The sequence below is a fragment of the Myxine glutinosa genome, chromosome 12 (genome assembly GCF_964187855.1).
Source record: "Myxine glutinosa chromosome 12, kmMyxGlut1.1, whole genome shotgun sequence".
Lineage (NCBI taxonomy): Eukaryota > Metazoa > Chordata > Myxini > Myxiniformes > Myxinidae > Myxine > Myxine glutinosa.
Window position 1 is genome coordinate 102,329,773 of NC_136272.1, and position 288,358 is coordinate 102,618,130.

At 44.8% G+C, this 288,358-nt stretch overlaps 3 protein-coding genes across 12 annotated transcripts in view; 2 read left to right on the plus strand and 1 right to left on the minus strand.

The window, feature by feature from the left end:
- The window catches only part of COQ2 (coenzyme Q2, polyprenyltransferase), a 19,406-nt gene extending 2,644 nt beyond the window's left edge, over positions 1-16,762 (plus strand). Inside the window, exons 3-8 of one of the 2 annotated variants that reach the window (XM_068132232.2) lie at positions 4,669-4,835; positions 4,985-5,106; positions 5,754-5,839; positions 5,988-6,121; positions 9,472-9,660; positions 16,369-16,762. In XM_068132232.2, coding sequence (XP_067988333.2) covers positions 4,669-4,835; positions 4,985-5,106; positions 5,754-5,839; positions 5,988-6,121; positions 9,472-9,660; positions 16,369-16,485 — 815 coding nt within the window. In that variant the 3' untranslated portion in view covers positions 16,486-16,762. The remainder of the gene's footprint in view (positions 1-4,668; positions 4,836-4,984; positions 5,107-5,753; positions 5,840-5,987; positions 6,122-9,471; positions 9,661-16,368) is intronic. The other variant, XM_068132233.2, reaches the window with a different exon arrangement.
- Positions 16,763-20,312: 3,550 nt separating this feature from the next.
- On the minus strand, positions 20,313-230,006 carry LOC137437704 (E3 ubiquitin-protein ligase SH3RF1). 2 transcript variants are annotated; one of them, XM_078766140.1, is made up of 12 exons: positions 229,309-230,006; positions 85,556-85,732; positions 82,161-82,337; positions 76,757-76,852; positions 70,772-71,134; positions 55,825-55,935; positions 50,539-50,669; positions 49,343-49,513; positions 43,145-43,356; positions 41,025-41,344; positions 38,839-39,071; positions 20,313-23,524 (listed from the first exon to the last, which is right to left on the minus strand). In XM_078766140.1, exons 1-12 carry the CDS (start codon positions 229,708-229,710, stop codon positions 23,356-23,358), a joined length of 2,562 nt encoding a protein of 853 aa, XP_078622266.1. In that variant the 5' UTR covers positions 229,711-230,006; the 3' UTR covers positions 20,313-23,355. The 2 variants fall into 2 exon arrangements, with proteins under 2 accessions (XP_078622266.1, XP_078622265.1); XM_078766139.1 differs by having other exon boundaries at positions 43,145-43,359.
- Positions 230,007-243,556: 13,550 nt separating this feature from the next.
- Positions 243,557-288,358, plus strand: part of PCM1 (pericentriolar material 1) — a 149,649-nt gene continuing 104,847 nt past the window's right edge. For 5 of the 8 annotated variants that reach the window (XM_068132242.2, XM_078766143.1, XM_078766144.1 and 2 more), the window contains exons 1-10: positions 243,582-243,746; positions 244,435-244,594; positions 246,329-246,562; positions 254,004-254,315; positions 254,552-254,722; positions 254,814-254,903; positions 267,981-268,155; positions 268,301-268,410; positions 280,670-280,877; positions 281,546-281,843. In XM_068132242.2, coding sequence (XP_067988343.2) covers positions 244,484-244,594; positions 246,329-246,562; positions 254,004-254,315; positions 254,552-254,722; positions 254,814-254,903; positions 267,981-268,155; positions 268,301-268,410; positions 280,670-280,877; positions 281,546-281,843 — 1,709 coding nt within the window. In that variant the 5' untranslated portion in view covers positions 243,582-243,746; positions 244,435-244,483. Of the gene's footprint in view, positions 243,747-244,434; positions 244,595-246,328; positions 246,563-254,003; positions 254,316-254,551; positions 254,723-254,813; positions 254,904-267,980; positions 268,156-268,300; positions 268,411-280,669; positions 280,878-281,545; positions 281,844-288,358 lie in introns of all 8 variants that reach the window. The other 3 variants (XM_078766142.1, XM_078766141.1, XM_068132244.2) reach the window with 2 other exon arrangements.

The following is a 288,358-nucleotide window of genomic DNA, read 5'->3' on the forward strand; positions in this document are numbered from 1 at the left end:
GAAACCATGGAGAGTTCTTCTACAGGTGTTCTGTGGTTGCTCATCAACAGTTGTTCCACACACTGAATGTTGTTCAGTGAATTTCCTGTTCAGCGTTGTCTGGAATGAGGCTCCCGTCCGATGCTTTCACATCACTCTTTAAGCTTCCACACCCAGCTCATCACGTTTATCATGTCGATGGTTGACTCTTCACACACTGCAACCAGATGGTCATGTCGATTGGGGTTTGCCTACTCGGATTCAAATATTGACTACTTGTTATCCCCACGCCTTTTTAAAAATTGGGAGATATTGTAATCGGCTGCGTCTGCATCCATCCATCTGTCTGTCTTTCCGTCCGTCACGCTATCTCCTGCTAAACAACAACAACAACATGCATTTTAAAGGCCATTTTCCCTGCTAGAGCGGGGGTTAGCCTTGCGGTCCCCATGACAATCTTCTCCATTTTGCCCTATTTTCTGCATCTCTCCTTGTTAACCCCCTTGCCCGCATTTCTTCTTCCACCATCTTTAGCCAAGTCTTTTTCGGTCTTCCCCGTCCTCTGCTTCCTTCTACATTCATTTCCATCACTCTTCTCAACCAGTCACTTTCATCCTTCCTCAACACATGACCAAACCATCTCAACCTGTTCCTCTTCACAGCATCAATCACAGGCTCTATTCCCATCATCTTTCGCAATTCATCATTTGTCTTCCTCTCTCTCAACGATACTCCACACATCCACCGAACCATTCGCATTTACACCCTTTCCAACCTTCGTTGCTGCTCTACGTTTATTACCCATGTCTCGCTCCCATAAATCATAACACTTCTCACACATGCAGCATACACCTTTCCCTTCAGCTTCAACGACACTCCCCTCATCATCAGCACGCCACCCAGTTCCCGAAACTTCTTCCATGCACATCTCACTCGAGCAACCGTTGCCGAGTCTGATCCACCTTCTCCATTCAGCATGTCTCCGAGGTAGCAAAATGTTTTCACACCTTCCAGCTTCACGCCATCTCCAAGATCCAACTCAACATTTCCTCCATCTGCAGCTCCCTCTGTGCACACCTTACATTTGAATGTAGCTGCCACACTGGTTAATGACCCTCTCAGACCACTACATTTTTGATGAACCCACTCAGCGCACATTGTACATTGAATGGAGTTCACTCCGACACCCTTCCTACACACAGCACAGGGCCACTTCCCAGTTCTTTCCACCTCACCACATGCTTTACCACTTGCCATCACCTTCGTCTTTCCGATATTCACCTTCAGACCTTTTGTCTCCATACATTCCTTCCACGTGGTCATCTTTTCCTTCAGTCCATCCATACTTTCCGCAATCAACACCAGATCATCTGCATACAACAACTCCCACGGTAAACCCTCCTTTACGTTCTGAGCCAGCACCTCCATCACAGCTACAAATAGTAATGGACTTAGTACCGACCCCTGATGCACTCCCACCTTCACCTCAAACTCACCACTGTTCCCGTCCTTCGTCCTTACAGCTGTGCGCGCTCTTTTGTACATTGCCATCACTACTCTGATCAACCATTCCTCCACTCCTAACTTCCTCAATGCCCATGTCAATACTTTGCGTGGTACCCTATCGAATGCTTTCTCCAGATCAACAAACCCAAGAAACAACTTCTTCCTCTTCTCCATGTACTTCTCCTGCAACTGCCTCACAATGAAAAGCGCGTCTGTCGTTCCTCTTCCTGGCATGAATCCAAACTGCATTTCGTCGATCTTCACTTTCTTCCTTATCCTCCTCTCCAACACCCTTTCCAATACCTTCATTCCATGCTCCAATAACTTTATCGCTCGGTACGAGCCACACTCCAGAGGGTCACCTTTCCCCTTGTATAGAGGGACGAGGGTACTCAGTTCCCAATCCACTGGAATGCGGCCTTCTTTCACCACCAGATTACAGATCTCTGTCATTCTCTTCACACCCCAACTTCCTGCTGCCTTCAACATATCTCCCACAACTCCCGTCGGCCCTCCCGCTTTTCTACCCTTCATTGCTTTTATCGCTTCCTCAACTTCCTTCTCAGTTATCTCCTGCTAAACAGTTGTGTAGAAATTCACCACACTTGGTAGTTATGATCACCACATGGCAAGAAGGTGCAAGAGTATATCATTTTTGGCCATTCCCCCTGGGGTGGGGTCAAAAGGTAAAATCACATAAAAGTCAAAAGGTCAAAAAGCAATTGTGGCCACATTTTAAAACATTTTTAAAATTAAACTTTGTATATACAATGAACATTGGGGGACGTATGACATATGTAACGATATTTTGGATTTTACCCCGGTTCATGCCCCAGTGAGTAAGGACTTAAGGTCACGGGGTCAAAACGGGGAAAAAGATTTAACTCAAAATTTGATATTGAGTCATTCCTGGCAGAACTTTTTACAATGTTTCAACCATGATCTCGGTTTGAGGCGTGCACTACCTCGACAACATCCTGTTGGACCTCGGGGAATCTCACTATAGTTTAGAAAATCTTGTACAATGTCGTCAAAGTTTTGTGATGCATCCAATAAAAAGAAAAGAAAAACTTTGAGCATATCCTGGCACGGGTAGATTAACTCCTTGATTCCTCGCTCTTTCACCCACAAATTTACTGGTTTATGTTTTATTAATCACCTCTGCCACCGAAGGTAGACCGAGGATGTTTTCACATATGTCTGTCTGTTTGCTTCTGCTTGTCTGTGAGCAGGATATCTGAAAAAGTTGTGGATGGATTCAGACGAAATTTAGTGAACAGGTTGGGTGTGTGACGAGGACGAATTGATTCAATTTTGGTGAATATCCAAATCCTGATCCGGATACTAGAATTTTAAAATTTCTTAAGTTCAGTAATTCTTTACCATTGAGAGATCGGGCTAAAAACTATATAAAGCATGGTATTTCACAAAGCTGTGGATGGATTCAGACGAAATTTAGTGAACAGGTTGGGTGTGTGACGAGGACGAATTGATTCAATTTTGGTGAATATCCAAATCCTGATCCGGATACTAGAATTTTAAAATTTCTTAAGTTCAGTAATTCTTTACCATTGAGAGATCGGGCTAAAAACTATATAAAGCATGGTATTTCACAAAGCTGTGGATGGATTCAGACGAAATTTAGTGAACAGGTTGGGTGTGTGACGAGGACGAATTGATTCAATTTTGGTGAATATCCAAATCCTGATCCGGATACTAGAATTTTAAAATTTCTTAAGTTCAGTAATTCTTTACCACTAGGGCATGCCCGTACTATATATATGCCCGTACTATATATATATCTAAAATTATATCCCCCCCCTCTATTTACATGAAATGGTTTGGTTCATTCGCAACGCCAAAGCGAACGGCGAACGGCTTGCGAGTACGGTGACAATCCCCCCCCTCTATTTACATGAAATGGTTTGGTCCATTCGCAACGACCACAGAACCCCCCCCCTCTATTTACATGAAATGGTTTGGCCCATTCGCAACGCCAAAGCGAACGGCGAACGGCTAAATCGCCATAGCTCGCCCGTACGTGGGTGCCCGTTCCTTGCCAAAAAAAAAAAAAAAACGCTACCCGTACGCTCTACCCCGCCCGTACACCCGTAAACAAAAAAAACAACGCTCTTCGCTTCCGCCCTTCGCTCTGACTGAATTGGGAGAAATAATGCGCATAAGAAATCGAGAAATTATTATTTTCTCCGGAAGAAATCGAATTACGAACCGTAATGGCGCAGGCTCTCGGGCTCGCAACAACGCGTCCTGTGATTGGCTGCCGGAAGTGAAGTCTTCACTGTCGCAAATGTGAAGCGATGAATACGATGAATCGCAAATTAGTTTTTATTAGTTTTAAAACATAGTTTAACGGCAACATAGTTTGCCGACGGGAAATAAATGAATACGCTCTCAAATGTGCCATCCGAGGCAGAGTCTGTTCGGCACACGTGATAGCTCGCTGCTCTCTGATTGGTTGAATCGTTTTTTGGACATAGCTCGGTAACTACTTCTGCGATTAATTTAAAACCTTGAAAAGGCACATCCTCGGGTCCCCAGCAATATACCTGGCAAGTTTCAAGTATATCGGACCGGTAGTTGTCGAGAAACAGCGGTCACAGACAAACATACAAACATACAAACAAACATACACACAGAGATTAGTGGAATTATAGATAGATTGAGAGATCGGGCTAAAAACTATACAAAGCATGGTATTTCACAAAGCTGTGGATGGATTGTGATAAAATTAGGTGGATCAGTTGTTTACGTGACAAGAATAAGCCGATTTGATTTTGGTCCCGGACCGGATCCAGATCCGGCCTATCAGTGGGTTGTTGTTCAGCCCGGCGTAGGTATGCGTTGTACCGAGTGCCGTACAAGTTTATAATGTTTCAGGGATGTTGTGATGGACCTACCAGCCTTTTCTCTTGTATCTTTCTCATCACTTTATGCCCTTGTATCTCACACAAATATATTTTACAGTGATTTTTCTTTCTTCTGCATTTCCACATCTCATTACTATAGGTTGAACCTGGTTGTCATAACTTATTGGGACATTTGAGTTGCTTCATTCTGGTTCAGATCTAGCGTTCTGCTTACTAACAATATTGACAACCTTCCAAAAGGTCCCCTAACTAAACCCAATTTTCCATCACCATTTATTTTTTTGTCCCACTTCAGGAACCTGGCTTCTTTTTCTACCGTGCACTTGGAGCATTGCCCTCGCCGCAGCTCCGGGCACTCTACCGGACGCACGACTGCTGGCCCTGTTTGGGGTGGGTGCGGCACTCATGCGGGGGGCGGGATGCACCATCAACGATCTTTGGGATCGAGACATTGACAAGAAGGTGGGTGCTTCTAGTTCGGTCGGGCCATGTTTTGCATTTAAACCTATCTTGGTCGTAAAGATGCCGATCCCTTCAGGATTAATTGGAGTTGAAGTCCCATGCCAAGGCAAGGCCCATGTACTGATTTATCTTGATTTTTTTCATCGAAGGTGCATCGTACGGCCTTGAGACCGCTTGCTGCCGGTACAATCACCCCCTTTCAAGCCTTGCTGGCATTGGCAGGCCAGCTTAGTCTGGCACTTGGTATCCTGCTCTGCCTCAACTGGTACAGGTGAAGATTGTGATGGGCTTAAATGCAGCATTTGTTCAGGGTTCCACGATGAAACCCTAATTTTGTTTTTGCTTGCCCTGATTTAATGAAATGCTGAAATGGAAATGCAGCGAACGACGAAAAGGACATTCATGTGGCCTTTTAAACTAGTCGTTTCTTCTTCTTCATGTTGGTCCACTTTGCTGTGCTTTGCCCTGTTGCAAAAAAGGAAAACGTTTTTGGAAGTTTTGTGTTGTCCTTGGGGAGTTTGACTTTCATCAGGTCCACGTGTCCACAGTTTGTAAGTTTGATGCATGGTTTCTCATGGAACCCATACGGTGAACCCTCTGAATCATTTAATGCCCGGATGACAGCCATTCCTTTGGAATGATAGCAAAGCGCCTTGTTTTCATTGCTCGCTTGGAGTGTTTCCAGGCCGTTAACATTTCTCAACTGCCAGGTCTGTGTCAAGTTATCAAAGGGAAAGTATTTCTGGCACAATTTATCTTTCAATGGTGGCTAAATATGATAAAGTGGCATGTAACGTCGCAAAACCTGGAACTTGGTTGAACGTGAGCATTCATCCATCCGTCCGTGCTTGCTGTGCGTATGAATGAAGGGAAGTCCAGTTTGATACGTTCCCATTTATACGTTCCTTTTTCCTGCAGCGTGCTGCTTGGAGCCTCATCCCTTCTCTTCGTCGTCACCTATCCTCTGATGAAGAGAATTACTTATTGGCCACAGTTCGTGCTCGGTAAATGGAAATGCTGTTGTCACTGATGGTGTCACCTTTAGTAATATGCAAACACAAAATTGAGGCATTGCGTACGGTACAGGAAGTATGTGTACGGTGCAATGAGTATGATTTGTAACAGACCCCGATGGCCGTCCGTGTCTTGCAGGACTTACCTTTAACTGGGGGGCACTGCTCGGTTGGGCTGCAGTGAAGGGATCGTGTGATTGGTCGGTATGCTTGCCCCTGTATTTCTCGGGGCTGATGTGGACGCTCGTTTATGACACCATCTATGCACACCAGGTAACCACGGATACACATTGCTTATTTCAAAAACGGTGTACACGCACACGTTTCCGAAACGAGTGCAGCGATGTTCCTCATTGCCACAAGATGGCGGTGGTTTATCGTATGGTGCCATCTCGGTTGTGCTTGCGGCAGGTTCTCAACAAGGTGTATTTTATACGCTACTGTTTGATGTACTGTACTGATGGTGTACTGTAGTTGTGATGCAATAATTGATTCAACCCAGGTTCTGTTGACTGATCAATGAATGAACAAAATCTGTTACTGTAAATGGTATTCTCACAAACATGTACACTCGTGGCCAAAAATATTGGCACCCTTGAATCTTTTTCAAATTGCACCCTTGCACCAAAATATTTGGTATCACAGCCTTTGGACAAAATAACTGCAGTCAAGCGCTTCCTAGAGCCATGAATGACCTTCCTCCACCTCTCTACTGGCAGTTTAGCCCACTCTTCTTGTGCAAACTGCTCCAGTTCTCCCAGATTTGAAGGGTGCCTTCTCCCCACTGCTGTTTTCAAATCTCCCCACATGTGTTCAATGGGATTTAGATCTGGACTCATTTCTGGCCACTTCAGAACAGTCAAGCGTTTTGTCTTGAACAATTCCTGGGTGCTTTTTGAAGTGTGTTTGGGGTCATTGTCCTGCTTCAAGACCCATGACCTTCGACGCAAACCTAGCTTTCTGACCCTGGGTTGAACATTGTGCTCCAAAATGCCTTCGTAATCTCCTGATTTCATGATGCCATGCTCACATTCAAGGCACCCAGTGCCAGAGACAGCACAGCAACCCCAAAACATCACTGAACCTCCTCCATGTTTGACTGTAGGGAAGGTGTTCTTTTATTTGAAGACTTCATTTTGTTTTCTGTAAACAAAGAGATGATGTGCTTTACCAAAAAGCTCTAATTTGGTCTGATTTGTCCACAGGACATTCTCCCAGAAGGATTTTGGCTTGTTCATGTGTGTTTTGGCAAACTCCAGTCGGGCTTTCTTATGTTTCTCTCTCAGCAGTGGGGTCCTCCTGGGTCTTCTACCATAAAACCCCTTTTCATTGAGTTGGCAACGGATGGTGCGAGTTGAAACTGTCGTACCTTGTGTCCGAAGATCAGCTTTAATCTGTTTGGCAGTTGATCGGGGTGCTTTCTCCACCATTCGAACAATCCTTCACTGCAATCTTCGATCAAGTTTTCTCTTGTGGCCACGTCCAGTGAGGTTGGCCACAGTGCCATGGGCCTTAAACTTTCTGATAACATTGCGTACGGTGGACACAAGAACCTCAAGGTCTCTGGAGATGGACTTGTAGCCTTGAGATTGTCCATGCTTAGCTTCAATCTTGTGTCTGACCTCCTCAGACAATTCTCTGGTTTTCTTTCTTTTCTCCATGCTCATTGCGGTACACACAGTGACACAAAACAGCAGGAGTCCTTTTCTCTTTTCAAACTGGTTCAATGAGTGATCTACTATATAAGAGAGATGTCTGTCTGTCTGTGTGTCGCCATTTTTCTCAGAGATGGCTGAACGGATCTTCGTCAAACTTTCAGAGGTTCATCAGCGAGGCCTGGGAGTGTTTTAGGCAAAAAAAAAAAAATAATAATAATTTTTAAAAAACGTTCGTTTTTTGGGATTTTGCTCAATATCGTTTGATCGTGCCTAAGCCTTTTTATACTAATGACATGTATATACAAGTACACATTCGCATAAATAAATACAAAGCAATCACCAGACCTTTGAATACAAATAAATCAAACAATTCCGGAAGTGTATGAAGTTGGGAGTACGGCTTCTACTTTTTCTTCCTGATCGGCATCACATTTAACTCGGAAACGTGATGAACACCACATTCACCAGCATATATTCAACAAAAAGGTCATGAACCCCCTTCCTCTCCTGCCTCCATCCATCCTCCCCCCCATCCCCCTCCCCCTCTTTCCCCTCCCCCTCCCCCTCTTTCCCCTCCCCCTTTTCCCCCCTCCCCCCTTCCGCCTTCACCCCCCCATCCCCACCTTCCCCCCCCCCCTTCCCTGCCTCCCCCCTCCCCCACCCGGCAACACCGGGTACTTCTACTAGTATTTTATATTGCAGGCACCTGCAACTCACCAAAGGTGAGTTCAATTCCAAAGTAAAGGAGAATCACCTGCTTGAAATCTAATTATTGTTAACAACTTTTAGAAGCTGCCAATAATATTTTCCGGCCCATTTTAGGATTTCTGTGTGAAATAAGCCAAGATTTAGTAATTTCTTCAGCTTTTTTTGTTTTGTTCCACTGCAAACCAAAGAAATACATTTGTGGATACCAAAAGATTTTTTAAATTTCAACAATTTTCTCGAAGAAATGGTGCATTATTTGAAAAAAGTGCAAAGGTGCCAATACTTTTGGCCACGACTGTACATACCAGATTTATCAAGAATTGCATGAATATGCAACTGAGCTTTGTACAAACTTGGGACATTGGTGTACTCTGCGGGATTAGTTCATTCATGCTATTCGCTGCACATTTATCACTTCACAACCTTTTCCTTTCGCAGTCTTGTGTGCCTCGACCATGTGGACAAGGTATATGATCTTCTTCTTTCCTAATGCAGCACAATTAGCATCATTCACTGAGGGCGTGGCTGTATGTTGGAGTAGGAATTCGTAATTTGTCCAGCGTGCCGGCAATAGCTCGCCATCTCTTCGCGAAGGAGACCATGGGATCTTTAACACCCACCAACTAATGCCGGCGAATGGGACGCCACGGTATATAATTAGAGTAGTTCCTTCAACCTGAAAGTCCATGATCATCGCGTGTTTCACCCGAGATGTATCGAGTAACCTTTTCTTGGCTTTCCACTCTTTTATCATTTGCTCCATGGTTGCCATTTGGTCCCATAGCCATCGGTGATCTCTCACCCTTTGGCCCTTTTGCTTCTTCATTTCCCACCGCGGTGTTTTTTATTTTTCAACGTTTGGGAAATCCAAGCGATAGTGGTTTGGCATCATTTTTGTGAAAGTAAAATTGCATGTTATATTTTGTTCCGCGTTCGATGTACTATGTTCTCATGAGACTTAAAATGGCTCTTTTAGGTTCAAATGTCGGCCGATTTTACCCAGGGCAGTTAATTTCGAAACGCTTTCCCCCGAGAATTGATCTGGGGAGTGAGGGGCAGAAAATGCTGTGAATGCCCAAACCTTTGTTTATCTTATTGCATTTTACTCAGCTCTACGACCCCAGACATGTTTCCAAGTTGTTGCGTTTGGCTCACGGCAACAGTCAAATATCATGGGATTGTTTATATTACAACAAATTCACTTTGTGGGCATCAAGGAAGACCGCATGTTTTCCTTCCTGTGGTTATCGCTTGCAGGATAAAGTCGATGACGTCATAGTTGGGGTGAAGTCCACGGCTTTGCGGTTTGGAGACGACACCAAGCCCTGGTTGACGGCCTTCTCCTTGGCTATGATCGGTGGGCTGACAACGGCCGGAGTTTCGGCCGATCAAGCTTTTCCTTATTTCATCGCTGTGGCCGGCACCGCCTGCCATCTGGCTCATCAGGTTAGTTTCCACCACAAAGCAGTGCTTTCTTCACTATCGAGGAGATTTGCTTTTAATATTGTTGCGGATTCGGGGGTCGGCGCTCCCCTTATCAAGGGGGGGTTAATCCCCTTGTCTTTTAAGCTGGCCGTCCCCCAATCCTGGAAATTATGACGTCGCTTCCGGTCGGTGGTAAGTAGGGTTGTAAGCCCAATTAGTCTTATTACCTAAGTACTACCACCGGCCGTAAGCGAGGAGATAACTCCCACCCGAGCCGCAGCGGTAATGGATACGCCGAGCGAAGCGAGCCGCGACTCGGGCCGTTAACCATAGACTAAACCCGACTCTGATCGGTTCCTATCGTGCCACAGGTACTCAATTGAAAGAAAGGACGCAAACGATCGAATAAGAGGAAACCCATAAAATAAGAAGAACAAAGAGTGGGTTTATTAATTATATACAAAAACCCAAAGAGGAAACGAAAGGAATATACAAGAGCAAAAGGACACAGGGCAAGCTTATCTAAACAGTCTTACTTACAACCCCAGGACAAACAGACAGACTCACACGGGATGGTAGCGGTAGGAGGAGAAGGTCCAAGCAGATGGTTCAGGCGTTGAGGTCCGGCTCCAGGTGTTGACTCGTACCGTGGCGAAAACCCGGGCAGGCAGCTAGCGCGTATCATTGGCGCGTGACCGGACCTTACATATGGCGGGGGGGGGGGGGGGGGTGGTGGAGTCCTTCGCAAGTCCGTATGCACAGTTCCTATGAATTAGGAGTCCCCCAGCGCAGCTCGTTCCAACGCAGCTCTCTCCCACGCAGCTCTCTCCCACGCAGCTCTGTCCCACGCAGCTCTGTCCCACGCAGCTCTGTCCGTGCCGTCTCTGTTAGCGCGGCTCTCCCACTCACTCTGCTCGTGAACTCCTTACTCAGCTTCTCTCCCTCCTCTCTCTCCTCTCTGCGTCCCTCTCTCCCCTCTCTTCTCCTCTCTGCATCTCCCTCTCCTCTCTCTCTCCTCTCTTCTTGGTGTTCTCTCAACAGCAATGGTCCCCTGCGCAGTCGTTAAAGCAGTCCTCACGCTTGCGCTTATATAACGTGCTTAGAAATCAATGCGCGCTTCATCGAGCCACGCCTATCAGTGAGCTCACCTCAGCCCTGATTGGGTAGCGAGGGCTCACCGGCTCCGCCCTTGACGGAACGTTGACAGGGCCACGCCTCGTTCTTGGCGCTCCGCCCCCTTCTTCTCCAGCTTGACCGCGTGCGTAATGGCGGCCGGGGTGAGCGATTAAGGCAGCGATGACGGCTCAATGCAGCGAACGCTGCTGGCAAGCAAAGGCGCGTTATAGAATTGGAAGGGACAAGCCCCGACTGTAGGTGGGCATGATGGAGTAGCTTGGAGAGAGAGAGAGGTTCGAATGTGATGAATGGGGCCTACCTTATTTGATTAATGCAACGCAGATTCGACTATTGGGAACATGGCCTTATTTAAACACATACTACGGAGATAACTAAAGTCCTATGGTGACCTACCTGTTGCATATGGCCTAACTATGGGTGCGACCTTTGACCTTTTAACAAATAGAATATTTACAAGAATTATTTACAAGTGAGGGTTCTAAAACCGCAACAATATCAAATTCAAACATCTGATGTTTTATCCTTTCTCCTTTATTTTTTATTTTTTTCCCCCTTTTTCATTCAAACCTTGAAGCCTGGTGTGAAATAGCACCAGGTGGGTTGACTCGGCCTGTCATCCTTCCAAGATCGGCAAAATGAGTACTACCAGCTTACTGGTAACAGGGGCACTGCATCAGTGGCACAGCCACGCTCCCAGAATATGACGCAGCCAAGCAGCCACACGCTGCACACGAACCACATTCAAGCTTTTGTGTACCCCATCTACAACTGTTTATCAAATACGTTTGAAGAATAGAAACATAAATATGGAAATCAAGTTCAAGCAAATGATTACATCATTATGTTTAATCCAATTATAACTTCTACCAATTCCAGATCTAATGTAAAACAGGCCTATCAGTAGGTTATTCAGTTGTGATTTTGCGTTGTAAATTTCCTGCCACGAAGCTGTGATTTTGACATGGAGGGATAAAATAAAAACTCCACTGCAGTTAGCCCATGGATTGGAAGGTTTGAAGCAGCGAAGTGAATGATGGTTCCTGCATGTTTGCCTACAAACTCTTACTGTTCCATCAACATGAAAGCTCGACTCAAAAATAAACATTATTTTTATGGTGTAGCCCCGAGGGCAATATCGTCTGGAACTGTGTGTGTGTGTGTGTGTGTGTGTGTGTGTGTGTGTGTGTGTGTGTGTGTGTGTGTGTGTGTGTGTGTGTGTGTGTGTGTGTGCGCTTGCGCGTACAGTGCATTCAGAAAGTATTCAGACCCCTTCACTTTTTTCACATTTTGTTATGTTGCAGCCTTATGCTGAAATCGTTTAAATTCATTTTTTTCCTCGTCAATCTACACTCAATACCCCATAATGTCAAAGAGAAAACAGGATTTTAGAAAGTTTTGCAAATTTATTAAAAAGAAAAAACTGAAATATCACATTTACATAAGTATTCAGACCCTTTGCTATGACACTTGAAATTTAGCTCAGGTGCCTCCCATTTCTCTTGATCATCTTTGAGATGTTTCTACACCTTGATTGGAGTCCACCTGTGATAAATTCAATTGATTGGACATGATTTGGAAAGGCACACACCTGTCTATATTAGGTCTCACAGCTGACAATGCATATCAGAGCAAAAACCAAGCCATGAGGTCGAAGGAACTGCCTGCAGAGCTCAGAGGCAGGATTGTGTCGAGGCACAGATCTGGGGAAGCCCACAAAAAAATTCTGCTGCATTGAAGGTTCCCAAGAGCACATTGGCCTCCATAATTGTTAAATGGAAGAAGTTTGGAACAACCAGGACTCTTCCTAGAGCTGTCCGCCCAGCCAAACTGAGCAATCGGGGGAGAAGGGCCTTGGTAAGAGAGGTGACCAGGAACCCGATGGTCACTCTGGCTGAGCTCCAGATATCCTGTGTGGAGATGGGAGAAACTTCCAGAAGGACAACCATCACTGCAACACTCCACCGATCTGGGCTTTATGGCAGAATGGCCAGACGGAAACCTCTCCTCAGTGAAAGACACATGAAAGCCCGCTTGGAGTTTGCAAAAAAGCACCTAAAGGACTCTCAGACTGTGAGAAACAAGATTCTGTGGTCTGATGGAACCAAGATTGAACTGTTTGGCTTCCGTCTGGCCACCTTTTTGTAGGCTTCCCCAGATCTGTGCCTCGACACAATCCTGCCTCTGAGCTCTGCAGGCAATTCCTTCGACCTCATGGCTTGGTTTGGAAAAAAATGAATTTAAACGATTTCAGCATGAGGCTGCAACATAACAAAATGTGAAAAAAGTGAAGGGGTCTGAATACTTTCTGAATGCACTGTATGTTAATGATGATGTCATATGTGACTTATGGCGTCATAAATCAACAAGTAGAATGCTTGATCCGATCAGTATGAAATTTCTTGAGCGTGAACTGGGGATAAATTGTTCGAGGAAAAAAAAAAAAAACCTGGTTCGGCAGTCATATTTTTACAGCATAGCCCATCGGGCAATGCTGGCTGGAACATCATTTATCTGTCCATCTGGTGTATGTATGTATGTCCCTCACAAACGTCCACCAATCAGAGCTGAGGATCTGGTCACATGACAGGGGGACAGCAGATCCTCCACTCAGCAGATCCAAGCCCGGCTACGCCGTTAGACTATCGGTCGTGTTGAAATGAGTCACTGAGGTGGATGAGAGAGAGCTTGGCTATAAGTGGTCAAATCGGCCTCAATCAGACAAAACTATAGAATATTAATAAATACTATAGTATCCAAGTGTTACGTGGTCCTCCCGGTAACTACCTGGTCTCGGTGACCCCCGGACCGTGGGAGGAACCTCGCCAGAAAGATATATGATTTATACGCTTTCGCAACACAATCAATATGAAAGACACAAACAATTCAAGTCAATAGGAAACCCCCACACCAAGGATCCGGATTAATGGATAATATATTCCCAATCAATCAACAATAATCAACCCTCAATCAACAACATTACTAAGATGTAGACTCATCAACAATAGCGTATAAGATGGTTCCTCCCTTGAGCCCCACTCACGACTCCCTCCATGGTCAATGTCTCTCACAATGTCTCTGTACTCCTGTAGTTCGATCTCCGCACGCGGGCGGTTGAACGGACCCTTCCTGACGTGATCCCGGACCGGGAACGGCTGCTGCCGCGGACACCTCCTCGGCAGCCCACCGAGGTCGGTGCTCGTGATCGCGGCTTCGGGGCTCGCAAAGTGCGCGAGGCCCAAGGCGCCTGCCGTACGCGTCCTTGTAGACGTTGAGGTAAACGGTGCCGGACGCTTGGTTCCATGCAGGAACCCCCAGCAACTTGACGCGTAACCGGTAATTACCCCGCGCCGGTAACTCCTCTCGCCAGACGGGCTTTTCAAACGCAGCGTTCCCAACGCTGATCAATATTGACACCGCTCGCGTCGGAGCTGGGTGAGGAGCAGAAGATGGCCGCTTTCTCCCGGACCTCGTGTCTTTTTCTTCTTCCGGTTCACCATCCCGTTTCCGGTCTCCTGTTATCAGGAGCGCCTCTAACCATTTAACCACGACAACCTTTAATAGAATAAACATTAATAAGCAATGACCTGAATAGTAATTCACATAAATCCAGAATCCGTAACACAAGCCACAATATTGCCTGCCATATAAACACCATGCTTATCTCATTGCAAACAACTGAAGGGTGAATTTGCAGTCGGAAAATGTATTAGAAATTAAATTTTCACCAATTTGTGTGCATGATGGATATCTGAAGCACCAAACAAGGATTTTAGAAACCTGTGCCATGTTAGCACCATAGTTCATAGGTTGAGGAGCAACTCAAAAGTGAACTTGCATACGTTTCGGCCTTCCAGCATCATCGACACGTTGTTGACCACTACCCCGCCCCTTCGGCCTGAGACTGTCAAAATCACCATTTATCTTTTGTGTTGACTCAAATCCGTGTCCCATCACAACCATCGACATGGAAACCCAATGTGTATGTCAATATAAGCAGGATAATATCACCTCTTCGCTGTTATTAAGTCATGAATTTGGATAACATGCCACATGGGATGGCTTGCCAGTCACTCCACGCGGAATGATGGCCAATGAGCCAGAAACACATCCATGAATTGATTCGGGGGCTGCGGTGGGGGAGGGAGAGGGTGAGATTCTGGAATTGCCACAAAGACTTTTAACATGCTGACAGATACTGTAGTGAGCAGCTGGCCTTCGGCAGTGGGTGGTTCCGTGTCTTGCAGAATGCAACTAAGCTGGAAGTTGTATTTTACCTTTACCTTCTTTTCCAGTTACAACAAATCAGAAACCTTGTGAATGGTGTAATTGCCACCTGAACAGGGATGATGTGTTTAAAGCCTTCCATGTTGGTCAGGATCTTTGCAGCAAGTGCTGATGTGGCACATGGGTCTTGTATCTGGATAGCCCAATTTTTCATTTATTTGTCTGTACAAGGCAGTGAGGACTTCAGCTATGATGGGCAAATAACGCATGAACTTACCGCCAAAACATGATGTTCTATCCAAGATCCCTCCTGCTCTTGGACGCACCATCGAAGATTTGAGCATACTTGGACAGGGTCATTGCGCCTGATATTGACTTTGTACGCACCATAGAAGGTTTGAGCATACTTGGACAGGGTCATTGGGCCTGATACTGCCTATGTACGCACCATCGAATATTTGAGCATACTTGGACAGGGTCATTGGGCCTGATACTGACTATGTACGCACCATCGAAGGTTTGAGCATACTTGGACAGGGTCATTGGGCCTGATACTGCCTATGTACGCACCATCGAAGGTTTGAGCATACTTGGACAGGGTCATTGGGCCTGATACTGCCTATGTACGCACCATCGAAGATTTGAGCATACTTGGACAGGGTCATTGGGCCTGATACTGACTATGTTCATACTTCTATAATGAAAACGATAACCTGATCACCAGAGTTTGCTTAATCCCCACCCATATGGCGATGGACGCAAAGGTCACGTGACGTAATACCCTAGTGTAACTCAAGGTCCGTACAGTTGATTTCCTTCATACTAAGTTTCTTGGCAGCGACTAACTTGTTACTTGCAATTATCCATCTGCAATTGGCCTTATGATGCGACCGTGCACTGTGATGCCTGACTGCAATTGCATTTACCGCTCGACAGGTGAAGGCCCCAGCAAATTGGCCACCCGAGGTTAACTGTGAGGTCTACGTGCATTTTCTGAGTGTATCTAATGTCCATAAATGTTAATGCTTCTACTTGTCCTGATTCCTTGTGTTTATGCTCACCTTTTTTGTTATACTAAATGATGTCCAGCTCCCATGACGATGAGCGTGCTATTAAACCTCGGATTCCTGAGCCTACCTAGGGCCTTCCTATTTGTTTGGCTCAGTGCGATGGGCTAAGGCGCACCTGTGCACCAAAATAATTATAAAGCAACAGCTGTTAAGCTGCGGCCTGCGTGCTATACGAGGCCGCCATATATCAACATGCCCGTTTTTGACCTCCTATGGCTTTGGAAGCATCTGCAATCATCTTTTACTTTTTGTATGAGTCAGGCCATACAGGATTTACGGCCACACTGTTTGTTTGCAGGTTTGGACCCTTGACGTGAACGACACTGGAGAATGCTGGAAGAAATTTGCTTCAAACCGTAACCTGGGCTTGCTTATTCTTGCTGGAATTATGTCTGGAACCCTTTTAAGGGGATAAAGGAGGAAACGATGGCTGTACATTCTGTCTGCCTTATGGACACAACACGTAAGGCATCCTCGCTCGGTGGATGTGGCCGCAGGCGGCTTTTGGACATCAATGGGGGTGATTGTATTACGTGCCCAGATGGACATTTTTATTTTGTACAAACAAGAGCACTGCAGTTTATATTGTACAATCGCTTGTCCTTTGTCCAAGTGGTGAGGAGCTCGAATTTCCTGAAGCAGGACATCGCTATACGCACTCCAATGTGGGATATTACATTGATTGGAAGGATCATTCCGACTTGTTTATTATCCTGTTGTCTGTCCTCCACGTCGGGTTATTGGATTGATCGGGGATGTTCCGGGTGTCGAGGCAGCTGGTATGTGAAACTGCAAAATACCAAAGTAAGGATTCCAAATCCAATTTCAGCTTCAGTTCAACTTCTTTTTCTGGTCTAGAAAGGAAACAACAAATAGTTTTTTGGTTTTTTTTAGATCACAAATATGAGATCACTACACCTGCGGCGTTCGCTTCGATTCGACCTCTGTAATGGTTGTTCAGAATGAAAAAGGTGATCATATGTGCTTTGAGATCCAGTTAGGGGATCACTCTGTTTTACTGAGCATCCTCAAGACGAGCAGTGTCAGATTATTAACGTGACCTGGTCTGACCTCATGCAAAATGGCCATCTGGCCAATGTGGCCTCGGCATGTTTCACCATCAATCAAGACTAGCAATTGAAAGAGAGAAAACTCGCCACTCCTGCCACGTGGAGTCATGTGAAAAAGGTCAAAAATCATGTCCGGAAATGTGCAGAATGGCTCGACAAACCGGAGCAAAGTTTATAGAATCTTTTCCCTAGCTTAGCCTTGGACTTGAAGTGGTAAAGAACGGGAAGAAACGGAAGGATGCAGAGTCTCCCCATGTTTGGAATGACTCGGGGATCACCTTGTGCTGCTGTGTATTAAATAATAATTTAAAATTATTTAAAATAATAATTTAAATTTAAAATAGCCACGAATAGAGAGTAAGGAATAGGAATGTTTGTTTGGCACAGCCTGCACATCATGTCGTTCCGCTTGGGTAAAATGGATGGTTTTCATGTCTTGCACCTGTCCACCTTTGAGGGCCTCAATCGGGTGTTCCACCACCATCTCAAGTCATCCCCCATCCTTACCCACATCCCTTATTCTCCCCATTAACATTTATTGCAGTATGCTGTTTCCTCCCAGGCTTTATTCCTTCCTGTTTCTTTCACTCCCTTGCTTGTGTCCAACTGTTGCCCCACTGTGATCAGTTAATCCCATCTGTCACCTTGCTCTTCCATGAGCCTCAAACCTTTAAATAAATAAAATTTATTGTCTTTTTTTTTTTTTTTAATATTCAACAAAGATGTCATTCGGTCTTTGAGTTTAGTTCATTTTATTTATCGCTGGTAATGCATTTTGGAACTAGAATGGCACTCAGTAGAGAGCATACCTCTGCCAGGTGAACAGTTTGCATTTCGTATCCCAGAGTAGACCAGAAAATCACAATACAGAATCACATTTAATCAAAATCATCCGTCCACAACTTCTTGAGATATCCTGCTTTGTATTGTTTTTGGCCCTATCTCCCAATGGTGAAGAATCACTTTAAAATTCTACTAGCCGGATCCGGATCTTCACCAGAATTGAAGCGATTCTTTCTTGTCACACACACAACCTGTCCATAAAGTTTCGTCCAAATCCGTCCACAACTTTTTGAGATATCCTGCTATATGTTGGTTTTAGCCCTATCACTCAATGGTGATCGAAGAATCACTTTAAAATTAAATAAGTATCATATCCGAATCCATGTTCAGATCTTCACGAAAATAGAATCTATTTGTCCTTGTCAGACACACAACCTTCCCACCAGGTTTCGTCCAAATCCGTCTACAACTTTTTGAGATATCCTGCTATGTATCGTTTTTGGCCCTATCTCCCAATGGTGAAGAATCACTTAAAAATTCTAGTACCCGGATACGAATCCGGATCTTCACCAAAATCGAATCATTTCGTCTTTGTCACATACGCTACATCTCTGCCAAATTTCGTCCGAATCCGTCCACAACTTTTTGAGATATCTTGTTCACAAACAAAACGGACAGGACAGACAGGGGTGAGAACATAACCTCCATCCACCTTTGGTGGTGGAGGTAATGAAACAAAACAAGATGCGCGTTTGAACCATCACGGTGTAAAAAATTAGGCATTGTTTTTGTTCAATTGTTTTTGTTCAATTATTGTTTTTGAACAGTCTTTTCTACACTCCCAAGCAGGGTTGGGATTTCTTGGTTCTTTGGTGTGAATTTCTGTCGATGTAAGCAGTGAAATGTCTGCAATGGCAGAGCAGGCCAACGGTCCGCTGAGTTTGTACGTCGAAGGTCCATCGCTGTACGCACGTTTGAAATTGGTTACAGACATGTCTGCCAGCACTTTCAGCTGCGACTGTTTTGCTGCCTGAACCAAAGTCCGCATGATTGCATTTAGGAAAGTGGCTCGGACGTGTCTTTGAACAATTATTGCCTGTAAGAATAATACATTGACGCTGTATCACAGGTGTTCTGTACCTGTCCGTGTGCACGCGTTGTCCTCGCCACTGTGGGCAAAGATTGCCGGTCTGTCGGGGTCACTTGGTTCAAACTGACCATGGGTAAGATCCTGCAGTTTTGACCATTTTCCCATCACCAGTGGCCTGGCGGTGACGGCAGGAGTGTTAAAAGGAATCGGTGGCAATGATTAGTTGGAGGTTTGTTAAAATTCCAAGAATGGATGATCCTGCCGACGTCCCCGATACTTTTTGAGACTTGCAATATCCCACGCCGAGCTTGGGCAGGGAGGGAATGGGTTGCTTTTAAATGGTATTTGGGGATGTTGGTTTGCTAATGGATGATGACGTTTTCGACGACCCCAGCTTTTTCAGGGCCTCTGTTTCCTTATTGCAAACATATTACTTTGTGAAAGGTAGTTTTAATCAACCGTTTGTGTACAAAATCTGAGCTTGTGGGCCTCTTGTGTGTGTGTATATAATGGCTTAAATCTGCACGATTTGGTTTCAATGTTTCAAATCAAGGAGCGACCACTGAACCACACGTGGCCGTGGATTCGTATAAAATGCGTCTTTTGTTCTTGCTCCACCGTTGAGTATCTAATGTACCTGCCTTTTGGGACACAAAGAGGTGCTTGTACAAAGTAGTTACCCAAACATGAGTTTAAAGGCAGATTTTTCTTTATACCGGCTGCTCCAAAGACCCCTCTGTATGTAAGAGAAATGTGGCCTCACATGAGGGTGACGTTATGTATGATAGAAGTGTAACATACTGACACTGGGAATGGGAGTCTTGGCATGATTGTGTGCAGGTATCGCACTCACCTTTGAGCCGTCGACTCTGGGTCTGGGTTCCATTCCCGATCCCACCACAAACTGCTGGATTGCGCTTTTGCTCTGACAAAGGGTTAGCGTACGAAATGTTAGCTTCTTGTTGCTTCCCAAGGAGGTTAGCACAACCTCGGTCAATGATCTGTCAATTTGTGTCATTGTCCGAAAGGTGCTTCGCAGGTGTTGCGTTTCGCCAGAAAGTGCGTCCTCTCATCTGCTAGCGTTAGTCGGTGGACCTTAATAGATCCCACGGTGTCTTTTGCGAAGAGTAAGCGATTTATCACCGGCACGCTGAACAAATTCCAGAAATTCCCGCCTTAATCTGCAGGGGTCACAGCACCAGCTGCACAAACCGCACTCCCAACCGATGATGCAAACCAGCGGCTGCTTGCGTACGAGAGACGAGCGTCGTGGGTATCTGAAATAAAAAAGGCAAATAATTTCGAAGAATTACATTTATTGCAGTGGTATACTGTCCAGACGGGTGGTTTGAGGTCAGAAGCAAGCATGGTGGTTGGAGGTGAAATCATGTTTCCCCAAAACGACTTTCCCAAATAATGGCATCAACTCTCCCAAATGATTTTATGGACAAAGGAGGTTAACAGCAACTTTTAAAATCCTGTTAGAAGTAAGGAAATTGCACATGTACAGCAAACGTTTCTTTAAACAAATAATAAAACAAGGTTACGCCAACAGGTAGCGTCAAACCCCTCAGAATTTCTTCCGTCACCTTGATGACGAGGCAGGTGAGGCAGAATCCACAAAAAAAAAACGTTTTCAGAACTAACCGGTCAATAATACAAGAACAGTACATTTGTGTACTGTGAATGGTTGACTAAACGAATAAACATTGGGTCATGGCTTTCTGAACCAATGATGAAGTAATACAGCCTGCCTTGTTTAACAGGAAAGGGGGGATGGGAGGGGGGAGAAGGTGAGCCGACAAATTCACAGTATTGGCCTCCAGACTTGAGCTGCTACTTTGTTCCGGGCATCTAGGTGCGCACAATCAAATTGGTAGCTGAGCATTGCTCCAAATGCACAGGGCTTCAAGTTTACCTATTTTAACGTTTTCCTCCCTCAGTCGATCCTAAGGACGCTCAGGACCATCTATGTATTACGCGCCTACCGGGCAATGATGGTCAGGCGGACGATCAAAAGTTCCAGCAATAGTTGCGTGATTAATAAGTAAAGGCCCAGAAGCCAATTGCAGCAATTTAAATTTCCCTCGAAATGATATTGAACAAACAATTGTAGCATCGATGGATGGAGCTGTTCGAAAATTATTAAAACTCAGAGTGACAAACAAATCGTGCCCCAGTCGTTCAATTTTGGAGGCTTTGTGTGGGTTTTTTTTAAAAGAGAAACCTTCACACGCGTCGTTCAAGGACCGCCGGGGTTGCCTAGCGACGCATTATGGAGTTGAGGGTGTTCAAGGGGATGTCAGATTGCCAAATTGATCCCACGTCGTTGTTTTCCAAGCATTGGGATTCTTTGAGCGTTAATCCAAATAGCTATACACGAAGATTAAAGTATTGCCGCAAAAACGCTAGATGTTGCTGGCTGTACTAACCTGCTGTTGGGTGGTTAAACTGCCCAATTTAAAGCGGTTTTTTTGGACACTGGTTTCTGGACCTCTGACAATGGTACGGATGTTCTGCTTTGGCAGGCACCTCTCACATCCACTCTGCAACGTTTTGGAGAAACCCTCTGGAATGTGAGCAAAGCTGACAAACAGAAGCAGTGGGGTCGAAGCGAATACTGGAAGAGAAACATTGGTTTGCCTGTTCGATTGCAATAGAGATGCACCATGCGCCATTGTGAGTCGCTCGACACCGGATATTGGCAAAGCACAGGAGAGATACTTCCTGTTTTCCTGTTTTTCTGTTTTTTCTGTTTTCAGAGTTAATTCTGTTTTCCTTTATCTAAAAAGTAATGACTTCGGTGACTGGATGCTCGTCTTGGCATTGGCAATGGACATGGCACTCGGCTGTATCCGGGACACTAGCCGCGAGGTGGCCGCACCAAGATGAGCGGCCATTCCACACTGTCTTTGGGGGGTAAAGGCACCACTGTAAACGAATACATACTCGGTACGATAACTTTATGCAGCCTCATTTAAGTTAAGTATAACATTGTTTTCCAGCAGTTGAGGATTTGTGCAATCCTAAAAGTGCGCTTGCCCTTTTTTTTGTGGACCACTTTCCCTTCCACAGCGATGGGAGTAATGGTGGTGCTCCGTTCACCCCTGCTGATGCAAAAGGGAAAGGCGTTTAACATTTGCTTCGTTCTATAACTTGACTTTGTGTCACATTCTTTATACAGCGTTCTCTACAAATCCATGGGAATATCAAAACGTTCATCCATGGACAATATCCTCGTGGAGGCCAGGCCATTGAGGTTACAATGGCATTCCACCTCGTGTGTACGTCTCTCAGATCTTCCCTTCCCTGGACAGACTAAACGAGCTATGGTACGACAGGCAAATCACGATGCTCCTTGCGGACACACTACAAAGCTACTTCCTCATACAAAAACAAGCCAGGGTTGCAAGACCGAGGTCAAAGCGTCGGTGTAAGGGAAAGCTGCGTTCCATCGTCGGACGTGCATCTAGTCAGCTTTTTGACTCGTGAACAGCAATAAAAAATAAAAAAATAAAAGAAGCATCTGTTGCACTCTTATTAGGAAAGTAAGGGTTAAGTATTGCTTTAGCAGGTGCTTGGGTATTCGCTGAACCCGAGCGATGAACGAATCCATTGTCGAATGGGTTTGGTTCCGACTGGTTGGAGAAATCCTCGGTGCGTCTCCGACGGCTAAGGATGCCAGAAAAGGGATTTTGCATTCCTCTTGTGCAGAAGAACATCGCCGAAAGCTGGACAGATGGTTTGGATTGTGAAGGCCTTTCCATTTTGGCCTTGCGCAGCATCCCGATCTGACAATGGCCTTTATCTGAGGTGTGTTAAAAAAATAAAATGGTGTGCGGAGTGTAATGAAGATTCCCATACATGTCCCTTCCTTCTAGGGAGGAGGGAAGTGGGAATGATGAATTAGCAGCAATATCAGGCTGTTGGGGGAGGGAAGGGTTTGTGGTCAGACTTTCAAACCGAGCGTCAATATTGTCTTTAAACATTTCTAGAAAACAAAAATAAAGAAAAGATCCACTTTCAATCAAGCCCCACTCATGTTTGGCTTCAAAGTTCAACTTCATGTGCTTGTTGCCTTAAAAATTTTAAATAAATTTTTATAAGTACATTGTCTAAACTGAAATAAATACTTCAGGTGGGGGATACAGACAAACACTTTTTTGTCGCCACTCCAGAACCTAGGACGTAGTTCATGTTGTTCAACGAACCTGCATCGACTCCTATTGATATCCATGGGTCTTGACCTCTGTTGATTGATACATTTGTCCAGACAGAGCCTCTCTCCAGTACAAGCTGACACAGGCTGCTATGATGTCATCCCATTCGTCAGGTGACGGAGTCAGAAACTCTCGACAAAACTGCCTGGAAAGAGACCCGTTTTGCCGCTGCGTTGCAGCGTGCCCTTGAACCAGCCATCCTCACGCTTGCGGTGCACAAACACCACGTCGCCTTCTCGTAGTTCCAACTCGGCCTCGCTCTGTGGAGGGTAAGGCACCACGGCACGGTACCTGCAAGCGGAGGTCACAGCGTTATCTGATGCAGCCTTTTACGTTTCATTGCAGCCCAGTGGGGCAAGGCCACAGTCATGCAAAGCAACAACAACAACAACATGCATTTTAAGGCCATGTTCCCTGCTAGAGCGGGGGTTAGCCTTGCGGTCCCCATGACGATCTTCTCCATTTTGCCCTATTTTCTGCATCTCTCCTTGTTAACCCCCTTGCCCGCATTTCTTCTTCCACCATCTTTAGCCAAGTCTTTCTCGGTCTTCCCCGTCCTCTACTTCCTTCTACATTAACTTCCATCACTCTTCTCAACCAGTCACTTTCATCCTTCCTCAATACATGACCAATGACCTCAATACATGCAAAGCAATAGAAGAGGTAAAAAAGGAAGGCGTGGAAGTAAGCGTTAAGATGAAATCTGTTAATCTGAGTCTTAAAGATTTGTAGCTTGAAGGAATAAATGAGGGAGATAAATCATTCCCAACTCTAACTGGATGGGGTTGGGGAATGATAGACGGGTGGCATGTAAAGGCCAAGAAAATTTGCCAAGAGCGAACGTTTGGAGAAAAGACACTACTAGCTAATTCTGCACTAGCAGTCGCAAGTCGCAAGCTAATTCTGCACTAGGACAGTAACTAGCAGTCGCAAGAGTACTTGCGACTGAGCCAGAAGAATAAATGTAGGAGTTGCAAGTACATTGAGGTGCCATAAGATTAAATTGCAAGACATTGCTTATAATGCTTGCAGAGTGTGGTGACGATGTGTGTAGTGGTGAGAGCGAGGGAACGGGGAATGGAATGAGACATGAATGAGCAGACACACAGATACTGTCCTTATATTTCGATTTCGATTTTAGATATATTTCGATAGATATTTCGATTTCCTCATGCACCAAAGAGTTTGCTTTCAATGGCGAAGGGGCAAGTTATTTCAAAATGTGTGCATTACATATTGCTGTTGGCAAAAGTTTGACAAAATGGTTGCCTTAAAAACAAACCTTAATCAGTGATGCATGCAAGTAATGAAATTCAAAAATTTAGACTGTAGTGCAAAATATTATGCTCACTGGACAGTAACTAGCTTTTTATTATTATTATTTTTCCACCAAGTGTTATGTCTGAAATGTTAGCCTTGGACTAAAAAGCGCACAAGCAGCGCCGTGCTGTTGTCTTTTTACATCCCGCGTGCATATTCCACTTTTGGCCAGAGTCGGCTGATTCCGAAGCTTGAGTTGCATGACTGAGAAAATTCGAAGCGAAATCCTAATCCATTTGTAGAATTCAGATCAATACTTCGGATACATCAGAAGATCTTGCACCAAATAGATACATCGCAGATACATCAGATACATCAGAAGATCTTGCACCAAATAGATACATCGCAGATACATCAGATACATCAGACGATCTTGCACCAAATAGATACATCGCAGATACATCAATTTTTATTTTTTTTCTATACAGTATCGAGGCTCGTGAAAGAGCTAACATTTATCACAAAAAAAAAATCAAACAGACAAACAAAATATATAAAAAGAGGGAGCGGTAGACAAGATGGGGAGAGAAGGGGAAGCACACAAACACAACATTTGAGAGCAGGGACATCGGGAGATGTGTGGGAGGGAGAGGGCTTGGGGGGAGGAAGCGTGGGAAGGGGGAGGGGGGTGGGAGAAGTATAAAACACAAGGACACCAAGGACTTCCAGGAAAGAAGTTGGTATTTCAAAAAAGTGGATTTGGGGTGAAATTAGCGGGGGTAGAAAAGATCAAGGTTTTGGATGGGGGAAGATAAGAGATGGTGGTGAACAGCTGTTTTAAAGACCTGGAGGGTGGAGTGGGATTGAAGAGAGTGAGGGAGTTTGTTCCAGAGGCGGGAGAAAAGAGGAATGAAGGAGTGAAGGTGAGCAGAGAGATACATCACGGAAAACATTACAGATAGATACCGGATATACAGATACCTTCACAGATAAATACCAAACGTATACATCACTAATAAATACCAAATAGATACATCACAGATAGATACCGACCGAATACATATATATCACAGATACATCAATGATGGAGCCTTCAGAAAGTATTCACACCCCTTGACCATTTTTCACATTTTGGTGTGCTACAGCCTGAATTTAAAATAGATTAAATTGAGATTTTTTTTTGTCACTGATCCACACATAATACTGCATAATATCAAAGTGCAATTTTGTTTTTGAATTTTTTACAAATTAATTTCAAATGAAAAACTGAAATATCTTGAGTCAATAAGTGTCAACACCTTTGCTATAAAAAAATTAAAATAACCACCTTTAGAGGCCATTTTTCCCCACAAGCGGGGGTTGGCCTTTTTCGGGAACCGTGGTTGTTGTTGTTTTTTGGTCCCCTTTTTGAAGCAATGTTTTACGGCCGGATGCCCTTCCTGACGCCAACCCTTTTTGCCGCCTTTAACGACAAACAGGGAATTACCAGTGAACTGGTACTCAATTAGCCGACCTCGGAAGGATGACAGGCTGAGTCAACCCCCCTGGCGTTAATTCAGCAATCGACTGGGATTCGAACCCAGGATCCTAGGATTCTAAGCCGGCACCCTAGCCGCTAGCCCAACACCAGGGTTAAAATGACACTCCAAATTGAGCTCAGGTGCATCCAATTTCCTTTGATCATCCATGAGATGTCTCAACAACTTGATTAGAGTTCACCTGTGGCCAATTAAATTTATTGGACATGATTTAGAAAGAAACACTCCTTTCTACACAAGGTACTACAGTTGACAGTGCATGTCAGAGCAGAAACTCTACCATGAAGTCCAAGGAACTGTACGTAGAACTCCGACATATAATTGTGAGGAGGCGTAGATTTGGGGAAGGGTATAAAACAATTTCTAGAGTGTTGAAAGTTCCCAAGAGCACAATGAGCTCCATCATTAGGAAATGGAAAGAATATGAAACTACCCAAACTCTTCCTTGAAATGGCCGTCTGACCAAATTGAGCATCTGGGCAAGGACCTTGGTCAGGGAGGTGACCAATAACCCAAAGACCACAATGACAGAACTCCAGAGTTCCTTCGCTGAGATGGGAGAACCTGCCTGAAGGACAACAGTCTCTGCAGCACTTCACAAATCTCGGCTTTATGGAAGAGTGGCCAGATGGAAGCCACTCTTGAGAAACAGGTACATGACAGCACATCTGGAGTTTGCAAAAAGGTACGTTGAAGACTCTGAGAGCATGAGGCAAAATAATCTGTGGTCTGTGAGATGAAAATTGAACTCTTTGGCCTGAATGCGAAGCGCTACGTCTGGTGGAAACCGAGCACAGCTCATCACTTCTCTAACACCATCCCTACCATGAAGCATGGTGGCGGCAGCATCAGGCTATGGGGGTGCTTTTCAGCGGCAGGGACTGGGAGACTTGTAAGGATAGAGGGAACAATGAATGGAGCCAAATACAGGAAAATCCTTGAGGAGAACCTGCTTCAGAGTGCAAAAGACCTGAGAATGCAGCAAAAATGTATGTTCCAATAGGAAAATGACCCCAAGCATACAGGCAAAGCAACACTGGAATGGCTTCAGAACAAGAACGTGCAATTACTTGAGTTGTCCAGCCAAAGCCCAGATTTGAATCCCATTGAGAATCTGTGGAAAGACTTGAAGATTGCTGTTCACCGACACTCCCCATACAACTTGACAGAGCATGAACTAATCTGCAAGGAAGAATGGAAGAAACTCCCCAAAGCTGATACAGACATACCCAAGAGGAATCAAAACTGTAATTGCTACCTATGAAGTATTGACTCAGGCAGGAGGTTGAATACTTATGTAAATTAGATATTTCTGTATTTCTTTTTTTTTTATTTTGTAAAAAATTCTAAAAACAAATTCCACTTCGACATTATGGGGTATTTTGAGTAGATCAATGACAACATATTTTAAGATTTAACCCATTTTAAATTCAGGTTTTAACACAACAAAATGTGAAAATATCAAGCGGATAGAATACTTTCTGAGGGCACTGTATATAGATATATCACAGATAGATAGATACCAGGTATAAAGACACCTTCACAGATAGATACCAAATATATACATCACAGATAAATAGATACAACAGCTCGATAGCAAATATATACATCACGGATAAATAGACACATCAGATTGATACCAAATAGATACAACACAAATAAGTAGACACATCAGATAGGTGCAGATAGTTTCATCAGAAAAACTTCACCAAACTAGCTTTGTGATATCTTCAGCCAAGGTGAAGCCGAAAGCATTTTTTAAGTTTCAAACTCGAATCCAGAAACTGCAGTGTATCTTGGCCAGGTCGAGACACCGTTCCATTCAAGGATCGCAAAGACCGGCTGCGCAAGCAATAAGGCACAAGGGAAAAGGAAATGGCCTTCGTGCTATCTCCTCGTCTCGCATCCTGGGAGAGTTGGCGCTATCCATTAAATGTGTGCTAGAGTCCAACGCAAACAGAATCGAACCGCCAGGATGTGTTTAGGGCCAAAATGAGATTGCGTGCGAGAGATCTGCTGCCATTCCAAGTTTCCTGCCAAGGGGTCATGGGGTCTGCCCAGGCAGATGTTTGGAAACCTGTGGGAAAACGAAGGAAATGGCCGTCTTCCGACTCCTCGATCCTCTCGTCAAAATGCGTGGTGCTTAATTTGTGAACATCACCAGGCTTGTTTGTCTGCTTCCACTCTCTGCTTCATTAGTGATGAAGCCACTCGATTCACCTACAATAAACAGGCTGGTCAAATGAGAAGGCACATACTCTCTGGTCTGCTTTGGCTCAAATATTCCTGTGTTTGAGGCTGAACCTTTACTCCCTTTTCTGTCCCAGGGAGGGTGTGGGTGGGTGTGGATCTGGGGGGAGTGGAGAGGGGTTATACAGCTTGCATTTCTTTTGTTTTGGTCGAAGATTGAAGGAAAGGCATCAGCCAGTGACCATTCAAGTACACAGCACGAAAACTGCCTCATTTCGGAGCTTCTTTGGGTCCCACGGGCAGCACTTAAACCACAAGGCAACATTTGGAATTCGCTTCTGTTTTCGTTTCCGTTTGCAAAGTGTCATTGAAAAATGCAGAAGGTCACACAGGATCAACCGGATAATACATGGATCGGAGATTTTGGAGAAGCCCTTGCTCAGTCAGGCAACAGGCTGCTCCCCAAGCTTTTGGGTAATATGGCGGTTACTAAGGTGTTGCATTATGAATCACCTGTGATTGAATATTCCTATGCATTCACTTGTTCTTGGACTATTTTCTTACTTTATAAGAGCAGCAGGTATTGTAGCCTGCTACTACTTTTGTGGACCCTACTTTTTTGGAATCCCACCTTGTTATGGGGTCGACCACGCGAGCGCGACCACGTGACCCCCACTTCTCTCATGTCCCTCTGCTCCACCTCCTTCCACTGCAAGTTTGGTGTGCCCCATCTCCTGACTATCAAACACTTGTCTCGTAGCAGCAGGAATGGCCTATGAAGGCAGTGTTTTGCTATCTACATGTGCAGCACATGCACTTTGAACATAACAACCATGAGATTTTCCCAAAGTTGACTTCCGACCAGCAAACTGCTCTGGATGATAAACAACTCTCACTGTGGACTTTTGACAAGGGGCCTGCGTTTGGAAATGGGCATGGGTTTATCATACAACATACTGGCACGTCGCACGACGGAGAACTCTGTCATGGGGTCGGAATCTTTGAATGACTTAGGGTGGAACAAACAAACTTGTGCCGATTTTGGGAATGTGGTCTTGTACATTTTTTGGGAATGCACTGCACAAAGTGCTTCAAGCTGAGTTTGCAGCTTGAGAGGTGGGAATGAATTCCTATCGTGTTGGTTAGGATATCTATCCCCGGTACCAAAGGGCCTCTGGGCACATCGCATCAGCATTGATTTATGGATCCCGATCACCTGGAACGCGCAATGGCTTGTGAGACTCCCTTGTTGCTTGGACATCTCACGTGACCAATCAAGCTTGATCGATCCACTAGAGTTGTTGCGTGAATTTGGCTCGATTACTTTTTTTTCTCTTTTTTTTTGGATACAAGATCGAGGCTCGTGTAAGAGCTAACATCAATCACAGAAAAAAAAATAACGGACACACAAAACATACAATAAAAGGAGCGGGAGACAAGATGGGGAGAGAGAGGGGAGTACACAAGTACAACAGCAAAGAACAGGAACATCGTAGGAGGAGGGTTTGGAGAGCAGAGCTGGGGTGCCAGACCGTATCGAAGGCACGTGATATGTCAAGGGAGACAGCTCTGATTTCCTGTTTGGCATTGAGGTCCTCCATCCATTGTTGAGACAGCAGAAGCAACATGTCCGGAGTAGAGTGACCTGGTCTGAAACCAAATTGATGATCTGAGATCAAGCCATTGGAGAAGACGAAGGATTTGATAACCGAAGCAATGATGGATTCCATGACTTTGCTGATAATTGGGAGCAGGCTGATTGGTCTGTCGTTGCAAGGATCTGTTTTTGCACATTTTTTGTGCAAAGCAGTAATGTTTGCTGATTTCCAAACTAATGTCAGATGACCTTGAGCAAAATAGAGGGTGAAGAGAACAGAGAGAGGGAGTGAAAGAGCGGCAGAGCAGGATTTTAGGACCCGTGGGCTGATGCTGTCAGGTCCAGTTGCAGAATCAGAGTCGAGGTTTGACAGAAACGTCTCCACCTTGTCAGGAGAGAAGGACACAGAGTCCAGGAGCAGCTGGGTACGACTGGGTAAGGTGGGAACAGAGAGAGATGGGTTTGGGACACAAGATTTTGAGGCAAACACAGAGTTGAGGCATTCGGCTTTGTCACGTGCGGTGTCAACGGTTAGCCATTTGAGGTAAGGGAGGGGATGGAGGGGGAACAAACACCAGAAACGGATTTGACCAGACGCCACCAGGATTTGGAGGAAGGAGAAAGGTTTGAGAGTTCAGTCTTGAGAGTAGAGAGATCGTGCTTCCTGGCTCTCCTGAGGGTGGACACAAACTTGTTCCGAGCTTTGTGAAAGGAACTGAGATTACCTTCAGTTGGATTTGCCTTCCAAGAGGCAAAGGCACATTGTTTCAGGGCAACAGCCTCACCACAAGATTCTGTGTACCATGGACGGGAGGAAGGGTAAGACAACAAGACGAGATGGGATAAATCTGTGCATGAGAGAGAGCAGTTTACTTTGGAAGAATTCCCAGGATGAGTTGATGTCAGAGGTGGGAGAGATGGGTGACCAGTCCAGATGCTTGAAGACCATGCCAGTTGGCCTGAGTGAAATGCCAGACTCCTAGACGCTGAGGAGGCTCTCTGAGAATGGGCAGAGAGATGTCCACTTTAACAAGGAAATGAACTGAAGAACCGATTGGAGCAGAAGAAGAGCAGCAGACATTTCCAGGGAGGTTAGTCATAACGAAGTCGAGAAGAGAAGATGCTCCGTTGACTGAGATCTGGGTCGGGGAATTGACAGATTGTGTCAGTCCCTGTGAGTCGCAGAAGTCCTTTGCTGAGGTGCCATGGCTGGTGAGAGAGGTACCCACACCCAGCCAGCTGGCATGATGACAGTTGAAGTCGCCACATATGAGGAAGAGAGAGTTGGGATGAGTGGATAGAAGTTGGTCCATGTTGTCAGACAGCGAAATGTAAATGGAGTCATCACTGTTTGGAGGACGGTACAGAACACATATGAACAAAAGGTGGGAGTGGAGAGGAAGCCGTAGCCAGAGGTACTCCTGGGGGTGGGGTGGAGAGAGGGCAGTGCAGGGAGAGTGAGGAAAAGAGTTTTTGATAAAGATCGCAACCCCACCACCAGGACGAGGCTCAGGTCTATCATACCGGAGGAGGGAGTAACCAGGAAGAGATATTAAGGAATCAGAGACATCTTCAAGGAGGAAAGTTTCTGTTAAGCAGATTACATCTTGTTTGTCAGGAGCAACCTGAATGGAGAGATCAATCAGGTTTGAGGGAAGGCCCCGGATGTTTGAGGTCCATACCGTTAAGGAAGAGGAGGGTTGGGGGGGGGGGGGGGGGGAGAGTTTTGAAGGTGAGGGGTGTGGAGGAAATTTGAAGGGGTGGGGCAAGGGGGGAGATTTGGAGGGGAGGGGTGAGAGGGGAGTTTAGGAGGGGAGGGGCAAGGGAGGAGTTTAGGAGGGGAGGGGCGAGGGGGGAGAATTGAAAGGGAGGAGTTTTTTTTGTATAAAGGATCGAGGCTCGTGGAAGAGCTAACATTTATCACACAAAAAATCAAACAGACACACAAAACATACAGTCACGTGAAAAAGTAAGTACACCCCTTGTAATGTTTTGACTTTTTCAACATACAGCTATTTGATCTTCATTTCAACAATATTGATAGATAAAGGTGATATAATATAACAAATATCATGAAACATTTACATTTTGTAGTCCATTGTATAATTTAAAGAAAGACAAATGCAAATTTCGCATGTGGAAGAAGTAAGTACACCCCTACATTTATCACTCCTTCAAATACCTAAAATTAGAATCAGGTGCACCAGCTCAGGTGCAAATGATTAGAACATCGTTAGAGAGGATCTTGGAGGAACCTGTCTTATTTAATCCTCAGACATTTAGTTTGGTTTGCTCTTTGTTGTTGAAATGTGCGGCGTCACCATGCCTAGATCAAAAGAGCTCTCTGAGGCCTTCAGAAAGAAGGTTATAGATGCCTACGAATCTGGGAAGGGATTTAAAAAGATCTCCAAACAATTTGAAATCAATCATTCGACTGTCCGGAAGATCATCTACAAGTGGAGAAGATTCCAAACAACTTCCAACTTGTTCAGGCCAGGCCGCCCCAGCAAGTGCAGCCCGAGAGCAGACCGCAAGATGCTGAAAGATGTCTCTAAGAAACCCAGAATGTCATCACGGGACCTACAGGTAGCTCTTGCCACTGTTGATGTCAAAGTGCACGAGTCTACGATTAGAAAAAGGCTGCACAAATTTTATCTTCATGGGAGGTGTGCCAGGAGGAAACCTTTGCTGTCCAGAAAGAACATCAGGGCAAGATTAAAGTTTGCCAATGAACACCTCGGCAAAGACCAGCACTTCTGGAACAATGTGCTCTGGACAGGTGAGTCAAAGGTGGAGCTATTTGGCCACAGTACCAGAAGACATGTTTGGCGAAAACCAAAGAGAGCATTTGACCACAAGAACCTGATACCAACTGTAAAGCGTGGTGGTGGAAATATTATGGTTTGGGGCAGCTTTGCTGCATCAGGGCCTGGGCAGCTCACCATCATAGACTCCACTATGAATTCTTCATTGTACCAGAGGGTGCTTGAGGATAATGTGAGGCCGTCTGTCGGAAGGTTGATGCTCAACCGAAAGTGGATCTTGCAACATGACAATGACCCTAAACATACCAGTAAATCCACCAAGGAATGGCTGAAAAGAAAGAAATGGAGGGTTCTGGAATGGCCAAGTCAAAGCTCGGATCTAAATCCCATCGAGATGTGGGGGGATTTTAAACGAGCTGTGCATGCAAGAAACCCCTCAAACATTGCACAGCTGAAAGAATTCTGCATGGAGAAGTGGGAAAAAATTTCTCGCAGTCGATGTCAGAGACTGGTAGACAGTTATAAGAAACGCCTACTTGAGGTTGTTTCTGCCAAAGGGGGCAATACCACTTATTAGAGCCAAGGGTGTACTTACTTTTTCCACATGCGAAATTTGCATTTATGTTTATTTAAATTATACAATGGATTTCAAAATGTAAATGTTTCATGATATTTGTTATATTATATCACCTTTATCTATCAATATTGTTTAAATGAAGATCAAATTGCTGTATGTTGAAATATGTTGAAAAAGTCAAAACTTTACATAGGGTGTACTTACTTTTTCACGTGACTGTATAATAAGGGTAGCGGAAGACAAGATGGGGAGAGAAGGGGAAGCACACAAACACAACATTTGAGAGCAGGGACATCGGGAGATCTGTGGGAGGGCTTGGGGGGTAGAGGCGTGGGAAGGGGGGGAGGGGTGGGAGAAGTATAAAACACAAGGACACTGCAAGTACCTCCAGGAAGGAAGTTGGTATTTCAAAAAAGTGAATCTGGGGTGAAATTAGTGGGGGTAGAAAAGATCAAGGTTTTGGATGGGGGAAGATAAGAGATGGTGGTGAACAGCTGTTTTAAAGACCTGGAGGGAGGAGTGGGATTGAAGAGAGTGAGGGAGTTTGTTCCAGAGGCAGGAGAAAAGAGGAATGAAGGAGTGAAGGTGAGCAGAGAGTCTTGATTTTGGCTGTTTAACCACAAGAGGGTTGCAGGCAGATCTTGTGCGACCTGTAGGAATATTTGGGGGACAGAGCCCAGAGAGAGCTGGGGCAGCAAGGCCGGAAAGGAGTCGGTAGAAGACAGAAAGACCACCAACCTGCCTGCGGTGAGTAAGTGAATGGCCCTTGGAGTTAGCTTCATCGCGGGAGATTCCAATGATTTTGAAAGTTTTGGTTTCAACAGCGTGAAGCCGAGCTATGTGTGAGGCAGGAGCACCGGCCCAGAGGGGAGAGCAGTATTCCATTGAGCTGCGGATGAAAACCTTGTATGTGGTGAGGAGCTCAGGTGTGCCAAGGAAGGACTTCACACGACGGAGGATGCCCAGTCAGCGACTGGCTTTGGAGGCCAGATTTGAAATGTGTGTTTTCCCAGGAAAGATCATGGGAGATCGTGAGACCCAAAACCTTGAGTGACAGAACTTCTTGGAGAGGATTATTCAGAAAGTGTACGGGAGGGTTGTCCAGTCGGTCTTTTCGGAGAGACATAGTAAGAGTGTGTGATTTGTCAGGATTGAAAGACATGTTCCACTTGTTTTACCAGTCTGTGATTTTGTCCAGGTCTGCAGAGAGTGAGGAGGCTGCAGACTGCCGATCTGAGGGATGAGGAATGGAGCGACAGAGAGTGGAGTCATCAGCAAAGAGATAGAGAGGATTTTCAAGAGAGTCAGAGAGATCATTGATGAAGACCAGAAAAAGCACAGGGCCCAGTACACTGCCTTGGGGAACTCCAGCCTGAACAGGAAGAGGAGATGAGAGAAACCTATTCAGGGCCACACGTTGACTACGACTAGAGAGGAAGTCTGCCAGCCATGCGTGGAGATTTCCATGGATACCAAAAGAGGAGAGTTTGGTGAGCAGAGCGGGGTGCCAGACCGTATCGAAGGCACGTGATATGTCAAAGGAGACAGCTCTAATTTCCTGTTTGGCATCGAGGACCTCCATCCATTGTTGAGACAGCAGAAGCAGCATGTCCAGAGTAGAGTGACCTGGTCTGAAACCAAATTGATGATAGAGATCAAGCCATTTGAGAAGAGGAAAGATTTGATATCCAAAGCAATGATGGATTCCATGACTTTGCTGATAATTGGAAGAAGGCTGATTGGTCTGTAGTTGCAAGGATCTGTTTTTGCACCTTTTTTGTTTAGAGCAGTGATGTTGGCTGATTTCCAAGCTGATGGCAGATGACCTTGAGCAAAAGAGAGGGTGAAGAGAACAGAGAGAGGGAGTGAAAGAGCGGCGGAGTAGGATTTTAGGACCCGTGGGCTGATTCCGTCAGGTCCAGTTGCAGAATCAGAGTCGAGGGGGAGTTTTGGAGGGGAGGGACAAGGGAGGAGTTTAGGAGGGGAGGGGTGAGGGGGGAGAATTGAAAGGGAGGGGGGAGTTTAGGAAGGGAGGTGTGAGGGGGGAGTTTAGAAAGTGGATGATTCATGAAAAACGAACATTTATTACAAACTGGGTTTATTGTGATTTTCACGTCAGAGATCCGTATAAAAACGATAGAGGAGGGGTGGAATGCAAATTGAGTTTAGAGAATGTAGAGAGGTAGTACTGTAAGAGATTGAATATTTTTTAAAGTGGAATTAATTGAAGAGAAAATTTAAAAAAGCCTTTTAAGTAGGAAGAAAAACAGCGTGTTGTAATAAACCACTGAATAAAACACTGCAGGGGAAAGTTTAAACATATTTAAAAAAATTTAAACAAAACCATGAAAAACAATCTGGGAAAAGTCCATAAGTGAGGACGTGGATTTGAGAAAGAAGGAGAAAGGGTTGAATGAGTATGGTGGAAACTAGATTTGGAAAGGCAGGACAGGTGGAATAAAAGGAGATAAAGGGGGCGAGAGAACAAGCACGTGTCTGTGAGGAGAGAAATAATTAATAAAGGTTTTTTTGTTTTTTTGTATTTAAAACGTTAGACAAAGGGTAAGATGTTCGTGGGAGGTAGGGGGAGAATAGAAAATCAAAGAAACGAGCAAATACAGTGAAGGAAAGAACTTATATTCACAAAATATCGACGGGGGGAGGGGGTGGGGGGAGCCTAGACCAAGAGGGACCAGGCCATGCACAAGGTGCGAAAAAAAACCGACTAATTACACACAAGTTTGCAATAATTACAAAAGCAAAACTAACTAGAAACACAACAACACATACACAATAAAATAACCAGTGGAAATTTGACAAAGACACGAATGGGGAAAAAAATACTCAAACTTCGATGTCGTGGAGGGATCGAAACAAGCAGCCTCCTTGCTCAAGGGACCGGAAGCGGAAGTGTTGAGTTTTGGCAGGTGAATTGAGATTTTATCCAAATATGTCTCAAAAAAACTGAAAAGACCTCGTATACAATTACAGTTCAATGATTCAATCGGATTACAATACATAACAACAGAAATAAATTTGGTTTGTCTTAAATAAATCAACCAAAGCAAGTCCCACAGGAAGTTTGTCCCTCTTTCTGTCAAACAGGACCTCTTGCCACTCTTTCCAGACTGAGTACAATCTCCATCCATAGTTATGCTTTCTTAACATGACTTGTTCACTCAACTTCCCCCAGGGTGCAAACTTATTAAAGAATCCCTTAAGGTGAGACCAACAAGCGACCATTCAAGTCTCGGGAGAAATGGCGGAGGGCCGGGCCCCTAACCTAAACCGCATTCCTTTACGACATTGTGACGGTGATTGGGCGCTCACTGCTGCAAACACATCCATTCTTTGTGTCGCCGATGTCTGCACCGGATCGCAACTTGTAACATCACGAGGAAGCAGATACAAGCTCACCGGTGGGAGTGCCTCAAACAATGGAACACTGTGCCATTAAAAAAGTCTGCCTTTCTGACCGTTGTGGTAATTAACGCATTTGGTGCATGTACACTCGTGCTGTCGGAATGGTTACAATGATCGTATTACAATCCTATGCACATCAAACACTGTAACTGTTGAGTGCAGCAAAGGTGGTACAAATCTGTGGCCTCTCTGATTGCTGCCTCTCCTCCGATCTAGCTCCCTCGCTCGCATCCTCATAAGCTCCACCCATTCTTCCAGTAACCTTGTCGTGGTTAAACTCATTCAATCCAGGTGTACTGCACACCTCGTCTTTCATTTCTCTTTCTTCCATTTGTGGGATCTCTTTCTTGTGGCAGTTCAATCCCACTCTTACCTCCAGGGCATGAAGCAGGTGGTGCACAACCATGTCATGTCACCCCCCATACATACCCACAGTCTTTTCTACCCACATTAATCCGACACAAACCAACAGTCTGACTTGCAGGTTGCCATGTTTCCATCCCCTGATCCGTGTCTGTCTCTCTCTCTGTCTCTGTCTCTCTCTCTCTCCGCCCCCCCTCTCTCTCTCTGCCCCCCTCTCCTCCCCTCTCTCTCTCTCCCTCCCCCTTTTTCTCCCCCCCCTCTCTCTCTCTCTGCCCCCCTCTCCTCCCCTCTCTCTCTCTCCCTCCCCCTTTTTCTCCCCCCCCCCCTCTCTCTCTCTCTCTCCGCCCCCTCTCTCTCTCTCTCTCCGCCCCCTCTCTCTGTCTCTCTCTCTCTCTCTCTCTCTCTCCCTCCCCCTTTTTCTCCCCCCCCCCCCCCTCTCTCTCTCTCTCTCTCTCTCTCTCTCCCTCCCCCTTTTTCTCCCCCCCCCTCTCTCTCTCTCTCTCTCCGCCCCCTCTCTCTCTCTCCCCCCCCCTCTCCTCTCCTCTCTCTCTCTCCCTCTCCCCCCCCCCTCTCTCTCCATCTCCTCCCCCTCTCTCTCTCTCTCTCCCCCCCCCCCTCTCTCTCGATGAGATATCTCAAAAAGTAATGGACGGATTTGGCCGAAACTTGGTGGATGAGTGGGTTAGGTGACAAAAACAAGCCGATTCCATTTTGGTTCAGGTCCGGATCCAGATCCGACCTATCAGTGGGATACAAAACGTAAACTGTTCAGCTTCCTCTTCCGAGTGCCGTCACAACTATCAATTCATTGCCTTTTTATCCTCCATCACCTCGCTTTTCCATGAGCCTCGATTTTCTATACAAAAAAGTCAAGTGACCACATCTATCTATAATTCCAGTAATCTCTGTGTGTTTGTTTGTTTGTACGTTTGTTTGTTTGTCTGTGACCGCTGTTTCTCGACAACCACGGGTCCGATATACTTGAAACTTGCCAGGTATATTGCTGGGGACCCGAGGATGTGCCTTTTCAAGGTTTCATATTAATCGGACAATTACTTACCGAGCTATGTCCAAAAAACGATTCAACCAATCAGAGAGCAGCGAGCTATCGCGTGTGCCGAACGTGGCGAACACACTCTGCCTCGGATGGCACATTTGAGAGCGTATTCATTTATTTCCCGTCGGCAAACTATGTTGGCGCTATGTTGGCGTTAAACGATGTTTTAAAACTAATTAAAACCCCGGGGGGATTGTCACTGTACTCGCAAGCCGTTCGCCGTTCGCTTTGGCGTTGCGAATGGACCAAAACATTTCATGAACCAAACCATTTCATGTAAAGCGTTCGCCGTTCGCTTTGGCGTTGCGAATGAACCAAAACATTTCATGGACCAAACCATTTCATGTAAATAGAGGGGGGGATATAATTTTAGATATAGATATAGTACGGGCATGCCCTAGTGATTGAAATGACCACAAAAGACGTGGTTGGTACATATGCCAACAAATGAATGTATTATACATGTTTTACAGTGTAATATGTTATAATAATATTTAACGTTTTGTAGATGCATTCCTTTCTGTTTTATTCAACATTCATCTGAGGCTTGTCTTGGAGCTAAAGCCATTAGTTGATGTCTGTGTACTCAAAGTTGAATTAGAAGGACAGTAAACAATGAACATATCCATATCGTTTATGGGGTTTGAACCTGGGTACCCAACAATGTGAACTAAGTATTCAGATGGGAACACCAAACAGGCAAACCCAACAGGTATTGCATTTTCACGCAGTCTCAGCCCTGCGTGTGGCCTTGAATCGCATTAAATGAAGGTTAGTCTTCACTTATACGTTCTGTTATGGTTCCAGGAAGGTTCTGTAAAGGAGTCGAGCTTACCTCTCCCGAGGAAGGGTCTTGCCCTCCGGCCGAGCGGGTGCCATGGCGGAACAAGGCAGCCTCGGAGGAGGTGCTATAGGTGGGGTCAACGACCGAGTGTGTCCTTCGGCCCCCATCGGCTGTGAGTCCTCTAACGACGGTGCAGGTGGCGATGAGGAGAGAGGAGGAGAACGTGATTTACGTTTGGTAGAAGCGCTCGAAAGGATCTTCAGGAAGCTTCCTTTCCACTCCTTCTATCGGGTGGCACAGACAAAAAGACATAGGGGTCATGTGTCCATCTGGAAAAGCAAAATCTATAGCGACTCCAATGATCGTGTTTTGGTCCTGAAGTGCGAAATGTAATTATAAGAACCGTGACAAGCAAATTTGGGCCTTATGATTCAAATCAATAGCATTTTCCTCGATTTCTGCTCCAACGGAAGAATGGATCGTAACGACAAGAATCCATTATGCATATTCGGCTTGAGAGATCGGATGAATTTAAATCAAAATCATATTAAACTAGAACGGCACTCAGTAGAGAGCAAACCTCCGCCTGGTTGGCCATATCACTCAATGGTGAAGAATCATTTTAAAAATTCTACTAGCTGAATCCGGATTCGGATCTTCACCAAATTTTAACCGATTCTTCCTTGTCACACACAAAACCTGTCCACCAAGTTTCGTCCAAATCCATCCATAACCTTTTGAGATATCCCGCTCTGTATCGTTTTTGGCCCGATCTCCCGATGGTGAAGATTCACTTAAAAAACTTAAATAATTCTCATATCCGAATCCATATTCAGATCTGCACCAAAATCGAATCGAATCGTCCTTGTCAGACACCCAACCGGTCCACCAAGTTTCGTCCAAATCCATCCATAACCTTTTGAGATATCCCGCTCTGTATCGTTTTTGGCCCGATCTCCCGATGGTGAAGATTCACTTAAAAAACTTAAATAATTCTCATATCCGAATCCATATTCAGATCTGCACCAAAATCGAATCGAATCGTCCTTGTCAGACACCCAACCGGTCCACCAAGTTTCGTCCAAATCCATCCAAAACTTTTTGAGATATCCTGCTATGTATCGTTTTTGGCCCGATCTCCCAATGGTGAAGATTCAATAAAAAAATTAAAAAATTCTCATATCCGAATCCATATTCAGATCTTCACCAAAATCGAATCGAATCGTCCTTGTCAGACACCCAACCGGTCCACCAGGTTTCGTCCAAATCCATACAAAACTTTTTGAGATATCCTGCTATGTATCGTTTTTGGCCCGATCTCCCAATGGTGAAGATTCAATAAAAAAATTAAATAATTCTCATATCCGAATCCATATTCAGATCTGCACCAAAATCGAATCGAATCGTCCTTGTCAGACACCAAACCGGTCCACTAAGTTTCGTCCAAATCCGTCCACAACTTTTTGAGATATCCTGCTATGTATCGTTTTTGGCCCTATCTCCCAATGGTGAAGAATCACTTTGAAAATTCTAGTGGCGGATGCGGATCCGGATCTTCACCAAAATCTATTCATTTCGTCTTTGTGGCATACGCTACATCTCTACCAAATTTCGTCCGAATGCGTCCACAACTTTGACATATTTTGTTCACAAACAAACAAACGGACAGACAAACAGACAGGGGTGAAAACATAACCTCCATCCACCTTCGGTAAAAGCAAAACTCTACTAAATATATGAGGTCAACTTGTTGTATTTCTAAGGATGGAGGGAAGGGGAGTGGGTGGAATAAACGGAATATTATACTAAATGAAACAAGCTGCAATCCCAGGGCCTCCAACACAAAAGAACTCATTTTGGGGAAATGCATTATGGGTGGGCCAGGCAGGAAAGGGTCATGCTCTGAAATAATGAGCTGCTGGGATCCAGCAAAGCAATCGCAAATTAAAGGCTCAGGCACGGAGTGTGTTAAAGCACGCACTCATGAAACTCAATACGAGTGCATTATTCACGTGTGACGTCACGTGTGCCAAAAAGTTCCGAGTGTGGACGATCCATTGTCAGACAACTGCATTTCATGATCACTTATAGCAGTGAACAATTCCATGCTTTCCCTTTAAAATGACTAGAATTTGCTCAATCTATCAAAAAACAAAATTATTTTCATCGTCACATGAATTTATATAAAAACAATAAACATCGGTCCTTTCGTAATTGTACCGTTGTCGGTCCAATACCTTGTCCTTGTCAACTCGGTCGTTCTTAGCCATGCCCGCAGGCACGGTCACCGAGGGTGTACCCGAGACTCCAGGAGCCGTGGCCGAAGCCAAGCCCGAGGCATCGTCCAGACTCGTGGCCGTGACGTTGGGAGGAGTGATGGCACTCGCCACGCTCGCCAATGCCGAGAGGGAAGGCGTTGCGCGATACGCAGGTGAGGAGCACGTTCCCGGGTACGGCGGGGCCAGCGGTTGAGAGACCATGGGTCGCGGAGCGGGATGGGGTGCCCGCGGGGAACCAGACTGCGACTGTATAGGAGGAACGGTTGCCATTGGCTTGTCTAGAGCCAGACCGAGAGAGAGACGCAAAAAATATTGTGAGAGATAGAGACAAAAATATTGTGAGAGATAGAGACAAAAATATTGTGAGAGATAGAGACAAAAATATTGTGAGAGATAGAGACAAAAATATTGTGATAGAGACAAAAATATTGTGAGAGATATAGACAAATATTGTGAGATATAGACAAATATTGTGAGATATAGACAAGAAATATTGTGAGAGATATAGACAAATATTGTGAGAGGTAGAGACAAAAATATTGTGAAAGATAGACAAAAATATTGCGAGAGATAGAGACAAAAATATTGTGATAGAGACAAAAATATTGTGAGAGATATAGACAAATATTGTGAGATATAGACAAATATTGTGAGATATAGACAAGAAATATTGTGAGAGATATAGACAAATATTGTGAGAGATAGAGACAAAAATATTGTGAGAGATATAGACAAAAATATTGCGAGAGATATAGACAAATAATGTGAGAGATATAGACAAAAATATTGTGAGAGATAGAGACAAAAATATTGTGAGAGATATACACAAAAATATTGTGAGAGATATAGACAAATATTGTGAGAGATAGACAAAAATATTGTGAGAGATAGAGACAAAAATATTGTGAGAGATATAGACAAATATTGTGAGAGATATAGACAAATATTGTGAGATATAGACAAAAATATTGTGAGATATAGACAAATATTGTGAGAGATAGAGACAAAAATATTGTGAGAGATATAGACAAAAATATTGCGAGAGATATAGACAAATAATGTGAGAGATATAGACAAAAATATTGTGAGAGATAGAGACAAAAATATTGTGAGAGATATACACAAAAATATTGTGAGAGATATAGACAAATATTGTGAGAGATATAGACAAAAATATTGTGAGAGATATAGACAAAAATATTGTGAGATATAGACAAATATTGTGAGAGATAGAGACAAAAATATTGTGAGATATATAGACAAAAATATTGAGAGATAGACAAAAATATTGTGAGAGATATGGGCAAAAATATTGCGAGAGATACAGACAAATATTGTGAGAGATAGACAAAAATATTGTGAGAGATAGAGACAAAAATATTGTGAGAGATAGAGACAAAAATATTGCGAGAGATAGAGACAAAAATATTGTGATAGAGACAAAAATATTGTGAGAGATATAGACAAATATTGTGAGAGATATAGACAAATATTGTGAGATATAGACAAAAATATTGTGAGAGATATAGACAAATATTGTGAGAGATAGAGACAAAAATATTGTGAGAGATAGGGACAAAAATATTGTGAGAGATAGGGACAAATATATTGTGAGAGATGTAGACAAAAATATTGTGAGATAGAGACAAAAAATATTGTGAGAGACAGAGACAAAAAATATTGTGAGATAGAGACAAAAATATTGTTCTTCTACTTCAATCCGAGTTGTGAATGAATGTGTAATAAAGTATTCCTTCACCCTCTTCATTTGCACTCGAGAGTTATAACGGTGTCAAAGCTTCTAAATGTGTCCAGGTGTTTTCTTGATAATGCGTACATGCAAAGTGATGGTTACATCATTCACGCGGTAGTAACACAAGCACTTTCATCATCACACCAATGGTCCATATTTTCAACACCGTAGTGCAGTGCGTGTCAGACCAGCTCGATCAACTGCCATTTCACTTTGCTTTATAATCGCCAAACCACATTAAACACTTCATCAACCATAGTGTGTAAAATAGCACAAGGGAATCTTCAAAGTGAGGTTTGATTCCCGGTGCCAAACCTGCAAGTACCTGGTCTCATCCCATTCTGCGTTGCCAATTGGCTTGCCTGCCTCGCCGCTGCAGCGAGTCGAGGGCTGGTGGGAGGAGCGGAGCTGGGGCTCCCATTGCTGGTCGAATGGCCCACTTGGGGGGTTGTTACCACAGTAACTGGGGTTGTTGCCATGGTACTCCTACCATTAGCGGAGGTCGTGGCAGGGGTTTGCTTTTGCGGGGGAGCACTCCTGCTGGAAACAAAACACACGCGATTGTAGCTTTGTAAAAACAAAGAAGAAGAAGAAGAAGGAATTAAAAGTGAGCAGTATTAACGCAAGCAAAACATTGTGGTTAAAAAAACAAGATCTTTACGATTAAATACTAAGATGGATATTGCTATCCCCACAATCGAACATAAACGTTTCCTTGGGGAAATGAATTTTTAATTCGGATCTCTGATATAGGTTATGGAGATTAACTTATCAGTGTCATTGTGTTTGGCAAACCCCAATTGCATCGTGGTTGTTATTACACAAGGACTGCAGTCTTGCAACTCGAGAACGACTGCTGAAAAGACTCGAGACCGAGCGTTGAAAAGACTCGAGAATGAGTGTGGAAAAGCCTCTAGACCAAGTGTTGAAAAGACTCGAGACCGAATGCTGAAAAGCCTCGAGACCGAGCATTGAAAAGACTTGAGACCAAGTGTGGAAAAGCCTCGAAACCGACTGCTGAAAAGCCTCGAGACCGAGCATTGAAAAGACTCAAGGCCGAGTGTGGAAAAGCCTCGAGACCGACTGCTGAAAAGCCTCGAGACCGAGCGTTGAAAAGACCCGAGACAGACTGCTGAAAAGCCTTGAGACCGAGCGTTGAAAAGACTCGAGACCGAGTGTGGAAAAGCCTCAAGACCAAGTGTTGAAAAGACTCGAGACCGATTGCTGAAAAGCCTTGAGATCGAGCGTTGAAAAGCCTCGAGACCGACTGCTGAAAAGACTCAAGGCTAAGTGTTGAAAAGACTCGAGGCTGGGTGCTGAAAAGACTCGAGGCCGGGTGTTGAAAAGACTCGAGACCGAGTGTTGAAAAGCCTCAAGATCCAGTGCTGAAAAGCCTCAAGACCAAGTGTTGAAAAGACTCGACTCGGGGCTGGGTGTTGACAAGACTCAAAACCGACTGCTGAAAAGACTCGAGGCCGGGTGTTGAAAAGACTCAAAACCGACTGCTGAGAAGACTCGAGACAAGGTCTGAAAAGCCTCGAGACAAGGTCTGAAAAGCCTCGAGACTGAGTGTTGAAAATACTCGAGACCCAATGCTGAAAAGACCCGAGACCCATTGCTGAAAAGCCTCGAGACCAAGTGTTGAAAAGACTCGAGACCCAGTGCTGAAAAGCCTCGAGACCGAGTGTTGAAAAGGCTCGAGACAAGGTCTGAAAAGACTCGAGACCGAGTGTTAAAAATACTCGAGACCCAGTGCTGAAAAGACCGGAGACACACTGCTGAAAAGCCTCGAGACCGAGTGTTGAAAAGACTCGAGACCCAGTGCTGAAAAGCCTCGAGACTGAGTGTTGAAAAGACTCGAGACAAGGTGTGAAAAGACTCGAGACCGAGTGTTGAAAATACTCGAGACCCAGTGCTGAAAAGCCTCAAGACCGAGTGTTGAAAAGACTTGAGACCCAGTGCTGAAAAGACCCGAGACCCAGAGCTGAAAAGCTTCGAGACCGAGTGCTGAAAAAACTTGAGACTGAGTGCTGAAAAGACTCGAGACCCAGTGCTGAAAAGCCTCGATACCGAGTGTTGAAAAGACTTGAGACCCAGTGCTGAAAAGACCCGAGACCCATTGCTGAAAAGCCTTGAGACCGAGTGTTGAAAAGATTCGAGACCCAGTGCTGAAAAGCCTCGAGACCGAGTGTTGAAAAGACTCGAGACCCAGTGCTGAAAAGCCTCGAGACCCAGTGCTGAAAAGCCTCGAGACAGTGTTGAAAAGACTCGAGACAAGGTCTGAAAAGACTCGAGACCGAGTGTTGAAAATACTCGAGACCCAGTGCTGAAAAGCCTCGAGACCGAGTGTTGAAAAGACTTGAGACCCAGTGCTGAAAATCCTCGAGACTGAGTGTTGAAAAGACTCGAGACCCAGTGCTGAAAAGCCTCAGGACCGAGTGTTGAAAAGACTTTGAGACCCAGTGCTGAAAATACCCGAGACCCAGTGCTGAAAAGCCTCGAGACCGAGTGTTGAAAAGACTCGAGCCTCAGTGCTGAAAAGCCTCGAGACCGAGTGTTGAAAAGACTTGAGACCCAGTGCTGAAAAGACCCGAGACCCAGTGCTGAAAAGACCCGAGACCCAGTGCTGAAAAGCTTCGAGACCGAGTGCTGAAAGAACTTGAGACTGAGTGCTGAAAGCATTCCCGAATCATTATCGTGAACCATGAACTGGATTGACCAAGGAAATGGAGCAAATACCCAAACACATGCGACAAAACATCATGTCCAAGTAAGTCGAGGAAAGACAAAAATGAGGGGTGAAGAAAATTCGATAAATGATAAATATAATGTCAGGTGGAAACAAAACAAACCAGCATGGACCTCGGTAGAACTCCACACTCAGTAGAGCGCACACCAGGCTGAACAGTTTACGTTTTGTATCCCACTGATAGGCCACATATGCATCCGGACCTGAACCAAAATCGAATAAAATAGTTATTGTAACACACACGACACATGCAATCTGTCCCCCAAATTTCGTCAGTACGTATATGCCCTTAACGGTTTGAGAGATCCTGCTCACTGACAGACAAACAGAGAGACAGGGGTGAAAACATAACCTCCGTCCACATCAAGGTTCAAAAATGAATCTTAATCAAATTGGGTAAAAACACACGTGCGAGTTCTGCATTTTTACACAGCGCGTTCCATGTATCCAAGACGTTTATTTTCATAATGGGCAACGGATGGTCATAGATGGTGGAGTTGAACAAACGTGACGTGCTGACTCTGCACTCCAAAATGAGCAGTGGTTAAAGGACACAATGTGGGGAGAAACAAAGCAGTGATCCCTAGTCAAAAAAAACAAAGAATATTTCAAATACCTGACAACATCTCCCCTGAGCTAAGATATGCGGGTGTCAGGTAACTTGATAAACGACCGAAAAGTGACACCTCTATCCCTCGTAGCACTCCTGTCTCCCCTCTATGCCCGCTTCGGAATATCAGCCTTACTGGGGATGACGCGAAAGGGATTTGGTAATTCAAAATTATTTTTCCAAAGAAATTTAGAGGACAAGGTGCAATATTTATTTGCAACCCCTCTGCTCCCCCGACCCGACTATTGCTGACCCCCAACAAATTGTCGTTTCTGTTTTACTAGTCACATCTCACAATGCAGTGACGGATGGTAAAGCTGATGGCTGGCAGGATGACCTAGACGTCGGCGCACTCACATTTGAGCTGTCTAGTGTGGGTTCGAATCCTGACCCAAGCTATAAACTCTCACCCTGGTGTTTCACATGCAGAGAGAGGCGTCAGTGTGTGCGTCGTCCATCTGAAGGATGTTGGGCTGGAAGGCCCGTCTGCCAGCGCTAATCGTTGGTGGCCGTTAAGGATCCCGACCATGGTGTCTTTCACGAAGAGTAGGTGAAGCATCACCGGCACCGTGAACAGATTACAAATTCCTGCCTAAACCTGCAGTAGCAACTAGTCTGATCTTCTCGGATATCCCATGTTACCCGGTTATACCGCTTGCTATCTCAGTGCGGTTGCCCGGTTCATCTGCTCCTACACCACAAACAGATTCAAGTTCTCAGGTTGTCACATGTGAACAACCATCTGCTCCTACACTACAAACAGATTCAAGTTCTCAGGTTGTCACATGTGAACAACCATCTGCTCCTACACCACAAACAGATTGAACTTCTCAGGTCGTCACATGTGAACAACCATCTTCGGTTACAAAGGGCAACCGTGAAAACTAAGCTCCACTCAAAAGGTGGTGGTTGGTTTATTTAAACGAAGTTACATGATAACCACCTGTTAACTATAAAACAAATCTTACAAAATATTCCGAGCATGCACGAGTATAAAAGGGTGCTTTAAAAGTTCATAGCCAAGCAAACTATTTGGAAATGCACTGCGATAGAAGGCAGAGCACGAAGACCACATATTGTGGCTTTTTGGGAGAGGGTAGGAGATGTGCGAAGGAAGGTGGAAAGTTGAGGGTTTGGAAGAGGGGGTTAGGGTGTGTGGAAGTGGCTACCGACACCTATTAAACCACATGACAAAGTAGCGTTTCTTCAGTTAAAACAAAACTTTCACTGAAATAATAAATACTAGAGCCACAAGTGACAGAGAAAAATAAACTAATGAACTTTCGTGCTGAATTGTGGTCCACACGAACGGAAATGGTCAAACTGATCGGTTTCGAGATTTTGAATTCATTTCTTGTGTAGATGAAGGTTTTGTTTTTCACTGAGAGTAACATTTAAAGGGGGGAAAAAGTTAGTTGAATGATCGCTGTGCGGACCTGTGCTAGAGCAATGGTTAACTTGCACGGGGTCGGTGTACGGTCTTCAGGATCTTTGTGTTTTGAAGGTCAATGTCCTCTAAATGACAAACTCTTGCTTTTCAGATTACAAAACCCATATACCATGTCAACTTCCAATGGATATCAATTTATACATGCATTACTACCAAAATATCAGATCTTTCGTTTCAGGTAGTAAAGTGATGGTATTCTTTGTTTTGGCTCCATGGAACATATAGATTCATTACCTCGGCCACCGAAGGTGGACGGAGGTTGTGTTTTCACCTCTGTCCGTTTGTTTGTCTACGAGCAGGATATCTCAAATAGTTATGGATGGATTGAGACGAACTTTGGTGGACAGGTTCGATAGGAGACAAGGAAGAATTGGATGGCATTTTCTCCTGAGATCTACCTCTTGGAGCTGGTATCCCTCAACGTTTCATTATAGGCCCAATCCTGTTCTTTGTCGACACCAATGACTGCTCTTCATCATTGAAAGATCCATTGTATCTTTAACTGACTATTCCACCCTGCGCATGACCATTTCTTCCCTCTCCACTGTGGCGGTGGCATCTCTCGCTGCCAATCTCGAGAAAATATGCAACTGATGTTCCATCTGAAACATTCCTCTTGATAAAATATCCCACAACCTCACTTTCGTCCTCCATAAGTACCGAGTAGGCAATGTCCCCAATCAGTCTCGAGGAGAGGTATAGTCTTTGGATCTCCTGGGCATCACAATCAGCTATAACCTGTCTTGGGACGATCGTATCTCCAAACGTGCTTCCAAAAGTCAACCTTCTCCTGAGAATCCTCCACTGGAGTACTAGACCAATTCCTTCATTAGCTTTTTGCCTCTCTTGAGACCATGGAATCAAAAAGGTTGAGTCAGGGTCTGTTTCTTGGTTACTCCAAGTTGTTTGTTAGCTTTACAGTCTTTCACCCTCTCTCTTTCGGTTTGCTCAACCTCACACCTGCTGCCAGCATCCTCCCCAGCTCACTTACACATCCCAGCTCACTTACACATTCCATCAAAAACCCTCAACTTGTCTAAACTAAAGTTAACTAAGATTAATGCTCAACCCATTCATTCGTCCCACTCTTCTTTCTCCTGTGGAATTCTTTTACCAAGTCTGTTATTTTGTGCTCTGCCACCTGCAAGTCTGCTACCCACCACAACCTCATGGTCTCTACCATTTCTACCTGTGAGCCTACACCTGTTGAGACCATGTCCCTCTTTCACATGCACCTTTCAGTGGTCAGTCGCCCATTACCGACTCAGTGGTGTAATGGTTAAAGCTCTGAGAGGTCGGCGGTTTGAAACCCGGTTGAGTCATACCAAAGATTTTAGAAATGGTACCTGTTGCTTTCTTGCTTGACACCTGGCATTTAAAAGGATAGAGCATGGACAAACAACCACAAGTTGGCAACCATAGCTTTGATGGGCCTAATTGCCTCCTCCTGCATTAAAGTTCCTTGTAAGGAATGTCAAATTATAATTATTAACTCTTTCTTCATGTTGAGGTGCATCTGAGCACTCTTTTCCTCCTCTTTACCCTTCACCCTCTTGACACCTGTGTGTATGTAAATATATCTGAAGAAGCATACTCGTGTTTCTAGAACACCTGAATTCAAAATGTACATGGATATTGATGACTGCATTTGTGAGGAGAAAACCCAGTCGAGTATCATGAGAAAAGACAACATCTCCGAGCATCAGGAACGCACCTGTTTACTGGCATAACGTAGTTGCCAGGAAAGACACCTGCGATGCCAGTGCGAAGCGAAGCACCTTTGTACCAGCCATCTTGACAGCGTTCCAACACCCGATACATCTCTCCCTTCCTCAGCTCCAGCTCGTCGGCTTTCTGGGGCTTGTACGGGTACAGCGCCACGTATCTGGAGAAAAGTCATTCCACCATTAGTACGTTTGATATTTTAAATCTTTCTCTTGTTCGACTCTTAAGTGAAGTTTGAGGAGCGATATTAAAGACAGACGGCATCGATAAATCATTCTGGGTCGAGCGATGCAGAGGTTGATGGACATTCTGTCAATGAAAGGGGAGTATAAATAAGGGGTTGTTTTTCGAAACCCTCAGGAATTTGAATTTTCAATCCCAGAATCCCCCATGTAAAGCATAAGCTCGTCACAAAGAATGTACATCGTAGGTTGAAACTGCTCACTCAATGTCAAAAAGTAGGATTTACTCAGTTTCAAGAACTTCTCATTAGGTCAGATGAGATTGAATGATATTTTATGAGAAACCATATAATTTTTTTGTGAAGGTGTTCCACAAAGTTCCAAAAAGGCCGTTCGGTACTCCATCGTATTTTAAACAAGAGCCAAAAATCACACTTTTCATGATTCTTTTAAAAACAGTAATTTTGTTTGAGGTTCTACTATAAAACCCATGTGTAAAAATGGTCTCACACCAATCATTACACACATGTAGTAACATGTAATAAACAAAAGCTTAACAGTGAGACCACCAGTCCAGTACGTCAGTGAAAACAATCAGTGGCGTGTAGCTCATTCCCACCTGAAAAATTTAGCACATCATAAGGTTGAGGTCCCAGGTTCAAATCATACATATTTTCCGGTATATACTGCGTTGTTTTCTCCGCTGTCTACTAATGTACTTGTAAACTAAAATGGCACTAGGTAGAGAGCATACCGCAGACAACAGACACAGACAGGGGTGAAAACATACCCTCCCTCCACCTTTGGTAGTGGAGTTAACAAAAGCACTACTGGTGGGATTGAAGGCGCATGTGATAGTGACTCAGGTTGCAGCCACAGACCAAGGTGCAGGAAATAATGCTGAGGAATCTTATCCCCTTAGAAAAGTGAAGAAGAGTAGGAGGAATTTTATTTATCAGTTAATTATTTTAATTATTCTGGCATGTGGTGCTCTGTGTCTCACATCTGGATGAGTGGGAATGAATAGGGAGGCCTGGGTACAGGCGTGGGCTCAGCTGGAACGGCCGGGGTGGCTGCCTGGGAGGGTACGGGTGCAGCGGATGGGGTGGCGACTGTTGAACCTTCTGATGGTTGCTGGGTAAGGTGTCGGTAAAGGAAGAGGGACAAATAGACAGAGATCACAATCGGCAACGGTAATCCATGAATGAGCTGTCAAGTAAAAACATTCTGAGAAACAATGATGCCCTTAACAATAGTCTTTGTTCATATGTAAAGTTTCCATTTACAAGTTTTCCGGCTTTTTCGATTCAGGTGCACCTGAGCGCATTATCTCTCCAGTAGTCCTTTTGTGCATCCGTCTCCTGGGAGCTGCATCTATGTTGTCCTACATTACCTACTTTTGTCTTCATTTGAGGATAGAGTTGGATTTGAACCTGCAAACCTCAAACCATGCGAAGAAAGTTCCACCAACTACTCCCTCCTTAATTGGATACTCAAAAATAGAAATGGCAATGCACGAGGTGCGAGCTTTTTAATCAGCATGTACAACAACGGGCTCCGAAAACACCGTAAATAATTTCTCTAGAGACCTTAAGAAGGCAACACAAGGCTGTAGGGGACCTTCACTGTGACGTTATAATTAAGTTATCGCAGGTAATTGATCTATCTCATGAAATGAAGGGCTGCTCTACCCGCCGGCCCGTCTACATTGCAGACATGTGATGGAGTCGAGGCCTCAAGGCGCTTTCCCAAAGAATGAGAGAAGCTTAAAAACAGCGTAAGCGCATGCTGGCAAGCGGCAAAACCTTTGGAATCTTAGCCTATACCCTGAGAGCAATCTCACGGATCATAAGAAATCCAAATAACTCAGCTTTGCTGTCCCCACTCACGGTACTTTATTCGTCAAAAGCTCGAGCAAATTGCATGACGGTGCTTTTTATAATTTACGGCAAGTATTCATTGATCCTCCTTTGGTGGGGGCATTTAAGCTGGATCTCAAAAGCCTTTAACAGAGTTTGGCATCGGGGTCTGATATCCAAGCTTCCGTCCTTCACTCTGCTCTCTCATATCGAGCTTTCTCTCCGGCCGCTCCATCTCCGTAATTGTTGATGGTTCAACATTTCCCTCCTTCCCTATCAACAGTGGTGCCCCTCAGGGTTCTGTTCTGTCTCCAACACCCTTCCTTCTTTTTACCAATGACCTTCTTTCTTCTCAAATAACCAAATGCATTCGCATGCTGACGACTCAACATTACATTCCTCATTGTTTTTCCCATCTGCCCCATCTTCCCTCCCTCGATCTACATCTCATTTGATCACACCCACCTCTTTGACTTCGGATTTGGACAATATTTCCCAGTGCGGAAAATGTAATCCGGTTAAGTTTAATGCTTCTAAAACTCAATTTCTTCCCATCTCTCTCTAGAACTAATCTCAACTCTCCAATCTCCTTTGAAAGCTCTACAATTACACCATGTCAAACAAGAAACCTACTAGGTATTACCCTAACATCAAATTTATCCTGGAATCCACACATTACACAAATAGTTAAATCTGCCTCGAATAAACTACGAGTCCTGTTCAGATGTGGAAGATTATTTTCCTCTCAACAGTTGCTTCAACTATCAAAGGATTGATTCGTCCTTGTATAGAGTACTGCTCTCACATTTGGTTGTAGCTCCACATACTTACTGGACAGAATTGAATCCAAAGTAATCCGACTTATCAACTCTCCCATCTGACCACAAAACTCGACAGCTCGAATTACACCGCAAAGTTTGCTCTCTTTCTCTTTTCTACAGATATTACTTTGGTTTCTGCTCCCAAGAACTTGCTGCTTGTATACCTCCACCATTAGCAAGACCACAGAATACTTAACAAGCCACTACATCTCATGATTATTGTGTGGCCATTGGCAACTCAAGGGTGGGCCGTTATGATGTTTGTTTCTTTCCCAACATTCCCAAACTATGGAAATCTTTACCTTCTCATGTCTTTCCAAACACTTATGATCTTCCCCCTTTCAAAAAACAGATTTTATACTTCCTCAAAAACTCTTAGACTATTCTTTATTCACTTTACTATCACTGCAGCTCTTTTATTTAAGGCCTGGCCGCGATGAGGACTATATCGTCCATGACTGGAGCCGTTAAATTCAACATTAAAAAGCTGGCTGATGCACAGGTTCCTAAATCTCTGTGTGGATCGAGCAGAGTGTGCATACATACCGTCTTGCCTCGTTAAGATCAGTAACCACCATGCTTCCTCACAAGTATCCTTGAATGGTTATCTTGGAAAAGCAGACCAGATCAAATATCTTAAGATATTTTAATGAGTGATACCCTGTGATTTAGCACTGGATAACATGAGACATCTTGTCCATGACCAGTTGGAGCATGACCCAAGGCTTACATCAGCACTGGGATTAGAACTTGATAGGAAGAGACCCGCGGACGGATCGATCCAACAATTCTTTCGGCCTCCGCAGTACTCTCAAAGCAACGATTGCTTCAAATGGACGCAAGCATGCAGATATGCATATGGTCATACAACCATACCTAAGCACACACCTATACGTCCTAATGTGGACAGATGAGTGGTAACATATTATTTAGGGATAGACTAGTTGAGATGTAGCGACTTAGTTCTTCATAGATATAATGTAATCCGTGTAATTTACCTGGCCCTAACGTCTTTTGTCCTCTATGATGTAAAGTCTGTTAAGAGGTTGTTAACAGTAATTATTTGCCATGGCTTCGGATCAAATACAATGATCTTATGAAGCTTCCGGTAGTCCACACATGTACGGTTTGTCCCATCCTCCTTACGAACTATGTGCCAAATTAGATGGCCCAAATTACTCCGTCTCCAATATCTTCTGTATGTCTTGATTGAAGGACTGTTTGTGACACTTTGGTTTCTCGATAAATTATCCAACCGTGAATCAATAACCTAAAAACATATACACTCACTCACATTCATTCATTTTCAGACACATTTTTCTTGGTTCGAAGCGCTTTTGATATTCCAGGCACCCGTGGCTTGCATCCAGAGAAAAACGTTCCAGAATGCACCGAGTCGATGCAATTCACTTATTTCCAATGTACTAGTCAAAAGTGAACTTTACAGCAATCTAAATATTGACTCAACTTTAATACAAAAGTTGTACACGATATAAGAGTGCATTTACTGAGCTTTATGTCCGTTCGACCTGTACCCACATGTTGCAGACACGGACACGGCAACACAGCCCAAACATCACTCTCCTTGTACTTAAGGTTTTTGTTTTTTTTATGAGATGGGATTTTCTATTTCAAAAAAAGTGTGTAATGCATCAATGTTGCAGTATCCGAGATGTATGGGGCTTTTACATATACCTATCCATGAAGGCAATTGCGGACAATCCGAGATGTATTACGTAAGCGGTATGTCGTGAGTGCGGATGGAGGGGGAGAAGGGGTAACAATTGAGCCATTTCTGTTGAGCCATACATGAAAAATATATGGTATCTTAAGTTGTCCATGTTTGGGCATACATATGTCGAGGCTCATATTCAACAGCATACTGCGTGGCTTAGCAAGGACATCATGCAAGCCTCATCCAATTAAAGACACAAGATGAGCAAAGGAGTGACAAATTTGAACAGATGTGCGTACACAGGTAGAACTGAAAAAAAAAAAAAAGGCCAAACCTATACTGCTCGGCTTAGCAAAGGCAAACAACAAAAATAATTGGAAACCAAAAACCCAAAAACCCAAACCCAAAACAAAACCCAAAACCAAAAAACCCAAACCCAAAACAAACAAAGTCAAGTCAAAAGTCAAAGTCTGAAAGTCAGAAACCCAAAACAAATTAAAAGTTCCTTCTTTAACGTGTTTTTAACATTGTTCTTTGATGTTTTTTTGCTTCTTCCCTACTCTTTGGGGGAAAAAGAAGGAGTTTAAAAAAAGAAGAATTTTGAAGCTGTTCTGTCACCGTTGTCCCACATGAAATGTCTAAGACCAGCCCAGCCCTAAGTACTGGTCCTTGAAAAGATTATTTTCTTGCTGACATACCCCTGGGCCTGATGGATTTTGATGTGGAATGTTTTCCACTGACGTGTATTAGGGAGGGGGAGATGTGTGGGGTAACCGAATAAGTTAAGGGGATTGTGAGGTGAACGGGGACAGTCCTGAGGCAGCTGTGTTTAATTCCTCTCGATTTGGGATTGGGAGTAGAGGAGGGTAAGGAAGAGAGATGATGAGAGTGCAAGGCCAAAGGCAGGCAGCACCCATGTGGCACCAGGCACCCATGTGGTACGCAACGTGTCATCACACCAGTATGATTTGCCATGCAAAATGTGAATGTAAAAACGCCCATTTGCTTTCTGCAAACCGCATTTCAATGAAAACCAGCTGGAAATGAAATGCAAGCTCGTAACCTCGTGTGGTGTCTGCATTCAATGCCTTCCAAATGCTTGGCCCAAAGCTTTTGAAAACTCTGCAGAATGCTTCCTTGTCCAATATGCTGCCTTCACGCACGCTCAAAGTTCCAGTGAACCAACCCCCTCGCCCCCACCGCCTTCCTTTCCTCTTCAATTCCCAAAATCCTGCAGCTTGTTCCCGTTGTCAAACTCTTGGACTGGGAAATTTCAACTCCAAGTTTTCAAGCTTTCGTAAAAGACGGAAACAGTTTTGTGTTTTTAAAAAACATGAGAGAAGGGGCATGAAGGGTATAAACTTAATCAAGTCCTGAACTGCAAGACGTGGGAGTTTAAATAGCAAGAGGAGAGCTGAAGCAAGCCTTTGAGTTAGCAACGCCGACAATAACAAGGCCTATGTGCTTGTGGTGAGGCCTAAGCTAGAACAGAGCAACCTGTCCGTCTAACCGTCGTTTGTGGACTCTCGGCTAATGCAAACAAAAGGCGGAGTAATGTCGGCATTGTTCGGTCCCAAAACTCCAGCTCCATCTGCCCGTTTCCGGCAGAAACCTCCAACTGCTTTCCACAGGAATTCCGGCGCACGGTGTGGTGTCAGAAACAGCTGGAGTGAATGCCGAATGCTTAATGAAATCGGAATGTGTGTGGGTGTAAACAGTGGGAGGTAATTTACCGAATCAGATGGTGTGGACAGGAAGGAAAATTGTTTGTTAAAATAAAATGCGAGAGGATGCCTTTGGATTATCAAAGCAAAGCAAGACACGTGAATGCTGAAAAAGCGTCCTGAGGTTCGCACATCCTGCCAGGACGAAGTACCGTGCAGCAGGGAGTCACAGCTGCTCACGATTGCCATCACCGACAAATGGGTGCTCACCGTACTGCCGCTCGAAGACACCGGCTCTGAGAGACAGCTGACTGGAGCTGTGGTCGTAATGGGGCTGGAGCAGGACGGACTCACGATGAGGCCAGTCGTGCCGATGTATATCTGTGAGAAGAGAGAAACAGGAATGTATTAAAGAAATATAAAATAAATTCTAAAATGTAATCACACATGTTCACAGGGGAGTATTGAGGTCGTGCACTCGGCTTTGACATATCTAGCCTGGGTTCAGATGTCTATCTGACTATAAAATGTCATCTTGGTGCTTTCTTGACAGAAAGTCACATCAACGAGTGTGCCCTCCATTTGATTGGAAGTTGGATTAGGGACCCACCCATTCATCGGCACCTTGACCGGTACCCTGGGCAACTACCGAATTCCTACTTCGCAAAGAGAAGACGAGTAAGCCTTTACACAGGGCAAATGCCAAATTCCTAATTCCCAAAGAATAGGTGAATAGGCCAGTACCCTGGGCAAACACAAAACTCGCAAATACTAGACGAGTAAGTCTGGACATTCTGGTCCCGAAATGTCTGAAAAAGCGTCCTGAGGTTCACTGGGCAAATTCCTAATTCACAAAGAGTAGGCCGGTACCTTGGCCAAATACCAAATTCTTAATTCGCAAAGAATAGGCGAATAGGCCGGTACCCTGGGCAAACACAAAATTCGCAAATAGTGGACAAGTAAGCCGGTACCCTGGGCAAATTCCTAATTCACAAAGAGTAGGCCGGTACCTTGGCCAAATACCAAATTCTTAATTCGCAAAGAATAGGTGAATAGGCCGGTACCCTGGGCAAACACAAAATTCGCAAATATTGGACGAGTAAGCCGGTACCCTGGGCAAATTCCTAATTCACAAAGAGTAGGCCGGTAACTTGGCCAAATACCAAATTCTTAATTCAAAAAAGTAGGCCAATACTCTGGGCAAATACCAAATTAGCAAAGAGTAGGCCAGTATTCTGGTATAATACCAAATTCCTAATTCCCAAAGAGTAGGCAAGTAGGCCGGTACCATGGGAAAATACCAATTTACTGATTAGCAAATAGTCGGCGAATTCCTAATTTGCAAAGAGTAGGCTTGTATCCTGGGCAAATACCAAATTCGTAAAGAGTAGGTTTGTATCCTGGGCAAATACCAAATTCCTAATTCGTAAAGAGTAGGTTTGTATCCTAGGCAAATACCAAATTCCTAATTCGTAAAGAGTAGGTTTGTATCCTGGGCAAATACCAAATTCCTGATTCGTAAAGAGTAGGTTTGTATCCTGGGCAAATACCAAATTCCTAATTCGTAAAGAGTAGGTTTGTATCCTGGGCAAATACCAAATTCCTAATTCGTAAAGAGTAGGTTTGTATCCCGGGCAAATACCAAATTCCTAATTCGTAAAGAGTAGGTTTGTATCCTGGGCAAATACCAAATTCCTAATTCGTAAAGAGTAGGTTTGTATCCCGGGCAAATACCAAATTCCTAATTCGTAAAGAGTAGGTTTGTATCCCGGGCAAATACCAAATTCCTGATTCGTAAAGAGTAGGTTTGTATCCTGGGCAAATACCAAATTCCTAATTCGTAAAGAGTAGGTTTGTATCCCGGGCAAATACCAAATTCCTAATTCGTAAAGAGTAGGTTTGTATCCTGGGCAAATACCAAATTCCTAATTCGTAAAGAGTAGGTTTGTATCCCGGGCAAATACCAAATTCCTGATTCGTAAAGAGTAGGTTTGTATCCTGGGCAAATACCAAATTCCTGATTCGTAAAGAGTAGGTTTGTATCCTGGGCAAATACCAAATTCCTAATTCACAAAGAGTATGCAATTAGGCCAGTACCCTGGGAAATACTAAATTTGCCAGGAGTAGGCGAGTAAGCCAGTACCCTGGGCAAATACCAAATTCCTAATTCGTAAAGAGTAGGCAAGTAAGCATACACTGGACAAATACCAAATTCCTAGTTCGTAAAGAGTAGGCAAGTAAGCATACACTGGGCATATACCAAATTCCTAATTCGCAAAGAGTAGGCAAATAGGCCAGTACCCTGGGAAATACCAAATTTGCAAAGAGTAGGTGAGTAAGCCAGTACCCTGGGCAAATACCATGTTCTTAATTCGTAAAGAGTTAGGTAGTACCCTGGAAAAATTCCTAATTCGCAAATAGTAGGTGAGTAAGCCTGGTACCCTGGGCAAATTCATAATTCGCAAAGAGTAAGCCAATACCATGGGCAAATACCAAATTTGCAAAGAGTAGGCAAGAAGGCCAGTACCCTGGACGAATACCAAATTCCTGCCCAAATCTGGCATTCTATGCAATGCCAAGTGCCAACCACATTCCCAGGAATGATGCAGCCAGCAGCCAGCAGCCAGGCACAGTGCATGACTGGATGAATACATAATATACGAGTATTTATAAAAACTACAGAAAATTAGTGCATGAGAAAATGTCCTTGATCACTTGTTGCACTCCTTCCACAAATCAAGCCATCGATGCGTAAATACCATTACGACGGATCCGCTTACGACATGCAAGCATCACACAACATGTCCCGATCATCACGGATGGAGACACGGTGACCAGAATGTCCAGACGTTTCGGGACAAGCTCATACTTGATGAATGAGGTGTTTGCTTCCTGAAAACAGGGTTTGCTTTACAAATACATCAGATGTTTTGACTTTTTGTCACTTCCATCAAACTCGATATATCCTTGAGGTGCACCACAAAAATAATTATTCTTCTGGAACAAGAGAGCAAGTGAGTGAAGTTGCTTCTGACTGGCAGGAAATGCTGACTGCAGAAACCAACGTGATGGGGCATGTTCAGACGTGACGTCACAATTCACAATGAGTTTGAATGGGCCCAAGCATTTACCTTTTTGTTCCTGTCGTATTTCTGTTCTGTCACCAGTAAAAGTCATTTTCCTCCTCCTATCTATCTATCACGGGAAGTATCTGGCCCGGCTGTGCAATTTGAGGGGAAAAACAAAAAACCGGAACAACTCGTATCGCATTAAACGAACGATCATCACTTTTATCGACTGGAATCCCTTCCTCTCCTTCAGACCCTTAGAGCATTATCCCGTCTGTTAGGTATCGATTTGTGAGGTGTTGGCGTTAAAATGCCAGGAAGACACATCCTAGGAGGAAAAAGAAAAAGGGTCACATGTGTGATCGGTCCTCAGGGCAGTGATTTGAAGCAGCTTTTCTAACAAAGATGTACTAAAGACACTATTATGGGCCATATAGATATCCCATACGCAAAAAGTAAAAAATATGGGATTTTGATCCCAAGTACAGTATGTGCCATACTCTATCCTTTTCCGCTCCTCTTATTACTCCTAAATCCACACTCTCCTTTCCAACTCCCTCATTCGCCCCTTTGTCACCTTTTCATTTTGCCCAACTAAAACTTCTCAATGTATGCCACCTTATTTTCCCATATTTAATACACAGGGATCCCTCCATGCAGTTCCAATGATTAAATGGATAAGCTACAATAGGACGCTTTGCAATGCTGGAGTAACCAATACTTTGGTAGATGTCTGGCATCTCAAAAGGCCAACAAGTTCCCCTATCACATCGCAATTTCGGGACAGATTTCAGGTGATTCACCAAAATTTAATCCGTCAGTCCATGAGAGGTTGACAAAACATAGATCCTGCCATGTACATGTGAGACATTCGATGGGTGTGTGTGTGCGTATCAAACCCCGAACTTGATAACGCAGCAAATCAAGGAACAGGTTGTATCCCATAACAGCAAATGCTGCACGACCTGTTGGCAACATTGACATAACTTAGCCCAATTACCGGCAAGAGACGCGATTGGATCTTGACATGGAGAACTTCAATACTCATATCCGTATAACACCCGAATGCTTAAACCACGGTCATGTTTCCTGGTTGTGATTGGTGGGGCGAAAGACAGCGGGTCCATGTGGCAGATGGTACATTTTGGTTCCAGATACTATCTGGTGTCCTCAGCAATCACAGTTAGGTACAAGCAACTGCAGCGGATAGAGCAATATTCATGCTTAAAGAGAAGCGCACTGTCCGAGACAGAAAATCATCACGACGTTTGTGATGGAAGCACGTGACTTGTCAATCCAAGTCGTCATATTTTTGAATGCCATCAAGTGCAATCAGAGATCAAACCTGGGTGAACAAAGGACAAAAGAAAATCACCAGGGATCCATATGGCTCTCATAAATGACTCGCAAGGCTTCTACGCTAAATATCTAGGCCCGAACACACGTATGTGCAACCTGCGTGGCATTCCCAACTAAGCGCTTGATGCTAGGATGCCGGGTTGCAATCCCATACAACCCAAATCACTGCACACATTTGCACACGGAATCCCAGACAAAACAAGTGATCCGTTCAGACAGCTTTGGTCGACATGGGTGGGGACATGTCCACACAATGACGTGTAAACCTTGAAGGTCTGGATGCAGTCAATTGTCAACACAATGATGACACAGACGTTTAGAAAAGAAATCAGTCGGTTTTAGAAATCTTACTCGTAGAGTCAGCAAGAACAGGTAACCTGAACTACCTATCCCTCCCAACTCTCCATCATAACGTTCAGAAAACGATCACGGCTTTGATCTCCCATGGGTCCTTTATTACACTTACTTAACACCAATTGCAACGACATGCTATGAAGGTCACCGGGTTCCAGCCACTGACATGTTATCAGGGCACCTAAGCCCCAACCATACATGAATGTTATGAGTCTCTATGCTCCACCCACACATGAATGTTATGAGTCTCTATGCTCCACCCACACAGGCACAACATCAGCCAGATCCCTTCACTACACCCATATGCAAATGTTCTCAGTCCATAAGCTCCGCCCACACAGCCATGTTATCAGGGCACCTAAGTCCCACCCACACATGAATGTTATGAGTCTCTATGCTCCACCCACACATGAATGTTATGAGTCTCTATGCTCCACCCACACAGGCACAACATCAGCCAGATCCATTCACTACACCCATATGCAAATGTTATCAGTCCATAAGCTCGGCCTGCACAGCCATGTTATCAGGGTCGTTAAGCTCTAGCTTTTTCCCAACCTCCCCTAAATAGCACGTGTCCGAGCAGATTGCATTTAGAGAGATTGCAGTGACATTGGTGGGTAAGCTAAAACAGGACAGGGCCCATGGCAAGCATGCCCCATCAAAGTCTTGAGAGGAACCTTTGGTATTTTTTGGGGCCTTTGATCCAATTTTGGCAGCGAATCGTGACACATCGTTTGCTCGTCAGGCCTTGCTCCAAGCTGTAGCTGATTACTATGCCCACTTTGAACACAAAACCTCTCCAGCCACTAAAAGCAAGTGCGACCTGACATAAAACATGTATGGATTGTATGCGATCGGCTATCTGCTTTAAGGGGTTGTGCTTAAAGTGATTGGTTGTCTTTTATTTGTTTAATTATCAAAGCAACTATATTAGCCACTGATTTTGGTCTCTCCACCTTTTGTTACTATTTTGCACCAGTTATCTCCATATCTTGGCATTTTTGTGTTTCCTTGAGAATGGTGGGCTTCCAGGATAGCTTAGAGGACATCACACTTGCCTCTGAGCTGTGTAGCTTGGGTTTGAATCCCAACCCGGTTACAAACTGACATCCTGGAGTTTTTCAAGCAGGATGAGGCATCGATATATGTGTGCTCCTCTGGATGGATGTCATTCTGGGTTTACTGTTTGCCAGGATTAGTTGGTGGACCTTAAAGATCCCACAGTGTCCATTGAGAAGACCAGGGGAGCTATTGGAAGACCTCCGGCATCCTAAACAAATTCCAAATTCCTGCTGTAATCTATAGTGCCACAGTTGTTCCCTCTCAGCCAATGATGCCACCCGCAGCCAAGTGCTGCATACGAAAGAGGAAGAAGAAGAAGGTCAGTCTGCTTTGGTTAAACTTTTCAGGTCGTGTATTTGCAAAGCTTCTTAGTTAGACTGTTCTACTCCAAACAACATAATACTAGGGTTGATAACTTAAGTCTGTGGCCTAAAATTAAATTAAAAACAAGGACAAAGTTTGATGTCACTCCCTGTGAAGTCCTCTGCAGTTCGTCCGTAGATTTCCCAAAGCTTTCGTTACCAGAGCAACCTTGTCTTGCAGCTCAAAGCACGTGGTACTCTGTACTTTGGTTGTGAGATAAAATGATGGGCCGGTGTTTCATCCACAGTCACCGATCCAGCGAGGCGCCTCTCTGGATTTTCCTGATACTGGTCCATTAGTTGGTGGACATTAATGATGTCGGAAACCCCCCAATGCAGCCCAGATGATTAACTTGCGGTGTCCATCATGCAGATGCATCCTCAAATGATGCTCAATAGGACTTGTGTGTGACCACATTAGGGGAAAACCGTCTCAGTAAGCTTGATTGTGGTCACACGCCAATTCCCTTTTCTGAGACCGTGAGCTTTATTGACATTTCCATGAGTTGGCGAGTTTGAGGACACCCAGACACTGGACCATCATCTTTTTCATGAGTGACCTTTCCGCACCAATCATTAACCATGACATATGAGGGACAGATTGTCCGGATTCAATTGACGTGTCAGTATGGAAATCCTGCAGAGAATCACCTTTAAGGTAGATATTTCAAATGCTTTTTCAGCTTTTTCAGCTTTTTCAGCTTTTTCAGCTCGCGCTTTTTCAGCGCTTTTTCAGCTCTCTCTGTCTCTCTCTCTCCTCCCTCTCTCTCTCTCTCCTACCTCTCTCTCTCTCTCTCCTCTCTCTCTCTCTCTCTCTTCTCTCTTCTCTCTTCTCTCTCTCTCTCTCTCTCTCCGTTATTCAAGTGTTATTCCAGCACAATGATTTAAACACCATTTTTTTGGATACAAAGTCGAGGCTCGTGGAAGAGTTAGAACACAGAACACAACAGAACAGAGCAATTTACTATAATTCACCAAATGTCCGTCTGTCTGTCCGTCCGTCCGTTCGAAGGTACCGCAAAAACGGCTGAACCGATCGCAACGATATTGTGGGTGGGTAATCTTGGGACCCCCTGGAGTAAAATAGGCTATATTGTTTTTCCAATTTTTGCCAATTTTAACAATTTATAACAATTTATTAGAATTTTTTTTACTAGTTGTACAAAGAGGGGAACCCAAACAGCAATGGACAAAAAACAATGGGAGTGGGAGAGGTGGGAGAGGTGAGAAAGGCATGATAACCTGGAAAGGGAGGGATGAGCGAGGGGGTTAATGAGGGTATAAAAGTTCATGAGTGGGGAAGGGGGATGACTTGACGAGGAGGTGAACAGGTATTTTTAATCCCTGAAGACTTTAAAAATCGGAACATTACATCTGTCCTTAAAAGAATATAGAATTTTTTTTTTAGAACGACACTCGGTAGAGAGTGTAACGTCTTCAAAAGGCTCAATATAATACGAGTCACGAACTATTTTGTCACGAGCACAAAAAACATGGACTCATCTGTTTGAGGTTTCAGCACGCACTGTCTTTATTTCCGGTTCCTCTCCGTAGGGGGCGTGGTCAGGACTATAAAGTACAGTACATCACAAGAGCATACTTCCAGCAGGCTGAACATTTTACGTTTTGTATCTCACTAACAGATCGGATCTGGATTCGGACCTGAATCAAAATCTTTTCGGCTTGTTCTTGTCACCTACTCAACTTATCCACTAAGTTTTGTAATAAATCATCCACAACTTTTTGAGATATTGTCCTATATATTGTTTCCCCCCCCGATCACTCAATGGTGAAGAATCACTTAAAAAAAAATTAAAATTCTCGTATCCGGATCCGGATTCGGATCTTCACCAAAATCTAACCATTTCGTCCTTATCACATACCCATGTCCACCAAGTTTCGTCCGAATCCGTCCACAACTCTTTTAGATATTGTGCTTTTTATCATTTTTAGCCCTAACTCGCAATGGCGAAAAATCACTTTAAAAATTCTCAGATCCAAATCAGAATCCGGATCTTCACCAAAATCTAATCATTTCGTCTTTGTCACATACACTATCTCTCTGCCAAATTTCGTCCGAATCCGTCCACAACTTTTTGAGATGTCTTGTTCACAGACAAATAGACAGACAGGGGTGAAAACATAAGCACCATCCACCTTCGGTGGTGCAGATAAGAAAGTGATTACTAAAGGAAATTGCACTCGAGCTAGAGCTAGATGTGAAGGCCATTTGCATGACTGGTTGTTTTTACCCCTGTCTGTATGTCTGTTTGTTTGTGAATAGGATATTTCAAACAGTAATGGACGGATTCAGACGAAATTTAGTTGTTCAGGTTGGGTGTGTGACAAGGATGAAATGATTAGATTGTGGTGAAGATCTGGAGGCAAAAAATTTTTTAAAGTGATTTTTCACCATTGAGAACAAATTGAGAAAGAGAAGAGAAGAAGGGGAGAATATAACAAGGAAAAGTATAGTGGGGAAGTGTTTATAGACAGGGAAAGGAAGACAGGAGGAATATGGAAAAACCTTATCCACGTGGGAAAGAGGAATGGTCAAAAATTCAGCCATTTTTGTGCAAATAATAAATACATGATCCCTCAGAATGCATTTGCAAAAACTGTAGCTGTACTTACATTTCTTCAAGTCTGGGATTAAAGTCAGATTTCCCACGCTCCACGTGAATGCGGAAAAAAAAAAACATCAGAGGAAACGCCAGTTCGGGCCTAAAGAACAATTTGAGGACCCGGACATGGTTGACTTCCCAGCCGGTTGCAGAAGCGACATCAAAGGCCGGCCAGAATGTTTTCAATCTTCTTGGCTGGAAAACTCAGAAAGTCCCGATTGCGTGTGAAGGTGGGAAAAGCGAAGACAGGGAAGGTTCCTTATTGATACTTGGATTTACAAGGCAAGGACAGGTCAGGCATTTTGCTTCATTTCATGCACAGTCCGTTGTGATTGACGGAGGAGACGTCGATGTCTGGGGCAGATCACAGACTAAAAGCCAGTCATCCTGAGCTAATTGCCAGGAATCTCTGGCCCTCAGACAGCAATCTGACAGCAAAGAATGAGACTGAAAGATGAACAGTTCAATAGACAATGGTCATGGTCCGTTTGATTCGATAAATCCATGCAGATGTTGGTTGCTCCATTTGATACTCCAACTCCATCGTGTTGCCAATGGATTGCCGAGCACAAAAATGCTTTACGTTCTGCAACGTCATGATAATTAATTATCCACGGCGAGCTACACACTTAACGGACACTGATCGATATTAGCCAGATCTAAGCTAGGCTTAGCAATACGCACAAGGAACTTTGGCACAGAAGGAAGCCATTCGGCCGGCCCTTCCTGCCTGCTCTGCACTAAACCCCAGACACCATCACCCATCCATACTCTAGTAACCGACAAGTCCTTCTTGACAATCTAGGCACCAATGTAATTCCAATTTAAACCCATCTACCAACTCTGCTGCTACTTCCTTTCCATGGAGACAATTCCAGACATTAACTATTATCCGAATGAAAGACCCCTTCGACCCCTGCCTTACTAACCTCCTAACTCCCCTCTTCTTTACTGTCAGTTTCATGACCAGAACGGCACACAGTATTCTCGATGTATACAGTGTTAACATTACCTGTTAACACTGTAAAAGTTATAACTTATAATGTTGTTGTTGTTGTTGTTGTTGTTGTATAACCACGGAAAGTTCTCTCGAACAAGCCTGCAGCATGGAGACAGCAAATCGATCTCCCAGGAGCGACCCAGAGATCTTCCACAGGATGGTGTACCCCCGCCTTCACAAAGTCAGGGCCATGACAGAGTTAGAGAGAGAGACAGAAAGAGACAGAAAAAGAGAGACAGAGACAGAGACAGAGAGAGAGAGAGAGAGAGAGAGAGAGAGAGAGAGAGAGAGAGAGAGAGAGAGAGAGAGAGAGAGAGAGAGAGAGACAAAGCCAAGAGGGAATGCGCCGATCCATGGGGACCGATCAGCACTCTGACCGCGACTGCGCTGCCCTGATGAATCAGGGCAGCAGGGAAGAATGGGGAAGATTTGGCCCCCGTGCGCTGGGGGGTACAACCACCGCGAAGAGGTATCCCGATTGTTGTTTTATTTTAGGTTGTATTTGTAGGGGAATTTTATGTGAATGAAATACGCATACATCCTAAAACCCTGTTCGCTTTACCAATAGCTACCTGTAACTGCTGTCTGCTTACCCCCGTGTCTATGACACTCCCCAGATCCTTCTCCTATGTGAGATGCTCTAAGATTATTGTAATCATATAATCTCTATTTTCATTATTCTCACCCATCCAGAGAACCTTATACATTTGGTTATGTTAAACTGCATCTGCCAATCTTTTACCCAATCTAGTAAGGTATCTAGACTTCCCTGAACCTGATCACCTCCATCTCTGCTATCTACCTTACCTCCAAGCTTTGTATCATCTGCAAATTTAGAAATCCGACTCTTAACCCCACAATCCAAATCATTGATGTAAATTATGAATAATAATGATCTCAGTACCAATCCCTGAGGTACCCCACTACTTACATCTCCCAGCCCGACATCCTCCACTCACAGCTACTTTTTGCTTCCTGTCACTAATCCAGTTTCCAAACCAATTAGTTACCTGCCAGGCATTCCATAATCCCTCAACGTTGCTAACAACCTCCTATGTGGTACCTTTATATCAAATGCCTTCTCAAAGTGTAGATGCACTACATCCAATGCACTTCCCTCATCAACCCAATGAGAAACTACTTCATAGAACTCCAATAAATTTGTTAAACAAGATATTCCTTTGGTAAATCCGTGCAACCTTTAATTAGCTTGAAATTATTCAAATGGCTTTCATCCGTTCCTTAATTAACATCTCCAACACCTTTCCCACAACTGAGGTCATGCTAACAGGTCTAGAGTTCCCCAATTCTTCCCTGGAACCTTTATTAAATAGCGGTGTTACATTTGCTCCTGTCCAAACCTCTGGTGTCTGTCCTGACTCCAACAAGCTGTTAAATATATCCGCTAACAGCACGCTTATCTGCTCCACCACCTCCCTCAATACTCTTGGATGCATGTTATCCGGATCTGGAGATAATTATCATCCCTTAATTCTTTTTTAGCTCTTTCTTCACTTCCTCCACTCCTTCTTGGATCTCATTTAAAAGCTTTTGTTCACCATGGAGATAGATACTCTTGGCTATTGGAAGTTCTCCTGATTGTTCACAATTCCCCTCTCAAAGTGAAAGCATTTCATCACCAAGCACTCATGTCGAAAAGACCACCTGGAAAACCCTCCCATCTACTTTCTGAACAATCCTCTCCAAGAAGTTCTGTCACTCAAGCTTTTGGGTCTCACTATCTGCCATGATCTTTCCTGGGAAAACCACATTTCCAAGCTGGCCTCCAAAGCCAGCCGCCGACTGGGCATCCTCCGCCATGCGAAGTCCTTCCTTGGCACACCTGAGCTCCTCACCACATACAAGGCTTTCATCCGCAGCTCAATGGAATACTGTTCTCCCCTCTGGGCCGGTGCTCCTGCCACACACCTAGCTCGTCTTCACGCTGTTGAAACCAAAGCTTTCAGAATCATTGGAATCTCCTGCCTAGCTACCCATGCTCTCTCTGTGCTCTGTCCCCCAAATATTCCAACAGGTTGCACAAGATCTGCCAGCAACCCTCTTCTCGAGAAACTTCCAAAATCTAGGCTCTCTGCTCACCTTCACTCTTTCATTCCTCTTTTCTCCCGCCTCTGGAACAAACTCCCTCACTCTCTTTAATCCCACTCCTCCCTCCAGGTCTTTAAAACAGCTGTTCACCACCATCTCTTATCTTCCCCCATCCAAATCCTTGATCTTTTCTACCCCCGTTAATCCATCCCTAATATACCTCCTTCAAATTCCCTGTTTTCTTTCCTGAAAGTCCTCGGAGTATCCATCTTGGTTATCCCGTGTTCCCCGCCCCAGCCCTCTCCCTTCCACTGATCTCCCGATGTCCCTGATCTCTACTGTTGTTTTGCTTCCCTCTCTCACCCCTTATTGTCTGCCGCTCCCTTTATTAATATGTTGTATGTGTTAGCTCTTATACGAGTCTCGACTTAGTATACAACAAAAAACACTCGGAGAAGGTGAGGAAGGTGAGAGGGTTCATTCAAATCTGTCTTTCTCCTCTGGCTAGTGGCTACTCAAATGAGAAAGAAGAATAACCACTCCTTTTGCATCTTCAGACACATAAGGCTGCCCAGACTGTTTTCTCCATTGGCTAGGGGGCACATTCCTGGACGGGTCGCCACTCCAAGGCAGCACACTCAAATGGCTCATTCTTCCCAGTAAGCTGTTACTCATTTTGCCAATCTTGGAAAGATGACACACTGAATCAACCCACCTGGTGTTATTTAACAGCATGACAGGGGCTCAAACTCAGGACACGAACTAAGATGTTAAGCCAGCCACCTTAACCGTTAACCACCACCAGGCTCAATCGAGAAACCAAGGGATGAAATGTTCACAACTAACCGGCACTTCACAAAATGCCACGGGGATTTCCCATCTTGTGATTCCCAGCCTTTCCATTAAGATCGACGGCGCATCCGGATCGGTGTGACGGCAGCGGGAATCTCTGGGGCAACCGAGGCTGCTTCCGACAACTCGGAGCATTAATATCATTGGCACAGTGCCAGTTGCATTTACACTGCAACTTTCTCTGGCCCGGGCATATGGCCAACTTATTGCAATTAAAACAAAGTTGTCTGCTTGGGATTCCGCATTTATTTGATAGGCCTAAACACGCCGGAGTGGCAAGCAAGCAGAACAACATGTGTGTCAATGTGATTTGCCCAATGACTTCATGGTAAAGAGCAAAATTAATCGAGGTTTGGAACATTAAATGCAGCTGATAACGCATCGTTACGTGTAACTTGTTGATTTAACCTTTAATCATCCGAGTGAGCACATAAATGAATGTTTGCTTAAGTTAATGGATTCTTGACATAAGGATAATGAAGTGTCATGCAGTGTTGTCGCTATATGTCCCTGAGATTGAAAATCAAACTGGCATTCCCAGAACAAAGCAAGAAATAAACAAGGACGACACTCGGGAGAGAGAGAGCAAACCTCCGCCAGGCTGAACAGTTTATGTTATGTATCCCACTGATAGGCCCGATCTGGATCCGACCTGAACCAAAATCGAATCGGCTTGTTATTGTCACTTACCCAACCCATCCACCAAGTTTTGTCATAATCCGTCCATAACTTTTTGAGATATCTTGCTATGTATCGTTTTGGGACCACATCACTTAATGGTGAAGCGAAGTACTTAGAAAATTAAAATAAATTATCGTATCCGGATCCATATTCGGATCTTCATCAAAATTGAATCAATTCTTCCGTGTCACACACCCAGCCAGTCCACCAAGTTTCGGCCGAATCCGTCCACAACGTTTTGAGACATCTTCGTTTTTATCGTTTTTTGCCCTTTCTCTCTATGGTGAAGAATCACTTAAAATTCTCAGATCCAGATCGGGATCCAAATCTTCACCAACATCGCACTTCTTTCCTTTTTTCCCTCTCCTAACTTTCCTAATCCCTGTTCTCCTAACCTCCTTAACACTCTACACGTTCTCGCTCTTCTAACTTCCCACTTTGTGTTCTTCCTCGTTCTTCCTCTCCCAACTTCCCTTTCTGTTCTTCCTCTCCTAACTTCCACTGTCTGTTTTTCTTCTCCTAATTTCGCTACTCTCTGTTCCCAATCTCATAACTTCCCCTGCCTCACATCTTTCTCAGCTTGATGCCGTATAAACCAAGGCCATCAAGATCATTGGAATCTTTGGCGATAAAGCCGACTCTATAGGCCTATGACTTCGCCATTGCCGACACGTCACTGGTCTCTGTCTTCTTCCGCCTCATTTCTGGTCTTGCGCCCTCTGCCCTCTCCGTGCTTTGTCTCCCCCCAGGTATCTGCAGGACGCACACAGTCCACCAACAACCCCCAAGATGTGAATATGGATTCGGATATGAGAGTTATTAAAATTTTAAAGTGATTCTTCACCATTGAGTGATCGGGATAAAAACAACATATAGCAGGATATCTCAAAAAGTTATGGATGGATTTGGACGAAACTTGATGGACAAGTTGTGTGTGTGACAAGGAAAAATCGATTCAATTTTGGTGAATATCTGGATCCGGATCCGGCTAGAATAATTTTTTAAGTGATTCTTCACCATTGGGAGATAGGGTCAAAACGACACATAAGATATCTGAAAAGGTTGTGGACGAATGATTTTGATTAAATGTGATTCTGTATTGTGATTTTCTGGTCTACTCTGGGATACAAAACGTAAACTGTTCACCTGGCGGAGGTATGCTCTCTACTGAGTGCCGTTCTAGTTCCTCTTTTTTCCCACCTGTGGAACCGCCTTCCACACTCTCTTCATTCTCATTCTTCCCGCCAGGTCTTCAAGACAGCTGTTCACCAACATCTCAGGTCATCCAAAGCCATGATCTTTTCTACACCCATTAAACCAACCCCATCCCTCCCAAAATTTTGCTTTTGTGTTCATCTTGTCGACCCCTTGTGTTCTCCATTACCCCTCCCTCATCATTAGTTGCATCCATTGTTTGTCCGTCTCCGTCCACCTTATCCCTACTCCCTGCTGCTGGTGCTTTCCCTTTCTCCTGCTGTTCCCTTTTGTTATGTTGTGTCCTCATCTGTTCTGTGTCCTCACCCTTCCAGAAGTCCAGACCATGTATAACAAAAAAACTTATCCACTTTCTCTTTCCCCTCTCCTAAGTTCCCTACCCTACTGTTCTATGGCACTTATGATAACTTTGCCGCTCATTCCCTCTCTGTTTATGCATATGCAAATATAAAGTTCCACAAATGAAGAGTAAATGTTGGTTCAAAATTTGGAAAAACGTCAAATGCAAAAGCTTGGTCAATGACAGCTGAAATGACTCCAGATTGGCTGAAATCTCTACAACCATTGAAATAAAAACGGTTGCTGTACCTGTGAAGGAGTGCTCAAAGGTTGACCATTGGAGGAAGCGATCCTTGCCGCAGCCGCGGGATTGCTCGAACTGACGAGCACGGGGGCGCTGATGTCGCATGAGTGCCGGTGTTGTAGAGCACCCATTCCCACTCCCCCCGGTTGTTGTTGCTGCTGCTGCTGTTGTTGCTGTAGCTGCTGCGATAACTTGCTCGCCATAGGCAGTGATGTAAACGAATGGCGCTTTTTGGCATTCTTTCGGCAGTCTCCGGCTCCTGCGCCTTGTGCAGTCGAGGCCATGGCCAATGCTGTGGACTCGGCGGACGTAAGTCCCATGCCGGTAGCTGAATCTAGACCCAACATCTGCTTGGCAGTCACATTGAACTGTTGGGGAATTGTGGGAAGGGGAAGAAGAAGGAAGAGGGCAAAATGAAAAGCACCGGTCATTAAAAAAAAAAAAAAGATTAAGAGAACCCAAAATGTTGAATTAAGAGAAACCCCCCCCCAAAAAAAGATTAAGAGCACCCAAAATGTTGAATTAAGAGAACCCCCCAAGAAATAAAGATTAAGAGAACCCAAAATGTTGAATTAAGAGAACCCCCCAATAGGGTGGTGCTCAAAATAATTTTTTTAAAATATTTACTGGGACATGGCTTTATGTTGTTCCTTTTGTTCCAAAATGAAAAGACACCAAATATGAAAGCAATCTGATTTTATTTAGGGGTGCCACATCAGCCTTCAAACTAAAGGTGTCTACAAAACTTTTCTATATATGGATCGAAAGCAAAACCAGAAGTTTGTTTTATGAAAATCCACCCTCCACTCACTTTCTTTGTATTCTAGCAAACACAAGTTACAATAGCTGCACAAATAGCACTATATTGCTATGAAAACTCAAATTCAATGATAACAATCCAAATGTTCAGTTCATAAAATGAAGAGACACCATATCACATAATATTAAAAAAACCAAATATAATGAGAAATGTAACTCCTATTTCTGGGCCTGTTTCACCACTGTTGCCTTCTTGGCATCGGGGTACATCTTCCTGTGAGCAGCAACAACTTGGAGCAGAGCTTGCTTTTGCTCTTCATCCTTTGTAAGGAGCTTATTGTAGTCTTGTATCAATGCGACACCCCTTTCTGCCCTGTCGTTCACCACGACTAAGCCACTGGCGGCTTTCTTTGCTTCCTGAAAGCTGGTTTCTTGCTCCCATGAACCAGGATCCTTATCCATCCAATCAGTTGGGGTCCCTAGGATGCTGAAGAAATGCTTGGTGTGTTTTGTTATGAGGCCAGCGATTGACAGGGCGGTTCCTCGTTTGATAGCTGGTCTCTTTGGAGAGGGGTTTTCACCATCATTTTTCAATGCTTCAATCATATTGATCTTGCTTTCTTTGTCAATTCTGGTGTCAAAGAATGCAAATGCCACTAGTACTGGGCTCATGTACCACGTGTGGCGGCCAAGTGCCTTCAAGGCTGCCTGAGCCATCTTCTGATTGATTTGTTCAAACTTTTCCAACTTCTTGAAGAGGTTAATGTCATTCAGGGGAGCCTCAATAGCTTGTGGAGCCCGAAACCAAGCCTGTACATACACAAGGCAGACAAAAATGTTGAAGGCTCGGAGTTCTCTCGCCTCTCGAAGTGTCAAGTGGAACTCTGACCGAAACATGAACACCTGTAGTGAATATAGTGCTTTTGCCATCCATCTGGCTCTGTGCATTGCTCCTGGAGCCATGATCCGGATTCCACGAGGTGGGATTCCTCCCATGTAGATGACAGTCAGTTCTAGGAGTTCACGATAATCATCTCGTGGCTGCTGATCTTTCAAACACACAAGAACGTTTTTGCTTCCAACACAGTGTCTACAGATCCCATTGAAGCCTTCCTCTCTGAGAATTGATCGTGAAGAAACTTCCTGTCCTCGGGGTTGGTGATTATGGCCTCCGAATCTGCATGCCTAAGATCAAACGTCTTCTCCAAGGAGGCCTTGAAGGATGCTTCCTTTTTCTCTTGGGTTGCACCACCCCGCTTTGCACCTTTTTGGAGGCTCCTCCATTCTTCATATAGCCTCTCCAAACGATGGATGCAGTGCTGATTCGTCGTTGTATGTAGGTGAGCTTTTTCCCAGAACTTCACAACCTCTTCAATGGTGAGGGTTGCACTCTCCTGGGCAGTGCGATTCTCCTTCTTCAGGTGATGGAAAAACAGGACAAGAGATTGATGCACAGTCGGGAGCTTGGCACCTTTGATGGCATCTCCAGAAGTGGACCCAATGAGATACACATTATCCTGAGCCCGAGTTTTCAATGAAACACTGGTACTAGCACATGCCATATCTGCAAAATAAGCAAGAATGTGGGTAAAATCCTGTTAATTCTTACTCCACAGGGTCACTCTCTACAAAAGAGCCACAGTCAATAAGTTAGGCCTACATATTACACACTAAAAAAGCGTACCCCTGACCCCAGGAACCTGTACAAAACATGCATGAAAATTGCCCAGATAGTGATCATAGGAAGTCTCAAAACTGTATGTATAATATATTGTATATATATAATGTATAATGTGTATTTATGTATATTTATTATTTAATGTATATTTACTATATATTTATTTTTAATATTATATTTAATGTATATATATAATTATGTATTTATTTTGTGTATATACAGCCCAAAAAATGGGAATTCCTATTTTTGCATGGGGGAAAATTCATCACTGATGTGGCACCCCTAAATATTATTGGATTCCATTCAAATTTGGTGTGGTTTCCTTTGACACCAACAGGAACAAAAATAGACCATGTCCCGGAGAACATCTGCATTTAGCTTTTTTGAAGCCCACCCTACCCCCCAAGAAATAAAGATTAAGAGAACCCAAAATGTTGAATTAAGAGAACCCCCCAAGAAATAAAGATTAAGAGAACCCAAAATGTTTAATTAAGAGAACCCCCCAAGAAATAAAGATTAAGAGAACCCAAAATGTTGAATTAAGAGAACCCCCCAAGAAATAAAGATTAAGAGAACCCAAAATGTTGAATTAAGAGAACCCCCCAAAAAATTAAAGATAAGAGGACCCAAAATGTTGAATTAAGAGAACCCCCAAAAAATTAAAGATAAAGAGAACCCAAAATGTTGAATTAAGAGAACCCCCCAAGAAATAAAGATGAAGAGAACCGAAAATGTTGAATTAAGAGAACCCCCCAAGAAATAAAGATGAAGAGAACCCAAAATGTTGAATTAAGAGAACCCCCCCCCCCCCCCCCAAAAGAAAGATTAAGAGAACCCAAAATGTTGAATTAAGAGAACCCCCAAGAAATAAAGATTAAGAGAACCCAAAATGTTGAATTAAGAGAACCCCCCAATAAATAAAGATTAAGAGAACCCAAAATGTTGAAATAAGAGACCCCAAAAAATTAAAGATTAAGAGAACCCAAAATGTTGAATTAAGTGAACCCCCAAGAAATAAAGATTAAGAGAACCCAAAATGTTGAATCAAGAGAACCCCCAATAAATAAAGATTAAGAGAAACCAAAATGTTGAATTAAGAGAACCCCCAAGAAATAAAGATTAAGAGAACCCAAAATGTTGAATTAAGAGAACCCCCAATAAATAAAGATTAAGAGAACCCAAAATGTTGAAATAAGAGACCCCAAAAAATTAAAGATTAAGAGAACCCAAAATGTTGAATTAAGAGAACCCCCAAGAAATAAAGATTAAGAGAACCCAAAATGTTGAATCAAGAGAACCCCCAAGAAATAAAGATTAAGAGAACCCAAAATGTTGAATTAAGAGAACCCCCAATAAATAAAGATTAAGAGAAACCAAAATGTTGAATTAAGAGAACCCCCAAGAAATAAAGATTAAGAGAACCCAAAATGTTGAATTAAGAGAACCCCCAATAAATAAAGATTAAGAGAACCCAAAATGTTGAAATAAGAGACCCCAAAAAATTAAAGATTAAGAGAACCCAAAATGTTGAATTAAGAGAACCCCCAATAAATAAAGATTAAGAGAACCCAAAATGTTGAATCAAGAGAACCCCCAAGAAATAAAGATTAAGAGAACCCAAAATGTTGAATCAAGAGAACCCCCAAGAAATAAAGATTAAGAGAACCCAAAATGTTGAATTAAGAGAACCCCCAAGAAATAAAGATTAAGAGAACCCAAAATGTTGAATTAAGAGAACCCCCAATAAATAAAGATTAAGAGAACCCAAAATGTTGAAATAAGAGACCCCAAAAAATTAAAGATTAAGAGAACCCAAAATGTTGAATCAACCCTCTGGAGTCTACAAGCCGATTCTATCGGCTTCACGCATGCGCCAAAATGTCTTCAAGCCGAATTTATCGGCTCTAACCGCATTCAAATTTGAGATTAGAGACATTATTAGATTAGAGACATTAGAGACAAGATTAGAGACATGCCGATAGAATCGGCTTGTAGACTCCAGAGGGTTAAGAGAACCCAAAATGTTGAATTAAGAGAACCCCAAAAAAATAAAGATTAAGAGAACCCAAAATGTTGAATTAAGAAAACCCCCAAAAAATAAAGATTAAGAGAACCCAAAATGTTGAATTAAGAGAACCCCCAAAAAATAAAGATTAAGACAACCCAAAATGTTGAAATAAGAGAACCCCCAAAAAATTAAAGCTTAAGAGAAACCAAAATGTTGAATCAACCCTCTGGAATCTACAAGCCGATTCTATCGGCTTCACGCATGCGCCAAAATGTCTTCAAGCCGAATGTATCGGCTCTAACCGCATTCAAATTTGAGATTAGAGACATTATTAGATTAGAGACATTAGAGACATTCGAGACAAGATTAGAGACATGCCGATAGAATTGGCTTGTAGACTCCAGAGGGTTAAGACAACCCAAAATGTTGAATCAACCCTCTGGAATCTACAAGCCGATTCTATCGGCTTCACGCATGCGCCAAAATGTCTTCAAGCCGAATGTATCGGCTCTAACCGCATTCAAATTTGAGATTAGAGACATTATTAGATTAGAGACATTAGAGACATTCGAGACAAGATTAGAGACATGCCGATAGAATTGGCTTGTAGACTCCAGAGGGTTAAGAGAACCCAAAATGTTGAATTAAGAGAACCCCCCAAAAATAAAGATTAAGAGAACCCAAAATGTTGAATTAAGAGAACCCCCCAAAAAATAATGATTAAGAGAACCCAAAATGTTGAATTAAGAGGACCCCAAAAAAATAAAGATGAATAGAACCCAAAATGTTGAATTAAGAGAACCCCCCCCAAAAATAAATAATCCAAAATGTTGAATTAAGAGAACCCCCCAAAAAATAAAGAACCCAAAATGTTGAATTTTGAGAACCCCCCAAAAAATAAAGAACCCAAAATGTTGAATTTTGACAACCCCCCAAAAAATAAAGAACCCAAAATGTTGAATTAAGAGAACCCCCCCCCCCCCCCCCAAAAATAAAGAATCCAAAATGTTGAATTTTGAGCACCCCCCCAAAAAATAAAGAACCCAAAATGTTGAACTTTGAGAACCCCCCAAAAAATAAAGAACCCAAAATGTTGAATTAAGAAAACCCCCCAAAAAATAAAGAACCCAAAATGTTGAACCAACCCCGCCCAGACAATTCTAATATAGAATAACTGGAACCCCTGGAAATCACAGCTTCATTTCAGCAGACTGGATTTCTTAGAATTAAAAACTAAATCAACTCGTGATTCCCTTGAATGCAAACCAGATGCTTCTTTCATTGCAAATTACCAAAATCTCTCTCACATCCCCAGCAAGCACTTCATGAAAAGGACACTTTCATTTAACCTCAGCAAACACAAAAATCCCGCCCGAACTGTTCAACAAGCATTCTGTCGAGAAAATTGCCGCGCGTCTTAAACAGAACAGTTGTAATCCTAGGCAGCGTCACGCTCGCCGCGCTCTGGTGGTAATTTGTCGGACAAGCTTTGTGGCCCGCATGTCGCAAAGAGGAGAAAGTGGGGCACCGAGGCGGTGACGGTACCTCAACAAAGGAAATGGGAAAGATTCCGATCTTGTCACCGAGCATGCCTTCCGCCCAGTTTTCATCCACTCGCCGAATCACCGTGAGGACCTCGTCCTGGAAACGCCGGTGAGACAACCGTGTTGGACAAGAAAAAAGAAGCTAAAGAGTACAATTCTGCTTGGAAATGATGTGTGTATGAAATGGCACATTCCTGCATAGAAGAGAAAGGACCACAAAGGGTTTCACTTTTGCAAATGTTAAAATGAGGCAATTCTCCAAACAGGTCGACAGCGCGTCAAAGGTGCACGGGAAAGAAGAAAGAGATGCCCTGCAAACATTTCTTCCAGATGTGGATTCGGCAATGCTTTTGGGACGTTTGAGTCAAACATCCAAGGCCAAAGCTAAAACATAGCAGCTGCTGTGGAGCAGGAGAGCGGAGTGGAGGAGGGAATGACAGCCGTAGACAACAGAGCTATTCGTCACACCTATGAGAGTGCTAGGGATTAAACGTTCGGCGTACCACGGGGAAACAATCTTCTCTGGTAATTCCTTTCTCGTGACGACTCGAGTCTACACAAGTGGCCCTGGGACCCGCAAAGGATCTACACAAGAGGCCCTGGGACCCGCAAAGGATCTACACAAGAGGCCCTGGGACCCACAAAGGATCTACACAAGAGGCCCTGGGACCCACAAAGGATCTACACAAGTGGCCCTGGGACCCGCAAAGGATCGACACAAGTGGCCCTGGGACCCGCAAAGGATCTACACAAGAGGCCCTGTGACCCGCAAAGGATCTACACAAGAGGCCCTGGGACCCACAAAGGATCTACACAAGAGGCCCTGGGACCCACAAAGGATCTACACAAGTGGCCCTGGGACCCGCAAAGGATCGACACAAGTGGCCCTGGGACCCGCAAAGGATCTACTCAAGAGGCCCTTGGACCCGCAAAGGATCTACACAACAGGCCCTGGGACCCGCAAAGGATCTACACAAGAGGCCCTGGGACCAGCAAAGGATCTACACAAGAGGCCCTGGGACCCGCAAAGGATCTACACAAGAGGCCTGGGGACCGTTGCGCTACATTCTGTCATACGAGCCTGAGATCGATGTGAAAAGAAAAATGGAGGATGGGTCAGTGTGCTGACATTTAAGAATATGACGGAGTACGTACATTTTGTCTATAAGATGGAGAAAAAAACACCCAAAAGGTGTTACATGCTAAAGAGTTACCAAAATCAGAAAAGGGCACAATCGTAAATTAGTGGCCATTTCCGAGTAACATTAGTGCCCTTCCTCTGCAGCTTGATGGAGTAAGTACTGCTCTCCCTTATGGGCTGGCACCCCTGCCTCACACCTTGCTCAGCCTGACGCCATGGGAACCAAGACCTTCATGATCATTTGAATCTCAAGTGCTGAAACTGAGTCTATGGGCCTATCACTTTCCCATCACAGACAGGGCAATGATGGTCTCTCTGTCATCTACCACTTCCTGTCTGCTCTTGCACCCCCTGCTCTTTCTGCGCTTTATCCCACAACCCTCCCCCAAGTTTCTGCAGCGTGCACACATCAGCCCCCTTATGGTGAAACCCCCAAAATCCAGGATCACTGCTCACCGCCACTCATTCGTTCCTCTTTTTTCTTACTTGTGGAACAAATATCCACATTCTCTTCAATCTCATTCTTCCCCCCAGGTCTTCAAGACAGCTGTTCACCACCATCTCAAGTCACTCCCCACCCAATTGCAAACGCATGATCTTTTCTACCCCTTTTACCCTCCACCCACCTCCTCCCAAAGCCCACCTCTTTCCTTCATGAGAGTTTGCTTCTGTATCCATCTTGCCCACCTCATGAATCCTGTCCTAGCCCTCATTCCCTTATTTGTCCTAGTCCACAAATCCCTTATGTGTCCAAGTCTCCCACTATTTTGTCCCTCATCCCTGCTGCTGGTGAGTCCCCCTCCCCCTCTTTCTTCATCCTGATCCATTCTGTGTTCTAACTATTCCACGAGCCTTGGCTTTGTATACAAAAACATGTATTAGCCAAATAAAAAGCAAAGCGATCTTATAATTAAAACTAATCTCAAATGCAGCTAAATAAACTAAACTTCAAAATGCCAGGAGGCCATTTGAGAAACAGTCCATCAGCTCCGGTATAGACAGATCAGGACTTCCTCAGGTAGGCACTACATGCAAACTGCAAATTCACGGCCTTCCAGTGGCTGTGACTAATGCAGTCTTTGTGTCAACACCTGCAGTAGTACCCTTCGTCCCTCTATTAACCGTGGCCTCCAGGTCTGGTTACCACAACCATGGCACCGATTCCGTCCAGGTCCAATTTTTAACATCATTTCACGTCGTAAAGTACCATGCTGGGTTGCGGGATGCGATCACAGAGACCTCCTACAAGGGAGGGAGCTTTGGTGTCAAGTCCTAAGGATGTCTCAATCATGGAATCACTATTTATTATTATTTTTTTGTAAATCCAGAGCATTTTGACAATCAACACAGCACACAAAGCATTTCCTTTCATAGTCAGAAATGGATCCTCTGTTGTGGAGTCAGAACCACATTACGATTTGTTCTGAATGAAATAACTCAGCATTTACTGCCACGTGAGAGGGAGAAAACCATGTGCTTTATGGCCACACAAAGCAAGCCTGACAGAAATGCGGCTGCTTAATGGCGAAGAAAATGGTCATTTTGAAGCTGGCAGATCGTAATTATTCAGCCGGAGCCGCTTCTTGGCAGTGGATTAGAGGTAAGTCAATTACGGGGTTGTTTGAGATGGAATTCTGCCTGCCAACTGAAAAACAAGCTCCTGCAATCAATATGGTTCCAATGGATGTATCTTTTGCCATCTGTAAGTGTGACGGTGACTTTCGTTTGAACGCAATGTCCTTCAACCATATTCAACACCACGGCAAAAACTTGGAGAGGACAAATGAAAAGGTTTTTTGCTGGAGTGGCCGCTTTTTAATATGGGTGGAAAGTCTCGTGTATGACCCTAACCATCTCGACTGAACCCTAACCTGCCCCATACACTAATAATAATCCGAAACCTACCTCTAACTCTAAATTTAACTCTAATCCTAACACCAACACTAACGTTAACCTCAACGCTAACCCTAAATCTAACCCTAATCCTAAGCCTAACGACCTTAACCATCTCGACTGAACCCTAACATGCCCCATACACTAATAATAACCCGAAACCTACCACTAACTCTAAATCTAACTCTAATCCTAACACCAACACCAACGTTAACCTCAACGCTAACCCTAAATCTAACCCTAATCCTAACCCTAATCCTAACCCTAATGACCCTAACCATCTCGACTGAACCCTAATCTGCCCCATACACTAATAATAACCCGAAAACTACCTCTAACTCTAAATCGAACTCTAATCCTAACACCAACACCAACGTTAACCTCAACGCTAACCCTAAATCTAGCCCTAATCCTAATCCTAACCCTAACGACCCTAACCATCTCGACTGAACCCTAACCTGCCCCATACACTAATAATAACCCGAAACCTACCTCTAACTCTAAATTTAACTCTAATCCTAACACCAACACTAACGTTAACCTCATTGCTAACCCTAAATCTAACCCTAATCCTAACCCTAATCCTAACCCTAACGACCCTAACCATCTCGACTGAACCCTAATCTGCCCCATACACTAATAATAACCCGAAAACTACCTCTAACTCTAAATCGAACTCTAATCCTAACACCAACACCAACGTTAACCTCAACGCTAACCCTAAATCTAGCCCTAATCCTAATCCTAACCCTAACGACCCTAACCATCTCGACTGAACCCTAACCTGCCCCATACACTAATAATAACCCGAGACCTACCTCTAACTCTAAATCTAACTCTAATCCTAACACCAACACCAACGTTAACCTCAACACTAACCCTAAATCTAACCCTAATCCTAACCCTAATCCTAACCCTAACGACCCTAACCATCTCGACTGAACCCTAATCTGCCCCATACACTAATAATAACCCGAAAACTACCTCTAACTCTAAATCTAACTCTAATCCTAACACCAACACCAACGTTAACCTCAACGCTAACCCTAAATCTAGCCCTAATCCTAATCCTAACCCTAACGACCCTAACCATCTCGACTGAACCCTAACCTGCCCCATACACTAATAATAACCCGAGACCTACCTCTAACTCTAAATCTAACTCTAATCCTAACACCAACACCAACGTTAACCTCAACACTAACCCTAAATCTAACCGTAATTCTAACGCTAACTCTCGGCTTAACGCTAACCCTAACTATAACCCTAAAACTAACTGTAACTCTAATCCTAACGCTAACTCTCAGCTTAATGCTAACCCTAACTATAACCATAAATCTAACCGTAACTCTAACCATAAACACTAACTCTCAACTTAACGCTAACCCTAACTATAACCCTAAATCTAACTGTAAGTCTAATTCTAACGCTAACTTTCAGCTTAACGCTAACCTGAACTATAACCCTAAATCTAACCCTAATGCAAACCCTAAGTCTAACCCTAACTCTAACCCTAACGCTAATCCTAACCCTAACGATAAACCTGATGCTAACTTCCAATTCTCATTACATTAATGCCAACCCTAAATCTAACCCTAAATCTAACTCTAACCATAGCTCTAACCCTAACGGTAGAATAAAATATTTGTTTTTATATCGAAGCGCGTGGCAGATGTACATGTTCCGACATATGTCTGCCAAGTCCTGTGGGCTTTTGTCTCTTTTGTTCAGAAGTTGGGTGAGTATGGTAACAGATCGATGTACAAGTTACACAGACGATGAGAATGAGAAAGATAACAAAAGTAGTTCAACATGCAGTCATAATACTGTTCATGTCTTTTAACTTTCATGGGTGGGTGCAGCTGGGCTTGAGGGGGGGGGGGGGGGTGGGGTGGGCCGGGGTTAGGACGACACGGACCGACAAGGAGAGTACACACACACGCTCATTTTAACACGTGGCCAGACTGGTACATCATTCCATTCAAAATGAATGGTTTGAATATGCAAGGAATTTAAATGTCTGCACAAACCAATGAGGAACTGCCGTTTCTTTGTCATTTTAAGACTAACTCAACAACTTGTTCTGTCATGTTTATAATCTAACCTTCCAAATGCGTACTTATTTCCAATGGCAAATGAAGTACCATTAGTGGTAAAGCAAAAACTGCAGTGGTTTCAAGGGATTATTTTATTTAAATTCTCGAATAATTACTGGGAATTGTTACCACTTCGAACCTAGGAATTATGATGAAAAACATGGGTCCTTGATATGAAAATGATGTACAATTGTACACGTATATGAAGGGGTGATTAATGTCACACAAATGAAAGGTCCAATTGAATTAGAAACTCGCGCTTTGATCCCAGGCACCTTGGCAAAGGTAAGACAATCCTTGTCCTGCTCCCCTCCGGACACCGAGAAGTCGTACAAGGCTCTGCACTGTGGGGCCGGCACAGCACGGCCCTGCGAGTGCATCGCGAGCAGCGGGCCCAGCACAGTCTGCTGCGTGATCTGTGCATTCGGTGGCAGTGGTAATGGCCGCAAGACCTGCACAAAGAAAAAATTCTGTTAGATATTCTCAACAGTTTAACACATCTCCACTCTCACCCTATCTGCACTTGATTTTTCTGCACAGATTATTGAGCAAACCCTCATCGTAAGACCCTCCTCAATAATTTGCAATTGCCAATTTTAAGATGAGGTGGTGGTATTAGGGATCTGGACTTGGAGCTTCTTGAACCAAAGCTTATTTCACAAGAATTACCATGTCGCAACTCGTACTAGACCGTCAGTAAAATCCTAGCTGGTTCATTTATGATCTTCAGAGTAATCAACCCCCTACCTTTACTAACAATTAGGCCAATATGTAATCTGTCCTTGGTACCCTCTACTTACAGTACTTGTTTATATAACCCAATTCCTCCTAAAGTTGCGCCAACAATCTACCAGAACGTACCCGGCGATAGACGCCTGCCTGAATATTTTGAGAAAACGTTGTCCTTGACATCCCGATAGGTCACGGGAAGTCAAAAGAAAAATAAATTGCATGAAAAACGTTTGACACAACAGTGACTTTGTCTCCGTTATGCTAAAAGCCACCAATGGAGAGCAAGGGATTCCAGGGCATGGGTTCAGCCTGTAAACCCTGGCTTCCCTGCCCACCGTTCTGTCTGGACTCAACCTCAGCGTCCACAATTTGAGTTCAACAAAGCGGCGGGAAAGACAAACATGACCTTTCAAGATCGCTTGGGAGGGGGCAACAGGGAACGGCGATCGAGCTCAATTTGTAAAGAGTTGTAATAATGCCAAAACACGTGTGCGAACCAAGTGTGTTGGAGCGCTGTCTTTACACAGCTGTGAGGGTGCCCTTTGGCCTTGGAGCCTTTTAGAAAAACACCGGAGAGAGACCAGAGACCCAGTGCTTCCTGACTGAGGTATGGGTCAGCTGCCCAGGGCTCGGCTTTTATTTACTTATTTTTCCCCAGTTTCATCCTATTCAGTTCTTTTGATGATCGTGACCTCACAAAGTTTAACACGGCACCAATTTCACGCCATTAAAAAAAAAATCATTTGGATCTCAGAGCATACCCCTGCATTGCGTGGACACGCAAACAGACTGTGGCCCCTGCATTGCGTGGACACGCAAACAGACTGTGGCCCATCGTGGCTGTGCATTTACGTTCCCAGGAACGGAGAGTATCCTGAGAAGCCCGCACAGAAATCTGCTTGGCACGGTGTGTAATGAGGCCCTCGGTAACCCAACTAACCCTTAGCCGGCATCCCGTTTCTCCAACAAGTTTGTGTTGGCAGGACGTAGTTCAAAAAAAAAGGTTCTCTTGAGGGGCCACACCTGACAGGATTTGGAGCTGCCGACACTCAGTGTTAAACCTCACGTGATCGTACAGGTTGCAAAATTCTTGCTGGCCCGCTATCCATGAGGGACTCTTTGTTTTCAACCGCCGGGAGAATTGTGTGACACTGTCTTGAAATTATATATTGAAAGGATGAACATTTGTGTCGGGTTTTACTGACGCATGACCGACCATTCTTTCATATCTGGGAGGGGGAAGACTTTTTGACCATCTCTAACAATAACTGATCCACTCTCTCTTTATCTCTGGATGCAGACAGTGCACAGGACTCATTACTCATGAAATGACTCTCTCTTTCTCCCTCCTCTGTTAATTCATACCTTTACACCTCCTGCTATCCTGCCCAACATCTTGTCCATTGGGACAACTATTTATTTGGCGAGGTAAATGCAAGAAGGCAGTTTGCCTTTTACTCCTGGATAACTAACTCCACTCAAGGGACACTGCAGTCTCTCTGTAAAGCTCACAATCATTGTGCCTGTCATCCCCAGCTGTGCCAGAGCTCAACATCACGCCCACCTGAGATCTGAACTGACAGGTATCCTACCATCCACAAAAGCTTGGTGGCAGTTGACAAAGTTGGCCATGCTCCTCATTGTTTTTCTTTACTCTTGATGGATGAGGGTCACAATGGGCATTACCCACGTGAAGTATGACTGCCTTAGCTATGACTTTGCAGAAGAGGTCAAGGCCCCAAATGCTTTTCTTCCAGTACCAATGCTACCCCTCCACCCCTATCCGCCCCACCCCACACAGAAAACATCCAACACCATTCCCTCGTCTTAACCTTTTGAGTACGGATGACGTCCAGTGCCGCAACCCGCAAAAAAGTTTTGTGTACGGATGATGTTACTACACGTCATCGACTATACCTATAAATAGATCGTCAGTCCGTGGTTGCATTGAATTTATACACTGAACTACTGCCTGGAGATTGTTTATAGTTACTTTGGCCAAAATTAATCCCGTACCGGGGGTATTTTTATCAAAAAAAATCCCGTACTCAAAGGGTTAAGGATGACAAATTCATAGCCACTCCTTCCTGACTCAAGCACTCTTACTGGACCTGATGCTCTGTCTGTTTTCTCTACCTGCTCTCAGGCCATTCTTTAAGAGCAGTCAATGTAACTGCATCATGAAAAATCACACTGATGTTACCACACATCAAAATGATGTCAAATTGTCACCTAATTGTATCCAGAATTCCCCCCGAGACAGGCTTTCAGATTACCTGTGTGATTGCAAGCAGTGGGCTACTTTGGATGGAGTTCTTTCCTATTCTCTACGCTGTCGATGCCGATGTCCATCAATGCATCGTTCTTCTACCACTCCTGTTCTTGATATACATCAATGACCATCACTGAAAAATCCACTGTATCACTTTTGAAATGGCTCCAGTTCCTCACCCCGACACAAAGCTCTGTAAAGCGTGTACTGCATTGATGATGATGATTCTGGTCTTGCTCCTCCTGCCATCTCACCTATCTGCCCAACTAATGGCGATGCAAGGTCCACACATTCGACTAGAAACACTTTCTTTATTACTTTCCCACAAGTCTGAGCTTAACGGTCACATTCATTCATTCTTATTTCACCTGTGGAACTGTTTTCCTAAGTCTGTTGTCTTGAGCTCTTCCCTCCAGAATTTCAAGTCTGCGATTACTACCCTCATGGTCTTTCTCCCATTTATACCTCTGAGCTTCACGACACCCACTGAGGCCCTGTTCCCACCCTTCGGCCACAATTCCTTCTCTTCTGCTGAGATGCATCCATATGTTCTTGTCCTAATGTTATCCTTTTGCCCCATTTTGTGTCTTTTTACCCTTATTCCCTGTTATTTTGCTCTTCCATGAGATTTGTAATGTATCAAAACAAAATTAAATGTGTACGTACTTGAACGTAACTGGCAGGAAAGAATCCCTGTCGACTGCTCGTCTCGCCCTGATACCAGCTCTCATCCACGCGACGCCGGAGGATGATCAGATCCCCTTTGGTGAAAGCCAGGTCGCCCGGGTCTTTCCCCTCATAGGAGTACAGTGCTCTGGCACATGGCAGTGTTGGAAACCCTTGCTGCAGAAAACAAGAATGCCACAAAGGTTCAATGCCTCATTCACAAGCACTTTTCTATCATGCCACACAACTCGTCTGCAACAAGCAATGGAATAAGTGTGCATTAAGGGAGAGCTCCATTTAACGCTCCAATTACGGGACACTTCGCAAACGTCACCAAATGGGTCAAGTAATTGTAAATAAAATAGACGAGTCCAGTGTCACATCCTTTGTTCTGGCTAAACAGGTGGCTCGAGAGATTAGAGTGATGTTGTAGCCGGGCTTGGTTCCTTTCAGAGTACCATTTCGACTGGGATTTAAAATTGCCTTTCTGTTTAAAATTTAAATGGAATTGCTCTACACGCGACCACAGAACTCGGCACTGCAAAATGGAAAGGTTACGCGTGTAACGTGGATGCGGCCCGGCCGTGGTGGCAAAAGGGCTTTTGATAAAGTCAAGGCAGTTGTTTCTGACATGCGTATAAAGTGGCTTTAAAAGGGGGGAGATTAAAACGAAATTGCAGTCAAATAAAAGGAAAACTTTCAAGGCGAACTGTGCTGGAGTTCGGATAGATGAATCAGACTCGTAGGAGACATTGATCTGTCAACAAGCCTCGATTGTGTTTAACAATATTTATCCTTGATAGACCTGAGTGTTAAACATACAATACATCTCAAACTGGCAGCTTAACCCTCCCTCCTGTTTACCATCACTTTTCACCTTTCTGGATCTGAGTGTGTACATACGTCTGTATCTCATAGGAGACAGACGAGCCTCAGAGGAATTTCAGGGAAATACACATAGTATACCAAATACCCAGGTGCGGACCACAGAAAGTGCTTACAAAGTAATGGCACAGCACGTACACACATAACTTGGAAGACAATGGGTGACCAAAAAAGTTAGGACATGAAAAAAGGTCTTATGGGTTAGGTTAGGGTTACAGTTAGGGTTAGGGTTAGGGTTAGGGTTAGGGTTAGGGTTAGGGTTACAGTTAGGGTTAGGGTTACAGTTAGGGTTAGGGTCAGGGTTAGGGTTAGGGTTAGGGTTAGGGTTAGGGTTAGGGTTAGGGCCTTATTAAGAACCATGACAAATCCTTTTGTTTTGTTTTTATTTTCTGTACTGCATTTAACCATTTCAGCCCTTCCATAAGTGTCGATAAGACCACCTGCCCCGTTCTGTTGAAAAACAACAACTAGAGCGAAGGTGATCCCCCCGCTTCCCATCTAAAGCAAAGTTGAAAAATGGCAAAACTTCCACTAGGAACAACCTAATATCAAATTTTTAAATTTTGAGTTTAAAATCTTTTTTCCCATTTTGACCCTTTGTGACCCCAAGTCCCCACACCCTGGGGAATGAAACGGGATCAAATCCAAGAAAAACGTTACATATTTCATGCATCCCCCAATGTTGAGTGAGTATTCAAAGTTTCATCAACAACAAATGCTTAAAAATGTGTCCGTAATTGCATTTTTCGGTATTTGACCTTTTGACTGAGGATGGACAAAAATGACAATGGTCTTCACTTTCTCGCCATGTGGTGATCACAACTACCAAGCTTGGTGAATTTCTGCCCAACCGTTTATGAGAGAGCATGACAGACGGATGGAGCCGATTACAATATCCCCCCACTTTTTTCAAACAGCTTGCAGATAACAACAACAACAACAACAACAACAACAACAGCAGCAGCAGCTGCTGTAGAATGGACAGTAGTGATAGGACAAGGGCCCATAGCCTGAAAGTGATGGAGTAGAGTTAGGACGGTAATAGGGCAGGGGTCTTTCAATCAGAGTACTTAATGCCTGGATGGGGTAGTGGTAGCAGAGGGAGTATATGGGTGTGAATTGGGATATCAACTGGGATTGGATGGATATGGACATAGAGGGGTACAGGGATATTGGAAGGACTTGTAGGTAGGTAGCGTGTGCATGGTTGATTGTATACATGTGTAGTGATACTGATGCCTGTGGGAGGGTCTCATCGAAGGGTGGTTGTGGTCGGTCGTTGGACATACCTCTCCCTACAACCACCTTTGTCCCCTCACCCCACCTTAAATTCCCCCCAAAACAACAACAAAAAAACGTTTATTTAGAGTAGTGATAATAAAAAATACTTTCAGATTAGATATCATTTTGTTTGCACACATGGAACCTTCTTCCTCCCCCATTGACATTGGGTCTGTGGCCTGAGACGGATTTGTTTGATCTGATGTTGGTGCAGCGCAAGCATAACGGGCCGAATGGCCTCCTCCTCCTCTGTCAAGGTTCCTTGTTATTTTAAGCAATAAATTAATATGGCAAAACTTCAACAAGCTAACAGAAAGTTAAACAATTATTATTTTGTAAAGTGTAAATAATGGGTTATTTCCAGTGTGAATTAATATGACAATTCTGTAATGCAAACACCTACCTCTACTACTCCCACCAACAACCCAACTGGCAACATAAACACGACCGAGTCTCAGCTGGAAATGTAGCTGAAAGGAGTTTTGTTCATTTTAAGGGCCGCCTGCATATTCGGATACAAAATTTGGGGTTGGGGGGAAGAAAGGTACAATTAGATGGAATTAGGCCCTTCTCTGTGTAGGCTAGTCTACACACCGTTGGGCCTATGAATCCCCCCACCTCCTACTTCCATCTCCTCCAAGCTTCCTTTCAATTTATTTCAATTTCTTTTTGTATACAGGATCGAGGCTCGTGTAAGAGGCAACATTAATGACAAAAATACAAACGGGCACAAGACAAAATAAAAGGAGCGGAAGACAAGATGGGGAGAGAGGGGGAAGCACATAAGTACAACATTTGAGAGCAGGGACATCGGGAAATCTGTGGGAGGGAGAGGGCTTGGGGGGAGGAGGCAGGGGAAGGGTTGGGGGGTGGAAGAGGTAAAAAACACATGGACACTGCTAGACCTTCCAGGAAAGAAGTCGGTATTTCAAAAAAGTGGATCTCGGGTGAATTAGATCAAGGTTTTGGATGGGGGAAGATAAGAGATGGTGGTGAACAGCTGTTTTAAAGACCTGGAGGGAGGAGTGGGATCGAAGAGAGTGAGGGAGTTTGTTCCAGAGGCGGGAGAAAAGAGGAATGAAGGAGTGAAGGTGAGCAGAGAGAGCAGAAAATCTCACATTCCATGAAATAAAATCGTCCATTTCACGTCAACACAACAACATCAACGTCCCAACATCACTGTTTGAATATAGTTAGGGAGCTTTGGGCCCAGCAGGAGTCAATCTTAAATCCAAAATGTGACAATTCCTCATGCTGTGCACACGTACACAATAATCTAGAAATACTTCTCAAAACTAGGAAACAACAGTGAGGTTCTGCTTTGGAATCTCATTAAGTTTGAGTTCGAAAATATTCTTGGTAGTAAAACAGGACCCGATATTACATTCCATCAGGACAACCGCACCACACCCGTCGGCACGCAACAGACATTCCTCACGGTTGCATTCTCCTGAGGCAATTCACAGTTTTCGAACGCGTATAAATGCAGACGACAACAAATTGCCACCGGTCGTGCGTTCGTCAAGCCATTCCATGGGTGTGTCTGCATTTTTCTTCAATGAACTCCGCTCGTGGAAACACTGCCCTATAATCAGGCCTTTCCAAAAGGCCCTCTCAGACAGAGCAGCTGATTCACGGCCGATGTTGTGACGTCGTCCGTGTAATGGGAATAAGTGGATCGGACCGTCTCGCAATCCGGAAAAAAAAAAGGAGAAGCTGTCATCCACTGATGCATCTACATGGACACGATTATGCTAATTTGTATATCTAATTAACGAATCAGAACCGCAATTACTGTTCAGCTGTTCCACTGCAAACAGGCTGTGTGCAAGCCTGCCGCGTGCGGACATAGTCAGGTTCACTATGTTAACAAATATAATTTCGTTCAAAATTTTGGGAGATTAGCAAACCTGTACATTTTTGGAATCAGAGCATGGAGAATCCGAAAATCAAAGTCGGCATTTGCACAGACACAGATTTTGGATTTTCAAAATGGCCGCCATAAAATACAGGGTCCGGCTGGGAGGTGTGACGATTTTCAGAAAACTCGTACACAGTTATTTTTAATCGAATTTCAATTTTTTTTTTTTTTTAAAGACTACATATACTAGTACCCGACTGCAAAGCCGCAATGAGCCGGCGAAGCCAAAGCCTCTTGCCACTATTTTACCCATCACCATGGCATCAGTAGGTTAGGTAGTTGGTAGTAGGTAGGTGTAGTAGGTACCATACCTAGTTCAAAATGACACCATTTGCATTCTGGATGAGATTAAAATTGATAAAATTTCCTTCTTGATTAATTCGGTGAATTCCGTCTCAACTTCGGATATTTCCGGCCGTGAAAAACTACTCCTCTACGGCCGTGAGATTTCTAAAAAATAATTCTTCGTCAATTTTAGAATATTTGACGCCGTTTTCACCCTCCGAAACGCGTAATAAGCTTTAACAAAATATTTTTCAAATGCTCGAATCTCATTGGTTCCGGTGTTTGGTGACGATTTTCGTTGAAGATAACGAGGTTGGTCTTAACGTATTTTAATTACAAATTAGAGGTGCATTAGATTGTGAATCAAACAAAGACGGGTGAAACAAACTCCTATTGAACTTTTTCGCAATTGTTTTATGCAAACTTCCGCATCCGGTCGATGGCGGCCTCCATTGAGTGATTTGGTTTTAGAAATATTTTTTCAAATGCTCGAATCTCATTGGTTCCGGTGTTTGGTGACAATTTTCGTTGAAGATAACCAGGCCCATGCGGGCCGAGGTTGGTCTTAAAGTATTTTAATTATCAATTAGAGGTGCATAAGATCGTGAATCAAACAAAGACGGGTGAAAGAAACTCCAATTGAACGTTTTTCAATTTGTTATGCATACTTCCGCATCCGCAAGATGGCGGCCTCCATTGAGCTTCGGAATTCTCAAGCCAAGGCATAATCTGGTTTTCGACATAATACGTACGCGTTTATTCACAACACCGGCTTCGCCGGCTATAATGCCATTTAATACACTGTAACAAAGACATTTAAAAAATGTAATTCATGTTTGAATTGGGTATAACAATGCAAGTGGGGGGTCTAGCGCATGCGTGATGGCTGTTGGTTACTCGTTGTTCGGCGCCATTTCAGTAGCCATGGAGCTGTGGACGATTGAACAACACGTCTTTGTTGTTGAGACGTTTATTCAAACGGGTAGTTCGGTGGTGCTTACACAGCGCAGATTTCGTACTCACTTCAATGTTGGTCGACGTGGCGCCGTTCCGTCTCGAAACACAATATTGAAGTGGGTAAAAAACTTCAGGACAACTGGATCTGTGAGGCCGGGAGCAGCTCGGGGAGGTGATCGAACCGTTAGGACCCCGGAAAACATCGAAAGGGTTCGACAAGCTGTGGAGGCCAGCCCTCGTCGGTCAGCGGTACGGCACGCTCGCGCTCTACGGATGTCAGACAGATCAGTTCGTCGAATTTTGCACTTGGACCTTCATTATCACGCGTACAAAATCATGGTGGTTCAAGAACTGCAGCAGAATGATTTCGTACGGCGGTTTACGTTCGCAGAAAGAATGCTGGAACTGCTGAGGGATGCTGCTGTGCTGAGAAATGCTGGAACTTTTCCGCGCGTCTGCAAGAATGCTTGGACAAGAACGGCCGCCATTTAGATGATGTCATTTTTCAAACATGAATTACATTTTTAAAATGTCTTTGTTACAGTGTATTACATGGCATTATATATGTAGTCTTTAAAATAAAAAAAATTGAAATTCGACTAAAAATAACTGTGTACGAGTTTTCTGAAAATCGTCACACCTCCCTGACGGACCCTGTACATATTTTGCGCTATCTCGGCTTCTCGTCAACCTAGAAACTTAGTTAAATATGCTAAATCCTATGTTTTCTGGGTCAAGGAATCCAATGAAGGCCTCAAAATAGTGCTCAGGATTATAGAAAAGCAACAAACAAAGGTAATTGCAAACCATTGTCTTTATATTTGTGATATAACTATTACATAATACATGATATTGCAAGTCCTTTGAAGTTATAGGTATGGGTTTATAAAGCAAGAAAGCAGCCTTGTTAGTATCAGATTGAACTCTAAGTCCTATACACAGGATCTACTCGGTCTATACTCTATACCGTTCAGGAATATGCTTTTACAGATCTTCATCACATCACTTTTACAAATCAGAGTGTCATTTTCGCAAAGGTGTCTACGCAAATGCCAACATTAATTTTTGGATTCCTCATGCTCTGAGTATTCCAATAATGTATAGTTTTGCTAATCTCCAAAAATTTTGAACGAAAAAAACATAGTGAACCTGACTAATAGCTAAGGATTCTCTCCGGTTCTCTTGGCAGGTGCGCAAGGCCAGGCGACGGTGAACGAATAAGCGGAAACATCACCTTGATCAGAGGCACGGCCGAAAACCAGAGGTATGGATGCATCATCCTCGCGTGCGTTCACGTAAGGAGCCCAGATGTGACAAATTAGCCTCGTGAGTATCGGATTGCCCATGGTGGAGTCTTAATTGAAAATGAGAGGCCTGATGAGATTAACAACTTCAGTTGTCCAAGAATGGGGGATACAGATTGAGACGAGGCAATTTTAATGATAGGTGTGCCTGTGGGCAGACAAGAATCCCAAAAATCCAGCCAGGTATGTGTCAGGTAAAATGACTTCCTTCTGGGTTGCCTCATCTTCGGTTCTCCTTCCAAATTTCCCATTTAGAAATGAAAAGAAAAAGATCTTAGGAAAGCTTTTTATGTTTTGAAATCAAATGCCACAGGTCAAAGAGATATGGACCGAAATTGCAATGACTGATGAAAGAAGAGATAAAATGTTTCCTTCACATTAAAAAAAAAAGAAGGTAAATGCTTTGTTCCATGTCTACCTTCTCCAAAATGGATGCAGACTTTGAAACCAGTAATAGGATTGCTCACCTGTACACATCCAATATCTCCTGTAAACACGGATTATTTTCCATTCTGTTTCTTCCCAAGCCATTGTTTCTCGTTTTTGTTATTACTCTTTTCCTTCTTCTGTATGTCCCCGTCATCCCCCATACCCTGTGGTAGTTGATGAACCCACTACCTTTTGTTTTTTAGCTGTTCCATGAGCCTAGCTAGACTCATATATAAACTAGAAGGGCACTTGGTAGAGAGCATACCTCCACCAGGCTGAATCACACCGATAGGTCAGATCTGGATGCGACCTGAACCAATATCGAATTGCCTTGTTCTTGTCACTTAAACTCATCGACCAAGTTTTACCATAACTCATCCATAACTTTTAGTAATATCGGGCTATACATGGATGTTGGCCCGATCACTCAATGGTGAGGAATCAGCTTATAAAAATTAAATAATTCTCTTATCCGGATAAAGATTCAGATCTTCACCAAAATCGAATCGATTTGTCCTTGTCACACACCCAAACTGTCCACCAAGTTTCCTCCAAATCCGTCCATACGTTTTTGAGATATCGTGCTATACAGTCACGTGAAAAGGTAAGTACACCCCATGTAAAGTTTTGACTTTTTCAAAATATTTCAACATACAGCTATTTGATCTTCATTTCAAAAATATTGATAGATAAAGGTGATATAATATAACAAATATCATGAAACATTTACATTTTGTAGTCCATTGTATAATTTAAATAAACATAAATGCAAATTTCGCATGTGGAAAAAGTCGGTCAGGGGTCGGTACTAAGTCCACTACTATTTGTAGCTGTGATGGAGGTGCTGGCTCAGAACGTAAAGGAGGGTTTACCGTGGGAGTTGTTGTATGCAGATGATCTGGTGTTGATTGCGGAAAGTATGGATGGACTGAAGGAAAAGATGAACACGTGGAAGGAATGTATGGAGACAAAAGGTCTGAAGGTGAATATCGGAAAGACGAAGGTGATGGCAAGTGGTAAAGCATGTGGCGAGGTGGAAAGAACTGGGAAGTGGCCCTGTGCTGTGTGTCGGAATGGTGTCGGAGTGAACTCCATTCAGTGTACAATGTGCGCTGAGTGGGTTCATCAAAAATGTAGTGGTCTGAGAGGGTCATTAACCAGTGTGGCAGCTACATTCAAATGTAAGGTGTGCACAGAGGGAGCTGCAGATGGAGGAAATGTTGAGGTGGATCTTGGAGACGGCGTGAAGCTGGAAGGTGTGAAAACATTTTGCTACCTCGGAGACATGCTGAATGGAGAAGGTGGATCAGACTCGGCAACGGTTGCGAGAGTGAGATGTGCATGGAAGAAGTTTCGGGAACTGAGTGGCGCGCTGATGAGGAGGGGAGTGTCGTTGAAGCTGAAGGGAAAGGTGTATGCTGCATGTGTGAGAAGTGTTATGATTTATGGGAGCGAGACATGGGTAATGAACAGCAACGAAGCAGCAGCAACGAAGGCTGGAAAGGGTGGAAATGCGAATGGTTTGGTGGATGTGCAGAGTATCGTTGAGAGAGGGGAAGACAAATGATGAATTGCGAAAGATGATGGGAATAGAGCCTGTGATTGATGCTGTGAAGAGGAACAGGTTGAGATGGTTTGGTCATGTGTTGAGGAAGGATGAAAGTGACTGGTTGAGAAGAGTGATGGAAATGAATGTAGAAGGAAGTAGAGGACGGGGAAGACCGAGAAAGACTTGGCTAAAGATGGTGGAAGAAGAAATGCGGGCAAGGGGGTTAACAAGGAGAGATGCAGAAAATAGGGCAAAATGGAGAAGATTGTCATGGGGACCGCAAGGCTAACCCCCGCTCTTGCAGGGAAAATGGCCTTAAAATGCATGTTGTTGTTGTTTTGCCAACATGTTCAGGCCAGGCCGCCTCAGCAAGTTCAGCCCGAGAGCAGACCGCAAGATGCTGAAATAAGTCTCTAAGAACCCCAGAATGTCATCACGGGACCTACAGGTAGCTCTTGCCACTGTTGATGTCAAAGTGCACGAGCCTACCATTAGAAAGAGGCTGCACAAATTTGATCTACATGGGAAGTGTGACAGGAGGAAACCTTTGCTGTCCAGAAAGAACATCAGGGCAAGACTAAAGTTTGCCAATGAACACCGAGGCAAAGACCAGCACTTCTGGAACAATGTGCTCAGGACAGATGAGTCAAAGGTAGAGCTATTTGGCCACAGTACCAGAAGACATGTTTGGCGAAAACCAAAGACAGCATTTGACCACAAGAACCTTCTACCAACTGTAAAGCATGGTGGTGGAAATATTGTAGTTTGGGGCAGCTTTGCTGCATCAGGGCCTGGGCAGATCACCATCACAGAATCCACGATTAATTCTTCATTGTACCAGAGGGTGCTTGAGGATAATGTGAGGCCATCTGTCGGAAAGTTGAAGCTCAACCGAAGGTGGACCTTGCAACATGACAATGACCCTAAACATACCAGTAAATCCACCAAGGAATGGCTGAAAAGAAAGAAATGGAGGGTTCTGGAATGGCCAAGTCAAAGCCAGGATCTAAATCCCATCGATATGTTGTGGGGGGATTTTAAACGAGCTGTGCATGCAAGAAACCCCTCAAACATCGCACAGCTGAAAGAATTCTGCATGGAGGAGTCGGCAAAAATTTCTCCCAGTCGATGTCAGAGACTGGTGGACAGTTATAAGAAACGCCTACTTGAGATTGTTTCTGCCAAAGGGGGCAATACCACGTATTAGAGCCAAGGGTGTACTTACTTTTTCCACATGCGAAATTTGCATTTTTGTTTATTTAAATTATACAATGGACTACAAAATGTAAATGTTTCATGATATTTGTTATATTATCTCACCTTTATCTATCAATATTGTTGAAATGAAGATCAAATAGCTGTATGTTGAAATATGTTGAAAAAGTCAAAACTTTACATGGGGTGTACTTACTTTTTCACGTGACTGTATATCGGTTTTTCCAGAGCTCTCAATGGTGAAGAATCACTTTTAAAATTCTTAGATCCAGATCCAGATCTGGATATTCACCAAAAGCTAACCATTTAGTCCTCGGCACATAGCCAACCTCTCCACCAAATTTCGGCTGAATCCATCGACAACTTTTTGAGATTTTTTTTTTGATATCTGGTTTCTAGACAGACAGACACACAAACAGACAGGGGTGAAAACATCACCTCCATCCACCTTCGGTGGTGGAGGTAATAATAAAGCTATGTACCGTGTTTCAGTTGAATATGATAAAGGGTATGGGAAAAACTCTTTAAAATCACGGGTGGGATGGACGGACAGACAGATGGACGGACAGACAGATGGACGGACAGACAGATGGACGGACAGACAGACGGATGGACAGACAGACAGATGGAGAGCAAACCTATAGTGTTCTCCCGTGAAACCGGTAAGGGACAAATAAAAGATGACGCATGTACACTTTTGCAAGTCTCAAAACCGTGCATAATCATCGCTCATAAGTTCACGCTTTGGTTTTCCAGAGAAGTACAAAATGTTTGGACAATAACGAATTGACTGAAAAATTTAAGCCATTCTGGTCAGTGAATCCCTTTTCGAAAATTCAACACCTGTTGAACTTTGACTCTTTGGATTTTTTTTTTTTTTTTTTAACATACGAAATCGAGGCTCATGGAGGAGTGGGAGGGGGGGGAGAGGTTAGATGGTAAGAACACATTGTAATGACAATGTGGCAACAGTTGGACACCACAAGCTAGGCAAAATAACAGAAGGGGGTTGGGTTGGGTATGGGAATGGGGGTAGAAAAGATCATGCGTAGGGATGGGGGATAACATCCTGAGATGGTAATGCATCGTTTGCTTGAAGCACTGGAGGGAAGAGCAGAATTGAACAGTCTCAGGAGGGCGGGTCCACAAACGGGAGTAAAGAGGAACAAAGGAGTAGAGGTAAGCCTGGAATTTGGGAATTTACCCACGGAGGGTTTACCGGAAAACACCGTGGGTGTATTAACAAATTCGTTAAATGTTTGAACAGAAAAAGAAACAAGTACACATACATTCAAAGTACACCGCCCCATGCCAAATAATTAAATATGCTGCAGCGCGGCATTGCCGGGGCGCCTCTGGCGCCCGGCAATACCGCAGTGCAGCTCATTGAGGCTGCATTGGGAGGGAGAGGTGTACACTAATTGATTGATTAATTGTATAATTAAAATCAATAAAAGATTATCACAAAATATTTTCATAATCAATTGGCTAATCGCATAACTAAACCACTGGTGCTTCATCCGAAGATGTATCTTTTAGAAATTTAATTAAATAAGTCACTTATAAAAAATTAAATAATTAATTGATTACTCAATAAATAATTAATCGATTAATCAATAAATAATTAATAGATGAAATGATTAATCAATAAATCAAAAATATCCTTGATAGCCACATCACTTGGTCACTCATGTCCAAATATTAGCTTCCCAGCTCAAAAGGTGCCTGAGATATTGGCCAAATGAGAAAGAAAATAAATAAATGATTAATAATGAAAATAAATAAATAATAATCATAAAAAAATTAAATTATTAATCAATTTGGTCAGAGAACACATAAACTACCACTATTTCATCAGAATCTGTAACTTTAAAAAAAAAAAATTTTTTGTCATTAATCGAATAATTAAATAATTAATCGATTAATTGATTAATTAATAAATCAAAAATATCCTTTGCAGTCTAATCACCTGGTCATTGGCATGTCCAAATATCAGCTTCCTAACTCAAAAGGTGCCTGAGTTAATGGTCAGAAGAGAAAGGAAATTTGATTAATTAAATAAGTACTTAATTAATCGCTAATAATTAAATAACACCTCAATTTATTGATTAATCAAAAAAAAAAAATACCGTTTTTGACAAAGGCCTTGCTCACTATTGTGCTGAAATTTCAGCTTCCTAGCTCAAAGGATGGCTGAGATATCGCCCGGACAACCAAACAAACAAACAAACAAGAAAGAAAACAAGTACACATACATTCAAAGTACACCGCCCCATGCCAAATAATTAAATATGCTGCAGCGCGGCATTGCCGGGGCGCCTCCGGCGCCCGGCAATACCGCAGTGCAGCTCATTGAGGCTGCATTGGGAGGGAGAGGTGTACACTAATTGATTGATTAATTGTATAATTAAAATCAATAAAAGATTATCACAAAATATTTTCATAATCAATTGGCTAATCGCATAACTAAACCAGTAGTGCTTCATCCGAAGATGTATCTTTTAGAAATTTAATTAAATAAGTCATTTATAAAAAATTAAATAATTAATTGATTACTCAATAAATAATTAATCGATTAATCAATAAATACTTAATAGATGAAATGATTAATCAATAAATCAAAAATATCCTTAATAGCCACATCACTTGGTCACTCATGTCCAAATATTAGCTTCCCAGCTCAAAAGGTGCCTGAGATATTGGCCAAATGAGAAAGAAAATAAATAAATGATTAATAATGAAAATAAATAAATAATAATCATAAAAAAATTAAATTATTAATCAATTTGGTCAGAGAACACATAAACTACCACTATTTCATCAGAATCTGTAACTTAAAAAAAAAAAAATTTTTTGTCATTAATCGAATAATTAAATAATTAATCGATTAATTGATTAATTAATAAATCAAAAATATCCTTTGCAGCCAAATCACCTGGTCATTGGCATGTCCAAATATCAGCTTCCTAACTCAAAAGGTGCCTGAGTTAATAATGGTCAGAAGATAAATGAAATTTAATTAATTAAATAAGTACTTAATTAAACGCTAATAATTAAATAACTCCTCAATTAATTGATTATTCAAAAAACAAAAAATACCGTATTTGACAAAGGACTTGCTCACTACTGTGCCGAAATTTCAGCTTCCTAGCTCAAAGGATGGCTGAGATATCGTCCGGACAACCAAGAAAACAAACAAGAAACCAGAGTGAAAACTGAGTACTCTCTTTCAGCGTGCGTCACTGCCGAGCCCCCTTCGGTGCCCGGCAATGACGATTTGCAATGCCTGGAGGTGGCATAGGAAAGGAGCGGTGTACAACAAGTACACATACATTCAAAGTACACCGCCCCATGCCAAATAATTAAATATGCTGCAGCGCGGCATTGCCGGGGCGCCTCCGGCGCCCGGCAATACCGCAGTGCAGCTCATTGAGGCTGCATTGGGAGGGAGAGGTGTACACTAATTGATTGATTAATTGTATAATTAAAATCAATAAAAGATTATCACAAAATATTTTCATAATCAATTGGCTAGTCGCATAACTAAACCAGTAGTGCTTCATCCGAAGATGTATCTTTTAGAAATTTAATTAAATAAGTCATTTATAAAAAATTAAATAATTAATTGATTACTCAATAAATAATTAATCGATTAATCAATAAATACTTAATAGATGAAATGATTAATCAATAAATCAAAAATATCCTTGATAGCCACATCACTTGGTCACTCATGTCCAAATATTAGCTTCCCAGCTCAAAAGGTGCCTGAGATATTGGCCAAATGAGAAAGAAAATAAATAAATGATTAATAATGAAAATAAATAAATAATAATCATAAAAAAATTAAATTATTAATCAATTTGGTCAGAGAACACATAAACTACCACTATTTCATCAGAATCTGTAACTTAAAAAAAAAAAATTTTTTTGTCATTAATCGAATAATTAAATAATTAATCGATTAATTGATTAATTAATAAATCAAAAATATCCTTTGCAGCCAAATCACCTGGTCATTGGCATGTCCAAATATCAGCTTCCTAACTCAAAAGGTGCCTGAGTTAATAATGGTCAGAAGATAAATGAAATTTAATTAATTAAATAAGTACTTAATTAAACGCTAATAATTAAATAACTCCTCAATTAATTGATTATTCAAAAAACAAAAAATACCGTATTTGACAAAGGACTTGCTCACTACTGTGCCGAAATTTCAGCTTCCTAGCTCAAAGGATGGCTGAGATATCGTCCGGACAACCAAGAAAGAAAACAAACAAGTACACATACATTCAAAGTACACCGCCCCATGCCAAATAATTAAATATGCTGCAGCGCGGCATTGCCGGGGCGCCTCCGGCGCCCGGCAATACCGCAGTGCAGCTCATTGAGGCTGCATTGGGAGGGAGAGGTGTACACTAATTGATTGATTAATTGTATAATTAAAATCAATAAAAGATTATCACAAAATATTTTCATAATCAATTGGCTAATCGCATAACTAAACCAGTAGTGCTTCATCCGAAGATGTATCTTTTAGAAATTTAATTAAATAAGTCATTTATAAAAAATTAAATAATTAATTGATTACTCAATAAATAATTAATCGATTAATCAATAAATACTTAATAGATGAAATGATTAATCAATAAATCAAAAATATCCTTGATAGCCACATCACTTGGTCACTCATGTCCAAATATTAGCTTCCCAGCTCAAAAGGTGCCTGAGATATTGGCCAAATGAGAAAGAAAATAAATAAATGATTAATAATGAAAATAAATAAATAATAATCATAAAAAAATTAAATTATTAATCAATTTGGTCAGAGAACACATAAACTACCACTATTTCATCAGAATCTGTAACTTAAAAAAAAAAAATTTTTTTGTCATTAATCGAATAATTAAATAATTAATCGATTAATTGATTAATTAATAAATCAAAAATATCCTTTGCAGCCAAATCACCTGGTCATTGGCATGTCCAAATATCAGCTTCCTAACTCAAAAGGTGCCTGAGTTAATAATGGTCAGAAGATAAATGAAATTTAATTAATTAAATAAGTACTTAATTAAACGCTAATAATTAAATAACTCCTCAATTAATTGATTATTCAAAAAACAAAAAATACCGTATTTGACAAAGGACTTGCTCACTACTGTGCCGAAATTTCAGCTTCCTAGCTCAAAGGATGGCTGAGATATCGTCCGGACAACCAAGAAAGAAAACAAACAAACAAGAAAACAAGAAACCAGAGTGAAAACTGAGTACTCTCTTTCAGCGTGCGTCACTGCCAAGCCCCCTTCGGTGCCCGGCAATGACGATTTGCAATGCCTGGAGGTGGCATAGGAAAGGAGCGGTGTACAACAAACAAGAAAACAAACAAGTACACATACATTCAAAGTACACCGCCCCATGCCAAATAATTAAATATGCTGCAGCGCGGCATTGCCGGGGCGCCTCCGGCGCCCGGCAATACCGCAGTGCAGCTCATTGAGGCTGCATTGGGAGGGAGAGGTGTACACTAATTGATTGATTAATTGTATAATTAAAATCAATAAAAGATTATCACAAAATATTTTCATAATCAATTGGCTAATCGCATAACTAAACCAGTAGTGCTTCATCCGAAGATGTATCTTTTAGAAATTTAATTAAATAAGTCATTTATAAAAAATTAAATAATTAATTGATTACTCAATAAATAATTAATCGATTAATCAATAAATACTTAATAGATGAAATGATTAATCAATAAATCAAAAATATCCTTGATAGCCACATCACTTGGTCACTCATGTCCAAATATTAGCTTCCCAGCTCAAAAGGTGCCTGAGATATTGGCCAAATGAGAAAGAAAATAAATAAATGATTAATAATGAAAATAAATAAATAATAATCATAAAAAAATTAAATTATTAATCAATTTGGTCAGAGAACACATAAACTACCACTATTTCATCAGAATCTGTAACTTAAAAAAAAAAAATTTTTTTGTCATTAATCGAATAATTAAATAATTAATCGATTAATTGATTAATTAATAAATCAAAAATATCCTTTGCAGCCAAATCACCTGGTCATTGGCATGTCCAAATATCAGCTTCCTAACTCAAAAGGTGCCTGAGTTAATAATGGTCAGAAGATAAATGAAATTTAATTAATTAAATAAGTACTTAATTAAACGCTAATAATTAAATAACTCCTCAATTAATTGATTATTCAAAAAACAAAAAATACCGTATTTGACAAAGGACTTGCTCACTACTGTGCCGAAATTTCAGCTTCTTAGCTTGAAGGATGGCTGAGATATCGCCCGGACAACCAAGAAAACAAACAAACAAGAAACCAGAGTGAAAACTGAGTACTCTCTTTCAGCGTGCGTCACTGCCGAGCCCCCTTTGGTGCCCGGCAATGACGATTTGCAATGCCTGGAGATGGCATAGGAAAGGAGCGGTGTACAACAAGTACACATACATTCAAAGTACACCGCCCCATGCCAAATAATTAAATATGCTGCAGCGCGGCATTGCCGGGGCGCCTCTGGCGCCCGGCAATACCGCAGTGCAGCTCATTGAGGCTCCATTGGGAGGGAGAGGTGTACACTAATTGATTGATTAATTGTATAATTAAAATCAATAAAAGATTATCACAAAATATTTTCATAATCAATTGGCTAATCGCATAACTAAACCAGTAGTGCTTCATCCGAAGATGTATCTTTTAGAAATTTAATTAAAGAAGTCATTTATAAAAAATTAAATAATTAATTGATTACTCAATAAATAATTAATCGATTAATCAATAAATACTTAATAGATGAAATGATTAATCAATAAATCAAAAATATCCTTGATAGCCACATCACTTGGTCACTCATGTCCAAATATTAGCTTCCCAGCTCAAAAGGTGCCTGAGATATTGGCCAAATGAGAAAGAAAATAAATAAATGATTAATAATGAAAATAAATAAATAATAATCATAAAAAAATTAAATTATTAATCAATTTGGTCAGAGAACACATAAACTACCACTATTTCATCAGAATCTGTAACTTTAAAAAAAAAAAATTTTTTGTCATTAATCGAATAATTAAATAATTAATCGATTAATTGATTAATTAATAAATCAAAAATATCCTTTGCAGCCAAATCACCTGGTCATTGGCATGTCCAAATATCAGCTTCCTAACTCAAAAGGTGCCTGAGTTAATAATGGTCAGAAGAGAAATGAAATTTAATTAATTAAATAAGTACTTAATTAAACGCTAATAATTAAATAACTCCTCAATTAATTGATTATTCAAAAAACAAAAAATACCGTATTTGACAAAGGACTTGCTCACTACTGTGCCGAAATTTCAGCTTCCTAGCTCAAAGGATGGCTGAGATATCGCCCGGACAACCAAGAAAACAAACAAACAAGAAACCAGAGTGAAAACTGAGTACTCTCTTTCAGCGTGCGTCACTGCCGAGCCCCCTTTGGTGCCCGGCAATGACGATTTGCAATGCCTGGAGATGGCATAGGAAAGGAGCGGTGTACAACAAGTACACATACATTCAAAGTACACCGCCCCATGCCAAATAATTAAATATGCTGCAGCGCGGCATTGCCGGGGCGCCTCTGGCGCCCGGCAATACCGCAGTGTAGCTCATTGAGGCTCCATTGGGAGGGAGAGGTGTACACTAATTGATTGATTAATTGTATAATTAAAATCAATAAAAGATTATCACAAAATATTTTCATAATCAATTGGCTAATCGCATAACTAAACCAGTAGTGCTTCATCCGAAGATGTATCTTTTAGAAATTTAATTAAAGAAGTCATTTATAAAAAATTAAATAATTAATTGATTACTCAATAAATAATTAATCGATTAATCAATAAATACTTAATAGATGAAATGATTAATCAATAAATCAAAAATATCCTTGATAGCCACATCACTTGGTCACTCATGTCCAAATATTAGCTTCCCAGCTCAAAAGGTGCCTGAGATATTGGCCAAATGAGAAAGAAAATAAATAAATGATTAATAATGAAAATAAATAAATAATAATCATAAAAAAATTAAATTATTAATCAATTTGGTCAGAGAACACATAAACTACCACTATTTCATCAGAATCTGTAACTTTAAAAAAAAAAATTTTTTTGTCATTAATCGAATAATTAAATAATTAATCGATTAATTGATTAATTAATAAATCAAAAATATCCTTTGCAGCCAAATCACCTGGTCATTGGCATGTCCAAATATCAGCTTCCTAACTCAAAAGGTGCCTGAGTTAATAATGGTCAGAAGAGAAATGAAATTTAATTAATTAAATAAGTACTTAATTAAACGCTAATAATTAAATAACTCCTCAATTAATTGATTATTCAAAAAACAAAAAATACCGTATTTGACAAAGGACTTGCTCACTACTGTGCCGAAATTTCAGCTTCCTAGCTCAAAGGATGGCTGAGATATCGTCCGGACAACCAAGAAAGAAAACAAACAAGTACACATACATTCAAAGTACACCGCCCCATGCCAAATAATTAAATATGCTGCAGCGCGGCATTGCCGGGGCGCCTCCGGCGCCCGGCAATACCGCAGTGCAGCTCATTGAGGCTGCATTGGGAGGGAGAGGTGTACACTAATTGATTGATTAATTGTATAATTAAAATCAATAAAAGATTATCACAAAATATTTTCATAATCAATTGGCTAATCGCATAACTAAACCAGTAGTGCTTCATCCGAAGATGTATCTTTTAGAAATTTAATTAAAGAAGTCATTTATAAAAAATTAAATAATTAATTGATTACTCAATAAATAATTAATCGATTAATCAATAAATACTTAATAGATGAAATGATTAATCAATAAATCAAAAATATCCTTGATAGCCACATCACTTGGTCACTCATGTCCAAATATTAGCTTCCCAGCTCAAAAGGTGCCTGAGATATTGGCCAAATGAGAAAGAAAATAAATAAATGATTAATAATGAAAATAAATAAATAATAATCATAAAAAAATTAAATTATTAATCAATTTGGTCAGAGAACACATAAACTACCACTATTTCATCAGAATCTGTAACTTAAAAAAAAAAAATTTTTTTGTCATTAATCGAATAATTAAATAATTAATCGATTAATTGATTAATTAATAAATCAAAAATATCCTTTGCAGCCAAATCACCTGGTCATTGGCATGTCCAAATATCAGCTTCCTAACTCAAAAGGTGCCTGAGTTAATAATGGTCAGAAGAGAAATGAAATTTAATTAATTAAATAAGTACTTAATTAAACGCTAATAATTAAATAACTCCTCAATTAATTGATTATTCAAAAAACAAAAAATACCGTATTTGACAAAGGACTTGCTCACTACTGTGCCGAAATTTCAGCTTCCTAGCTCAAAGGATGGCTGAGATATCGTCCGGACAACCAAGAAAGAAAGCAAGAAAACAAACAAACAAGTACACATACATTCAAAGTACACCGCCCCATGCCAAATAATTAAATATGCTGCAGCGCGGCATTGCCGGGGCGCCTCAGGCGCCCGGCAATACCGCAGTGCAGCTCATTGAGGCTGCATTGGGAGGGAGACGTGTACACTAATTGATTGATTAATTGTATAATTAAAATCAATAAAAGATTATCACAAAATATTTTCATAATCAATTGGCTAATCGCATAACTAAACCACTAGTGCTTCATCCGAAGATGTATCTTTTAGAAATTTAATTAAATAAGTCATTTATAAAAAATTAAATAATTAATTGATTACTCAATAAATAATTAATCGATTAATCAATAAATAATTAATAGATGAAATGATTAATCAATAAATCAAAAATATCCTTGATAGCCACATCACTTGGTCACTCATGTCCAAATATTAGCTTCCCAGCTCAAAAGGTGCCTGAGATATTGGCCAAATGAGAAAGAAAATAAATAAATGATTAATAATGAAAATAAATAAATAATAATCATAAAAAAATTAAATTATTAATCAATTTGGTCAGAGAACACATAAACTACCACTATTTCATCAGAATCTGTAACTTTAAAAAAAAATTTTTTTTTGTCATTAATCGAATAATTAAATAATTAATCGATTAATTGATTAATTAATAAATCAAAAATATCCTTTGCAGCCAAATCACCTGGTCATTGGCATGTCCAAATATCAGCTTCCTAACTCAAAAGGTGCCTGAGTTAATAATGGTCAGAAGAGAAATGAAATTTAATTAATTAAATAAGTACTTAATTAAACGCTAATAATTAAATAACTCCTCAATTAATTGATTATTCAAAAAACAAAAAATACCGTATTTGACAAAGGACTTGCTCACTACTGTGCCGAAATTTCAGCTTCCTAGCTCAAAGGATGGCTGAGATATCGCCCGGACAACCAAGAAAACAAACAACCAGAGTGAAAACTGAGTACTCTCTTTCAGCGTGCGTCACTGCCGAGCCCCCTTTGGTGCCCAGCAATGACGATTTGCAATGCCTGGAGATGGCATAGGAAAGGAGCGGTGTACAACAAGAAACCAGAGTGAAAACTGAGTACTCTCTTTCAGCGTGCGTCACTGCCGAGCCCCCTTTGGTGCCCGGCAATGACGATTTGCAATGCCTGGAGATGGCATAGGAAAGGAGCGGTGTACAACAAGAAACCAGAGTGAAAACTGAGTACTCTCTTTCAGCGTGCGTCACTGCCGAGCCCCCTTTGGTGCCCGGCAATGACGATTTGCAATGCCTGGAGATGGCATAGGAAAGGAGCGGTGTACAACAAGAAACCAGAGTGAAAACTGAGTACTCTCTTTCAGCGTGCGTCACTGCCGAGCCCCCTTTGGTGCCCGGCAATGACGATTTGCAATGCCTGGAGATGGCATAGGAAAGGAGCGGTGTACAACAAGAAAACAAACAAGAAACCAGAGTGAAAACTGAGTACTCCCTTTCAGCGTGCGTCACTGCCGAGCCCCCTTTGGTGCCCGGCAATGACGATTTGCAATGCCTGGAGATGGCATAGGAAAGGAGCGGTGTACAACAACTGTGAACCTAAATTGCTTGGCTCTTCACATCTCAGTACAGAATTCGGCCAATTTCATAAACTCTCCGTGAGCATCAAAAGAGAAGTTTTTTTCCCCATAGAGATTTTCCTTTTGCATACGATACAATAAAATGCGCTTAAGACATCAATAGATGCTGCCCCTGTCACATGTGCGTCTGCTCGAACGGTCACCGATCAGCTGAGCTCATCCCCAATGGGCTCACTGGCTTTGAGAGCTGTCCGGTGTGAACCGCATCGCTGGACGATGAGAGCCATGATGATGCAGTACTTGAGAACAGTTTCCTAGGGAACGAGCAGCAGAGTTTTGTAAATAAAATTAATAATCACAGAATCTTTCTCCAAGATCCACACAGTCTATTGTATCATGTAAAAAAATTGCATTAAAAATGTAAGTTTGGGAATCTGATTAGTTGCCTTTCCTGTTGATGTATGAGAACGGTGCGGAAAGAAAAGGAGAGGATGGTGTCGGATGAAGGATAACTGTAGGTTTGTTTTGTTTGTATACGTAGTCGAGGCTCATGGAAGGGCTGGAACACAGGTCACGATGCAACATCCAAATACCAGGTCACATGACCTGGCATTTGGATGTTGTGTCCTCATCTTGGATGGAATACGAATTATTCCCCTTTCATGTCTCATAACTGCTCACAACACAATATTAACGCAGATTCACTTTGTGTTTGTGCGCTTTCTCTGCAATAACTTGTGATACAACACCAATTCAAATCGATTTTAGGAAAAAGTGTAACTTTAGATTGTTTTTTAGGCTCACTGCCATTCTCTTCATCACTCGCTTTGTGTCGATGTTGCTTTTTAAAAATTGCACAAGTTTAGGTTCACGGAGGAGGTAACCGACAATAGGCAACTCAGGCCTACAGGGTACCCAAGAGTTTGGGGAGGAGGAAGGAGGAATAATAAATTGTCTGGAGAAGAACAGAATGGGAAACAATCAGTGTGTGTACAAGAGATGGTGGATGTGAGTTGGTGAGAGCTTTGAGAGACTGAAATGAGGACGAGACAACGGAAACAGGGAGTCGGGTTCCACAATCGGGGGGGAATAAGGGGACGAACGAATGCAAGTGGACAACCAGTTTTGACTTTGGGAGGGTGAGCAAGCGAGGGGTTCTGGAGGAACACGTGCGATCTGGGGTGGCTTGGGGGAGGGCAGAGGTAGGAGAGGGTAAGACCAGATAGCAAGGAGAGGGCAAGACCAGATAGCAAGGAGAGGGCAAGACCAGATAGCAAGGAGAGGGCAAGAGGAGAGGGCAAGACCAGATAGCAAGGAGAGGGCAAGACCAGATAGCAAGGAGAGGGCAAGAGGAGAGGGCAAGACCAGATAGCAAGGAGAGGGCAAGAGGAGAGGGCAAGACCAGATAGCAAGGAGAGGGCAAGACCAGATAGCAAGGAGAGGACAAGAGGAGAGGGCAAGACCAGATAGCAAGGAGAGGGCAAGACCAGATAGCAAGGAGAGGGCAAGAGGAGAGGGCAAGACCAGATAGGAAGGAGAGGGCAAGAGGAGAGGGAAAGACCAAGACCAGATAGCAAGGAGAGGGCAAGACCAGATAGCAAGGAGAGGGCAAGACCAGATAGCAAGGAGAGGGCAAGAGGAGAGGGTAAGACCAGATAGCAAGGAGAGGGCAAGAGGAGAGGGCAAGACCAGATAGCAAGGAGAGGGCAAGACCAGATAGCAAGGAGAGGGCAAGAGGAGAGGGCAAGACCAGATAGCAAGGAGAGGGCAAGACCAGATAGCAAGGAGAGGGCAAGACCAGATAGCAAGGAGAGGGCAAGAGGAGAGGGCAAGACCAGATAGGAAGGAGAGGGCAAGAGGAGAGGGAAAGACCAAGACCAGATAGCAAGGAGAGGGCAAGACCAGATAGCAAGGAGAGGGCAAGACCAGATAGCAAGGAGAGGGCAAGACCAGATAGCAAGGAGAGGGCAAGAGGAGAGGGCAAGACCAGATAGCAAGGAGAGGGCAAGACCAGATAGCAAGGAGAGGGCAAGAGGAGAGGGCAAGACCAGATAGCAAGGAGAGGGCAAGACCAGATAGCAAGGAGAGGGCAAGAGGAGAGGACAAGACCAGATAGCAAGGTGAGGGCAAGAGGAGAGGGCAAGACCAAGACCAGATGTAGGCTTGTATAATATAGAGAGCCAAGCAACCTGCAGCCATGGTGGGAGAGGGTTACTGCCTCAAGATCCAATGGTGTGTAAGGCCTAACTGTAAATAACGCGGTTATAACCCGAATAAAAGCTTAAGGTTAATACTTAACACTTCAACACGTCCCAATGGTATAATCAGATGCTGGAGCAGTATTTAGGGGCCAGAGATGCCCATTTATCCACACTCCTCTCCCCTCATCTCTCCAGCAACTTCCAACAATAAATCTTTCTTCAATTTTAATCCACGACGAGACAATATCCTGTTTCTGCGATCCCAGTGAAACCTTAACAAACGAGTCGTAGTGCGTTCTGCTCTGCACCCGACGTGAGCTAAAAACTGCACGACCATAAAACACTTTGATTTTTTTTCCCCTCCTTAACATCAACATCTTACATATTCCTCGAAAGTAATTCATCCGGAACAGCCTCTTGGTAATAGGTGGAATGAAACAGAGGTTCGCTATAAAATGTGGGAAATGTAATTATAACGCGAGCCATAAAACACAGGACTTCTGGAAAGATGTCATCAAAACCGGTGGAGCTGTTCACCAGCAGTTACGGGCGGACGACGAGTGGAAAGTTGTCCCGGTATTTGGAAATGCGAAGGTTTCGGGATGAGGGATGGACATCCCCTGGACCCCGGAATGTTTACACTTGCCTTTGAGAACAAAACAAATCCCGACCAAGAATACTCCCTTTTCCACCGGATCGCACAACGTCCATTACCCCTGGCATTACCCCCCAGGGGCCTGTTAACAAGCAAAGAACAACAGTGCACGTGCACCCACGGTAACTCGAGAAGACTCAAGTCAAAGTTCAAAAGGAGTGGAAGAACCATCAGGAAAAAAACTCCCAATTTTTATTCTTGCCTCCGTACTGACAAGGGATAATAAAAACAATTAGCACGGAACGACAAATCGCATTTATTCTGCGGGAATGGGAAAGGATAATCGGTGAACAATTTTGGTTTTGCATTATCCTGCAAAGTGGCCACAGATGTGAGAAATATCAGTTTCCCATTTTACCATGCAGCTTTTCCGAAGGAAAGGTTTATCGAACCCCTCAAAAATCCAAAATGGTGGAACATCAGGCATAAGGTGACGAAAAAAAAAACTCCCCAGAAGTACCCTTTCAGAACCGTATGGATCAATGCAAATGGTATCATCTCATTGCTAACAGGAAACAGACCGGCCACCTTGCGGGGAAACAACTGTCTGTTGAAGATCAGTGCTGACAGTTCTAAACTCCACAGAGGAGAACTTTAACTCTCTGGCTGGGGAGCAGATGGTTCTTCCCAGCACTGCGCCAAGATCCGTACAATGATTTTTCCCCGCATCGACAAGGTTACCTTAACTTCAAATTAATGGCTCCCAAAGGCCTTGCCATTCTAGTCAATCATCACAGCTTAGAGAATGGGCTCTCAATCCCACAAAGAGAGGCACCTTCCATTAGCACCTACAATGGTCTACGCAGCTATGTTGTACCCTCCTGCCTGCGAAGGCCCCTATTGGAGGCATTTGTGCCCACTACACAGCTAGGCCGTACCATCCTGTCTGTGAGGGCCCCTATTGGAGGCATCCGTGGCCACTAAGCAGCTAAGCCGTACCATCCCGCCTATGAAGGCCCCTATTGGAGGCATCCGTGGCCACTACACAGGTAAGCCGTACCCTCCTGCCTGTGTAGGCCCCTATTGGAGGCATCCGTGGCCACTACACAGGTAGGCCATACCCTCCTGCAGGTGAAGGCCCCTATTGGAGGCATCCATGGCCACTATGCCGCTAGGCCGTACCCTCCTGCCTGTGAAGGCCCTGATTGGAGGCATCAGTGGCCACTACGCAGCTAGGCTGTACCATCCTGCCTGTGAAGGCCCCTATTGGAGGCATCAGTGGCCACTACGCAGCTAGGCTGTACCATCCTGCCCGTGAAGGCCCCTATTGGAGGCATCAGTGGCCACTACGCAGCTAGGCTGTACCATCCTGCCTGTGAAGGCCCCTATTGGAGGCATCAGTGGCCACTACGCAGCGAGGCCGTACCCTCCTGCCTGCGAAGGCCCCTATTGGAGGCATCAGTGGCCACTACGCAGCGAGGCCGTAACCTCCTGCCTGCGAAGGCCCCTATTATAGGCATCAGGGGCCACTACGCAGCTAGGCCGTACCCTCCTGCCTGTGAAGGCCCCTATTGGAGGCATCCGTGCCCACTACGCAGCTAGGCCATACCCTCCTGCCTGTGAAGGCCCCTATTGGAGGCATCAGTGGCCACTACACAGCTAGGCCGTACACTCCTGCCTGTGAAGGCCCCTATTGGAGGCATCAGTGGCCACTACGCAGCTAGGCCGTACCCTCCTGCCTGTGAAGGCCCCTATTGGAGGCATCAATGGCCACTACGCAGCTAGGCCGTACCCTCCTGCCTGCGAAGGCCCCTATTGGAGGCATCAGTGGCCACTACGCAGCTAGGCCGTACCCTCCTGCCTGTGAAGGCCCCTATTGGAGGCATTTGTGGCCACTACACAGGTAGGCCGTACCCTCCTGCCTGTATAGGCCCCAATTGGAGGCATCCGTGCCCTCTACGCAGCTAGGCCGTACCCTCCTGCCTGCGAAGGCCCCTATTGGAGGCATCCGTGGCCACTACACAGGTAGGCTGTACCCTCCTGCCTGTGTAGGCCCCTACTGGAGGCATCCGTGGCCACTACACAGGTAGGCCATACCCTCCTGCCTGTGTAGGCCCCAATTGGAGGCATCCGTGCCTACTACGCAGCGAGGCCGTACCATCCTGCTTGTGAAGGCCCCTATTGGAGGCATCAGTGGCCACTACGCAGCTAGGCCGTACCCTCCTGCCTGCGAAGGCCCCTATTGGAGGCATTTGTGCCCACTACACAGCGAGGCCGTACCATCCTGTCTGTGAGGGCCCCTATTGGAGGCATCCGTGGCCACTAAGCAGCTAGGCCGTACCATCCCGCCTGTGAAGGCCCCTATTGGAGGCATCCGTGGCCACTACACAGGTAGGCCGTACCCTCCTGCCTATGTAGGCCCCTATTGGAGGCATCCGTGGCCACTACACAGGTAGGCCATACCCTCCTGCCTGTGTAGGCCCCAATTGGAGGCATCCGTGCCCACTACGCAGCGAGGCCGTACCATCCTGCCTGTGAAGGCCCCTATTGGAGGCATCAGTGGCCACTACGCAGCTAGGCTGTACCATCCTGCCTGTGAAGGCCCCTATTGGAGGCATCCATGGCCACTACGCAGCTGGGCCGTACCCTCCTGCCTGTGAAGGCCCTGATTGGAGGCATCAGTGGCCACTACGCAGCTAGGCTGTACCATCCTGCCTGTGAAGGCCCCTATTGGAGGCATCAGTGGCCACTACGCAGCTAGGCTGTACCATCCTGCCTGTGAAGGCCCCTATTGGAGGCATCCATGGCCAATACGCAGCTAGGCCGTACCATCCTGCCTGTGAAGGCCCCTATTGGAGGCATCAGTGGCCACTACGCAGCTAGGCCATACCCTCCTGCCTGTGAGGGCCCCTATTGGAGGCATCAGTGGCCACTGCGCAGCTAGGCCGTACCCTCCTGCCTGTGAGGGCCCCTATTGGAGGCATCAGTGGCCACTGCGCAGCTAGGCCGTACCCTCCTGCCTGCGAAGGCCCCTATTGGAGGCATCCGCGGCAACGTTGTGTATGCGTGCCCACTCCCGCAGTGAAATGCAGGGCTGTGGGGTGGCCCAGGCGTGGGCACAACGCACTAGCGATTCCATTTTCCTCCCCAAGGGGCAGGATTAAGTGAACAGTATGGAAATTAAATCGAGCAGCAATAGTATCTTGAACCTGTATGGAGCGAATGACATTATTTCCTCAATGCCCCCATTATAGTTTCATTTCGCCACATCTGGCATTTTCTTTCAAGGCCTATAAGAAGTATATGTATCCGTTTAATGTCCAACTGTGAAATGGGACACGTAAGCCGTTTACATTACCATTCCACCTCCTGCTGCCTTGGGCGCTAAGCGTTCCCTCATTGTTCTAGTAATCAGAAGTGTGTGTGTGTGTGCGTGTGGTGGTGTGTTGTGTGTGCGGTGTGTGTGTCAGTGTTGCTTTCCCTCTTAGCACACTGCTCTCAGTCATGTGGCCTTGTGCCTGTCAAACAGAGAAGGCTGGAGGTGGGGAGGCCAGTCCCAGGGGTTTAGGGGGTAAAGGAGTCAGAAATACGAGGGGAAGGAAGGAAGTTTAACACCAAATTGAAAGTTTCCAGGTTGTTGTAAGAATACATTGGAGGCAAAGTCAATGCAAAACAAAAGAATGGTTTAGCCATCCATCATAGATACATCAAATCCATCCAACTTGAGAATACGTGACACCAAAACAATCTGTTGATGTGGAATGTGCCGTGTGGTTTGCCATTGCCTTCTCAGGAAACAGGAATTGAAAATGTCGTAGTATAGATCCTTTTGTTTTGAAAAATATTGTGGGGTTTCTGGTGTTTCCAAGCAACTACTTACAGTTGATTCAGCCAGGTTAATATTTCCCTTGGCTCGAAGAATCGATATCATCATATAGTACACCAACCATATAGGACAGGTCACTATATGATACAACACCCCATCTGTGGAGCGGCAGAAGTTCACAGTAAAAAGCCCGATCCTATTCCATCGGGAACGCAGTCCATACAACTGTAGACAACAAGAAAGCCAAATGCACTGTCTCCAAGCTGTCCCATCTGTCGGTGATCCGGTGCAGACTTAAAGATTCATATTGTTTTGCGGTGTACTATATTAATATTTTCTATCAGAAAACCTTAAGTTGAGAATTTCAAACCCAATAACGAGAAACACCAAATTCCATAAGAAACAAGAAAGAGCAATCAGAGATTGCAAACCCTCACCATGATGTGTTTTCAGTTGTTTTTAAGGCTTTTGTGTTAAAAACAAATATGGCGGCCGAACCACGTGACCGATGACGCAATCATTATCTTTTTTCTCCAACAATTTATCCCTAGATGATGCTCAAGAAATTTCATCTTGATCGGATGAAGTTTTGTACTTGTCGAATTATGATGTCACAATGGAGGCACCTATGACATCATCATTAGCATTTTTTATTCCCCATGGAGAGTTCTTTACAATGAGCCATGTCTCAATTTTTTCCATGCAGCACTTTCAGAGATATGGACGTGCAAGGTTTTTCGGTTTTTCCAAGATGGCGGCCGAACCACGTGACCTATGACGTCATTTAAAAAATTCTCCACTAATTTATCCCTAGATGACGCTCAAGAAATTTCATCTTGATCGGATGAAGTTTTGTACTTGTGCCCATACAAACATGGTGCCCATACCACGTGACCTATGACGTCATAATTATCATTTAAAAATTATAGAGGTGGAGGTGCACCTATGGTGGAAATTTCCTGTCAATCGGACCAATGATTGCCGAGAAAATCATATTTATTCTGTGCGGACAGAGACAAACAGACAGACAAACAGACAGACAAACAAACAGACAAACGGACCCGAATGCAATACCCTCCCCTCCTGCGAGGGTAACGAGACCATTAATCTGGTACTTTGGGAAATTTAGATCAAACTCCATCCAAAGAGGTACCTTGTCCAATGACGTAAAGGGCATCAGCATTGGATCCATTGTTTTCGTCTCTTTTGCACTTTGCAGCAACACCAATCAACGCTCAACTATAATAATTCCCGGCAATTAAAGAATATTCCCCTTTGTACAACTGGATTTTATTTCAAGGCGAAACACGACACCCTATCATGAAACGGGAATATGGGCGCACACGGCTCCATTATGCGTCGGTGCCTCTCGCACTCCTCGCAGGTTGTGCCCAAGTAAGTGCGAAACGTGCCCACGGCACCATCCCCTGCCCAGCAAATTGAAGCAATAAATCAGGCGATCCCCTCGTACAGACATAACGGCAGTAGACGGATGGCTCTGCCAGGCATAACATTTTTGGCCAAGGCCTGACGCAGTTTCGACCTTGTCGAGACGAGAGACCTAACGTAGCCCGTCTGCATTTGCAAGGAATAAAAACCAGGGAGAGTTAAGAGTACATTTTTCCATGAAGCCAAAAAATCTCTCGGCCGTGCTTCGTGCTTGAAGGAAACCAACTTCCACTGGCTGTTCCCAGAAATCAAACCAATTACAATGCTACGGATGAAAGCATAATGTCGGCAGGATTACACAAAGGGTACCGAGTGGGAGTAAAATACTTGGCAGTTTTTTGAGCTCCTGCATTTGCGAGAATAGACATGTAAAACTAAATTCCTGATTAAGGGAAATCGGTGACAAAATCATCGCTCGTAACTATATCCATTCAATTAATCCCAGTTGAAGGAGGCATTTTTTCCCCCTTTGAACCAATTGTCTCATTATGTACAGAGACCTTTGAGACAAGCACAAGCACTATGGGAAGATGGTAATTCGGATCAAGCCTGTGTAATAAATACAATAAATATATTGATAAATAAAAAGGCGTATGTAATTGATGCCTGTCTAGGTACATATTTCCATAAGTGAGGGACAGTAGGGGCTGGTATGGGGGGATAAGACGGGACCAAGTTCTGTACAACATCATTTGATGTATCAAATGCAGTGACAGATCTAACCACTGGCTGTGGAAGTCGACACGTCTGGGAAGGTGCACGTTTGAGCTGTTCATGGCGGAGGCTAAACTGCCGATACCATGCGTTCCTCGATGCCATACAAGGATATACAAAGATATCCAAGGAACTTTGGTGCCCCTCCAGCTCTCTCTGGGCTCTGTCCCGCAAATATTCCTACAGGTCGCACAAGATCTGCCTGCAACCCTGTTGTGGTTAAACAGCCAAAATCAAGACTCTCTGCTCACCTTCACTCCTTCATTCCTCTTTTCTCCCGCCTCTGGAACAAACTCCCTCACTCTCTTCAATCCCACTCCACCCTCCAGGTCTTTAAAACATCTGTTCACCACCATCTCTTATCTTCCCCCATCCAAAACCTTGATCTTTTCTACCCCCGCTAATTTCACCCCAAATCCACTTTTTTGAAATACCAACTTCTGTCCTGGAAGTCCTTGGTGTCCTTGTGTTTTATACTTCTCCCACCCCCCCCCCCTTCCCACGCCTCCTCCCCCCAAGCCCTCTCCCTTCCACACATCTCCCTGCTCTCAAATGTTGTGTTTGTGTGCTTCCCCTTCTCTCCCCATCTTGTCTTCCGCTCCCTCTTTTTATACATTTTGTTTGTCTGGTTGATTTGTTTGTGAAGTAAATGTTAGCTCTTTCACGAGCCTCGATTCAGTATACAAAAAAAAGAAAAAAAAGAAAAAAAGAGGCAAATTGGTCCACCATGCCTGCGCTATACCAAACCATCCACACACAAGCCAACTGCAAGTCCTACCAATGTCACTGTGCCCCATCTATCTCCAATGCACATAGGTACAGTACCATCTAATTCCAATTTAAACTTATCCACTCTTTTTACTGCCACTACCTTTATAGGTAGACCATTCAATGCGTTAACTACTCTCTTAGTGAAAGACCTTTGCCTGACTACCGTCGAAATGATCCTCTTCTTTATCCTCAGGCCCCTGGTCCTATCACTGTCTATTCTGCTGAAGAATTCTTCTGCCCTTATTTTGTCTTTACCCTTCATTATCTTCTTTCCAACCTGTCGCTCCGGTTCCCTGATAACGGTTTAGAAAGGACAGACAAAACCAGAGACCAAAAATACATGCTGTCTGAGATAATAAGCTCCCTGGAAGTCTGCGTTCCTGTACAGGAGGAGCCCCGGTGATAATTTAACATCGTACACGCAGCTGGAGGAAATAACACACTAGGACGGACAAGTCCAAACAAGAGGTAATCAAATTATCATTATTTAAAGTAATTTACAGTTTCCGTCTTTCATGGCATTTGCCGTTAGAGTATGCAGTCAAATTCGATGGATCGTGGTATCCTTTGCTGTTGCTTTTGGACCATGAAAATCTAAAGGAAGCCCTCGGCTATTACCGAAACAGCACTTCTTCAAGAATCGTCACCTGGTGCTCGGTGACTCAATCATGCTTTGAATGAAGAGAGAAAAAAGGACAAATTAATTTTCATACAACTGGAACTGTCTTCAAGCGTCAGAGATGTTCAAACATGCACAATGTGCAAGCGTGATTGATGGGAGCTAATAGACGAGTCAGGCGGTGGAGAAGAGAGATAGTAGCTCATTAAGGAATGGCAGCAGGCAAACCAGAAAATTCTTCTTGATAAAATTGCTTCAAATACACCAAAGCAGGTGCTTCCTGGCTCACAGTTCAGAGGCCAAGAATCATGGAAGAGCAGGATAAAAGAGGGCGAGAGTCTAACAGACGATGAAGTAGAAAGGAACAGGCAGAAAAAGGGGCACAGACAAGCAGGGAAAGGACAGGCAGAAAGGGGGCACAGACAAGCAGGGAAAGGGCAGGCAGAAAAGGGGCACAGACAGGCAGGGAAAGGACAGGGAGAAAAAGGGGCACAGACAGGCAGGGAGAGGACAGGCAGAAAAAGGGGCACAGACAGGCAGGGAAAGGACAGGGAGAAAAAGGGGCACATACAAGCAGGGAAAGGGCAGGCAGAAAAGGGGCACAGACAAGCAGGGAAAGGGCAGGCAGAAAAAGGGGCACAGACAGGCAGGGAAAGGACAGGCAGAAAAGGGGCACAGACAGGCAGGGAAAGGACAGGAAGAAAAAGGGGCACAGACAGACAGGGAAAGGACAGGCAGAAAAGGGGCACAGACAGGCAGGGAAAGGACAGGCAGAAAAGGGGCACAGACAGGCAGGGAAAGGACAGGCAGAAAAGGGGCACAGACAGACAGGGAAAGGACAGGCAGAAAAAGGGGCACAGACAGGCAGGGAAAGGGCAGGCAGAAAAGGGGCACAGACAGGCAGGGAAAGGACAGGCAGAAAAAGGGGCACAGACAGGCAGGGAAAGGACAGGCAGAAAAGGGGCACAGACAGGCAGGGAAAGGACAGGCAGAAAAGGGGCACAGACAGGCAGGGAAAGGACAGGCAGAAAAAGGGGCACAGACAGGCAGGGAAAGGGCAGGCAGAAAAGGGGCACAGACAGGCAGGGAAAGGACAGGCAGAAAAAGGGGCACAGACAGGCAGGGAAAGGACAGGCAGAAAAGGGGCACAGACACGCAGGGAAAGGACAGGCAGAAAAAGGGGCACAGACAGGCAGGGAAAGGACAGGCAGAAAAGGGGCACAGACAGGCAGGGAAAGGACAGGCAGAAAAAGGGGCACAGACAGGCAGGGAAAGGACAGGCAGAAAAAGGGGCACAGACAGGCAGGGAAAGGACAGGCAGAAAAAGGGGCACAGACAGGCAGGGAAAGGACAGGCAGAAAAAGGTGCACATACAAGCAGGGAAAGGGCAGGCAGAAAAGGGGCACAGACAGGCAGGGAAAGGGCAGGCAGAAAAAGGGGCACAGACAGGCAGGGAAAGGACAGGCAGAAAAGGGGCACAGACAGGCAGGGAAAGGACAGGCAGAAAAAGGGGCACAGACAGGCAGGGAAAGGACAGGCAGGGAAAGGACAGGCAGAAAAGGGGCACAGACAAGCAGAGAAAGGGCAGGCAGAAAAGGGGCACAGGCAGGGACAGGACAGGCAGAAAAGGGGCACAGACAAGCAGGGAAAGGGCAGGCAGAAAGGTGGCACAGACAAGCAGGGAAAGGGCAGGCAGAAAGGGGGCACAGACAAGCAGGGAAAGGGCAGGCAGAAAGGGGGCACAGACAAGCAGGGAAAGGGCAGGCAGAAAAGGGGCACAGACAGGCAGGGAAAGGGCAGGCAGAAAAGGGGCACGGACAAGCAGGGGAAGGGCAGGCAGAAAAGGGGGCACAGACAGGCAGCGAAAGGACAGGGAGAAAAAGGGGCACATACAAGCAGGGAAAGGGCAGGCAGAAAAGGGGCACAGACAAGCAGGGAAAGGAAAGGCAGAAAAGGGGCACAGACAAGCAGGGAAAGGGCAGGCAGAAAAAGGGGCACAGACAGGCAGGGAAAGGACAGGCAGAAAAGGGGCACAGACAAGCAGGGAAAGGGCAGGCAGAAAAAGGGGCACATACAAGCAGGGAAAGGGCAGGCAGAAAAGGGGCACAGACAAGCAGGGAAAGGAAAGGCAGAAAAGGGGCACAGACAAGCAGGGAAAGGACAGGGAGAAAAAGGGGCACATACAAGCAGGGAAAGGGCAGGCAGAAAAGGGGCACAGACAAGCAGGGAAAGGAAAGGCAGAAAAGGGGTACAGACAAGCAGGGAAAGGGCAGGCAGAAAAGGGGGCACACACAGGTAGGGAAAGGACAGGCAGAAAAAGGGGCACATACAAGCAGGGAAAGGGCAGGCAGAAAAGGGGCACAGACAAGCAGGGAAAGGACAGGCAGAAAAGGGGCACAGACAAGCAGGGAAAGGGCAGGCAGAAAAAGGGGCACAGACAGGCAGGGAAAGGGCAGGCAGCAAAAGGGGCACAGACAAGCAGGGAAAGGGCAGGCAGAAAAAGGGGCACATACAAGCAGGGAAAGGGCAGGCAGAACTACAAGAAGGGACAGACACACACATCATGATGAGGCCCAAGAGGAAAGGCACATAAGGAGCAACAAGGTAAACCTAGAGGAGTTTTACCCTGTTTACATGCCCATTAGCTAGCTCTTCCGCAAGCTACAACTCTGTATTTAAAATAAAGAAATAGATAATTTAGGACAAAGCAGATGAAATCCGACGTGGAGACAGTTTCAAAGACTTGAACAAGAACGAATCGCCCAGTTGTGCTAATGGAGAACGAATGAAGGTGAGTCAGTGGAGAAATGGTGCAAGCGTCCGCTCTGATTCTGGGAGGTCCATGGTTTGAACACGACCCCGGCCGAGTCATACCAAAGACTTAAAAACGGTATGTTCTGCTTCCTTGCTTGTTTGACGCTCAGTAGTTAAAAAGGATAGAGCACAGACAAACAACCATAGGTTGGCAACCATTACACAGGCTTGATGGGTTGAAGTCCCTTGTTAAAGCGAACTCATACTTAAGGTGAACAGTATCATAAACAAAGAGCTTAAATGTTTGCATGGGCTGGATATGAGTTTTTTTTTTTGGGGGGGGGGATACATGATCGAGGCTCATGTAAGAGCCGACATTAATCACAAAAAGACAAACTGACACATAAAACATAAGATAAGGGGAGCGGGAGACAAGATGGGGAGAGAGAGGGAAGCACACAAGTACAACAGTAGAGAACAGGGGCATCGGGAGATCTGTGGGAGGGAGGGCTTGGGGGAAGGGGGCATGGGAACGGGGGGGGGGGGGGTGGGAGAGGTAAAAAATGGACACTACTCGGACTTCCAGGAAAGAAGTCGGAATTTCAAAGAAGTGGATCTGGGGTGAATTAATGGGGGTAGAAAAGATCAAGGTTTTGGATGGGGGAAGATAAGAGATGGTGGTGAACAGCTGTTTTAAAGACCTGGAGGGAGGAGTGGGATTGAAGAGAGTGAGGGAGTTTGTTCCAGAGGCGGGGGTAAAGAGGAATGAAAGAGTGAAGGTGAATAGAGTCTTGATTTTGGCAATTTCACCAGAAGAGGGTTGCTGGCAGATCTGTAGGAATATTTGGGGGACAGAGCACAGAGAGAGCTGGGGGAGCAAGGCCGGAGAGGAGTCTGTAGAAGACAGAAAGACCAAAGAAGACATGAACAGATTTTGTTTATTCATTGCAGACCAAGTTAAGTATGAAAATAAACAATTAATATTTACGATCTTCGATATTTCTGAAAAATATATCTTGAATCACAAGTATAAAACTCAAGGTAGAAAAAACAATAAAGATGAAATCACGTCTCATAAACAAATACTTGACTTGAGTTCACAAACTATTTAAAAAACAAAAACTCCTGCAGGTGGATGATGGCAGGCCGTATATAGACAGAGGATGTCCAAATGATGTACTTTATTTAGCATGTCTGGGAAGGAAAGTTAAGAACCACAAATCAAAGCAAGTTGTATTTCATTATCCCACTGAGGCCACAGCTCCACAGAGAGGGTAGGAGGAGGAGGAGGAAACCGTGAGAAAAAGAGAAGCGTGAGAAATGATGGAAAAAGCACGATGTCAAAATAAAATAAAAGGATTTCGTCCTCAAAATCATTCGGTCGAACCAACCCCAGAGCTGCTTGTATTACTCCCTGGCAGTCTCCACGTCATCACCACGTCCTCGTGAGCTCGCATGACCTTCCACACCTACCACAGCGCTATAGGGACCCCGTGCTAGATTGAAGTGAAAACGCCATACATTATCTGGCTCAGGTTGCCAGTTCTTAATCTAAAGTAGCAGGTGAAATCTGAAAAAAACCTCAGTTTTGATGAAACGGTAATAGCATGGCGCATCAAAAATTGTAAAATACTGGTCCACGGGGTGCAAGAGCTGCACATCCACCTGCCATAACAAGACTGCACATCTCCTCGTGTGAGATGAAAGAAAAAAGAACTTCTATCTCAGTTTATATCCAAATGAGTTTTCCATTAAAATAGCAGGAAAACCAGAAATATAAACTGTCAATCTTGGCTCTAATAGAGAATGAGGGAAACTACAAAAGGGCAAAGGGCATTCCATCTCCACAAGGAGGAAAATTCCTATTCTGGAGAAGTTCAAAGTGCAAAGGGAAAGGAAAAATTACTGTCGGGTTAGTGTCAGCTAGAAGATCGCTGTCGGAGAACTTGGAGCGAATCCAATGCGGTGATCTTTAATGGTTTAAAGGCACGATGAAAAGGTACATTTGTTCATGGATGCGTCTGACGAGAGCAGCTAACAAGGCCACAGAGCCTACTCTAAACTAAATAGCTGTTTGTGAACATGACACGGAAAACAAAGAAGAGGAATTGGCTGTGCATAACATTTCCTTCTCTTGGCAAAAGATACAAGGGAAGGCCAAAGGCAGGTGTTGGGTGTTTAGCTAGCCAGGCATGGCATGTGTTTTCAACTCGAATAGAATCCCTGCAACCTCACAAAAGCTTCCAAACCTGGCACGAACCAACAATTCCAGTCGAAAGAACTTGCTGAGTGCAATTCAAGAATTTCTCTGTGAAAAGGAAATTTTCCCTATGGAGCATGCTGCTGCAAACACATGGCTGGAGAGTCATTCTTGAGTTAGCATGGAGGTGAAATGGGTGTGCATGCAAGGAAACAATCATTCCCACTCGAAGGCCTGCCCATTGAAAAAATGCACAATCCCACAACTACATTTGCTCAGGCTCTGCAATGGCTACCTGATGAGTGCTCGAGACAGAAGTTGCATTATCCTCACTAGCAACGGTACCCACCCTATGGGCGTGGCTTCTATTGGGAGGCCCAATGAAAAGGCAAAATATCAGAAATTGAAGGCTTTTTTTTTACTTTAAACGATTCATATAAACATCCGTTGAATCATATCACACGCAAATCATCAAAATCTAAACAGTAGATGGCGCCCATTTTGAAAAAAGATTGAATTCTGCAAAACGGAAGCGGCCGCTACACGTCTTTTTCAGTCGCACGTTTATGTGTGAAGAGTGCGCGCCGAATCTGTAACACGGAAGCGGCCGCTACACCTGTTTCTCAGTCGCTTTGCACACGCTGCCATGTTACTTCGGAGCTGCACGTTTATATAGGAAGAGTTCGTCAGGAGTAAATCTACTCTCTCCTGGTACGTAGAATAAACAGTATTTGTAGAATTTCAACAAAAGCCACATCACTGTTCATATCGGTAAATATTATTCCATCGTGTTTGGAAAAAACTGGAAAATTGGAAAAATTGGAAAACTTGGAAAAACAATGTAGCCTATGTTACTCCCAGGGGTCCCAGGAATACCCACCCAAAATATCGTTGCGATCAGATGAGCCGTTTTTGCTGTACCTTCGAACAAACGGACGGACATTTGGTGAATTATAGTAACATGAACGACAGACATGTATGGTGGAGAATGATGGTGGAAAAGACAACACGAAACATGCAAGTGAATCTAATTTTAAAATCTTTCTTGGCCTTTTATAAGGAGCCATCCGGAAACAGCCCCTGTTGATTGGTTCATGGTGCAATTGAGGAATTGCAAAGCTATCAAAACATGGAGCAATTTAGAGGTAACACGAAAATAGAAATAATCCACCATTTGTAGAAATTGGAAAATCTAATTGATCAATAGGCTGGCAGGGTGGCCTAGCAATACACACACTCACCTCTGAGCTGCCTAGTCTGGGTTTAAATCCCGACCCAGCTATAAACTTTCAGAATCATTGGAATCTCCTGCGATGAAGCTAACTCTGAGAGCCTTTCACTCACTCACTGCAGGCAGGTTGGTGGTCTTTCTGTCTTCTACGGACTCCTCTCCGGCCTTGCTCCCCCAGCTCTGTCTGTGCTCTGTCCCCCTAATATTCCTACAGGTCGCACAAGATCTGCCAGCAACCTTCTTATGGTGAAACTGCCAAAATCTAGGCTCTCTGCTCACCTTCACTCTTTCAATCCTCTTTTCTCCCATCTCTGGAACAAACTCCCACACTCTCTTCAATCCCACTCCTCCCTCCAGGTCCTTAAAACAGCTGTTCACCACCATCTCTTATCTTCCCCCATCCAAAACCTTGATCTTTTCTACCCCCGCTAATTTCACCCCAGATTCACTTTTTTGAAATACCGACTTCTTTTCTGGAAGTCTGAGTAGTGGCCATGTTTTGAATACGTCTCCGCCCCCCCCCCCCCCTCCCATTCCCATGCCTCCTCCCCCAAGCCCTCTCCATCCCACAGATCTCCCGATGTCCCTGCTCTCCATATTGTTCTCCCGCTGCCTTTATCATATGTTTAATGTGTCAGTTTGTCTTTTTTGTGATCAATATTAGCTCTTGCACGAGCCTCGACTTTGTATACGAAAAAAAAAACAAAAAAAACTGTCATCCTGTTGTTTCACAGGCAGCGTGATTCATCAATGTGTTTGCTGTCCCTCGGATGGAGATTAAGCCGGGCTGTCGGCATTTGTTGGTGGATGTTAAAGATCCCATGATGTCCTTCATGAAGAGGCAGCGAGCTATTTCCGGCACCATGAACAAGTTACAAATTCCTGCACGAGTCGTATCGAGTCTCATTCGAGTATACCGAGGTGGAGTATTGACCCCTCCAATATTGTAACCCCTAGTCAAGAAACTTCCTTGGCAACCTTATGCCCCTAATGGCATACGGAGGTAAATTTAAACTTGCTAAACTGATCAAAGAATTAGTGATCCATTTATTTCATGCTTTTATGAATTTTGAATATGTAATACCTCAAGAATGGGTGGTGGGATGTTTGGGCATGTGAAAGGCCTCACAACAACAACAAAAAGCATAGGGGCAATACCCGTGGCGCTCACCTGGTAGAATAAACAGTATACTGCACCGACTGAAGGTGTTTTAAACCAATTTCAATAGTTGCAAGAAGACAGAGCAGCATGTAGATTCATACTAACATAATCATAAAACTTTAAACAAACAAACCAAAAAATACCTATTTTGGGGGGCAACCCACCTCCCCACCCCCACCCCGTGTACATCCTCAGACCCCAATTTTTCCAATGCCGTGAACAATCTTTGGTACATCACAGGTGGTGAAGGTTGTGGTGAAGTTTCATCGAAATTGCAGGTGTAGTTTCTGAGAAGAAAGCAAATACCTATATTGGGGGGGCAAACCTGGACACACTTTGACCCCCCATAAACCCCCATCTTTTTTATGCCGTGAACAAACTTTAGTGACAACACAACAAATATAATTTGTGCCAAATTTGGTCGCAATCCCATCAGTGGTTTCGGAGAAGAAGTTTCAAGTGTTTACGGACTGATGGACGGACGGACAACGTGCCATCGCATAAGCTCCCCTGAACTTCGTAACAGGTGAGCTAATAACCTGTGGCAATGACAAAGACAGAAAATGGAGAGAGCAATCCCATGACGGTTGGGCTTGAAGTTCCGCCCCCTGGAATGCTGTGACATCATCCAGATTGGCGAACAATTTGAGAAAGGTCTAGTTTTGACTGGGCCGAATGAAAAAAAATGAAGAATTGTAAGCAAATGTTGATGTTGTAAAAGCAGAATAATAAGCAAATTTTGATGTTGTAAAAGCAGAATTGTAAGCAGATTTTGATGTTGTAAAAGCAGAATTGTAAGCAAATGTTGATGTTGTAAAAGCAGAATTGTAAGCAAATGTTGGTGTTGTAAAAGCAGAATTGTAAGCAAATTTTGATGTAAAAGTAGAATTGTAAGCAAATGTTGATGTTGTAAAAGCAGAATTGTGAGCAAATTTAGATGTTGTAAATGCAGAATTGTAAGCAAATTTAGATATAAAAAGCAGAATTGTAAGCAAATTTAGATGTTGTAAAAGCAGAATTGTAAGCAAATTTTGATGTTGTAAATACAGAATTGTAAGCAAATCTTGATGTAAAAGCAGAATTGTAAGCAAATTTTGATGTTGTAAAAACAGAATTGTAAGCAACTTTTGTTGTTGTAAAAGCAGAATTGTAAGCAAATTTAGATGTAAAAGCAGAATTGTAAGCAAATTTAGATGTAAAAGCAGAATTGGAAGCAAATTTAGATGTTGTAAAAGCAGAATTGTAAGCAAATTTGGATGTTGTAAAAGTAGAATTGTAGAATTGTAAGCTGTTGTAAAAGTAGAATTGTAAGCAAATGTTGATGTTGTAAAAGCAGAATTGTGAGCGAATTTAGATGTTGTAAAAGCAGAATTGTAAGCAAATTTAGATATAAAAAGCAGAATTGTAAGCAAATTTAGATGTTGTAAAAGCAGAATTGTAAGCAAATTTTGATGTTGTAAATACAGAATTGTAAGCAAATCTTGATGTAAAAGCAGAATTGTAAGCAAATTTTGATGTAAAAACAGAATTGGAAGCAAATTTAGATGTTGTAAAAGCAGAATTGTAAGCAAATTTTGATGTTGGAAATAAAGAATTGTAAGCAAATCTTGATGTAAAAGCAGAATTGTAGGCAAATTTTGATGTTGTAAAAACAGAATTGTAAGCAAATTTTGATGTTGTAAAAGCAGAATTGTAAACAAATGTTGATGTTGTAAAAGCAGAATTGTAAGCAAATTTTGATGTTGTAAAAGCAGAATTGTAAGCAAATTTTGATGTTGTAAAAGCAGAATTGTAAACAAATTTTGATGTTGGAAATAAAGAATTGTAAGCAAATCTTGATGTAAAAGCAGAATTGTAGGCAAATTTTGATGTTGTAAAAACAGAATTGTAAGCAAATTTTGATGTTGTAAAAGCAGAATTGTAAACAAATGTTGATGTTGTAAAAGCAGAATTGTAAGCAAATGTTGATGTTGTAAAAGCAGAATTGTAAGCAAATGTTGATGTTGTAAAAGCAGAATTGTAAGCAAATGTTGATGTTGTAAAAGCAGAATTGTAAGCAAATGTTGGTGTTGTAAAAGCAGAATTGTAAGCAAATGTTGATGTTGTAAAAGCAGAATTGTAAGCAAATTTTGATGTTGTAAAAGCAGAATTGTAAGCAAATTTGGATGTTGTAAAAGTAGAATTGTAAGCAAATTTAGATATAAAAGCAGAATTGTAAGCAAATTTAGATTTAAAAGCAGAATTGTAAGCAAATTTAGATGTTGTAAAAGCAGAATTGTAAGCAAATTTTGATGTTGTAAAAGCAGAATTGTAAACAAATGTTGATGTTGTAAAAGCAGAATTGTAAGCAAATGTTGATGTTGTAAAAGCAGAATTGTAAGCAAATGTTGATGTTGTAAAAGCAGAATTGTAAGCAAATGTTGATGTTGTAAAAGCAGAATTGTAAGCAAATGTTGGTGTTGTAAAAGCAGAATTGTAAGCAAATTTTGATGTTGTAAAAGCAGAATTGTAAGCAAATTTTGATGTTGTAAAAGCAGAATTGTAAGCAAATTTGGATGTTGTAAAAGTAGAATTGTAAGCAAATTTAGATATAAAAGCAGAATTGTAAGCAAATTTAGATTTAAAAGCAGAATTGTAAGCAAATTTAGATGTTGTAAAAGCAGACTTGTAAGCAAATTTTGATGTTGTAAAAGCAGAATTGTAAACAAATGTTGATGTTGTAAAAGCAGAATTGTAAGCAAATGTTGATGTTGTAAAAGCAGAATTGTAAGCAAATGTTGATGTTGTAAAAGCAGAATTGTAAGCAAATGTTGATGTTGTAAAAGCAGAATTGTAAGCAAATGTTGGTGTTGTAAAAGCAGAATTGTAAGCAAATTTTGATGTTGTAAAAGCAGAATTGTAAACAAATGTTGATGTTGTAAAAGCAGAATTGTAAGCAAATGTTGATGTTGTAAAAGCAGAATTGTAAGCAAATGTTTATGTTGTAAAAGCAGAATTGTAAGCAAATGTTGATGTTGTAAAAGCAGAATTGTAAGCAAATGTTGGTGTTGTAAAAGCAGAATTGTAAGCAAATTTTGATCTTGTAAAAGCAGAATTGTAAGCAAATTTTGATGTTGTAAAAGCAGAATTGTAAGCAAATTTGGATGTTGTAGAAGTAGAATTGTAAGCAAATTTAGATACAAAAGCAGAATTGTAAGCAAATTTTGATGTAAAAGCAGAATTGTAAGCAAATTTAGATGTTGTAAAAGCAGAATTGTAAGCAAATTTTGATGTTGTAAATACAGAATTGTAAGCAAATCTTGATGTAAAAGCAGAATTGTAAGCAAATTTTGATGTAAAAACAGAATTGTCAACAAATTTTGTTGTTGTAAAAGTAGAATTGTAAGCAAATTTAGATATAAAAGCAGAATTGTAAGCAAATTTTGATGTAAAAGCAGAATTGTAAGCAAATTTAGATGTTGTAAAAGCAGAATTGTAAGCAAATTTTGATGTTGTAAATACAGAATTGTAAGCAAATCTTGATGTAAAAGCAGAATTGTAAGCAAATTTTGATGTAAAAACAGAATTGTCAACAAATTTTGTTGTTGTAAAAGCAGAATTGTAAGCAAATTTAGATGTTGTAAAAGCAGAATTGTAAGCAAATTTAGATGTAAAAGCAGAATTGGAAGCAAATTTAGATGTTGTAAAAGCAGAATTGTAAGTAAATTTTTATGTTGTAAATAAAGAATTGTAAGCAAATCTTGATGTAAAAGCAGAATTGTAAGCAAATTTTGATGTTGTAAAAACAGAATTGCAAGCAAATTTTGATGTTGTAAAAGCAGAATTGTAAGCAAATTTTGATGTTGTAAGCAGAATTGTAAGCAAATTTTGATGTTGTAAAAGCAGAATTGTAAGCAAATGTTGATGTTGTAAAAGCAGAATTGTAAGCAAATGTTGATGTTGTAAAAGCAGAATTGTAAGCAAATTGATGTTGTAAAAGCAGAATTGTAAGCAATGTTGATGTAAAAGCAGAATTGTAAGCAAATGTTGATGTTGTAAAAGCAGAATTGTAAGCAAATGTTGGTGTTGTAAAAGCAGAATTGTAAGCAAGTTTTGATGTTGTAAAAGCAGAATTGTAAGCAAATGTTGATGTTGTAAAAGCAGAATTGTGAGCAAATTTAGATGTTGTAAAAGCAGAATTGTAAGCAAATTTAGATGTAAAAGCAGAATTGTAAGCAAATTTAGATGTTGTAAAAGCAGAATCGTAAGCAAATTTTGATGTTGTAAATACAGAAATGTAAGCAAATCCTGATGTAAAAGCAGAATTGTAAGCAAATTTTGATGTAAAAACAGAATGGTAAGCAAATTTTGTTGTTGTAAAAGCAGAATTGTAAGCAAATGTAGATGTTGTAAAAGCAGAATTGGAAGCAAATTTAGATGTAAAAGCAGAATTGGAAGCAAATTTAGATGTTGTGAAAGCAGAATTGTAAGCAAATTTTGATGTTGTAAATACAGAATTGTAAGCAAACCTTGATGTAAAAGCAGAAGTGTAAGCAAATTTTGCTGTTGTAAAAACAGAATTGTAAGCAAATTTTGACGTTGTAAAAGCAGAATTGTAAGCAAATTGTGATGTTGTAAAAGCAGAATTGTAAGCAAATTTTGATGTTGTAAAAGCAGGATTGTAAGCAAATTTGGATGTGGTAAAAGCAGAATTGTAAGCAAATGTTGATGTTGTAAAAGCAGAATTGTAAGCAAATTTAGATTGCCGCCTCAATGACGCCACTACCCCCGACCGGTACCCCGTCCCGCACATCCAGGATTTTTCCGCCCGGTTGGCGGGGCGGACCGTTTTTTCAAAAGTGGACCTGATTCGGGGGTACCACCAGGTGCCCGTCCGCCCGGCCGACATCCCGAAGACGGCCGTTATTACACCCTTCGGCCTCTTCGAATTCCTCCGGATGCCCTTCGGCCTCAAAAACGCGGCACAGGCGTTCCAGTGCCTGATGGACGGCGTGCTGCGCGACTTGCCGTTCCTCTTTACCTACCTGGACGACATCCCCGTCGCCAGCACGTCCAGAGCCGAGCACCTCCTCCACCTCCGGACGCTGTTCGGCCGCCTCAGCGAGCACGGCTTGATCGTCAACCCGGCCAAATGTCACTTTGGTGCGGCGACGATCGACTTTTTGGGCCACCGCATCACCCGGAACGGCGCCGTGCCGCTACCGGCCAAAGTCGAGGCCATCGCCGCTTTCCCGCGCCCCCGCTCCGTCAAGGCGCTGCAGGAGTTCCTCGGGATGGTGAACTTTTATCACCGCTTCGTGCCCCGAGCTGCGTAACTCATGCGGCCCTTGTACACCGCCCTCCGCGGCCAGCCGGCGAAGCGCGACGTCGTCTGGTCCACGGACATGGACGCTGCTTTCACCGGCGCGAAACGGGCCCTCGCCAACGCCACGCTGCTGGCCCACCCGGTACCCCATGCTCCCATCGCCCTCACCACGGACGCCTCCGACTACGCCGTGGGCGCGGTTCATGAACAATGGGTAAACGGGGCCTGGCAGCCGCTCGCGTTCTTCAGCCGGCAACTCCTGCCCAACGAGTTGAAGTACAGCTCTTTCGACCGCGAGCTCCTCGGGCTGTACCTGGCCGTCCGCCATTTTCGCCACCTCCTGGAGGACTGCCCGTTCACGGCCTTTGTCGACCACAAGCCATTGATTTTCGCCATCTCCAAGGTCACGGAGCCGTGGTCGGCCCGCCAGCAGCGCCACGTCTCCGCCGTGTCGGAATACACCACGGACATCCGGCACGTCGCCGGAAAGGACAACGCCGTGGCCGACTGCCTTTCTCAAGCCGGCGCCAACGCCGTCCACCTCGGTGTCGATTTCGCCCTGATGGTGACGGACCAGGCCACTGACGGCACGGTGCAGGCGCTCTGGGTGGCGGACACGGCCCTCCGCTTGGCTGACGTCCCCTTCGCGGACACGGTCCTGCTTTGTGACGTCTCCCAAGGCCGACCTCGCCCCGTTGTGCCGGTCACCTGGCGGCGTCGCATTTTTGCTTCGCTCCACGGCCTCTCTCACCCGGGCCGGAAGGTGTCCCAGAGGCTGGTGTCGGCACGTTTCGTCTGGCACGGGTTGCGACGGGACGTCCGCGACTGGGCCAACGCCTGCACACCCTGCCAGCGGGCCAAGGTCCACCGTCACACCCAGGCTCCGCTGGCTCCTTTCACCGTGCCCGAGCGACGTTTCGACCACGTCCACGTGGACCTGGTGGGTCCCCTTCCCCCATCGCAGGGGTTCACCCACCTGCTTACCATGGTGGACAGGACCACCAGGTGGACGGAGGCCGTGCCCCTCGCCTCCACCACCACCGCCGACGTGGCCCAGGCGTTCATCGCCACCTGGGTCGCGCGTTTCGGCGCACCGGCGGACATCTCGTCGGACCGCGGCCCACAGTTCACGTCCGAACTGTGGGGCGCGGTCACCCGCACGTTGGGCGTTACCCTGCACCGCACCACGGCCTACCACCCCCAGGCCAATGGGTTGTGCAAGCGGTTCCACCGCTCCATGAAGGCCGCACTAATGGCCGGCCTCCAGGACGATGGCTGGGCCGACCGGCTCCCGTGGGTCCTTTTGGGCCTCCGCACGGCTCCAAAGGAGGACCTCCAGGCGTCCACCGCCGAGCTGGTGTATGGCCAGGCCCTCCGCGTGCCGGGGGAGATCGTGCCCGACGCCACCAGCCCCTGGTCCGCCGCGCGCCAGCGCACGGACTTCCAGGAGACCGCCCAACGTTTCGCCCCGGTGCCCACGTCCCGCCACGGCGACCCCCAATCCTACGTCCCCCCAGCACTCCGCACGGCGGAGTACGTCTTTGTGCACCACGACGCGCACCGGGGGCCGCTCCGGCCATCATACGACGGACCCTACCGGGTCCTACGATGGGACAACAAGTCCTTCGTTGTCAGCATCGGCAGCTGGGCGGACCGGATTTCGGTGGACTGCCTCAAGCCGGCCCACATGGACGTCGGCCAGCCACCACGGCTGGCTCTCCCACCGCGGCTCGGCCGCCCCCCCCCCCCATCCACTGCACCTCCCGCCCGGCCACCTGTCACCACACCGGACCCCCCCCCCCCCCTCCGCGACCAGCCAGGGGTCGTTTCGGCCGGGTCATCCGGACCCCCCTCAGGTTGACCTTCCTGGACCAAGTCGATTCTGGGGGGGTGTGTGTAGCGACCCATGGGTCCCCCAAAGCTCGAGACCAGCAACATAATCTCCTTGCCCCAGCCGGTGACGTAACCGGCGGTCAAACCGCGGCGACGAGATTATAATTGATTGCACCTGTCGGTCACATGACCACCAAAGCGTGCCTCGCCTGAGAGGCGTGGCTTTGGTTCTGACGTATGCTTTTTGGCTTGGATTATATGTATGCGAACCCGATAAACGGGCTTTTCAGAGTTGCCGAGTTGATATTATACATTAAACATCTTCTTGGACGAGTTTGTGTCTTGTCCGTCACTTCGTCCGTCTCAAGCAGGAGCACTGCTCCTTCAATATCACAAATATAAAGACAATGGTTTTCAATTACCTTTGTTTGTTGTTTTTCTATAATCCTGACCACTATTTTGAGGCCTTTATTGGATTCCTTGACCCAGAAAACATAGGATTAGCATATTTAATTAAGTCTCTAGGTTGACTCGAAGCCGAGATCGCGCAAAATATGTATTTTATGGCGGCCATTTTCAAAATCCAAAATGGCGGCCATGCAGGTGTCTGTGCAAATGCCAACATTGATTTTCAGATTCTCCATGCTCTGAAGATTCCAAAAATGTACAGGTTTGCTAATCCCAAATTTTTGAAAGAAATTATATTTGTTAACATAGTGAACCTGACTATCTTCATCACCGTCCTGAGTGTCATTTTCGCAAAGGTGTCTACGCAAAGTAAACATTAATTTTTGGATTCCTCATGCTCTGAATATTCCAAAAACGTATCGTTTTGCTTATCTACCAAAATTTTGAACGAAATTATATTTGTTAACATAGTGAACCTGACTAGAGTGCCGTTCTAGTTTAAATATATTTTGTTTCTTTTTCACTTTCAACATTCAATACTAAGTCATCAGCGTATAATAACGCACATGGGAATCGCAACTATTAATTCTTCTTGAATCTGCCATCATTGTTCCTGATGTGAAAAAATCTGCCTACAAGTCGTTAAAAGTAAAAAAGTAAAAGTTAAAAGCTCTCATTCATTAAGAACAATGTTAAAAGTAAAAATAAATAAAAACACGTTTAATTCACAATCGCGTGAGATTCCGTCATTTCACAATTCTTAAAAATAGTCTTCAACGGTCTTTACTTTTTTGCCACTTATTTAAGCTAAAATTAAGGAAGCTAAATGATAAATAAAAGAAAATAAAAACATACAAGGTCGTTCACAATGAAGACTAGAACCTCACTCAGTAGAGTGCATCGTCTCGCCTTGCGCACTCATTCTGAACAAAAAGACTAAAGCGCGGCGTTACGCGCACTGCTTGTGAGCAAGGAGGAAGCGGACAAGCGGTAACATATAAACGTCTTTATTGTAAGACTACACTGTAACACTAAGACTCCTCCGGGCTGGTCGCCCGGGGTATATCATGAGGCCACGCCTACCCCTCGGGCGTGGCCACCGCCCACTCGGTGCGTGGAATGATGTCACCACGCCGGTGGGCTTTTGTGTCCGCCACACGCGCCCCCCCAGAATTCCCGCGCACCTGGAGGGCCAGTTTGCGGGGCAGACGAATGACCCGGCCGAAGCGCCCCCTGGCGATCGGCGGCGTCCGGGGTGCAGGGATACCAGGTGGGATGCCCCTGGCTGCCCCTGGGATGGGTGCAGGACCGGGGGGCGCCGTGGCGGCGGGGCTGGGCGGTGCCGGGGGTCCGCCCGCAGGAGGGCGGCCCCGACGTGGGGGTCGGGCCACTGGCGGTGGATGGTCCACATCGAGGTGGGCCGGCTTGAGGCGGTCTACCGAAACGCGGTCAGGAGTACCGCCGATGTCCAGGGTGAAGTGCTTCGCCCCGGTCTCCAGCACGCGGAAAGGCCCGTCGTACGGGGGCCGCAGTGGTGTCCGATGGGCATCGTGGCGGACGAAGACGTACTCCGCCGTGCGAAGCTCCGGGGCGACGTGCGTCGGTGGGTGCCCGTGGCATGCCGTTGGCACCGGGGCGAACCTCTGGGCGGTCTCTTGCAGAGCGGAGCGCTGCTGTGCCGCGGACCATGGTGCCGTGGAGTCGGGGAGGAACTCGCCCGGCACCCGCAGCGGTTGCCCGAAGACCAACTCCGCCGCGGATGCGCGCAGGTCCTCCTTGGGCGCCGTCCGGAGGCCCAGCAGGACCCAGGGGAGCCTGTCGACCCAGCCGCCGTCGCGGAGGGTGGCCCGGAGCGCGGCCTTCAATGAGCGGTGAAATCGCTCACACAGGCCGTTAGCCTGGGGGTGGTAGGCCGTGGTTCGGTGCAGCCGGACCTCGAGCCCCTGCGCAACCGCCCCCCAGAGCTCCGAGGTGAACTGGGGGCCGCGGTCGGATGAGATGTCTGAGGGGGCGCCGAACCGGGCGACCCAGGTGGCGATGAAAGCCTGCGCGACATCGGCCGCCGTTGTCGACGCCAAGGGCACGGCCTCCAGCCACCGGGTGGTGCGGTCCACCATGGTGAGGACGTAGGTGAAACCCCGCGAGGGGGGCAGAGGTCCCACCAGGTCCACGTGGACGTGGTCAAACCGGCGTTCCGGCACCGTGAACGGGGCCAACGGGGCCTGGGTGTGCCGGTGCACCTTGGCGCGCTGGCACGCGAGGCACGTCCTGGCCCAGCCGCGGACGGCCTTCCGGAGGCCATGCCAGACGAACTTGTCGGCGATCAGCCTTTGGGAGGCCCTCGCGCCCGGGTGGGACAGGCCGTGGATGGCGTCAAACACCTGGCGCTGCCAGCCCGCGGGCACAATGGGGCGAGGACGCCCGAGGGAGACGTCGCACAAGAGAGCCGCGCCCGCGCCGTCGAACGGCACCTCGGTGACGCGGAGGCCCGTGACGGCGGTCCGCAAGGCCTGGACGTCGGGGTCAGCGGCCTGGTCCGCTGCCATCCGGGCATAGTCGATGCCGAGGTGGACTGCGTGGGCGACGGCCCGGGAAAGGCAATCCGCCACCGGGTTGTCCTTCCCCGCGACGTGCTGGATGTCCGTCGTGTACTCGGACACGGCCGAGAGGTGACGCTGCTGCCGGGCCGACCACGGCTCGGTGACCTTGCCCATCGCGAAGATCAGCGGCTTGTGGTCGACGAAGGCAGTGAACGCCCGGCCTTCGAGCAGATGGCGGAAGTGCCTGACCGCCAAGTGAAGTCCGAGCAACTCGCGGTCGAAGGTACTGTAACGACGTTCGGGCGGGCGAAGCTGCCGGCTAAAGAACGCCAGCGGTTGCCAAGCTCCACGCACCCATTGCTCGTGCACCGCGCCCACCGCGTAGTCCGAGGCATCGGTGGTGAGGGCGATCGGTGCATCGGGCGCCGGGTGCGCGAGCATGGTGGCGTTAGCCAAGGCGAGCTTCGCGCCCGTGAACGCCGTGTCCATCTGCTCGGTCCAGGTAACGTCGCCTTTGCCCGGCTTACCTCGGAGAGCTTCGTGCAGGGGGCGCAGGAGCTGGGCGATACGGGGCAGGAACCGATGGTAAAAGTTCACCATGCCCAGGAACTCCTGCAGCCCTCTGATCGTGCGGGGGCGCGGAAACCCCTTCACCGCCTCCACCTTGGCCGGCAGGGGGACGGCGCCGTGCCTGGTGACACGGTGCCCCAGAAAATCGATTGTGGCGGCGCCGAACCGGCACTTTGCGGGGTTCACAATCAGGCCATGCTGGCCCAGGCGTTCGAAGAGCGTGCGGAGGTGGCGTAGGTGCTCTTCGCGGGACGCGCTGGCGACGAGGATATCGTCCAGGTAGACGTAGACAAAATCCAAGTCGCGCAGGACGCTGTCCATCAGTCGCTGGAACGCCTGAGCCGCATTCTTCAGACCGAAGGGCATGCGCAGGAACTCGAAGAGTCCGAATGGCGTGATGACCGCCGTCTTCGGGACGTCCTCCGGCCTGACGGGGACCTGATGGTAGCCGCGTATGAGGTCCACCTTCGAGAAGAAGGACCTGCCCGCCAAACGGGCGGAAAAGTCCTGAATGTGGGGGACGGGGTAGCGGTCGGGAGTCGTGGCGTCATTGAGACGGCGATAGTCCCCGCACGGTCGCCATCCCCCGCCGGGCTTCGGCACGATGTGCAGCGGCGACGCCCAAGCGCTCTCTGAGCGCCGAACGATGCCGAGTCGCTCCAGGGTAGCGAACTCCGCTTTTGCCACCGCCAGCTTCGTCGGCTCGAGGCGGCGTGCCCGGGCGTAGACCGGTGGCCCGACGGTGGGGATGTGATGGGCCACCCCGTGCTTGACGGCCCCCGCCGAGAAGGTGGGCCGCGTGAGGGCCGGGAAGCCGGCGAGGAGGCGGGTGAATGCGTCCGCTGCCGGAAGCGTACATACCAACGTGGCCGGAACCGAATCGTTCGGCAAGCCGCTTGGCAAGCCGCTCGTTGAGCTGGGCAACACACATGCGAGCGAGCTGAACGTCTCGGCCTGGACAAGCCGTCTGCGCTTGACGTCGACCAGGAGCCCATTAGCGCACAGGAAGTCCGCGCCAAGCAGTGCCATGGGCACGTCGGCGGTGACGAACGTCCATCGGAAAACCTGCCCTCCAAACCGCAGAGAGAGGCAGCGTTTTCCGTACGTACGGATGGGCGTCCCGTTCGCGGCAAGCAGCGCGGGGCCCCCACCTGCGGCGTGCTTGTCTGACGTGCCGGCGGGAATGACACTCACCTGTGCTCCCGTGTCGCACAGGTAACGGTGCCCGGAGAAGGTGTCCGTTATGAACAGCAGGCTGCTCGAACGGCCGGCGCTCATCGCCACAATTGAGCGCCGGCCCGGGCGTTTCCCGACCCGTTGAAGGAGCACGGCGGATGACACCGCCGAGCTTCGTGGCCGAACTTGGCGTGGAACCAGCACCAGGTGGTGGAGCTGGAGGAGTGCGGCTGGCTCCGCCAGGCCGGTGGAGTCGACGGGTTTCCCCGCGGTGGCGGTTTTCGCCGCGGCGGTGGGCGGGGCGTGGCGGCGTTCACGAGGTGCGTATCAGCATGCTGCTGAACCACAGCGTGCTGTAGAAGATGATGCTGTGGAACATCAGCGTGCTGTAGAAGATGATGCTGTGGAACATCAGCGTGCTGTAGAAGATGATGCTGTGGAACATCAGCGTGCTGTAGAAGATGATGCTGTGGAACATCAGCGTCGAAGGCCGTGACGGCCACGCCAACGCTCGCCCGCGTGTCCGAAGCGGCGAAGTACTTGTCCGCCTCGGCCGCCAATGCTCGGGGTTCCGTTAGCCCGGTCCCGGCCAACGCGAGGCGAACCTGCGCTGGAAGTTGGCGACGGAAAAGCGCCCGGAATAGCGAACCGGGGGCTTCGTCGCCCAACAGTGACAGCATATGGTCCATTCGGACCGACGGGCGCGTCTCACCGAGCTCGGGGATATCCAGGAGGCGGTTGGCCCGTGCGTCGTCCGTGAGGCTGAACGTGGCTAGGAGTAGCCGCTTGAGTGCCTCGTACTTGTGGCCGTCCGGTGGGTGGCGAAGGACGGACACAACTCGAGCGGCCGTGCCGGGCCCGAGGGAGGCGACGACGTGGCAGTAGCGCGTGTCATCGCCGGTGAGGTGCCGAAGCTGAAATTGGGCTTCGGCCTGGACGAACCAGACTTCGGCCTGAGCCTCCCAAAATTCCGGAAGTTTGACGAAGGCGGCCATGGCGATGGCGTCGCGTGTGGAAGGATCGCTCCGGCAGATCCAACGTCGAGGGTCACCAGTAAAGCGCGGCGTTACGCGCGCTGCTTGTGAGCAAGGAGGAAGCGGACAAGCGGTAACATATAAACGTCTTTATTGTAAGACTACACTGTAACACTAAGACTCCTCCGGGCTGGTCGCCCGGGGTATATCATGAGGCCACGCCTACCCCTCGGGCGTGGCCACCGCCCACTCGGTGCGTGGAATGATGTCACCACGCCAGTGGGCTTTTGTGTCCGCCACAAGACCATCATTAACTGAACACGCTACTTTAATGGCCCACTGTTATTAAGGGCCATATACCCGTATCATCCATGCACCCGATTATGTCACATACATTACCATTATGCATAGCTTTATTGATTACTCCCGCGAGGGAGTAATGCACTCGATTGATTGTGTCCGTGTGTGTGTGTGTGCGTGTGTGTGTTCGTGTGCTTGTGAACAAGATATCTGGAAAAGTTCTGAACGGATTTGGATGAACGTTGGGGGGATGATTGCCCTTGGGATAAGGAAGAATTGATTAGTTTTTGGTGAGGCTCAGGATATTATTCCGGATCCAGGAATTTTTTGAATGATTGTTTATTTTGAACATTGAATTTTGTTTTGAACATTTATTTTGAATTTTGAAGATAGGGCTCTTTTTTTTTTTTTACATTATCTTCTATATATTCTATATTTAACATTGTGATATGAAAATAGTTTTCATATTTGTTGTAAATGTAATTTAAACTCGTGGTTATGTGTTAGAGCGGTGTATTTTGTTAGCAGCGTTGTCTTCAATGTTCTTTTTTTTTCCTTCTAATAAAGACATATTCTGTCATTTTAAAACCCCCAAAGTGTGTATTCGGTTTCCCCGTTTCATAAAATGTATCGTTTGATACGTATAATGCTTTAAAACTGTTTTTTTTTTTTTTGTTTTTTTACCTCAGAAGAGATATCAACATTTACCTCAGCGAATGTCAATCGCGGTGTCAGTATTTGATGAACTTATAAAGACTTCGGTGAGTTATAAGTGTGACAAGCATGTGCACGGGATTCTTCCCAGAAGAATGAGTGGTCGCATTAGCTTGCACGACTTAAAATGAGCGAGTTTTGTTTTGACGTTTGGGCCTTTGGCCCAGTTTTACATGTTGTATCCCGAAGGAATGAAATGAACGTTTTCCTGGCTTACAATTTTATTTGAAGTCACACATGCCTCAAAATACACTCACTTATATAGAATTGAACGCTGAATCCGAAAATGTAAGTGAAATTGCCTTGTTTTTTTAACATTATCTCCTATATATTCTAAATATATATCTGTGCAGTGTCTGTCTTGTGTTGTCTTGTCTTGTCTTGTGTTGTCACTGAACTACTCCCTCAAACTTTTGTGAAATCGTACTATTCCAACTTGACCCACGGCGGGAGTATGCGCTCTACTGAGTGGCGTTCTAGTTTCGGATATTTAACAGGCACTTTTGTGCACATTAAGGCTAAATTGTATCAATGAAGATGAATATGAAATAAAATTCAAAGTAATATGAATTCCCCATGGATTGTCGATTATATATATATATATATTATATATGTATATATATATATATATCAATCAAGTTTTGCATTAATCTGTTAAGACGTTCTGGAGAAGAAGATTTTCAACATTTTTTCTTTCAATCCAATATGCCAGCCAGACCACATGACCTATGATGTCATGAATGTAATTCTTCACTCACATCGGCTCGTAGATCAGATATATGAAGTTTCAGATTTTTCAGATACAGATTTTGATTCAACCAATTATGGCTGGAATACCACTTCACCAATGACATCCTTGTTATCACCCTATATACTCCATGGGGAGTTGATGACATATGCCAAGTTTCAATTTTTTTCAATTGAACAGTTTCGGAGATGTCTAAATTTTTCCTTTAATCCAATATGGCTACCATACCATGTGACCTATGTCGCCAGATTTATCAACAAAATATTCTCTAAGGGGAGTCCGTCCTATGTTTAAGTTTGCTCATGCCTCGGACAAGCGGTTGCAGATTTTTAAAAATAGAAAATATGCAGATGTGGACACATAAAGACAGACAGGAGCATTCCAAAAGTCTAGCAACCCCTTCAGGGCGAGAATAAAAAGGATAAATCCTCGGACAAATAACTTTATAACCAGAGAGTTCATAGAACACATTGCCCCATGCAGTGTTCAAGTATTTACTACACTTCAATTGAAATAAAATAATGATTTTAAAGTTAGTTTAAAAAAAAATCTGGAAGTGTAGCGCTATTGAAGCAGTCTGATGCACCACCTTATTTAACATGTCTAAGTTCCACAAAACCAGAGGTTCTTGGGAATGACAAGGAGGCAATTTGTGTTCTAAATTGGTCAAGTATATAATTCAATGTACATAAAATAAAGATTACTAGAACGACACTCAGAAGAGAGCCTCCACCTCCACCTGGTTGGCCATATCACTCAATGGTGAAGCATCATTAAAAAAATTCTACTAGCTGGATCCGGATCTTCACCAAAATTGAATCGATTCTTCCTTGTCAAACACACAACCTGTCCAACAAGTTTCGTCCAAATCCATCGATAACGTTTTGAGATATCCTGCTGTGTATCGTTTTTGGCCATATCTCCCAATGGTGAAGAATCACTTAAATAATTAAATAATTATCATATCCGAATCCATATTCAGATCTTCACCAAAATCGAATCGATTCTTGCTTGTCATACACACAACCTGTCCACCAAGTTTCGCCCAAATCCGTCCACATCTTTTTGAGATATCCTGCTATGTATCGTTTTGGCCCTATCTCCCAATGGTGAAGAATCACTTTAAAAATTATAGTAGCCGGATCCGAATCCGGATCTTCACCAAAATCGAATCATTTTGTCCTTGTCACATATGCTACATCTCTGCCATTTCGTCCGAATCCGTCCACAACTTTTTGAGATATTTTGTTCACAAACGGCCAGACAGACAGACAAACGGACAGACAGAAAGGGGTGAAAACATAACCTCCATCCACCTTTGATGGATTATAAAGGTTGTAGAAAACATTTTATATCCAGACGTTTGCTGCCATTGCCACAGTGTCTGTTGCATCACCTTATCTAACATTTTCCATTGGATCTATGTGCCTGGTGTTTGTGTCATTAATGACGTCCTTAAAAACAGTATGTTTCCTGTTTGGAATGATTTATAATTTCGTTTGACTTATGAAAGAATATCTCACTCCTCTCTGCGCATGTGCGATTGGGACGAATTCAGAGACAAAGTCCTGTTAGACGGCAGACTTTTTTTCCATTTAACGTTCAAAATATAACATTCAATTTAAACAAGTTGTTTGGCAATCATAAACTGACGTTTGTGGACAGACGGACAGACATGAACCAATTGCTTAACCCCGTCTTTCACTTTGCGTGCGCAGAGTAATGATATGGGTTTTATGGTCCCTGGTATAGTCGTTTCAGAGAAAACCATAGTATAGACAGAGAGAGACTCAAACAAGCAAACAGAATAAGCATTTTATGATAAAGGATATATACAGACTTGGCATTTAATATGGAATATTTTTTTTTTCTTGACTTGGGTTTACTTTCTGAACTCGGTATATAAATCTGGTGAGTTTCTTTTACGCTTTGGTGATTTCTTTGTTAAAAGAACCATGTCACTGATTGTCTGTCGCAGCAAGAAGTCAATAACAGGATTATATCACAGGTGGCGTGACAAAATGTACAGACAGGTACATTTGACGATTGGCTTCACAATCGGGTATATAAGGGTTGTTGCGTTCTGTATTAGTGGAAAACAACTGCTGCACGTCTACAAAAGTTATTGCCGCTTCCCCTGGAGATGGTCCGTCAACTCGACAATGCTGTTTGTCATTTAGTGGTGGCTTTACGAAATTACGGCATGAAACAGCGTGTTATTGCTCGGCAGTATGGCATCACTCAAGGTCAGGTATCAAAGATCCTGAAACGAAATGCTCAGAGGGGTGTCCCTACTCCAATACCGAGGTCAGGACGTCCCCGCAGAACCACAAGGAGGGATGATCGCCAGCTGCACCGGTTAGTCCGCAATGGCCGTACCAAGTCAGCTAATCGGCTTAGGGCTGAGTGGCAGCAACTGACAAATGTGCCTGTATCCAGAAGGCTAGTCAACCAACGACTGGTTCAAGCAGGCTATTGTGCCAGGTGTCCCCTGAGAAAGCCACGTCTGACCAGACAACACCACCAGCGCCGATTGCAGTGGGCCAGAGAGCACCGTCAATGGCAGGCAGGACACTGGAATCACGTGATCTTCAGTGACAAGTCTAGATTTCTGGTCTATCGTCAATATGGCCGCGTCCGAGTGTGCAGACAAGTGCATGAAGCCTACAACGAAGATTGTATAGTGCCAAGAGTCCAAGCTGGAGGTGGTGGGGTGACCGTTTTGGCTGCTTTTCATGCAGGGGGCAAAACTGACCTGGTTGTTCTGAATGGAAACCTGAACCAGTTCAAGCACAGGGCCATTCTAGAAGAAACATTGCTTCCATTTGCTCGTGCAGCCTTTCGAGGAAACTTTGTCTTCCAAGATGACAATGCACGGCCTCATCGTGCTCGCATGATCCAACACTTTCTTGCTGACCGTGGTGTAGAGCATATGGAGTGGCCTGCCATGTCCCCGGATATGAATCCGATAGAGAACTTGTGGGCAGAATTAACGCGTCAAATCTACAACTTGGACCAGCAGCCTGCCTCTGTGCGTGAATTGCAGCAGGATATTGACACTGCATGGCAAGCGATTCCTGTCCAAACCGTGGCAAATCTCGTGAAGAGCATGCCTCGACGTGTACGTGCTCTCCTGAATGCTCGTGGGGGTTACACGAAGTACTGAACTGTAATTTTACTGTCCGTAATCCCAGTCGTAATTTAACTTTTGTTTTTGTTTAAAAAAATTTTTGGCTAATGTGCAAAATAAAGAGATACTTCTGGAAAACGCACAGACGTTTAACACAGTACTGTCCGTGAATTGAGTTCGATATCAGTTTACATCACTTTCAAGGATCAATTTATTTGCTTCGAAATGTCAAATGTGGTTTATGTTTCTTTTAAAGGTCACATTAACAAAATCTAGAATAATTTCAACATAATTCCAATGAACTTTTGGTTCTAAGTCAACTTGAAAAGTAAGATCACCCCCACAAATATTCCATCTTAAATGCCAAGTCTGTAAGATATGGCGTGTAGTTTCAACTAGAGTCAAGCAATGATAAATGGCATGTATACATGTACTGACGTGTACACGGCATGTACATATGCATTATGATGTGATACAATTCAATGTTAAGTTGTATATACCAAAGTAGTTCATCGATTTATTTTAAACTAACAGGAGGTACCTGGGCAGGAGGGGGGAGGCAGGGGAGGGAGGTGTGAGGAAGGGAGTGGGGGGAATGGAAGGGGATTCATCACCTTTTCGTTGAATATATGCTGGTGAATGTGCCATTCATCACGTTTCTGAGTTAAGTATGATGCCAATCGGGAAGAAGAAGAAGAAGAAGAAGCCTTACTACCAACTTCGTACACTTCCGGAATTGTTTGATTTATTGGTGTTCAAATGTCTCTGGTGATTGTTTTGTATTTATTTATGCGAATGTGTACTTGTATATAACTGTCATTAATTTAAAAAAGGCTTCGGCACTATCGAGCTATTTTTTTTAATCCAAAAAAACGAACTTTTAATTTCAATTATTTATTTATTTATTTTTGGCCTAAAACACTCCCAGGCACTCACTGATGAACCTTTGAAAGTTTAACGAAGATCCGTTCAGCCATCTCTGAGAGAAATGGCGACACACACACAGACACACAGACAGACCAACGGCTGTCTTGTATCGTACATGCTGGAAGGGATGAAACAAACTCACAGCAATTTGTGCAATCTGGTTCCCTTGCATGTTAACGAAGTCCCATTTCACACGCGTTGCATAAGTGCTCCACACTGCATGGCTCAACGCTACCCGGGTTGACAAAGGGGAAGCACTTTAGAAGCCAATTCCAAGCAAAAGTGGATTCCAACCAGGATGCGATTCAAATCTTACATTGAAGTGTTCCGAGATGGAATTACAAGGTTCTTTCTATAAACCTGCAGTGAAAGCTATCGACGTTGTGTTTTGTTTCCACGTTATGTCCCGGGATTCTGATATTTCCAACAAATGTCCTGCGAGGACAAAATGAAAAACACACCTGCTTGGGGGCACTCAATGGTGATTCGGCTTTAGCCCGATCATTCAATGGTGAAGAATCACTGAAAAAAATTCTCGGATGCAGATCTGGATCCGGATCTTCACCAACATCGAATCATTTTGTCCGTGTCACAAACCAAACCTCTCAACTTAATTTCGTCCGAATCCGTCCATAACTTTTTGGGATATCCTGCTATGCATCGTTTTAGCCCTATATCTCCCAATGATGAAGAATCACTTACGGTATAAAATTAAATAATTCTCATATCCGAATCCATATTCAGATCTTCACCAAAATCGAATCGAATCGCCCTTATAAGACACCTAACTGGTCCACCAAGTTTCGTCAAAATACGTCCACAACTTTTTGAGATATCCTGCTATGTATAGTTTTTGGCCCTATCTCCCAATGGTGAAGAATCACTTACGGTATAAAATTAAATAATTCTCATATCCGAATCCATATTCAGATCTTCACCAAAATCGAATCGAATCGTCCTTATCAGACACCCATCTGGTTCACCAAGTTTCGTCAAAATCCATCCACAACTTTTTGAGATATCCTGCTATGTATAGTTTTTGGCCCTATCTCCCAATGGTGAAGAATCACTTACGGTATAAAATTAAATAATTCTCATATCCGAATCCATATTCAGATCTTCACCAAAATCGAATCGAATCGTCCTTATCAGACACCCATCTGGTTCACCAAGTTTCGTACAAATTCGTCGACAACTTTTTGAGATATCCTGCTATGTATCGTTTTTGGCCCTATCTCTCAACGGTGAAGAATCACTTTAAAATTTTTACTAGCTGGATCCGGATCCGGAGCTTCACCAAAATTGAATAGATTCTTCCTTGTCACACACACAACCTGCCCACCAAGTTTCGTCCAAATCCGTCCACAACTTCTTGAGATATTTTGTTCACAAACAAACAGAGGTGAAAACATAACCTCCATTCACCTTCGGTGCCCCAGGTAATGATTTGCACAATACCTCATCCGGAGTATCGCGCATCTCACATCCTTCACTGCACAGAATAAGCACGTTCCATCATCCTGCTTGCTTACTCAACAATAGTACCGTGGATAAACTGCTGTTTCATCACCTTGTGAATAAGTAGAGACGTCGAGCAACAATGCAGGTGGAACATCAGGATTGATAACCTCGCACTACAGGTGCAATGAAACTCGCTCTGACCAATTCATGTTTACTATTGTAGGAACGCTCTGCAATATTCCGGGAAATTTTGCCAAACATGTGCCAATTATGTCCAGGTAGTTATAGTTCAAGTTAACAGATGCAGACATCACACATTTGTTTTGAAAGGATTCTACATTATGAGCTGAGATGGCCATGGCCTTTTGTGATCACCTGCAGCATACGGAAAGGGGTTCAATCTTGTGACATTGTGTTGGTCGAGGAGCAATTCGAGCTCCTTGTGTTTCCTGGATTTAATTGTGTTTGCCTTCAGATGAGCTATTTTAATTGGTAACACGTCGGCAGTGTAATATGAAGGGCTCTGAGTTTGCACAGATCACCGAGCAGGTATCCAGGCTGTGCAAGAGGCATTGGAGTTCCATCGGGTTGCAATTGGAAACATGCGCCTTTCCCGCATGGGACCTTGCTGGATCCATAGCAGGGAATGAAAACATTTCATGGACAAAATGTGTGGAGAGGAAATGCAATACAGCTCAGGGTTATAAGTGGGAAAACAACACAAAATGCCATTCACAGCAACAGAACAGCCAATCATTTATAGCCGTTATACTGTTTGGGACAGTGACAGCCTAACATTGAATATTTGATTTTGTAGGTTTTTCACAATTTTTCCGTTTTCCCCTTTCCTGGCAGTCCACCAAACTCCCACACTGGCCCTGCTGTGCCAGCATTAAAAAACAACATTGCATACACTGGTGTAAAATGGCGCATCATCGCATTCGTGCCCAGGATATTAAATTATGAGGGCCTGAGAGCGAGTAAAAGAGGGATGAGGGGGAGGGGAGCTGGAACGAGAGTGCGCTGGATGGATAGAGCAAGAGGGAAAAGGAAAGCGAGATCGAAGAAGAAAAGGGTAGATGAAGAAGAAAAGAGGGAGAAGGAGAGGTTACTGGGTAGAGAGGGGAGTGGGAGAAGGAGAGCGGCTGCATGGATAATGGAGAGGAGTCAGAAGGCAGAGTGGGGCAATGACAGGGGGCTTGGTGGAAAGGGGATAAGGAGAATGAGAAGAGGCTGAATGAATAGTGGGGGAGGAAGAAGGAAAGGGGCTTGTTGGACAGATTGGGAGAGAGAATGACAGGAGTCTAATTAGAGGAGGGGGAGGGGATAAAGAGAGGGGGCTAGATGGAGAGGGGAGAGGAATAAGGATACGGAGGGCATAGGGAAGATGAAAGGGGGCTGGATGGACAGATGGAAAGAGATGAGGTGGGGGGGCTTGATAGACATTGGAAGATGGAAGAGAAGAGGGACTGCTTGGATAGAGAAATAAGGAAGATGAGAAGGGCTGCATAGACATAGACAGAGAGAGAGAGAGGAAAGAGGAGAAGGGTTGGATAAATACAAGGAGTTGGTAGAGGGGATGCGGTGGCTTCATTCAACCTTTTTGAGAAAATGTTGTGGTTTCACAACATGTTAATCTGAGCCGGATGGCTCTCACTGCGAGCTACTGAATCATCCTATTTCCAAAGCCAAAGCTTATGTGACAATCATGCACATCTCACCTATAAATTCACAGAGAGTTTTAACAGGTTTTAATGAAGCTGTTGACCTGATCACTTTCGAGTTCAGACCATGTGGAAAATGGATAATCATGAGACATTGAACGAATCAGTTCAATGGTCGAGTACAATCTATTTCTAGAACTCACTGACTGATATATATGTATATATATATTGTTGCGGTTTTGTAAATAAAGGCAACCCCCCCCCCCTTCCCCCATAGTTAGTTACACCACAACATGTAGCCTCGCATAGTTAGTTATTTCTTATTAAATGTGAAGTATAGTCTCTTTCCCAGTGTTAGTATGCGTTGAGGCAGGCAGGGTAATGGTAGGCCTCATTGCAGCCTAAAGTGCCTCGTCATGGGCCTAGGCCAGGTAGTCCGTGGGCCAGAGGGGCCTACCGTGCACCCCCCCCCCCCCAATGATCCTACTTCTTGGGTGTCATTTTGTTTATTAGTATCTCCCCTAATGGAAAAAAGATGTTAACAAGAAAAAAGCTCATTTGGTCTATGTTTTTTAACTCCCTATTTCGATCTATGTCAAAATGATGTTTTTTCACAGATTGCCCTATTTCTTGGGGTCCGTGAATTTTGTACTTGCAACTGAGGCTCTCTCTCCGTAAAGATATGTCCAAATTGGACTAAATTTGGACCATGTTAGCATTAACTTTATCACAATCAACAGACAAAATGTTATCGATATAGTTTTTTGTCTTCATTTATTAATGTCGCATAATTTGCATATCATGGTACATGTTAGATGACATAACAGTTTAGCATATATTATGTGTTCCTCTTAATGAATGTAAGCGTCTATGGTTACATAATTCCAGTTAGATACATTACAACAATGATTAAAGCAACCAAAGCTTTAATGGCAAATAGTTTTACGTGATAGATTTCTCCATCTTTTTCTTTTTACCACACTTCATGAACACTATTGAGTGCAATAGTGACATGATGTCTAAGTCATCTTTCTTATGTACAAAGTAGTCTTAAATTTGAGGTAATAAATAGCACACAGGAAAAAAGACAATTGTATGTAAAATGGTCACAAAATCTAATGACACTTCGATTCAAAGTATTCAAAATATCCCTTGGGTACTCTTTGTGCGATGCACCTTACACACGGTTCCTTATGTTCAGTTTAAACGGAATAATAAACAATTACACTGTTTAACACCCAAACTTCGTAATTCTTGAATACAATAATTTGATAATGTAAACTGTTAACTACTTTTGTTTTGAATAATTGTTTTTAGTTCACAATTCTTAGTTGTACAAATATTTTATCACAAGAAACAGAGGAAATGAATCTTGAATATTACATGTATGATGCTTCAACAGAAATAATAAAAACCATCGCTTCTATTGAATATGCATACTGTTACTTATCTATATAATAATAGCGTAAGGACTCGACTTTGTTATCCCTTTTATGCCGCACCCAGTGACCCGATGCCCACGGCACGAATGGATTTACGATCTACGAACCGCGCTCTTTGTTTATCACGTAGAGCCATACTCGAAAAATCTGAATTCGCCGACGTTGGGGCCCAAAAGCATCCGATTAACTGCCGATACGACGCCATCTTACGACGCCACCGTATTGGCGTCTGCTGGGCGAAGGCGAAGCGAGCCGTCCGCTGATTGGGCAGTCGAGTGGTGTGAACATGGGTGGTGTGAACCAAATGGTCTTTTTATTCCCTTGAACATTTTAAATTAGGATATATAAGGAAACGTCTTTATCGTCATTTTAATAAAGTTAAATGGAGTGACGTTGCGATACTCGGGGTGCGTTGCATAAATCCTCGTAACTCAGAGAGGTGTAGCAGGTGGCGAGACGTAAGGAAGCTTAAAGACAACGAGCTGAAAACAGACGAACGATATGTCAATCTCTTTCTACACCGAACGGAAATAAAAGTATGAGAGCGGGAAGGCATGGCCTGAGCACTTCGAGCAGAGAGGACTGATTGGACTTAACTTAAAGAGAAAAAATTGGAGCTTAACGGAAGAAGAATATCCCATGAGCGCTCCCCTATGCCATCCATAATGGTACACTCTATCCATACACCACATCCTCCCTTCCGTGGATGTTCCACGGGTTTCGGCTAGTACAGGAATTATTCTGGTTAAAAGACTCGGTTACATAAACAGAAGGAGTAAAGTTGGGAGGTCATACTTGATTCCTATCATCCTGAAAAATTCGCTCTCACAAAACAAAAATAAATCTAACATCAGATTTTTGTGTGTTTTAACCATACTTGTAATAGTTACATGCATTTAGGGTTAACCCTAACCCTAACCCTAACCCTAACCTGCCACCTACAAAAGAAGAGGTACAACAACTGGTTTCTGACAGCAGGATCACACTGTCACTTAAATCAACTATTAAAATTGGATGCAAAAAAATGTTTGTTCTCTTGATTACCAATTTTAAAAGTTGAAACAGAAATAAACAGAAAGAACAAAAACCATGATTAAAGTTTCTTTAAATTTCATCTTCACTATTTGTGTCATGATCTGATCCATAGCACTGATCATCATCATCTTCTGAATAGTACTCGTCATCACTTGGTTCCTCTTCCATGATACAAGAACATCAACAAGCCTAGGTGGTAGGATATCATTAGTTGTCCACAGTGGTTCCAACCTGTCTCCATTCTTTGTCCAGCCATGACCATCTGTTGGTGCTGGAATGGCAGGGTTGAATTCATGAGCCCTCTTCCATATTGCTACCTGGTAATTCACCCTGCGGATATGTTGTTCAAGACTGTTCTTACATGGTGGGAATGGGGATAGATCAACATGAGCAGAACTACTGAGTTCCTCTGCATCTCCTTTGCACTTCTCCTTCATCATGATGAAGCGAACTTCATCAATGTCTGTGAACCGTGATTTGCTATATAGTGCACAAGTGAATTCTTCAAGTTTAGAAATTAATTCACTTGAGACAGTCCAGGATTCCCCAAGGTCTGATAGAGGTTTAACAAATTTGGTAGACTGCTGCAACAGTTTGATTGGCTTGACTTTGCCAATTCCTTTGAAGGCACTTGTTGAATCACAGCCTGAGAAAGCATGTAGTCCAAGTAAAGCTGAGCAGTATTCAGAGGAGGACTGCTTTGCAAAATGGGTGACATCTATTAGCCTTTGCTTGTTGCCTCTTCCTGTGTCAAAAAGCACTCTGATGTCTGGAATATGGTAGGCATAATGAAGTAATATGAAAAAGATATCACTGTCCGGGCTTTTGACTTGTACATGATCATACCTCTGCTCTTTGCCATAGTTGCAGTACAGGATCATGCGCGAGTCAGTTTCTTCCTGGTTTGACTTCAGGGATTGGAACTCAGACCACAATGTTTGTTTCCCATTCTGAGAAGTAAGAAGGTGGGCTTCTCCTTCACGAATGAAGATCACTTTTCTTCCATGCAGCTTCTTTGCCATGTAATGCTCACTCCATACATCAAGAAGAAGTTCAATGAGCTGTTTCTTGTTCTCATCATTAGTCAAGGACTGCTTCCAATCAGCCGGCCTTTTGGTTTTTCCTCCTTTGATCATTCTCTTTTCCGCACACCCACGTCGTGTCCGTTCACTTGACTTTACTGAGTCGGGCTTGTACATATCAGTGCTGAAGACTACATCTGACTTAGATGACATTGTGTTGAAGATTTTAATGCCAATCTCTTTGAAGTTTGTAGGAATCTTTTTGAGGTAGTAGAATACAGCATTGCCATCTTCCACTACCAATGTCGTCACTTGGAGGAGGTTGTGAGTTGTCCACATCTTTCAAAAGGTAGTGTACGCCTTTAGATTTATCAGTCTTCGCCAAGAAGGACTAAATATACGGACTAAATATTTCTTCATCAGTACATTAATCTGGTGTAATAATCATTATCTCATTCTGTTGTGATGTGTATAGAAAATCGCATGTGCCATGATATGCAAATTATGTGACGTCATTAATAAATGAAGACAGACAACTATATCCATAACATTTTGTCTGTTGATTGTGATAAAGTTAATGCTAACATGGTCCAAATTTAGACCAATGTGGACATATCTTTACGGAGAAGAAGCCTCAGTTGCAAGTACAAAATTCACGCAATCTGTGAAAAAACGTCATTTTGACAAAGATCGAAATAGGGAGTTAAAAAACATAGACCAAATGAGTTTTTTTCTTGTTAACATCTTTTTTCCATTAGGGGAGATAGCAATAAATAAAATGACACCCAAGAAGTAGGATCATAGGGGGGGTGCACGGTAGGCCCCTCTGGCCCACGGACTAAGGCCTTGCAGGCCTGAGGGAGGAGCTGGAGGGCGTGGCCGGTGAGCAGCGAGCAGCCAATGGGAGCTGAAGGGAGTGGCCAAGGGTGACCAATAAGGGGCTGTCACGACACGTGACCCCAGGCGGCCAATGGAGGCCCGTGGAACGTTTGAGTGGGGTGTCGGGGGGCTATAAAACCCGGCCCGGACCCCCCGCTCGCTCTCTCTAGCAGGCGCTCCGATCTCTCTCTGCATATACGCTCTCTGACTTGCGCCAGGCTCCTGCATATAGACTCACTGCCCCTCTCTCTGCCTCGCTGATCCTGAGATACGCTGCTCTTCTTGTCGGGTTCCTGCTACGTGCACGTCCTTGATCAACGCCCCTGCCACAAACATCTCCGGCTGTGGTGTCCTGGAGTGGAGCGATCATTGGGGGTTTCCGTCCAACGAGCCCGTCCAGGCAAACTGCACGAAAACTGCTGCGCTTTGTGTGCATTACCCTCTTCCTTCCCTTCCCCGAACGAATCTGAGGGCCCTTGTCTGGGCACCTAGGTAAGGCCGCTAAGATTCTTCGCTGTGTCCATTTTTCTGTGAATACTGTACATTGTAAATAAATCCTGTGGTTTGGTTTCCAACCTGGCCGTCATCGTCCTTTCAACATTGGCCTAGCATTGCCCGAATTAAAACCGCCCGATCGGGTACAATAGTGTTAACGGCACGAGTTACGTGCCGCACAACCACTCAGGTGTCCATTACCAGCGTGACTCGTGCGAGGTTCAGTCCCCGTTCTCACAGCTGCGTGTGTCGAACGTACTCAGGTCGTGACCGTTAACCCTTCCACGCGTAGCTGCGGGCTCAGCGGCTGGAATTGCTTAGCAATCCATCCACCACGAGTGTAGTGTGGTTGGCGGCCTCGTGGACTCGGAATGGGGCTTAACCCCCCCCCCCCTTAGTACGTCGACGAACCCGAGATCCGCAACAATATATATATATATATATATATATATATATATACATACAGTATATATATATTAACCCCCATGGTCTTTCAGCCAAAGAAAGCTGCATAAAGCAACCAAGAAAAGTGGCACCAGGTAAGCCCCCTGCTGTTTCAAACTCTACCCGGGTTCCTCTACAGCTGCAGACATTAACAAGTAGTACATACATGAGGATCCCAACGTTACCCTTCAATTACGGATGAGAGACGTGATTGTGCCTTGGCAAAGAGAGAGAGCGTTATAAAGCAGCACAAAACCAAGCAGCAATAATCAAGGTATGGTGGTGGTGGTGGTTTGTATGCAGCCTGAGGTTGCTTGGTTACATTATTTCCTGGGGGCAGGGCAATGCCCCCCATTACCAGTCAGCTTGATTGCAATACCCCCATTACCAGTCAGTCAGACATTACCAGTCTTGACATATCCCGTGCCTTTGATACAGTCTGGCACCCCGCCCTGCTCACCAAACTCTCCTCTTATGGTATCCAGGGAAATCTCCACGCGGTCGATGGTCACAGTCAACGTGTGGCCCTGAATGGATATGGGACCCTGAATTGTGGATGAATGTGGATGTGGTCCTAAATTCTCACATCTCCCCTTCCTGTTCAGGCTGTAGTTCCCCAGGCAGTGTTCTGGGCCCTGTGCTTTTTCTGGTCGTCAATGAACATCAATGATCTCTCTGGAAAATCCTCTCCATCTCTTTGCTGATGATTCCACTTTCTGCCGCTCCATATCTCATCCCTCAGATCAGCAGTCTGTAGCCTCTTCACTCTCTGCAGACCTGGATAACATCAACAGACTGATCAAACAAGTGGAACATGTCTTTCAATCCTGACAAATCTCTCACTCTCACTTTGTCTCTCCGAAAAGACCGTCTGTAAAACCCTCCAATTTACTTTCTCAACAATCCTCTCCAAGTGGTTCTGTCACACAAGCGTTTGGGTCTCACGATCTGCCATGATCTTTCCTGGGAAAACCACATTTCCAAGCTGACCTCAAAAGCCAGTCGCCGACTGGGCATCTTTCGTCGTGCGAAGTCCTTCCTTGGCACCTCTGAGCTCCTCACCACATACTGTACAAAGCTTCCATCTGCAGCTTGATGGAATACTGTTCTCCCCTCTGGGCCGGTGCTTCTGCCTCACACCTAGCTCGGCTTCACGCTGTTGAAACCAAAGCTCTCAGAATCATTGGTATCTGCCGCTACGAAGCTGATTCTGAGGGCCTTTCACTCTCTCACTGCAGGCAGGTCTCTCAGCAATCTTTTCCATCTTCTACCGACTCCTCTCTCCCTTCCACAAATCCTCGCCCTTCCACAGATCTCCCGATGTCCCTGTTGTCTATTGTTGTTGTGCTTGTGTGCTTCCCTCTCTCTCCCCATATTGTTTCCCACTCCCTTTATTATATGTATTGTGTGTCTGCTTGTTTTTTGTGTGATTAATGTTAGCTCTTACACAAGCCTCGATCTTGTATACAAAAAAAGAAGAAGCTGGTACTCATTGAGCTCACTATGGAAGGATGACAGGCTGAGTCAACCCACTGGGTGTCAATCGCATGAGAGGGGCTTAACTCAGGACCCTAAGATCTCAAGTCAGCCACCTTAACCCTTAAGCCAGCACCAGGCTTAATCAAGGTATGAATGTGTGTGTATGTATACATCACTCCAGAGTGTTTTAGTGTGTCACCTCATTTTTTACAGCATAGCCCATCGGGCAGGGCCGTCTAGAACAGTGTTTGTCCGTCTGTATGATGTATGTATGTATGTATGTATGTATGTATGCATGTATGTATGTCCCCTCAAGCATATACCAATCAGAGCTGAGAATATGGTCACATGGCAGGGTGATGTGATTACGTCTGATGTCATTATGGCGGTGCTGCGGCTGACTCTCCACGCACCGCCATTTTGATTTATATGCCGTTAATGCCGAACATATTGTCGAACCTGTCATATATCACAATCGCCATGCTCTACCTCTACATTTTTCATTCAGTGTGAAACACAAAGAAACCGATTGTTAAAATGACCATCAAATATCGAAAGCATTGGCGTTACGTCTCTTCCAACAATACGGTACTTATAGGCTTTAGGCGTTATGACTCACCGTCCGCTTCAGACAAATTAAGCCCAGGTTTATTAATACAGTGGTATCATTTCAGTAGTATCGTTTTCGTAATAATACTAATATTATAGTAAATATAACCATAACACTTTAATCCCAATGTCGTGAATGTAAAGTTGATGGATTGAAGCGGTGTAAGCGCGGAAGTAAGGAATTCACCTCGGTTTTTAAAAAATAATATAATTTTCGTAACAATAATGTAACGTTATTATTATAGTAAATCTAATCGTAACACTAATCCCTTTGTAGTGACTGCAACGTTACTGGAGGTTAAATATATATCTTATATATATTAAAGTAGTGGCTGTTTTGTGTCCGGCCGTCATGCTACGTCATTACGTATATGATGTAATTACGGTGTAAACACCCGCTCACTTCAAGAGCGGCAGGAAAGGTCATTCCTCTTTGGGGTACATAGATTACAGTCTCCCTGTGGTCGGGTCTCAAGAACATTGGGTGTGTGTTCATTTACCAAGTTTCTTGTGGAGAGATCGCCAAGTGGTTAAAGCATTCGAGCAAGCACTCCATTCAAAACCGTTAAGGAACGGCTGGCTTGGCAAGCGCTAGCTAGATGCTTGGTAAATGAGCACACCTTCAACCCTTGTGGGGTATATAGATTACAGTAGATCTTCACTCAGTTCTGTAAGTAAAACTTACCTCATGGATGTCTGGATTCCTCCAAATTTCTTTGTTTAATGTTATAAACAACATTAGCGATTGATTAAAAAACGAATCATATGTGTTTGTGGTTTATAATATTTTACAAGCCTGGCAACGCTGCTGTTAGACTTTTGGTCTTGTTATTTGTATGGAGTGGTCAAAGATGGTTAAAAAGAGTAGGAATAATAAATGAGGTTCGGCAATGAAGTTACAAGAAAATTTAATATTATCAACTACATGCCTTATACAGGTGAAATGGCTAAGGTCAAAATTCAGAAGTTGTCATTTTCAGCTTGAGTACAATTTCAGCGTCCAAAGGTTGAGTACAATAATTCACAGTCACGTGGAATAAGAAATCTGAAGTTGTTCTGTCAAGATCTGGAAAAAAGTTGTTTTACTTTGTCTACCCTAGCATGTATGCACTCATTGCACTTATGTACTCCTGCATGCTGTCAATTCCCACCAGGGGTGTTGCAACAATGGCATACCTGAAGATTAAAAAATAAATAAAACTACCATACATAGATATATGGGTTTGCATAGATACATGCATATGTACATGTGTATGCATACATGTAGCATATATATGTATATATATATATATATATATATATATATATATATATATTTATATACAGACTACATGGCCAAAAGTATGTGGACACCCGACCATCACACCCGTATGTGCTCGTCGAACATCTCATTCCAAAATAATGGGCATTAATATGGAGTTGTTCCCCCTTTGCAGCTATTACAGCCTCCACTCTTCTGGGAAGGCTTTCCACTAGATGTTGGAACATTGCTGCGGGGATTTGCTTCCATTCAGCCACAAGAGCATTAGTGAGGCTGAGCACTGATGTTGGGTGATTCGGCCTGGCTCGCAGTCGGCATTCCAATTCATCCCAAAGGTGTTCGATGGGGTTGAGGTCAGGGCTCTGTGCAGGCCAGTCAAGTTCTTCCACACCAATCTCGACAAACCATTTCTGTATGGACTTCGCTTTGTGCATGGGGGAATTGTCATGCTGAAACAGGAAGGGCCTTCCCCAAACTGTTGCCACAAAGTTGGAAGCACACAATCGTCTAGAATGTGATTGTATGCTGTAGCGTTATGATTTCCCTTCAGTGGAACTAAGGGGCCTAGTCCGAACCATGAAAAACAGCCCCAGACCATTATTCCTCCTCCACCAAACTTTACAGTTAGTTGGCACTATGCATTCGGGCCGGTTGCGTTCTCCTGGCATCTGCCAAACTTGGATTCGTCCATCGGACTGCCAGACAGTGAAGCGTGATTTATCACTCCAGAGAACGCGTTTCCACTGCTCCAGAGTCCAATGGTGGCGAGCTTTATACCACTCCAACTGACGCTTGCCATTGCGCATGGTGATCTTAGGCTTGTGTGCGACTGCTCGGCCATGGAAACCCATTTCATGAAGCTCCAGGCGAACAGTTGTTGTGCTGACATTGCTTCTAGAGGCAGTTTGGAACTCGGTAGTGAGTGTTGCAACCGAGGACAGATTGATTTTTATGCGCTAAGCATTTCAGCACTCGGCGGTCCCGTTCTGTAACCTTGTGTGGCCTACCACTTCGCGGCTGAGCTGTTGTTGCTCCTAGACGTTTCCACTTCACAATAACAGCACTTACAGTCGACTGGGGCAGCTCTAGCAGGGCAGAAATTTGACGAATTGACTTGTTGGAAAGGTGGCATCCTATGACGGTGCCATGTTGAAAGTCACTGAGCTCTTCAGTGCAGCCCATTCTACTGCCAATGTTTGTCTATGGAGATTGCGTGGCTGTGTGCTTGATTATATATACCTGTCAGCAATAGGTGTGGCTGAAACAGCCGAATTCACTAATAATAAGGGATGTCTGCATACTTTTGGCCATGTAGTGTATCTGCGAGGCCTGTTCGTAAAGGAGCATAATGATGGTAAATGCTGAAGCGTCATCACCTGGATATCTCCAATGTCATCAGGTGTACAACAAATGGTTATGGCGTACATAGTTTACCCCAGATTCACTATGTAAGACTATTCATGATCTCAATTAACAGCATCTGGTCTTTGTCTTCACTTGCATAGCACAAGGGCTTTTGCTATGCAAGTGAAGACAAAGACCTCAGATCCAGCTTGAAGAGGTTTCTGCCTGCCTAGTAAAGAAGTCTTTTGGAAACCTTGGCTGTTGATTTTTTAAAGCATTTTTAAAAGTTATTACTGTATCGAATCAATGACTGCAAAACAACCATCAATCCAGAGGTATATGACACAAAAAAAACAGTTACAAAGAGCTCGCAATGGGTTGGGGAAGCGAACCCCGAGCTTTGATTCTGTGAAGAGTTGTGGTTGAGGATCAAGGCTCTTTCGACAGAATTCACACTCCGGTCGTAATGCAAAGAGGGTTGTGCAGCTGACAAGTGGCTGACCACCTTCATCTCTGAAACTAGACATTTCATAGTGACAGGAGAAGAGGAAGAGGGCAGAAGAGAAAGATTAGAAGAAAAGAAAAGTGTTTAATTTGAAAACTAAGTACCACAAAACCCTCGTGAGATTGGAGTTCTAATGAACAACAAGCAGAGCAAGCAAATAAATAAAACAAAAAAAGAAACAAAAGTTTCCTGAATTTTTGCAAAATGCCTCTCGTGGGGTGGATCCAAATGTTGTTTGTACTGTACTCCACTTGCAAAGCAATGTACTCATTACACCTTGTGAGAGCAATGTCCAACAAGCCGACACACTGAGAGGAGGCGGCTCCCAAGGTATTGAGTTACCCTGACTCTCGTCGCTAACTCGACATCAACGGGTCCCACCTTCCCATGCCCCCAAGCACAGACCGCAAAAGAAAAGATGGAGAGATAAAGGGCCAGCTTTATAACCCCGAAGACCTACTCCAAAATATCAAAGGTTAAAGTTCGTAAACCGCAATTCATGTATGAAGTTCAACCACATACCTAAACGAATATAAATACATACAAGATTAAAAGGATGTTTCGCCCTTGATCTCTCATATCCTGATCTCCATATGCTTCCGAGGTTACTAATCTACACACCTGCAGCAATCCTGAAGGAAGTGATGGACAAGACAGTAGATAGCTTTGACGAAGGACAGTAAGGAAAGAAATCAGTTTGAAATGATCCAAAGTATTAATTGGCCCTGACACTCTCAAAAATAAACACCACCCGGTAGAGAGCATACCTCCACCAGGATGAACAGTTCACGTTTTGTATCCCACTGATAGGCCGGATCTAGATCCGGACCTGAACCAAAATCAAATTGGCTTCTTCTTGTCACCTAGTCTAATCCACCAAGTTTTGTCATAACTCGTCCAAAAATGTCTGTTGCTGTCCTTGGTCGGTCACGGACATTCACAAAAAAAATTCAGAACGATTGCTTGAAAGCTGTGGACAAAAAAGGGCGACAAGCAAACAGACAGACAGACAGACAAACACTACAGACGAACATAATTGGCAAAATTATTTTGCTAAGTAACAGACAGGGATGAAAACATAACCCTCCGTCCACCTTTGATTTATTATTCGAAAAATTATTCCATTGGTGAGCCAACATCTTCAAAAGATGGAAGAATATTCTTCATCTGCAGTTGTTCTTTTACCTTGCTGTGTAATTTACTACCGAGTACTAATCTAACTAATTTACTACCGACTTCTTTCCGGCCTTGCTCCCCCAGCTCTATCTGTGCTCTGTCCCCCAAATATTCCTACAGGACACACAATATCTGCCAGCAACCGTCTTCTCATGAAACTTCCAAAATAAAGACTCTCTGCTTACCTTCACTCTTTCATTCCTCTTTTCTCCCGCCTCTGGTACAAACTCCCTCACTCTCTTCAATCCCACTCCTCCCTCCAGGTCCTTAAAACAGCTGTTCACCACCATCTCTTTTCTTCCCCCATCCAAAACCTTGATCTTTTCTACCCCCGTTAATTCACCCCAGATCCACTTTTTTGAAATTTCGTCTTCATTCCTGGAAGTCCTTTCAGTGTCCATGTGTTGTTCTTTTTACCTCTCCCACCCCTCCCCCTTCCTATGCCTCCTTCCCCCAAGCCCTCTCCCTACCACAGATCTCCTGATGTCCATGTTCTCTGCTGTTGTACTTGTGTGCTTACCTCTCTCTCCCCGTCTTGTCTCCCGTTCCCTTGATCATATGTTTCATGTGTTCATTTGTTTTTATGTGATTAATGTTAGCTCTTACACGAGCCTCGATATTGTATACAAAAAAAAATCATATTTTACATATATATATATATATATACAGACTTGGCATTTAATATGGAATTTTTTTTTTTTCTTGACTTGGGTTTACTTTCTTAACTCAGTATATCAATCTGGTGAGTTTCTTTTACACTTTGGTGATTTATTTGTTAAAAGAACCATGTCACTGATTGTCTGTCGCAGCAAGAATTCAACAACAGGATTGTATCACAGGTGGCGTGGCAAAATGTACGGACAGGTGCATTTGATGATTGGCTTCACAGTCGGGTATACAAGGGTTGTTGCGTTCTGTATTAGTGGAAAACAACTGCTGCACGTCTCCAAAAGTTATTGCCGCTTCCTCTGGAGATGGTCCGTCAACTCGACAATGCTGTTTGTCATGGAGTGGTGGCTTTACGAAATTACAGCATGAAACAGCGTGCTATTGCTCGGCAGTATGGCATCACTCAAGGTCAGGTGTCAAAGATCCTGAAACGAAATGCTCAGAGGGGTGTCCCTACTCCAATACCGAGGCAAGGACGTCCCCGCAGAACCACAAGGAGGGATGATCGCCAGCTGCACCGGTTAGTCCGCAATGGCCGTACCAAGTCAGCTAATCGGCTTAGGGCTGAGTGGCAGCAACTGACAAATGTGCCTGTATCCAGAAGGCTAGTCAACCAACGACTGGTTCAAGCAGGCTATCGTGCCAGGCGTCCCCTGAGAAAGCCACGCCTGACCAGACAACACCACCAGCGCCGATTGCAGTGGGCCAGAGAGCACCGTCAATGGCAGCCAGGACAATGGAATCACGTGATCTTCAGTGACGAGTCTAGATTTCTGGTCCATCGTCAAGATGGCCGCGTCCGAGTGCACAGACAAGTGCATGAAGCCTACAACAAAGATTGTATAGTGCCAAGAGTCCAGGCTGGAGGTGGTGGGGTGACCGTTTGGGCTGCTTTTCATGCAGGGGGCAAAACTGACCTGGTTGTTCTGAATGGAAACCTGAACCAGTTCAAGTACAGGGCCATTCTGGAAGAAACATTGCTTCCATTTGCTCGTGCAGCCTTTCGAGGAAACTTTGTCTTCCAAGATGACAATGCACGGCCTCATCGTGCTCGCATGATCCAACACTTTCTTGCTGACCGTGGTGTAGAGCATATGGAGTGGCCTGCCATGTCCCCGGATATGAATCCGATAGAGAACTTGTGGGCAGAATTAACGCGTCAAATCGACCACTTGGACCAGCAGCCGACCTCTGTGTGTGAATTGCAGCAGGCTATTGTCACTGCACGGCAAGCGATTCCTGTCCAAACCTTGGCAAATCTCGTGAACAGCATGCCTCAACGTGTACGTGCTCTCCTGAATGCTCGTGGGGGTTACCCGAAGTACTGAACTGTAATTTTACTGTCTGTAATCCCAGTCGTAATTTAACTTTTGTTTTTGTTAAAAAAAAAATTTGGCTAATGTGCAAAATAAAGAGATACTTCTGGAAAACGTACAGAAGTTTAACACAGTCCTGTCCATGAATTGAGTTCGATATCAGTTTACATCACTTTCAAGGATCAATTTATTTGTTTCGAAATGTCAAATGTGGTTTTTGTTTCTTTTAAAGGTCACATTAACAAAATCTAGAATAATTTCAACATAATTCCAATGAACTTTTGGTTGTAAGACATCCTGAAAAGTAAGTTCACCCCCACAAAAAAAATATTCCATATTAAATGCCAAGTCTGTGTATATATTGTTACAGACGCGGCTTTTAGATGTTATATTGACCGAGCGGTGGTGTATTTAACCGCGTCCGAACAGTTACTCCCCGATTAAAACCCGATTTCACCCGACGTTGACCAGATCGCCCCACGGATATTCAATCGGGAAATCTCTAAAGCGATCGCAAGAGAATGAAAAAGAAGAAGAAGAATACGGAGGAAGAACAGATTTATTATATGCACACAAGCAAAGGATGGAAGAAACAGTGACACAGCGAATCCTTAACTTACCCTATTCATTTTTACTTAACCCCAAGACAACGAGTAGGACAGACGACGTTCACACTTACACGGGGGGATATTGCAGGCAGGTAGGGCTTGAGGTAGATTGCTGGAGAGGGAGGCCAGGCCGGAGGTAGCAGCTCTCAATTCCTCGCGGTTTTTGGCGGGAAAATCCTCCGTCGCGTATCCGCTGCTGTAGACGTCACGCGCTGGGTCGGCACAGCTGCTCCTCTTCTTCCTGGTGGAGCCGTCTCCCTCCTTTCAGCGCGTCTCTCCAAAGCTGGTTTCCTTTCCGAGTACCTCTCCTCTTTGGCTTGGAGCGTTTCGCATCTCACCGCCTCTCTTTGGTGCAGCCTCTTTGCTCCTCTCCCAGGGTCATCTCCAGCTCATCTCTCATCTGGTAAAGCAGTCCCCTGCAGTCGCTTTTATCACCTCCAGCGAAATCAAGCCGCCGACTCCGAGGGCACGCCTACCGGGTCACTCACCGCGGTGTTGATTGGCTATTAGGGCTGGTTCACTCCTTCCCTCTTACGACGAGGTGGAGACACGCCTTTCTTCCCCAACCTTACCTCGTGGCCAATGGTGGTTTGAAGAAAACCAGCCAAAATGCGGAAGACAATTGGAAGGCAGGTTTTGGGGAAATTGGAAGGGCCTACGCTTATTTTGTTTGATACAATGCAAAGTCAATCTAGTGGGAAAACACATACTTAGCCTACATGGAATAAGGAAATACACTATTTAAAAGATATATCGTGACCTGCGTGTATATTCCATGCAATTAACTAGGACGCTGACTGCGACCATTATTTACATTAACAGGGTGGTACCGTACGTTTGTAACGTTCACATTGTAACGTTTTCACATTCGTTACACTTCCTCCAAAATTGTTACACTTCTCAAAAAACCGTTACACTTCTCAAATTCGTTACACACTTCCCAAAATAGTTACACACTTCTCAAAATCGTTACACTGCACCCCCCTTTCTTCAGGTCCGTTCTCGGACCTATTAAACTTTACTTAGTGTGGCACGTAGGTGTAATTCCCTCTACAATTAACCTGACCCTGAGTGTGACAATTTTAAAACACAAATAAGTATGTCCCCCTATTGCATTGCATCCTGTCTAACAGACTCAAGCCCACAGCTAACCGAATTACGGGATTATTCTCAAACTATACATTTACGGTGGGGAGCATTATTTACAATGACGTGATTTCTTATTTACAACGCAACCCAGGACCTGTGTTTTTCTTTTTTTTTTCTTTTTTAGGGAACAAGAAAAAGAAATTCCTGTTGGGAGGGAGGAGACAGCACGCATTGCATCGATGCACCAGTACCAGTACCACCAAAGCACCCAAAAGCACCAAACACCACAAAGCACCCAAAAGCACCAACCAGTGCGCAGTCACCATGGCTCATAATAAACACAACAAAAGAACTGGTGGTGGTCTTCTCTTTCTCCGCTGGGCCGGTGTTCTTTCCGACGTCTTCTGGCTTCATGCGGCCTAGTTGGAAATAATAAAAAGCACAACTTGTGTCCATTTTTATTTAGGGCCTCAGGGGCCAACTAAGGGTGGTCCACCTGTTTGGCATAGGTGCCACCTTACCGAGGTCCGCAAGCAAGATTCCCTGGCCACTATGGCCGGTTTCCAACAGAGGTGCCCTGCCCCAGAACCTGGGGTCCATCAAGTGGTACTTGGCCGCAGAACAGCGGTCCATAAAGTGGTACATCAACGCAATGCATGCTGATTCTGGGAATCTCGGGCGCACAATGGCCACCTCACGCACGCTCCCATCGGCACCCAATGGCGCACAGGTCATGTGGGAGACAAAAGAAAGACAATTGAGCGAGGGGTAAGGTCACAAGGGTACACGTCAATAAGGCAATGCAAGGTGAAATGCGTACGGAGGCCGAAGTGAGAAAGCTCGTCCCTACCGTACGTCACCCCCCTGTCACCTACCCTACCCTTGTTCCCACCCCATATGTACAAAAATCTACACATTTACAAATTCGTCACTACTGTCACGTCTTCCCCATATTTCCCCTATACCAAATTCGTCTCCACAATCCCTTTACTTCAAAATTTGCCATCACCAATTCATCATCAATCCTCATAAGGAGGGAGAGATGGAATTACGCACAATGTCACACCCACGTCATGATGCGTCTCACAATCCAAACATTTGCATCATAAAAAATAATCAAAACATGGCATGGTGTGGAGTACCTGTCACCTCAGGTGAGTGGATGCAGATGGTGCGAGGAGATCCTTCATCCTAACTATCCTCTAAATGACTTTAACACACTTTACACTACCCGGGGTCTTTCCCTGCCAATCCATTGGCCAACTTACACTATGGGTTCTAATAACCAATTCCCATTGGCCAAACTGTGGTGCTCCTCAATTTGGGGTCTCACTCCCCCGATTCATCTCCCGGTGCTCTAGCACAATTTCTGGGCTGCGACGTGTACCTCTCCCAACAGGTCTACCCACCTGCACACCTCCACCACTGTAGTTGCCACCCGAGCTTACCTAGCTCCTCACCCTAACCTAACTACCTGGGGACAGCCCCTCTCCTGGCTCTGTCACCCCATGGTGCCCTCTGGCACTGGGCTACCCGGGTCCGTCCTCCGGATCCTCGGGCCCCATCCACAACAACTACTACCGGCTCCCAGAGCCCAACTGCGGCCTCACCTGGCCGACATCCTTACAGTGGTGGAGTGCCCAAACCAACTACACACACTAACAGGCTACACGCCCAGCCATTTCCACAACACGAATGCACCCATCCAAACATCATTCTTCCAACCGCACCACAGATGCCAATATCCAACCACAATTTACCTGTGCCCTCTACCTAACACTTACACTACCCGCCCCGGGTATCCGTGATGGGGGTCCACTCTTCCCCCATTCACACCTTCGCACCATCCACTCCACTCCACAATTTCCACCATACTCACTCCACGACCATCCATTCCAATACTCCAGATATTCCACACTACCATTTATTCCACACAGCCACATACACCTGTTCTTCATTCACCTGTCGTTGCACACCTGTGCAATCATACCTGGTGCCACCTGCACCCTCCTTTCTTCCTGGACCATTTGGTCAACACAACACGCAATCACCACTACTCCCTCATACACTGCTCCACACACCTGTTCAGTTGCACACCTGTGCAATCACACCTGTTCCATTCTCACCTGTTCAATCCTCACACACACGGCATCATCTCAGCTAACTACTCCCCTCTGAAACTTGCGCTTCCCAGTCGTCCCTTTAAACTATTGCGCTCCCACGTCATTATCATCCATACTAATCTACCTGCGTCCCCACTACAGGTATCAGTCACTTAACGTTACCTAATGTCATCTTCTAGGGCCCTATCAATATAACCTAACCCACCCGGGCTAGTTTTCACTGCCATACACCCCATAAACTATTGCTCCTTTGCCCCCCATGGGAAGGATGGTGGATTTGCCATCCCACCACATCGGGGGTCTCTCACTACCAATTTCGCTCGTCCAAATCCAACAATTCAAAAATTTTCCATTTACTGCCAATTCTATTCACTTTTCTAAATTTCGTTTTAAATCACTATCACTATCACCATCACCCGTCTACTTATTACATCCTCTCGGTGCGCCAATTCACATCTACAGCCCGGCTTCGTACAGCCGAGCACTGAACGCGGATTCTTTTGTGCTGGCGGCTGGATGCGTCCCGCATTCGGGGCAGGGGCGGGGGCTTACCCGGGCCGAGATCCCACGCATCACCTCGGCGTGGAGCCATCCAATGTCCCGATCTCGACCTGCCGGCACGTCTCAACAAAACGTGGTCGCCATAACGACCCTTCCTATCCAGCCGCCCGCTCCGCCTAGTGGAGCCCGGCCGCGGCCGTTCCAAGCGAGGCACAGCGTGGATCGCGTACGGCGGTTCTTTCGAAACCGCCGTGGTTCGGATCCCCGCTGATCCTCGCGGCACGCGAAGCTGCCCGACGCGCACCGAGGGCCTGATTCGGCTATAAGTCGTTCTAACCTCTAGCCTGGTTACCGTCGACGCTTCACCTGGATTCTTACAAGCATACGCTACCCCTTTCTTGCTCATACATGCAGCTGTTCCCATGCTCCTCATCGTACCGTTCCTTACACACCTCGGTACACTCATTCCTCTCCCAGCCTTGGTCACACACCCGACCACCGAACACTTTGGCACACATTCGTTGGTCGCACACCTCACCAATACACCTCTTCGCGCCCCCTCCTCGGTCACTTCCTCTGTGACAATCACAGGTGTGCCCTCATTCGCACACCCAACCACGTGCCTCACTACCAACTCAAATGTGCCTTCCCACACACGCTCTACCATTCCAGGTGTGCATCCTTCCATCCCAGGTGTACATCCTCGCTCACCTGTCACAACCAGCTCACTCTCCTTGTCACTCTCACTACTCTCACCACCACTCTTGACAGCGCACTCACCCTTACTTTCGACGGCACACTCTTTCCTCATGCACCCGTCCGTTACACACCTTTCTCGCGCACACTCTCCCGTTACACCCTCTGTAACACTCGCCACAGACGTACACTTTCTCGTTACATCCTCTGTAACACTCACCACAGGTGTACACTCTCTCGTTACTTCCTCCGTAACACTCACCACAGGTGTACACTCTCTCGTTACTTCCTCCGTAACACTCACCACACCGCGCTTCCATGTACCCCCTCGCACACGCGCTTCGACCGGCTCACTCCTGACGGCACACTCACTCCTCGGCGTGCACTTTTTCCTCACACACCCCATGGTCGGACATTCTCGCACACCTCTTTTTTCGCACACCTGTCCTGTCACACACTTCACCAACGGCCTTTCACGAACACCCGGATCCAAACCAATCCCCAAGCCGACTGAAGCTTTCCTCACATCATGTACATTGCCACTCACCTCCGTACTTCGTCTCCGCACCTTCTTTGCCACCTGCAAACTCTTTATTTGGTTAGTGAGCATCACATCATGATTTGAACACAGACCTTGTACACATTCCATCACCTCCTCCTGGATTTCTCTTTTAGTTTCTGTTCGTCCCTTCTTAATTTCACTCACCTTTTCTTCCACTTCCTCTAATTTTTGTTTAACCTCTTTTATTTCTCGGTGCGTCCCCTCAAGTTCGTCCTCTAAGGCTACCGTGACCGTCTCTATGTGCATCCTCACCTGCCGGTCCTTTGTCTCCATTATCTCTGTCACCTCCTCCACCCTCATTGTCAGTTCCTCCCGTACCATCTGACATTGCCTCTGCGTCGCTATTAATTCGTTTTTAATTTCTTTTTGTGTCGCCTTTAACCCTCCTAGTACCGCAGTGTTCTTTTGAACCTGCTCCACTAACTTAGTTTGTCCCTCTGTCAGCTGCTCCACCTCCTCCGTCAGATCTTCTATTCCCCCTTGTAACTTAGCCGTATTATTCCTCACTTCTTTCTCTATACGCTTTTCGCCTCGCTTTACCTCCTCGCGCAGCCCCGAGACCTCCTCACTCACCCCTCGTCGTATTTCCTCCATCTGGTTCCCCATCTGTTCGATTTCCCGGGCGGATTGTTCCCCTATTTCCCGCAATTTGTCCTCCATCCTATTTTCTAACCCCATTAACCCATTTTTCACCCCCTCTAACTGATTCTCCTGGGCAGCCATTCTGTTTTCCACCCCCGTTAACCCATGTTTCACCCCTTCTATCCCATTGTCTAACCCCTCAAATTTCTTGTCTAATCCCTCAAATTTCTTTTCTAATCCCTCACCGGTACCCCTCGCTTCGTCCCTCATTACCCCCATTTGGCCCTCCAATCGCTCACCCTGAGCATCCATCCGGTTCCCCATTACCCCCATTTGGTTTCCCATTACCCCCATTTGCCCCATAATTCTGCTTTCCATTTTTTCACTATCAGCCCTCCTTCTGTTTTCTATTCGTTCCATAATGTCGTTTTCTCTCTGCATTTCCACCATGAATTGGGCCATGAAGGCTTGCATTTGGGCCGCGCTCATTGGTTCCGCGACCGTGGCCCCCTCAACCACGTGCGCGAGGGCGCCATTCTGTGCGTCTGAAACCTCCGCAACCACATTGCTATTCTTCTCCTCCTCCCTATCCTCCATATACATTTCCCCGAGGTCCTGGGTCGATTCCACCCTGTCTATTTCTCCCACCGACTTCCGATCGCCTTGATTGTCCATGGCGCGATCTCAAAATTCGGGTTTTGCTTTATAAAACAAAATAAATTTCGGCAGCTCGTAATTTTGACCAAAAATTTTTTTTTCTAGATGTTTTAAAAATTTGGTTCGGGACCCGAATTCCACTCCGACACCAATTGTTACTCTAATAGTACAATTGGTGTTCCAAAATTTGGGCCTAACAAATTTAGTCCCAGGTCCGAATTCAACTCCTGACAACCAATTGTTACAGACGCGGCTTTTAGATGTTATATTGACCGAGCGGTGGTGTATTTAACCGCGTCCGAACAGTTACTCCCCGATTAAAACCCGATTTCACCCGACGTTGACCAGATCGCCCCACGGATATTCAATCGGGAAATCTCTAAAGCGATCGCAAGAGAATGAAAAAGAAGAAGAAGAATACGGAGGAAGAACAGATTTATTATACGCACACAAGCAAAGGATGGAAGAAACAGTGACACAGCGAATCCTTAACTTACCCTATTCATTTTTACTTAACCCCAAGACAACGAGTAGGACAGACGACGTTCACACTTACACGGGGGGATATTGCAGGCAGGTAGGGCTTGAGGTAGATTGCTGGAGAGGGAGGCCAGGCCGGAGGTAGCAGCTCTCAATTCCTCGCGGTTTTTGGCGGGAAAAATCCTCCGTCGCGTATCCGCTGCTGTAGACGTCACGCGCTGGGTCGGCACAGCTGCTCCTCTTCTTCCTGGTGGAGCCGTCTCCCTCCTTTCAGCGCGTCTCTCCAAAGCTGGTTTCCTTTCCGAGTACCTCTCCTCTTTGGCTTGGAGCGTTTCGCATCTCACCGCCTCTCTTTGGTGCAGCCTCTTTGCTCCTCTCCCAGGGTCATCTCCAGCTCATCTCTCATCTGGTAAAGCAGTCCCCTGCAGTCGCTTTTATCACCTCCAGCGAAATCAAGCCGCCGACTCCGAGGGCACGCCTACCGGGTCACTCACCGCGGTGTTGATTGGCTATTAGGGCTGGTTCACTCCTTCCCTCTTACGACGAGGTGGAGACACGCCTTTCTTCCCCAACCTTACCTCGTGGCCAATGGTGGTTTGAAGAAAACCAGCCAAAATGCGGAAGACAATTGGAAGGGAGGTTTTGGGGAAATTGGAAGGGCCTACGCTTATTTTGTTTGATACAATGCAAAGTCAATCTAGTGGGAAACACATATTTAGCCTACATGGAATAAGGAAATAAGCTATTTAAAAGATATATCGTGACCTGCGTGTATATTCCATGCAATTAACTAGGACGCTGACTGCGACCATTATTTACATTAACAGGGTGGTACCGTACGTTTGTAACGTTCACATTGTAACGTTTTCACATTCGTTACACTTCCTCCAAAATTGTTACACTTCTCAAAAAACCGTTACACTTCTCAAATTCGTTACACACTTCCCAAAATAGTTACACACTTCTCAAAATCGTTACAATATATATATATATATAGCACAGTCACCTTATTGATAATCACCTTATTTACTGACACATGTAAAAACTGATCCATTTATCGATATTAATATGAGACCCGAGTGGAAGAAGTACTTAAGTCACAAAATAACAAGATGCAAAATTATTATGGATATGGATTGTTACCATACTTTAGAATTTAGATGGAGTTCCTGGTTCGACTCACTTTGCCCAATAATGTGACTTAGGTACTTCTTGCACTCAGTTTTTCAATTGCAAATTAATAGTGCGATTGGGAAAAAATACAAAAACAAAAACATCCCCCATGTCACTCCAGGTCAAAAAAAAACCTTTTCAAAGCCTCCATCGAGTCGAACTTTGTCCTTGTAATGAAATAACATCCATAACTTGTTCGACCAGTTTACAGAATGAAGTATCATACATCTTCAAGCAAGGTTCCCTTTGGCACAATAAGTCCACCTGAGTTTTGAAAGGTAAAAAAATATGATCCCAACAACAATGACATCAAATCTAGAATCGATCACCACCGCCAGTATCAGACGTCAGCTCTTGACGAGCTTGAACAACCAGATAGGAGATGTACCCGATTCTGGAAACTCCGATCTCTGGACATCGGACATCGGACATCGCTACCATAGATTCAATGGAATTGTAACTTGACCTGCTGCGGTTTCCTCAGACATTATTCACGTTTTGCGCTGTGCTCGTTTTTACACACACTTGTGAGTCTTATAACCTGACCAATGTCTGTCACATTTTATTCCTTGAAGGCAACGTAATGTCAATATGGCGAATCCGTCACCTTCATCTGTAATGATTCCCTATTGCAGTGCATTGGGACAAATACTCCTTTGAATTCCCGAAAATAACATCACTCCGCTTCACTTGGGTAATGATTACACCTTCTTTGAAAGGAGAACAAGCAGAAAATTGTTCAATTTCCTCCGCTTGGGAAAGGTAGTGGTCATCATCTATACGTGCATATAAGGGTATACTGTCAATTTTTACATTTTCTTTTGAAAAATATTCGAAATAAACTTCACGATATGGTGAGATTTCAATATAATTATACAAAGTAAAGGGAAGGAGAATGTATAGAGGGATTGGAGTGGGAGGAGGGAGCAGGGTTACAACTCCTATTTTATTACACCACGCACCCGAAGCGAAAGTGGGGTTAAGAAATTAGTTCATGTCCGTCCGTCCGTCTTATCAGCTTATGATCGTCAGTTTTCGACTGAGGAACAGGTTAATTAAATTGAATGTTATATTGTGAACATGAATCGGAACACGGATCAGAACATGAAATCGGAAGACGAGTCTTTCGATTTGACGTACACTACTCACAATAACTTAGGGATATTGGCAGGTTCTTCGGTGTGGTTGATTTTGTGTATTTCTAACCCTAACAACTAACCTGTTAGGTTCTAACCCTAACAACCCACATACAATGGTCTGCCTATCCCAAAAATCATTGAAGTGAAACACACTCCCCCTATAAAAAAATTAACTCACTCCCACAATATCCCTAACTTATTGTGAGTAGTGTACATTGGCTTTGAATTCGTCCCGATCGCGCATGCGCGGAGGAGTAAGGTAATAGTTTTACTCTTTCTGCCTGCCCGGCAATCAAACAAAATGGAAAATCATTACATACAGGAAACTTACTGTTTTTAAGGACATCATAAAGGACACAAACAACAGGGACGAGGAACTAATGTAACATGTTAGATAAAGTGGTGTAAAAGACAGTGGATCCATCGGAAAACTTCCCCAAATTTTTTTTTTCAACCTTCAAAACCTATATTTTATTTAAATTTTATTATCTACTTAAACATTGTAGAACACAAATCGGCTGTCCTCATACTTCCAAGAATCTCCATTTTTGCAGTACGTAGATCAATTTAAATAAAGGTTCAATGGGGTGGTGCATAAGTGTATAAATCAGGGCTGCTTCTGCACTACTTCAATAGCACTAAACTTCCGGCTTTTTAAAATCCATCATTAAAATTATTATTTTATTAAGATTGAAGTACAGTACTGTACTGTATATACTCAACCACTGCATGGGGTATCGTGTTATATGGCCTCTTGAGTTTGTGGATTGCATCACTACTCAAAATCAAGCCATTTATATTGGCATTTGTACTGCCTGTATTTCAAACCCATTCTTTATGCAAATCCTTTGCTATTTATGTGGTTTCAAAACCTTTCTTTATGCAAGTATTAATATGTACATGCTTATCTTTGTTTCAGAACTCCTGCATATACTTCAGAGTCAGTCCAGCCCTAAATACGGTCTTTCAGGTGTGAACACCAATTGGTCGGTGTGTGTGTGTTTCATTGATTGTTATCTCCATCATTCGGGTTTTAGACCCTTCAGGGCTTGAAGTATCCACCGCCACTTCGGCAAAGGATTGCGATTCATTGGCTAAGTTGTGTTGTTCTCAGAGTTTTGTTCAAAGAGCTCTCTTTAGGATCATCACTGAGCCCCATTCCACCTCCAACTGTACCTAGTTCGTTTGTGGTAATGTTCCCAGGAATAGTTTTTAAGATCTCTGTAAGCTTCTTCTTATCATTCCCGTTGCTCCAATTTATCACTGGTACAATTTCGGCACTGTTCAACTTCCAGCATTTTTTCAATTCATTCTTGAGGTCTTGGAATTTGCTCTTTTTCTTGATTTCTGCATTATTTAGGCCAAAATCGCTGTGTATTGATAGCTCAATCAGCAAAGCTGTCTTCTCTTTCTCTCTCTCTCTCTCTCTCTCTCTCTCTCTCTCTCTCTCTCTCTCTCTCTCTGTGTGTGTGTGTGTGTGTGTGTGTTGGAGATTCCCGCTGACCTAGAATTACCAACAGATTGCAAGAGACAAAGCCAATCGGTATTGAGTCAGCTGCCCGGCTGTTAATCTGGAGATACCTGAACTTGGGAAAACAGCAGCGCATTAAGACCGTATTTGGAGCAGGCCAAATTTTCAAAGAAAACAGGATGACCACAAAGCTTCGGTCTTCAACATTCAACATCAACATTCAATTGTGTTGATTCAACATCAACAGCCCAACCCAAAAGCTTTGCTTGCAGTGAACCAACTTGCAGGAATCTCCAAAAAAAAAAGATAAACATACACGTCACTGATGATGAAGTCATGTGATGACAAATGCATTCCTGATGAATGAGACATAAAAGCTGAACTTTCGGCAAGATTTTTGTTTCATCAAATGTGGAATGCCAAACTTCCTGAAAGAAGAGTGTGTGTCAATCTTGAGCCCTCACAAAGTCACGTGACGGTCTGCAAACAGAGGACCAGATTGAAAACACAACACAAATATCAAGTCAGAATCGATGACAAAATGACCGAAGTATTCAAAAAGGACCAGCATTGGATGAAGGAAATGTACCACGACAAATGACTGAAGATATTTCAACAATATCAATGAATGATGATTTTTAAAATGTGTTACAACAGAAGGAAAGACGTGCGCCTGCATTTGGTGTATGTGTATGATAGCCCAATCATTAACAGTATCTCACGGCCTCATAAAAACAATCTCGCTAAGTGCCACAATTCTGGCCTTGGGAGAGGAAGAGCTTGGAGAAAACGAACAATTTCAAATCACATGCCTCAACTGAACATTGAGTCGTTTTCAACAAGAAACTTTACTGGATGATCAAATCTACAGAATGTCTGACCTGGTTAACATCGAGCGAGGATAAGCAGCCACGTCGTATAATGTACTTGCTCCACAACTGAGAAGCCTCAAGTTCAGTTTGTGGAATGTAATATTAATGTACTGTATAGACAAAATGTATATAATGTATATAATGTATAGACTAAAAAAATGGCATTCACTTTGCCAATTCTAAGCACATGTTAAAAATAAATTCCTTCCAAAAATAAAATAAAAAAATAGCAAAGTAAAACAAAATGGCAAAACAATATTTTGATTAATTGAGCTGGCAAAGATAAATGGAGTCTCACTGCAACACTTGCAGCAAGCAAAGACATGCAGTACATACATATATGTTTAAAAGAGGCTCTGCTAGCTAAACAGTTGCAGAGGCCGCATATGGGCGTGAGCTTAGCAGAGCTACAGGCCACTTGTACTTCCCAGTAGGATTGTAAGCTACTGCAGCCATATATATATGCTATTGCATTGTCAGTCATTGAAAAATACAAATAAAATAAGAGGTCAGTAGCGAGGTTTGTGGCACACACAAGGTTCATTACGTGCACCCTCCCTCTGTTACATACTTACATTAACTGTCAATCCCAAGTTCATGGCAAAAGTGAACCTCACACAAGTTCGAATAGTTTATATAAAAGGCAACGCAACAGTCAGTCACAAATATGAATGGGAATCCTTTAATGCCAATAAATGTCTATTAAAAAAACAAATATAATTATTTCATCGCCCGTGCAAGATGTTCCCCAGAGACTCCTTGTGGCTGCAGAGAACACATCCCTTTGCTAGCTCATGAGCACTTTGGGAGATTAAAGCAAGTTGTAGGAGCCAGGCCGATCGAAGAGGCCCATAATGGGAAGTCACTTTGTGGGTGAGCCTGTTTGTTGGGCCCAAGATTGGCTATAACATTGTGAACGATCATGACATTCCAAAATAAAGCAACCTCCTGAAACCTCTTCATATCCCACCTCTTTCCAAGAAAAAATTGAAGTACCTCATTCCATATGAAAAAGAGAAAAATAAAAAGCAAACCTCGTGGATTGCTCAATCTGTCCCAATCGTTTCACATTTCTGTTCTCCGGACACTCAGCTCAGCAAAAGCATTCATGATTCTGCACCTCCAAACACTGTGACATGAATGTAGATGAGATGTGATGCATCCACTGTCTGTGGAGCGAATGGAAGAGACGGCCACGAGCAGCACAACTGACAGCCTATTTTCCTTTTGTTTTTTCAACCTGCACTATGAAGGCTCATGGAAGAGCTAACTAAGCAAGCAAGAGTTCATAATACTGGAAATGTAGAACACAGCACATTCCATCAAAAGGATGGAACGAAGCAATAAAAATTCCACACTGACATAAAGGTTCTGATCTTTGGTGCTTTTTTATTTTGAATTGATTACAAGGCCAAAGGTGAAGAGTGTGCAGAAATCACGACGCAAGACAAAGACGTTGGTCAACATCAGCGTACTTTGCCATGAATCCCATGTCACAGCCGGCTGTCCAACATTCATAGGCAATGGACAAGATGTGCTTGGAAAAGTCTTCCGAGAAAGGTAGTGGCAGTAAAAAGAGGAGATAGGTTTAAATTCAAATTCAACAGCTAAATAGAAGCATTGGAGGTAGAAGGGTATGGAGATGTTGGTAGGACTTGCAGGTAGCTTGCGTGTGGATGGATGATGGTTTCTGGTGTTGGTGTAGCGCAGGTGTGATGGGCCAAATGGCCTCCTCTTGCACTAAAGCTCTTTGCATATCCTTGTATATATAGCCTGGTGTTAGCTTAGCGGTTAGGGTACCGGCTTGGGATCCTAGGATCCTGGGTTCGAATCCTGGTCGATCGCTGAATTAACGCCAGGGGGGTTGACTCAGCCTGTCATCCTTCCGAGGTCGGCAAATTGAGTACCAGTTTACTCGTAATTCCCTGTGTGTTGCAAGGGGCGACTAACAGGGTTGGTGGCAGGAAGGGCATCCAGCCATAAAACATTGCTTCAAAAAGGGGAACACGGTGCCCGAAAAAGGCCAACCCTTGCTCTGCGGGGAAAAATGGCCTCTAAAAGTGGTTCCATATCTTTGTACATACAGTCACGTGAAAAAGTAAGTACACCCCATGTAAAGTTTTGACTTTTTCAACATATTTCAACATACAGCTATTTGATCTTAATTTCAACAATATTGATAGATAAAGGTGATATAATATAACAAATATCATGAAACATTTACATTTTGTAGTCCATTGTATCTATCTATAATTCCAGTAATCTCTGTTTGTACGTCTGTACGTTTGTACGTCTGTTTGTCTGTGACCGCTGTTTCTCGACAACCACGGGTCCGATATACTTTTAACTTGCCAGGTATATTGCTGGGGACCCGAGGATGTGCCTTTTCAAGGTTTCATATTAATCGGACAATTACTTACCGAGCTATGTCCAAAAAACGATTCAACCAATCAGAGAGCTGTGAGCTATCGCGTGTGCCGAACGTGGCGGACACACTCTGCCTCGGATGGCACATTTGAGAGCGTATTCATTTATTTCACGTTTGCAAACTATGTTGGCGTTAAACTATGTTTTAAAACTAATAAAACCGAATTTGCGATTCATTCGCTTTCCTGCGCGTTTGTGCACGCGATGGCGATTTCTTTACCAAACTCCGGAAGCCGTTCGCTTTGGACCAAACCATTTCATGTAAATAGAGGGGGGGGGATATAATTTTAGATATAGATATAGTACGGGCAATGCCCTAGTAATTTAAATAAACATAAATGCAAATTTCGCATGTGGAAAAAGTAAGTACACCCTTGGCTCTAATAGGTGGTGTTGCCCCCTTTGGCAGAAACAACCTCAAGTAGGCGTTTCTTATAACTGTCTACCAGTCTCTGACATGGACTGGGAGAAATTTTTGCCCAATATTCCATGCAGAATTCTTTCAGCTGTGCAATGTTTGTGGAGTTTCTTGCATGCACAGCTCGTTTCAAATCACACCACAACATCTCGATGGGATTTAGATCCGGGCTTTGACTTGGCCATTCCAGAACTCTCCATTTCTTTCTTTTCAGCCATTCCTTGGTGGATTCACTGGTATGTTTAGGGTCATTGTCATGTTGCAAGGTCCACCTTCGGTTGAGCTTCAACTCTCCGACAGATGACCTCACATTATCCTCAATCACCCTCTGGTACAATGAAGAATTCATAGTGGATTCTATGATGGTGAGCTGCCCAGGCCCTGATGCAGCAAAGCTGCCCCAAACCATAATATTTCCACCACCATGCTTTACAGTTGGTATCAGGTTCTTGTGGTCAAATGCTGTCTTTGGTTTTCGCCAAGCAAAGCATGTCTTCTGGTACTGTGGCCAAATAGCTCTACCTTTGACTCATCTGACCAGAGCACATTGTTCCAGAAGTGCTGGTCTTTGCCTCGGTGTTCATTGGCAAACTTTAGTCTTGCCCTGATGTTCTTTCTGAACAGCAAAGGTTTCCTCCTGGCACACCTCCCATGTAGATCAAATTTGTGCAGCCTCTTTCTAATGGTAGACTCATGCACTTTGACATCAACAGTGGCAAGAGCTACCTGTCGGTCCTGTGATGACATTCTGGGGTTCTTCGAGACTTCTTTCAGCATCTTGCGGTCTGTTCTCGGGCTGAACTTGCTGGGGCGGCCTGGGCTGAACAAGTTGGCAGTTGTTTGGAATCTTCTCCACTTGTAAATGATCTTCCGGATAGTCGAATGATTGATTTCAAATTGTTTGGAGATCTTTTTAAATCCCTTCCCAGACTCGTAGGCATCTATAATCTTCTTTCTGAAGGCCTCAGAGAGCTCTTTTGATCTAGGCATGGTGACGCCACACACTTCAACAACAAAGAGCAAACCAAACTAAATGTCTGAGGTTTAAATAAGACAGGTTCCTCCAAGATCCTCTCTAACGATGTTCTAATCATTTGCACCTGAGCTGGTGCACCTGATTCTAATTTTAGGTATTTGAAGTAGTGATAAATGTGGGGGTGTACTTACTTTTTCCACATGCAAAATTTGCATTTATGTTTATTTAAATTATACAATGGACTACAAAATGTAAATGTTTCATGATATTTGTTATATTATATCACCTTTATCTATCAATATTGTTGAAATGAAGATCAAATAGCTGTATTTTTTTTTTTTTTTTTTTTGTATACAAGATCGAGGCTCGTGAAAGAGCTAACATTAATCACACAAAAAGACAAACCGACACACAAAACACAAAAAAACAAGGGGAGCGGCAGACAAGATGGGGAGAGAGGGGGAAGGACACAAAAGAGAGGGGGAAGAGGGGGAAGGACACAAACACAACATTTGAGAGCAGGGACATCGGGAGGACTTGGGGGGAGGTGGGAGAGGAATAAAACATATGAACACTGCAAGCAAGGACTCTGGGGTGAATTACCGGGGGTAGAAAAGATCAAGGTTTTCGATGGGGGAAGATAAGAGATGGTGGTGAACAGCTGTTTTAAAGACCTGGAGGGAGGAGTGGGATTGAAGGGAGTGGGGGAGTTTGTTCCAGAGGCGGGAGAAAAGGGGAATGAAAGAGTGAAGGTGAGCAGAGAGCCTAGACTTTGGCAGTTTAACCATAAGAGGGTTGCAGGCAGATCTTGTGCGACCTGAAGGAATATTGGGGGGACAGAGCACAGAGAGAGAGCTGGGGGGGGCAAGGCCGGAGAGGAGTCGGTAGAAGACAGAAAGACCACCAACCTGCCTGCGGTGAGTGAGTGAAAGGCCCTCGGTGTTGACTACATCGCAGGAGATTCCAATGATTCTGAAAGCTTTGGCCTCAACAGCGTGAAGCCGAGCAAGGTGTGAGGCAGGAGCACCAGCCCAGAGGGGGGAACAGTATTCCATTGAGCTGCGGATGAAAGCCTTGTTTGTGGTGAGGAGCTCAGGTGTGCCAAGGAAGGACTTCCCACGACGGAGGATGCCCAGTCGGCGACTGGCTTTGGAGGCCAGCTTGGAAATGTGGTTTTCCCAAGAAAGATCATGGCAGATAGTGAGACCCAAAAGCTTGAGCGACAGAACTTCTTGGAGAGGATTGTTGAGAAAGTAGATGGGAGGGTTGTCCAGTCGGTCCTTTCGGAGAGACATTGTAAGAGTGTGAGATTTGTCAGGATTGAAAGACATGTTCCAGTTGTTTGACCAGTCTGTGATTTTGTCCAGGTCTGCAGAGAGTGAGGAGGTTGCAGACTGCCGATCTGAGGGATGAGGAATGGAGCGACAGAGAGTAGAGTCGTCAGCAAAGAGATAGAGAGGATTTTCAAGAGAGTCAGAGAGATCATTGATGAAGACCAGAAAAAGCACAGGGCCCAGAACACTACCTTGGGGAACTCCAGCCTGAACAGGAAGAGGATATGAGAGAAACCCATTCAGGGCCACACGTTGACTACGATCAGAGAGGAAGTCCGCCAACCATGCGTGGAGATTTCCATGGATACCAAAGGAGGAGAGTTTGGTGAGCAGAGCAGGGTGCCAGACCGTATCGAAGGCACGTGAAATGTCAAGGGAGACAGCTCTAATTTCCTGTTTGGCGTTGAGGACCTCCATCCATTGTTGAGAAAGCAGAAGCAGCATGTCCAGAGTAGAGTGACCAGGTCTGAAACCAAATTGATGATCAGAGATCCAGCCATTGGAGAAGAGGAAAGATTTAATATCTGAAGCAATGATGGATTCCATGACTTTGCTGATAATTGGGAGAAGGCTGATTGGTCTGTAGTTGCTGGGATCTGTTTTTGCACCTTTTTTGTGCAAAGCGGTGATGTTGGCTGATTTCCAAGCAGATGGCAGATGACCTTGAGCAAAAGAGAGGGTGAGGAGAACAGAAAGAGGGAGTGAAAGAGCAGAAGAACATGATTTTAGGACCCGTGGGCTGATGCCGTCAGGACCAGTTGCAGAATCAGAGTCGAGGGTTGACAGAAACTTTTCCACCTTGTCAGGAGGAAAGGACACAGAGTCCAGGAGCAGCTGGGTACGACTGGGTACGGTGGGTACAGAGAGGGATGGGTTTGGGACACAAGATTTAGAGGCAAACACAGAGTTGAGGCATTCAGCTTTTTCACGTGCGGAGTCAGCCGTTAAGCCGTTTGAGGTGAGGGAGGGGATGGAGGGGGAACAAACACCAGAAACAGATTTGACCAGACGCCACCAGGATTTGGAAGAGGGAGACAGATAAGAGAGTTCGGTCTTGAGAATGGTGAGATATTGTTTCCTGGCTCTCCTGAGGGTGGACACACACTTGTTTCGGGCTTTGTGAAAGGAAATGAGATTTCCTTCCGTTGGATTTGCTTTCCAGGAGACGAAAGCAAGTTGTTTCAGGGCAACAGCCTCACCACAAGATTCCGTGTACCATGGACGGGAGGAAGGGTATGACAACTGAAGACGAGATGGGATAAATCTGTGCATGAGAGAGAGCAATTTACTTTGAAAGAATTCCCAGGATGAGTTGATGTCAGAGGTGGTAGAGATGGGAGACCAGTCCAGATGATTGATGGCTGCTTGAAGACCGTGCCAGTTGGCCTGAGTGAAATGCCAGACTCGTCGACGCTGAGGAGGCTCTCTGAGAATGGTCAGAGATGTCCACTTTGACAAGCACATGATCAGATGAGCCGATTGGAGCAGAAGAAGAGCAGCAGACATTTTCAGGGAAGTTTGTCATAACCAAATCCAGAAGAGAAGATGCTCCGTTGACTGAGATCCGGGTCGGGAAATTGACAGATTGTGTCAGTCCCAGTGTTGAAATGTCAAACATATTTCAACAACATATGTTGAAATATGTTGAAAAAGTCAAAACTTTACATGGGGTGTACTTACTTTTTCACATGACTGTATATGGAATTTGAACATAGCTTCCCAGCATCAAGAACCATGTGTTCCGATAGGAATGCTAAACAAGTCATTGCTGCGATAAGCGCTGAATATTTTGTGCTGAGTGTCCAGAGTTGAAAATCAAGCTGGCGGTCAGCAATAATACAGCTAGTGTATTAAATGTAAGTGAAAAATGAGAGCAAATAGGATGGAATCGAGGGTGGTAGGGACTTGAAGCATTGAGCACCTTAATGGTAGCGTCATGTAGACCCAGAAAGCAAAGCTAGGCAAGTGATAGCTCCTTTCACCTGGTCGTGACGACTGGAGGGCGCACACATTGGATGTCTGTTTAATAAACATTCTGAAGGCCTTGTGTAAGAAGCAACTATCAAGTCGGCTAAGGCTTTACAAAACCAACTGTAGATAAAAACACAAAAACATGCCGGTTTGCAAGCACGCTCAGCCAGCAGGACTGAAGGCAAAATCGACCCCAAAACATTTGACCGCAGTTCATTCGACAGCCCAGCAAGGTGGTTAAACCCATTTAACCGACAAAAAAAACAACTAAGACTGCCATTAAAATGATAGAGACAAGAGGCTTTGAGACTTCAACCAAAAGCACACAAAGTGACCTATTTTAAGACGTATATTTTGTTAAACCTTTCTGTGTAGGTGCCAGGGGTAGGCATGGTCCCACTGATCTGGATTAAGAAAATAGGAAATGCAAAAAACACAAGCACATCCAAAACAAGTGTGGGTAACAACAAGGACAAAATGATCCACACAGCCTGGTTAATAAATTTTGTGCAATTAATAAAACGACAAAGACTACATATTCACAAAAAAACGTTGTCATTGGGAAGATCCATATTTTAAAAATATCCCTGAATGGTCTGACAGTCATCTCTTGAGGTTGTAGTTCAGACCCCCGCTGATTTTAAGGGACCCCCCTCCCCTTCCACAACCACGAGCTCCCCTGATCGACTGGGAGGCCCCCTGATATGAAATCAAAAAATTCTAAGACTGAACAATACTGTGGACCATCGAGTATAAGGGCTGTATCAGGTTTCAGAGCAATCGGTTGGTAAATAAGGGACGAGCATGGATCCGAAGTTTTAGGAGGTAACCCCCACCCACCCCCCACTCCTGGGAGCCCCCATGATCCGAAATGGAAAAATCTACGCTCGGGCGATTGTGCAGGCTACTTTCTTGTATACATGTGTCAAGTTTCAGAACAATCAGCCAGGTGATAAGGGAGGAGTAACAAAAATAGCAAAAAGTTAACGAACAGACAGACATCCGGACATCACGGCTCATCTTATAAGTTCATCTCTTCGAGAATCGAGATGAGATGACCTAAAAATGAGAGGACCACCAAATAGCATGGATAGTCTTTTTTTAAATAGTAAAGCGAGATGTTTGGTCACACCACCTACCTACAAATCACAGTGACGTGATACCCCCACCCTTCTTCCTCTATTTAAAGGTACCGTGAAATGGGGTGAATAGGGACAGCAAGGTGAATAGGGACACAAACTGAAAAAAAGTTCGGAAACATTTTTCGCTGAAAATTGATAACCATACTGATTTGTTGATATTTGCGTTGAAAGTGTTCTCTTGTTTTTTTAAAAAGCAACTTATAGTCCCTATTAACCCCATATATGGGTTAAATAGGAATAAATAGGATTTTTATGGCTGTCCCTATTCACCCCGTTTTACGGGTGAATAGGGACAGTCACTAATACAAAAAAAAAAAATCAAGAAATAGGGACAGTTTGGAGAAACCTTTTATCCCATATTTTTTTTCATTGGCACCGTGGTTAATATTATGGGTGCATATTATGTGCATCCATCTGAGCTATCAATTTAGCAATAAGTTGGAAACTCAGCATTGTTTCTTGATTATTATTATTTTTTGTATTAGTGACTGTCCCTGTTCACCCGTAAAACGGGGTGAATAGGGACAGCCATAAAAATCCTATTTATTCCTATCTAACCCATATATGGGGTTAATAGGGACTATAAGTTGGTTTTAAAAACAAGAGAACACTTTCAACCCAAATATCAACAAATCAATATGGTTATCAATTTTCAGCGAAAACGGTTTCCGAACTTTTTTTCAGTTTGTGTCCCTATTCACCTTGCTGTCCCTATTCACCCCATTTCACGGTACTAGATATCTGGTGTATGATACCTGTACAGACCTGGAAGAAGCCCGCACAGCCCTTAAAACATTATCCCTTTGACTTACCTTTCTGGCCAACTGAACTCTTTGGTGGTGCTATCATTTTGGAATAAAGGCTTTTATATGCTTGTCAACACAATCACAGAATAAGGAAATAACAAAGTGTCGGAGACTACGTGGTCACCGTCAGAGCAAGTATTTCGACAATCCAGTAAGATGCGTGTTCATTGCTCTGTTTACCCAAGCAAATTGCAAAGCTGTCAACATGCAGTGCTGGAATCTAACTTGCTAGAAACAGCCTGCCATCTCTTATTTCCTTACGTGGATAACAAACCTGTCCAGATGCATGTTCGCAGCATCTCCCTGAAGCTTTTCTCCAAGTTAAACTCAAAGAAAAGTGCTCCTGTCTGCACCGGGCCTACGACGCCGTGATAAGGAAAATGCCACACGGAAACTCCCAGACTCCCAAAGAATGGTAAAACAAAAGCTCGTTTTTGTGATTGAACCTCCTCAGAATCGAGTTTCCGAATGGGGGCGAGGACTAGACTGAGCAAAGTTCGTTTTTAAGTCAAATAAATTAACTTCTTATTGGTACGAACAATGATCGGGTTTCTCAACAGGAGATTATGATGCCCCTTTGGAGGGTTTGCGCGCACGTGCCTTGTGGCCTCGTTCCCTGAACAAAAATGTCAATTTCGTGCTTTCAGTTGCAATTTTGTGAAAGCGAAAGCCTCTGGATGGCATTTTAATCCAGCGGAAGAAAAACAGTAACCCTCGAAAAACCAACAATTTCTGATCCGCCATAGCTTGTAAAGGAGCCAAAGTCCTTCAGCCCCTCAATTCAAATTCCCATTTCCAAACGCAGTGCCAACAAGACTTCAGTCCATTGTGCCTCACATCGACACCAATATAGCCGATCAAGAGGCGCTTTGTCTTTCTCAATGAAAAGGGCATTTGAGGAAGAACAAGGCGCAGACAGTGCAGTACGACCTCGAGATGAACTAATTACTCGCACCGGTGCAGGGTGGTGAAAGGAACCCATATTTGACATGACCAATCAACGGCCCATTCATGACATTTTCAGCCACCCCCGGGCACCCCCAATTATATGCCAATTTCTGGCCCCTCTACTCCTGGGGAATGAGAGCATTTATTAGTATGCAGCTGGGATGAAAGAGTGATGCATGCCCAAGCATAACAAGAAGAGAAAATGCACATAAACTGCCACAGAGTGTGGCCTGTGCCCTTACATATACACTCCCCCTTGTAGGGCATCAACAAAAATATACTGTCTATGGAATCTCAGGGACAACAAAAGCTCGGTGAAACAAGGGGGGAAAAATCTGAGGAAGAGAAGGCGATCAGAAAAGGTCATTGCATGGAAGGGTGGTCGGGTAGCTCAGATGGAAATGTGCTGAACATTGAGCCATCTAGTCTGGGTTTGATTCCCAATGAGGCAGGATGCAACTATTGCGGTACCAGGAGGGATGGGCTGCATTTCGAAACCTGCTGTCATTTGTGTATGGGCGGTAAGCCAGCTGTCCCATCTGCAAGTAGACGGTGGATGTCAAAAATCTCAAGAGTACGTCACTCCGGCTATATTCCCTACTTCAAGTTACCTGTACGCCTTGCAGCACTACCCATAGCAGGTGAGAGTGCTGGGTGGGAGATGCAGCATAGGCATGATGGTGGGCCTAATGGCATCCTTCTGTGCCAGTAGTTTCCTTTGATTTCTATGCAAGATGCAGTTCAACATTATTCAAAATCAGATTAACATTCCAACATGTGCAGCTCACGTCATACCCAGGTGATCGAAACCTTGGATGTTGTGGATCATCAAAGCTTGCTCCAATTGGGTGGATTTCCACATTGTATTCATTCTCGTTCCTTTGAAGCAGAATCTTGATAAATGGCATTTACTCACAAGGTGTGAAAGAAGAATCAACTCTCAACCTCAATCCTCTTTTTTTTAAACCTTCAATGTCTCTTTAGGTTCTCTTCATTGCACGTCGTTTTCCATGTGGAGGAGGACCCAGTGCAGCACAATGATGACAAAAACGTCCCTGCTCTTGTAGTAGATAAAAGAAGAGCACAGCGTGTATACTTGAACACCAAGAGGAGTTTAGAAGGGCTCATAATCTGTGCAGTCATGCATGGGAAGAGGAGATTTTTTGAAAACAAAGTCCAGGCAAGCTGATAAAGAGGGAATGACGTGGGAGCTTAAACGTCGTTACATTTCTTTGAAAGTGGGAATAGCCAGGCAGAGTTAACACGGTGTTTAACAATCCTTCACAACTTTTTGCAATAATTTCAAAACGTTTGGTGTGAAGTTCATCACAAAGATAAAGCAATGGAACAGTTTGGGTGTGGGGAAGTGGGGGAGATGTGAAGAGAACCAGAATGGTACAAGGTACATTGTTTTCCACTTTATTACACACATAGCTGCATACAAAACGACCTGATGCTATTTCACGAGGCGTAGAGGTGCCACCATTTACTGGCTTACAGATTAAACACAATGACGACCGCACAATCCGCACCTTATCACATGCTTCGATCAACACTAGACCTTTAAGACGCACCTCAAATGGCCCCACTTTACCAGGGTTTCATCCAATTAAGCTCAGAGACTCTGTAGAACAAGGAGAACTTCTACTAGAATGGGAAAAGCGGATGGACATTAGACAAAATATATATTTTAAAATTCTTCCAATGGACAAAGATTGCCACTTTCCAGTGGCTGCTACCTTGTTTCACTCCTTCAACGATGTCAGTCATTATATATATATATATATATATATATATATATATATATATATATATATATATATATATATATATATATATATGTATATATATATATATATATATATGTATATATATATATATATATATATAATTATATATATATATATATATATATATATAATTATATATATATATATATATATATATATATATATATATATATATATATATATATATATATATATATATATATACATATATATATATATACATATATATATATATATATATACATATATATATATATATATATATATACATATACATATATATACATATACATATATATATATATATATATATATATATACATATACATATATATATATATATATATATACATATATATATATATATATATACATATATATACATATATATATATATATATACATATATATATACATATATATATATATATATACATATATATATATATATATATATACATATATATATACATATATATATATATATATATACATATATATATATACATATATATATATATATATATATATACATATATATATATATATATATACATATATATATACATATATATATATATATATATATATACATATATATATATATATATATATATATATATATATATATATATATATACACACATACATATATGTAATATATATACATATATATTGTTGCGAATATGGAATTTGACCTCCATATCCGCTTGTAAATATTCCCCTATCTTCTCCGATACTCCCCAACTCTCCCTTACCCCATTCCCTAGTCCCATTGTCTGTAAACAACACCCATTAGAGCCGATCTTCCCCTTCATTCCCCCATTAAATGTCGTGCCCAGGTCCCCCGCACCACACGTAGACAATTATAGGACATCTTGCTAGTTATTCTTAATCTATGTCAGTTAAGGACTTGTTTCCATTAATTATGACTCTTCGTTGCACCAGAATGTGATGATATGGCACCAGTAGGAGTTTAGGACCTTCCCATACCTCCCCGCATCTCTTCCATCATCTCAAGCTCCAACAACAACCACAACAACAGCGGCTTTGCGTCCTCACTCCGGCTCGGTTGGCCGCCATTGAACATGTGCTCGACGGGGTTACCCAGAAGGGGGCTCCCTGTCGGCCCCTCGTCAAGGGCGGAGCCGGTAACCCCCGCACCCAATGAGAAGCCATGGGCCGATGCCATATGGGGCGGAGCTAACGAGCGAGGGCGTGACTCCCCGCCGGATATACGCGGCCCCGCGCCGGACGTGACGTCAGATGCGCCCCGAGCTTGGAAGGACAAGACGCCACCCTCCCGAGCGCTGAGCGACCTCCCCGGCATCTCCACCAAAGTCGCGACCCACGAGCGCTGAGCGACCTCCCCGCATCTGCTGGACACCACCGTACGTGATTCTGTCCCTGAGCCAGGTGCACCTGAGCCATCGACTGCCGCTTTCCTTGCCATCAAATCCCGTGTGAGTCAGCGTTGTCCCGTTTATCTGTGGTCTGTCTAGGGTTAATATAAGAGTGTGTCTAAGTGCCTGTCTTCCTATGATGTCCCTCTCGTCCCTGTAATCTAACCTTTTTCCGTACGAATATACTTGAAAATCGAAACCCTGGTGTCGTATTGTGTCATTATAGCCCAGCCGGGTGTCTTCTCTTTCCTATTGAGCCAGCGTAGCGCGATTAGTTAACATTCGGGCACAATCGGGTAACTTGTACGGATACGGCGGCCATCCCGCTCGGCCCACCATACCATCAAAGTCGTATCTGTAACAATTGGTGTCGAGGAGTGGAATTCGAACCCGGGACTAAATTTATTAGGCCCAAATTTTGGGAGGGAAAATCGATTCGGAGCGCGTTTCCCGCGCGAAATTATAACGGCAAAATTTCAAATTGTTTTACGAAAATAAAAAATAAAAACCGAATTTTGAAAGTCGCGCTATGGCGGATCAAGACGGCTGGGGTCCGGTAGGGGAGAGTGAAGCAGGGTCGGTCCAGGACCAAATTGAGGGACATGAGGGACATGAGGAGAGCGAAACAGCGGGGGTAGCAGACGCACGAAATTGCGCCTCGCACATAGCTACGGCGGCCGCACCCGCTGCACAAGTGGGAGGGATGGCCCAGATGCAGGTCCTCATGGAGCAATTTATGGCGCAAATGCAGGCGTCCCTCAAACTGCAGAGTAACCAATTGGGGAACCGGATGGATGCTCAGAGTGAGCAAATGAGGGTTGATAGTGGGCGAATGGAGGGCCAAATGGGGGTAATGGGAAACCAAATGGGGGTAATGAGGGACGAAGCGAGGGGTACCAGTGAGAAGTTAGACAATAATTTTGAGGGGTTAGACAACGGGATAAAAGAAGTGAAAAATGGGTTAACGGGGGTAGAAAACAGAATGGCCGCTCAAGAGAATCAAATGGAAGGGATGCAAAAGGGGTTAGAGGGGGTAGAAAATAGAATGGCTGCCCAGGAGAATCAGATAGAGGGAGTGAAAAATGGGTTAGAGGGGTTAGAAAACAGTATGGAAGGCAAATTGAGGGACATGAGGGACCAAGCGGAAAGGGAAGTTAAACAAATGGAGCAGCAGATAGAGGGGGTCAGAATGGGGGTAGAAACCAAACTGGATGCTCACAGGGAGGAAATGGAGCAGATGAGGGTGGCATCTGGGCAGGAGATGCAAGTGATGGAGAGGAGATCAGAAGAGGAGTGAGTGAGGAGGTCGGAGGAGTGCGCGAGGAGGTGAGGCACTGTAAGGAGCGCATGGAGAAAGAGGTGAGAAAGGGGACTGTAAAATTGCAAGGTGGTATAGAGGAGTTGACGCTGGGAGTAGAACAACTGACAGTGGGACAAAAGGAGTTGGGGGACCAGGTAAAGAAGAACACAGCGGTAATAGAGGGTTTAAAATCGACACAGAAGGAGATGAAAAAGGACGTAGGGGTAATTAAAAAAGAGTGCCAGACGGTACATGAGGACCTGACGAGGAAAATGGACAAGGTGGTAGAGGTAATGGAGGTTAAAGAGCGGGAGGTGCGGGAGCACATAGAAAAAAATAAAGTGGAGTTAGAGGAAGAACTTAAAGGGGCGCACGAAGAGATGAAGGAGATGAAGCAAAAATTAGAGGAAGTGGAAGAAGGGGTGAGCGAAATTAAGAAGCGACGGAGAGAGGATAAGAAAGAGATAAAGGAGGAAGTAAAAGAATTGGTCCAAAGTCTGTGTTCGGATCGTGATGATGTGCTCATTAACCGGATGAGGGATTCGCAGGTGATGGAGGAGAAGCGAAGAGAAAGAGGACCCGGTGTAAGTGGTGACCAATATGGTCGTGCGTATGATGCGCCAGGTGATTTAATAAGCTTGGGGGTCGAGATAGACCCGGATGTTCGTGAGAGGCCAAGAGTGAGGTGTATGGCTGGTCCGGAGGGTATGGAACGAGAGGTGCGAGGTGTGGGTGAGCAAGGTTGTGGTGGTATGGAATGGGTAGCGGGTTGCGGAGGTGTGACCCATGCATCGACACCAACAGGGGTAGTTGTTGGAGGGACCGGGGAGGCACGAGAGCCCCTTGGGGGTAGTGTACTGTGGGGGCCCGGCCGGTTCGGCCCCGCGCTGACCCCGCAAGGGGCGACGCACGGGGTCCGGCAGGCGGGCAACGACTCACATACGAGGTGGTCCCACAAGGTCCCACTCGCGCCGTATGACGGCAAGAGTGATCTACGCGCGTACCTGGCGCAGTTCGACTGTGTGTGTAAGGGCAACGGTTGGGGTGAGGACGAAGGTGGAGTACACCTGGTGGCCGCATTGCGCGGCGCGGCGGCGGAGGTGCTGACGGCATTACCAGCGGGTGCTCTCACCCTGCCAGCCCTCCGCGACGCCCTAATTAATCGATTCGGAATAGAACAGCAGAGCGAGCTTGTTAAGGCTCAGCTCGCGCTGCGAAAACGCAAGCCCCAGGAAGCCATCGGGGAACTTGCCCACGACATTCGCCGCGCAGTGGGGATCGCACATGCTAGCATGGCAGCGGATTCCCGGGAAAGCCTGGCGCTGGACCATTTTATCCAGGCCCTCCCGGATATTGAGCTCCGGCAACAGCTCGCCATGTGGCGCCCGCAGACTCTGAGCCAGGCGGCTGACGCTGCGGCCCGTTGGGAAGCAGCGAGGCCCCTGGCCCGAGGGGGCGAGCGTCTCGCAATGGCGGTCCGCCAGGTGGGACCCCCGATGGAGGGCGGACCCCTTAGGGGACCCGCCCCCGACGTGGGTCCTGACCTGGCGGGCATGGTCCGGAGGCTGGTGGACCAGCGCCTGGCGGGACCTGGACCATGGCAGGCGGCCACGGAGGTGGCCCGCGGTGGACCACGAGCGGGTAATCCAATTGGGACCTACAGGGGGGGGAATTTGGAATTCCGGAGGCAAGCACCTTATCAGGTGAGGTGCTATACCTGCAACCGCCTGGGTCACCTGGCGCGGCACTGTCGAAACGCGCGCCGGGATGATCCCCGGCAGTTGAGGTCCTCAACTCCGCCCAGGGGGGAGCGGGTTAGCCGACCCCAGACACCCCCCCGCCAGACCCCGGGAAACTAGAAGGTGTCGGGCACGTAGGGCGGTGTTCGGCAGCAGAGGATGGAGGAGAGCCCTCATTGACGCGACAGGTCATTTATTGTGGCCAAATTGGAACCGGTAGCCTGACAATTAGATGCAAAATTGCCGGCGTGGGGGTAGACGCCGTAGTGGACACAGGAGCTAGCGCCACGATCATCAGCCCTGTGGTCCTTGATTCGAGCGCAGGTGGCTGGGATAAGATCCAGCGCCTGCAAAATTATAGTTTGCAGCTTGCTACCGGGGTAACGGCCCCGATCATAGGGCGTGGTTCTGTGACCCTCAAGTTAGGGTCGGTAAGGAGGGAGATAGATGTTTGGGTGGCGGAGGTGTGCGACCCATGTTTAATAGGGTTGGACCTGTTGACTGCCAGCGGTTGTAAAATCGACTTGTGCCGGGGGATCCTGCAGGTGGGAGTAGAAGAGCTGCCGTTAGGGGGAGTGAGCACGGCCGAGAGAGCGGAGCTGGAGGCTTCCGAGGCCGTGACCATCCCCCCAAGGGCCGAGGCGATAGTGCCGGCCCGGTGGGCAGCTCGCCCAACATGGCAGGAGTCCTGCGGCCTGGTCGAACCGGTGGCAGCGCAGTCCATACCGGGTTTAATCGTGGGCCGCACCCTTGTAAAAACGGACGGACCGGTAGTGGCCGTCCGAGTAGTAAATGTGAGTACAGAACCACGCACTATAGTAAGGGGCACGAGGGTAGCTGGCTGCACCCCAGTTGAGGAAGTCGCGACAGTGAGGGGCGAGAACGTCCAGCCGAGCCGACCCCGGGGGGAGCCTTCAATAACAAGTAGGAATTGGCCCGATCCCATTTGCGAGATGGTAAATCGTAGTAGCGTAGAGTTGGGAGGTACCCAGAGGGAGGCCTTACACAAACTGGTTGGGTCCCATTTGGACCTCTTCTCCCTGTCCACCGAGGATATTGGACGTACGGGCCTGGTGAAACATCAGATCCACACCGGTGAGGCCCGGCCTATTCGTCAGGCCGCCCGACGGCTCCCTTGGAGCAAGAGGGCGGAAGCTGACGAGCAGGTTGCAAAAATGCTCGACGCAGGTGTGATCGAGCCCTCGGGAAGTCCTTGGATGTCACCTGTTGTGCTGGTCAAAAAGAAGGATGGGACCACGCGGTTCTGCGTGGACTATCGCCAGCTAAACAACGTGACACTCAAGGACTCATATCCCCTGCCAAGGATTGATGACACCCTCGATGCCGTTGCGGGCTCAAATTGGTTCACAACTTTGGACCTCAAGAGTGGGTATTGGCAGGTGGAGATGGATAGGGCAGGGAAGGAGAAAACGGCATTTTCCACAGGTAAGGGACTGTATCAGTTTACTGTGATGCCGTTTGGTTTGTGTAACGCCCCCGCCACCTTTGAGAGATTGATGGAGCATGTACTAGGCGGCATGCCATGGCAGTCATGCCTGGTGTACCTGGATGACGTCCTGGTACATGCCCAAACGTTCCCCCAGGCACTAGCTAATTTGGACCAGGTGTTCGGGTGCCTCAGACAGGCAGGGTTGAAGCTGAACCCGAGTAAGTGCACTTTGTTTGCAAGAGAGGTGGCCTATCTAGGTCACGTGATTGGCCGCGAGGGGGTAAAAACAGACCCAGACAAAATTAAAGCGGTAGAGGAGTGGCCCGCACCACGTACCATCAAAGAGGTGCGGGGATTTTTGGGACTCTGCTCCTACTACCGGCGCTTTGTGGCGAAATTTGCGGAGTTGGCCCGTCCCCTCCACCGGCTTACGGAGAAGGGGACGCGATTTAATTGGACACGGGAGTGCCACGAGGCCTTCCAAAAATTGAAGGGGTGTCTAACATCCGCACCCCTTCTAGCTTACCCCACTAGTGACGGGACATTTACCCTGGACACGGATGCGAGCCAGGAAGGATTGGGCGCAGTTTTGTCTCAGACACAGGAGGGCGTGGAGAGAGTGATTGGTTATTATAGTCGGGCCTTAAGTAGGCCCGAGAGAAATTATTGCGTCACTCGCAAAGAGTTATTGGCTATGCTGGCTGCCATGAACCATTTCCACCCGTACTTGTACGGGCGGAAATTTTTGGTTAGAACTGACCATTCCTCCTTGCAATGGCTCCTTCGGTTCAAGGAACCGGAGGGCCAAATTGCAAGGTGGTTGGAAAAGTTGCAGCAGTACGATTTTGATGTGGCCCATAGGGCCGGGAAGGCCCATGGTAATGCGGACGCACTCTCTCGGCGTCCTTGTCTGGGGGAAAACTGTAAATTTTGTGCGAGACACGAGGAGAGGGAGCAATTGGGCGATTCCGCCCCGATTCTCGTCGTCCGGGCAACCCGGGTGAGAGGGCCAATTTTGCCACTAACCGCGGACGAGGAATTTGGAGAGTTGGCTTGGAGCACGGCCCAGCAGGAGGATCCTGTTCTGGGGCCGGTGTTCCAATGGGTCAAATTGGGGCAAAGACCAAAGGGGGAAGAGGTCACCCCCCTCGGGGCGCAGACAAAGGCATATTGGGCTCAGTGGCAGACCCTGGAATTGAAAGGCAACATCTTGTATCGCAAGTGGGTGGAGGTTCCCTCTGATCGAACTTCCTGGCTGGTGATAGTCCCTGACAAATTCAAGAACGTCATATTGCAACAGGTGCATGGTACCCGCTCCGGCGGCCATTTGGGCAGGACAAAGACAATATCTCGGGTCCGCCGGAGGTTCTATTGGGTGAATATGGGGCGCGACATACAGGACTGGTGTCGGAGATGCGACGCCTGTTCTGCCAAAAAGGGACCAGCACGGAGGATGAGGGCCCCCCTTCAATTACATCAGGTGGGGGCCCCCCTTGAGCGGGTGGCTATGGATATTCTAGGACCGCTGCCCCGCACCCGCCAAGGTAATAAGTATATCCTCGTTGTGATGGACTACTTCACCAAGTGGCCGGAGGCCTACGCCCTCCCCAACCAAGAAGCAGGGGTGGTAGCGCAGGCCTTCGTGGAAGGATTTGTGTGCCGGCATGGGATTCCACAGGAGTTGCACACCGACCAGGGACGAAATTTTGAGAGCAAATTACTAAAAGATGTGTGCAGTCTCCTGTCAATTCGAAAAACCAGGACAACGCCTTTAAGACCTCAATCTGACGGGATGGTGGAAAGATTCAACCGAACTTTAATCCAACAACTGGCACTGTTCACCACCACCCGTCAGGATGACTGGGACGAACATCTCCCTTACTTGCTCATGGCCTACCGAACCAGCCAGCACGGGGCCACCGCATGCAGTCCAGCGTTGCTTATGTATGGGCGGGAGTTACGGGCTCCCGCCGACTTGCTATGCGGTCCCGTGCCAGACACAGTGGTTAACCCGCCGAGGGAGGGGTACGCACGTCACCTAGAGGAAGGCATGGAGCTAGTCCATGCCTTCGCCCGCCGCCAACTCCATCTGGCGGGGGAAAAGATGAAGCGCAGGTACGACGACCGGAGCCAGGGGAGTCAATACGCTCCGGGGATGAAGATTTGGTTCTTTAATCCCCGGAGGCGGAAGGGAAGGTGCCCAAAACTCACCTCCCCCTGGCAAGGCCCAGGAGTCGTCCTGTCGCAAATCTGTGACGTGGTCTTTAAGATCAAAATGGGGCCACGAGCCCTCCCTCGGATCGTCCACGCCGACCGGATAAGACCTTACACCGGCGAGCAGGCGCCCCCGTGGATTGCCTCGGCTTTAGATGCCGAGGCGGGACCCAGTACCTCTGAATAAGGGGGGCTTATTAGTGCCAGAGGACTGGGGGATTGAGGAGCGATAGGCCCGGTGGGAGAGGGTGGCATCCCTGCCACCTTTCCCATGTGGGGGCAAAGGAGCACTAGATTATGGGGTGTATGGCAGTGAAAACTAGCCCGGGTGGGTTAGGATATGGTGTGTAGGGGTCTAGAGAAGATGACCTTAGGTAACGTTAAGGTTAGTTAGTGACTGATACCTGTAGTGGGGACGCAGGTAGATTAGTATGGATGATAATGACGAGGGAGCGCAATAGTTTAAAGGGACGACTGGGAAGCGCAAGTTTCAGAAGGGAGTAGTTAGCTGAGATGATGCCGTGTTTGTGAGAATTGAACAGGTGTGATTGCACAGGTGTGCAACTGGACAGGTGTGTGGAGCAGTGTATGAGTAGTGAGTGTGTGGATCAGCGCGAATGCGCTTGGGGAGAGAAGGGTGCAGGTGGCACCAGGTGTGAGAGCACAGGTGTGCAAGTACAGGTGTGTGGAGAGAGTTGGAGTAAGTGGTACGGAGTGGTGTGCATGGTGCGAAGGTGTGGATGGGGGAAGAGTGGACCCCCTTTCACGAGTACCCGGGGCGGGTAGTGTAAGTGTTAGGTAGAGGGTGCAGGTAAATTGTGGTTGGATATTGGCATTTGTGGTGCGGTTGCAGAATGGTGTTGTGAATGGGTGCATTAGTGTTGTGGAAATGGCTGGGCGTGTAGCCTGTTAGTGTGTGTAGTTGGTTGAGCACTCCACCACTGTGAGGATGTCGGCCAGGTGAGGCCGCAGGTGGGCTCTGGGAGCCGGTAGAGTTGTGGATGGGGCCCGAGGATCCGGAGGATGGACCCGGGTAGCCCAGTGCCAGAGAGGGCACCGAGTGGGGAGAGAGCCAGAGGGCCTTCCCCTGGTAGTTAGGTTAGGGTAAGGAGCAGGTAAGCTCGGAGGCAACTGCAGTGGTGGAGGTGTGCAGGTGGGTAGACCCACTGGGAGAGGTACACGTCGCAGCCCAGAAATTGTACGAGGGCACCGGGAGATGAATCGGGGGAGTGAGACCCCAAATTGAAGAGCACCACAGTTTGGCCAATGGGAATTGGTTTTTAGAACCCATAGTGTAAGAGAGCCAATGGTTTGGCCGGAGAGAGACCCCGGGTAGTGTAAAGTTGTTAAAGTCATTTAGGAGATAGTTAGGATTGATGAACCTGTCGCACCATACGCAGCCACTTACCTGTGGTGATGATGATGACTCCACACCTGTGTTTTCTTTGTTTGTGTTGCAGAAATGAGAATTGCTGTTGGATTTGTGAGACGCATCACGACGTGGATGAGACATTGGGGTGATTCCATCTCTCCCTCCCTAGGAGGGACTGATGATGAATTGGTGATGGCAAATTTTGATGTTGGGTTGGAAATGGCAAATTTTGATGAGAGTTGAAAATGGCAAATTTGATTGGTTAGGAGGGAGAGAAGACGAATTTGGTATATGGGAGGAACGGGGAAGACAGTAGGGATGTTTGTGGATTTGTAAAGTAGATGTTTATGGGTAGTATTGTGTTTTGTTGATACAGTAAGGGGTAAGGGAGGGGCCATGTAGGTTACCTGGTGGGGGGGGCGTACGGTAGGAACGTACCTGTCTCACCTGGTTCCCATGTGCCCCCAGTGTGCATCACCTTGCATTGCGTGCACTTTTGCGCCCTTACCACCTTGCTCACTTGTCTTGTTTTTGTCTCCCACCTCCGAGGATCTGGCTTTGGGGTAGAGAGAGAGGAGAGAGAGGTGCTGGCGACGCAGTTGTGGGCCTGCACTTTCGCTGCTTGCTGCCGGGATCGATACACCATATGGACCGCAATGTTTGTGGCCACCCACGATGGACCGCAGTTCGTTTGCGGCCAAGCACCACCCGGGGATGGACCTATGGGTCAACGTGGCACCTATGCCATACAGGTGAACCACTTTTAGTTAAACACCAAGTGCACCACAAGAAGAGCAAGAGACACCTGCAGGGTTAGGGGTTGTCGCATTTATTTTTAATCATTGAACAATGGTGACTGCACCGATTGGTGGTGGGGTGGTGCTGTTGATGCTCGGAAAGGGTGCTCTGCACGTTATTAAAGGCCGTCGGCCACAGAGCACTCGTGGGTTGGTGTATCGATGTTGGCAAGCGCGCTCTCTCTATGCATAACATCTGCATGTGTTCCTCCAAAGACAGGTCCTGGATCGTAGTGTAAATATCAGCGTAGTCTTGTAAATAATGCTCCCTACCGGCTGTATGTTTAGTTTGAGGATTCTTTCCGGATTCGGTTATCCTGTGGGTGTGTTTCTGAGAGGAGAAGGGTGCAACGTCGCAGGGGGACATATTTACTCATTTGTGAATATCTATAAAACTGTCGCACTCAGGGTAGAGTTAATAGTAGAGGGAACTACATTGCGTGCCACACTAAAGTAGGTAAAAATTTATCGGGTCGGGACGCCCCGAGGGTAGAGAAGGGTGCAATGTTGCGAATATGGAATTTGACCTCCATATCCGCTTGTAAATATTCCCCTATCTTCTCCGATACTCCCCAACTCTCCCCTTACCCCATTCCCTAGTCCCATTGTCTGTAAACAACACCCATTAGAGCCGATCTTCCCCTTCATTCCCCCATTAAATGTCGTGCCCAGGTCCCCCGCACCACACGTAGACAATTATAGGACATCTTGCTAGTTATTCTTAATCTATGTCAGTTAAGGACTTGTTTCCATTAATTATGACTCTTCGTTGCACCAGAATGTGATGATATGGCACCAGTAGGAGTTTAGGACCTTCCCATACCTCCCCGCATCTCTTCCCATCATCTCAAGCTCCAACAACAACCACAACAACAGCGGCTTTGCGTCCTCACTCCGGCTCGGTTGGCCGCCATTGAACATGTGCTCGACGGGGTTACCCAGAAGGGGGCTCCCTGTCGGCCCCTCGTCAAGGGCGGAGCCGGTAACCCCCGCACCCAATGAGAAGCCATGGGCCGATGCCATATGGGGCGGAGCTAACGAGCGAGGGCGTGACTCCCCGCCGGATATACGCGGCCCCGCGCCGGACGTGACGTCAGATGCGCCCCGAGCTTGGAAGGACAAGACGCCACCCTCCCGAGCGCTGAGCGACCTCCCCGGCATCTCCACCAAAGTCGCGACCCACGAGCGCTGAGCGACCTCCCCGCATCTGCTGGACACCACCGTACGTGATTCTGTCCCTGAGCCAGGTGCACCTGAGCCATCGACTGCCGCTTTCCTTGCCATCAAATCCCGTGTGAGTCAGCGTTGTCCCGTTTATCTGTGGTCTGTCTAGGGTTAATATAAGAGTGTGTCTAAGTGCCTGTCTTCCTATGATGTCCCTCTCGTCCCTGTAATCTAACCTTTTTCCGTACGAATATACTTGAAAATCGAAACCCTGGTGTCGTATTGTGTCATTATAGCCCAGCCGGGTGTCTTCTCTTTCCTATTGAGCCAGCGTAGCGCGATTAGTTAACATTCGGGCACAATCGGGTAACTTGTACGGATACGGCGGCCATCCCGCTCGGCCCACCATACCATCAAAGTCGTATCTGTAACAATATAATATATATACATATATAATATATATACATATATAATACATATACATATATATATATATAATATATATATATATATATATATATATATATATATATATATATATATATATATACATATATACATATAAGCTATGTGCTTGGACTAAGTGGGAAGGTGTGTGGATGAGGATATTGAAGTGGCAAGAGATTTGGAGGATGGAGCCAATATTGTTGAATTTCCTGTTGCGGGCAACATATGATGTGCTTCCATCACCAGTAAACTTGAGATTGTGGGGGTTGTTGCAGGAGGAGATATGTTATTTGTGTGGAGGTGTGGGAACGGTGCAGCATGCACTGAGTGCATGTTCAGTAGCATTGGCAGCAGGACAATACAGGTGGCGACATGATCAAGTGCTGGCGGTGGTGGTGCAGATGGTGCAACAAGAGGTGCTGAGGTCGAGAGAAAGAAGAGTGGAGAAGGAGACTGATGGGGGAGAGGTGTGGTTTGTCAAAGAGGGCCAAGTGGTAAGAGGTGGAAAGAGGAGGAGGTGGAAAGCAAGAGGGCTGTCAGATGCTTGTGATTGGCAGGTGGTGGCAGACCTAAAGCCACAATTGGTATTCCCAGAGGAGATCTGTGTGACGACAAGGTTGCGGCCTGACATTGTCATTTGGTCAGGTGCAACAAGACAGGTCATCTTAGGGAAATTGTCGGTACCTTGGGAAGAGAACATGGAGGAGGTGCACGAGAGGAAGAGAGGAAAGTACAGTGAGCTGGAGGCAGAGTGCCGGGAGAAGGGTTGGCGAGTTTCGTGCCAGCCATTTGAGGTGGGGTGTAGAGGGTATATTGGCAATTCCTTTTCTGCGTTTCTTGCTAGGCTGGGAGTGTGTGGGACAGAAAGGAGGATGTGTGACAAGGTGGCCCAGGTTGCCTTGAAAGGCTCATTTTGGATATGGAGGAAGTTTATGGAGGCACGTCGAACGGTGTAGGTTGGTTGTGTGTGGGTTATTTTTTTTTTTTTTTTTTTTTTTTTTGTTACTATTATTACTTATTTTGTGTATATGAGTGAGTGGGTGAGGGTGTGTGTTTTTGCATGAATTAATTTTTGCATGAGTGTGTGTTTTTGTATGTTTAGTGGTGTATGTTGTAAGGGTAGGTGGTTGGTTGGTTGGTGTTGTGTGTGTGTGTGTATGGGTGTGTAGGTGTGTGTATGAATGATCTGGTGTGTTTTGTTGGTGAGTGGTGAAGGGTATAAAAGTGGGTGTTTGAGTGTTCCACCATGTTTGTTTGGTGCTGTGGATTCTGGATGCGGAGGTGTTGTTGTTGTTGTAGTCTGCATTCGCACTGGCTGGGGGTGGGGGTATGTACGCATCCAGGTGTAGTTGCTGCATGTGGATGTGTATGTGCCCCTGCTGGCCCACCTTAGCTGACCGTATCGAGGTTGAAGGGCCGAAACGGGATGATGCTGAGGACCCGGTCAGTGCGGCACACTTGTGACCAGGTGTGTTTTGAACTTATATATATATATATATATATATATATATATATATATATATATATATATATATATATCATATACACATACATATATATATATATATATATATATATCATATTCACATACATATATATATATATATATATATATATATATATATATATATATATACACATATTTAATGTATATATATATAAATAAATATACACATATATATATACATATATATATATATATATATATATATATATATTGTACATACAAATGCACACATATGAACATACATATACGTACATACATACAAACCTTGGTTGCGCTAATACAATTATACTGTATCATTCTAGTCCATGTTTGACACAGCTTCAGACAGATCAATGGCAATTTTTAAAACCATCAAAACTATGTGTTGGCATGGCGATTCTAAAATAACATTCAATGTTCGTGAGAAAGCGCAGCAATCTATGCGCACATGATCAAAATCATCTCATCTTTTTTACAACACGAGGCCACAACACTCAGAAGCAATAATATTTTGTGCAGCACACCAGACTCCAGGCCTTCAGCCTCATTCTCATTTGCCATCGATACGAGGCATTTCAGACGTCGCCTTAGTATTGACTTTATCGTCAATGCTGATCTCATGTGGTGCCGTTATTCAAGTCAGGTACGATATCGCTTCCAATGGAAAGATAAAAAAATATCCAACATCGATGCTTTTAAACAATATTAATACCAATAAGCCAGAGAGTAAACCCTTATCTGCAGAACAAGCAAGAAGGAATATTTTCAAACAGCTCACAGAGTGCTTGCCAATTCCAGGCTATTTTACATTCTGAGACAAAAGGGCGACATGCAAATCGTCAGATGGTGAAACATGACACAGTAGGCTGTGTATCATGAAAGGTGACTAGCTGGAGCATAAATAAAAATCACTTAACATTTTTCTTTTCGCATCACATCGGCTGACTGTTCTGTTTTATGAGAGCAACTCCCATCAAGTCGGCACAATGGTTGTTTGTCCTTGCTTTATCCTTTATAAATGCTGAGTGTCACGCAAGGAAGCAGCACGTACCATCCGTAAAAATCGTTGGTATGACTCGGGTGGGGTTCAAACCGCCGACCCCCCAGACTCAGAGCAGATGCTCCATTCATTGCCACCGAGTCTGCTTAATTATATAATGACGCCACTCTTGTCTGAAATCTTTCCTATTGTGCACCCCCACCCCACCCATAAAAACACACATACACACACATATATATGTATATATATATATACTAGCTGAATGCACCCGGCGTTGTCCGGGTTCTTTTTTAATGAATTTAATCTTCTGTACAAAGTTGGTCTGACGCGAGCTCAGTATCAGTTTGTGCTCAACGATTCCTTGTTCTTTCTTCTGTCGGACCCCGCGAGAGAGAATTTTGAAAGCAGGTGTTACAATCAGTCAGATATTCCTATTAAGTGCATAAGTTGTATTTAATTTTGAAAGAAGAAGAAGATTTATTGCGAAATGGGCCGAGCCCGGCCGAGGCGGCCACAACCGGCCTCGCCACCGAGCCTATAACCTTCCGGGGGCCCATCCCGACATTTTTTGTTTCAGAGGTTTCTTTCTATCTTTCACCGTTCAGGAGATTAGCGCGTGCAGACAACAAACAAACAAACAAACAAAAACTTTCTTTTACAGTCACGTGAAAAAGTAAGTACACCCCATGTAAAGTTTTGACTTTTTCAACATATTTCAACATAGAGCTATTTGATCTTCATTTCAACAATATTAATAGTTAAGGTGATATAATAACAAATATCATGAAACATTTACATTTTGTAATCCATTGTATAATTTATATAAACATAAATGCAAATTTCGCATGTGGAAAAAGTAAGTACACCCTTGGCTCTAATAGGTGGTATTGCCCCCTTTGGCAGAAACAACCTCAAGTAGGCGTTTCTTATAACTGTCTACCAGTCTCTGACATCGACTGGGAGAAATTTTTGCCCACTCCTCCATGCAGAATTCTTTCAGCTGTGCGATATTTGAGGGGTTTCTTGCATGCACAGCTCGTTTAAAATCCCCCACAACATCTCGATGGGATTTAGATCCGGGCTTTGACTTGGCCATTCCAGCACCCTCCATTTCTTTCTTTTCAGCCATTCCTTGGTGGATTTACTGGTATGTTAGGGTCATTGGCATGTTGCAAGGTCCACCTTCAGTTGAGCTTCAACTTTCCGACAGATGGCCTCACATTATCCTCAAGCACCCTCTGGTACAATGAAGAATTCAAAGTGAATTCTATGATGGTGAGCTGCCCAGGCCCTGATGCAGCAAAGTTGCCCCAAACCATAATATTTCCACCACCATGCTTTACAGTTGGTATCAGGTTCTTGTGGTCAAATGCTGTCTTTGGTTTTCGCCAAACATGTCTTCTGGTACTGTGGCCAAATAGCTCTACCTTTGACTCATCTGTCCAGAGCACATTGTTCCAGAACTGCTGGTCTTTGCTTAGATGTTCATTAGCAAACTTTAGTCTTGCCCTGATGTTCTTTCTGGACAGCAAAGGTTTCCTCCTGGCACACCTCCCATTTAGATCAAATTTGTGCAGCCTCTTTCTAAAGGTAGACTCGTGCACTTTGACATCAACAGTGGCAAGAGCTACCTGTAGGTCCCGTGATGACATTCTGGGGTTCTTAGAGACTTCTTTCAGCATCTTGCGGTCTGCTCTTGGGCTGAACTTGCTGGGGTGGCCTGGCCTGAACAAGTTGGCAGTTGTTTGGAATCTTCTCCACTTGTAGATGATCTTCTGGACAGTCGAATGATTGATTTCAAATTGTTTGGAGATCTTTTTAAATGCCTTCCCAGACTCGTAGGCATCTATAACCTTCTTTCTGAAGGCCTCAGAGAGCTCTTTTGATCTAGGCATGGTGACGCCGCACACTTCAACAACAAAGAGCAAACCAAACTAAATGTCTGAGGTTTAAATAAGACAGGTTCCTCCAAGATCCTCTCTAATGATGTTCTAATCATTTGCACCTGAGCTGGTGCACCTGATTCTAATTTTAGGTATTTGAAGTAGTGATAAATGTAGGGGTGTACTTACTTTTTCCACATGCGAAATTTGCATTTATGTTTATTTAAATTATACAATGGACTACAAAATGTAAATGTTTCATGATATTTGTTACATTATATCACCTTTATCTATCAATATTGTTGAAATGAAGATCAAATAGCTGTATGTTGAAATATGTTGAAAAAGTCAAAACTTTACATAGGGTGTACTTACTTTTTCACATGACTGTATATATATAATAATATAATATAATATAACATAGAAATATAGAAGAAGAAGATATATATATATATATATATATATATATATATATATATATATATATAATATATATAACACGCACTCACACACATGAAGGTAGATACTTCGAGACCCGGGAGGGCTCTGTTTCACCCTCTGAAGCCCGCATTTGGAGATAATAAACAACGACACACACATGAACCCAGTTGAGCACAACTGGACCTGACATAAGTTGTATAAGGAGTCATGGAAGTGTGGTGGTGGTGGTAGACTATAGTGGTAGTGGTATTAATAGGGAGAAGGATCAAGGATTGGTAGAAGTCAATGGTGAGAGATTTTAGGGATAGAGAAGCTTCAAGAAAACAAATCCTGCCTTCTACTCTTCAAACCTCATGGGATGTGACAGGAGCATCATTCGGAACAAAAGGCCGTTGCCTCCCTGTACTCTGTACTCGGACGGCATCCGTCAACAGCGTACAGCTTTGCCTTGGAAATGTCAGTGCAGTTCGGATCCATATCAGTCGCAGCAGGGCCTGGGCAATCCCCAGCGGGCCATGTCCCGTTGGCAGCACAAAGCCTTAGTGACAAACCGCTGCGGCAATCGCCACCGAGTGGCGCTCGATTGAGTAAGGGTCGGGTGATAGCTCCACGCTGGCCCTCTTTGTGAGCCAAACTTTTTTTGTGAGCCGTTGGAGTCGCTCACTTCATCTCGGCAGCTTCCGAGTCACGAAGGCCTTTTGTTGCCAAGCCGAGCCCTCCAAAACCTCTCGTGCACATTAACAGGCTGCAATAAATAAGCTTCACTTCACTGCCTCACACATCACATGCGGTGCCGCCACAAGCCATAGATGTTTCAGTTAATCGTCAACCAGCTGAGGTCAACGGGATGCAGCAAGAAAACACCAAACAATGTTAATGCACCTGCAGTTCTGAGCTTATGCTCCCCACATGCACATGGTTTACTCACATCACCAGGTAAGAAATGACCATGGCAGAAAGGTGGGATCACAGACTCTCGTTCAACTATTCTATATGTTGAAAACTTGCTTTACAGATGTTGTTCAAAGCTCAAGTAGAGAACCTACACCTGCACAAAGATGGTGTGCAAAGGTGGTGCATTTTGACGTGCACGCCATAAAAGGTCAATTGGCTGTGGTCTTTCCACTGGTGGTCCCACTGGCCACCGAGATGTCCAATCCTGGGTTCAACTCAAACTGAAGTCCAAATCAAAATTTCATTCATGGTAGGGTATGTAAAGGTTGCCTTAAATGTGCGTGAAGGTGTTCATGACACCACCGTGTTTTCCAAAGGATACACCATGTGTGGTGGATGTGTTCTGATTGCCGACCTTGCATTGAAAGGACATTCTGTCAGAGCCTGCAATTTACCTTGAGTCATTAGCTCTACACAAATGCAAAATTCCTGTAATGATCCAGAAATTGGGAATGAACGAAAGAGAGCAATAATCAAATGACAAGAATCATTAAGATGATAAAATGTGATTGGTGCTTGCGTAAAATGCGAATGAAATTCAATTCAAGCTCCAAGGGGAATGCGCTTAGATATGATAATTCACAGTACAATTGACAAAGAGCAGACAACATAACACGGATATGGAGGAATTTTGGAAAGCCCTTTTTCTAGTATATCTCATACATCGACTTCGTTCCCATAACTCCTATCTTTTCCAAACCGCAAAGCTTCCCTATTCCCCTCTCTGTTCTTCCCCACCTTCCTCACACCTTTTTCCTTTCTATGTATTTTTTTTTTGTTAGTTGAGGATGGATTCGGACGAGATTTGGTGGAGAGGTTGTTAGGTGTGTGACAAGGACAAATTGATTAGATTTTCATAAAGTTCCGGATCCGGATACTATCATTTTAAAGCGATTCTTCACCATTGAGAGATAGGGCCAAAACGATATACAGCATGATATTTCAAAAAGTTATTGACGGATTCGGACGAAACTTGGTGGAAATGTTGGGTATTTGTCAAGGACGAATCAATTCGATTTGGTGAAGATCCAAACCAGACCCGGATCCGAGAATTTGTTAATTTTCTAAGTGACTTCACCATTGAGAGATGGGGCCAAAACGATATACAGAATCATTCGACATAGGCATAAGCCCATGGTCGCCTCCTCAAATAACACAGCACAGGAACCACTACAGCCGCTTTCGACACAACCCTTCTTTCCAGCACTGCCAATTTAAGTTCACTGATGTTGCACCCTGACCTTTCTCAGATGTTACCAACCCGACGCATCTTTGGTCGGCCTACTGAACGACATCCCTCCAGAAAACCATCAATGACAGCTGCTGCCAACCACCGTGCCGAATCACATGGCCTAGCCATGCCTGCCTTGCGCTCCATCATATTGTTACTGCTGAAACACCATCGGTCGCTGATCATCTCAATGAGACTCTCGTTTGGAACACGGTCGTACCACTTGATGTTAAGAAAGTATCGCCAGATGGCACGCCATATATATATATATATATATATATGGCGTGCCATCTGGCGATACTGAGAGAGAGAGAGAGACTGAGAGAGAGAGACCGAGAGAGAGAGACCGAGAGACCGAGAGAGAGAGACCGAGAGACCGAGAGAGACCGAGACCGAGAGAGAGAGAGACCGAAAGAGAGAGAGACCAAGAGAGAGAGAGACCGAGAGACCGAGACAGTGAGAGAGACCGAGACCGAGAGAGGGAGAGACCGAGAGAGAGAGAGACCGAGAGAGAGAGAGACCGAGAGAGAGAGACCGAGAGAGAGAGAGACCGAGAGAGAGAGAGAGAGAGAGAGAGAGAGAGAGAGAGAGAGACAACGAGAGAACCTTTCCCTGCAGAGCGGGGGTTGGCCTTTTTTGGGCACTGTGGTCCCCTTTTTTGAAGCAATGTTTTATGGCTGGATGCCCTTCCTGCCACCAACCCTGTTAGTCGCCTCTTGCGAATGCAGATGAACAAAATAGCGTTCACATTACCAGTGAACTGGTGCTCAATTTGCCGACTTCGGAAGGATGACAGGCTGAGTCAACCCCCCTGGTGTTAATTCAGCGATCGACCGGGATTCGAACCCAGGATCCTAGGATTCTAAGCCGGCACCCTAACCGCTAAGCCAACACCAGGCTTCACGCCATACACAGCATAGCATGATATTTAAAATCTGTTGAAAACGTTTTCTTACTGTTTTTTTTTTTACTTGTTGTTTTTGAGGACGTCATAAAGGACACAAATAACAGGCACGAATAACTAATTTAATGTGGTAGATAAGATGGTGTAAAAGACGCGACATCAACGGTGGTAAACTTCCAGTGTGGAACACAAATAGACATTTGGCACTTTCAAAATCCTTCCATTTAGCATTTACTTCGACAAAATATTATGGAATTTATTTACATCATCACCGCCAATCAAATTTGCCACTCGTAGACCCCACCTATGTCCTTGTTTCCTAAGACCGAGCGGGGTAAGGTGTTCTATGAACTCTCTAGCCTGATAGTCTTCAAAAGCTTGGAGCAAATGATTGTTCGGAAACGGTGTGGAGATTATGCCGAGACGACATCATATGTGGCCGAATGCCTTTTAATGGCTTTGCTCCTTGATCCTTCATAAAGTAAGATGCAAGCAACACGATGTAAATAGATTAGATATTCGAAAGAAAAAAAGAAAACAAATAAAAACCTGCATGAGGAAGATTCGGCTGGATGTCTCCGAAATAGGTGGCAAAACTCTGGGTACAATCCCTCATCCTTTTGGAACATTTCGGAGGCATTCCTCCAGCAATCCTGCCCGCTTGCGTCCCAAGCCTGTGGATATTTTTTACCAACCACATGAGCTAGAACAGCTGCAAAAACAAAAGCCTTTCATGTTCATAACCTGATCAAATCCTATCTTCCGCTTGCTCTCTGAAAGGACAAGACTGCACGTTCATGTTGCACTTCCTCGCCTAATGGCCTTTAAAAACAACATGCATTTGATATTTCTGAGCTATTACACAAACTTTTACAAGTGGATTACCACCCAAGCAGGAAACCGGATCAATTTTCATTTCCTGTGAAACAAGCTAATACAAAGAGTCCTTGCAAAAATCTCTATTGTTATCCAAAGCCACTTTTTTCCTCATGCCATTCAAAGTGACAGTTCGTAGTCATCCAATGGGAAAATCGTTATCATTCCATCAAAATAAATACAGGATTTGTATCTTCATTGTTAATAGGGAGTGAAACCACACTTGCCTCTGAGCTGTCTATCCTGGGTTTGAATTCCTACACTGCTATAAACTATCTTCCCGGTGTTTCACAGACTGGGAGATTCATGAATGCTGTGCCGTCCACCTGATGGATGCTGAACAGGCGTCCCGTTTGCCGACACTGATTGGTGGACCTTAAAGCTCCTACGATGAGTATACAAGTTATCGCCGGCATGCTGAACAAATTTAAAAATTCCTACTCTCACCTACAAGGGGATTGCATCAGTTTCACCCTCAGAAATGATGCAACCAGTAGCCATGGGCTTCACACAAGAGAAAGGGAAAGAGACCATGTGCTGCATAAGGAAGAAGAATAAGAAGAGAGAAACAAGTTTGCTTCAGCCTGAAAATTACAACCATTCTCAGGAGGTTTGCTGTACGAGCTACTTTTTGGTTCCCTACTGGTTTCAGCAGAGGGGACGAGAGGTTTGCTTTTTGTTTGTCTGTCTGTCCATCCGTCCGTCCATCCATCTGTCCCACCTGTGTTTTTTCAGAATTTTTTTCCCAAACCCCTTGACATATTCAACTGAAAGTTGGTACATTGCTTTATTATGATAAGTTACAAAAACAAGTTCGAGTTTCAGGGCATTTTGCCAATTTTTCATGGAGTTATGCCCTTTTACAATTAGAAAATACCACATTGGTAGGGGAAATGTATTGCAAAGGAATTCTCGCCCTTTTTAAGGATGGAGAATGCCACAATGTTTGCCAATTACTTTTAAACTCTATTTTCAGTTTTGGACACTTTTGACACTAGCACCTACAAACACACTTTTATAATATACTATCAAGGTACCCATGCTATGCATGAGAGGGAGGCCGAAATCTTAGAAAAAAAACCTTGCTCCAACAAATTCCCCATTCCTGTGACACTGTCAGTTGAACGTCAGGCAAGGACAGCCGGTTCTTGAATGACTTGGCCAAAAAACAGTGAATGGCAAACCATGAACCAATAAATTCCACATTCCTGTACCACCTTCAATCGAACGTCAGATGTGGACACTGGTTCGTGAAGGACTTGGGCAAAAACCTTACTGCAGGTGAATGTTTCTATACCCAGTCAATGGCGAAACTGCAAATGGCGAATCCGCAAATGTCACGGGCCGGAAACCCTCACATCATTTCGTTTGAACTCAATCTCTATATTTTCATTCCAAACAGCATCATTATAATCACAAATTAACGCTGCAGCATTAATATAACAAAATACAATGTTAAAAACACTCGTGAGGTAAACGAATATATACTGTTGCGAATATGGAATTTGGCCTCCATATCCGCTTGTAAATATTCCCCTATTTCCCCAATACTCCCCAACTATCCCCAATCCCCCATTCCCTAGTCCCATTGTCTGTAAACAACACTCTGTAGAACCGACCTTCCCCTTTATCCCCCATTAAATGTCGTGCCCAGGTCCACCGCATCTCACGTAGACAACTTTCGGACATCTTGCAAGTTATTCTTAGTCTATGTCAGTTAAGGACTCCTTTCCATTAATTCTGACTCTTCGTTGCACCAGAATGTGATTATATGGCACCAGTAGTGAGTTTAGGACCTTCCCATACCTCCTTCCATCTTCTTCCCCAAACAACAACAACAACAACAACTACAGCTACAACAACAACTACAACCACGGCGCGCGGGGGGAGTGTGCGTCCTCCCACCAGCTCGGTTAGCCGCCATGACCATGCGCTCCACGGGGTTACCACGAAGGGGCTCCCTGTCAGCCCCTCGTCAAGGGCGGAGCCGGTAACCCCCCCGCATGCACCCAATGAGAAGCAACGAGCCGATTCCATCTGGGGCGGAGCTAACGAGCCGAGGGCGTGTCACTCCCCGCCGGATATACGCAGCGACTTACCGGATGTGAGGTCAGATGCGCCCCGAGCTTGAAGAGGAAGTACCAGTCGTGACCTCCGAGCGCTGTGACCTCCCTGCATCTACTGGACCGTACAGTACCCTGTCCCTGAACACAAGGTGCACCTTGTGCTGGCCATCGAATACCCGCTTTCCTTGCCATCAATCCCCGTGTGAGTCAGCCTTTTGTCCCGTTTATCTGTCGTCTGTTGGGGTTAATATAAGTGTGTCTAAGTGCCTGTCTTTCTATGATGTCCCTCTTGTAGTTGTAATCTAACCTTCCGCCTTAATATAATCTCCTCCGGAGGTCTTGAGAACCGTATCCCTGGTGTCGTGTCATTTTAATCCCAGCCGTGTGTCTTTTCCTTCATTGATCTGGCGTAGCGCGATTAGTCAACGTTCGGGTATAATCGGGTAACTTGTGCAGACGTGGTCATACCAAACCGCTCGGTAAATAACATCCACCACCACGTCTGTAACAATTGGTGTCGAGGAGTGGAATTCGAACCCGGGACTAAATTTATTAGGCCCAAATTTGTAGTAGAATCAATTCGGAGCGCGTTTCCCGCGCGAAATTATAACGGCGAAATTTGAATTTGTTTTACAAAAATAAAAACCCGAATTTTGAAAGTCGCGCTATGGCAGACCAAGACAGCTGGGGTCCGGTAGGGGAGAGTGAGGCAGGGTCGGTCCAGGACCAAATTGAGGGACGCGAGGAGAGCGAAGCAGTGAGGGCGGCAGGGTCGCAAAATAGCGTTGTCACGCACGAGGTGGCCACGGCGTCCACGCCCGCGACCGTGGCAGCGCCCCTGGTGGATCCGAACCTTTTTATGTTGCAAATGAGGGCCCTTATGGAACAAATGGGTGAGCGATTGGAGGGCCAAATGGGGGCCCAGATCGGAGGGTTAGGGAGTAGAATAGAGGGATTAGACAATAGATTAGGGGAAATACAGGAGGGGTTAATGGGGGTAGAAAACAGAATGGCCGCTCAAGAGAATCAAATGGAAGGGATGCAAAAGGGGTTAGAGGGGGTAGAAAATAGAATGGCTGCCCAGGAGAATCAGATAGAGGGAGTGAAAAATGGGTTAGAGGGGGTAGAAAACAGAATGGCCGCTCAAGAGAATCAAATGGAAGGGATGCAAAAGGGGTTAGAGGGGGTAGAAAATAGAATGGCTGCCCAGGAGAATCAGATAGAGGGAGTGAAAAATGGGTTAGAGGGGGTAGAAAACAGAATGGCCGCTCAAGAGAATCAAATGGAAGGGATGCAAAAAGGGTTAGAGGGGTTAGAAAACACCATGGAAGGCAAATTGAGGGACATGAGGAACCAAGCGGAAAGGGAAGTTAACCAAATGGGGCAGCAGATAGAGGGGGTCAGAATGGGGGTAGAAACCAAACTGGATGCTCACAGGGAGGAAATGGAGCAGATGAGGGTGGCATCTGGGCAGGAGATGCAAGTGATGGGAGAGGAGATCAGAAGAGGTGTGAGTGAGGAGGTCGGAGGAGTGCGCGAGGAGGTGAGGCACTGTAAGGAGCACATGGAGAAGGAGGTGAGAAAGGGGACTGTAAAGTTACAAGGGGGCATAGAGGACCTGACGCAGGAGGTGGAGCAGCTGACGGTGGGACAGACGGAGTTAATGGAGCAGGTTCAAAAGAACACAGCGGTAATAGGAGGTTTAAAAGCGACACAGAAAGAACTAAAAGACGACTTAATAGCGACGAAGAGGGAATGTCAGATGGTACGTGAGGGACTGACAGCGAGGTTGGACGAGGTGGTAGAGGTAATGGAGACGAAGGACCGGCAAGTGAGGACGCACATGGAAACGGTCAAGGTAGCCTTGGAGGACGAGCTTGAGGAGACGTACCGGGGAATAAAAGAGGTGAAGCAGAAACTAGAAGAAGTGGAAGAAGGGATGAGCGAAATTAAGAAGCGACGGAGAGGGGATAACAAAGAGATAAAAGAGGAGATAAAAGAATTGGTCCAAAGTCTGTGTTTGGATCGTGATGATGTGCTCATTAACCGGATGAGGGATTCGCAGGTGATGGAGGAGAAGCGAAGAGGAAGAGGACCCGGTGTAAGTGGTGACCAATATGGTCGTGCGTATGATGCGCCAGGGGATTTAAGAAGCTTGGGGGTCGAGATGGACCCGGGTGTTCGTGAGAGGCCGTTGGTGAGGTGTGCGACAGGTCTGGTGTGCGAAAAAGGAGGTGTGCGAGAAAGTCCGACTCTGGGGTGTGTGAGGAAAAAGTGCGTGCCAAGGAGTGAGGGTGCTGGCGAGAGTGAGTCGGTCGTAGCGCGTGTGCGAGGGAGCACATGGAAGCGCGGTGTGGTGAGTGTTACAGAGGGTGTGACGGGAGAGTGTGCGCAAGGGTGTGCGCGAGAGAGGTGTGTAACGGACAAGTGCATGGGGAAAGAGTGCGCTGTCAAGAGTAAGGGTGAGTGCGCTGGCAAGAATGGAGGTGAGAGTAGTGAGAGTGACAAGGAGAGTGAGTTGGTTGTGACAGGTGAGCGAGGATGTACACCTGGGATGGAAGGATGCACACCTGGAATGGTAGAGCGTGAGTGGGAATGCACGCTGGAGTTGGTGGTGAGGCACATGGTTGGGTGTGCGAATGAGGGCACACCTGTGATTGTCACAGAGGAGGTGACCGAGGAGGGGGCGCGAAGCGGTGTATTGGTGAGGTGTGCGAGCAACGAATGTGTGCCACAGTGTTCGGTGGTCAGGTGTGTGACCAAGGCTGTGAGTGGAATGAGGGTACCTGGGTGTGTAAGGAAAGGTACGAGGAGCATGGGCACGGCTGGATGTGTGAGCAAGGAACGGGCTGCGGGGTGTAAGCATGCAGGTGAAGCATCGACGTTAAACGGGTTAGAGGTTAGAGCGACTTTTAGCCGAAGCAGGCCCTCGGTGCGTGCTGGGCCTCGCTTTGAACGGCCGCGTCCGTGCTCCACTAGGCGGAGCTGGCAGCCCGATAGAAAGGGTCGTCATGGCGACCACTTTTTGGTGAGACGTGCCGGCAGGTCTAGATCGGGGCATTGGATGGCTCCACGCCGAGGTGGTGCGTGGGATCTCGGCACGGGTAAGCCCCCGTCCCTGCACCGAGTGCCGGACGCATCCTGCCGCCGGCACAAAACAACCAGCATCCATTGCTTGGCTTTACGAAGCCGGGCTTTGGACAGGAATTGGCGCACCGAGAGGCATTATTGAGTAGACTGGGTGATGAGGTTAGTGTTTTGGACCCAAAATTGGAGAAAAACAAAATTTGATGATTGGCAAGGGATTGGCAGTAGTGATTGGCAGATGATGGGTAGTGATTGGCAAATTTTTGATTTGTTGAAATTTGATGTGCAAAATTGGTAGTGAGAGACCCCCGATGTGGTGGGATGGCATCCCTGCCACCCTGCCCAAGTGGGGCAAATGCGCAATCGTTTATGGGGTGTATGGCAGTGAAAACTAGCCCGGGTGGGTTAGGTTATTAGTAGGGATCTAGCGAAGATGACAGTAGGTAACGTTAAGTTTAGTTAGTGACTGATACCTGTAGTGGGGACGCAGGTAGATTAGTGTGGATGATAATGACGTGGGAGCGCAATAGTTTAAAGGGACGACTGGGAAGCGCAAGTTTCAGAAGGGAGTAGTTAGCTGAGATGATGTCGTGTGTGTGAGGATGGAACAGGTGTGATTGCACAGGTGTGCAACTGGACGGGTGAGTGGAGCAATGGATGAGTAGTGAGTGTGTGGATCAGCGCGAATGCGCTTGGGGAGAGAAGGGTGCAGGTGGCACCAGGTGTGAGAGCACAGGTGTGTGGAATACATGGAGCAGAGAATGAGTGGTGTGGAGAGAGTTGGAGTAAGTGGTACGGAGTGGTGTGCATGGTGCGAAGGTGTGGATGGGGGAAGAGTGGACCCCTTTCACGAGTACCCGGGGCGGGTAGTGTAAGTGTTAGGTAGAGGGTATAAGTAAATTGTGGTTGGAAATTGGCATTTGTGGTGCGGTTGCAGAATGGTGTTGTGAATGGGTGCATTAGTGTTGTGGAAATGGCTGGGCGTGTAGCCTGTTAGTGTGTGTAGTTGGTTGGGCACTCCACCACTGTGAGGATGTCGGCCAGGTGAGGCCGCAGGTGGGCTCTGGGAGCCGGTAGAGTTGTGGATGGGGCCCGAGGATCCGGAGGACGGACCCGGGTAGCCCAGTGCCAGAGAGGGCACCGAGTGGGGAGAGCGCCAGAGGGCCTTCCCCAGGTAGTTAGGTTAGGGTGAGGAGCAGGTAAGCTCGGAGGCAACTGCAGTGGTGGAGGTGTGCAGGTGGGTAGACCCACTGGGAGAGGTACACGCCACAGCCCAGAAATTGTGCGAGGGCACCGGGAGATGAATCGGGGGAGTGAGACCCCAAATTGAAAAGCACCACAGTTTGGCCAATGGGAATTGGTTTTTAGAACCCATAGTGTAAGAGGGCCAATGGTTTGGCCGGAGAAAGACCCCGGGTAGTGTAAAGTTGTTAAAGTCATTTAGGGAAATAGTTAGGATTGATGAACCTGTCGCACCATACGCAGCCACTTACCTGTGGTGATGATGATGACTCCACACCTGTGTTTTCTTTGTTTTGTTGCACGAAATGAGATTGCTGTTGGATTTGTGAGACGCATCACGACGTGGATGAGACATTGGGGTGATTCCATCTCTCCCTCCCTAGGAGGGACTGATGATGAATTGGTGATAGCAAATTATGATGTTGAGTTGGAGATGGCAAATTATGATGAGAGTTGAAAATGGCAAATTTGAGTGGTAAGGAGGGAGAGAAGACGAATTTGGTTTATGGGAGGAACGGGGAAGACAGTAGGGATGTTTGTTGATTTGTAAAGTAGATGTTTATGGGTAGTGTTGTGTTTTGTGGATACAGTAAGGGGTAAGGGAGGGGCCATGTAGGTTACCTGGTGGGGTGGGGGGGCGTACGGTAGGAACGTACCTGTCTCACCTGGTTCCCATGTGCCCCCAGTGTGCATTACCTTACATTGCGTGCACTTTTGCGCCCTTACCACCTTACTCACTTGTCTTTTCTTTTGTCTCCCACCTCCGAGGATCTGGCTTTGGGGTAGAGAGAGAGGAGAGAGAGGTGCTGGCTTCGCAGTTGTGGCCCTGCACTTTCGCTGTTCGCTGCCTGGATCGATACACCATATGGACCGCAATGTTTGTGGCCACCCACCATGGACCGCAGTTATTTTGCGGCCAAGCACCACCCGTGGAAGGACCTATGGGTCAACGTGGCACCTATGCCAAACAGGTGAACCACTCTTAGTTGGCCCCTGATGGCCACAATACAGAAATGGACGCGGTTGGCGCCTTTCTTGATTTTTTAAAGAAGTAAGAAGGCCAAGTGCACCACATGAAGGCAAGACCAGCGGCAGAACATCGGCCGGCTGCGACACCACACAATGATCACTAAACATTTTATTGGTGCACCGGATGGTGCTCACTGTGTGATGGGGTGGTGCTTGATGCTTGGAAGGGGTGCTCTGCACATTATTAAAGGCCGTAGGCCACAGAGCACTCGTGGGTTGGTGTATCAATGCTGGCATGCGTGCTCTCTCTATGCATAACATCTGCATGTGTTCCTCCAAAAAAACAGGTCCTGGATCGTAGTGTAAATATCAGCGTAGTCTTGTGTAAATAATGCTCCCTACCGGCTGTATGTTTAGTTTGAGGATTCTTTCCGGATTCGGTTATCCTGTGGGTGTGTTTCTGTGAGGAGAAGGGTGCAACGTCGCAGGGGGACATATTTACTCATTTGTGAATATCTGTAAAACTGTCGCACTCAGGGTAGAGTTAATAGTAGAGGGAACTACATTGCGTGCCACACTAAAGTAGGTAAAAATTTATCGGGTCGGGACGCCCCGAGGGTAGAGAAGGGTGCAGTGTTGCGAATATGGAATTTGGCCTCCATATCCGCTTGTAAATATTCCCCTATTTCCCCAATACTCCCCAACTATCCCCAATCCCCCATTCCCTAGTCCCATTGTCTGTAAACAACACTCTGTAGAACCGACCTTCCCCTTTATCCCCCATTAAATGTCGTGCCCAGGTCCACCGCATCTCACGTAGACAACTTTCGGACATCTTGCTAGTTATTCTTAGTCTATGTCAGTTAAGGACTCCTTTCCATTAATTCTGACTCTTCGTTGCACCAGAATGTGATTATATGGCACCAGTAGTGAGTTTAGGACCTTCCCATACCTCCTTCCATCTTCTTCCCCAAACAACAACAACAACAACAACTACAGCTACAACAACAACTACAACCACGGCGCGCGGGGGGAGTGTGCGTCCTCCCACCAGCTCGGTTAGCCGCCATGACCATGCGCTCCACGGGGTTACCACGAAGGGGCTCCCTGTCAGCCCCTCGTCAAGGGCGGAGCCGGTAACCCCCCCGCATGCACCCAATGAGAAGCAACGAGCCGATTCCATCTGGGGCGGAGCTAACGAGCCGAGGGCGTGTCACTCCCCGCCGGATATACGCAGCGACTTACCGGATGTGAGGTCAGATGCGCCCCGAGCTTGAAGAGGAAGTACCAGTCGTGACCTCCGAGCGCTGTGACCTCCCTGCATCTACTGGACCGTACAGTACCCTGTCCCTGAGCACAAGGTGCACCTTGTGCTGGCCATCGAATACCCGCTTTCCTTGCCATCAATCCCCGTGTGAGTCAGCCTTTTGTCCCGTTTATCTGTCGTCTGTTGGGGTTAATATAAGTGTGTCTAAGTGCCTGTCTTTCTATGATGTCCCTCTTGTAGTTGTAATCTAACCTTCCGCCTTAATATAATCTCCTCCGGAGGTCTTGAGAACCGTATCCCTGGTGTCGTGTCATTTTAATCCCAGCCGTGTGTCTTTTCCTTCATTGATCTAGCGTAGCGCGATTAGTCAACGTTCGGGTATAATCGGGTAACTTGTGCAGACGTGGTCATACCAAACCGCTCGGTAAACTAACATCCACCACCGCGTCTGTAACAATACGTTGTTCTAATCTAATGTGATAACCAATACAGATAAATCTGCCGGCGAGAAACGGCGGATACGAAACAAATTGTCCAGATTGAACCGATTTTAATAATGCAGTGAACAACCTTTGGTACATCCCAGGTGATGAAGGTTGTGGTCAAGTTTTATCACAATTGTGTGTGTAGTTTGAAAGAAGAAAGCAAATACCTATTTTAGGGGGGTCAAACCTGGATCCTTTGACCCTGATGTTTTTCATGCCATGAACAAACTTGAGTTGCAACATACCGTGAAATGAGGTGAATAGGGACAGCAAGCAAGGTGAATAGGGACACAAACTGAAAAAAAGTTCGGAAACTTTTTTCGCTGAATTTTTTTTTTGAATACAAGATCGAGGCTCGTGTAAGAGCTAACATCAATCACAAAAAAACAAACGGACACGATGGTGGGTGGTGGTGGAACAAACCAACGGAAGGTGGGGACACACAAAACATACAATAAAGGGAGCGGGAGACAAGATGGGGAGAGAGAGGGAAGCACACAAGTACAACAGCAGAGAACAGAGACATCGGAAGATCTATGGGAGAAAGAGGGCTTGGGGGGGAGGAGGCATGGGAAGGCGGGGGGGGGGGGGGTAGAGGTATAAAACACATGGACACTGCTAGAACTTCCAGGTAAGAAGTCGGTATTTCAAAAATAGTGGATCTGGGGGTGAATTAACGGGGGTAGAAGAGATCAAGGTTTTGGATGGGGGAAGATAAGAGATGGTGGTGAACAGCCGTTTTATTGACCTGGAGGGAGGAGTGGGATTGAAGAGAGTGAGGGAGTTTGTTCCAGAGGCGGGAGAAAAGAGGAATGAAGGAGTGAAGGTGAGCAGAGAGTCCTGATTTTGGCAGTTTAACCATAAGAGGGTTGCTTGTAGATCTTGTGCGACCTGTAGGAATATTTGGGGGACAGAGCACAGAGAGAGCTGGGGGGGGGGCAAGGCCGGGGAGGAGTCGGGAGAAGACAGAAAGACCACAACCTGCCTGAGGTGAGGGCTTGAAGTCGCATTTATATTCCGTAGATTTTCCACGGGTCCCAGTTCGTTAATAACCACATATATGTTAATAACCCCATATATTAACCCCATATATGGGTTAAATAGGAATAAATAGGATTTTTATGGCTGTCCCTATTCACCCCGTTTTACAGATGAATAGAGACAGTCACTAATACAAAAAAATAATAAGCAAGAAACAATCCTGAGTTTCCAACTTATTGCTAAATTGATAGCTCAGATGGATGCACATAATATGCACCCATAATATAAACCACGGTGCCAATGAAAAAAAATATGGGATAAAAAGTTTCTCCAAACTGTCCCTATTTCTTGATTATTATTTTTTGTATTAGTGACTGTCCCTATTCACCCGTAAAACGGGGTAAATAGGGACAGCCATAAAAATCCTATTTATTCCTATTTGACCCATATATGGGGTTAATAGGGACTATAAGTTGCTTTTTAAAAAAACAAGTGAACACTTTCAACCCAAATATCAACAAATCAGTATGGTTATCAATTTTCAGCGAAAAAAGTTTCCGAACTTTTTTTCAGTTTGTGTCCCTATTCACCTTGCTGTCCCTAATCACCCCATTTCACGGTACCAAATATCATTTTTGTCAGGTTTTGTCACAATCCCATTAGCAGTTTTGGAGAAGAAGTTGCAAGTGTTTAAGAACTGATGGACGGACGACATACCATTCCATAAGGTCCCTGAAACTACGTTCCAGGTGAGCTAAAAATCTTCTCAGAAACCATGGGGAAATAACCTTCAGTCCGTCCCCCACAGGGCTATTTTAATACCCTTTACCCTGTTTTGATTTTTAAGTGTTCCTGCGAATGACCCCTCCCTCCCAAAACAACTCACCCATCGCCTACTTGGTCCTGGTTATATGGTCAGTATCCTATACAGACACACTAGAGGGCTCTCTGGTTGATGACATACCAGAGAAATAAAATGAGAAAAGTTTGACTGAGGAGGATGTGTACAGTTTACTGTATGTATATATAAATGGCATGGGGCAGAGGAAATTTTTGCCCTACCTTTCCTGACAGGAGAATTTTGCACCACCTTGATCTTAGCCCAGATTGCATAAGACTGTATAAGGAATTATTAAGATAAAGTACCATTGCTGAATATCATCACAGCCTTATATAAACGTTGTAACCTCTGAAACCTTAGCAGAGCATTACATGCAAACGAACACTGCGGTTAATTTAATCACAAGATCCTGAGGTGGCGGCACATGGTTGAACACCGCATGCTGGGTGGAATGCTAGGGACACAGACAGCTGCACACGGGGGGGGGGGGGGGGTAAAGCAGGAGCAATGACACATTGGCCTGTGGGATATTTTAATCATCTGCACTCCTCATCCGTCTAACCGCATGTCTGTCACCATCCATCTGCACTGGAAAGCCACTCGGGTTCCATCTTTTTCCATGCGGTTTATAAGAAAAACCGTCACGGCTCATGAGGGCTGTAACAAAAAGAAAGGGCTTCACAAGTGGAACGAACCAAAGATGATTGAAACAATAGTGAAAAAGTGAAAAAGTGACATTTGATTCCTTATTCTCTTCGCATTGAATGATTCTTCAGGAAGACCTATAATAAAAAGTACATGAAATACAGGTGAGCACAGTACAGAAGGAAAGGAAATGCATTACAGGACTTTAAAGGAGACGAGGCCTCCATAAAAGATTGTGCTGCCTTCCAAATCTGAATGCTATTGCATGTTGGTTTGTTAGTCAGCCGTGTGGGCGAGTTCAGGCAGAAGGAATGCTTCACTAAGCCCAAGAATAAATGAATGGGAGGAGGGGGAGAGACGACGACACTTACTCGAGCCGCGTCAATGTGGCACCGGGATTCCTAGCAAGCGCCTAGAGTGACTACAGCGAATCAATTAATTTGATTCAGCATGACTAACCGAACAAAAAGGGGCAATGGGGTGGAATGCGGTTGTTAAAGTGGAAATATACATTGCTGTTTTCAAAAAAGACTCATGGTATAGTATATTGTCAATAGACCAAAACCTATTGGAATCAGTGGAAAACATGGAGCAGCCCAAATGTTCCTTAAACGAAATAGTATCTGTGAAAACCTTTCCTGATTATACGCCCAAGCTCCGAAAGCATACCGTTGCCAAAAAATGTTACGCTACATTTTAACAAACTCTGAAAGGTGGCATTTCAGGAAACCACCAAGGAAAACCACTTAATTAGAATTCCACTGAAGTCGAAGCCAATTAGACAACTTTATAAGGAGCTCCAATGACGCCGCTGTGTAGGTAATAGGATTTTTACCTTTTAGACATAATCTAGGCTTGTGGAATGGCAAGGAAACAGATGATGGAAAGGTAGCGTACTGACAATAGCACGGTGAAGAAAACAACTGACAATGACGCAATTAAGCAGGTGGATGAATGAACAGGAAAGAGCTAGAGGAGAGAACAAAAAATGATAAACTGCCCATGTAAATAAGGTGTGGGGGGAGTTAATGGGAGCGGAAAGATCATGGATGGCAATGCAAGATGACAAGAGATGGTGGTGCACTGCCACCTTAATGCCGTGGAAGAAAGAATGGGTCGATTTGACTCAAGGTATGTGATGCAACAGGAAGGTCATAGGAGGATCAAAGGAGTAGGGGTGAGCAGCACATATGGATTCTGGGAGGTTAATCAGAAGGGGGTACTGGAAGAATGCGTACATCATGGAGGGGCAGTGGGAGCAGGACAGGTGGAGTGGTGTAGGACCATCAACCTGTCTGCGATGGGATATCAATAGGGCCCAACAGCCCTTTCTTCTTTGTGGGAGACGCCAAACGATGTTGAGCATCCAGATAGTGAGAGGTGTGAAGCAAGGCCACCGGCTCGGAGGGGAGAAAGGAACTCCATTTATCTCCAGACAAAGGTAGTGTCGGTCGTGAGAAGATCCAATTTTGAGAGAGGACATAGCAAAATGGCGATACCCAGCCTGTAGCTGGTTGTCACAGTTTGCCAAAAAAAGCTCTAGACCGATGGTGAGACCAAGAAATTTGGAGGAATTAACGATGAAGGAAACAGATAGCTGGGTTTGTATTGATACTCGTAGGTGGGCTTGCTTATTCTGTGAGGTGTGAGGTGAGAATGCGAGACTTGCCTGGATTGAATTTCATGTCGGACCAGCGCCTCATCCCTTCTTGATCTGCTGAGAGGGGTGCGGGCTGCTCCGATCTGTCGCTGGGACGGGCAAATTAATTCCCCTGCGGTGTGCTTCACATTAATGATTTTGTTGTGTGCAGAGCAATTAACTAAAAGCACTTTCAGTCTGACAGCAAAGTTCACTCACAGCACAAAGCTAGGCCTCACAGGCGTGGTGTAACCATCTCTGAAACAACAAAAGGTTTTCGAGCACAAGATGAACACATGTTTTTACAGTTCCGACTTGACATGCCACACTAACTACAGTATTTGGTATGCCAACAAAGCCGACCAGAGCAGGGTTATTGGAGGGTTTTGCTTTCAAGGCATCGTTTTGACCATTTATCACACCGGGTGGAAAGTTTTCAGTCTACCGTGCAACTATCAAATTTTGAAAACCTCTTTCAGCAAAGAGGGACCATTGTTGGATTTAATCGAGACTCTCAAAATCCGGGCAATTTTTTAAATCTGACTCCAATTTCTTTCATGTAATAGCAATTATGAGAATTTTTAGGTTTCTTTCATAAGGACAAAAAACGCAATTATAGTGAATAGCGTGATGGGCTCCATCTACATATGACATATGCAGATATGACAGATTTCAATACTAAACCCTCCACTCTCCTTCCAAACTACCTTCACCTTACCCTTTCATCCTCAAATACCACTCCCTCCCCATTTCCCATCCCCGTTTGCTTTTCCAATTTATCTTCCTCAATTAGCATCCCTACCCACCAATACCAATGAGTAATATTGGTAGTTTGCGTGTTCAAAAAGGAAAATTGACGGCTACTTTAACGACTACAATTATTCCCACCTTCTCGTGGGGTCGGCCGGGGAATGCTTTTCCTTTTCCTTTTCCCTGGAATGAAAGTATTTTACGACAGACTGACCAGGTCTAGGATTCGAGTGAAGGTGGCAGGAATTTCTAATTTGTTTAGGGTTCAGGAGATAGCATGCCTACTCTTCACGAAAGATACCGTGGGGTCTATAACATCCACCATCAACCAGAGCTGGTAGATATCCTCTGACTCAACATCCTTCCGATGCACAGCACATGTTGATGCATGGGCCGTCATACCATTGCCCATCATTAAACGAAAGCTCGGGCTTTGTGTGTCGCTCGCAATATAGTAAAGCCAATAAAACAGTCTTCAAGCTTTAACGAGTCCAAAAAGTGGAATTTTATTTGCAATAGACCTGCTTACAGTGGGCATTGGCTATGAGAGACCATGGGACAAAGAGCTCCTTAACTCTGGCTTTTCTACACATGCCTATGTTAAAGGTTATAGCTCATGGATTATGTGTATGACTGCGACAGAGGAGGACATAATTATGACACGACTGATGGATCAATGTAAGAAAAGGATCATGACTTTGTGCCTTCCCAATCCATGGAATGTTCAGCGAATGGAGCTACACAGGCCATTCATTGTGGATTTGGCAAACCCTAATATAGCACATGGAAAACGTACTCCTTGTGCTTTACTATGTCATTCATCAAAGCAATGTGATCATGCAATATTCACCATGTAATATAACATAATGATCTACTTTGTTCTTTAACGTGAAATGAGATGTCAGACATTGAAAGATACGAAAAAGCTTACAGGATGCAGCACCAGCATGTGCACAACGGTAACAGAGGGCTGTTGTATTTGAACCCAGAGAGATTCGAGCAAGAATACACTGCCATGAAAAATGCATGTGGACACACACACACACACACACACACACACACAGAGACAGACACACACACAGACAGACACACACACACACACACACACACACACACACACACACACACACACACACACACACACACAATTGAGGTATCGGTTCCCAGTGATTTTGGCCAAAACATCACAAAAAATCAAGAAAAAGACCAAATACCATAACCTCATAAACGAAGTGAAAAGATCCTTGAAGCTGAAGAACACCGAAATTGTGCCAATGATAATTACATAAACGGGAATAATGAAAAATAACTTATGGTGATCTTAAAAACATCTCTGGGAGTGTTAAAACCATCAAACTACAGTTGGAAGCTGTCCAGGGCTCGGTGACGATCACAACTTTCAGAACAACAAAACCTCACAGCTTGGTCCATTAATCGTGACCCCCCCTCCCTTACTGAAACAGAGGTGGATACTTCGGGACCTGGGAGGACTCAGTTCCACCTTCTGAAACCCGCATATGGAGGAAACAACACACAAACCTACCCCACCTTTCCCAACAGGGGTATCTTATGATTTATGAATGAATGAATGAATGATCGTTTTAAGGCCATTTTCCCCGCTAGAGCAGGGAAAGCCTTGCGGGCCCCATGACAATCATGGTTCTCTGTTTGAGGCAATGTTTTTATTAGGGGTATCTTACCAAATAGGGGTATCTTACCCCACCTCATAACCTATTAAATTAATATGGTGGGGTTTATCATTCGGAAAACCATTAAAAATGGCAGAACATACATATTTGAAACATAGCAAAAAAAAACAAAAAACAGAAGGGAGGAAAAAACACCCCCAAAAAATAACTGAGAAATGGTGAATACAAAGCAAGCATTTGGTAGTTGTCAACACGTTATGTGTGCAATGGGGTGGGATTGGAGAAGGAGGGACCAATGAGAGGGGGTGGAGTGAACAAAAGCTAGTTTATAAACATTTGTGAGGTTTAGTTCAGCACTCCCACAGAGATCGGGTCCGAATCCCACATCTTACAAAGGTCACTTAATCAGAGGCTGACGCTCTTTTGATTCCATTGATGAAAAGCCTGAAGAGTTAGCACGAAAGAGCTTCTACAATCAACCTGTGCAGCACCTAATTAGAACAAGGACTTGTTTGTGCACACCGATCGGTGTCAGGAAAGCACAGAGGAGTGAGTGCTCAATGGTGTGGGAAATAAAACAAATTGAATCCAAGATGCACGAATGCAGGTGCTTTCGTTGGCAGCAGTTGCTACCTTTCGGGATGAAAACATCTTGGAACAAGAAGGCACTCGGCAGACAGCATACCTCTGCCACGATGAACAGTTTACGTTTTGTATCCCACTGATAGGTCATGTCCGCATCTGACTTGAAACAAAATCGAATCAAATAGTCCTCGTCACAATCACAACCTGTCCATCAAGTTTTGTCCAAATCCGTCCATCATTTTTGAGATATTGTGCTATATATCGTTTTTGGCCTATCTCTCAATTGTAAAGGAAGAAGCATTAAAAAAAACTGTCACCTCTGGATCCAGATCTTCACCAAAATCGAATCAAATACTCCTTGTCACAATCACAACCTGTCCATCAGGTTTTGTCCAAATCCGTCCATCATTTTTGAGATATTGTGCTATATATCGTTTTTGGCCTATCTCTCAATTGTAAAGGAAGAAGCATTTAAAAAAACTGTCACCTCTGGATCCAGATCTTCACCAAAATCGAATCAAATACTCCTTGTCACAATCACAACCTGTCCATCAAGTTTTGTCCAAATCCGTCCAGCGTCCATCATTTTTGAGGTATTGTGCTATATATCGTTTTTGGCCGATCTCTCAATTGTAAACGAAGAAGCATGAAAAAAACCTGTCACATCTGGATCCAGATCTTCACCAAAATCGAACCAAATAGTCCTCGTCACAATCACAACCTGTCCATCAAGTTTTGTCCAAACCCGTCCATCATTTTTGAGATATTGTGCTATGTATCGTATTTGGCCAATCTCTCAATTGTAAAGGAAGAAGCATTAAAAAACAATGTCACATCTGGATCTAGATCTTCACCAAAATCGAATCAAATAGTCCTTGTCACAATCACAACCCGTCCATCAAGTTTTGTCCAAACGCATCCTTCATTTTTGAGTTATTGTGCTATATATCGTTTTTGGCCTATCTCTCAATTGTAAAGGAAGAAGCATTAAAAAACTGTCACATCTGGATCCAGCTCTTCACCAAAATCGAATCAAATAGTCCTTGCCACACTCACAACCTGTCCATCAAATTTTGTCCAACCCCGTCCATCATTTTTGAGATATTGTTTTATATATCATTTTTGGCCTATCTATCAATTGTAAAGGAAGAAGCATTAAAAAACTGTCACATCTGGATCCAGATCTTCACCAAAATCGAATCAAATAGTCCTTGCCACACTCACAACATGTCCACCAAGTTTGGTCCAAATCCATCCATCATTTTTGAGATATTGTGCTATATATCGTTTTTGGCCTATCTCTCAATTGTAAACGAAGAAGCATTTAAAAAAACTGTCACATCTGGATCCAAATAATCACCAAAATCGAATCAAATAGTCCTTGTCCCACTCACAACCTGTCCATCAAGTTTTGTCCAAACCCGCCCAGCGTCCATCATTTTTTAGATATTGTGCTATATATCGTTTTTGGCCTATCTCTCAATTGTAAAGGAAGAAGCATAAAAAAAAACTGTCACATCTGGATTCAGATATTCACCAAAATCGAATCAAATAGTCCTTGTCACAATCACAACCTGTCCATCAAGTTTTGTCCAAATCCGTCCATCATTTTTGAGGTATTGTGCTATATATCGTTTTTGGCCGATCTCTCAATTGTAAACGAAGAAGCATTTAAAAAACTGTCACCTCTGGATCCAGATCATCACCAAAATCAAATCAAATACTCCTTGTCACAATCACAACCTGCCCATCAGGTTTTGTCCAAACCTGTCCATCATTTTTGAGATATTGTGCTATATATCGTTTTTGGCCTATCTCTCAATTGTAAAGGAAGAAGCATTAAAAAAAACTGTCACCTCTGGATCCAGATCTTCACCAAAATCGAATCAAATACTCCTTGTCACAATCACAACCTGCCCATCAGGTTTTGTCCAAACCTGTCCATCATTTTTTAGATATTGTGCTATATATCGTTTTTAGCCTATCTCTCAATTGTAAACGAAGAAGCATAAAAAAAAACTGTCACATCTGGATTCAGATATTCACCAAAATCGAATCAAATAGTCCTTGTCACAATCACAACCTGTCCATCAAGATTTGTCCAAATTCGTCCATCATTTTTGAGGTATTGTGCTATATATCGTTTTTGGCCGATCTCTCAATTGTAAACGAAGAAGCATGAAAAAAAACTGTCACATCTGGATTCAGATATTCACCAAAATCGAATCAAATAGTCCTTGTCACACTCTCAACATGTCCACCAAGTTTGGTCCAAATCCATCCATCATTTTTGAGATATTGTGCTATGTATCGTTTTTGGCCTATCTCTCAATTGTAAAGGCAGAAGCATTAAAAAACAATGTCACATCTGGATCTAGATCTTCACCAAAATCGAATGAAATAGTCCTTGTCACAATCACAACCTGTCCATCAAGTTTTGTCCAAACCCGTCCATCATTTTTGAGATATTGTGCTATGTATCGTTTTTGGCCTATCTCTTAATTGTAAAGAGGCATTTAAAAAAACTGTCACAGCTGGATCCAGATCTTCACCAAAATCGAATCAAATAGTCCTTGTCACACTCACAACCTGTCCACCAAGTTTGGTCCAAATCCATCCATCATTTTTGAGATATTGTGCTATGTATCGTTTTTGGCCTATCTCTTAATTGTAAAGAGGCATTTAAAAAAACTGTCACAGCTGGATCCAGATCTTCACCAAAATCGAATCAAATAGTCCTTGTCACACTCACAACCTGTCCACCAAGTTTGGTCCAAATCCATCCATCATTTTTGAGATATTGTGCGATATATCGTTTTTGGCCTATCTCTCAATTGTAAAGGAAGAAGCATGAAAAAAAACTGTCACATCTGGATCCAGATCTTCACCAAAATCGAATCAAATAGTCCTTGTCACAATCACAACCCGTCCATCAAGTTTTGTCCAAACGCATCCTTCATTTTTGAGTTATTGTGCTATATATCGTTTTTGGCCTATCTCTCAATTGTAAAGGAAGAAGCATTAAAAAACTGTCACATCTGGATCCAGCTCTTCACCAAAATCGAATCAAATAGTCCTTGCCACATTCACAACCTGTCCATCAAATTTTGTCCAAACCCGTCCATCATTTTTGAGATATTGTTTTATATATCATTTTTGGCCTATCTATCAATTGTAAAGGAAGAAGCATTAAAAAACTGTCACATCTGGATCCATATCTTCACCAAAATCGAATCAAATAGTCCTTGCCACACTCACAACATGTCCACCAAGTTTGGTCCAAATCCATCCATCATTTTTGAGATATTGTGCTATATATCGTTTTTGGCCTATCTCTCAATTGTAAACGAAGAAGCATTTAAAAAAACTGTCACATCTGGATCCAAATAATCACCAAAATCGAATCAAATAGTCCTTGTCCCACTCACAACCTGTCCATCAAGTTTTGTCCAAACCCGTCCAGCGTCCATCATTTTTGAGATATTGTGCTATATATCGTTTTTGGCCTATCTCTCAATTGTAAAGGAAGAAGCATAAAAAAAAACTGTCACATCTGGATTCAGATATTCACCAAAATCGAATCAAATAGTCCTTGTCACAATCACAACCTGTCCATCAAGTTTTGTCCAAATCCGTCCATCATTTTTGAGATATTGTGCTATATATCGTTTTTGGCCTATCTCTCAATTGTAAAGGAAGAAGCATTAAAAAAAACTGTCACCTCTGGATCCAGATCTTCACCAAAATCGAATCAAATAGTCCTTGTCACAATCACAACCCGTCCATCAAGTTTTGTCCAAACGCATCCTTCATTTTTGAGTTATTGTGCTATATATCGTTTTTGGCCTATCTCTCAATTGTAAAGGAAGAAGCATTAAAAAACTGTCACATCTGGATCCAGCTCTTCACCAAAATCGAATCAAATAGTCCTTGCCACACTCACAACCTGTCCATCAAATTTTGTCCAAACCCGTCCATCATTTTTGAGATATTGTGCTATATATCATTTTTGGCCTATCTCTCAATTGTAAAGGAAGAAGCATTAAAAAACTGTCACAGCTGGATCCAGATCTTCACCAAAATCGAATCAAATAGTACTTGCCACACTCACAACATGTCCACCAAGTTTGGTCCAAATCCATCCATCAATTTTGAGATATTGTGCTATATATCGTTTTTGGCCTATCTCTCAATTGTAAACGAAGAAGCATTTAAAAAAACTGTCACATCTGGATCCAAATAATCACCAAAATCGAATCAAATAGTCCTTGTCCCACTCACAACCTGTCCATCAAGTTTTGTCCAAACCCGTCCAGCGTCCATCATTTTTGAGATATTGTGCTATATATCGTTTTTGGCCTATCTCTCAATTGTAAAGGAAGAAGCATTAAAAAAAACTGTCACATCTGGATCCAGATCTTCACCAAAATCGAATCAAATACTCCTTGCCACAATCACAACCTGTCCATCAAGTTTTGTCCAAACCCGTCCATCATTTTTGAGATATTGTGCTATATATCATTTTTGGCCTATCTCTCAATTGTAAAGAAGCATTTTAAAAAACTGTCACATCTGGATCCAGATCTTCACCAAAATCTAATCAAATAGTCCTTGTCACACTCACAACCTGTCCATCAAGTTTCATCTGAATCCGGCCATAACGTTTTTTATATATCCTGCTCACAAACAGAGAGGTAGAGAGACAGACAATGAGACAGGGGTGAAAACATCACCTCCGTCCAGATTCGGTGGTGGAGGTAATTAGAAAGAAATCCCAAGTATTCGTTTTAAAACCCCCAAGCTGCAAACACGTCTGTGTGCTTCCATTACAATCAATATCCATTTTACCCCGGCCTAAATTAATAATTACCAAACAGCAATCGTAAGTCACAGTATGGATTGCTTGCTTACATCTATGGGAATTATCATTAGCTGGCTGAAGGGTACGATTCAGCATTGGAGAGGGTGGAGAGGTGACGGTGGTGGAGGGATTAGGTGGCAGAGAATGAAGCTGTAGATAACACAGTCCAGCTGTTAAACAAACAAAAAAAAAGTCACTGGATTATAAGGTGGGAAGGAAACCTTATCACCCCCACACACTCCGCTACCCCATCAACTCCTCTCTTCTCCAGCTATTTCTTTGAATGTAGCCCAACCAATAAGAAAACGTGATAGTTACCCTTGCCTGAGGAGAGGGTATTGCATTTGAGTCCGTTTGTCTGTTTGTCCGCACAGAATAAATATGATTTTCTCTGCAACCGTTGGTCCGATTGACAGGAAATTTTCACCGTAGGTGCAAATCCACCTGTATAATTTATTAATGATAACTATGACGTCATCGGTCACGTGGTTCGGCCGCCATCTTGGTAAAACCGAAAAACCTTGCACCTCTATATCTCCGAAAGCGCTGAATAGAGAAAATTGAGACATGGCTAATTGTAAAGAACTCTCCATGGGGAATAAAATATGCTAATGATGATGTCATAGATGCCTCCATTATGACGTCATAATTCGACAAGTACAAAACTTCATCCAATCAAGATGAAATTTTTTGAGCATAATCTAGGAATAAATTAGTTTAGAAGAAAAATAATGATGCCGTCATCGGTCACCTGGTTCGGCCACCATATTTGTTTTAACACAAAAGCCTTAAAAACCACTGAAAATGCATCCTGGCGAGGGTTTGCAATCTCCGATTGCTCTTTTTCCTGTTGTTTGTACAAACTGCTCTGAACGGTTTGGGGTGAAAGCAAAAACCATGTCCATGAGACGGAAACAAACCCCTGCACAACCTTCAAAAGAGCACCAGACAACAAAGGCAAAAAGCTCCAGCAACCTTTAAACACTTTGGCAAAGCATGTCTGGTGGTGGAGGCGATTGCATGGAAATCCGAATGGAATGGCGCACACTGGGATAAACACATTTCCAGACTCCCTAAGACATCAGAGAGCGCTGCTGGAGGGGAGTGCTCGTTCACCCTTAATTTTCGCACTGCCTCTTCCTCCATCTCCCTCGTTCCGGTCCCAATCTTTATCCAATCGCCAGAGCGCGTAGCACCACCCACCACCACGCAACGTGACGCATTGCCGACGACATGCCTGTCAAACAGCCTCATTCTGAAAACTTCAATCCGCACAAGTCACTGCAGGGTGGGTACGTGCGCACATGACAGGTAGCTACACGTGGCACACTAAAATCCTTAGGAACGTGGATCTCTGCAGGGCAAAAGGCCGAGGTGTGACATATCAGAAATGAAAACGTGGTAGAAAAAGAAATTTTGAAAAAGAAAAGACGAAATTTAAAATAAGTCAAGTGAAGTTAAGACTACAGGTAGATGTATAACAAGAACACCTGTGACCTGCGTATGATTTACAAATCCCTTGGTATGTGCAACAAAAACAACTGCTAATGTTTTACACCTTAACAGGTAAAAGCAGTACCGGCAGCAGTCAGAGCAGCATAAATTAAATTTGTTCAGGGTGCCGGCGATAGCTCACCTACTCTTCAATAAAATACAGTGGGATAGTTAACTTCTTTTTTTTGTATACAAGATCGAGGCTCGTGTAAGAGCTAACATTAATCCCCCCCCCCCCCCCCCCCAAAAAAAACCGACACACAAAACATACAATAAAGGGAGTGGGAAGCACACAAGTACAACAGCAGAGAACAGGGACATTGGGAGATCTGTGGGAGGGAGAGGGCTTGGGGGGAGGAGGCATGGGAGGGGCGGAGGCTGGGGGGGGGAACTTGCCAGCTAATGCTGGGAGACCGGACATCCGGCTTAACGTCCATCCGAGGGGCGGCACGCTTTGCGATGCAACGACGCCCTGCCGAAAGCATCCCAATCCCACAGTTTACAGTCTGCTCGGGAATCAAACCCAGACTAGACAGCTCAGGACAAGTGCGCGCTACCTCTGCACCATCCTGTCGGGCAGGTGATGTACATAGGATGTTAATTCTCGTCTCGTCAAATGTTCGTTTCTCGAAATGCTCACAACTCTGCGAATGAAAGCAAAAAACAAATTGCCATTTAAAATGTCCAAGGCAAATTTATCAATGTAACAAAGAGCACAACTGCAATGGCACCCAGGGGGGGGAAAAGGAGAAGGAACTTGTGGAACGGGTCTGTTTTCATCCACATTCTTGTCCCTCTCCGAGATGACCACGGCCCGAAGGAAGGTACCTTTTGTGTTTACAGTTTGCTTTTGCACCTGCAAAGTGCCACAATGATTCAGGCTTTCCTGTGTGGGCATCTCAAAGGGAGAAGGCGATTCATTTTTGATGAAGCCCAAGTAAAGCCTCCTTTAGCCCGAGTGCATTAACCAGGGATGAATGAGTGTTGCTTCAGCAATCCATACATATATTTGGCAACGATTCCAGATGAATTAAAATTATTTATTTTGAAAATGGCATCACGGGTAAACGCTCCGCCGCGTGACAGCCACCATGCCTCCATTAGCAGGTGCGATGCTTTGGCGAGAATATTATTCATGGAAAATGTAATGATCCGCAGGCTCTCTCATGGCTGTCCCATGTACAATGAATGGGTGGCCATTTTTTTTTCTGTGCCACCCCTACATATGGAGTGCTATATCACACTCCATGATATTTTGGATATTAAAGATCCCATAAGATATTGTTTTATTAATTTATTTTGCAACAATCTAAGACTCACGTGCGAGCTTGTTGACCAAATTCAAAACCGAGCATTAGGTTGACAAATGTGAATCGTGAGGATATTGCCTGACCTATAACCATTGACACAGTGGGAGCACTGGCGAGGTAGCTTACAGGTATGCACACTCACCTTTGGGCTGTTTAGCCTGGGTTTGAATCTTGAGCGAGTTATAAACCGTCACCCCGGAGTTTCACATGCGTGCCATCCATCCCATGGACATTAAGCTGGATAACCAGTCTGGCTGCACTACGGGTGTGGGTGGACGATGACGATCCCACGGTGTCTTTTGAGAAGAGTAGGTGAGTTGCTGCGGACACACTGAACAAATTTCAAATTTCTGCCAATGAAATGTCAGGCATGGCCAGCCGGTTCCAGGATTTCCTTTGGCCAGAACCCCGCCCCCCCCCCCCCCTCCTCCAAGCCGACCCCAAAAGGTGAAAATCGTGGCCGTTAAACAAGTATAACTTGTCACAGCAGCGACAATAAAGCCTTTAAATGGAGATATTTTCCCTCTGTTTTCTTCCAAATATTTTCAATCGACGTGTACACAATACTATTAAAACGCCACTCCATCTATTTATTACGTACGAAAATATGGCAGAATGTTTGACCCCACAACACTGGCCTTTACACCTACCCCACATGTTCCGTGAAGCTTCACAAAGCTTCGTGCCCTTTTTTCCCCCAACTTCTCCCACACCCCTTTATAGGCCCTTAACCCCCTTACTCCATCATCATTTATCTCTTCCTTTTCTCAATTTAAACCTCCCCCAGTGCATAAGTAGTAAATAGCGGACACCTTGTCCTTTACATCAGATGAAGGATTGTGTGATTTGGCTCAAGGTAGGTGTTGAGTACGTTGGGCTTATTGTAAATGCAGTGGTATTTGCAGACAACACTCTAGGTGTGCAAACTGTTCATATCAGCAAAGGTTCCCTTCAAGGTGCAACATCAATGGTTCGAACCGAACACGCCCACCATATTTTACAACAACAGACACGCCCACCATATGATACAACAATACAGACACGCCCACAATAGGTTATACCAAAACAGACGCCCACTTCATATGACACCAATATAGACACGCCCACTCTATATGACACCAATATAGACACGCCCACCTTATGTTACACCAATGAATAATTAACAAGCCCATTGTACACGGTATCGAAACATTCTCCCGCGCCTTGAGCCGATTCGATTGACCATCAAATTCCGGAGAAACGGGAATCCTGTATCCGTACGCCACTCGTGGGAAAATCGGGACGGAGAGGTGCAGGGATGAAAGCGTGCTGGGCAGAAGGTCCTGCACACATTCCTGACACCTCCATTCCACGAGCGGAGTAAACACACCCAGGATGAGGGGAGGGGGGCTTGGAGGGGGTAGGGCTTCCTTAAACGAGCACCAACCGGGGGAGGGGAGAGACCACCATGGGGGGTTCTTTCAATTAACACCAACGTAATAACGGATCTGTTCAATGTGTGTGACGTTCTCGAGAACGTTGGAAAGACGGGACACGCACGGCCGGCCACGTCGTTTGAGATAAACCCGAATATCAGAAACACGTCGTACCACAAAAAAAAGAGAGAAGCCTATGAGGTAGAGCGGGGTCTTGCGTACCTTGAGGGACACACTCCGACCCAAGGTTACGGAGGAGGCCGGAGCTCCGTTACAAGCACCAGGGGACGTCGAAGAGGATGAGGACGAGGACGTGGCGCCGACAGCTGCGGCCGCGGCAGCGGCGGCTCGGGCTACCCTGACCCCTCTCGGAGGTCCTTGTCCCCTGGTGATGCCATCGAGGAGACGAAGGAGGAGGATGTTGGCGGGAAGGTCCTCGACGGCGCACCGGACGAGGTAGCGGCACTCGGGACAGCGGAGTTCGCCTTGGCGGGACGTGACGATGCTCTGTAGACAGCGCTTGCAGAAGGTGTGCTGACAAGGTAGGACCTTCGCCGTGGCGTCCAAACGCTCCAGGCACACCGGGCACTCCAATAGGTCCAGTAGGGACGACTCGTCCATCATGGGGGGTGCTCGTACCCACGGAACAACCTCCGACTCCTCGTGTGTATCCGACGGCTCCCCTTCTTCTGCTACCGGTATCGATAGCTCAGCCGTGTTCGCTAAGGAGAGCCATCCCGGAGGCGGGACCTCATCTCCTCGGGACACGTCAACGTCCGGCAAGGAAAAGGGGACAATGGGGGAATATTAGGGATCCAGCCCGTTAGCCCTCAATACTCCCGGGCCCGACGGCACAGCTGCTTGATACGGCAGAGCATGGCGACGGCTCGTCGGCGCCTCTGTGGGTGGATCCGAGCGGCTTGCCGGGGATCTATGGGCTGACGGCGGGGAGGAGCTGAAAGGGAAGGCAGAGTCAGGGGAGGGCACGAGTTGGTGTGAAGCTGGGCAGGAGGAGGCTGGTCCTTGTTTAATGAGATTACACGTACGGTACCGCGAATAGCTGCGTGTCGTGTTCTCTCGTGGTGCTGGACATCTACACCTCTCGTGGTGCTGACGACTGAGCACCTCTCATGGTGCTGGACACCTACACCTCTCGTGGTGCTGGACACCTACACCTCTCGTGGTGCTGGACACTTACACCTCTCGTGGTGCTGGACATCTACACCCCTCGTGGTGCTGGACATCTACACCTCTCGTGGTGCTGGACACATACACCTCTCGTGGTGCTGGACACCTACACCTCTCGTGGTGCTGGACACTTACACCTCTCGTGGTGCTGGACATCTACACCCCTCGTGGTACTGGACACCCACACATCTCGTGGTGCTGGACACATACACCTCTCGTGGTGCTGGACACCTACACCTCTCGTGGTGCTGGACACTTACACCTCTCGTGGTGCTGGACATCTACACCCCTCGTGGTACTGGACACCCACACATCTCGTGGTGCTGGACACCTACACCTCTCGTGGTGCTGGACACCTACACCTCGTGGTGCTGGACACCTACACCTCTCGTGGTGCTGGACACCTACACCTCTCGTGGTGCTGGACATCTACACCCCTCGTGGTGCTGGACACCTACACCTCTCGTGGTGCTGGACACCTACACCTCTCGTGGTGCTGGACACCTACACCTCTCGTGGTGCTGGACATCTACACCCCTCGTGGTGCTGGACACCTACACCTCTCGTGGTGCTGGACACCTACACCTCTCGTGGTGCTGGACATATACACCTCTCGTGGTGCTGGACATATTCACCCCTCGTGGTGCTGGACATCTACACCCCTCGTGGTGCTGGTTATGTACAGCTCTTGTAGTGCTGGTTATGTACAGCTCTCATGTTTTGTACAGCTCTTGTAGTGTTGGTTATGTACAGCTCTCGTGGTGCTGGTTATGTATAGCTCTTGTAGTGCTGGTTATGTACAGCTCTCGTGGTGCTGGTTATGTACAGCTCTCGTGGTGCTGGTTATGTACAGCTCTTGTAGTGCTGGTTATGTACAGCTCTCATGGTGCTGGTTATGTACAGCTCTCGTGGTGCTGGTTATGTACAGCTCTCGTGGTGCTGGTTATGTACAGCTCTTGTGGTGCTGGTTATGTACAGCTCTCGTGGTGCTGGTTATGTACAGCTCTTGTGGTGCTGGTTATGTACAGCTCTCGTGGTGCTGGTTATGTACAGCTCTTGTGGTGCTGGTTATGTACAGCTCTCGTGGTGCTGGTTATGTACAGCTCTTGTAGTGCTGGTTATCTACAGCTCTTGTGGTGCTGGTTATGTACAGCTCTCGTGGTGCTGGTTATGTACAGCTCTTGTGGTGCTGGTTATGTACAGCTCTCGTGGTGCTGGTTATGTACAGCTCTTGTGGTGCTGGTTATGTATAGCTCTCGTGGTGCTGGTTATGTACAGCTCTTGTAGTGCTGGTTATGTACAGCTCTCGTGGTGCTGGTTATGTACAGCTTTCGTGGTGCTGGTTATGTACAGCTCTCGTGGTGCTGGTTATGTACAGCTTTTTTTTTTCTTTTTTTTTTGTATACTGAATCGAGGCTCGTGAAAGAGCTGACATTTATTTCACAAACAAATCAACCAGACAAACAAAATATATAAAAAGAGGGAGCGGAAGACAAGATGGGGAGAGAAGGGGAGGAAGTGCACACAAACACATCATTTGAGAGCAGGGACATCGGGAGATGTGTGGGAGGGAGAGGGCCTGGGGGGAGGCAGGATAGGTATAAAACACAAGGACACCAAGGACTTCCAAGAAAGAAGACAAAAGTCACCTCAAAAAAGTGGATTTGGGGTGAAATTAGCGGGAGTAGAAAAGATCAAGGTTTTGGATTGGGGGAAGATAAGAGAGTGGGTGGTGAACAGCCGTTTTAAAGACCTGGAGGGAGGAGTGGGATTGAAGAGAGTGAGGGAGTTTGTTCCAGAGGAGGGAGAAAAGAGGAATGAAGGAGTGAAGGTGAGCAGAGAGTCTTGATTTTGGCAGTTTAACCATAAGAGGGTTGCAGGCAGATCTTGTGCGACCTGTAGGAATATTTGGGGGGACAGAGCCCAGAGAGAGCTGGGGGAGCAAGGCCAGAAAGGAGTCGGTAGAAGACGGAAAGACCACCAACCTGCCTGCGGTGAGTAAGTGAAAGGCCCTCGGAGATGGCGTCATCGCGGGAGATTCCAATGATTCTGAACGCTTTGGTTTCAACAGCTTGAAGACGAGCTAGGTGTGAGGCAGGAGCACCAGCCCAGAGGGGAGAGCAGTACTCCATTGAGCTGCGGATGAAAGCCTTGTATGTGGTGAGGAGCTCAGGTGTGCCTTGGAAGGACTTCGCACGACGGAGGATCTTGTAGTGCTGGTTATGTACAGCTCTTGTAGTGCTGGTTATGTACAGCTCTCGTAGTGCTGGTTATGTACAGCACTCGTGGTGCTGGTTATGTACAGCTCTCGTGGTGCTGGTTATGTACAGCTCTCGTGGTGCTGGTTATGTACAGCTCTCGTGGTGCTGGTTATGTACAGCGCTCGTGGTGCTGGTTATGTACAGCTCTGGTGGTGCTGGTTAAGTGGTTATGTACAGCTCTCGTGGTGCTGGTTATGTACAGCTCTTGTGGTGCTGGTTATGTACAGCTCTGGTGGTGCTGGTTATGTACAGCTCTCGTGGTGCTGGTTATGTACAGCTCTCGTGGTGCTGGTTATGTGCAGCTCTTGTGGTGCTGGTTATGTACAGCTCTCGTGGTGCTGGTTATGTACAGCTCTCGTGGTGCTGGTTATGTACAGCTCTTGTGGTGCTGGTTATGTACAGCTCTCGTGGTGCTGGTTATGTACAGCTCTCGTGGTGCTGGTTATGTACAGCTCTCGTGGTGCTGGTTATGTACAGCTCTCGTGGTGCTGGTTATGTACAGCTCTCGTGGTGCTGGTTATGTACAGCTCTTGTGGTGCTGGATATGTACAGCTCTCGTGGTGCTGGTTATGTACAGCTCTCGTGGTGCTGGTTATGTACAGCTCTCGTGGTGCTGGTTATGTACAGCTCTCGTGGTGCTGGTTATGTACAGCTCTCGTGGTGCTGGTTATGTACAGCTCTCGTGGTGCTGGTTATGTACAGCTCTCGTGGTGCTGGTTATGTACAGCTCTCATGGTGCTGGTTATGTACAGCTCTTGTAGTGCTGGTTATGTACAGCTCTTGTGGTGCTGGTTATGTACAGCTCTTGTGGTGCTGGTTATGTACAGCTCTTGTAGTGCTGGTTATGTACAGCTCTCGTGGTGCTGGTTATGTACAGCTCTTGTAGTGCTGGTTATGTACAGCTCTTGTGGTGCTGGTTATGTACAGCTCTCGTGGTGCTGGTTATGTACAGCTCTCGTGGTGCTGGTTATGTACAGCTCTCGTGGTGCTGGTTATGTACAGCTCTTGTAGTGCTGGTTATGTACAGCTCTTGTAGTGCTGGTTATGTACAGCTCTCGTGGTGTTGGTTATGTACAGCTCTTGTAGTGCTGGTTATGTACAGCTCTCGTGGTGCTGGTTATGTACAGCTCTCGTGGTGCTGGTTATGTACAGCTCTTGTAGTGCTGGTTATGTACAGCTCTCGTGGTGCTGGTTATGTACAGCTCTTGTAGTGCTGGTTATGTACAGCTCTTGTAGTGCTGGTTATGTACAGCTCTTGTAGTGCTGGTTATGTACAGCTCTTGTGGTGCTGGTTATGTACAGCTGTTGTGGTGCTGGTTATCTACAGCTCTCGTGGTGCTGGTTATGTACAGCTCTTGTAGTGCTGGTTATGTACAGCTCTCGTGGTGCTGGTTATGTACAGCTCTCCTGGTGCTGGTTATGTACAGCTCTTGTAGTGCTGGTTATGTACAGCTCTTGTGGTGCTGGTTATGTACAGCTCTCGTGGTGCTGGCTATCTACAGCTCTCGTGGTGCTGGACACCTGCACCTTTCGTCGTGGACTGTGGCAGCATCCAACATCTTCACAGCCGAGCGCTCAAATTGTGCGGTTTTGTCCCACGTGACGCAATCTTTGGGTTCACTTGGGCAAGCCGCGTGCAGAATGTCCGCATCCATTAACCCCTTTACACGTCGATGTTCATTGAAGATCATAGATCATCGGCCAGCGGTCACGTCACATTAACCCATTCAGTTGTGGCCACGTAGTAAATTTGATTTGAACTCGTAAATCGACAGTACACCTGGAATTATAGAGTAGTTGCCAATTGCCATCACTGCACTGATCACGTGGTTGTTTCGGCCCTCATGTTAATAAATGATCGATATTATTATTATTATTAGTTTTTTAACAACGACAATTATTCCCACATTCTTGTGTGGTCAGCTGGGGGAATCTTGGTCCAGGTCTTTCACGAACCAGCCTGATTGGTGAGCAGAGAGCCTGACGTTCGACTTTAGTGGCGAAACTTGCATACATGTCGGCCGTCCTGCCAGTCTTGCATACATGTCGGCCGTCCTGCCAGTCCGTGTGCTAATACATGATCATTGGTATGATGAATGTTTTGATGCCATAGCTGCATTGGAAGTAATTGGTTAAATCACATGCTTACTGTAAAAAGCTACAATTTAAAGTTGTAAATTATGAGCTTTTATTTATTTATTTATTTATTGTATACAACATCGAGGCTCGTGTAAGAGCTAACATCAATCACAAAAAAAAAACGGACACACAAAACATACAATAAAGGGAGCGGGAGACAAGATTGGGAGAGAGGGAAGCACACAAGTACAACAGCATAGAACAGGGACATCGGAAGATCTGTGGGAGGGGGAGGGCTTGGGGGAACGGAGAAATGGGAAGGCGGGGGTGGGGAGGTGGGAGCGGTATAAAACACATGGACACTGCTAGGACTTGCAGGAAAGAAGTCGGTATTTCAAAAAAAGTGGATCTGGGGTGAATTAGCGGGGGCAGAAAAGATCAAGGTTTTGGATGGGGGGAGATAAGAGATGGTGGTGAACAGCTGTTTTAAAGACCTGGAGGGTGGAGTGGGATTGAAGAGAGTGAGGGAGTTTGTTCCAGAGGCGGGAGAAAAGAGGAATGAAGGCGTGAAGGTGAGCAGAGAGTCTTGATTTTTGCAATGAAGGTGCGCTGCGGGGGAAAAGAAAACAAAGACCATATCACACCAGCTCAAGATCTCTGCGATTAAAGAAACACGAAACGGAATGACGTGAGAACTCCAACACTCTTGCCAATAATAAACAAGGTGGTGAAAGATGGCTCAGAGATAGAACGTGCTTTCTTACTCTTCAGCTGTCTCGTCTGGGTTCGATTCCCGACACGACTATTTTACCTGTCACCCTGGTACTTCGTTGGCAAGGTTGTTGCATCAAGGTACAACGTTCATCGGAGGAACGTTATAAGCAGTATACAGGGTGTTCTGCTTACTGAACGTTTCTTGGTGGACGTTAACGACCCCAAGGTGTCCTTCGCAAGGGTAGGTCATTGTGGGCCGGTACAGTATTCCTGCTAAATCCCTGCCCAAACCAGCCTGCGGAGCAATAAATCAAATCCTGGCATCGGGGGCCCTGGCATTCTCTATCCCCTATAGACCATTGGTCCATGGTCCGCTTTGGGAGTTGGTTGGGACTCGGGTCACAATAACACTATAACTAGAACAGCACTCGGTAGAGAGCATACCTCCGCAAGGATGAACAGTGTCTATTATCTTGACATCATAATAAATCCCACCGAAAGTATTTGTGTTCCACTGATAGGTCAGATCTGGATCCGGACCTGAACCAAAATAGAATCGGCTTGTTCTTCTTACCTAACCAACTTGTCCACCAAATTTCGTCTGAATCCATCCACAACATTTTGAGATATCGTGCTCAGAGACAGACAAACAGGGGTGAAAACATAACACTCCGTCCACCAAAGGTGGCACAGGTACAGTAATAAGAACGACACTCGTAAGAGAGCATACCTCCGCCAGGCTGAACTGTTTACACTTTGTATTTCACTGATCGGATCTTGGTTTGGATCTTGAACCAAAATCTAATCGGCTTGTTATTGTCACCTACTGAATCTGTCCCCCAAGGTGGTCATAAATCGTCCACAACCTTTTGAAATATCATGCTATATATTGGTTTAGACCCAACAAAGAATCACAAAGTTTTAAAAATCGTTGTATCCGGATCCGGATTCGGACCTTCACCAAAATTGAATCGAATCGTCCTTGTAACACACCCAACCTGTCAACTAAATTTCGTCCGAATTCGTCCACAACTTTTTGAGATATCATGCTATGTATCGGTTTTAGCCATATCTCTTAATGGTGAAGAATCACTTCAAAAATTATCGGATCCGGATCTCGATATTCACCAAAATCGAATTATTTCAGCTTTGTCACACGTACAACCTGTCCATCAAATTTCTTCCGAATCCAACCACAAATATTGCCATGGATACATCAAATTGTCCATTTCATTCACGTTAAAATTGACAATCTTAATCATATCTCGGGTCAATAGGATGAAAATTGATGATTTTATAAGTTTGACCTCGAGTTGACCTTTGACCTTTTGACCTCAAATTGTTGGTTTCCCAAATCAGTGACTCAATATGCAAATGCTGTTCAACATTCAAGTCAATCAGATAAAAAAATGATGATTTTAGAAATTCGACCTCAAGATGACCTTTGACCTCAAAATCAATCGGCTTCTCAATTGTGAGGACGTCTACAACTTGGTAAAGTTTCATGACGATCGGTTTAGAATTGTGACCTGTAGGCGAGTGACAAACAGACAGACAGAATAACAAAGTCGACCGACAAATACACTTGAAAAATATTCGATTTTGCAAGCAACATTGGCCTGGCCTCGATGAGGACGACATAGTCTGTGCCTGGAGCCTTCTACATAAAAAAAAAAAATCACTCATTGAGCGACACTTGGAAAAACAAAACAAAGTAGGACAGCACTCGGTTGAGCCGCATACCTCCGCCAGGCTGAACAGTCGACGTTTTGTATCTCACTGACAGGTTGGATCTGAACCAAAAACGAATCGGCTTGTTCTTGTCACTGAACCAACTCAAATCCACCTCGTTTTGTCAAAACTCGTAGACAACTGTTTGATATATCATGATGTCACTTGAAAAAGTGGGTACACATATTGTAACGTTTTGACTTTTTCAACATATTTCAACATACAGCTATTTGATCTTCATTTCAACAATATTGATGGATAAGGGTGATATAATATAACAAATATCATGAAACATTTACATTTTGTAGTCCATTGTATAAATTAAATAAACATAAAGGCAAATTTCGCATGTGGAAAAAGTAAGTACACCCCATGAAATGTTTTTTAAAATCTTTTTAACATATGTGGACATATCAATATTTGATCTTCATTTAAACAGTATCTATAGATAAAGGTGATCGAATTGAACAAAAAACAATGAAAAATTGACTTAGCAATAATTTAGTCAACAAAAAATTGCGATGTTTGAGGGGTTTCTTGCATGCACAGCTCGTTTCAAATCCCCCCACAACATCTCGATGGGATTTAGATCCGAGCTTTGACTTGGCCATTCCAGAACCCTCTATTTCTTTCTTTTCAGCCATTCCTTGGTGGATTTACGTGTATGTTTAGGGTCATTGTCATGTTGCAAGGTCCACCTTCGGTTGAGCTTCAACTTTACAACAGATGGCCTCACATTATCCTCAAGCACCCTCTGGTACAATGAAGAATTCATAGTGGATTCTATGATGGTGAGCTGCCCAGGCCCTGATGCAGCAAAGCTGCCCCAAACCATAATATTTCCACCACCATGCTTTACAGTTGGTATCAGGTTCTTGTGGTCACATGCTGTCTTTGGTTTTCACCAAACATGTCTTCTGGTGCGGTGGCCAAATAGCTCTACCTTTGACTCATCTGTCCAGAGCACATTGTTCCAGAAGTGCTGGTCTTTGCCTAGGTGTTCATTGGCAAACTTTAGTCTTGCCCTGATGTTCTTTCTGGACAGCAAAGGTTTCCTCCTGGCACACCTCCCATGTAGATCAAATTTGTGCAGCCTCTTTCCAATGGTAGACTCGTGTACTTTGACATCAACAGTGGCAAGAGCTACCTGTAGGTCCCGTGATGACATTCTGGGGTTCTTAGAGACTTCTTTGAGCATCTTGCGGTCTGCTCTCGCGCTGAACTTGCTGGGGTGGCCTGGCCTGAACAAGTTGGCAGTTGTTTGGAATCTTCTCCACTTGTAGATGATCTTCCGGACAGTCGAATGATTGATTTCAAATTGTTTGGAGATCTTTTTAAATCCCTTCCCAGACTCGTAGGCATCTATAACCTTCTTTCTGAAGGCCTCAGAGAGCTCTTTTGATCTAGGCATGGTGACACTGCACACTTCAACAACAAAGAGCAAACCAAACTAAATGTCTGAGGTTTAAACAAGACAGGTTCCTCCAAGATCCTCTCTAACGATGTGCTAATCATTTGCACCTGAGCTGGTGCACCTGATTCTAATTTTACGTATTTGAAGTAGTGATAAATGGAGGGGTGTACTTACTTTTTCCACATGCGAAATTTGCATTGATGTTTATTTAAATTATACAATGGACTACAAAATGTAAATGTTTCATGATATTTGTTATATTATATCACCTTTATCTATCAGTATTGTTGAAATGAAGATCAAATAGCTGTACGTTGAAATATGTTGAAAAAGTCAAAACTTTACATGGGGTGTGCTTACTTTTTCACGTGACTTTTTCACAGTTCACGATATATGCAGTTTTTGGCCCAATCTCTCATTTTTAGAAAATAGGTCTATGTTGACTTTTGACCTCTTATTTTTCCTATGTTGATGATCAGCCCAACTTTTGACCTCTTAAAAATAATTGGTGGTTGAATTCAGTGACCTGATAGGCAAATCCTCTTCAAATGGCAAGTCAATTGGATGAAAATTGTCAATTCTATAAATGTAGTTTATGTTGACCTTTTGACCTTTGGGCCTCAAAAATAATTGGTGGTTCAATAAAGTGACCTGATATGCAAATTCAAATTTCAAGGCAGTCAGATGAAAATTGAGGAATTTAGAAATTTCACCCAAGTTATTTTCACCCTAAGAATTCAGAAATTTCACCGACGTCAACTAAGTTTTTGTATCCTGAATCGAGGCTCGTGAAAGAGCTAACATTTACTTCACAAACAAATCAACCAGACAAACAAAATATATAAAAAGAGGGAGCGGAAGACAAGAGAATGCGAAGCACGCAAACACCCGAGAGCACACAACATTTAAGAGCAGGGGGATGTGTGGGAGGGAGAGGGCCTGGGGGGAGGAGGCGTGGGAAGTGGGGGGGGGGGGGGGTGGGAGAAGTATAAAACACAAGGACACCAAGGACTTCCAGGACAGAAGTTGGTATTTCAAAAAGTGGAATTGAGGTGAAATTATCGGGGATAGAAAAGATCAAGGTTTTGGATGGGGGAAGATAAGAGATGGTGGTGAACAGCTGTTTTAAAGACCTGAAGGGTGGAGTGGGATTGAAGAGAGTGAGGGAGTTTGTTCCAGAGGCGGGAGAAAAGAGGAATGAAGGAGTGAAGGTGAGCAGAGAGTCTTGATTTTGGCAGTTTAACCATAAGAGGGTTGCAGGCAGATCTTGTGCGACCTGTAGGAATATTTGCGGGACAGAGCCCAGAGAGAGCTGGGGGGGGCAAGGCCAGAGAGGAGTCGGTAGAAGACGGAAAGACCACCAACCTGCCTGCGGTGAGTGAGTGAGAGGCCCTTGGAGTTAGCTTCATCGTGGGAGATTCCAATGATTCTGAATGCTTTGCTTTCAACAGCGTGAAGACGAGCTAGGTGTGAGGCAGGAGCACCAGCCCAGAGGGGAGAGCAGTATTCCATTGAGCTGCGGATGAAAGCCTTGTACGTGGTGAGGAGCTCAGGTGTGCCAAGGAAGGACTTCGCACGACGGAGGATGCCCAGTCGGCGACTGGCTTTGGAGGCCAGATTTGAAATGTGGTTTTCCCAGGAAAGATCATGGCAGATAGTGAGACCCAAAAGTTTGAGTGACAGAACTTCTTGGAGAGGATTATTCAGAAAGTAGATGGGAGGGTTGTCCAGTCGGTCTTTTCGGAGAGACATCATAAGAGTGTGAGATTTGTCAGGATTGAAAGACATGTTCCACTTGTTTGCCCAGTCTGTTATTTTGTCCAGGTCTGCAGAGAGTGAGGAGGCTGCAGACTGCCGATCTGAGGGATGAAGAATGGAGTGACAGAGAGTAGAGTCATCAGCAAAGAGATCGAGAGGATTTTCAAGAGAGTCGGATAGATCATTGATGAAGACCAGAAAAAGCACAGGGCCCAGAACACTGCCTTGGGGAACTCCAGCCTGAACAGGAAGAGGAGATGAGAGAAACCCATTCAGGGCCACACGTTGACTACGACTAGAGAGGAAGTCCGCCAGCCATGCGTGGAGATTTCCATGGATACCAACAGAGGAGAGTTTGGTGAGCAGAGCGGGGTGCCAGACCGTATCGAAGGCACGTGATATGTCAAGGGAGACAGCTCTAATTTCCTGTTTGGCATTGAGGACCTCCATCCATTGCTGAGAAAGCAGTAGCAGCATGTCCAGAGTAGAGTGACCAGGTCTGAAACCAAATTGATGATCAGAGATCAAGCCATTGGAGAAGAGGAAAGATTTCATATCTGAAGCAATGATGGAATCCATGACTTTACTGATAATTGAGAGAAGGCTGATTGGTCTGTAGTTGCTGGGATCTGTTTTTGCACCTTTTTTTTGCAAAGCGGTGATGTTGGCAGATTTCCAAGCAGATGGCAGATGACCTTGAGCAAAAGAGAGTGTGAAGAGAACAGAGAGAGGGAGTGAAAGAGCGGAAGAACAAGATTTTAGGACCCGTGGGCTGATGCCGTCAGGTCCAGTTGCAGAATCAGAGTCGAGGGTTGACAGAAACTTTTCCACCTTGTCAGGAGGAAAGGACACAGAGTCCAGGAGCAGCTGGGTACGACTGGGTACGGTGGGTACAGAGAGGGATGGGTTTGGGACACAAGATTTAGAGGCAAACACAGAGTTGAGGCATTCAGCTTTTTCACGCGCGGAGTCAGCCGTGTGGCCGTTTGACGTGAGGGAGGGGATGGAGGGGGAACAAACACCAGAAACAGATTTGACCAGATGCCACCAGGATTTGGAAGAGGGAGACAGATAAGAGAGTTCTGTCCTGAGAACAGAGAGATATTGTTTCCTGGCTCTCCTAAGGGTGGACACACACTTGTTTCGGGCTTTGTGAAAGGAAATGAGATTTCCTTCCGTTGGATTTGCTTTCCAGGAGAAGAAAGCAAGTTGTTTCTGGGCAATAGCCTCACCACAAGATTCCATGTACCATGGACGGGAGGAAGGGTATGACAACTGAAGACGAGATGGGATAAATCTGTGCATGAGAGAGAGCAGTTTACTTTGGAAGAATTCCCAGGATGAGTTGATGTCAGAGGCGGTAGAGATGGGAGACCAGTCCAGATGATTGATGGCTGCTTGAAGACCATGCCAGTTGGCCTGAGTGAAATGCCAGACTCGTCGACGCTGAGGAGGCTCTCTGAGAATGGTCAGAGAGATGTCCACTTTAACAAGCACATGATCAGATGAGCCGATTGGAGCAGAAGAAGAGCAGCAGACATTTTCAGGGAAGTTTGGGACAATCGCTGTTCAGTCAACAATCAAAAGTTGTTGACCTTTGGACTATGTTGATCTTTTGGCCTATGTAGAGATGAAAGATAATTGGTGGGTTAACTTTGCAGACCTGATGTGAAAATCCTCTTCAAATTTCAAGTCATTCGAATGAAAAGCGATGATTTTAGAAATTTGACAAAGTTGTTGATCTTTGATCTATGTTGACCTTTTGACCTTTTGACCTCAAAATCAATAGGCTTCATGCTTTTATCACCAACTCTACCATTTCGTGATGGTTCTTGAAGACGGTTTAAAATTGTGACCTGTAATAGGCGATTGACATACATACAGACAGAATAACGCACAAGACAAACCAATATACTTGAAATATCTTCGATTTTCGCAAGTAACAAAAACCCGGAGTTATCAACATGGGTAACAAACAGACAGGGGTGAAAACATAAACTCCATGGGTAATAAGAACATGTTGTGTATGTAACGTCCTCTAGTGGTGGAACTCCAAATTGCTAAACAATCAGATGAAGTCACAAAATTAATTCCACATCTGCTCATCAGTCTGAAGACCTTTATATTTCCATCAGGATGTTTTCAGTTTTGTTTTGTACAGCGTCACTGCCAATCTCCCTTCATGCGAAGATCACTAACACCGTCTCTCTCCTTCTCTTGTATCCCAGACCTTCTTGACCCAGTGTCCTAATCCTGTCCAGTTTCACTTTTCCCTCATGGTTTAAACTGGCCGTCCGCATAGCATGTGGTGATAGTGGTATAACCCTAACGTATGGAGTGGTATGGAACTAAAATAAAGCGTTTTCTTGACATTTAGAAGAACTCTCTGTCGGAATCAGAGCAGGCTGATTTTAGAGAAGATACAGTTGTTATAATATCTTGAGAACTTCTATTTATTACATACGCAAATGGTACAATTTTCATGACAATCTCCGTGTATGACGTTTTCAGTCACAAGAATCCCACGCTCCTTGACGTATCACGTACGTAATACATAGATGGTCCCCACACTGCTCTTCAAAAACAAGCATAGCAAAAAAAAAAAAACCTTAAATAAATCAGTAAATGGAGTTTGTACTGAAAATTATTGACACATTATTTCAAGACAATTAAATCTCCTTATACAAGAAGAATGTAACGATCGGGAATTTAATTACTGGATATCAAGACGGGAAGCATTGCTTATTTGTCCCTCGTTGCTATCCGTATTGGAATCTCGTTGGTAAGGACTGTTCAGTCATTCAGTTGATGATCAGCCCAATATTTCTCCAGACGTTTATAAAACTTGACCGTTTCCAAGGAATTACTTGGCCTCTTAATAATAACCGAAAGTTATTATAAAGTTTAAATCCATAACCGCTTCAATAAACCAATTCAAATCTAGCGAATTGACTACATTACATCACCTACAACACCACCATTACTACACCGCCACGTAGAAAAGTATGGACATGTTAAATCAACATCGGAATAAATTACAACAGAGAGTATAGGTCGGAGTTAAATGAAAAATATTGAGAAAGGTAAAGGAATAATAAAAGAAATATCGATATATCGTACAATTCCCACCGAAAACGATGCTTGAGGATGTTTTCAGTTTTGTATCCATTCGCTGTTTCGTCAAGAAATAGTTCGTCATTCACCTCTTTGGTTTCGTTCTGTTAAGTCGCTATTACAACATTCACATCGCCCGGCAGAAACTGAGATAGCGTTTTCCACTTGACCTGTTACTTTTGACGAGCGACGATTGAGATTTTTTTGTGGTAACCAGGCAAACATTGTATCCCTCCGCGCCCGGCATGTTAATATGGCGGGAAGTGGTCGGTGAGGAGTATTAGCGGTTTGCTACTGTTTGGTTTGTTTAATTACATCTGGTAATTTTTCCTGGTCAGGATTTGAGTTTTTTTTCACGCCTACAAGGGGTTCCTCCGTAACACGAGGTTTCACGAAGCAAGGTGAGTCGTGCGTCTGCTTTACCTTGCGGCCTCAGCGAATCTGAGGAGATTGATGTGGATGTAGTTTCTCCGATTTGTGGAGTATTCGCAGGTAAATTGTTCGTTTATTTACTTTATTCAGTTGTTATGGGGACTGGGGAGGGTGGTTTGGCAGGTTTTACGGGATAGTGTACCAACTCGTATATAAAACAATGTCAACCAATGGCAATACCTCAGGCTCATGCGGACGTTCTTAAAAACCGTTGCTTGTGCAGGAATCCATTCGTCATTGGAATATGATGCTCGGTGATTCGTTTCCACTTTTAATTCCTGATGGTCGTGTACAGTCACCAACCGGTTAGGTGTAAAGTTCGAAGGAAGTTCGCTGATAGTGATAATCGTGTAAATTGCATTCGGCTCCTAACAATTTATGCGGCTGTGATTTTCTGTGACGACGGGTAACGCACAAAAGGAATGTACAGTTTGCAGTTAGACTGGAGTGGGATTATTAATTTTTACTTTAAGGATTTCTCTCGTTCTCATGCCATTTGCGTTTCTGGGAGACTTCAGTACAGTTTACCGGTGCATACACCGCCTCATTGTCGCCGGCCTAGATCTGCACATGTATATGTTTTTTCGGCTAAAGCCAAAGTGACATCATTGATTTGACATTGTTTAATTGTTTTCCCCACTTTCTTCCCCTTCTTAGTAACGTTGGGAGCACCACTTTGTGTTTGTGATCTTTTCACGGGAAGGATATGGCCGCTGGTGGATTTGATCTTTCATTTGATGAGGATGATCAAGAAGATGAAGAACTGCCTAGCTGGATTCCTGCAGAAAATTTTATTGAAGACAGGCTGAACAACTGGGTAAGCAGTGTGTGTGCGTGTGCGTGTGTGTGTGTGTTATATAAAAAAGGAGAAGCATCCTTTTATCAATGTCATGTACCTGCACTTCCTGTACTTTTTTTTTTTTTTTTTTCTCTCTTCCAATACTCTTGAATAGGGGAATGCATGGGTGTTTATTTTATTTTATTCGTTCTTTTTGTGTGGGGCGGGGGGCGGTATTCACTTCTTTCCCCGCCCCACTTTGTCCCACGTAGCACAGTCAATCAGTGTTCCATCATGGGGGTTTATTTGTTGAGGGGAAGTGGGGTGGAGTCAAACTATTGTTACGTTTGCAGGGGTAAATGAAGAAATATCTTAAAGTTCAGAGTGTGTAGATTAGCATTCTCCGAGTGTTGCGAGGAAGAAGAACCCATCTCGATGTACATAAGTAGAGTCAAATGTCTGGTTAAGTGTTTAGGTGTCCACATGGAGGAGTGGAGTTGTGCTATCTAGGTGGGGTCTGTAAGGTTAAATCCCTTCGGTGTAAATGCCTCTTGTAATTTTTCCTGATGTTCTTATAAAACTCAGCACGCCAAACAACAACTATATAACAAATGGACTCATTCGCTCAACGCCGCCGGGTCTGACAAACCCGGCACATTTGCCGACCGGCACGTAAATCGCGCCTCACGACCGCCGACGTCATCCGAACATTCCCGAACAGCGACTAAACGCTGCCCCCCGAAGACTCGTAACGAGGCCACGCTCCGGCCTTCGTGATTGGCGGAGGCGCGATGGGATGACTGAGTGGAGCTCGGTGATTGGACAGAGTGTGAAGTCTGCGTGGAAGATTGGAGAGCTGCAGAAAAAAAAGATGCGTCTCGCCATCTTTTTTTTTTTCTTTCTCTCTTTCTCTTTTTCTCTTTCTCTTTCTCTTTCTCCTTCTCTCTCTCGTTCTGGCTCTCATCGCGAGTGGACGCTGTTGTCCCGGGTGCGCTGATGAGATGTGTCGGGGCTTTGGGACTTTTGCAACGTGGAAGGAGGAGGTGTTGGTTGACGGTGGTGCTCTGCGGAGAAGAAGGGAGGCGCGTGCGAAACAAAGAGGGATCATGCCTGCTTTCCTCGCGCTGGCTACGGGCGTGACTCAGCGCCATTTTGTGCGTTTCCCGCGCGGTGATTTGGAGGTGACGAATGGCTAGCAAGCATTACCAGGTCTGAATCTGATTGATTGAAAACAAGCTGATTCGATTTTGGTTCAGGTCTGAATCTAAATGCGACCTATCGGTGGGATACAAAGCGTAAACTGTACAGCCTGGTAGAGGTATGCGCTCTACCGAGTGCCATCCTAGTTTAAATTTATCACCAATGTCAAACAATATTAATGTACATATCAATAATAATCTTGTTACCTAGATTTGAAGGTTTTGAGACTCTAAAATTGTAATCCACATAATGGTGGAATCGTTATCTTCTCTTCTGGCCACACACACTTCACGGAACCCAAGTCTTTACACCTTTCTCACTACGATTCTTGCTGCTTACCTCTTTCTTTATTTTATTTCAACATTTATTCTTCTCGTCTACAACATTTAACTCTGAGGGTGTGGGGAGTACGAGTGTAAAAGTTTACTTCCTCAGTGTTTTGATATTTGATAAGGTCTTTAAAAAATTTCATTATATACAGCGGGAGTTGTACAATAACCAAATATTGGATAGGAAACTGCTGCCTGTGAACATTTCTTCGAGAAGTTGTTGAAATTGCATTATTTGCCACAGGATTGGCGTTCCAATGCCAAATATGGCAACCAGTTACCCGAGAAGAACAAAAAGCCAGGGGGCGACCGTGACAGAGAGGAGCAATGCAAGTCCTCCTCGTCTTCAGACGGAGAGTGCAGGCGTAGGACACCATTGACAATGTCCCGCACAAAGTTTACATCGCAGACTCCCCTGAGTGAGCGCATAGAATTGGAGTGCTTGAAACAGTGGATCAACTTCAGTGACTATGATGAAGTATGTGTATTTCTAAATGGCATGGCAAACTTGGTGGGTGGTTTGAAATGCAGGCTCTTTGTTATTTGGTGTATGCTGCTTTTGTGGTATCGTACATTTTATGTTTTCCATCTGTTTACATTTGTTCCCACCCTGCCCTCCCCCGCCCCCCCCCCCCCCCTGCCCTCCCCCCCGCCCTCACGCCTCCCGCCACCCCTCGAGTTCCATTTGCGTGATTGTGATGCACTCAATGAGTGATGAGCATTTCATGAACAGAACTCGGTCAATCGTGCTCGGAGCAATTGAATCTCTTTTAACACATTTTAGTATGACGACACCATATTATTAACGGTGAAGAATCGGTAAGCTGTATTTGTGCTGTGTTGTCTAATACTGCTAAAGCTGTGTTGACTTTGTTTGAAATATAGTGGCAATAGTTGCATAATGGGGTATATTTGGTAATGGTTTTATTGGTATTTAACATTGCTATTGAAGAAGCAGCTAAAATATTTGCCCAGTTTTTTTGGGAAGGTACTTGTGAATCGGTTTCAACATATTGAGCGGTGTATAGTTTGGGTGGTTCTCAAAAATATTATTGGAGCAAGTCCATTACACACCTGTTTAAAAGCAAAATGATTTGATATTAGGCTGCATGCTAACCCCAGAAATCATTCACTTTTGTGACCACCGTACTGCAACTACATAACATCCTTACATGTTGTCAATAATATATTTCAATAAATCTGTGAAACTCTTCAAGAGCATAGTGTGCACAAAAGAGAGGCATATGAAAAAAAAACCGAACGAAAATCGAGTTATTTTGTGTTAAATATTATCCAATCACAGTGCGTATCTTATGCACAATCCCCGTTGCAACTCTTCCAGTAACCAATTACGCATCTTGTTACATTTACGTGACACTGCACAACATGGCGACCTACATGTCGTCCGAAGCCGATGTTTCTGAACGAAAATCTTCAACATTTTGCTATATGCCCACAGTGAACACGCTTGGGAAAGTTATTTCTTTCTCCGAAAGAAGTTTTAGAAAATTCTAAGAGTGTGCCGTGCTTTGGAAAAAGTTAGATGGGAGGCCAGAAAGTAACATCGCCGTGCAAGCAGACAGCCTCAAATTCGATCGGGTCAGTGCAGGCGTCAAACAACATCTGGGCCCAGGACCGTGACCGGAATCAAGTGAAAATGGGAGCAGAAACACTGCAAGGTAGGATTTGTGATTCGGGGCTATCCACATGTATTACAATGGTTTCATGATTGTCTTCATCTACGACTAAGCCCAATAAATAAAATACGATACTTTGTTTGATTACAATGAATTATATTTCATGTCGAAAATATCCTTTTTCTCATTCTAGAAAACGGCAAGGTTGGGCCGGCCGGCTATCACGCAGACCGCTAATTTTGATAAAACTTACCCTCTGAAATGGAAAGACCTATTGTTATTATTTGTTTGTGTTTGTTTTTTGCTTTTTTGCCCTTGTAATTTATTTACTGAGGGATATTTAACAGTGTTTTGGGGCTAATCGCTCTTTTGCTCAAGTCTATGTACTTTTACACTGAACTGGTAACCTTTTTTAGTTTAATTGTTTGAAGCTACATGTTTAAAGTATAATTATTTCTTCAAATCAGCAGTACCAGAAGATGTTTCCATTTGATTGCTGATAGGTCAATACATGTACATGTTTTTAATTTTTATTATTATTATTATTTTCTTTTTTAATGAGTGGAAGACAGGTCACGAACTTGATGTAATATTCAATAGTTTGAATTCTGGATATACATGAATTGTAAATAGGGCAAACATTATTTCTGGTTTGAGTATTATTTTCCTCTGTTTGAAGCTAGTTTAACCAATGCATGTACATCGTGTATTTCTGCAATTAGCAGCAACAGAAGCTATGTTAATAACATTCTCAGTGATACATAGTTTTATTCCTTTTGTCACAAGTTTAACTTAAAAAAAAAAAATTTAGGTTATGTTTTCACCCCTGTCTGTCCTTTTGCCTGTCTGTCTACGTTTGTGAACAAAATATCTCAAAGTTGTGGACGGATTCGGACGAAATTTGGCCGGAGATGTAGCGTATGCGACAAGGACGAAATGATTAGATTTTGGTGAAGATTCGGATCCAGCTACGAGAACTTTTAAAGTGATTCTTCACCATTGGGAGATAGGGCCAAAAACGATACATTGCATGATGTCTCAAAAAGTTATGGATGCATTTGGGTGAAACTTGTTGGACAGGTTGTGTGTGTGAGACGAGGAAGAATCGATTCAATTTCGGTGAAGATACGGATCCAGCTGGTATAATTTTAAAAGTGATTCTTCACCATTGAGTGATATGGCCAACCAGGTGGAGGTATGCTCTCTTCTGAGTGCCATTCTAGTTTAATCTATATAATAATAGCGTAAGGACTCGACTTTGTTATCCCTTTTACGCCGCACCCAGTGACCCGATGCCCACGGCACTAATGGATTTACGATCTACGAACCGCGCTCTTTGTTTATCACGTACAACCATACTCGAAAAATCTGAATTCGCTGACGTTGGGGCCCAAAAGCATCCGATTAACTGCCGATACGACGCCATCTTACGACGCCATCGTATTGGCGTCTGCTGGGCGAAGGCGAAGCAAGCCGTCCGCTGATTGGACAGGCGAAGGCGAAAGCAAGCCGTCCACTGAGTGGACAATCCAGAGCATGCATTTGTGCTGCTGTCGGCGATCGTTGTTCATATACGCACTCTTCATTCTCATCTTTCTTCCTAACTCTTACTCGGACAAGCAAATCCCCAATGCCATCCATAATGGTACACTCTATCCATACACCACATCCTCCCTTCCGTAGATGTTCCACGGGTTTCGGCTAGTTTGTAGTAATGCTTGTACATGTGTTGTACTGATTTTAAAATTCGTTATGAATATAAATTTTAAGTTTGTCATCATCACTAGTCATCAAGTAATGGAGTTTATACTTTGGCCCATGATCTAATGCAGTTGCTTTGTTAAATTATCTTTTTCAATGCTCTATTGCCTTCTGATAGATCAGGTAATTACACAAGTAAATATCCCTTGCAGGCATACATGATCATCCCTCTGATCATCATCATGTGCACTTGTAAATAAATTTCTAAACTCCTGAGCATTTCTAACTTGTCGAAGCCAAAGTTAGAGCACATAGATATTCTGAAAAACAATGAAATTTCACATGTGGTAGGGGAGAAACCTTTGATTAGTAAATTATATTTTTCGTATAATTATATTTCAAGACGGTGTTATGCTGGAAAAAAATCTCCACTGCATGTATGTTGTATGTAATGAATTAAACATTAACTTTAATAGAGCAGATTACCCCAGTACGTCGGTGATCACATCTACAGGAACACCACGAGATTGGCTTTTAAATATAAAAATTGTGGGGGATTAGTGTTCACTGCCTACCCCAAAATCATGACGATCAAAGCATCCCTCTGATAAGGATGTAAAGCAATATGTTTTCTTAGATCATAGACAATTTGCTTGTGATAATATATTTGAGGTTTCATACTCAATTTGTACTTCATTTGAGCAGTAATTCCTTGAAAACAGTCATTCATAATTGTACATGTCCTCTATGGAGACACAAAAGGGTGAAAAACAAAAATTATGAAATTTATAATTGTGAATACTAATTAATGTGCAAGTTTTATCCTTGACGACTTTGTGTGCTTATTCGCTCTGTCATCCAAATGTCATGTAGTTGCCAGTTGGTGGTTGCAAATTTCAAGAAATAGAGCTCTTACTGCTTATTAGTCCCCTACCGGTGTACACCGGAGGGGACTATAGGTTTGCACGCCGTCCCTCCGTCTGTCAGTCCATCAGTCCGTCACGCAAATAACAGTTTCCCGGACTTTTTTTCTAAACTCTTAATGCTAATGATTTCAAACTTGGCACATGGTGTCCTCATGATAAGTTACAGATCGAGTTCGAACTTCACGACGTTTCGATCATTTTTGACAAAGTTATGGCACTTTGAACTTTGGGAATTCTGATTCTGTTGATCCTCAACTCGGTGCCATTTTAAGTTTTAATTTCATTAAAAAAAGATTTTCTCTGCAATAATAGGACCGATTGAGATCAAATTTTCACCGTACGGGGGACTCCTTCTGTAGAATATTTTAATGGTAATTATGACGTCATGTGGTTCGGCCGCCATATTGCTTTTCGTGAAAACACGAAAACCCCTTTTTCTCTGCAACGACTGAACAGATCGAGCCAAACTTTGCAGGCAGAATCGCATACCCATGACGAACAAAAAAAGTCAGCGAGCATGACGTCATGCGTCACATGGTTTCAGGGTTGACGTTTTTAAGCATGATCCTTTAAAACCTAGCTCCTCCCTCATTTTTGATCCAATCGAGGGGAAACTTCACAGATCCGTTCAGCATGTCAGTCTACTAAAATGTCCTTTTAGAATTTGTGATAGGGCATGTGGTTTGGCAGATATCGTTAATTAAACGAAAATATTTTTTTAAAATGGATATCTCTTGTTTATTCTAGAGTTCTCCTCAAGCCGCACCTCACGCCCTCAGCCTCGTCTACGAACGTCAAAAGCGAGACACAGCACGCGCTTTCGGGAGGGGCGGAGCCGAGCCGAGCAACATATATATACTGTATATACACCGATCATTGATCGTGAACCGGAAAATATAATAAATTACTGATATTTAGCGACTCGAAGGGTTCTTTATCACCAACTTATTTTGTCGTGCTTCTGCTGACCTGTCTGCAAGGTGTATAAATCGAAGTCCTGAGTGCGAATCACAGGTGAGCCCGTCCTGAGGTAATTAGCGATTGGGAACGATTCAGAACCTGTGGGTAAATAACCCTTGGTAATTTCCCCAACAGTTTTCCGGACGTAATTTGTCCTGAGTGCTTGGTAATTTCCCCAACAGTGACGACAGACTGCCGGTAGGGGACATGTATTGCAGCGCAATACTCAGAATGCTTGTTGCATTGCAGTCTAGTGTTGCTTGACTTCATCACACTTGTTACATTTGTTCTTCAAACAGTGTACACCAACAAATTAGATGTTTTCAGATTGCTCCTTCACCTATATTCAGGTTGCCTTAATCATTTCTTTTTTCGGTGAATGTATGGCCATCACAAGTGGAACTTTAAATGTTAAAACAAATGATGGTCACTATGGGCCAGATCTGCGGTCACAATGGGCCAGGGTGATCCAGTTGTTCAAAACCACAGCCACAAATGGAGGTCTGCACAACATAAGCCTTGTGCACAGGTGTGTTGTGAAGGAGGAACACACCTTTGTTCAACATCCCTTAGAGGTTGTTCTTGATGATCCACTGTAGATTTTGATGAATGAAAAACTAGTCGTGCTTATGAAGTCTAGTGTTTATCTGTTTTGGTGGACAGGTAGAACTGAATGAAATGAACAGAATATTGATCAAGGTTTGTTAACCGTGGTGGGAAGCACCGAGAAGCTGAAGTTTTGGGCATTTCGCCTCTGTTGGGGCAAACACTCTTGCTACTGTAACTTTTGAAGATGGCATGTTATTCCTTCATGAGTATCATGATGGTTTTGAGATGTGTAGTCGATCAGCAAGATACCCTTGCCATCCCAGAAAAAATGAGGCCATTGCATGATCTTGCTGGCTGAGGGTTGGGTTCAAAATTGTTTGGGCAATAATTGTGATCCCTTGTGCTTCCATTGCATGGATTCAAATTTTGGTTGATGATCCCAGTGGTAAAGCCACCTTTCGTCACCAGCTATGAGACGAGTGATAATTGCATAGAGTTGTGCCGGACAGTTCAGGAAGCTTGTGACGTGACTGCAGCCATTGCTGTCGACCGTGTGCTTGTTTTTTGTGGAAACCATCTTGCTGAGACATAAGAAATGCCGAGGTGTTCGTGGATTTTCATGAAAATGCTTCCTTGAAAAATTCAAAGTTCCATGGATTTTAGTGCATTCATTCTTGGAAAAGCATCACTAAGCTTTTAGGGTTTTATTGCTCCCTCTGCTCTACTTGTCAATACAACGGCAGCGTGGATTTTAAACGCTTTGACCATTGGGTTTCTCCAGGAATATACTGGGCTCAGTGATTCCTCTCAACATGTTTGCTTTTTAGGGCGCAAGTACTCGTTAATTTGAAGAGAAAGAGGATCAAAGTGGGTTTTCATGCCCTGGAAAACTATTGCCACCCCTTTTGTATTTTGATAAATCCTAAGTTGTTGAGTCTGTTTTGATCAGATTTTTTTTATGAAGCCAAATGTTTCTATTGTTGCTACAGTAAGTTATTTGTTGTTGGAAACATTTTCCCATTTAAATTGATGTACATAACATGAAATTCGTCCCAAGTCGAAAGTATTTATTTATTTATGTATTTATCTTTTTTTTCTTCTTTTTTTTTCATTAAACATACCTTGAAGCCTAAAAAAGCATGTTTCTGTACATTCATTAACATCCTAATCATAAAATAAAATACCAAATACCAAAATGGGTCCAGTGTGACCCTCTAAAATAGGTATTTGCTTTTTTTCTCTGAAACTACACACAATTTTGATGAAACTTGACCACAACCTTCACCACTTGTGATGTACCAATGTTTGTTCAAAGCATTAGAAAAACTTCTTTTCCGAAACCACTGATGGGATTGCGACCAAATTTGGCACAAATGATATTTGTTGTGTTCTGACTAAATTTTATTCACGGCATTAAAAAGATGGGGATCTATGGGGGGGCAAAGTGGGTCCAGGTTTGCCCCCTCAAAATTGGTATTTGCTTTCTTCTCCAAAAACTACACACACTATTTCGATGAAACTTGACCACAACCTTCACCACCCGTGATGTACCAAAGATTGTTCAAGGCATTGGAAAATTTGGGTCTGAGGATGTACACGGTGTGGGAGGGGGGGGGGGGCGTGTTGCCCCCCAAAATAGGTATTTGCTTTCTTCTCAGAAACGACACATGCAATTTCGATGAAACTTCACCACAGCCTTAATCACACATGACGTACCAATGTATGTTCAAGGCATTAGACAAATTGGGGTCTTAGGAGGTATATTGGGTTGGGGGAGGGAGGTTTGCCCCTCAAAATAGGTATGTTTTTCTTTGTTTAAAGTCTTATGCTTGTTAGTATGATCTATGATTCTCCATGCTGCCCTGTCTTCTAGCAACCATTGGAATTAGTTTAAAATACCCTTAGTCGGTACAGTATACTGTTTATTCTACCAGGTGAGCGCCACGGGTATTACCCCTGTCTTTTATTTCTGCCCTCTCACTAATCTTCGCACAATGGTTTTACCTCCTTTCTCTGGTAATTTGTGTAAGTGTTTTGCTTCTCATGTAGCTGTTTTCTCTGGTTAAAAACATTATGCTGGAGAATCGTTTTGTTTTTCCTGATGCCAATTTTAGTGGGTAAAGAAATCTTGCTGTTTTGATCACAGAGAAGTGTTGGCAGCGACTCCCAAGGACGTACTATGGCCGCAAACAATCAGCGACAACCAACAGAGAGCCGTAAACCCTTCAGTTTTCTCCAGCAACAAGTGGGTAGCCGGCGAGGTGCCAACGGTTGTGATGGCAAAGAAAGTCAAGAAGATCATGCCTTGGATGTGGAGCGCTTCCGTTCGTCATCTGCCGAGCCCGACCCTTCGAGCTCGCCACAGCCAAACCACCTGCACTCTTCTGAGATGGAACATTCCCTGTCCTCTGAGGCTGAAATTGAGAGCAATCATCGAGAGAGGTTTTACAGCAACCAGGTAAAGACTTTGAGATCTCATTGTGCCCGTTCTTTAGGGAGCATTGATGGCATAGCTGGCTAAGTACTGCCCCATACTGAAATGTCACAGGGCATATCTTCTGTTCTTCAATCCAGAAAATGTCATAATGACTGGTTTTGTACTCATCGTGTACGTTATGTAGTGTGTTAGTAGCCCCGCCCATTTTTTTATTTTTATTATTTTGTGAGCAATTTGTCCTTTTGTGCTGGTTCCAGGTAATGAGCTCACTGATGCAAGTGAGAAGCTATATAAGCAAAGCAATATCTGTCCGAGACAATTTGCTGGAAAAGAAAGAATGCTCAACGAAAGTCACCCGCTTGTCACGGCTTATCAAGCACTTGAAGGAAGAAGAAAGAGTGTACATGAAGTTCCTCCAGAGAATGGTGGTATGCAATCATTAAACGTGTTTGTTGGGATATAGTTGATATCCATAATTTTTAGTTTTCCACATTTTTGTACTCGGCCATTTCTTTGCAGAAAAATGAAGAACAAGAGCAGTATTTTGCTTCCAAGAAGAGTTTGGTGTCTGCAAGGGCAGGCTCTTGCTTGTTGCAACCTGAAGCAGCCGTATGTTCTTCCTCCCTCCTCTCTGTCTTTCTGTACATCTCTACATGTACACCTGGATTCTTCATTCTCAACAGTTAGGGTTGGGAATGGTATTTTATCCTATTGTGGAGATAAATATTTTGTAACTTAAAGGATTGTTCCTCGTACATGGAATCGTTTTGTATTTTTATTAACAGATGCAGACTAGAGTGCTTGTCGATTCTTATACAAGAAAATTGCTATGCTCAGCACAACACTGAACACGGTCTGACTCTGTCCATTATAATTGTATTGTAGTTATAGAATTAACCTCAAAACTGATGTCTCGGATGTACTAATGCCATTTAGCAGGCATTTTGCAAAGGCTTCTGCTTTGGATGCCTTATGTAGGATACCAGGTCTCAAAATGAAATAAATTTTCAGGGCTCTTTTTGAGAAAAAACAGCCAAGCTTAAGTCTTCTTGGTACAGGCGGTAGATGTAACTGTCTGTTTCTGAAGATGCTTTTGAAGTTTCTGTAGTGCTGGTGGGTTGCAGATGTTTCAGTCAAATAGGAAAGCTCTCCATCGTTCCACTATGCAATCTCAACCAACTAAACTTGCCAAGGGGACTATGGTTCATAAGGCAAAGGTTGTAGCGACTTCATTTTCCCCCTTCACTTGGAGTTCGGAAGATGGGATGACGCAAATTATCTTCGTTAACATGTACCGTGTAGCGCCACTTCCAGTGGTTGTGGAAGGGCATTATGAGTGATGCTTCACAACCCTCAATTGTATCACGAGTAAGAGCACTCCTTATTATTTTCACACTCGCTTAGCCTATGTTGCTTTGGACTTTCGAGCTCTCCATGGCATCAAAGTTTAGAGATCGTCGTTCGTGCTGACTTCGAAGCGGCGGTTCGTCCTGCGGACCTTCTTTAAGCTGTGCGTCCTGGTTCGTGCTGACTTCGAAGCGGCGGTTCGTCCTGCGGACCTTCTTTAAGCTGTGCGTGGAGCGGACACGCAGCGAGGCCTAGTTCGCGCCAACGAACACATTTTCCCGCCAAGGCCTCAGACGATCTTTGACGATTCCTGACGAGATACACCAGCCAATTTGGAGGTACATCGATCAGGCAAGACATTCGTCGTGCGAGTTCGAGTCCCGGCTTCATCATAGTCAGGCAGATAGGTGTATCCATCATAAGAATTGTGGGTTTAGACGTACAAGCATGAAATTTGGCACAGTCATAGATAATAATCTAATGAATAATTCCAGATATGGACCCACCGCGAAAACGTCCTATGGTAGCCATGGCGGCCATTTTACAAAATGGCCGTTTTGACCGCGATTATTTTTTACCGGACGACACAAATGCTTCTTTATGTTCTAATGAAATGACTCTAGATACACATATATGCCATAATTGTATTCTCCAAATGACCACAATTTGCATTTGTGTTGCCAGCAATGTCAATTAACCCACCAAGCACTGTAACGGTAACTTATATTACAAGATAGTTCCAGTTTGATCTTGTTTATACGTCACAATTTTCTCCACCACACTGGCACAAAGCGGTACATTTCAAACTAGCTTGTTTGCACTTGCATCGTCCCTTGCAACCCTTTTTGCATTTACAACAAATCAGCTCCCTTGATGAAATGCTGGCTTCAGGAAGCATGGACCACAGGGGTTTCCAGTTGTGGGGATCGATCCATCCCCAATTAAATCCCCAGGTGAGGGCAGATCCATAACAACCTTGAGCATGTTTCCCCAGCAGTGGCCATCCGTGTACACAGCCCTCTTGATTTGTTGTACCAGGGCTCCTCTGGTAGGGGGAATAGCTTGCATGGCTCGTCCTTTCTTCGTGAAGAGTGCCTGTCGAGCTTCGTCTATGTTGACGAGATTGCTGGTGCGATCGTAGAGAAGAATGGTGAACCGCTCGAGCACTGCCACAACGTCATCAGAGATGTCTGCTGTCCCCGTGGAGAGATGAACTAACGCTGGCGTCAATTCGCCAAATACTTTCCAGGTATCCCAGGCTGTATTCTTGCCCCGTGTATTAAATGACGAGACTGTGTCACACCCTGTGTATGCATGGAACATCGGGAGGGCCTGTGACTTATCTGGTCCGAGGAATGCTGCAATTTCATGTGCTGGAATATACCTGAAGTGCTGGCCTGTCCCAAAGGCCACCCAAAGCTCCTGGATTTTGAGTTTGGTTGTTGCTGCCACAGCCAATACCACTATATTTGTATCCACCGTACGCAGAAGAATTTTCTGAAATCCATCACGGACTGCATCCGCGAGATGTATCATCATTCGTGTATCAGCCTCCTCATGGTCACATCATGGGGCAAGATGACTGGTGTCGCGTGCGGGAATGCACGTCACATCTGAACCATCCGTGGTGACTATCTGCTTATCTGATACAAGATGTGTGATGTGTTTTGTCAAGAAGGCAAACAGTTCTGTTTTGTTTGCATCAATTCTCAGGAACTGCTGCCAATTTCCTGAAAGAACAGTGGATCCGTCAACTCTCCTTCGAATGCCTTTCCCACGTTTGTCCCTGGCTTGAGATTTCAGGCTGTTGTCACGGTACTGGTCCCAGACTATATCCACACGACAGGCTCTTTGCAAGTGACCTTGTATGTGTGGCAAGAATACTTTCAGCGCATAATCACCAAAGGTTTTGGCAGCAACTGGTTTCAGAACGTTCACCAACACTGCCCCGTCAAGGATAGTGACGTCAGTATCTGGTTTTGGAGCATCACCTCTGACCTCTGCGCAACTCTCTAGACACACCAATAGATCTGATTTGGTTCCCAGTCGTAACTTCCCAAGCTGAGATAAAGACGGGGGACATGCTTGGTTTTCATGGCGGAAAAATTCTGCAAGATCACCATCTCGTGTTTGAGACGCAATGTAGAGTCTTGAGAATAAAGAGCAGTCACTCTTTAGCGAAGTTACTTGCAAACTTGTCTTGGATTTCTCTCTTGGAGACGATCGACTAAACAATGGGAGTTTATTCTTCTTTATTGGCTCAGTAAGAGGTACGGTTCGCTCCAGTAGATGGTCTGCTACGAAGGTCTTGTACTGTTGCTTACCTATCTCCTCAGCCTGTTGAACAGTAGAAACAACAGTTGGGTCAGCAATGTCTCTTGTGTCCAGCCGCAGCAAGTCTGTACTCTCTTCTAGGAAGGGGTTTCCCATTTCCTCTATTACTTCAACCAGACGTTTGACATGTTGAGTAAAGATTACCTGTGAACTATATGTTTGCTCATGGTGGCGTGTCTCTTGATTAATCCTTATTTTCCTTCCCTCCATGGATGCTTCAAACTCGGTAGTCATTCTCACCAGTTCCGGCCCAGCCACCATCCATCTTCTAAGAGCATTTGGATTTTGAGTGAGTCCAACAGCACCACCGTCACTCTTCACAGCAGCATTATTTTGCTCATGAGCCTGGTCAATGGCCGCCATTTGTAAAATGGCCGCCACGGCTATCATAGGACGTTTTCGCGGTGGGTCCATATCTGGAATTATTCATTAGACTATTATCTATGACTGTGCCAAATTTCATGCTTGTACGTATAAACCCACAATTGTTACACCTATCTGCCTGACTATCAGGAGCGGTCGTCTTCTGACGTCTTGCTGGGGTCGGTCGTGAGGAGGGGAACCGTGGACGGAGAGCTGTGGTTTCCGTGCAGACATCATGAGGACAAGCACGGCTGGGAAGAGCGAGCTGCACGCCAAGGCCATTCGCTTCACGTGGAAGGCCTACTTCACGCCAAGGAGTGTGTTTCATGCGCAAAGGCGCCAGGGCCTCAGACGATCTTTGACGATTCCTGACGAGATACACCAGCCGATTTAAGACTAAGTGCCCACTAAATCACACCTCTTTGTTTTTCAGTTGGATTTCCCTTTGTGTTTGGGAGTGCTCCATTTGGGAATATTGTTTATTGATCGTTTTTTTTTCGTGCACCAAGCATTTTCATCAAGCATTTTAATTTCATCAAGCATCAAGCATTTTCTTTCATGCATCATCACCTTCGAAAGTGTTGCGTTTACATTCTGTACGCCTGGCCATCTTAGCTACTTAACGTGCAGTGTAAACGAACCTTTTCTTTGTTATCAATGGTGATCTCAAGCTTGTGGAGGAGCTTGTATGTGTAATGTATTTGGGAGGACGACTCGGCCATCCTTGTGCTTTTAGTTTTACATGAATTGACTTGGACCGGTGGGTACGGTGTGTACACTGGTTAGAATAGGTACACCGTATCCCTGCGTGTCGTAAGAGGCGACTGAGAGGGCTGGTGTCAGGAAGGGCATCCAGCCATAAAAACATTGCCTCAAAAAGAGAACAATGACAATTACAACTACATATGGGCAGGTGAAGGTGGGAGTTTGAGGTGAAGGTGGGAGTGCATCAGGGGTCGGTACTAAGTCCACTACTATTTGTAGCTGTGATGGAGGTGCTGGCTCAGAACGTAAAGGAGGGTTTACCGTGGGAGTTGTTGTATGCAGATGATCTGGTGTTGATTGCGGAAAGTATGGATGGACTGAAGGAAAAGATGAACAAGTGGAAGGAATGTATGGAGACAAAAGGTCCGGGATCAAAAAAAAGAGAACCATGACAATTACAACTACATGTGGGCAGGGTACAGCCCGAAGTGGAGATCGGTTTCTGAGGTTTGGGACATGGAATGTAGGGACAATGACAGGGAGATCAGGAGAAGTGGTGGAAGTAATGGTCAGAAGAAGAGTGGACATATGTTGTGTGCAAGAGACTAGATGGAAGGGAAGTGGTGTGAGAATGGTGAAGGGTAGGCAGGGACAGAAATACAAGTTTGTGTGGCAAGGGTGCCTGGAGGGTGTGAATGGTGTTGGTGTCCTGTTTTCTGAGGAGTTTGTAGACAGTGTGGTGAGTGTGACTAGAGTGAGTGATAGGTTGATGATGGTGAAAATGATGATTGGAAAGCTCTTGGTGAACGTCATCTCGGTATATGCTCCGCAGGTTGGTCGAAGCGATGAAGAGAAGGACAAGTTCTGGTGTGCGATAGAGAAGCTGATGGAAAACGTGAAAGATGAGGAAGTTGTTGTGGTAGGAGGAGACCTAAATGGACATGTGGGAAGGAGTATGGATGGTTTTGACGGAGTTCATGGGGGTTATGGATATGGTGTGAGAAATGGAGAAGGTGAAAGGATTTTGGAGTTTGCTGATGGAGCTGATTTGTTGATTTGTTATCCTCAGTTCCAGAAAGAGGATAATATGCTTGTTACAAACACGTCAGGTGGGTCGACGACAACCTTTGACTTCCTGATGGTGCGTAGGCAAGATAGGGGGCACCTCCGGGACACAAAGGTGATCCCGGGGGAGGAGGCTGTTTCACAGCACCACTTGGTTGTCTGCGACGTAAGGGTGAAAGGTGCGAGGAGAGCTCGGCGGGTGAAGTACCAACCGAGAATGAAGGTGTGGAGGTTGAAAGAGGTGACAGTAAGGGAGGCATTAAAAGAGAGGCTGAGTGGGGTCGAGGATGATGTGGTTGAGCTTGAAAGTGGTTGGATGTCAATGAAAGCTAGTCTGTTGGGAGCCGTTGGTGAGGTATGTGGATGGACAAAAGGACCACCGAGGCACTCGGAAACATGGTGGTGAGATGATGAAGTTGGAAAGAGGATTGACGAGAAGAGGAAGAAGTTCAAGGAGTGGCAGAAGGCGAAGGGTACGGGAGCAGAAACAGCAGAGCATGAAAGTTATAAGACAGCCAGGAAGGCTGCAAAGAAAGAGGTAGCAAAGGCGCAGGAGGCATGTAGGAAAATGTTCGGAGAACGCTTGGATTTGGAAGAGGGTCAGAAAGCAGTATTCAGGATTGCAAAGCAGATAGCGAAAGAGAGGTGTGATGTGATGGGGGTGAGTTGCTTGAAGGATGAAGTGGGACAAATCGTTGTCGACCCAGATGGAATTATAGGAAGATGGAAAAGATATATGGAAATGCTGTTGAATACAGAGAATGAATGGGATGGCAACATAGAGAGTAACCCAGTTTTAGGACCGGCAGAGAAGATAACTGAGAAGGAAGTTGAGGAAGCAATAAAAGCAATGAAGGGTAGAAAAGCGGGAGGGCCGACGGGAGTTGTGGGAGATATGTTGAAGGCAGCGGGAAGTTGGGGTGTGAAGAGAATGACAGAGATCTGTAATCTGGTGGTGAAAGAAGGCCGCATTCCAGTGAATTGGGAACTGAGTACCCTCGTCCCTCTATACAAGGGGAAAGGTGACCCTCGAGTGTGGCTCGTACCGAGCGATAAAGTTATTGGAGCATGGAATGAAGGTATTGGAAAGGGTGTTGGAGAGGAGGATAAGGAAGAAAGTGAAGATCGACGAAATGCAGTTTGGATTCATGCCAGGAAGAGGAACGACAGACGCGCTTTTCATTGTGAGGCAGTTGCAGGAGAAGTACATGGAGAAGAGGAAGAAGTTGTTTCTTGGGTTTGTTGATCTGGAGAAAGCATTCGATCGGGTTCCACGCAAAGTATTGACATGGGCATTGAGGAAGTTAGAAGTGGAGGAATGGTTGATCAGAGTTGTGATGGCAATGTACAAAAGAGCGCGCACAGCTGTAAGGACGGGAACAGTGGTGAGTTTGAGGTGAAGGTGGGAGTGCATCAGGGGTCGGTACTAAGTCCACTACTATTTGTAGCTGTGATGGGGGTGCTGGCTCAGAATGTAAAGGAGGGTTTACCGTGGGAGTTGTTGTGTGCAGATGATCTGGTGTTGATTGCGGATAGTATGGATGGACTGAAGGAAAAGATGAACACGTGGAAGGAATGTATGGAGACAAAAGGTCTGAAGGTGACTATCGGAAAGACGAAGGTGATGGCAAGTGGTAAAGCATGTGGCGAGGTGGAAAGAACTGGGAAGTGGCCCTGTGCTGTGTGTCGGAATGGTGTCGGAGTGAACTCCATTCAGTGTACAATGTGCGCTGAGTGGGTTCATCAAAAATGTAGTGGTCTGAGAGGGTCATTAACCAGTATGGCAGCTACATTCAAATATAAGGTGTGCACAGAGGGAGCTGCAGATGGAGGAAATGTTAAGTTGGATCTTGGAGACGGCATGAAGCTGGAAGGTGTGAAAACATTTTGCTATCTCGGAGTCATGCTGAATGGAGAACGTGGATCAGACTCGGCAACGGTTGCTAGAGTGAGGTGTGCATTGAAGAAGTTTCGGGAACTGGGTGGCGTGCTGATGAGGAGGGGAGTGTCGTTGAAGCTTAAGGGAAAGGTGTATGCTGCATGTGTGAGAAGTGTTATGATTTATGGGAGTGCAGTGAGACATGGCTCATGAATGTAGAGCAGCAACGAAGGCTGGAAAGGGTGGAAATGCGAATGGTTCGGTGGATGTGCGGATTGGCGCTGAGAGAGAGGAAGACAAATGATGAATTGCGAAAGATGATGGGAATAGAGCCTGTGATTGATGCTGTGAAGAGGAACAGGTTGAGATGGTTTGGTCATGTGTTGAGGAAGGATGAAAGTGACTGGTTGAGAAGAGTGATGGAAATGAATGTAGAAGGAAGTAGAGGATGGGGAAGACCAAAAAAGACTTGGCTAAAGATGGTGGAAGAAGAAATGCGGGCAAGGGGGTTAACAAGGAGAGATGCAGAAAATAGGGCAAAATGGAGAAGATTGTCATGGGGACCGCAAGGCTAACCCCCGCACTTGCAGGGAAAATGGCCTTAAAATGCATGTTGTTGTTGTTGTTAGCCTATGTTGCTTTGGACTTCACTTGACTGCAAAACATCCCGAGGAATTCCCATGTTTTATTGCGTTTTCCGCCTTGAGAAGGTGTCTAATATGTAGCAGCTTGAGTGACATACCACCTTATCGTGGCATTTTTCTACGGCCACTTCAAATGGAAAAGGTAATAACAAGAATATTGATAATAGCATAATAATATTAACATTATAGTACTTTATTGCAAAATAATAATATTAACAACAATAATTGGCAGTAATATAAAGAATAACGTGATTTCCCCCTTTCCCCACCTGACCACTCCTGTAGATGTATTTTAAAATATTTGACGTGATTAGAAGAACAGTAACCCTCTAATCTCACCCAACACCACCAGCCGTAAACACAAACTCGCACAAAAAGCTGATGTCCCACCAGGGGTGTCCCATTACCAATCGGCTTGCTATCGCTTACCAAGCCAGCCGTCCCTTATCAACCGTTTCATTGGAGTGCTGAAGCAACTTAGCGAGCGCTCTACAAGCTCATTGATAATGGAACACACACCAACACATGTGCTAGACCGAGTTTGGTTTGCATGCCCCTAATGCCACCTCTGGATATATAAGCAAGGCTGCGAGTATGCAATATGCATGCATCAATCACATCGTTGGCCGCATGCTTGAATGATCTAAAACGTGAATTCAGTGCAGGCATGTGATTGCGCCTTGCTCAAATGTACAGTCATTGCAGTGCCAAAGATCTGTGTACAGTGCACAACTTCTGATTGGCTGTCTAATTTTAGGAGAGACTGGAATGACCCATTTGATCACACGGTGCTGCTCTAATGACCACATGTTGCTGAGACTAAATCTCGGAGAAGACGTGCACTTCGGTTAGGGTGCATCAAACGCCCCTATGTCAAGAAAACAATCTGTCCCCAATTTTATTTTGTTCCAGTCATAAAATAAAGTTCCTATGCAAAATTTGGTAAGGTTTTGATATCATCTTCTGGGTCCACCTCAGCAAATTAGATTTTGAGTCGGTAGTATCAGAGTCAGAAATTTGACACGCAGCTGTTTTGAGGCCCATAAATAAAAATGAAAGGATTGACCGATTGCTACATACAATAGCTCTTTGGAAAGGTATTATTGTGCTCTGTAGCAATATATAATCATCATAGGGATAGGGATACAATTCACTTATACACAAATAGTCAAAATCATGATTTTATTGGTATAATCATATGTATTATAGATACCAGAATGATATAATTTTTATTACAGTAGAATCATATATACACAATCTTAGCATTTATCATCTTAATACGAGTACATCTGATTATGGATGAACATGAAAATAGAAACAAAACAAAGATACTGTAGTTTTCATGGATATTTCTGACAGTTTAGTCTTGAGCTGCTCGCTTTCGAAGATTCGGTTTCTCATTGCGGTTGTGCTCAACAACTTGTAGCACATTTTGGTAGTGGTCTTCACTTCTGGCTGCTGAAAGGAAGTCAGAGCTAAGCTTAACTCCCCTTTTTGCAGAGTCATTCACCACATTCAAGGCTTCAACATTAGTCCATGATGTCTGGTAGGCTGCAGAGTTAGTCCATTCTTGAACATCGGTAACTAGAAATGCCCAGTCAAGCTTCAGATGATGAAATAGGTACCATGAATCTGGTCCAACAAAATCAGCCAGAGTGGTCTTCTCAGTCAAGTCATCAGGAAATCTGGGCTTTCCAAACCCAGTACCAAACCGTCCTTGTGGGTTGGTTACTGGAAAATCTGGCTGAACCTCCAGAAGTCTGTCTGCCAGAGCACGGCGATGGTCATGAGGAACAACTGAGCTGAAGAGGCAAGTGGAACCATCTCTTCTGTGAGGTACCAGAGATGTCGTTTGAAGGCTTTCAGGGCACTTCTTGAGATTCCAGCATCCAGCATTGACAGCTTCATACTGTTTCAGTTTGGAGATGAGCTGCAGGTCATTCCATGGGGCATCGGGGACAGAGGTACATGTCATCCACCAGGAGCTGTATACTAGAGTGACAAACGTGACAAATTCTCTGATCTTTGGCACTTGTTTTTCTGTGGTAATTGTACCTGCTGGAAGATCAGCGATTTGTTTTTCGAAGAGACATAATTTGATTGAGTAGAGGAGCTTCGCCATCCATCTGGCTTTATGCAGTGCACCAGGACGCTTGAAGGTTATTTGATGTTCAGCTACTTCACCATCAAGGAATACAGTACACAGATCAACAAATTCCAAATAATCATCACGTCTTAGAGATTGCTCGGTGTGACAGAGTCTGAGAACATTATTTTGCTAGTCACTTGTCAAACTTGTTGCTGCTTCATTTAGTTGAGATGGATCAAATCGTGAAAGTGGTTCATTGAATGTGTGTGGAAACATTTCAAAGTTCTTGCGAAACCTTGAGAAGAGGAAGATATCTGGTGACTTAGATGCTTCAACTTTAAGATCAGTAAAAATGTGCGTAAGAATGACTTCACCAATGTGGTGTCTGCAGCCTGACCACAGAAGAGCTTTGTTAAGCCGTTGTTGAATTGTTACACAAGCTGCACTGATGTGGCCGGTGTTAGATGCAGTTGTGTCAAATGTCAAGTTGACAGCATTCTCTTGACAGTTCCATGATTCAAGTAGGTTATTAGTCAGCTGAGCAATTATATCTCCAGATTTACGGTCTGTTCCAGGCTTGTAGGATGGAACACCCAGCAGCTTCATATCAGTTTGAGAACCCAAAAGCACAGCCAGGCGTTCTTCAAAAGTGTTTTGGTTAGTTAAGCATGGAAGCAGCTTTGAGTCCCAGTGCAACGTAGCAAGCTTCGGAGGTATCCATTTGTCCTTACAGGTAGTAGCAATATGCTGTCCAATTTTGCGTCTTGATTTATCTGCTGTAGCATATGATGTTGACACCTTCGCTACATCCACTCTTGTTTCTTCAATAAGAGCTTCTGTGAAAGCAGCCCGTTGGGTTGGTGTCATCTTCATCCTTGTTGCCAGTGAAACAAGACTGGGCCTCTTCAGGATGTCATGTGGAATGAAAACTGATGTGCCAGGTCTAACTAAACGATGATGACTTCTTGAGGTTGTTGGTGTGCTTGTTGAAGGTCCAAGAGTTACTTCTTCATCACTGTCACTAATATTATACACAGTGGTTGTAGTATTTATGTTTAACTCCAGCTCCATACTTGCTCGCCTCTCTGATTCTTTTTCCTCGCGGTTCACTTTACGCTGCATCTTATCTGCCAACAGTTTATCTTGGCAGCCAAATGTTGCACAGCGATCTGTCTTCATAGATTCCAGGAATGCTAAGTCTTCAGGATTCTTGATGTGAGAACTAGGATCATTGGGCCACAAGGGAAATGTCTCCATAAATTTCATCTCCATTTGATTCACCTTTGTGATGCTTGCTGGAGTTGTTCTTCGGTTGATAGGGATTGATCTAAGCTTGGAATTATCATCTGCAAGTTTGATAATTTTCTCAATAGCCTTGCGTTCAGAGATGATAGGAATATTAGCCTTGCCATAAAATGGTGTCACTTTCTGCAGTACAAGCTTTGCTGATTCCCACCGAGAGCGTCGTTCAAGTTTGCCATCTTCCGTGTGCCACATGAAACAACGTAGTACTTGTAAACAAGTTGGAAGTCTGGTGCCATTGATCTGGGAATCTTGTTCAGTTATGGCACTTCCAAGACCAAACACCTTGGTGGACTCTCTTGTTGCAACAGATGCTTTCTTTACTGTGCCATCCATTGTTTTATCTGAAAGAAAAAGGTAGTATTAGTAACAATAATGTCATTTCATAATTATGTACAACAAATAAATCAATTATCCAATTTTATTAGAGTATAGCCTAATAATTGTTTTAATCATCTTGTCTAGTTAAAAGATCTCTGTAAAGACAAGATGACTACAACATTCAGGATATTCTTTAATTTATATATTATATTTTAAAAATACTCTTCATTTAGCTTTATATCCATATTTTGAAAAAAATCATTATTTTGACTATTTGTATATAAATGAATTGTATCCCTATCCCTATGATGATGATATATTGCTACAGAGCACAATAATACCTTTACAAAGAGTTATTATATGTAGCAATCAGTCAATCCTTTCATTTTTATTTATGGGCCTCAAAACAGCTGCGTGTCAAATTTCTAACTCTGATACCACCGTCCCCACCGACTCAAAATATGAAATGGTGAGGTGGACCCAGAAGATGATGTCCAAACCTTACCAAATTTTGCATAGCAACTTTATTTTATGATTGGAACAAAATAAAATTTGGGACAGATCAATCCAACATCTTTTTTAAAATAGTTGGGTGCTTGATGCACCCTAACTTCGGTTTTCCATCATGTGGCGTTACTTACAAAACTTCTCGGATCCGAAAAAATAAACAAGCAGAAAAAAGGAAGCAGGTCGAAAAGGAATATGAAGTTGGGAAAAGGATTAGGATTTATTGGTTGGAATGGGAGAGAGAGTTTGCATGGCTTGGTTATGAGGAAGATTGGGGCTTGATGTTCTGCAAGTGTGTAGGGAGGAGGATATGAGAGGAAGAAAGCAAAACGTGTTTTACACCAAGTGCACCAAGTTCAAGAAATATAGTGTACAAAAGAACCAGGAAAGTGAAAATCACCAGCACGCAATGGTGAAGAAGAAGGCTGAGGGGCAGTTCTAGTGACTGATTTTGATTATTCTAGTCTAGGGTTGTCATAATACTTGTTTTCTAATAGTGCAGCAGCAGACCCCACCAAAAACGAAGGGTACCGCAACCCGAGGTAAAACATTTGTCCTGATGGTTAATTTTTTTTAGAGTTTCAGGACATATAATCTACATGATGACATTGCTGGAAACCTGTGCAAGCTGAGAAATTTGCGTTTCCATATCAACCAACATAAGCAACAGGCATGTCAGTGATGCAAACGACCCCAGCACTCCTCTCATGGACATGGAATCTTGAAACTTGGCATAATGTTACACAATACATTGTGGCACAATTTATGAAGTAGCGATGTGGTGCCCACTTTAGTTTCCATACCAACAACATATAAATGTAACAAAATACCTTGGCATCCGCACACGTAAAACCCATCATTTTGGTTTTATTGTGTTCTTATCTTGATAATTTATCAAAAAATGTTAAATCAGAATGTCTCAAACAAGGGTATAATGATTTTGTACATGACATCTACCATATAGAACACAATGTCAGTTTGTGTGTTTGTACAGATGTCTATCCCCCTTCATAAGGGTAGGTTTTAAAGGCCAATCCTTTAGCACTAAAATACTCTAAGTAATTTGATTCCTTCAGAGCAAACGTTTGTTTTGTGAAAAGGATTTTATTGGTGCTCCCCTTTGTTGATAGAGACCGTTGCAACATAATCTGCGTGAAGAGATGCGAAACCTGAAGAAGGAACGAGAATTGCTGCGCAAGTTACTGATGCAGCAGGAGCAGTTGAAGGCGCTGGAAGACCGGCAGGCACTGCTATTGTCTCTGCAGCAAACAGCTGAGCAGTCGATGGTTGACATGGATGATTTGCGTAAGATTCTTAGTCGTATTATTGTTTAATAACACTATTAAATTGCTGCATTTATTTCAATTGAAAGATGCTTTGTTACTCTTCAGACAAAGCTTGTTGCGAAAGGCTTTTAAAAATTGTGTTTTCTTGTTTCCTTTAAATATAGTTTTGACAGATGCTAATGACAGCGTGTCTGGAAGAAGCCTCACCTCCGAACTGCATGAAGAACTTTCTGAAATGATGCAGAAGTTCAACAATAAACACCCAGATGCAAAGGTAAGGTTTTATTTTTGTCAACTATCCCACTTATGCACATAATAATTTAAATTAATTTATTTATTTCGGTAATCTTCTCCGTGCCTCTTTTATTACTTTTCTCGTTGTATAACCAATCAGTATTTTCTGTAGTCAGTCAGTCAGTAATCAGTAATCAGTAGCTTCTGTTTCCAGAGTTATCAGTCATGGATGATTGCGGACTTTTGACTAATTGCATCATTCCTTTCAGATCTTCAGCAAACTGCCTTTTTACAATCAACAACATGTTTAGCTATATAGTTTACCTGCTATTGAAAAATTGGCTTACTTGATCCTTTGGCCATCACTGTTGTTTTGTCTTTCAAACTCTGCCCATTACCACCTCTACCTTCCCTCCTCTTCCATTGCTCTCACCACAAAATGAATATATCTTAATAATTCCTGAAAATACTGTGATGCTGAACAGACATGACCAAAAGTGTCATTATGTTGAAATGTTTACATGTACCACTAAATCCGCTCCAAGCGTACATGGCTTTTGCTTAATATTGTCTTGTCAGCCCAGCGGTTATAACCGCTGGGTGACGAATAGCCTTAACGGTCCTTAATGCCGAGGCGAGTAGCCGAAACTGGCGGTTGGTCCGTCGTGCACGAGTGAGGGAACCAAAGCGTTTACCTCAGATGGAAGCCATACAGGTTTATTCCCGAAACTCACAAACGGAGAAACAACACACAACAAAAAAAATGCAACACAAGAATTTAATGAAAGTGATGAAAATGAAAGGTGAGGTAAAACTAAATCCAAATTTGAGACCTCTTCATCAGACACAATTGCACAGCAGGGGAATGACAAAATAAAATAGTTTATTTTAGTTTTAGTCGGCCGGCACTCAGTTTGCTCAACGAGATCGTTGAATTAAGTCGACAGTACAGGGTGGCCAAGTCCAACGCTTCTCGTGCCAAATATGGGACAGAGCCGTCAAGCGAGCTGTGAAGACTGCTCTCTTTTTGCTCTCTCTCTCTCCGTCCGAAATGCCAAGAGCCCCGCAAACCGCCGCCTTATTGCTCCTCCTCACGATCGCAAAAGTTCCACAAAAGCTCCGGAAAGTCTCCTCGCAGGTGCTCATGAGACCAAAAAGCGACCGTCAGGGACAAAAGCCAGTCCGAAAGAGAGCAAGAGTCTTCTTCTTCCTTTCTGAACCTTCTCGCTCTGACGTCACCCTGACATCACGCCGACCAACGGCCGAGCTCCCTCGAAACACCCCACGTCCTTTCGACCAATGACAAAGCTCGGGGCGTGGGCGCGTGGCCTATCGGCCACGATACCTGTGAGGCGGGGTTTATTTGCCGATCGTGAATGTTCTATCGGCAATTTTGCCGGTTATGGTGGGTTAATGGACTGTTATTGTTATAACGAGCGTGAGTTTTTATGGCCGGCTTTGCTATAATTGTAAAAAAGCAGGGAAAACCACGGAGCAATCAGACTGGGGAAAACTAACTTTAATCCCGACCTAGTTAACATAGTCACGTGAAAAAGTAAGTACACCCCATGTAAAGTTTTGACTTTTTCAACATATTTCAACATACAGCTATTTGATCTTCATTTCAACAATATTGATAGATAAAGGTGATTTAATAGAACAAATACCATGAAACATTTACATTTTGTAGTCCATTGTATAATTTAAATAAACATAAATGCAAAATTCGCATGTGGAAAAAGTAAGTACACCCTTGGCTCTAATAGGTGGTATTGCCCCCTTTTGCAGAAACAACCTCAAGTAGGCGTTTCTTATAACTGTCTACCAGTCTCTGACATTGACTGGGAGAAATTTTTGCCCACTCCTCCGTGCAGAATTCTTTCAGCTGTGCGATGTTTGAGGGGTTTCTTCCATGCACAGCTCATTTCAAATCCCCCCACAACATCTCGATGGGATTTAGATCCGGGCTTTGACTTGGTCATTCCAGCACCCTCCATTTCTTTCTTTTCAGCCATTCCTTGGTGGATTTACTGGTATGTTTAGGGTCATTGTCATGTTGCAAGGTCCACCTTCGGTTGAGCTTCAACTTTCTGACAGATGGCCTCACATTATCCTCAAGCACCCTCTGGTACAATGAAGAATTCGTAGTGGATTCTATGATGGTGAGCTGCCCAGGCCCTGTTGCAGCAAAGCTGCCCCAAACCATAATATTTCCACCACCATGCTTTACAGTTGGTATCAGGTTCTTGTGGTCAAATGCTGTCTTTGGGTTTTGCCAAACATGTCCTCTGGTACTGTGGCCAAATAGCTCTACCTTTGACTCATCGGTCCAGAGAACATTGTTCCAGAAGTGCTGGTCTTTGCCTAGGTGTTCATTGGCAAACTTTAGTCTTGCCCTGATGTTCTTTCTGGACATCAAAGGTTTCCTCCTGGCACACCTGCCATGTCGATCAAATTTGTGCAGCCTCTTTCTAATGGTAGACTCGTGCACTTTGACATCAACAGTGGCAAGAGCTACCTGTAGGTCCCGTGATGACATTCTGGGGTTCTTAGAGACTTCTTTCAGCATCTTGCGGTCTGCTCTCAGGCTGAACTTGCTGGAGCGGCCTGGCCTGAACAAGTTGGCAGTTGTTTGGAATCTCCCCCACTTTTAGATGATCTTCCGGACAGTCGAATGATTGATTTCAAATTGTATGGAGATCTTTTTAAATCCCTTCCCATACTCGCAGGCATCTATAACCTTCTTTTTGAAGGCCTCAGAGAGCCCTTTTGATCTGGGTATGGTGACGCCGCACACTTCAACAACAAACAACAACAACAGGCATTTTAAGGCCATTTTCCCTGCAAGAGCGGGGGTTAGCCTTGCGGTCCCCACTGACGATGTTCTCCATTTTGCCCTATTTTCTGCATCTCCCCTTGTTAACCCCCTTGCCCGCATTTCTTCTTCGACTATCTTTAGCCAAGAATTTCTCGGTCTTTCTTCTACATTCATTTCCATCACTCTTCTCAACCAGTCACTTTCATCCTTCCTCAATGCATGACCAAACCATCTCAAACTGTTTCTCGTCACAGCATCCATCACAGGCTCTATTCCCATCATCTTTCGCAATTCATTAATTGTTTTCCTCTCTCTCAACGATACTCCACACATCCACCAAACCATTCGCATTTCCGCCCTTTCCAGCCGTTGTTGCTGCTCTACATTCATTACCCATGTCTCGCTCCCATAAATCATAACACTTCTCACATATGCAGTATACACCTTTCCCTTCAGCTTCAACGACACTCCCCTCCTTGTCAGCACGCCACTCAGTTCCCGAAACTTCTTCCATGCACATCTCACTCAAGCAACCGTTGCCGAGTCTGATCCACCTTCTCTATTCAGCATGTCTCCTAGGTAACAGAATGTTTTCACACCTTCCAGCTTCACGCCATCTCCAAGATCCAACTCAACATTTCTTCCATGTGCACACCTTACACTTGAATTTAGCTGCCACACTGGTTAATGACCCTCTCAAACCACTACATTTTTGATGAACCCACTCAGCGCACATTGTACATTGAATGGAGTTCACTCCGACACCCTTCCTGCACAGCACAGGGCCACTTCCCAGTTCTTTCCACCTCACCACATGCTTTACCACTTGCCATCACCTTCGTTTTTCTGATATTCACCTTTAGACCTTTTGTCTCCATACATTCCTTCCACTTGTTCATCTTCTCCTTCAGTCCATCCATACTTTCTGCAATCAACACCAGATCATCTGCATACAACAAATCCCACGGTATACCCTCTTTTACGTTCCGAGCCAGCACCTCCATCACAGCTACAAATAGTCGTGGACTTAGTACCGACCCCCTGATGCACTCCCACCTTCACCTCAAACTCACCACTGTTCCCGTCCTTCTTCCTTACAGCTGTGCGCGCTCTTTTGTACATTGCCATCACTACTCTGATCAACCATTCCTCCACTCCTAACTTCCTCAATGCCCATGTCACTACTGTTATGGATTCGTCACTTCCGTTGTGGTGGTTTTCATCCACTGTAAACATTTTTGATTCCATGTACTATTATTGTTTTCAAAAGGTTTATTGTTTATGAACTGTTTTCAAAAGGTGAAAAAGTTAGAGTTAAAAGAAACCGGAAACCGGATCGGGAACCGGACGACGACGAAGAGGAGGAGAAAAAAGAAGGCGGAGCGAGTGAGTCGGACAAGAAAGCAGAGTTGTTTCGAGGTCCTGAGCGAACGTTGGCGAACGAAGGTCACGTGTGAACTTGGGGTTTCCCAGGAAAGGCATTCCTGCGACAGAGTTGTTATCGCTGTGACAGATCAACCTGCGTGTCAGGTTTTGCGGCGGATTCTGAAGAGAATCATTGGAGGGCCGTTACGTCTCGAGTGAATTTGCGGTTCGCCGACTGTGAGCCGTGGAACGTCCATACCCGAGGGTGTGATTTCCCAGTCGCCTGGAGGGCGCCTTGTGATTTTCCAGTCGCCTGGAGGGCACCTTTGCGCAGCTTTGGCAGCAGGACTGTAACTGCCAACCCAACGGGATTCTGGTCTCGATTAGACATCGCTCTGACGATCGCTGGAGCGGATCGACTTTGGCTTGAAGCCAGGATCCACTTTGGCTTGAAACCGGAACCAACTTTGGGTTGAAGCCGGGAAAGAGACATTGGGAATGTTCTTGTTTCACTCACTTGGAGCACAGTGAGTTATATATTATGAAACTGATGGTACCATCATAGGATATATTGATTGTACTTTTGATTACTATTAATGTTGTACTGTTATTCTTGTGTGATCTTAATACAATATTTGTTTGTTGGTAACAATTGGTGTGGCTTCACCATTGATCTTTGACATACAGAATAACACATTTTTCTGCCGTGACTCCTCTTGGGGCTCGGAGGTACACCGTGACCAGGGGGTTGGGGAGGAGTACGTAACTACTTCACGTGGAACCCTATCAAATGCTTCCTCCAGATCAACAAACCCAAGAAACAACCTCTTCCTCTTCTCCATGTACTTCTCCTGCAACTGCCTCACAATAAAAAGTGCGTCTGTCGTTCCTCTTCCTGGCATAAATCCAAACTGCATTTCGTCAATCTTCACTTTCTTCCTTATCCTCCTCTCCAACACCCTTTCCAATACCTTCATTCCATGCTCCAATAACTTTATCACTCGATACGAGCCACAGTCCAGAGAATCACCTTTGTCCTTTTATAGAGGGATGAGGGTACTCGGTTCCCAATCCACTGGAATGCGGCCTTCTTTCACCACCAGATTGCAGATCTCTGTCATTCTCTTCACACCCCAATTTCCTGCTGCCTTCAACATATCTCCCACAACTCCAGTCAGCCCTCCTGCTTTTCTACTCTTCATTGCTTTTATCGCTTCCTAAACCTAAAGGTGGTTTTTATTGCTTTTATCGCTTCCTCAACTTCCTTCTCGGTTATCTTCTCTGCTGGTCCTAAAACTGAGTTACTCTCTGTCGCCATCCCATTCATTCTCTGCATTCAACAGTATTTCCATATATCTCTTCCATCTTCCTTTAATTCCATCTGGGTCCACAATGATTTGTCCCACATCATCCTTCAAGCAACTCACCCCCATCACATCACACCTCTCTTTCGATATCTGCTTTGCAATCCTGAATACCGCTCTCTGACCCTCTTCCAAATCCAAGCGTTCTCCGAACATTTTCCTACATGCCTCCTGCGCCTTTGCCACCTCTTTCTTTGCAGCCTTCTTGGCTGCGTTATAACTTTCACGCTCTGCTTTTTCTGCCCACATACCCTCCGCCTTCTGCCACTCATTGAACTTCTTCCTCTTCTCGTCAATCTTATTTCCAACTTCATCCCACCACCATGTTTCCGAGTGCCTCGGTGGTCCTTTTGTCCATCCACATACCTCACCAACGGCTCCCAACAGACTATCTTTCATTGACATCCAACCACTTTCAAGCTCAACCACATCATCCTCTGCCATACTCAGCCTCTCTTTTAATGCCTCCCGCACAGTCGCCTCTTTCAACCTCCACACCTTCATTCTCGGTTGGTACTTCACCCGCCAAGCTCTCCTCGCACCTTTCACCCTTATGTCGCAGACAACCAAGTGGTGCTGTGAAACAGCCTCCTCCCCCGGGATCACCTTTGTGTCCTGGAGGTGCCCCCTATCTCGCCTACGCCCCAGCAGGTAGTCAACGGTTGTCGTCGACCCACCTGACGTGTATTTAACAAGCTTATTATCCTCTTTCTGGAACTGAGTATTACAAATCAACAAATCAGCTCCATCAGCAAACTCCAAAATCCTTTCACCTTCTCCATTCCTCACACCATATCCCTAACCCCCATGAACTCCCTCAAAACCGTCCATACTCCTTCCCACATGTCCATTTAGGTCTCCTCCTACCACAACAACTTCCTTATCTTTCACGTTTTCCATCAGCTTCTCTATTGCACACCAGAACTTGTCCTTCCCCTCATCGCTCCGACCAACCTGCGGAGCATATCCTTGACGGACCAGCGGAGATGACGTTCACCAAGAGCTTTCCAATCATAATTTTCACCATCATCAACCTTTCACTCACTCTAGTCACACTCACCACACTGTCTACAAACTCCTCAGAAAACAGGACACCAACACCATTCACGCCTTCTGGGCACCCTTGCCACACAAACTTGTATTTCTGTCCCTGCCTACCCTTCACCATTCTCACACCACTTCCCTTCCATCTCGTCTCCTGCACACAACATATGTCCACTCTTCTGCTGACATACTTCCACCACTTCTCCTGATCTCCCTGTCATTGTCCCTGCATTCCATGTCCCAAACCTCAGAAACCGATCTCCACGTCGGGCATCGGACGTTTCGTCGTCATAAATGTAGTGATTTCCACCCTTGCTTCGATCGGGTTCCCCACCTTGAGTTTTGCCGAAAGTAAAAAGTACCGTGAAAGTAAAAAACAAAGTAAAAAAAAACGCGACACCATCATGTACCATTTAAATTTTTTATTTTTTCAAACACACGCAACTTTCAAATGATGATGATTATGATGGTGATGAATTAAAATCCCATGAATTCCTCAAACTCTGAGGATGACCCAAATGATAGTTCTGTAATGTCATGTGCTGAGGGACAGGCAGGAGGCAGCAGCTGAGGGTGTTGGTGAGGGTGCTGGTGGTGACACTGAGATGGCAGCAGGAGATGGTGCTGATGGTCTTGAGGTGGAGGGTGCAGGGCTGAATAAATGGGTAATGGAGAGCTGCCTGGCAGATTGCCACAGGTTTCGATGCAGCTCTTTGTTCGGGGAGAAGCATATCATCCAAGCCCCTCTTGAACTTGAGGTACCTCTCCATGACTGGGTCAGCATCTTCCAACTTGCCGACAAGCGCCCACCCACATGTCTTGCAGTAACTTGCCCAGGAACTGGACTGTGAGGTTGGACCTCGGCACCTCTTCCTCATCACTGCCCGCCTCATCGGAAACCGTTATAATGGCCTCCAACTCCTCCACGGTGAGGTTGTCTCCATGTGAGGAAATTTGGTCCTCCAACTCCTCAGGCTGCATGTCATCAAATTCTTCCCCTCTCAACTGCCATGCCAACCTGACCATCGCATGCCTCTCTTCCATGTTATCGGGAAAGAATGAATGAATTGGGAAAGCCAGTAAAGTTTCTGACTGCCTGTGGCCACAGGTTGTGCCAGCACACGTTGATGGTGGAGGCTCTTACCTCTTCCAGCGACTCCTTGATGGTGCCGATGCAGTGGGCAATGTTGAAATCCTTCCAACACTGCCCGACGGTGAACCCTGGGTTCACCTCGAAATGGGATTCCTGGGACTCTATCGCATCCAAAATTCGGCGAAAGGTGCGACGGGTGTAATACGTTTTAAACATTGAAATCACACCTTGGTCAAGTTACTGGATGAGGGAGGTGGTGTTGGTTGGCAGGAAGATCACCTCGACGTTCGGGTGAGCCACATCCAGATCCACGGGGTGGACAGGAGCGTTGTCCAGGAGCAAGAGAACCTTGAACGCAAGGTTTTTGTTCACCATGTACCTCCACCTGAGGAAAAAAACAATTATGGAACCAGTTCAGGAAGATTGCTGCCATCACCCAGGCTTTCTTATTGGCCCTACAAAACACGGGCAGAGTTTGCCTGTTCTTGCCCTTGAGAGCACGCGGGTTTTGGGAACGGTACAACATCATGGGTTTCAGCATGAAGTCCCCTTTTGCATTTGCACAGAGGAGAAGAGATACCCAGTCCTTGGCAGCCTTGAATCCATCCCGATGCTGTCTCCTTGCATTTCGAGTTGAAAGTTCTCGTGGGCATCTTTTTCCAGAAGAGGCCAGTCTCGTCAGTGTTGAACACCTGCTCTGGGCTGTATCCCTTCTCTTCGATCAGCCTTGCGAGTTGAGGAGGGAACACTTTTGCTGCCTCTTTGGTTTGTGGAGGCATGCTCCCCCTGTGAGCTTCACATTTTTGAGACAATACCGTTCCTTGAAACGATGGAACGTTCCCTGTGTGCAGTGAATGAAGTCACGCTGCTTGTCCCATCATCGCTCGGCGCATCACTCATGCTGGCACCACCTGTGCCAGACAGATGATCGTAAATTTGTTTGACCTTTGCGCGAATGAGAGGTCCACTCAAAGGCATATTATTTTGTGTGTTGTCCTCAATCTATATGCTAAGAGCCTTCTCCATCCTTTATATGTGGACATCTCAGAAATGGGTGACAACCTTCGTACTTGATACAGCGTTCGATGAAATACTGTCATGAATCGCCTTCTTCTTCCGTATGTTGCGAACGGTGGATTAGTTGACGCCATAATGCCTGCCCACAGAGGCCTCTCAAAAGCCGGTCGAGCAGCTCCATTTTCTCTCTCGGGCTCGTTACTTTATACTGCGTCTTGGTATTTGACACATCTTCGGCACTGGTCTTGCACTTGGGAACCATGATTGAGCGATGAGCAAAGCAAGAGTCAAAAACACAGGTCGAAGCAACGGGACGAGAACAATGATTGAGATTGAGGACACAGTCTATATATGTAGGATTGCGAGCATCGTGGGTAGTTGCGGGAAGTACTCTGCCCATTGTTTGTTGGGGATGCTATCGGACGATGCCGTATTGAGCCTATCTGATAATTTCAATAATAGATTTAATGAAGCATTTGCATTCTATAATTCCCAGGGTTGACATGTTTTAGTCGCTGATGGAACATCCACCGAAGTGTTTTCATTGTCTAAGATATCTGATGATGCCTTGCCGTATATTGCAAATTGTCATCGATTTAATGAAGCGTTTGCATTCTATAATTCGCGGGGTTGATTTGTTTACACATCTGGTGGGATATCCCGCGAAGTTCGCTTATAGTGCGGCTAAAATTTGCAGCCACGAAAGCCATGAAAACGCAAAGCACACAGCAGTGAATGTACGGTATTGTACTGTATAAGCAGGTCATGCTCGTGGCTCGTATAAGTTTTGGTTTTGTGTACGTATTTCTAGCTGCTTTATGCATGGCTGGTAAAAGATGGGTTTTATAAATGTGTCAAGCTAGCGGCTCATGAAATCGCCCCAGAAAAATCTAAAGAATCGGAAAAAAAATTTGCGCCGCTGAAAAACCACGAAATCGCAGAACATGGCCACGAATAGGAAAAAAAAGCCGTAATTTTGTGGAACACAGCCGCGAATAGAAAAAAACCCCGCAAATTTGCGAGACATTTTTCCGTGAATCGAGAAATGTGTCGCATTTTATCAACTGCGAATAGCGGGTCCGACGGTACTCAGTTTTCACTCAGGTTTCTTGTTTTCTTTGTTTGTTTGTCTAGAGTCAGGTTGATCTGAATAGGTAACATGCTTCGTCTGTCACGATAGGGAATCTACCTGTAATAAGTTCTATGTTAGTCTGGTTTGTCGGGTTAAGAGGTCTGCTTGTGAACATACCAGGATGTTTGAGTGTTAGATAGTGGAGGGATTAAGATAAACCCCTGTGTGTCACACCTGGTAATCAAACCTTTGTCCCTTATGGCAATGCATACTCGTATAGACACTTAGACAGGCCCTGTAGTGCACACATTAATTAAATTCCCTTCCCTGACAAGGACTTCGGAAGAAGACAGGCAGGAGGCCAGTTCGGGGCACCGCCGCATGGGCAGCAGCCAGCTCCACCTCCGGCAGGCCTAGCCACATCGAGTAGCATGAGCTATCACCACGCTACAGGCCTGTGATTGGTCAGTGCGGTAGGCGCTAAACTCCAGCCAACGAGTGCGGGAGGCGCAAAGCTGGAAGGTTCGGTGGAAGGCGCTGGTTGGTGGCGCGCCAAGGCTGACGTCACCGCCCAGGTTATAGGAGGGCACGCCAAACGACATTTGGCTCTTGCGCAGCACGTCCCTCTGGCCCTCTTGCACGTCCAGCTCGAACCTTTGTGCTTTCTGGCTGTCTTGTGCTCTCTGCGCTTCCCTGCTTGGTCTTGGGAGGTCCCTGGTGGTCGTTGGCTCGCCAACTGCATGGTGCTCGGAGCGGTGCTCGGTGCTTTGGAGCTTAGAGTGGTGCACGGACCTCGTGGGCGGTCGACGAGGAGCCTGGGGTGGGCGTTGGCTCGGGCCTTCGCGGTGCTTTGGAGCTTGGAGCCAAGTGGGGACGACAGACCACAGCAGATAAGGACGCACCACAGAACATTACACGACGAGACATTTCCTTTCGTAATCCATTCCTGTGTGGCGTATTTGAAGTGGGGTATGTGGGATCCCAAATTAGGACTTTTATTTGATTACCGTCGCGTTTCATTGTTATCGGGTGCTGGGAATAAACGTGTTTATTTTCGTACATTAAATCTTGTGCTTGTTTGCTTGTCTTGTGCTTGTTCGGTTCATTCATTCCCTGCAGGATCGAAGCCGTGGTCGGCGCGCTCCAGGTAAGCGCTTTTGCCGCAGCTTTCCACTTCCCTTCTTCCCGCGCTACATAAGTAAAAAAAAAATTTTTTTTGTGATTATTATTATTATTATTATTTTTGGTATCTAAGATTGAGGCTTGTGTAAGAGCTAGCACATTAAACACAGCACACATTGGCAAGTAAAACACAAAAACATTAACGGACACATAAAACAATAAAGGGAGGGGGGACAAGATGGGGAGAGAGGGGGTGAGAGGGGGAAGCACACATACACAACAGTAGAGAACAGGGACATCGGGAGATCTGTGGAAGGGAGAGGGTTGGGGGGGGGGGGGGGTACACGGTATAAAACAAATTCACACTACTAGGAATTTCAGGAATGAAGTATGAGATTGAAAGAGGTGGATGAATTGGGGTGTATTAACGTGGGTAGAAAAGATCAAGGTTTTGGATGGGGGAAGATAACAGATGGTGGTGAACAGCTGTTTTGAAGACCTGGAGGGAGGAGTGGGATCGAAGAGTGTGGTAGTTCGTTCCAGAGGCGGGGAAAAAGAGGAATAAAAGAGTGAAGGTGAGCAGAGAGTGTTGATTTTGGCAGTTTCACAAGAAGAGGGTTGTGGCAGTTCTTGTGCATCCTGCCGGAATATTTGGGGGATACAGCACAGACAGAGCTGGGGGAGCTAGGCCAGAGAGGAGTCGGTAGAAGACAGAAAGACCACCAACCTGCCTGCGGCGAGAGAGTGAAAGGCCCTCAGAATTGGCTTCATCGCGGGAGATACCAATGATCCTGAAAGCTTTGGTTTCTACAGCGTGAAGCCGAGCTAGGTGTGAGGCAGGAGCACCAGCCCAGACTGGAGAGCAGTATTATTTAGCAGATTAATTATTTAATTATTTTGCAAAAAGTCACAGCTTCGGGTGAAACACTGGTGGTCCAGGTATGTATGCTATTAGCCAATTTATTAAGAAATTATTTTATGATCACTACTTATTGACTTTATTTATGCAATTAATCAATCAATTATTGTCCACCTTTCCCTCCCAATACCGTGTCTATGTGCTGCACGGCGGTATCGCTGGGAGCCGAAGGTGCCCGAAGCTGCGCCGAAGAGCGCAGCGCTGGAGGATATTTATTTATTTGGCCTGGGGGCGGTGTACTTTGAATGTATCTGTACTTGTTTGCATTCTGGTTTATTATTTTTGCATGGGGAATTTAAAAAATATTCAGACAAATTTTATTTCGAAATTCCCCATTGGAATCTCTGACGTTGATATAGTAAATGTATCACTAAAATGGTTTCCTTGTTTGGTATGCAAAGTACAAGTGAAAAATGATGCTGATTATTGTTTGCTTGATTGTGATTCCTACTTTTTTTTTTCTTCTTTTTGCATTGTGTCTACAGTCATTTCCTAACAACCAAAGGCCAGCCGGACCTTCATCGCCAAACCGAGAGGCCCAGAAGAGGTTGCGTGAACAGAATGACGGGACCCCAGCATCGAGCGAGAGATCAAGGTTGACCAGAAAAATTGATAAGTTGCAGGAGAAGAAGCAGCGGATGGATGAGCCGATGCAGGACTTGAGGAGGCTACGTAACCAGGAAATTGATAACCGTACGAACCTCTGCTACTCGCGCTGCTTTGTGTGCTTTCTTTTTATTGGGATTTTAAAATATTCTCATTTATTTTTAACTGCAAAACCTCCTTGATTTCCAAATGAATAATACTACTTAATTATCAAACTACAAAATTATCAAACAAAACTACTTAATACTACAAAATCTGTCAATATTCTCAAGCAAGTTGCCTAGCAGTGCATCATCCTGTTCAACAAGGACATGTTTTCATGCAAGCTCTCGCTCTAGGTTTTGATCGAACACTAGCAAGTGCAACTATACATGATGTTTTGGGAGGCGGGTAATCGTTTAACTCCAAATCTTTGGTGGTGATTGAACTCTTGATGATGATAAAACATTATGGCCTGATTGGCTTTGCAGGCTTAGGATTTCCTTCACAATATAGTACAGCCAATCCAGGTTAATATCCCATTGGACTGCATTTTCTATTTCTCATCATGCATGTAAAAAAAAAAAACTCTTCCATGTGCCTGAGAAGCTAATATAAACATGCATCCCTGCTTTCTGAAGTTTGAACTTTTATTTAAAATACAGTACCAGCCTTATCGGTTCATACTGATGAATGCATTTTTAAACTCTGCTTATTTTTTTTGAAGATTAAATCGAGTTGGATTCCCATCCTCCTCCCTCCTCCAACCAACATAGGTTCTGCTCGAGCTGTTTTGCGTTTTGACGACTTGGAGAAAGTTCAGGCTCGTTTGCCTCTGCCACGACAGGCCAGCGCTCCTGTTGACAGAGCCACTCGGCAGCCCAGACTTGCACGCCTTTCCTCATGTTCTGCCTTCTCTGCTACACCACCACGAGAAACCAGTCAAGGAAGGAGGTCTCCTGGAGGCGGCGTATATAAACACGGAACACCTTATCCTCGCTCTTATGGTGGGCGCCACAATTCTGATGATCATGACGGCAGTGAGCAAGAGGGCCTCGATCACCAAAAAATTGAGTAAGAGCCAGAAGAAATAAACTTCTTATTGAAAAAAGAAGAAATAAATTTAGTGCTGACTTATAGATTTAAGTGTCGTAATTTTTTTTTTTCAACCATAATGGATTTTTCCATTCTTCTTTAAAAGGGCATTTACAGGATAACAGATTTTGACTACTCACCATTACTATAGGCTATACTTGCCAGACCTTTATGGTTTTGACAATTTTTTATTTTCGTGGTGGAGTATAAGATTAAGTATTGAGTTGGTTTTTTTTTCTTTTTTTTTTCTTGCTAATTTGAAGATTGCAATCAGGTTATTTGGAGGTGTTTTTTGTATTAATGGTCAATGTAATTTTTACCTTCACCACTGAATTGTCTGGCAGTGTATCGTCCACCCTAGCTCCTTCAATAATAGTGTTTATATGGAATACTAGCTGAATGCACCTGGCGTTGCCCGGGTTCTTTTTGAATGAATTTAACTTTCTGTACATAGGTCTGACGCGAGCCCAGTATCAGTTAGTGCTCAACGATTCCTTCTTCTTTCTTCTGTCGGGCCCCGCGAGATAATACAGCGGGTAAGCTAACCTATTGTGCATTTTTTGATAAAAGCACCAATTTTGGCACAGAGGTAGACCAATATATTATGAACAAATTTGGATGTGGAGCCATCGCCCAACTGCCCCCTGGCGGCCGTGGCGGCCATTTTCCAAAATGGCCGCCAGCAGACACCCAAAAGACACACAGAAGTTAGATAAAGTTTGCTGCTGAAGGTTTTAGTGAATGTTTATTGAATGTTTTGAATCAAGACATGCCAGATAGCTCTTAGTCACATTTTGGGAGATGCTGCTGATATTAATTAACATATTTCGGCTAATTGCAGATGAAATGGCGACAAGGAAACCCATGATCAGGCATCAAATGCTGACATTCCTTGTGAATAGGCTAGATTCATTTAAGTTGTGGAAATGTTATCTGACCTTCTTCCTCTGTCTGTCAATAGCTATTCATGGACAATGCCCATGCCAATTGATGCCAATTAACAAAATTATTAACACAATTATGCTAATTACATCGATAATACAACAACAATAACAGAACCAGATAGTGATAATTATGGTGGCTTGCTCTCATCAGATCAATCCTGGGTAAGTCACATCTTATACTTCTGTGGTCAAGGGACACTACTACATTTAATTATCATGTTAATTAACACATAATCTGCTAAATGCAATATGCAGATAAGTTCACTGTTTTACAGTACCTGTGTACTGTCTGGAACAGTTCAGAATCTTCATCTTAAGTTTGCGAGTTCAGTTCTGAGAGCACTCCCCATCGCAAGCACACAGTGGTGTGCATTCCAGACTGGCCTTCTTGCACTTGCACCTCTTGATGCAGCCCCTCTGGCATTTGCAGGAGACAAGCTCCCGGCAGACCTTGGATGCCTCGGGGAGCGTTGTCCAGAGAGGTTCGTACATGTCGCTGGTCTTGATCCAACCCCAGTTGGTTGGTGATGGCAATGTTGGTGCAGGAACCAGGGCCTGATCCCAGACATGTCCACCCTGGTATATTGCTCGTCGGACGTGCTGCTTCAGGGCTGCACTTGTCGGTGGGATCAGCTGGACATTGCTCTTCTTTGCAAACAGTTTGCGGCGTGCCTTGTCGATATCGGTTGCGGTGCTTGTTCTGTCGTAAAGCAGGATGACGAACCTCTCGATGGTGTGCATGGCATCTTCATCAATATGATCCGGTGCAGTGGAGAGGTCAGTGAGTGTCTGGGTCAGCTGAGGTAGAGCTGTCCACACTGCCCATGCTGTCCTCTTGCCATGTCCGGCGTAGCAGGAGACCGTGTCGCAGCCCGTCAAAGCATGAAACATCGGTCGTGCCTGTGCTTTCTCAGGGCCCAGAGCCCGCGCCATCTCATGGGCTGCCAAGAACCGGAAAGCCTTGCCCGTGCCGAAGGACACCCACACTTCGGCTTCCTCCTCCAGGGTGCGTGCCAGAGCCACTGCCAGGACAACAACATCAGTGTCAACTGTGCGGATGAGGATCTTCTTGTGGCCATTGTGAGCAGCGTGGGCGGCATGCAACATCATGTGGCTGTCGGCTTCTTCGTGGTTGCAAGGAGCCAGGGCTGCAGTATCTAGGAGCGGTGGCTTGCTCAAGACATCATCTCCTTCAGTGATGACCAGCTCCTTGTCTGCAAGCTGGAATGAGTCGTGGAGGACGCCAGAGAGGAAGCTGAACAGCTGTCTTGTTCTCGTCGAATCTGAGGAAGCTGGCCCAGTTCCCGGGGATCGTTGCACCACCCACCACCCGTCTTCTCACCCCTTTTCCGCGCTTGGCTCTTGCTGTACCCTTCAACGAGTCTATTGTAGCGGTCCCATACCAGGTCCAGTCGCGTGGTTTGATGGAGTTTTGAGAGTATGTAGGGCACAAAGACCTGCTGTGCATACTCGTTGAAGCTTTTTGCTGTAGCTGGCTTCAGCATCTGGATGATGACCGCTCCATCTAGCACAATGCAGCTGGTTGGAGGAACCTCAGACTTCGGCTGACTGAGGTCTACTAGACAAGCGAGAAGATCACTCGACACCCAGCCGGATGCCACCGCCAGCTGATAGTGCAGGGGGGCAGGCTTGGTTTTCATGTTGGAAGAATTCCTCTAGATTCCCATCCCGGTTCTGGCACCCGATATACAGACGAGAGAACAGGTCCACGTCATTCTTGAGGGATTTCATCTGCTGCTTGCCCTTTCCCGGAGGTTTTGAAGCAGGCTGACCGAAGATTTTCAGCTTGTTTCTGTGGATGGCATCTCCTATGGGTTTCGTTCTCTCCACCAGGCGTTCTCTGACGAAGTTGTCAAACTGCAGCTGACCCACTTCGTGTGCATGACGGAGGGCGTCTACAGTCCAGGTGGCGCGATCTCCTTGGTGTCGAGTACCAGCAGATCTTGACTCTCTTCAAATGGATTCCCGAAGTCTTCCATCACGTTGACCATCGACTGTACATCTTTCAGGAAAGCAGTCTGCACACTTGCTGACTGGTCATGGTGCCTTGTGTCTTGTGGTCTGTTCCCCGGGTCAGTTACATCATGGAACTGTTCGATGAGCGTGGCAACCTCTGGTCCTGCCACCATCCACCGTCGTAGAGCGCTGGGGTTGTCAGTCAGGCCCACTGCATCTCCGTCTCCTTTGATGGCAGCATTGTTCTGCTCGTGGGCCTGATCGACGGGGATGGCGGAGAACGACCTGTTCGTCTTCTGGACGGTGAAGTTCCCAGATCGGAATTCCTGGGCTATTTCAGGGTGTGTCGTCGGCAGTTCCACCATGTCTCGCAGATGCACAGGAATCCAGCGCGCGTAGTTGGTGTGATCCAGGGCATGGAACCGCACTGCTAGTTCTGGCAGGGCATCTAGGTACATCGCAAACGACGCTTGGCGCAGAGAGCGCACGTACACCAGGACCGTCACCTCCAGTTGCAGGACAGTTGCCCAGTAGTCGAACTGGGGGCAGGTCTCCGCTTTTTGCTGGCACCAATCGTCGAACTCCAGCTGCTCGTTGCATGTGTCACCCAGCTGGTCAATGTAGTGGTTGTAGGCGTGCTGCTGCAGGGTGAAGAGGGCTGCTGCTGTCACTTGATGAGCCCTCCTGGTTCGACTGACATGGGATGCCCGCAGGAAGGAGTCCGCTGTCCCGGCACTGGTGATCTCTGCCTGAACCAGTGCTTGCACCCATCCGCTCCCTTGCAGCCAGTCACCAAGGGTCTTCAGTGCTGCCATCTCGATATGAAGGCCGCCGAAGAGGACGACAAACTTCTCTTCACCATACTCCTGTGGCCACTTCCACTGGATTTCCTTTGCCAAAGCAAACAGCGGCTGGTCGAATGTGACCACTGGAGTCTGGCCAGGGTTGAGATGTTCCACTGCAATCCTGACCACATCCATGGAGTGCTTGATCATAGCCACGGTGTGGGCGCTCTCCAGGAAGAGTGGGAGCAGTGCGGTGGGACAGATGGCCCGACTGGCTGGCATGTCCTGCTGGCTTGCGTGGTATGCAGCCCATGAAGTGTTCTCCACTGGAGAAGTTTCTTGTAGGGCGACTTGGGTGTGTTTTAGCCAGAGATGCTCTCTTTCAGCATGTTGCTTGAGGCCGCTGTTGCTGCTCAGGGATGTCACGCTGGTAGCCGGCACGGGGGTGTTCTTGATGCTGCCGACGGATGGGACATCTGTATAGTAGTGCGGCAAACGGTCAACTGTTTTGAGGCCTCTTTCGTTCGGCCCTCCGAGGATGATGATGCTGCGGTCAATGCCGGCCCCAGGGACCGCAGGGTGTTGCATGATGGAAATAGCAGTCCCATGGAATGACTGTTTTGCTGCGGTGGAACTTAGGTTGTGGTCGATATTGTCTACCGCGGCAGTCGTGAAGACTCTGCCTCTCATCTTGGGAGGGCAGACTACTTGCTCCTGGTGGTAGAGGCGGCAGGCACTGTTCCCCAGCTGTGTGGAAAGGGACAGGACCCGATCATAGGAGATATAAATCCCCATGTGTGCCAGCCTGTCGACGAGCTTCCTCTTGCGCGTGTGTGCATGTAGCATTAGGCCGATGTAGGTTGGAACTGGCGTCTCCTGCATGATGGCGTGCCTGACTGGGTGAGGCGTACTGCCTGTGGCGGCCCGTCGGTGCATAACGCTGTTGAACTTGAGGAGCTGGGCGAAGCTCAGTGCCGCTGGTGTTGTGCTTTCACTCTGGTGCTTGATACTGGGACCTTCCAAGATCATATTGACCAAGGCAAGCAGCATGGGTGGCACGGAGTCCTGTTGGCATCCTGCAGGAAACCCGTTGAACACCTTGGCATCTCCGATGATGTGGCGTCTCACAATTTGGGCAGCATGCGCCAGGTGGACAGCATCAAGGTCTCTGTCCAGTTCACAAGCCTTTGCCAGGGCATCGCCGAGGTCTTCATTGAATGCAAGCAGGACATCGCGCCCCTGGTGCTGTGCACACATGTTAGGAAAGTGAGCAAGCAGTCTCTGCTTAAGACGGGTCGTGTGCACCCTGCCCTCATGCTTGACTCCCAGCTGTTCCATCCTTGACGTGTATAACTGCGCCAGGTCAGCAAGTTTGAAGACCGGAGACGTCTCGTCATCCATGTGAGCTTTTTCAATAAACACCACCAGCTCTGCGAAAGCAAGTCCTGCTATTGCGTGTTCATCGGCTGTACCTTTGCCCGCCATTTCCTTAATCTTCCGTGCGCGATTGTACAAGTTCAGGAGACAATTTCAGTGGTACTTGGCCTCCTGTGCAACCATGTCCCCAGCGTACAGTTGCGTCAGGAGGTCCATGTCGTCCAGAATCAGTGCGCACGACCTGACACGCGAGTCCAGTTGGAATGTTGCAGCTTCATGAAGACCAGCACTACCAGGAGCTTCTCTGCAGAAGAAGCATTTCACTTCTTGGTGTTTCGTCTCAGTACTTGATGGTCGTGACAGATATCGAGTTCGCTTGCGGGCAACAACTTCCTCTTCTTCGTCGGCGCCTATTTTCAGGTGCCTCTTCTCAGCTCTGTCTAACTTGGTCTTGTTATACCTCAGCCTGCAGGTCTTGTGGTATCGTGCATTGTTGGCGCTCAATGCTGCTTCAACGCCACTGCCTTCATCTAATCGGCTCAACAGAAAAGAGTTGGGGAGCAATCCAAGCTCATTGAACCTTCTCAGATGTCCAGCGAGAATGCTGTAGCTGCTCCCCTTGTCTTGGCGTGTGCTCTGGGATGGACTTGTCAGCGACTCTGGCATCGTTTCTTGGCATATGAAGCATAATGACCAGTCTGTCTCTGTTGCTGGCTGGGCGGAGGTAGACGGAGCTGTTTCTGCACCACGAGGCTCAACGAGTTTGAAGCTCTTCGACATTGTTCTGGAAATGGAAAATGACAAAGTTGTATGAAAGGAGCACTCAGAATCCAAGTGAATTAGGACATGTTCAATTGAGAGATGTTTGTCATGGTTGTTATGCTAATCTATGAATAATTCAATAAATCGATAATAAGATAAGATTCTAAAAACACATGGGCACCTTTCTTTGTTGTTAAGTGCTACCCTACATTAGCAACAACACGCAACATAATGTTTGCACAACATTGCAGATTCAAAACAATCATTTTTTCCTGCACATTTACTCAGTACATCTCATTCACCTAGGGATAAGTCTTCCTCGGCAGCCACATGGCGGCCATTTTGGAAAATGGCCGCCAGGGGGCAGTTGGGCAGGGGGCAGCTCCACATCCAAATTTGTTCATAATATATTGGTCTACCTCTGTGCCAAAATTGGTGCTTTATCAAAAAATGCACAATAGGTTTGAATATCCTAGGTAAACTGCCCCACTAAGAGAGAATTTTGAAAGCATGTGTTGCGATCAATCAGATATTCCTAATAAGTGCATAAGTTGTACTTCAAGAGAATTTTGAAAGAAGAAGATTTATTGCGAAATGGGCCCAGCCCGGCCGAGGCGGCCTCGACCGGCCTCGCCACCTCGCCTAAAAC

Coding starts and splice junctions, on each gene's coding strand:
- LOC137437704 (XM_078766139.1), bottom strand. CDS start 229,710: ATGATGGACGAGTCGTCCCTACTGGACCTATTGGAGTGCCCGGTGTGC. Junction 41,345..43,144: donor GCAGAATGGGATGAGACCAG/GTACTTGCAGGT, acceptor GTCTGGCTCTAG/ACAAGCCAATGGCAACCGTT. Junction 39,072..41,024: donor ACCGAGTTGACAAGGACAAG/GTATTGGACCGA, acceptor GCCACCCGATAG/AAGGAGTGGAAAGGAAGCTT.